The 286610-nt window shown below is 45.0% G+C and overlaps 5 protein-coding genes across 14 annotated transcripts in view; all 5 read left to right on the forward strand.

Moving 5' to 3' along the window:
* Positions 1-1839: 1839 nt before the first annotated feature.
* Positions 1840-70846, forward strand: XPO6 (exportin 6). 3 transcript variants are annotated; one of them, XM_058156901.1, is made up of 24 exons: positions 1840-2189; positions 12405-12495; positions 13783-13895; positions 15387-15584; positions 17677-17836; positions 19865-19942; positions 22338-22791; positions 28698-28824; positions 30369-30478; positions 34866-34974; positions 36636-36728; positions 40202-40271; positions 44397-44556; positions 44915-45007; positions 46892-47036; positions 49396-49542; positions 51467-51656; positions 56424-56579; positions 57820-57934; positions 58837-59008; positions 62330-62491; positions 64372-64470; positions 66764-66991; positions 70066-70846. In XM_058156901.1, exons 1-24 carry the CDS (start codon positions 2166-2168, stop codon positions 70165-70167), a joined length of 3396 nt encoding a protein of 1131 aa, XP_058012884.1. In that variant the 5' UTR covers positions 1840-2165; the 3' UTR covers positions 70168-70846. The 3 variants fall into 3 exon arrangements, with proteins under 3 accessions (XP_058012884.1, XP_058012883.1, XP_058012882.1); XM_058156900.1 differs by lacking the exon at positions 40202-40271 and adding an exon at positions 41547-41616 and having other exon boundaries at positions 66761-66991; XM_058156899.1 differs by having other exon boundaries at positions 66761-66991; positions 70066-70845.
* A 7525-nt stretch (positions 70847-78371) lies between these two features.
* Positions 78372-96776, forward strand: NME4 (NME/NM23 nucleoside diphosphate kinase 4). Its single transcript, XM_058157752.1, has 7 exons — positions 78372-78557; positions 87222-87352; positions 88954-89055; positions 91337-91486; positions 94268-94369; positions 95541-95653; positions 96387-96776. Exons 1-7 carry the CDS (start codon positions 78446-78448, stop codon positions 96505-96507), a joined length of 831 nt encoding a protein of 276 aa, XP_058013735.1. The 5' UTR covers positions 78372-78445; the 3' UTR covers positions 96508-96776.
* Positions 96777-104417: 7641 nt separating this feature from the next.
* Positions 104418-124752, forward strand: DECR2 (2,4-dienoyl-CoA reductase 2). Of its 2 annotated transcripts, none has more exons than XM_058156906.1 (10): positions 104418-104509; positions 108039-108185; positions 113152-113220; positions 115058-115109; positions 116303-116438; positions 117905-118029; positions 119240-119333; positions 120160-120264; positions 120946-121134; positions 124100-124752. In XM_058156906.1, the coding sequence occupies exons 2-10, from the start codon at positions 108088-108090 to the stop codon at positions 124132-124134; spliced, it is 903 nt and encodes a 300-aa protein (XP_058012889.1). In that variant the 5' UTR covers positions 104418-104509; positions 108039-108087; the 3' UTR covers positions 124135-124752. The 2 variants fall into 2 exon arrangements, with proteins under 2 accessions (XP_058012889.1, XP_058012890.1); XM_058156907.1 differs by having other exon boundaries at positions 120946-121151; positions 124100-124745.
* Positions 124753-140716: 15964 nt separating this feature from the next.
* RAB11FIP3 (RAB11 family interacting protein 3) lies at positions 140717-228844 on the forward strand. Of its 4 annotated transcripts, XM_058156902.1 has the most exons (16): positions 140717-141962; positions 163352-163445; positions 173817-173908; positions 190946-191130; positions 205279-205455; positions 208742-208876; positions 211668-211703; positions 213644-213737; positions 213917-214020; positions 215993-216133; positions 217345-217426; positions 219712-219849; positions 222106-222261; positions 223455-223595; positions 225213-225322; positions 225697-228844. In XM_058156902.1, exons 1-16 carry the CDS (start codon positions 141054-141056, stop codon positions 225821-225823), a joined length of 2721 nt encoding a protein of 906 aa, XP_058012885.1. In that variant the 5' UTR covers positions 140717-141053; the 3' UTR covers positions 225824-228844. The 4 variants fall into 4 exon arrangements, with proteins under 4 accessions (XP_058012885.1, XP_058012886.1, XP_058012887.1 ...); XM_058156903.1 differs by having other exon boundaries at positions 140718-141962; positions 225213-225839; XM_058156904.1 differs by lacking the exon at positions 208742-208876 and having other exon boundaries at positions 140719-141962; positions 225697-228843.
* A 15190-nt stretch (positions 228845-244034) lies between these two features.
* Positions 244035-286610, forward strand: part of CAPN15 (calpain 15) — a 160811-nt gene continuing 118235 nt past the window's right edge. Inside the window, exons 1-2 of one of the 4 annotated variants that reach the window (XM_058156986.1) lie at positions 244044-244103; positions 244804-244828. The gene's annotated coding sequence lies outside the window, so the exon portion shown is untranslated. Of the gene's footprint in view, positions 244126-244803; positions 244829-266258; positions 266649-286610 lie in introns of those variants that run through there. The other 3 variants (XM_058156985.1, XM_058156984.1, XM_058156983.1) reach the window with 3 other exon arrangements.

Consider the following 286610-nt stretch of genomic DNA (forward strand, 5'->3'; position numbering starts at 1 on the left):
GTATAAATCGTAAGCGGTTTTCATCTTTCCATGGGTGCATTGAGGGTGAAATTTGGAAGTATGAATTTGGTTTGTGAATCTGGTTTTGGTCAGAAGGTTTATTTGTTTAATCCAAGTAAAGCAAAGTGCGTTGTAAAAGAGTTACTTGGTGGTGAGATGAACACCATACACATTTAATAAATTAATCAATAAATAAAAATGGTCCCTTTAAAAAGGGACTTCTGGGTCAGCTGAAAAGACAAGGTCTTTCAGCCTTTTGCACAGGTAGATGAGTGGAATTTTGTGGCATTTTCCACCATCAAAGATAAGGGCAGATATTTATAAAAACATGAAGACTATTTATAAGACCCTGTTTTTTTTAATGTCTAAATCTCTGCAGTAATTTTAGTGGATGTTTATTATTTGTTCATTGTAAACATACTGCTTAGTGACAGAGTTGCCAGTCCTAATTAGGGACATTAAATGAGGACTACCTGTAAAACCCATTGGAGAACTTTTTTTATTTGTTTATTGTTTATTTGGTTGACATCCCAGTTTTCCATTCAATCCAAGGATAATTTTTAATCTAATTTCTCACTAGTTTAATGCTTAGTTTTGATTACATTTTAAATATCAAATTCTTAATGCAAAGATGTTGAAACTAATAAATTATCATTTTAACATTTCATCGAATTTTAATCCATATTTTAGTTAATATACTTAGTAATACTGTAATATTACGACATTTAATATTTTAATCAATATTTTAATTTTAGTCTCGGTAAGATATTACTTAATATATTTGATTTTCTAGTCTTTAACAGTAGGTGCAACGTAAACATTTAATTATTTAATAACACTGAGATGTTATTGAAACTGATAACCTATTAATATTTTAATTTAATGGTTGAGGGAGCTCGTTTGAAACTGAAACTAATTGTTTTAACTAATTTTAGTCCTGATCACATTTCAATTAATTAAAGTAACCTGAAGACATTTTAATTAAATGTCACTTTATTTAATCAACGAATACGTTGACTAATTCTATTCATTTTTTTTTAAAAAAATGAATAAATATATTTATTAATTGATCACTTTAGTTTAATCCTTTCTTTAAAAGAGGTGCCGTTTTTATTATTCTTTTATTACAGATCTCGAATTAAGGCGAGGCTGAAAGGTGGAAACTCCCGCTCCCTATTTTGGCGGGAAAAATGTTAATTCCCACTACGCATGCCCACTGGGGAGAGAGAGAGAGAGAGAGAGAGAGAGATGAGTGTTTGGGGGCGGGGCTTCGTCTCGCGAGCGTTAGGCGCGCGGCCCTTCTTTCGCCGCGCCACCGCCACTTCCGGCAGTCGCGCGCCCGCAGGGGGGGAAGAGCGCCGGCTGAGCGGGTCGCTTCCGGTGCAGTTGGATTCCGGAAGTCAGGCAGGCGGGCGGAGAAGGAAGGGAGGGCGAGTCCGCCAATAGGGGGCGGGGCGTGGGCGTGGCCATTATCCCCACCCACCCCCTACCACCCGCCGCCGGAGAGGAGGAGGAAGAAGAAGAAGGAGAGGCGGAAGTGGCCGTCCGGATTTTGGGGGCGGTTGCCAAGGCAGGGGCTGCGAGGAAGAGGAGGAGGGGGCTAGCGAGGAGAGCGAGGCGCAGGACCCCCACCCCGTTAGGCCAATTCCCCTCCCCCTCAGAAGACAGTGCCCCCTTTAGTGCCCCCTTTTCAAGCAGAGCCCCTCCCCAAAATCCCGTTATTCTGCCCCCAAGACCCCACCCATTGCAGGCCACTCGACCCAGCCCCCCACTCCACCCATGGGAGGAGCCCCCTATAGGCCGACCCTCCCTTCCCACCCTTCTATTTCCTTCTTTTTATTTCATTGCATGGGCTCCTTTTAAAATGAAACCTTGGGCCAAGTTGAGGCTTTTTAAATAAATAATCCCTATTTCCCACCCCCAACCCCTCTGGCTGTTGCTTTGCTGCCTGTCTTGATGGGTCCCTGAAGCCTCCACACACAGGCTAGGGGTAGCTTTCTTGAAGGGGGTCTTTCATTTTTATTTTATTCTTCTTTCTTCCTCATGGAGGAAGAAAGTCCTCCCCGAGAAACCATGACCTGAGCTGGGGCCAAAAAAGATAAAAAATAAAAATCCCATCCGAGGAAACCCCCCCCCCCCCGGAGGGGATCTTACTAATCTTTTGGATGGACGCTTCCCGACAAACCATGGTGAGTTGAAAAAGATGCCTGCCTTTGCTTCCAATGCAGGGTCACCAGGAGTGTTGCAAGAAGAATGGGTAAAAAAAAAAAAATGGTTTCTTTTTCCTTGCTTTGCCTGCATCCTCACCCGCTTTGTGGATTTCCTGGGTGGTTATTATATCCGCGTGGCAGATATTTGTGGGGTGTGGAAGGACCCAAAAGCATCACCATAGGCTGTGTGTGTGTGTGTGTGTTATTTTCTTCGCTTTTCCTATGCCAAAATAAGGATCCCTCTGTGTTGCTTTGCTAGTGATTGGGGCTCGTGCGATATAATATAATATATATGGTGCAATGATAGATGCCATCGTTAGATAACAGTCTTGAGTTGTGGATCTTCCTGCATTTGGGCTGTCCCATGGAAGGAGCAGATTCAGGGGCTCCGCTAACAAAGAAACTTGGATACTTAGAGGGGCTTTGTGGCTCATTTTTTTTCTGGTCAGCTGGCGTCGTAAAACTGGTCAAAGAAAGGATGTTTCATAAAAGGGCAGGGACCTTAGGGGGAAGCCCCACTGCATGCGTTTGTAAAACTGCTACAAATCTATATCATATCCAGTACCTTTTGAAAAGCCTCAAGATTTCAGTTTAATGGCATTTTCTCTCTCTCTCTCTTTTTTATATAAAACCTATCTGAAAATTTGAGACTGGGAATTCCATGCTTGCTTCAGAGCTTGGGTTGACCCAGTGCAGATCAAATCAACATGCCAAGTCCAGGGGTGAAACCCAGCAGGTTCTGACAGGTTCTGGAGAGCGGAAATTTTGAGCAGTTTGGAGAACCCGCAAATACCACCTCTGGCTGACCCCAGAGTAGGGTGGGAATGGAGATTTTGCAATATCCTTCCCCTGGAGTGGGGTGGGAATAGAGATTTTCCAGTATCCTTCTCCCTGGAGTGGGGTGGGAATGGAGATTTTACAGTATCCTTCCCCTGGAGTGGGGAGGGAATGAGGATTTTGCAGTATCCTTCCCCCAGGAGTGGGGAGGGAATGGGGATTTTGCAGTATCCTTCCCCTGCCACACCCAACAAGCCATGCCCAACAAGCCACACCCACAGAACCGGTAGTAAAAAAATTGGATTTCACTACTGGCCAAATCCAAGATGAATTCAGTGAGAATTCAAAATGTTCTTCTGAGAGAAAGAAAAAAAAATCTCAAATGACTATTTGCTGTACTTGTCCACATCTGAGAAAGCTTCTTGTGCCATCTCGGATCCAGGAAGAGTGAATTTCATTAGCATCATTTAAAAAAAAAAACAACCCCCACTATATATTTGTGCCAATAAGAATTGTAAAAATAAAATTACGTTTTCTACAGTTGCTATGTTATGAAAGCGATGCATCTGGGTGTTTTGATTTCTGAAAATGTGGCGTTAAATATAAATAAGCTAGATCATAAATATTTGTGCATGCATCTTTTCAGATTGTTAAAAATATTTCCCAAAATTGGGTGATTTGTTACATCCATGGAACTTTAGCTGCAACCTTTAATGAGTTGTTTTCAGTCTTCATTGTTTACTATAGTTCAGCTACCAGTTATAGGTATCAATGGGATTTTAAAAGCTGGCTTGAACTACCAGATGGCAAGGTTGCTTGAGATTCCAGGTGAAGTTATGTGCCTCTCTACATTGTCTGAAAATTAAATGCGCTGTTCCCATTAAGAAAATGCTATTTTTTTCCTGGGGCTACTGCTGTGTGCAATGCTATGCAAATTAATACCTTTATATACATCTGTCCTGCTATGCAATTAAATGTGTGAATTCTCACAGTCTGGGCATAAAAGTTGCAAGTTTGATTTAAAGGAGGCCATCTTTTCTTTGTATATCTTTCTAGCAATATTTTTTTTCCCTTTCTAAGTTAGGAAACAATAACCAGTACATATTTTGAGACAAGGATTCAAAAAGGCATGAATGAAGAATTAATAATAGGAGAGACTATCCAGGAAGTGATGCTTGTTGCATCATTCATTAAGTCATCCAACGATGCCAAAGAAATATTTTACATTTTAAAAATTTGGCTATAGTTACATGGTTACCTCTGAGTGGTCAAGTAACGTTGCTTTTTTCATATTTTTCCTTGAAATAAGGTTTAGTTTAGTTTTAGTTTTCAGTTCGTTGGGCTTCATTTAAGTTTTCTTTTTCAAGCACACCTACGCTTGTTGCCTTCTTGTAGCAATCTAAATTTTTAAATTGTTGTTCGCCACTGCATTTCCTGTTCCTTTGCACAATTTGAGTCATACAAATTCATTCTAATGGTTCCTTTATGTTGCAAGGAAAAAGAGAGAATCAGGCGATTTGTCTGGTTTGAGTCTAGAGCAGAAAACTACTTACCTACCTTCATCATTTATCTGACGGGTTTTTTTTCCCCCTCCCCGATAAAGACAAATACTGTACTAGGAACAAAGACAAAATGCAAGTGTAGTTAAAAAAAAATACTTTAAGGCACGTATAATAAACAAAAACCTTTCCCCACTCTTAAGTGAAGAAAGATCTCTTGGGAGTAGATTTTATGAGAAAGATCTGGCTATTCTGACAGACTATAGACCAGGGGTGTCAAATTGGATTTCTTTTTTTTTATATAATTTTTTCAAATTTTCTTTTAATTCAAATATTTTATCTTTCATTAAACAGTGTGTTGTCCATATACATATTTTTGTGCCATAACAATTAAAATTTACCACCATATTCATTATTTATATCTATTCTTATATTACTACTAATACTTAACATACCTACTATTGTACCATTTCTCTTCTTAACTTATTTGACTTTATAATACGTTACTTTCATCTTTATTCTCTAACCACTGATAAAAATAACTCCCATATATTATAATAATCAGATTCTTCCTTCCCTTTATGAAACCTTATGTTTCTATAAAGTTAATATTTAATGGGATGTTAATTTTACCGGCCATGCTGATCAATCAAAACGAAGCGATCATCAAAGAATTGACTCCATACCAAAAAAGGAAAGCCTTTCTCCAAACTTCCCTGGTTGTGAATTTGACACTTTTTAATTCCTTCTCAAGCTAGAAAGGAGAGTTGGAGCTTATTGGGTGTTTTTTGTTTTTTTTTAAAAAGGACAAAAATAAGTTCTTGAGAATGAAAAAAGAGGTGAAGATTATGTTAAAAGTTCAAAATTATGGAACCTAAAATTGGGGTCCTGGGATTTTGTTTTTGAGAAGAATGGAATACAATACTTGTCATAACAGGAGGAATTAAGGTCTGTTGGCGCTATCGTAGTTACGTAACGCTGAACCAAGTCCTATACATTATGCTTCAAATCATTTCTTGATGGAGTTTTGGATGATGTCATACCTTTGATCCTCAAAAGAGTCTTGTGAAATTCAGCTGAGATGGTAAGACGCACAGCCGAACACCAGTGCCACGCTCTGTTTTATCAAAGGATGGGTCAGTACTGTTAAACTCCACATTGCAGATTGGGCGGGGGGGGAAGAATTAACCAGGTTAATAGTGAAAAGCCAATTTAAGGAGGCTATGGCAGAGTGAAATTGGAATGGGTGATTTCCAGGTTCAGAAAACAAGTATTTTAGCCTCTGTGGCAGGGGTCTCCAACCTTAGCAACTTTAAGCCTGGAGGACTTCAACTCCCAAAATTCTGGGAGTTGAAGTCTTCCAGGCTTAAAGTTGCCAAGGTTGGAGACCCCTGCTCTATGGAGTACTAGCTTCTAAAAGTTTAATCCTTTTGTTTCTAACTTGGTCTTTAAAGCTTCATTTCAGTGCCACATTGCTGCTCATCTGCAGTCGTTTGTAGTGTTTTTTTAAAAGCAGAGAAGTAAGGCGCAGGTGGGTTGTAGACTTCAGCCAAGGGCCAAAGGATAAAAGCCAAGTATTGAAATTAAAAAAATGGTGGAGGAGGTCTTGTTTAGGTCTTGTTTACTGGTCTATTAAAGCTTGGTTGGGTCCTAACCATATTTCTGGGCTTACATTTATAAAGGTTGTTTTATTAATTTATCCACATATTTCCAAGCAGATGCCAACTGAAGATAGCGTGTGGTAGCTTATTTGTTTGTGCAACGTATCTCTCATGAAATGAAAACTAGGCACGAAGCAAAATGATAACACAAACAGTACAGCTGTTATGAAGGCCATAAATACATTAGAGGAGGTGGCAGAATAAATAAATCGTAAGCCCCACTGGGGAGTAAAAAAAAACACCTGCTAAAATAAAATGGTTTTGAAAGTCATTCTGAAAAGGACAAAATGAAGACCCTACCATTTTGTGTTTGTTGGCTTTTCTGAGTTCAGAAGAGAAAGGGGGTGTGAGGATATGGCTGCAGGATTTAGGTTAGGAACTCAAAATGCTGACAAGAATCTTTTTTTTTAAATTTATTTTTTAACAAAAGAAAACAGAAAACCAACAAGACATAACAAACATTGACATAAAACATCTACTCCTTCTTTACATCAGCTTTGTTTTGCTATTCTTCTAATATTTACATTCTTTCCCCCCCCCGTCTCCTTTCATTTTATTATACTTATCTCTTTTGTCCCAGCCTCCCTTATTTCTATATACCTTCTATCCTATCTATCCTTATGACTGTTCATTTTCTTTCATACATTACCCATACATATATATATATATATATATATATATAGGTCTTTGGTTATTCAGGTTTTCTCCCGCGTAAAATTGGAAGTGCTGAAGCCTGAAGATGACGAATGAGACTTTGTCGAAACGTCGCCAAGACACTTCCAATGTTACGCGGGAGAAAACCCGAATAACCAAAGACCTACATACAAACACCTGCGAAAACCTCAGAATATATATATGTATATGTATATGTATGTATATATGTATGTATTTGTAGATTTTCACGGGTATAGGTATGCAAGTCTTGGCGTATTCGGTCTTTTCCCGTGTAAGGTTGAGAGTATCTTGGCGACGTTTCGCACAAGCACGAAGCCGTAAGCACCAGCCTGAAGATGACGAGTGGGACCTCGTCGAAACGTTGCCAAGATACTCTCAAACTTACATGGGAAAAGACTCGAATACGCCAAGACTTGCATATATATAGGAGAATTAGATAGAATATATATATATGGAGAATTAAATAGAAATGAGGGAGGGAGGGAGGGATGGGTAGATAGATAGATAGATAGATAGATAGATAGATAGATAGATAGATAGATAGATAGATAGATAGATAGATAGATTATAATATATTATAATAGATATTCTGAAATACTTTTTTTCCCACATCACTGTACTAGGGGTGGGGAGGAGTCTTAACTTTTCTATGGTATTGGCCTAGAAACCAGGCAGCGGGGAGTTCTAGCCCTACCTTAGACATGAATGGCAGCCAGGTGAAGGCATTTCCAAATACTAGTTGAAGGGGAACACCAGTGGCTGTGTCTTCTGTTTTCAAGGGCTCAGAATATCTTGTTAGCTATCCTGGGAAGCAAAATTCTAGTCGAAGGGGCCTTGGCCCGATCCAGAAAAAGGATTCTTCTATTTTATAAATGTTTGGCATCGTACCGTACATGAGATATAGAGAAGGCTGTAGCGAGATTACTTAATATTTCAACAAATGTGGGTTTGGCAGCCTTGCAGAATATGCAGGCCTGGAGTTTGACACTCCTGCCTTATAGAAATAAAATAGATATTCTAAAATACTTTTTTTCCCACATCACTGTACGGGGGGGGAGGGGGGGGGCAGGGGGAATCTTAACTTTTCTATGGTGTTGGCCTAGAAACCAGGCGACGGGGAGTTCTAGTCCCACCTTAGATATGAATGGCAGCCAGGTGACTTTGGGCCAGTCCCTATTTCTCAGTCCAAAATAAGAGGCGGTGTTAGGTATATTTGCTGTGATAAAAATCCAATAAATAAACAATTTCATGATCCTGCCTTTGTAGAAATTCTTTTTTTAAAATTCTGAGTCAGCCTCGTGAATCCATTGGTGTGAAAATCTTGCATTATTACGAAGAAACTATAGCAAATCCAGAGGTTGATGCAGAGGTGGTTGTTTTTTTTCCAGTCTGTAGAAATATTTTTGGTAGGATAGGAAAGAACTATTTCCATTTACATGATTGTGATAATATAATGAGCATATCGGATTTAAATTGAGATGGGTGGTCAGATCCTCTTTTGAACTACAAACTTCCTACATTTCAGTAAAGCTACCTTGCAAATGACTAAATGAAGAGACACATAACTTCCCATTTATTACTCTAAAAAGCCTGGATAAATAAATTTATAGCCTTGTCACCAAGTACTCGGTGGTTTTGAATTCTGCTCATCAGCACTAGCGTTAATTTGTTTTAAACCCTCATGTAAATCACACACTGGATTGGATTCACTGTTACATCAAAGCTATTCTTACAATCAATTCTTGCTGTTCCCGGCCACTAATTGGGAGTTAGTAAGGAGAACAGCTTGTTGTTGACATGGAAAATCATTACAGTACAACTTTTAAAAATATCGTCTTTCCAGGCACATGCTTGGAAGGAAGAAGCTTGGATTCATTAGTCATTGGGAAGACATGGCTTTTGAAATACTTTATAGCTGTTCAAATATAGAAATTCTAATGTATTTTTCATTCTGAAAAGCATCTTCATAAATCCAAACAGCATTATATTGCATTCCTCTCGCAACTCCTTTAAACACTTTGCGGGCAACGATATTAGTGAATAACTGGCCAGTCCTTCATGATAGCAATAGCACTTAGATTTATATACCGCTTTACAGCGCTTTACAGCCCTCTCTAAGCAGTTTACAGAGTCAGCCTCTTGCCCCCAACAATTTGGGTCCTCATTTTACCCACCTCGGAAGGGTGGAAGGCTGAGTCTAACCTTGAGCCTGGTGAGATTTGAACTGCCAAATTGCAGGCAGCCAGCAGTCAAAAGAAGTAGCCTGCAGTACTGCACTCTAACCACTGCACCTCCACGGCTCATGATAGCTCATGATGTTTTAAGAGAAGAGGGAAATTATAAATTCTGTCTTAAAAATTGTAGATTAGGAATAATTTGGACCATTTTTACATTTCTTTTTCCAAAGATCCTTGTGTGCTATATGTTCTGTACAGTACGGGTTATAGCAACAGCAATAGCGCTTAGACCTATATACTGTTTCATAGTGCTTTGCAGCCCTCTCTAAGCGGTTTACAGAGTCGTCATATTGCCCCCAACAATCTGGGTCCTCCTCTTTTTAACCAACCTCGGAAGGATGGAAGGCTGAGTTAACCTTCAGCCGGTTAGGAGTGAACTGCTGGCAGTCAGCAGAGTTAGCCTGCAGTTCTGCATCCTAACCACTGCGTCACCAGGGTTCTTATCAGAATTGTTTTCAAAGAGTGTTAAATAAACTGATGGACAACAGGTCTATCAAAATTCTTGGCCTCAAAGACTCAATATCCAGGCCTGGTTGAAGGCATTTGAAAGCATTTCCAAATACTAGTTGAAGGGGAACACCAGTGGCTGTGTCTTCTGTTTTCAAGGGCTCAGAATATCTTGTTAGCTATCCTGGGAAGCAAAATTCTAGTCGAAGGGGCCTTGGCCCGATCCGGAAAAAGGATTCTTCTATTTTATAAACATTTGGCATCGTACCGTACATGAGATATAGAGGAGGCTGTAGTGAGATTACTTAATATTTCAACAAATGTGGGTTTGGCAGCCTTGCAGAATATGCATTAAAAATGTTATTTTGCAAATGAAAGAGGAACGCCAGGGTATTATTGTTTTCCTAGCAATCATCTCTTCTAGGCAAGATTACAGCTGGACTGAGCTTCTTGTTTTGTAGATTCAAAAAAAAAAAAAAGGTGGATAGAAGTCGTGCAGTCTCCTTACTCAATAAGCCAGAAAGACCCAAATTGGCTAGTGCAGTGGGGTTTCCAAACTTGGCCACTTTTAAGGCTTGCGGACGTCAACTCCGAGAATTCCCCAGCCAATATGTTCACTGCAGCAACAGATTAAAAACATTCTTCCTTTTGCTTTCCGAATCTTTGGTCTTTGTCGATACAGCTTTAGCCCAGGGCAGTGACGGTGAACCTTTTTGGCATTGAGTGCCGAAAAGGTCGCACGGAAATGTCACATGCGCGTGCATGCGCTCATCAGGGCCATGCTCAGGAAAAGCCAAACTTCTGGGTTCTAGTGTGCATTTTTTCAGCACTGCCGGTTTTCAGCACTGCCGCGCGTGAAAGGAATCACACTCTGGAAAAGCCAAACTTCTGGGTTCTAGTGTGCATGTGCGCCCGATGATCAGCTAGCCGGTGCGCAAGCGCAGTCCGGTTTTCAACACTGCTGCGCACGAAGGGAATCACACTCTGGAAAACGCCAAACTTCCGGGCTCTAGTGTGCATGTGCGCCCGATGATCAGCTGGCCGGCGTGCATGCGCAGTCCAGTTTTCAGCACCGCTGCGCACAAAGGAAATCACACTCCGGAAAAGCCAAACTTCTGGATTCTGGTATGCATGCGCAGCCGACAGTCAGCTGGCTGGTGTGTATGCGTACACCAGTTTTTGACACTGTCACACCCGCGGACAGCTGACCATTGCATGTGAATGCACGCCAGAAACCCGGTACACCAAACGGTAAGGCTGTGCATGCCAGGCGACATGGCTTCGTGTGCCACTTTGGTCACGCGTGCCATAGGTTTGCCATCATGGGCCCAGGGGGTCTCCAAACTGGCTGGGGAATTCTGTGAGTTGAAGTTCACAAGTCTTAAAAGTTGCCAAGTTTGGAGCCCCTGGGCTAATGCTGTATCAACAAGGACCAAAGATTCAGAAAGAAAGCAAATTTAAAGTGTTTTTAATCCGTTGCTGCAGTGACCATATTTCAATGGCAACATCGCCATTCTTGATTTTTACCTCTGATTTTACCTTGTTTTTCCAATATAATATCTGGTCCAAACGTTCAAATTTGAGCTGGAAACCAGAAGAGGAGAAGAATATTATCAATAATAATGACTGTGTGATAATATAATAACATTGTAAGCCGCTCAGAGTTACCTTGTGGTAAGATGGGTAGCCAATAAATTGAATAAATAAGCATTGGGGAGAGCTGCAAAAAAAAAGCATGAAGAAAAAGTACAGCCAACCCGTTTTGCTATTTAAAAGATAAATTTCCAAAGAGTTGTGAACTGAAATTTGAACCTAAAGCGCTGGCTGGCTAGTTTGACAATTTTCCATATTTTTCATACTTAGAATAATCTCCGGATCAGTAATCTTATGGGAAGTGCCTTCTATTTTAAAACTATGAAGAGCTGATGAAAATTCAGTAGTCTGTTGCTAAGATACAAGCTGCAATGAGTAAGGAAGCCTAAATTCAGTTTTTCCTAAACAATATGAGCGCAAATAGTCCTGATAAAAGCAGGAGAAACTGTCATTATAAAATCTACCCTGTGAAAATTGGAGAAACCCAACAGATGGACTCAAGAGTTAGTATTCCTGTGTCTTTCTAAAAGTAGAAGCAGTCTTACTTGATTTGAAGTTTCCAGTTGTAATACACTTCCAGTCTTCTGATGGGGTCTGGTTGAGTATTATGCAACCGCGACCTTATACTATGGATTTGTGATATTTTTATGTTGACAGCTTTTGCATTGTTTGGATATAAACTGTTGGAAAACTATTGTTGTTGTTGTTAATTGCGAAGTCGTGTCTGACCCATCGCGACCCCATGGACAACATTCCTCCAGACCTTCCTGTCCTCTACCATCCTCCGGAGTCCATTTAAGCTCACGCCGACTGATTCAGTGATTCCATCCAGCCCCCTTGTTCTCTGCCATCCCCTTCTTCTTTTGCCCTCAATCTTTCCCAGCATTAGGCTCTTCTCCAGGGAGTCCTTCCTTCTCATGAGGTGGCCAGAGCATTTGAGTTTCCTCTTCAGGATCTGGCCTTCTAAAGAGCAGTCAGGGTTGAGTCTCCTCTAGGACTGACCGGTTGGATCGCCTTGCAGTCCAAGGGACTCGCAGGAGTCTTCTCCAGCACCAGAGTTCAAAGGTCTCAATTCTTGGGCGCTCAGCCTTCCTTATGGTCCAACTTTCATAGCCATCCATTGCAACTGGGAAAACTATCGCCTTGACTATACGCACTTTTGTTGGCAGGGTGATGTCTCTGCTTTTTAGTATACGTTGAACCACTAGAGATGCATCAAATATTTTTTTTTCCCTGCGATAGTATAAGGCTGCATTTTGTAAACATTTCCAAGTGTGACTATTTCTCTTAAAACATTTTTGGCAGACATCAGAAGAGGCCTCGCTCCGAGCCTTGGAAAGCCTAATGACGGAGTTTTTCCACAACTGCACTACGAACGAGAGAAAGCGTGAAATCGGTAAGCCGACCTCTTTTCTCATTTTCTCCCAAGTTTTGCCTCAGATTTCAGAATTAAGGCAACTTCGTTTTGTTTCAGTGTCTGCTCCCATAAGCCCCTTTGAGCATAGCAAGTTGAAGTTGCACACTTTCAAACTATTCCACATTTTTTTTCTCCCTTTTTTAAAGATGTTTTGCTTCTCTCTCTCTCTTTTTTTTAAAAAAAATGCAATAATCTGCCAGATTGTTTGAAAAGACTTTAATTAGCCTAACCTTAGTTAGCTTAACCTTAATTAGCTACAGGGCAATTATTTGGGGGGGGGCAGTCACCAGGTAGAAGGTTGATGAAAGTGGGATATGAATTACCGTATTTTTTCAGACTAGAAGACACACCGGAGTATAAGACGCACCGAGATTTCGAAGAGAAAACAAGAAAAAACAAGAAAAAACTTTTTTTGCCCTTCCCGACCCCCAGGAGCACTCTGCATAACTCCCAAACCCTCTTAGCATCCTGTTTTTGCAAAAAATGGGCCCCTGTGATGGGGGGGTTGGGAGGCCAAAAATGGGGCCTGCAGAGGGTTTGGAAGGCCTACAAAGTACTTCTGAGGGTTGGGGAGGGCAAAAACGCCCTGTTTTTGGCCTCCCAAAGCCCCCACCCATCATGTTTTTGCCCTCCCCAGCCCCCAGGAGCTCTCTGCAGGCCTCCCAAACCCTCTGCGCATCCCGTTTTTGCAAAAAATGGGCCTGTTTCTAGCGAAAATGGGGTGCGCGGGGCGGGGTTTTGGGAGGCCAAAAATGGCTGTATTCGGTGTATAAGAGGCCTCAACGTTTCCACCCTCTTTTGAGGGGGGAAGTGTGTCTTAGACTCCGAAAAGTACAGTATAATGGAATGTTATTCACTCAGTTACTTTTGACGAACAGAGCAGGAGTGGGCTAGAAGTACATTGAAAACCACCAAGCCCCTGGGGAACCGACCTTAGATCAACCAAGTCTTTTTAACCCAGTGGTTTAAAGGAAAAGCCAGTTTTTAAGCATTTCAACATCAGCAGGTTAAAAATAAGTCCTGTGGGTTAGGGTTAAATCGGTCCTTCTTTTTATAAACTCAAGTAGTCTTTGGCTGCAGCTTTTAGAACCTCTGATCGATAGTAACTTAAATGTAAACCATGGTATAAATGGCTCAGGGCCAGGCCTTCTAGCTTTTCTCGTAAAACAAGAGGAATATAGAAATGGCTTTCTCCTGTGCAGTCCCTCTTTTTGTTCTAAATTCTAATGCAGCTTTGATTTGGTTTTCCTTTATTTGTCCATCCAGAGGAGCTTCTAAATAACTTCGCTCAGCAGGTCGGTGCCTGGAGATTCTGCCTCTATTTCCTGTCGAGCACGAGAAATGACTATGTCATGATGTATAGTTTAACAGTATTTGAGGTGAGCTACCAAACTGGGCTAACCATGCTCGCAACAGACTCTTTATAACAGGGGTCTCCAACCTTGGTCCCTTTAAGACTTGTGGACTTCAACTCCCAGAGTCCCTCAGCCAGCAAAGCTGGCTGAGGAACTCTGGGAGTTGAAGTCCACAAGTCTTAAAGGGACCAAGGTTGGAGCCCCACACCGGGACCCAACCTTGGAGGCTTGGCGGCCCTGCTGGCATGGGTGGTGGTGGCAGGGGGCGCTTCAAAAATTTTAGCAAGAGGTTCTCTGCCCGGTTGCTGGGTGGGTGTGGCCATGGTGGGCGTGGCCTAGCCGGCCTCCTGCACCACAGTGGAGGGATGGGATGTTTTTGTCCTCCCCTGGCTCTGGAGGCCCTCTCGACCGTTTCCGCCCTTCCCGAACTTCCGGTAGGCTGTTCCCCTACCCCCAAGCCTCTGCGCGCATCCTGCACTTACCTGCATCCAAAACGGGCCGCGTGGGGACTCCTGGGAGGGGAGGGACAGGGTGGGAGGGGCTAGCCAGGAGTGGGATTTGGGGGTTCTCCGAACTGCACAGAATCTTAGCTAGAGGTTCTCCCGAACCCCAGCAGCCCATCCCTGGGAAGTGGGCCACGTGAGTGGCAGGCTGGTCGGTAGGTACAGCTCGACTTGCGTGAGTGGTGGGTCTGCGCACAAGTGCTGCCCCGTCACTCGCGCAAGTTGAATTGCCCACATGCACATGCTCCAGCCAGCCACTCACATGGCCCAATTCCGAATAGGCCATTGACCCAGTAACGGGCTGCGGGATCAGGATTTAACAGACATCCCTTCACCCCATTGGGTCCATTAAATGAATATTTCATTCCTTTGTGCTGGTGCTGGTACTTTGTTCCAGCATCTGTACTTGGGTCGCAGAAATATGTACCGGAGAGGGAACCAAGAAGTGTCGCACCCTAACAGATTATTCAATCTCTTTCAGTCAAAAACAATTCATAAAGAAAGCAGAGGGTTGGATGTTTTTGGGTGGGTGGTGAACGCTATAAAACGAAGCATATAAAGCTTTCATTCATTTTAAAAGAAGTTAGCTTCTGTTATGGCTATTTATGGCAGAGAAAGTATTTTATTTTTTTATGTGTAATTCCAAATTAGATACAGTTATATGTTTTTTTCAAGCACGAATCAAACAGATCAAAATGAGATTAAATTAGTCTCAATAGTTACCTATTTCTCTATTCTCCTGCAATCCTAGCATTAGTTACTGGCGTGAATTAGTAGAGCTTTTAGTTCCTTCTCTGAACGAGAACTCATCTCTTAATTGCAAATAAATACTTTCCCACTGAATTCAATTAGCAAATAAATAAAAACAGCTTTCCAAGTAGCACATATTTTTAAAGTTGGTATTTTTAGCAAGCTAACCTCTATATTTAATACCTTGAATATTAGCTGTAGACTTGAGCAAAGAAGGTTTTATTTCAACCTGCTTCATCACCATCATGTCTGTCTGTTTCAGAACCTGATTAACAAGATGTGGCTTGGCGTCCCATCTCAGGATAAAACGGAGGTTCGCAGTTGCCTGCCAAAACTTCTTTTAGCTCACCATAAAACTTTGCCTTACTTCATCCGAAACAAACTTTGTAAGGTCATCGTGGATATTGGCCGGCAAGACTGGCCCATGTTTTATCATGACTTCTTCACAAATATTTTACAGGTAAGACTAAAAGTTGTTCCAAAACAAAGTCGTCTTAAGTGTCGTCCATTCTTATGCTGGTGCCTTCAAGTCAGTCCTGACGCCTGAGTTTCAGAAGTGATTTGCCAGTGCCTGCTTCCTAGGGCTGAGAGAGAGTGGCCAGCCTGTGGCTTTGTGGAATTCTAAGGTGGGACTAGAATTCATAGTCTCCTGGTTGCTTGCCTGATGTCTCAATCACTGCCATGTAATCCTCGCTTACCAACCATTTGTTCAGCAACCGTTCGAAGTTATAACAGCACTGAAAAAAGAGACTCGTGACTTACTCTTTGAATTTCCACATCCTGGCACTGCCCATAGTCACGTAACTGTGATCTGGACATTTGCAGTGTCCTGCAGTCATATGCTCGCCATTTGCAACCTTCTCAGTGTTGTGGTCCATCAGCAGACTATGGAGCTAGCAATGGAGTCGGACAGCGATGAGGCTGAGGTGAGGCCAGGGCCATCGGGAAGTGAGGTGCGGACTCCAGAGCCTTCAGAGACTGATAGTAGTGAGGCAGAGGAACAGGAGGAGCTTGCTCCCAATGCATGTATGAGAAGAGCTGCCAGAAGGCAAGAGCAGCTCAAGCAGAGAGGACAACTCGGGAGTAGGGCCAAGAGATGATTGGCCCCTCCCATAAGGCTTAAAACAGACCAGAACCGATGTTTCTGCTTTGCGGGAAAACAACGTTGTAGCTTCTGCTTCATCTTCTGCTTTGTTTATGTCTTTGTTTTTGTGGCTTCTGGACATTTGCCAGGAAGGGCCTTTGGCAGTTTGCCTAATTGGACCAAGGTTTACGAGATAACTGAGGAATTTGTGTTGGGAGGCATTTGTTTTACTTTGAGTTGAACAACGCTGGGAATGAAGTTTTTCCCAGCTGTTCGAATAAAGTTTGTTTTTTTACGGACTGAATTTATTACTACCTACTTGGGCCTGGCTCACAACACTGTGCTGGCTGATAGGGAAGATCACAAGTCACTCTGCTAAATACTTCCACTTTCCCCCACCTGGCAGTAGCTTTCCCTGGTGCCGCCATGCTTGCACCATACCTTGCCTGTCAGCCTGTTTGTGAGCTGCCTAGGACTCATTTTAAGGACCCACAGTACTTGCTTAATGGCGGCAATGTGGATTGCTGTTGCTAAGCGATGCAACTATGTGATGGTGTGCTTTACACAACTTACTTAGCTACAGAAATTCAAGTCCTAATGAGCATCATTAACTGAGGACGGCCTATACACCAGACTTGCTCTCTAGTCTAAACATATTGACTCTGCGGGTAGCTTTCCAAAGAAAGGGATGGATGGATGGATGCATGGATGCATGGACGGATGTGTTGTGGTCCGCCAGCAGCCTGCGGAGCTGGCAGCCGAGTCTGACAGTGAGGAGGCTGGGGAGGAACATCAGCCAGTCCTGGAACCTGAGGATGGCTCTGACAAGGGCTCTGTGTCAGAAGCAGAGATGGGGTCAGGGCCATCTGGGAGTTATGTGCTGCCTCCGGAGCCTCCAAAGTCAGACATCAGAGAGACAGAAGAACAGTGTTCCTAGTGTGCACATGTGCAGAGCTGCCAGAAGGCAAGAAGAGTTAAAACAAAATGGACGACTTGGGAGTAAGGCCTGGAGACGATTGGCCCCTCCCATAAGAGATAACGGAAGAGCAAAGGCATGTGGGCCTTTGCAGGAAGCAACGTTGTGGATGGTATCGGTTTGCACTTTGAAGCTCCGTTTTTGACTTTGTGTTTCCATGTGGCCTTGCCAAGATAATTGCCAATTAGGTCTTTGGCAGCGCGTCAAAGAAGATAAAGGTGGGTGTTTACCAGCCTTATCCGAAGGACTGTGGCAGACTTCTGTTGGACTGTTTATAAACTCTTGGTGATTCAGCACATGCTGCGAATGAAAGGAAGTCACAGCTGTTAAAAATTTTAAAAAGGGGTTTTGGGACTAATTATGTGCTTTTGACTATATCAGGAAGCCTAGGTCAGAACAGGACAGACAGATGGGTGGCGCGTATATGGAGGGATGGACGGATAGACAAACAAGAGAAAGCTGTCCATGCTAAAAATCCGTTCTCTTGAACAGTTAATCCAGTCCCCAGTGACAACGCCACTTGGGCTGATCATGTTGAAGACCACATCCGAAGAGCTGGCCTGCCCACGGGAGGACCTCAGCATCGCACGGAAGGAGGAGCTGCGGAAGCTGCTCCTGGAGCAGGTCCAGAATGTCCTTGGGCTTCTCACAGGTTAGTGAGACAGGAAAACCCAGGTTGTACTGCAGCTGACAAGGGTAGCTGGCAATATTCCCTTTTGAATGGCTGCCAAAGCGCCTTTAATTTAATTTAATTTTATGTACGTATTTGTTAAATTTATTTGCCTCCTACCTAGCCACGGGGCTACTCTAAGCCAGGGATACCTAAGCTGTGGGTTGTGGACCAGCACTGGTCTGCGGCATCCCAGCAACCGGGCCATGCAAAGCCCCATCGCGACTTTTAAGATGTGGGGAGTTCAACTCCCAGAATTTCCAGGCCAGCCATGAAATATTAAGTGGGAGTTTTTAAATATTGAGACGTTGAAATTAAAGAGGTATACTGAGTAATTTTTATTAAATGGTTACAAAATGGATCTACAGGGGATAATCGAGGCAAATGAAGAAATAATTTTAATGCTCAAAACATGCCTGAAACTATAAAGAACAATAAGGAGACAAGGGGATTGTCTGAAGATAAAGAAATGAGCAAAGGTGGGGTTCGCTTAGCATATTTTTGAGAGTATAAGATGCACCTTTTCCCCCCCCAAAAAAGAAGGTGAAAATCTGGGTGCGTCTTATACTCCAAATGTCGCCCTGCCCAGCTTGTCAAATGGAGGTTTCAGAGGCCGAAAAAAGCATTAGAAAAGAAGCTTCAGAAAAGAAGCCCCCAAACAGCTTCAGAGGCTTTTTTTCCGAAGCTGTTTCGGAGGCTTTCAGAGGCAGAAGAAAAAAGCAAGGCAACAGAGCTCACAACCAAGGAACCTGTTGCTAAAATTCTCCTCTGGGAACAGCTGATTGGGGGTATTCCGGGAGGCCCAATCCACCTGCCAATCAGCTTTTTTCCTATTTTCCGCCCCAAAAACTAAGGTGCCTCTTATACTCCGAAAAATACGGTACCTTCCCTACCGGTTTGCAAACGTGAGCGCGCACGCGCAAGCAAAACAAGCACACACCACCTCTGCGCATGTTCACGGCCTTCTGCGCAAGCCCAGTAGTCGCACATTACGTCTGGGTGGGTCGGCGGAACCTCCTGCAGTTGTCGCTACCGGTTCGCGCGATCCAGAGAGAACCGGCTGAATCCCACGACTGGAAATGAGTGTAGAACTACTCAACAATTGGGGGACGACAAACATGATATTCAAGAAATAAGATGAGAAATTAGAAGAAGAAGTGGAAGGGAATTATTTCTTTTTTTTAATGGCATAGTTTCACTGGATGTCTTTGAAGTCTAATACTGTAAAAGAACACTTTCCCACACTGTACATTATTTTAAATGCCCCTGTTACGTTTCCCCATCAATCTCTCCTTTTTTTTTTTTCCTGAAACAAAAACAGTGTTAGGACCTCAGGAGAGTACAAATAGACACATTATTTTTTTTAATTTTTTTCTATTAAATACTTTTTATTTTAAAAAAAACAAGACATAACAGACACTAACATAAAACATATACTCGTTTCGGTATTCCTCTATTATTTACATTTTTCCCCTCTCATTTCCTTTAATTATACTTATCTTTTTTGTCCCATTATTCCTTATTTCTGTATATATTCCATCGTACCGGTCATTATAACAATTCATTTTCTTTCATGCACTACCCTTTTACACATTATTTTTAACAGTCCACTGACTCAAATCCGAACCCTAAATAACCTCACATTTCTTGCCAAAATAACCCTCTTCATTATCAGTTTTATTTCTGGAAATCCTGCTGTATCTTAAGACCTCCTATCCATTTTTTTGTTTTCTGCTAAGAGAGAGATGTTATCAGCGTTCTCCTTCGTATTCCTATGGGTTTTGTTTTTTTTTTCAAAAATACAGTCAGGAATCTGGCCCTCATTGACAGGTAAAGAGACCATGACACACAGACTGCAAGTCATCAACGCTTGAGGTTAAACCACGTTTTCAAATTCCCCAAATTCCACTGACGTGCTTGAAATAAACGTACTTGTTAACCGAGGCTCGGCACTGAATATGCAAGCGGATTTGCATATTCTGCTGAGACTTGGCTCTTCTTTTGTGACAGGTATTTTGGAGAGCATTTGGGATAAATACAGTGTTACGGCTGCCACCCCGCCACCATCTCCGACGGCCAGAGAAAGTGGTAAAAATCTTTTTGTTTCTCCTTCACTTCAGTATCCGTACCAGGTAGTCCTCGACTTACAACCATTTGCTTAGCGATCTTTCGAAATTACAACAGCACTGAAGAAAGGGATGTGCAACCGGTCCTCGCGCTTTGCAACGTTCACCGTTAACATGATCACAATTTGGGTGCTTGGCAACCGGCATGTATTTACAAAGTTTGCAGCATTCCGGGATTACGGGATGGCTCCATCGGCGACCTTTCCGGCCAGCTTCCTACAAGCAAAGTCAATGGGGGAAGATGCGTTTGCTTTAATAATCGCATGATCTGCTTAACAACCAGGGCAAAAATGGTGGTAAAATTAGGCACAACGTGCTTAACAATGACCTTGCTTAAGAGTGGAAATTCTGGTCCCCCCTTGTAGTTGTAAGTCAAGCACTGCCTGTAATTCTTAGTGACATCTACATCGTCATCATCATCTTTATTTAACAACCGCATAATCCCTTGCGGGCTGGAGTCTGGGCAACTGAATGGAGCTAGCGGAGTGTTTTAATGGCCAGATGCCCTTCCTATTGCCAATGCAGAGTTTTGTTCAGCAGATATATTCTCAATGTGCCCAGAGAGAGAAATATCACTCCTCTTAGTAACACCTACATCTTGGGGGGGGGGGAGTCAGTATCTGGGACTAGGGAAGGAAGACAAGATGGCTTCTATACAATAAAGCTTGAAAGTTGTACAGAAGTCGCCGTGGTATAGCTTATTTTGACGATGTTGTTGCTCTAGGGATAACAGCAGTGGTGGGATTCAGCCGGTTCGAGAGAACCGCTAGTTAGCTTTTTGAGCTGTCTGGCAAACTGGTTGTTGGAAGAAATCATTAGGATAGAGAACCAGTTGTTAAATTACTTGAATCCCACCACTGGATAACAGTGACCGTAGGTTGTGGGGATTTGATTGTGGTGGATTTGTGGTGTGTCCTAGGGCTCCCGGCCCTTACGAATTAGCGTTTTGCAACCTCGGCAGCTTTCAGATGTGTCCTGGCTGGAGAATTCCGGGAGTTGAAGTCAGTCCACGCATCTTAAAAGTTGCCAAGGTTGAGTAACGCTGCATTAGGCAGTCACGTTGCAGGTTTGCTCCTTGTCCGAGCAAACTTTCTAATGACTTCCACTGTCTGACCTCTTTCTCAACAGACAGAGCAGTTCATCAGGCTGAGAAGCCTAAACCAGGGTACAATAATTCACGTTAATTAAAGCCACCTTATGAAATGGCAATGACTTGCTGTCTCATTAGCACAAATTGCTCCCCACACGGACAGCCAGCTCTGGCTGTCAGTTCATTTAAAAAAAAAGAAGGGCTCCTGCCTGATATTGGCTGCCCAGTTTTAATTAGGGGAGACCAGAAGCTCACTTCAGAAATGTGAGATGGTGGACAATTAAGCTGGTAACCCCGAAGGTCCTCTTCTGAATGACTTATTTCAAGAGCAAGTCAGCAGGATTTTCTGTCTATTCCACTAAGCTGCTGGGGTTAAACAAAAAAAAAAAAAAGGATTCAGGTATACTTCTGCCTATGATTCTAATCAGTGGTGAAATGTAAAATTCATTACTACTGGTTTTGTGGGTGTGGCTTGGTGGGGGGCTAATGTGATTGGGTGGCATGGCCAACTTTTTTTTTTTACTTTTAAAAGCATTTTTTCTACAACCTTTTCGGCCGAAGAGGTGTAAAAAAATGCTTTTAAAAGGCTCTGACGATCCCAGCTGAGCCGCGCGATCGTCAAAAGGCTTTTTTTTTTTAACTTTTAAAAGATTTTTTTTTTTTTTGGCCGAAGAAATGTTGCATTAGGAGCCCTGGTGGCGCAGTGATTAGAATGTGGTATTGCAGGCTGACTCTGCCCGCAGTCTGGAGTTCAATCCTGACTGATTGAAGGTTGACTCAGCCTTCCATCCTTCTGAGGTTGGTAAAATGAGGACCCAGATTGCTGGGGGCAAGAGGCTGACTCTGTAAAGCGCTTAGAAAGGGCTGTAAAAACACTGAAGCAGTGTATAAGTCTAAGTGCTGCTGCTATGGCTATTCCTTCCTTCCTTCCGTCCTTCCTTCCTTCTTCCTTCCCTCCTTCCTTCCTTCCTTCCATCCATCCATGGTGCACAGTGGTTAGAATGCAGTATTGCAGGCTGATTCTGCCCACTATCAGCAGTTCGATCCTGACAGGCTCAAAGTTGACTCAGCCTTCCATCCTTCCAAGGTTGGTAAAATGAGGACCCAGATTGCTGGGGGCAAGACGCTGACTCTGTAAACTGCTTAGAGAGGGAGCTGTAAAAGCACCGTGAAGCAGTATATGAGTCTTAAGTGCTATTGCTATATTGTTGGCAAGTCTTAGGATGACTGGACTTAACCTGTATGCGTGTGCTTTTTTCCTGTACAGGCGATCTCTTCAGTAGCCTGTTGCAGAATCCCAGTGCGGCCAAATTACTGAACCAGCCAATCCCCGTCCTTGACTCAGAGAGCGAATACGTTTGTTCCCTGGCTTTGGAGTGCCTAGCCCACCTCTTCAGCTGGATCCCTCTGTCGACCAGTATCACTCCATCCCTCCTCACCACCATCTTCCATTTCGCCCGCTTCGGCTGCGACACCCGCGTCAGGAAGATGTCCTCCATCAACGGCAGCAGCCAGAACGCTTCCTTGAGTCACGAACGTGGCCAGCTGGGCGTGCTGGCCATGTCCTGCATCAATGAACTCATGTCGAAGAACTGCGTGCCTGTGGAATTCGAGGAGTACTTACTCCGGATGTTCCAGCAGACCTTCTACCTCCTCCAGAAGATCACCAAGGAGAACAACGCCCATTCGGTGAAGAGCCGGCTAGAACAGCTGGACGAGAGGTAAGATTGGACGAATCAAGCCAAACCGCTCTTTGAACTTAATTTCAAGATTACCTTTGCCGATGACTTGTTATGCATGGTGTGTCTAATCGCCTTTTTTCAGAGTCCCGGGACGGAGGCGGGGAAAACAGCCAGGTAAGTGTGACCCAGGTACGTTGGCCGTGGGGCGGTCGTCTTGGCAGAAAGGAGCTTGTGGTGGGGTAGGAGTTGTGTTTCTTCTCCCACCCCCCCTCCAAACCTCCCCGTTTGTTACAGTTTGACTGCAGGTCTGAGGTGGTTCAAGATCTCAATTTGCTTCCCATTCGGTTGTTGCTGTAAGCAGCCGAAGAGACGCGGTGAGGTAATGGGATATCGGTGGTTTTCTGGTTGGCAATCTTCCTTCGGAAGGAAGGGGTGGATGGGCCCGGTTTTGAGGGAAGAGAAGAGGCCTTAGGAAGGTGTTCTTCCCCAAATTGGATGGTCTCCTGAGGCAGAGGGTGGCATTCAGCAGGTTGTGACCAGTTCTGGAGAACCAGTAGTGGAAATTTTGAGGAGTTCGGAGAACCGGTAAATACCACTTGTGACTGGCTCCATTTCCATCTATTCTCTGCCTCCCGAGTCCCAGCTGAATGGGAGGAAATGGAGATTTTACAGTATCCTTCCCTTCGAGTGGGGAAGGAATGGAGATTTTTACAGTATCCTTCCCCTGGAGTGGGGTGGGAATGGAGATTTTACAGTATCCTTCCCCTGGAGTGGGGAGGGAATGGAGATTTTACAGTATCCTTCCCCTGGAGTGGGGAGGGAATGGAGATTTTAGAATATCCTTCCTCTGGAGTGGGGTGGGAATGGAGATTTTACAGTATCCTTCCCCTGGAGTGGGGAGGGAATGGAGATTTTAGAATATCCTTCCTCTGGAGTGGGGAGGGAATGGAGATTTTACAGTATCCTTCCCCTGGAGTGGGGAGGGAATGGAGATTTTAGAATATCCTTCCCCTGGAGTGGGGTGGGAATGGAGATTTTACAGTATCCTTCCCCTGGAGTGGGGAGGGAATGGAGATTTTAGAATATCCTTCCCCTGGAGTGGGGAGGGAATGGAGATTTTACAGTATCCTTCCCCTGCCACGCCTACCAGGCCATGCCACGCCCACAGAACCGGTAGTAAAAAACTTTGAATCCCACCACTGTCCTGAGGGCTGCATTGGCCAAGGGCGGTGGGTCATGCAGTCAGCTCTTCTCCAGGACAGCCTCTTGGAGAAAGTGAGGGCAGAATTTTAGTGTTCTTTTCTTTTCTTTCTTTCGTTTCAAAGCGTCATAGGAACAACTTCAGGTAGGGTAGTAATTGGAATGAATTTAGCTGCTTGGAAATAAATTATGTCAGAAAAGCATTCCAAAAGCAGATTCTGTTCTTTTCTTTCTTTCGTTTCAAAGCGTCATAGGAACAACTTCAGGTAGGGTAGTAATTGGAATGAATTTAGCTGCTTGGAAATAAATTATGTCAGAAAAGCATTCCAAAAGCAGATTCTGTTCTTTCTTTCTGATTTCCTTCTGGAATGGTGTGGTAGCCTGGAGGTGAAGCTCTTGCCTCACAATCAGGAGGCTGTGAGTTCTATCCTAGGTAGAGGCTGATATTTCTCTCCCTGGGCACAATGAGAATATAACTGCTGAACAAAACTCCACATTGGCGACAGGAAAGCCATCCGGCCAGTAAACATCCTTCTAGCTCCATTCAGTTGGCCAGACTTCACCCCGCAAGGGATTATGGGGTCTTTAAAAGATAATGATGATTTCTGATTTCCTTCTCCTTGCCAATGCCTTTTTAAAGCAAGCATCCCTTTGACTAGATTCTGCCTGGATTTCGGTTTGTTTTTTGTTGTGGGGTTTTGTTTTTTTTGTTTTTTTTCCGGACTCCATCCAAAAAGCCTCCGGGCTTGTTTTGACAGCAGTTGAGGAAAGGGCCTAAAGCAGAAAGGGAACATTTTAGGTTTTGGCAAGCGTTGTTGACATGGAGGTTGGCAGGAGCAGTTACAGAATGCAGCCCTCGCATTTTGCCACTGATCTGCTGGGCATCCCATTCAGCCGTAGCTGGCAGGAAAATTTCTGCCTGCACAGTCGGAACTGTCGCTGGAATGTTGCTTTCTTTTTAAAAAAAAATGGAACAAACCAAAAACTCTTAGAAAAAAGCTGGTGTAGACTGTTGACCTTGAGAGGGAGATTTTTCTTCAATATATGTGAGTCACTTGAGAACACCGGTCGGATCGTAACGATACCCAGTTAATCTCTTTGGCAGCACGGAAGCTTCCAGCCTAATCTGGCTTCCAACCTCGCAGATTTGAGATTTCCCTCAATAAATCAAACCCCCCCGAAACCATCTCCTCACTCCTCCATCGATCACATGCTCCAATCACCAACCATCCCATCTCGAGACAGCCCTCCGACCACTCCTTCTCCAGATGCAGGATCGGCTTGACCTTGACCGACAGGAAGGATGCTATTATGTCTAAAGACAACCCCTCTACTAAATCCCGTCCTCCTACTTTCCCACACATGAGAAGGTGGCAGCACGGAAGCTTCTGGCCTAATATGGCTTCCAAAGCTGACACTCTTATTAATTCTCATCTCTGGACCAGTGTTTCTCAACCATGGCCGTTTTGAGTTCTGTGGAGTTCAGGTCTCGGAATTCCACAGACAACCATGCTACGATGGAATTCTGGGAGCTGAAGTCCAGATGTCCTGGAAATTGAAGTCCAGAAATATTGCTCTGGACCTTCTAGACCAGGGGTCTCCAACCTTGGCAACTTTAAGCCTGGCTGGGGAATTCTAGGAGTTGAAGTCCTCCAGGCTTAAAGTTGCCAAGGTTGGAGACCCCTTGTCTAGACCCATGGCTGGTGTGGAATTCTGGGAGTTGAAGTCCACACATCTCAAAGTAGCCAAGATTGTGAAACGTTGCGCTGGACCTTCTAACCTCCCCTATTTGATCTCTTCGCGCCATATTCCTTTTCTATAATTCTTTCCTACTTGGGGGTGGGGTGGGGCTGATAGTCAGTGAAATCTCTGTTAAACCTGGATGGTTGCCCTAGCAACTACAGCTGCTGTGGATTGGCTTAAGGGAGTGCTAAATTGGGAGGAAAAACAGGATGAGATTAAGTCTTTCAAAAGCTGGTTGAAGTCTCCAAGTTGAGATTTTCTTTCCCATCTCCCTTGCTTGCTTTGCAAAATCCCATCAATTCCTTCCTTCATATTACCAGCAGCCCTTCTCTTCTCTTACAGGTAGGACAATCTGAAAGCTAGAGCAGGCAGGGGATAAGAGATCCTAGAGTCACAAGTCAGACAGTCCTGGTTTAAAGTCAGGATCTCAGCCCTGATTTAAGATTGGATTTCAGTTATGGTCCTTGTATGAGCCCAAGAGTTATTGGAGGAAGAGTAGAGTAGAGTAGAGTAGAATAGAATAGAATAGAATAGAATAGAATAGAATAGAATAGAATAGAATAGAATAGAATAGAATAGAATAGAATAGAATAGAATATGGAGTAGAATAGAATAGGATAGGATTGGATTGGATTGGATTGGATTGGATTGGATTCTTTATTGGCCAAGTGTGATTGGACACACAAGGAATTTGTCTTTGGTGCATATGCTCTCAGTGTACATAAAGAAAAGAAAAGAAATATATTCATCAAGAATCATAAGATGCAATACTTAGTGATAGTCAAGGTTATTAATAAGCTATCAAACCATATTAGTAAACAAATAAAACAATATAAATTGAAAGATACAAGCAACATGGTTAAAGTAATAAGTGGGAAGAGATAGATACTAGTAAGGAAAAGAAGAAGAATAGTAATACAGTCTTAGTAAATTATTTGACAGTGTTGTGGGAATTAGTTGTTTAGCAGAGTGATGACATTTGGGGAAAAACTGTTCTTATGTCTAGTTGTTCTGGTGTGCAGTGCTCTATAGCGTCGTTTTGAGGGTAGGAGTTGAAACAGTTTATGTCCAGGATATCAGGGGTCTGTAGATATTTTCACAGCCCTCTTTTTGACTCGTGCAGTATACAGGTCCTCAGTGGAAGACAGGTTGGTAGTCATTGTATTTTCTGCAGTTCTAATGATCCTCTGAAGTCTGTGTCTGTCTTGTTGGGTTGCAGAACCAAACCAGACAGTTATAGAGGTGCAGACGACAGACTCAATAATTCCTCTGTAGAACTGAATCAGCAGCTCTTTGGGCAAAACAAGAACTGATGTTAGAATTATTTGGAGGATGTACAGAGAGAGAAACATCTGAAAAGTCTTGAAAGGTGGAAAAAATACAACCGGAGCTATAGATGGCCCCTCAGCATTTCTCTGCACCCCAGACCTTTTTCATGGGTGATTTTCTTTGCCATTTGGGGAATGTGAGGTACAAAATGCAGGCCTTTAAGCTTGGCAGGGGCCTAGGATGATCATTTCTCTCCCTAGAACTCCCCAACCTGCACAAAGTAGGTTGTTGGCTTCTCCCATTTTCACAATGCAGTCCTTGAAATTTTGATAGAAATTGTATAAAATATTGCTTTCTTCTATATCAAATAAATGCAAATTTATGATGATCGTATCTAGCTTTGGAAAAGTGAAAAACAGGAACTGCTCAAAAAGAAAAAAAGTTCTACATTGTGGCCCTTTAAATTTTGCGAGTGGACTGAACATAGCTGAAAACCTTGAAGCTGTACTGTATGCTTTGTTTTGTTTTTTTGCATATTTCCTTTGCGTAACCAGAATTTTCAGAATCGGCAGTTTTTATAAAGACCTGATAGGCCATTAAGTTCTGCTTACAGATGGGGGAATCAGACCGAATGAATGTTTGGGATGACAGCTTTGTGTTTTCATTACCTCAGCATTGTATTTATTCTATCAGTTGGTTGGCTTTATGAAAGAAGACGCAGTATTTAGAGAATTATTTATGTCACAGGGTTTTTTTTTACTTTAAAAAGAAGGCTGCATACACTCGTACTTAATGTCACACAATATCTAGACCAGCATTCTGTTGGGAACTCTTAAGTTTGTTAGAAGGAAATCAATATCATGGCTTTCAAACTGCTCTCTCTTCAGGGTAGAAACTTCAGTTGGCAGCATACTCTAGGTTCAGACTTGGACAGAATTCTTAACTACCGTATTTTTCAGAGTATAAGACACACTTCCCCCCCCCCAAAAGAGGGTGAAAATTTGGGTGCATCTTATACATCGAATGTAGCCCCGCCCACCTGCCAGCCCCCCAGAAAATGGAGCGCGCGAAGGCAGTAATAGGCTATGGCAATCCCTGCAGCCTGAAACAGCTGATCTTCGGGAGGCCGATCCAACCGACAATCAGCTGCTTGTGCTAATCAGGCTGTGCTGAAGCTGAAGCTGAAACGGGCTGTTTGCTGCAAGGAGGCAAATTGCTGGGAGGCAGAGGCAGATTTTTTTTTTCTTGTGCTAATCAGGCTGTGCTGAAAATGAAACAGGCTGTTTATTGTTTGCTGCAAGGAGACAAATTGCTGGGAGGCAGAGGCAGATTTTTTTTTTCTTGTTTTCCTTCCCCCAAAAAGGTGGGTGTGTCTTATACTCCGGAGCGTTTTATACTCCGAAAAATACGGTAATCCAGTTTGTCCACCCAATATCGGCAATGATGAAATGCATGAACCATTAAGGGGGTTTCATTGTGGAAGCTCTTAGCTTGAACAAGCACTAAAGTTGCTTTTGACAAGAGTCTTTTTCTGCTATTTCAGGTAATAATGGAAGGAATAATTCCTGCTGCGTAGGTAATAACCGTAGAGCTTTAATTCAATTGTTAAAAATGATGATGAATCTGTTTATCTTGTCAAAGAACAATCAGGTGGCTTTTAATTCCTTATTCTTTGTTGCTTCTTGGCAATCTTCCCATTTGCTTACTGGTGTTCCTTCCTCTTTCTCTTGCAGCTACATAGAGAAGTTTACTGACTTTCTACGCCTTTTTGTGAGTGTCCACTTGAGAAGGATCGAGTCCTACTCACAGTTCCCTGTGGTTGAATTCCTTGCACTGCTGTTCAAATACACATTTCATCAGGTACTCACTCCTTCGAAACGGGCAGCTCTGTTCCCGTGACGTGATCGTTCTCTTGCATAGAAACGTATTTCTGTAAGGTGCAAAACTATTTTCTGTATATTTTGGTTCAGCGGTTCTGCACGAGGACCTCTTGATTGGTTTTTCCTGTTTTGTTTATTAACCTTGTATTTCAAAATAGCGCCCACCTTTGATTGTCTTCTGCAAAACCCGTATGTATGTTTTTCTGTCATTTTACCAACCTTGGAAGGATGAAAGGCTGAGTCAACCTTGCGCTGGTCAGGATCAAACTCCTGGCAGTGGGCAGAGTCAGCCTGCAATAGCACTTAGACTTATATACCACTTCATAGCAATAGCACTTAGAATTATATACTGCTTCATAGTACTTCACAGAGTGCTTTTACAGCCCTCTCTAAGCGGCTTCCAGAGTAAAGCACATTGCCCCCAACAATCCGGGTCCTCATTTTACTGACCTCGGAAGGATGGAAGGCTGAGTCAACCTTGAGCCCGGTGAGATTCGAACTGCCAAATTGCAGGAAACTGGCAGAAGTAGTATGTAGTTAGTTGCAAAGTTGTTCCCGATCCATAGCAACCCCATGGACAATGTTCCACCAGGCCTTCCTGTCCTCCACCATCCTCTGGAGTCCATTTAAGCTCACGCCAACGGCTTCAGTGACTCCATCCAGCCACCTCGTTCTCTGCCGTCCCCTTCTTCTTTTGCCCTCCATCTTTCCCAGCATTAGGCTCTTCTCCAGGGAGTCCTTCTGTTGTGTCTTGCCCGCCCTCAGAGCAGCCGGGGCCTTCTTATCTGCTCCCGAACACGGAGGAATGTATGCCTTCCAGCCCCAGTCCTGGCTCCATGCCCAGACAAACTGCAGAAGAAGGAGCATCTCCCTGCCCCAGCCCTGACTCCATGCCCAGGCAAACGGAGCAGCTAGACCCCTCCCCCTCCTCCACAGCAGGTGAGCCTGAGGAGGGTTTACTCCCAACAACAGCTGATTGGAGTAATCCTCGCATCAGAAGATTGGAAAGGCGGAGGCAACAGAAGGAAGGGAGGGGCAGGCCTTAATGAGTGCTGAGTCATGGAGCCACACCCCATGGCCTATATAAAGGATCTGCTTTCTGGCAGTCTCTGAGTCAGGCAAAAGTCGAACTTATCTTGCTGAAGTCACTTACTGGTCTCCTGCCTGCTCTGAGGACTTTGCTAGGACTTTGGGCAGAGCTGCAGAGGCAAGCCTGATTCGGATTTCCCTGACCCGGCCGTCAGCGGAGGAGTGGGACACGACACCTTCCTTCTCATTAGATGGCCAAATTATTTGAGTTTCCTCTTCAGGATCTGGCCTTCTAAAGAGCAGTATTCTAACTATTTTGCCACCACGGAGCAGAAAGATGCTCCAGGTTTATTCAGAATGTGCCCCTATAAAAAAGAAAAGAAAACCCCTGAATAGGACAGGAAAACGTAAGTTTGTTTTTTAACGGAATGATTTGTTTCATCTGTAAGTCATGTTGTGTGGCTGAACAACCTTTTTTTCATGTGTCTTTTTCAGCCCACCCATGAAGGTTATTTTTCCTGCTTAGATATCTGGGCTCTGTTTTTGGACTATTTGACCAGTAAAATAAAGAATCGCTTGGCAGATAAAGAAGCAGTACTCAACAGGTAAGCCACCGAGTTTGCGGTTCAGGTTGGGTACCAAAAAAAAAAGAAGACATGCCTTGATTACTTGACTCAGTGTTTTTTGCAGTGCTGTTCCCCTGCCTGTCTCCCCTGAAGATTTCAAGGTCCTTGCAGGTTTGCTCAGAAGAGTGAAGATCTTTTAGCTATGTGCTTTGTGTTGGGAAAATTGCGGCCTCTGAAAACAAGCATTCTGGTATCAATACCAAAGGTGTATTCTCACAGAATCTCCTTCATTGCTCTGTGGCACCCATCTTGCCTTCAGACTTTCAGACTGAGTCCTTCGGGAGAAGGGCGGTCTATAAATTAAAATATTATTATTATTATTATTATAGAATAGAATAGAATAGAATAGAATAGAATAGAATAGAATAGAATAGAATAGAATAGAATAGAATAGAATAGAATAGAATTTTATTGGCCAAGTGTGATTGGACACACAAGGAATTTGTCTTGGTGCATATGCTCTCAGTGTACATAAAAGAAAAGATACGTTCATCAAGGTACAACATTTACAACACAATTGATGGTCAATATATCAATATAAATCATAAGGATTGCCAGCAACAAGTTATAGTCATACAGTCATAAGTGGAAAGAGATTGGTGATGGGAACTATGAAACGATTAATAGTAGTGCAGATTCAGTAAATAGTCTGACGGTGTTGAGGGAATTATTTGTTTAGCAGAGTGATGGCCTTCGGGAAAAAACTGTTCTTGTGTCTAGTTGTTCTGGTGTGCGGTGCTCTATAGCGTCGTTTTGAGGGTAGGAGTTGAAACAGTTTATGTCCAGGATGCGAGGGGTCTGTAAATATTTTCACGGCCCTCTTCTTGATTCGTGCAGTATACAGGTCCTCAATGGAAGGCAGGTTGGTAGCAATTATTTTTTCTGCAGTTCTAATTATCCTCTGAAGTCCGTCTTTTTCATATTATTATTATTATTAATATTATTATTATATTATTTCTGAAACATATAAGGAACGGTTGCTGGAATTGGGTATGTCTAGTTTGATGGAAAGAAGGACCAGGGGAGACATAATAGTAGTCTTCCAATATCTCAGGGGCTGCCACAAAGAAGGAGTCATACAGTGGTGGGTTGCCCCCGGTTCGGACCGGTTCTATAGAACCGGTAGAAAAACTGGCATGAGGCTCCGCCCACTGACCAGAACACTATCAAAAGTTATCTGCACATGCGCAGAAGCTTCTGCGCATGTGCAGAAGAGCATGAGCGGCACGATGCGAACTGGTAGTAAAGGTAAATAGAACCCGCCCCTGGAGTCATGCTATTCTCCAAAGCACCTGAAGGCAGGACAAGAAGCAATGGGTGGAAAGTAATCCAGGAGAGAAACAACTTAGAACTAAAGAGGAATTTCCTGACAGTCAGAACAATGAATCAGTGGAACAACATGCCTCCAGAAGTTGTGAATGCTCCAACACTGGAAGTTTTTAAGAAGAGGTTGCATAACCATTTGTCTGAAGTGATCAGAGTTTCCTGCCTAAGCAGAGGGTTTGATTAGAAGACCTCTAAGGTCCCTTCCAACTCTATTCTGTTCTATTCTATTCTATTTGAGTACAGGTGGTCCTCGACTTACAACAGTCCATTTTGTGACCGTTCAAAGTTCTAACGTAAGTGACTTATGGCCATTTTTCACATGTTCAACCGTTGCAGCATCCCGACTGTCACGTGATCAAAATTCAGGTGCTTTACGGCTGACTCACGACGGTCGCCGTGTCCCGGAATCACGTGATCCCCTTTTGCGACCTCCCGACAAGCAAAGTCAACGGAGAAGCCAGTTCCTGGCCCAGGTTCCTCCCCAGCCTCCTCGCTGTCCGACTCCACGGCCAGCTCCGCAGGCTGCTGGAGGACCACAGCAGCCAGATTTCACTTCACAAGGGGCTTAGTAACTTTTCGCCTGCAGCGATTCACTTAACAGCTGTGGCCGAGAAAAGTCGTCAGCTGGGGCAAAACTCGCTTAACAAACGCCTCCCTTCAGAAACACAAATTTTGGGCTCGGTTTGTGGTCGTAAGTCAAGGACCGCCTGTACTATTTGCTTGGGAAAGAGAAGAAACCATAGTCCTGTGCTGACGAACCGTTCTTGCGTGCTGACCCGTGTGCTGGAAGTGGCACGCAAAACCGTCCTGTGCCAAATGCGCGGCCTCTCCAGCTCAAACGCACGCCGGTGAGCTGGATGTCGCGCGCACGGTGCCGGCGACCCCGGAAGTGCGGCGATCCACCCCGGAAGGCCAGGTGCCGGCTCGCACATGCGCAATGGACCGCTGCACTTCAGGGATCCGCCGGCACCGCATGTGTGAGGCCGCACATTCGGCACAGGATGGTTTCGCGTGCCACTTCCGGCACGCATGCCATGGGTTCGCCAACACTGCCATAATCCATTCATGTGGAATTGCGGTCGGCACGTGGACTTATGAGCTGTTTCACTTGAAACCACTGGTAGGAGTCAGTCTGGAATGCACAGCATCTTAAATGCATATTAAATATCCAGTGAGTGCATCCTCCAGTCCTCGAGCACTCCCTGTAGTAAGTTTGAGAACAAAGAAGCTAATTTATCGGGAGGACAATGTTGTGGCCTGGCCCATTAAGCCTGGAACAATTCTTAATTCTTTCAATCCGAGTTTTATGACTTCCAACGAAGCGAAGCCGACCCAGCTGTCCCTGTAATAGCGGGGCACGAACAAGCAGAAATAAGACTGCATTCCTCTTTGTGTCGAAGAGCCTTTCTTTTGCTGTAGCTCTTCCTGCAATCATGGGAACAGGAAATGGAACGTGAATGTTTACATGTAAATTCGAGTGCGGTTGCAACACAGGGCCAGCGTTTGAGACTTCCGCTTAGCGTAAGTCACTTCACTGCTTTGTGTATTCGTTAGAGCGTCGTATTCATTCACATGACCCGGGGAACACCAAGGCTGCCAGTCGCCTTATCAGGCTCCCTGCCTGACCGGGACCATTACTAAGATCCGATTCAGATCAGCGTCTTATTCAGATCAAAACTCAAGACGCTTGGCGACTTCGTTCACATTTATGACGGTCGCTGTGTCCCTCACGGTCACGTGATGCCCTGGTGGGATCTTCGGACAAGCAAAGTCAATGGGGAAAGCCAGATTCACTTAACGACCGGGTTGCTCACTTAGCAACGGCAGTGATTCACTTACAGTAGTGGCCAAAATTGTGGAAACCTTTTGGGAAAAGTGTATTTTCTAAAACTAGCTAATAACACCCCCTTTTTTTTTGGGAGTAGTACCATAAAATTATATATCAACGGAAAGATAATTTCAATCAAGAATGTGATGCAATAACTTTTATGAAGGATTTGCTATTAGAATAGCAGTTACAGTATAAAAAAGTGAAACATGTAGAAAAAACGAGATATACAAAAATGATCCCCATGTCAGTTAATCCTTAGTTGGGAAACCTTTAGCATGAATGACGGCCTTACGACGTCTTCCCATGGAGTGAAGCAAGTCTTTTAATTCTGCAGCTGTTCTAATGTGAAACCAAGATTGAAGGATGGCTTCTATTAACTGGGTTTTATTGCTGGGTGGCTTCTGACTAGCAAGTTTCTTTAGTCGGCTCCATAGATGTTCAATTGGGTGAAGGTCTGGGCTATTCCCAGGCCATCCCAGCAGTGGAATAGGATTATCTTGAAACTCCAAAAAAAAAAAAAAAAGTGGTGTTATTAGCCATGAAACCTCAAAAATACACTTCCCAAAAGGTTTCCACAATTTTGGCCACTACTGTAACAACCGTGGCAAGAAAGGTCATAAAATGGGCCAAAACTCACTCCCCAAAAGAAATTTGAGGGCTCCGTTGTAGTCATAAATCGAGGACTGCTTCTCCTCTTAGCCCAGGAGAGAATGGCCTGAGTGTTTTCTCTTTCAAATGTTTGTCCTGGTGAAACAAGCCCCAGAGCCTGATCTATTCTCACAGGAGACGAGCGACATCAGACTAAGCTTCAAAAAGCTTCCAATCACTGAGAACTTTTTTCGTTTTTTTTTAAAAGGTTATTGTTCACTAATGGCTTCCAGGGCCCCGGTGTCCTCAGTATTAGGACGAATCTCAATAAATTGGGAACTTCTCTTTGTCTTGTCAAATTCAGAGCAGGCCACGTGGCCATGTTGCCTACACACACACACACACACACACACACGAACGATGTTTTGAGGAAACCCTTCGATTAAGTTCACGAACAGGAAATGGAGTTTCGAACAAGTCCGGTTGCAGTCTATTTGGCGATTTCCTCTTTCCAGCAGGGCAGGCTGGAGTATTTCCTTGTAACACGAGAGGTCACGCGAGCCTTTTCTTCCCTCCTGCTTCTTCCTCATTTTGGACCGGTTTGCTTCCCCCCACCCCTAGGTACGAGGACGCTCTGGTTTTGCTGCTGACCGAAGTACTAAACCGAATACAGTTCAGGTACAACCAGGCCCAGTTGGAAGAGCTGGACGACGAGACGCTGGATGATGATGTAAGAAACAGAGTCCTTGGAGGCGTGAGATTGGGGTGGGGTGCAACCCATAGGCCAGGGGTCTCCAACCTTGGCAACTTTAAGACTTGGCCTATGGCAACTTTAAGACTTTGGCCTATGGCAGGGGTCTCCAACCTTGGCAACTTTAAGACTTGGCCTATGGCAACTTTAAGACTTTGGCCTATGGCAGGGGTCTCCAACCTTGGCAACTTTAAGACTCGTGGACTTCAACTCCCAGAGTTCCTCAGCCAGCTTTGCAAAGCTGGCTGAGGAACTCTGGGAGTTGAAGTCCACAAGTCTTAAAGTTGCCAAGGTTGGAGACCCCTGCCATAGGCCAAAGTCTCCCAGGGTTCCATACACACAGCATCCCTTTTGCAACTTTCAAAGGATGCCCCAAAGGTGCTTTTTTTCCCCCCCCCCCCCAGAAGGCAACTGGACTTTTCCTTGAAGACGTTTCACTTCTCATCCAAGAACCTTCTTCAGTTCTGACTGAACGGTAACGTGTGGCAGGATAAAGCTTCTCGGATGAGAAGCGAAATGTCTTCAAGGAAGAAGCAAAGAAAGTCCAGTTGTCCTTGGAAAAAGCATCACCTTCGGGACAGCCCCGTAGACACTGGTGACCATATTGTGAGGCTAAAAGTGTAACGAAGAGACCCGTCCTCAGAACAAAGGCAGTAAACTATGTACCCGATAGAGAATGAGGCAAATGAGATTCTGTTAAGATTCTCCAAACCCAAGCATCTAATTCAGGGGTGTCAAACTCAAGGCCTGCGGACTGCATCTGGACTGCGATATGGTTGGATCTGGCCCGTGGGGCCGTCCTGGAAAACATAAGGGGCCGGCCCATGTCACTTCAGCCGGGTCTACCCAGTGCAAACAGGAAACATCAGGCCAGTGTCGCTTCGGCCTGGTCTACCCAATGGAAAGAGGAAACATGCCAGCACTTTGGAGAGTGGCGTCAAGCTGGCCACGCCCACCCAGCTGGCCATGCCCAGCAAGTGGCATCTAGCTGGCCACACCCACCCACCCGGCCACGCCCAGCAAGTGGCGTCTAGCTGGCCACACCCACACACCCGGCCACGCCCAGCAAGTGGCATCAAGCTGGCCACACCCACCCACATGGCCACATCCAGCAAGTGGCATCAAGCTGGCCACACACCCCCACCCCAGTTGGCCACCACCCCACCCCCACCCTCCCGCCCTGATCTAACTCCTGTTGTGCTGAAGGGAAATGAGATAAAATGGACTGTTCCATTTCAGATCAGTGGTCTCCAACCTTCTGGGCACCAGGGACCGGTTCCGTGGAGAGAGGGTTTTTTCCGCGGAGTGGAGAGAAAGTGGTTTCACTTACATGGACCTGTTTCTGGCATGCTACGGACCAGTGCCAGTCCGTGAACTGGGGGTTGGGGACCCCTGCTTTAGATCACAGACGGGTAACATCATCTTTAAACCATCTACCATGCTGAAAATATTTCCCCATGATTTGGAAACCAGCATGGGGAGATTAGAACCTTTCTCCTTGGAGCTGTTTTGACTTCATCATATAATTGCTTTCCCCTCCATTGTTCCAATAAGGTTCCAGGTTTAGAGTTAAGAGCCTGATTTTGAAGGAAATTTTAAAAAATGGCGGATTACATCTTTGTTTTTACCCCCCTTAACAGCAACAGACCGAATGGCAGCGGTATCTCCTTCAGAGCTTAGAAGTTGTGGCCAAAGTTATGGAGCTTTTGCCAACTCATGCCTTCTCTACGCTGGTAAGTGGACGGAGTGAATCTCATCAAATAATCAAAGAGCTGAGAGGGCTCTTAGAGGCCATCTAGTCAATCAGTTTTTAGACCAGAGACCAGAACAAATAAAAACGCATGATGATATCCCCTTAGTCTTGCAAAATATGCTAAAACTGCTTAGAGAGGGCTGTAAAGCAGTATATAAGTCTTAAGTGCTATTGCTATAGAGCTAGAAGTTTAATTTTTTTTCCCAACTCGCCATGGAAAGCATTGTGCTAAAACGTTATCTGTGCCTAAAATGAGGTGGTAAGAATCAAGGGCAAACTTTTATATAGAGAAGATTTGAGGGGAATTCCAATCTGGGAACCCAAATAGATGAAAGCCACTTCATTTTTAGGCCTCGGTAAAACTCCCAGGTGTTCCCACTGGCTTACGACTTCCCGGAGTGGAAGTGCTTCCTTTTCACTCGTTTCTAATGTTCTCCTTCCTTATTTGCGATATGCTCACGTGGTTGGTTTTTTTTTCAGCACGCTCGTTTTTGTTTTTTTAAAAAACTTTTTGTATCTCACGTCCCTGTTCCAATAACATTGGAAACATGTGATTAGCCACCGTGCAGATAATAAAAGCAAGCTTGAGAAATGAAAACCGCTCTGTGTTTCTTCCTATTAGTGGACGGAGGGATCCTTGCGGGCACATGCCACGTCCTGTTCAATAGAAGAGCATTTCCCAATATCTTGCACGATAGAAATGAAAAACGAACAGCAGCATTTTCTTTTTCGTTACTTCTGCAGAATATTTGTACGATGTGATCTTGTTTCTTTTCCCACTTGCTACCCAAGGGTAACTTCCTTGCCTTAATTTTACTACGGGAGTGAAGGCGGTTATTAATGTCCGTTCTAATCTCCGTGTGCATCATAGAGTTTTGATCCATGGGTCTCTAATTCACATTTTAATACCAAATCTATTCTGATAACCTTTGTCCTTCACCCAGGGGTGGGTCTGCTGGGGATTCACGGGGGTTCGAGAGAATCTCTAGCTAAGATTCTGTGCAGTTCGGAGAACCCCCAAATCCCACTCCTGGCTGGCCGTGCCCACCCCACCCCACCCCATCCCTCCCAGGAGTCCCCAAACGGCCCTTTTTGGGTGCAGGTAAGTGCAGGGTGCGCGGGGAGGGCGAAAAATGGGCCTAACTCCAGAGGGCCTCCAGAGCCTGGGGAGGCAATTTTCACTCACCTGGAGGCTTGAGGAAAGCCTCCGGAGCCCATGGAAGGCAGAAATGCCACACACACACACCCCTGCCTAGGCCACGCCCACCATGGCCATGCCCACCCAGCAACCAGGCAGAGAACCCCTTCCTAAAATTTTTGAAACCCATCCCTGCCTTGACCCCAAAGGTGCCTTTTTTTCAAGAGGTAACTGGACTTTCTGGTTTTTCTTTGAAGATGTTTCGCTTCTCATCCAAGAAGCTTCTATGGAGATTCTCAGTCATCCAGGGCAGGGGTCTCCAACCTTGGCAACTTTAAGACTTATGGTCTTCAACTCCCAGAATGGAATTCTGGGAGTTGCGGTCCACAAATCTTAAAGTTGTCAAGGTTGGAGACCCCTGATCCAGGGCATGGTTGTCCCAAAGGTGCTTTTTTTTTTTCAAGAGGCAGCTAGAGTTTTTGGGTTTTTTCTTTGAAGACGTTTCACTTTTCTTCCAAGAAGCTTCTTCAGCTCTGAGAAGCAAAATGTCTTCACAGAAAAATCAAGAAAGTCCAGTTGCCTCTTGAAAAAGCACTTTTGGGACAACCATGCACCACACACCATGGTGATTAATGACTGCCGTGGGCTCCCTTATGGGCATAAGCCCCAAAGACTACTTATATGGGAAAATAGCTGGAGGCAAACCCTAGGACCGTGATGGCAAACCTATGGGACGTGCCACAGGTGGCATGCGTAGCCATATCGTGGGCACGTGAGCTCAGCTCCGGGGCGCATGCATGTGCGGCCAGCTGATTTTCAGGCCTTTTGGGCCCACCAGAACTAGGGAAACAGGCTGTTTCCTGCCTCCAGAGGGCCTGGGTGGTGGTGGGGAAGGCCTGTTTTTCTCTGTCACCTGGCTCCAGAGCCTCTCTAGGAGTCTCTGGAGGCTGGGGACAGCAAAAAAAGTCACTTCCTATCCAACCGGAAGTTGGTAAATGGGCCGTTTCTGGCCTCCAGAGGGCCTCTGGGGTTGGGGGAGGAAGGCCGTTTTTGCCCTCCCCAGACTCATAGAGAGGCTCTGGAACCAGGTGTGAGAGAAAAACAGGCCTACCGGGCCATCATGTGCCAGGAAGTGGGAGGGGGTTGCGCACGCATGCGCGGGGGGCCGTTTGCATAGAATTACGGGTGTGGGCACGCACATGCACGACACCCACCCACCCCCGTCCCCCACCCCCTCCTGGCACGTGATGGCAAAAAGGTTAGCCATCACTGCCCTAGGAAGTCGGCCTAATGTTGTTTTAACTAGGTTCCTCGGAAAGAAGACCTGATTATGATTCCTGCACTGTATGTTTCATAATCCTCTCCTGCTGAGAGACTCTGGCATACCTGTCAGCTCCTATAACGGTCCTTGCCTGAAATTAGCGCTTTAAATTTCTTGGTTGTGACAAGCGCATCTTGCAGAGACCAGGGGTTTTCCCCCCACTGTTTCCTCCCCATTGCTTCAAAAGGACGAGATGACTTTTCCTGCAGGGAACGAAATCACTCCAGACATTTTATTTATTTATTCAATATTTTTTACCTGTTGTGTTGAGAAAGAGCGAGAAAGAGAGAAGCTCGTGGCAATCTATAATAAAAACAGCCTTAAATCTCTAATGAAACAGCCTAAATAATTTCACACAGCAATGATCCATAATTAAAAATGCAGAGGAAAAAAAATCTGAAAACTACCTGTCGAAAAGCAACAAAATTAATGGCAGGGTGTCAGTATAGCCTAAAGATGAAGAGGCTTTAAATAGGTGGTTCCAGGTTTATTTATTTATTTATTTATTTATTTATTTATTTATTTATTTATTTATTTATTTATTTATTTATTTATTTATTTATCGTATTTATATACCGCCCTATCTCCCTAGGGACTCAGGGCGGTTCACAGGCAGATAAAAAAGTACAAATAAATACAGAATAAAATAACAATTAAAAAACTTATTCTACACAGCCGAATAATTAAAAAAGAGCAATATAAATAATAAAACCCATTAAAACCAATATAAATTTAAAATCTAGTCCAGTCCTGCGCAGATGAATAAATATTTTTTTAAGCTAAAACTTCCTTTACAACAATTTCCAAAGAAACGGTGCTTTGACACTTTGGCCAGATTGGGAACCATGGGAACCGTGCCATGGAGCTACGCTGACCTTTCAAACTGAATTTCGGAATTATTTTTTTCCCCCATTCATTCATCGTGCTTAAGACGCCTCATCCATTTTGACGTTAATTTCAGCTCTTGTAGTTACACCTTCCTTTTTTGCTTTAGTTTCCAGTGCTCCAAGAAAATCTGGATGTATATCTGGGACTCCAACAGTTCGTTGTCACCTCAGGGACAGGTAAGATCAACTTTCTGTGTTTGAAATCTCAGGTCAATTAAAGGTGGCCAATATTCATTAATAGTAGGAGCCCTGGTGGCACAGTAGTTAAATTGCAGAATTGGAGGCAAACTCTGCCCTAACCTGGAGTTTGATCTTGACGGGGCTCAAGGTTGACTCAGACTTCCATCCTTCAGAGGTCGGCAAAATGAGGACCCAGATTCTTTTTATTTATTTATTTATTTAATTTTGTCACAACAGTATACATAAACATTGTCAAAAGTAAAAAACGTATCATGAAGAAAATATATATATATTTATATAATAATAATAATAATAATAATAATAATAATAATAATAATAATAATAATAATAATAATAATATTATTATTATTTTAATTTGTATACCGCCCTTCTCCCGAAGGACTCAGAGCGGTGAACAGGCAGATAAAAAAGTACAAATAAATACAAAATAAAATAACAATTAAAAAACTTATTCTACACAGCCGAATAATTAAAAAAGAGCAATATAAATAATAAAACCCATTAAAACCAATATAAATTTAAAATCTAGTCCAGTCCTGCGCAGATGAATAAATATGTTTTAAGCTCGCGGTTTAAAACTTCCTTTTACAACGAATTTCCAAGGTGGCCTTAAGTAAGACAATGGTGTAGGTCAGACTGGAAAATACTTCTTCCCCTTGAGAAATGTTTTCCCAGTGATTTTGCCCCAAAAGAACTATGCTTGTCTGGAAATAATAGAAATTGTGTCCCAAAAAGTGCTTTTTCAAAAGGCAACTGGACTTTTTTTTCCTTGAAGACGTTTCGCTTCTCATCCAAGAAGCTTCTTCAGTTCTGATTCATCTTCAAGGAAAAAACAAAAACCGGGCTGCCTTTTGAAAAAGCACCTTTGGTACAACCATGACCTGGATGACTGAGAATCTCCATACACTAGGGGTCTCCAACCTTAGCAACTTTAAGCCTGGCGGATTTCAACTCCCAGAATTCCCTAGCCAGCTTTGCTGGCTGGGGAATTCTGGGAGTTGAAGTCCACCAGGGAGTTGAAGTCCACCAGGCCTTAAAGGTTGGAGACCCTTGCCATAGACAATAGAAACGGTGCTTTGACACTTTGGCCAGATTGGGAACCGTGGGAACCGTGCCATGGAGCTACGCTGACCTTTCAAACTGAATTTCGGAATTATTTTTTTTCCCCATTCATTCATCGTGCTTAAGACGCCTCATCCATTTTGACGTTAATTTCAGCTCTTGTAGTTACACCTTCCTTTTTTGCTTTAGTTTCCAGTGCTCCAAGAAAATCTGGATGTATATCTGGGACTCCAACAATTCGTTGTCACCTCAGGGACAGGTAAGATCAACTTTCTGTATTTGAAATCTCAGGTCAATTAAAGGTGGCCAATATTCATTAATAGTAGGAGCCCTGGTGGCACAGTAGTTAAATTGCAGTATTGGAGGCAAACTCTGCCCTAACCTGGAGTTTGATCTTGACGGGGGGCTCAAGGTTGACTCAGACTTCCATCCTTCCGAGGTCGGCAAAATGAGGACCCGGATTCTTTTTATTTATTTATTTATTTAATTTTGTCACAACAGTATACATAAACATTGTCAAAAGTAAAAAACATAATTTGATATAATAAAGGGAACAATAGGACAGGAACGGTAGGCACTTTTGTGCTCTTATGCACGCCCCCTATAGTCCTTTTAGGAATGGGGTGAGGTCAATGGTAGACAGTTTTTGGTTGAAGATTTTGGGATTTTGAGTAGAAACTATGGAGTCAGGTAATGAGTTCCAAGCATTAACAGCTCTGTTGCAGAAGTCATATTTTCTGCAATCAAGTTTGAAGCGGTTGACATTAAGCTTGAATCTGTTTTTTGCTCTTGTAATATTGCGATTGAAGCTGAAGTAGTCATTTACAGGAAGGATATTGCAATAGATGATTTTATGTGTTAAACACAATCTTCTTGGGAGCAATGTGCAAATAATGCACCATCCAGTGAGTGCTATAAAGTGCTATGGGGCAGTAGCATATAAGCCTGAAATGCTTTGCTATTAATCAAATATGATGTAGGATTCAGCTGGTTTCAATCCTTCACAAAAAAAGATGAAGGAACATCAAGCAAGACAGTTCCATCATACATGTTGTCCAGAATGCCTCACAAGGCCTTTCCCTCCTGCCAGACTTCAAGCTGGGCTCGTCAGCCAGAATTTAGCTTCTTCCAGAAGGCCGGTTTGCACATCCAGGGCTAGCTGTGTAATTTGTAACATACGTGTGTAACTTGCGGCCCCATGATCAAGACCAACATAAGGGACTGAGTGACCTTAGACACAGTATCTACCTGATCAAGGTGATATAACTGCCTGCTGTTTGGAGCCAGGTGGAGCAGAGGAGCAGAATCCTACCCTGGAAGGGCAGCCGACCAAATGGACCCTTCTCTGCCAGCATAAGAAAAACAGCGGTGGCGCAGTGGTTAGAATGCAGTACTGCAGGCTACTTCTGCTGATTGCCGGCTACCTGCAATTTGGCAGTTCGAATCTCACGAGGCTCAAGGTTGACTCAGCCTCCCATCCTTCCAAGGTGGGTAAAATGAGGACCCAGATTGTTGGGGGCAATATGCTGGTTCTTAAACCGCTTAGAGAGGGCTGTAAAACACTGAAGCGGTATGTAAGTGCTATTGCTATTAGGAGCCCTGGTGGCGCAGTAGTTAGAATGCAGTATTGCAGGCTAACTCTGCCCACTGTCAGCAGTTCGATCCTGATCAGCTCAAGCAGCAGAAAGTAGCCTGCAGTACTGCATTCCAACCACTGCGCCACCGCAGCTCTTATGCTGGCAGATAAGGGTCCATTTGGCCGGCTGCCCTTCCAGGGTGGGTTTCTGCTCCTCTGCTCCACCTGGCTCCAAATACCAGGCAGTTATATCACCTTGATCAGGTAGATACTGCGTCTAAGGTCACTCAGTCCTTTATATTGGTCTTGATCATAGGGCTGCAAGTTATACAAGTCCAAAGCTTTCCAGGAAGGAAGAGGAGCAAAGGATGAGGGAGAATTAAAGTAAGGCTGTCCTTTTCAGAACCATCCTTTTGTTTAATTGGAGCCATGAAAGGGTCTCCAGTTCAGTGCTGTGACAGGCAAAGCCACTCCTTAGACCAAATGCCTGTAATGCCATCCCAATAATTGTTTCATTTCCTGCAAAAGGGAACATTATAATTAGATTTCTCCTCTTGAGAGCTTCGTCTGCTTTCAGGGTTATCGTTGTGGATGAGCTCAGTCCTTAAATTCCATTAAGAGCAAAACGGACCAGTCCGGGGATTTGGGGGGGGAGGGGTAGCTATGTGTTGTGACCCAGGCCCAAGCAGGTAGCAACAAACTCAGTCCATGATAAAACAAACTTTATTCCGGGGCCGGGATAGCTCAGGCTGTTAGAAGCCTGTTATTAGAACACAGCAGCCTGCAATTACTGCAGGTTCAAGCCCGGCCCGAGGTTGACTCAGCCTTCCATCCTTTATAAGGTAGGTAAAATGAGGACCCAGATTGTTGGGGGGGCAATAAGTTGACTTTGTAAATATACAAATAGAATGAGACTATTGCCTTATACACTGTAAGCCGCCCTGAGTCTTCGGAGAAGGGCGGGATATAAATGTAAATTTAAAAATTTTTTTTTTGAAAAGCTGGGAATTACTTCATTCCAAGCGTAGTTCAACTCACAAGGAAAACAAAAGCCTCCCAAACACAAATTCTTCAGTTATCACAAACCTGAGTCCAATTAGGCAAACTGCCAAAGGCCCTTCCTGAGAAATGTCCAGAATTCACCTAAACACGAAGCAGAGGAGGCAGCCGTTTTCACCCCCCCAGACTCTTAGAAAGGCTCTGGAGCTAGGTGAGAGACAAAAACGGGCCTACCGGGCGATCTCGTGCCAGGAGTGGGGGGGGGGAGTCACAGGGGCGGGGCGCATAGATTTATGGGTGTGGCCATGCATGCACGCACCCCCTCCTGGCACGCGATGGCAAAAAAGTTAGCCATCGCTGACCTCGGTGGTGGGGAGCAGAGGCCCATTTCGATAGGGTTTTTTGCTAAACGGGACAAGCCGTCCCCACGTTTGCCCATCAAGGCATGTGGGCTGCCCCTCCAGGCCACCGACTGAACATCACCGCGGAGAACGACTGCCGGCGTTTGCACTGCTCTCTGCGGGATCTCAGCTCCTTACTACAGGCAGTGGGACGGCTAGCGGAGTACTTCACCGGGGACATGTTCGCAGCCAGGTTCAGCGATGCTCTTACCGTGGTGGAGAGGTAGGTAAAAACCCACCTGTACGAAATTGCCCAAAGCAATGTTTCCCAACCTTCAAGCCACTTTAAGATGGGTGGACTTCAGTTCCCAGAATCCCCCGCCCCTTTTATGTGCTGCACCCTGCTGTTGGCTGCGGATGCTTCAGCCTTCGCCCCAAAGGTACTTTTTTTAATTTTTTTTCAAGAGGCATCTGGACTTTCTGGTTTTTCTTTGAAGGGGTTTCGCTTCTCATCCAAGAAGCTTCTTCAGCTCCGAAGAGCTGATGTTATAGCGAGCAGCAAAATTCTGTTCATTCATACATTGCAACTCACTTCCTTTTTTTTTTTTTCCCCTCCCCACTCCCTTAACCTGATTTTCCAGGTTGGTCAAAGTGACTCTGTACGGGTCCCAGATTAAACTCTATAACATTGAAACGGCGGTGCCATCCGTACTAAAACCTGACCTTATTGATGTGTGAGTATGATGTGAAAACCACAGCACTAAAAGGCACTAGAAATGCTCTCCTAAACTCCGGGCCCTTTACTGAAGCCCCAAAAATGTTGTCCTTCTATAATGGATCATCCTTGAGCCTTGCTTTTGGAGTTACCAAGAGCCTATTCTGAGATGAGATGGGCTTAACTCTGGTTGAGTCATCTCAACCAGGTCACCTCCAGACATTCTTCTCCAGATGATAATTTCTCAAGATCAAGTCATTCTCCCAGGCGTTGAACAGCCTTCATGGATCCCAGAAGTGTTCTTCCTGGTCCTCTTCTCCCACATGCCCTGTTTATCGTATTAAGAACGGTAGCTGGAAATTGGGTATGTCTAGTCTGATGAAAGGAACGTGGTGGCTCAGGGGCTAGGACGTTGAGCTTGTCGACCGAAAGGTCGGCAGCTCAGCGGTTCGAATCCCTAGTGCTGCCGTGTAACGGGGTGAGCTCCCATTGTCCCAGCTTCTGCCAGCCTAGCAGTTTCGAAAGCACGTAAAAATGCAAGTAGAAAAAATAGGGACCACCTTTGGTGGGAAGGTAACAGCGTTCCGTGCGCCTTTGGCATTGAGTCCACATGACCACGGAGACGTCTTCGGACAGCGCTGGCTCTTCAGCTTTGAAACGGAGTTGAGCACCGCCCCCTAGAGTCGGGAACGACTAGCATGTATGTGCGAGGGGAACCTTTACCTTTACCTTTAGTCTGATGAAAAGAAAGACCAGGGGAGACATGATATTGTTGTGATATCTCAGGGGTGATATCTCAGGGGCTGCCCCAAAGAAGAGGGAGTCAAGCTATTCTCCAAAGCCCCTGAGGGTAGGACAAGAAGCAATTGGATGGAAACTAATCAAGGAGAGAAGCAACTTAGAACTAAGGAAGAATTTCCTGACAGTTAGAACAATGAATCAGTGGAACAACTTGCCTCCAGAAGTTGTAAGTGCTTCATCACTGGAGGTTTTTAAGAAGAGGTTGGACAACCATTTGTCTGAAGTGGTGTAGGGTTTCCTGCCTAAGCAGGGGGTTGGACTAGAAGACCTCCAATGTCCCTTCCAACTCTGTTATTCTATTCTATTATATCAGCAAGCTGTTGGTAGCTTTTGACAGAAAGCCACTTCACTTGCCCCCAATATTGTGGGACGCTTAAGACCCCTGATTTCTTCAATCCTACACTCTCTGCTTAATTTCCTGCTGCCTTTGCATTGGATGTCCTCCGCGTGGCTTATTTCATCCCAGCTAAATAAGCTCCTGTATCCTGAGCCTTTTTGCCCGTTTGCAAAAGGACATGAGAAAAGCTCGTAATGTTATGGTGCTAATGCTGGACCTTTTTGGTGCATGAACTCTGAACTAACGACGATCTAATCACTCCCTTTTCACCTCTGGAAAATAAAACCAATCCGTATAATTCGAGATGCATTCGTTCACCTAGCCTGACTAGCTGGCTCAGTGGCTAAAGACACTGAGCTAGTCGATCGGAAAGTTCGGCGGATTCAAACCCCTAGCTCCTGCGTGAGCAGGGGGTTGGACCAGATGACCTCCAAGGTCCCTTCCAACGCTTGTTGCTGTTAATTAATTAAGATTTATGATGAATGGAGGATGGTAGGGGAGAGGCCCCCGCTTGAACCCTGTCGTCTTTCTGAGGTCTTGAGGCTTAGCCTTACGGCCGTGTTTCTCAACCATGGCGAGTTTAATACCGGTGGACTCCCAACTCCCAGAATTTCCCAGCCAGCGTGAGGAATTCTAGGAGTTGGAAGTCTATCGGCCTTAAAAATTGCTGCGGTTGAGAAATGCGGCCTTAGGGCACGCACCCCTCCCCCAACTCTTCTCCTTCCTTTTTCTTTTTTTAACTTTTAAGGCCTCTTCTCTTTCCAGACACGCGCAGTCGCTGGCAGCCCTGCAGGCTTATTGCCACTGGCTGGCCCAGTTCTACAACGAAGTTCATCAGCAGAACCTGACCCAGTTTGTCTCCTTGGTCTCCACTGCTTTGGAAGCGATTGCTCCGTTGATCAGTTCTAAGGTATCTCCTGCCCAGCTTTCCATTTTCTCCTCCTTTTTTTATTTATTTATTTATTTATTTTATTTGAATTTATATCCCGCCCTTCTCCGAAGACTCAGGGCGGCTTACACTGTGTTAAGCAATAGTCTTCATCCATTTGTATATTATATACAAAGTCAACTTATTGCCCCCAACAATCTGGGTCCTCATTTTACCTACCTTATAAAGGATGGAAGGCTGAGTCAACCTTGGGCCTGGTGGGACTTGAACTTGCAGTAATTGCAAGCAGCTGTGTTAATAACAGACAGACTTAATCTGCTGAGCCACCAGAGGCCCCTTTGGCCAAGCGTTGCTTTTGTCTGTTGAGGGATCCCTTCTCTATGTTCAGCTTCACTAAACTTCCTTTCTGGTGGGTTGTGTGTGTGTGTGTGTGTGTGTGTGTGTGTGTGAGAGAGAGAGAGAGAGTGGGGTGGTGGGGGAGTTGATTGAGAGGGATCTCTGAAATAAAGTTGCCCACCATCTGAACTCGGAATCAGAGGCAGACGTTGACTTCATGCCTGCTTCTCTCTCTGCCCAGTCCTTTGTGTTTTGGAGAATTGGTCCATTTCAATCATCTTGAAGATCCTGGAATTGGAAGGTCGGGTCTGCCTTATAAGGGGGAGGGGGATCATAGCTGCTTCTCCTCCCCAAAAACCTTGACTTCTAGAGATTTTAGATGGCCGTGATGAAAGATGAATAGAATAGAATAAGAGTACAGTAGAGTAGAATAGAATAGAATAGAATAGAATAGAATAGAATAGAATAGAATAGAATAGAATAGAATAGAATAGAATAGAATAGAATAGAATTTTTTATTGGCCAAGTGTGATTGGACAAACGAGGAATTTGTCTTTGGTGCAGATGCTCTCAGTGTACATAAAAGAAAAGATACCTTCGTCAAGAATCATAAGGTACAACATTTAATGATAGTCACAGAGAATAAATAAGCAATCAAATCATATTGGGAAACAATCAATATAAATCGTAAGGATACCAGCAACAAGATTACAGTCATGCAGTCATAAGTGGGAGGAGATGGGTGACAGGAACGATGAGAAGACTAATAGTAATAGTACTGCAGACTTAGTAACTAGTTTAACAGTGTTGAGGGAATTATTTAGCAGAGTGATGGCGTTCAGGGAAAAAATGTCTTTGTGTCTGGTTGTTCTGATGTGCAGTGCTCTATAGTGTCGTTTTGAGAGTAGGAGTTGAAATAGTTTATGTCCAGGATGCGAGAGGTTGTAAATATTTTCACAGCCCTCTTTTTGACTCATGCAGTATACAGGTCCTCAATGGAAGGCAGATTGGTAGCCATTGTTTTTTCTGCAGTTCTAATGATCCTCTGAAATCTGTGTCTGTCTTGTTGGGTTGCAGAACCAAACCAGACAGTTATAGAGGTGCAAATGACAGACTCAATAATTCCTCTGTAGAATTGGATCAGCAGCTCCTTGGGCAGTTTGAGCTTTCTGAGCTGGCGCAGAAAGAACATTCTTTGTTGTGCTTTTTTTATGACATTTAGGACATCCAAAGCGACGCGGTGGCTCAGGGGCTAGGATGTTGAGTTTGTCGATTGAAAGGTTGGCAGCTTGGCGGTTCGAATCCCTAGTGCTGCCATGTAACGGGGTGAGCTCCTGTTACTTGTCCCAGCTTCTGCCAACCTAGCAATTTCAAAAGCACCTAAAAATGCAAGTAGAAAAAATAGGTACCACCTTTGGTGGAAAGGTATCAGCGTTCTGTGCGCCTTTGGCGTTGAGTCATGCCGGCCACATGACCACGGAGACGTCTTCAGACAGTGCTGGCTCTTCAGCTTTGAAACGGAGATGAGCACCGCCCCCTAGAGTCGGCAACGACTAGCACGTATGTGCGGGGGGAACCTTTACCTTTACCTTTAGGACAGGGGTGTCCAAACTTGGTCCCTTTAAGACTTTTGGACTTCAACTCCCAGAGTTCCTCAGCCAACTGGCTGAGGGACTCTGGGAGTTGAAGTCCAAAAGTCTTAAAGGGACCAAGTTTGGACACCCCTGCTTTAGGACATACAAAACGGATGTTTTTTAGAAAGAACCAACACATCTTTTTGAGTGCCAAGCCGAAGGAAGTTCTTCTTAGGTCTTCTTGGAATGAGAGGTCCCTCAAGAATCTCCAAACCAATTTAACCAACACTCCCAGAGGCCACTGTTTCCTTTCCAACATTTCTGTATCAGAAAACATCTGATCTCTCAAACGCTGTCTTCATTTCCAGACCTAAAGCCTTTCATTTTTTTTTTTCATCAGAAGCTGAGATCTCTGATTTTTCTTCTCTCCTCCCATCGTTCTCCTCCCACCCACCCACCCACCCCTCCAGGTACAGGAGAAGCTCCTCTTGTCGGCCTGCCATCTGCTTGTCTCCTTAGCCACCACGGTGCGCCCTGTGTTTCTAATTAGCATCCCAACCGTGCAGAAAATGTTCAACAGGATTACCGACAGCTCTGCTCAACGCCTTTCGGATAAGGTAAGGACGACTTCGGTAAGGACCAAGTTCAGGCATCGCGATTAGATGTGCCAGTCAGTGTCAAACACGGTGCTTTCACTCTTGGTCCTGAAACAAAAAAATCTCAGGAAGAGATTGGACAGCCATTTACCTGGAACCTGTGTAGTCAAAAGCTATAGTCTCCTGCTTGAGGAGGGGGTTGGACTAGAATTAATCGTATTTATTTATTTATTAATCATATTTGTATACCGCCCTATCTCCCGAAGGACTCAGGGCGGTTAACAGGCACATAAAAACACATAAATACAGAATAAAAACAATTAAAAAACTTATTCTAAAAGCCGAATATTTAGAACAATATAAAAATAAAACCCATTTAAAACCCATCAATTTAAAAACTAATTCAGTCCTGCGCAAATAAATAAGTGTGTTTTAAGCTCGCGGCGGAAGGTCCGGAGGTCCGGAAGTTGACGAAGTCCTGGGGGTAGTTCGTTCCAGAGGGTGGGAGCCCCCACAGAGAAGGCCCTTCCCCTGGGCATCGCCAGACGACACTGCCTCGCTGACGGCACCCTGAGGAGTTCCTCTCTATGAGAGCGCACGGGTCGGTGAGAGGTATTTGGTAGTAGTAGGCGGTCCCGTAAGTAACCCGGCCCTATGCCATGGAGCGCTTTATAGGTGGTTACCAAAACCTTGAAGCGCACCCGGAAGGCCACAGGTAGCCAGTGCAGTCTGCGCAGGATAGGTGTCATGTGGGAGCCACGAGGGGCTCCCTCTATCACCCGCGCAGCCGCATTCTGGACTAACTGCAGCCTCCGGATGCTCTTCAAGGGGAGCCCCATGTAGAGAGCATTGCAGTAATCCAGGCGAGACGTCACGAGGGCGTGAGTGACCGTGCATAGGGCATCCCGGTCTAGAAAGGGGCGCAACTGGCGCACCAGGCGAACCTGGTAGAACGCTCTCCTGGAGACGGCCGTCAAATGATCTTCCAGAGACAGCCGTTCATCCAGGAGGACGCCTAAGTTGCGCACCCTCTCCATCGGGGCCAATGACTCGCCACCGACAGTCAGCCGCGGACTCAGCTGACTGTACCGGGATGCCGGCATCCACAGCCACTCTGTCTTGGAGGGATTGAGCTTGAGCCTGTTTCTCCCCATCCGCGGCACCCCCCTGAATAAGACCTCCAAGGTCCCTTCCAACTCTATTATTCTGTATGTTTAACCACTGCACAAAACTGGCTCCCTTAGACCCGGTAGCCCTTTTCAGAACCCAATTTGTTTAACTTCATGGCTTCCCCACGAACAGTTGTTTTGCTACTCTCTGTTTTGCTATTTTCCTCTTTGGAATATCAGAGAACCACAATCTCTCAAACATTTCAAAAGTCTGACTTAGTGTTAAGTAGCATTCTCTCTCTCTCTCCTTCCTGAATTTCAGTCATTTTACTGAAGTTTTGCAGCTTTGGGATTCCAACGGTGTCCCAGCATAAAAAATGATAAAAATAAGAAGAGGGAAGGCCGATGCAATTCTCTGTTATTTTGTATTCTGCCGTATCATAACCTTCTGACGATGGTCAGAGAACAGCTCCTAGTTCAGGGGTATCAAACTCGATTTCATTGAGGGCCGCCTCAGGGTTGTCTGTCACTTCTGGGGGTGGGGGTGGCCAAGGTGGGTGTGGCCAGCTCGACGTCGGTCGTGTCAGGGTGCCTGTGGCGGCCCGAGCGCTCCGTCAGCTAAAACGCGTGCAGCCCTCCCGAGCGCCATTTTCGATGATAGAGGCACCGCAGGCTGGTCCTTTGTGGTTTCCAGGGGGGGCCCCGCAGGCCAGATCTAAGCATCCCACGGGCCGGATTTGGCCCGCGGGCGTTGAGTTTGACACCCTTGTTCTAGTTGCACAATCTTTCTTCTTCCTCTTTCTGGCCTTCAGTTTGGTTGATCTTCCTCTCTGCAGGCCCAGATCCTCCTGTGCAGATCACTATCAAACATCTTGCTCCTACCGTGGCCAAATCTCCCGGATGCTGAACAGCAGTGGGCCATTCGTTCAACTAACCATGCCAGCCTCGTCTCGGCCCTCACCAGGGATTACCGCAGCCTGAAATCCAGTGCCATCTTGCCCCAGAGGAAAAATCAGCAGGACAATAGTAAGTCACCCCAGTGCAGGTTTTTTTTAGTAGTCATAAACATGGGAGACATTGGGGACTAGGGTAGTATCAGAGTGTTTACAGTTAGTAGTGGGTTTCAGGTTTTTTTTTTTTACTACCGGTTCTGTGGGTGTGGCTTGGTGGGCGTGGCAGGGGAAGGATACTGCAAAATCTCCATTCCCTCCCCACTCCAGGGGAAGGTTACTGCAAAATCCCCATTTCCTCCCAATCAGCTGGGACTTGGGAGGCAGAGAATAGATGGGGGCGGGGCCAGCCAGAATTTTTACTACCGGTTCTCTGAATTACTCAAAATTTCCGCTACCGGTTCTCCAGAACTGGTCAGAATTTGCTGAAACCCATCTCTGTTTACAGTGTGACTACTATTTTGAGACAACCCAGGAGCAAAATACAGGACACAGTGGCTTGTCTTACAAACAGTGGTTCTATATACATACATACATACACATGGTAGGCAAATACTAGGCAGGCAAGCAATCTTCAACTCTACATGGAGAGCTACAGTGCAGATAGAACATAACGAGGAGAGTGATACACGAGGAGAGAGAGAGAGACATCCTCTAATAGCCTCCTTTATATAGACAGCTTCTTAAAGCGGCAATAACCCTGCTGACTCATCTTCAGTCTTAAAGCGGCAATAACCCTGCTTGAACTACCAATTGGCATGATGCCTTCGCTCAGAAAGAGATTAATTTCCCCCACAAGCTGGTGGCACGGCTAGAAATTGGCAGACATAACACAAATATACTTTTTGTTTAGCTTAAAAATTCCTTTTTTGATCTTCAAGGAACTTGTTCCAACAGCTTATGTTCCCAAGGTTTCTTTGAAAACTCGGAACAGGCTGGGTTTTTTTTTTCTTGAAATTTTGAGAAATGCTATCCATTTTCAGATAAAAAAAGAATGAGTGGAGATGAGGTAAAAGTATTAAAATAACATAAAGCCTGTTAGAAAAAGATAAAGGATTTGAAAGCTTTTAACATGTTTTTTTTATTGTTTGCAAGTGATGTTTATACTAATAGTTGTATTAGCCTAAGCTTTGTCAAGGCTTTTTGCCTTGACATGAGAGCTATAAATAAGTAAATGTATTAAATCTGGTTTGAACCTAATTGCATGCAACCAGTACCGGTGATGTTTAGCGTAGCTATTGTAAGTAATTAGCAGCGTACAAAATGTTTTGTTTTGGACTGTATTCAATGCAAAATCACACGTAACATTTTGTACATATGCAAAACTACGGTCTTGAGCACTTTTAGAAGCATGTTGACTCAGACAGAGCTGGGGGCCTGTTTTTGAGTGTAGAACTCTTTCTGAATGCCTTATACTGCCATTTGTGCCCTTACAAGTGGATTTTGTAAAAAGCCGTGCTCGGTACAGTCTGAAAGGAAGCCCTTTAAAGTGGCTTGCACGCTTGTGCAAGGATGAAATGTGTTTGGATATTAGTAGCTCGGGTTGGTAGTTAGGCTGTTGGTTTGAGCTCTGGTTTGCAAACGTTGGTTTGCAAACATTTTGTCACCATTCCAGGCGACATCGTCAGTGTGCTTTGAGTTGCGCTCATTCTGACAGACGAGCACAACTCAAAACGCAACTGGCGACGTCTCCTCGAACAGTGACGACACATTTGCAAACCAAATTGCCAAGCTCGGAGCTCAAACCAACAGCCTAAACTTGTTCAAGGATGCTTCACCAGAGGCGTTAAAGTTTTGCAAACTAACATTTATGGAACTTGTTTACACGGATGTTTAGACATGGGCAACTCAAGAAAATAGAATAGAATAGAATAGAATAGAATAGAATAGAATAGAATAGAATAGAATAGAATTTTATTGGCCAAGTGTGATTGGACACACAAGGAATTTGTCTTGGTGCATATGCTCTCAGTGTACATAAAAGAAAAGATACGTTCATCAAGGTACAACATTTACAACACAATTGATGATCAATATATCAATATAAATCATAAGGATTGCCAGCAACAAGTTATAGTCATACAGTCATAAGTGGAAAGAGATTGGTGATGGGAACTATGAAACGATTAATAGTAGTGCAGATTCAGTAAATAGTCTGACAGTGTTGAGGGAATTATTTGTTTAGCAGAGTGATGGCCTTCGGGAAAAAACTGTTCTTGTGTCTAGTTGTTCTGGTGTGCAGTGCTCTATAGCGTCGTTTTGAGGGTAGGAGTTGAAACAGTTTATGTCCAGGATACGAGGGATCTGCAAATATTTTCACGGCCCTCTTCTTGATTCGTGCAGTATACAGGTCCTCAATGGAAGGCAGGTTGGTAGCAATTATTTTTTCTGCAGTTCTAATTATCCTCTGAACTCTGTGTTTTTCTTGTTGGGTTGCAGAACCGAACCAGACAGTTATAGAGGTGCAAATGACAGACTCAATAATTCCTCTGTAGAATTGGATCAGCAGCTCCTTGGGCAGTTTGAGCTTCCTGAGTTGGCGCAGAAAGAACCTTCTTTGTTGTCCTTTTTTAATGATGTTTTTGATGTTAGCTGTCCATTTGAGATCTTGCGATATGATAGAACCCAGAAATTTGAAGATTTCTACTGTTGATACTGTGTTGTCAAGTATTGTGAGAGGTGGAAGTATGGAAGGGTTTTTCCTAAAGTCTACCACCATTTCTACGGTTTTGAGTGTGTTCAGTTCCAGATTGTTTTGGTTGTACCACAAGGCTAGTCGTTCGACCTCTCGTCTATATGCTCTCTAAATTACATACGTCTATGCCTTTAGGTGACAGTTGATCACACGTTCAAGAAATAGGAATGATAGTTGGTAGGAGGATTTATTCTGGTATAGAAAGAAAATATCGCAGCCTCACTCAACCCTGCCAATAGTCTTCTGTGGCATTTCCTGAATTTCTGGAATCTGGGGCATGAAGCTGAAGGCAGGTATTAAGAATTAAGTTCAAAAGGTAATAAAAATCTCAACAGGAAAAGAGCTACTCCTATTCATGAAAACCTGCCTGCTGTACAGGTTGACCTCGACTTAGGACCACAACTGAGCCCAAAATTTATGTGGCTAAGCGAGACAGATGTTGAGTTTTGCCCCCCATTTGATGACCTTTCCAGCCACGGTTGTTAAGTAAATCCACTACTGTTGTTAAACTTGTAACACCGTTGTAAAATGAATCTGGCTTCCCCGTTGGCTTCACTGGTCAGCAGGTCTCAAAAGATGGCGACATCACCCAGGGACACTGCAGCCGTCATAAATATGAAACCAGTCACCAAGGTGCCTGAGTTTTGATCACGCGAGCACGGGGATGCTGCAATGGTTGTAAGTGTGAAAAAAACAGTCATAAGTCACTTTTTTCAATGCCATTGCAACTTCTAACGGTCACTAAACGAATGGTCGTAAGTCAAGGACTACCTGCATCCCCCCCAAGATGGGTCCATCAGAACTTCAAGCAGTCAGTAAGCGATCGGTCTTAATGGAGTTGTATAAGAGATGCCCATTTTTTGATGGAGTTTCCAGAAGCCTTTATGTCTTTCTCAACAAACTCGATCATTGTAGAGCGGGGGTGTCAAACTCGGATTTCATTGCGGGCCGCATCAGGGTCGTGTTGGGGGGGCTGGTGTGGGCGTGGCCAGGGTGGGCATGGCCAGGTCGACGTCACTCATGTCAGGGGCGCCTGTGGCAGCCCGAGCGCTTTGCCAGCCAAAACGAGCTCCAGAGTTCCATTTTCGGCTGCGATAGCCTCTTGCAACCCTTTGCCAGCAAAAACCAAGCTCGGGAGGGCTGTGTGCACTCCAGGCCAGTCCTTCTCTATTTCCAGGGTGGCCCCATAGGCCGCATCCAGCCCACGGCTCTTGAGTTTGATACCGCTGTTGTAGAGGATCCAGCTGGGGCAGGGGTCGGCAACCTTAAACACTCAAAGAGCCACAAAGGTCCAAACTGGAAGCCCTCCATTCAGTTCTGGAGTTCACTGGAAGGCCAGTTCCCCCACCATAGAGAAGACTCCTAGTGCGGCGTCCTTTTTTCTCTACCTGCCTGTTCTGTTTCCCTCCCCCAATACTCCCAACAAAGAGTCAGTCAAAGGCCTCCTCTTCTACTTTATTTACATAGATAAATGTCCTGGCCACGTCTACCCACGGGCCTGCCAAGTTTCTGGAGGTAACGAAATTATAGATAAGGCCAGAATTACTCACGAATATATTCTTCCCTCCATTGATACAGTTTGCCCGTGCAAATTCATTGCTTTGTCCAAGACAAAAAACCAGGAAGTCCCGCCTCCTATTTATAGTCTTTCAGATGTCACTGCATGACCATCATTCCTTGGCTGTATCCCAATGCTTCTTCTGCTGCGCGCGCCGGTCACGTCTGCACAGTCTTGCATCACTCCAAAACTGTTCTTGGGGCGTTGCCAAATCAGAAGAAGGCTCGAGAGAATCAGGCCTTGCCGGCCCCTCCTCCTCCCTTTGAGTGGGTGCCAGGGAGGGAGAGGGCCCAAGAAAAGCAGGGCTTGCCAGGTCTTCTCCCTCACTTTCTGAATCATCCGAGTCCAGGAGTCCGGGTCCAGGAACCTGGGTCACAACACTGCCCTAACAGGAAACCCTATCAATTGTGGAGTCGACCAGCGACAGGGAGCCACGGCAGAGGGATGAAAGAGCCACATGCGGCTCCAAAGCCACAGGTTGCTGATCCCTGAGCTGGGGGAAGGTCGCCCCACTGCCTCCATCTCTTCTGCATATAGCTGCTGATACTGCTGTGGGGTGACGGTTGGCATGTTTCTTCTTGATCTTGCAGCAAAAGTCCTCATCCACCAGACTCTTAGCGTCCTGGAAGACATCGTGGAGAGCGTCTCCGGGGAAGCCACCAAATCTCGCCAGATCTGCTACCAATCGCTTCAGGAGTCTGTCCAGGTCTCCCTTGCTCTCTTCCCAGCTTTCATTCATCAGTCAGGTATAAACTCAGACCGGCTTTTCCCGGCCGTTTGAACTTAGTCTGTCCATCTTAAATTAAATCAGAATCACGTCTGTCTTTTTCCTGGATAGCAGCTCATAGATGTGGTCCAAAGAAGAAGGATAAGAAGCAGGACAAAAATTTAAACTGGGCGTCATTTCCATTTCAACTTAATGGCTGACGAGGTTGTAGAAAAAATGCTTTTAAAAGGCTCCTCTGGCGATCCCAGCTGAGTTGCCTGATCATCAGAGGCTTTTTTTTTTTACTTTTAAAAGCATTTTTTCGGCCAAAGAAAAAATGCTTTTAAAAGTAAAAAAAAAAGCCTCTGATCATCGTGCAACTTAGCTGGGCATGGGTGGGGTGGGGGGAGAGGCAGGGATTTTTGCTACCGGTTCTCCGAACCACCCGCCACCATCGCTACCAAATCAGGCGATCTGATCCGAACCAGGAGCATTTCACCTGTGCCACTGTCCTTGTCCATCATCGGACAAAAATGTTAAAAAAATAAAATCGAAAGAAATAAAAATATAAAAATAATAATTAAAACGTAATTCATTATAAACAAAACAACTCAAAACTCGGTTGTCATTCAGTGGAACTTCACTGCTGGATAGCTCAATTGTGGACTTTGGACTTCAACTCCTGGCTGTGTAATTCTGGGAAGTCCATAAGTCTCAAAGTCCATAAGTCTCAAAGTCCATAGAGCAGGGGTCTCAAACTCGATTCCATTGAGGGCCACATCAGGGTGATGTTTGACCTCAGGAGGTCAGGGTCCCAGTGGCCTTCTCTGTCTGATGGGGGATACACACCAGTGGTGGGATTCAATTTTTTTTTACTACCTGTTCTGTGGGCGTGGCATGGTGGGCATGGCAGGGGAAGGATACTGCAAAATCTCCAGTCCCATCCCACTCCAGGGGAAGGATACTGCAAAATCCATTCCCATCCCACTCCAGGGGAAGGTTACTGCAAAATCCCCATTTCCTTCCGATCAGCTGGGACTCGGGAGGCAGAGAATAGATGGTGTTGCGGAGTGGTGTTGTGGTGTTGCAGCCAGAGTTGGTATTTGCCGATTCTCCAAACTACTAAAAGTTCCCGCTGCCGGTTCTCCAGAACCGGTCAGAACCTGCTAAAACCCACCTCTGATACACACTGGAAAAACTCATTAAGGAAGGAGAGCAGTTTTCATCCTCTGATCCTTCTTCCTTCTTACTCTCCTCCCTCTCCTTTTTTTTTCCCCCAGACATCACAGACAAAATGCTAAGCTTCTTCCTGACCCTATTCCAAAGTCTCAGGGTGCAGATGGGGGTGCCTTTCACCGAGCAGGTGATACAAACATTCCTCAACATGTTCACCAGGTAATGCCTCCGTGGAAACAACAGATGCACCCATCGGTTGTCATGCCCACCTTTAGTAGTTATGCAGGAGATTTTGCTACTGGAAAAGCAGGTGCCACTTCATCAGTCAAGGGCTTATTAACTGAACTGGTGTGAAATTTGGGATGGGATGGGGGGTTATATGGGAATGTGTGTTAGTTATTACTTATTTGGGTTTAGGGCAGGGGTCTCCAACCTTGGTCCCTTTAAGACTTGTGGACTTCAAATCCCAGAGCAAATCTGGCTGAGGAACTCTGGGATTTTATTTGGTAGTTTAGGGCAGGGGTCTCCAACCTTGGTCCCTTTAAGACTTGTGGACTTCAACTCCCAGAGTTCCTCAGCCAGCTTTGCTGGCTGAGGGACTCTGGGAGTTGAAGTCCACAAGTCTTAAAGGGACCAAGGTTGGAGACCCCTGGTTTAGGGATGCTATTTCTTCCATTTATTGAGTTATTTATTGAGATGTATTTTGTGTTTCGGGGAGTGGGGGGGGCTGCGCCAAGGGAGGCTCATTCAGTTTCATGGTACACATGTTGCGCATTGACAATAAAGGCTTGATTTGATTCGATTCGATTTCAGCAGTGATCCCTCCAGATCAAAGGAGTCACTTTGTAAACCAGGTCATCCCGTTCATAAGTCTTGCCCTGAGCATAGAGTAAAAATATCATAGAAAGCCAATTTGGATTAGTGCCGAAAGTCTTGCCCTAGGAACCATGTATCTGTGAGTTCTAGTCCCGCCTTAGACATGAAAGCCAGCTGAATGATTTGGGGCCAAATACCCGGAGACTGAGAGTTCTAGTCCCACTTTAGGCTGGTGACCCCTGTTTTAGAGAGTCGTCGAGGCCACTTTTAGGTTTATCTTACCAGCTTGGTGTCTTTTGCCACAGGGAGCAGCTGGCTGAGAGCATCCTCCACGATGGAAGCACCGGCTGCCGGGTGGTGGAGAAGTTCCTGAAGATCCTTCAGGTGGTGGTGCAGGAGCCCGGCCAAGTGTTCAAACCTTTCTTGCCAAATATCATTGCACTTTGCATGGAGCAAGTCTATCCGATCGTTGCCGAGGTAGGACGAGCAGCCTCAAGAGGGGGAAAACCAGGAGAGGTAGTTGGTTTTTACATCAGGGGGAGAGGAGAAGCCACTGAGGACTTGGCTCATCATCCGCCCAAATTGCAAGCGCTTGTTGGCAAAGCAGCAAAACAAAGCCAGATGGTCCATTGGTGCAAGGAACCAAGAATGACACAAGGCGTTAACTTCGGAGTGATTTCTTCCTTGTTGCTCACCTGTAGGCAGGAATCTTGCCAGACTAAAGCACAAATCTGCATAACTATTAGATATACCCAGGGCTGGGCTGCTGGGGGTTCACAGGGGTTTGGGAGAACCTCTAGCTAAGATTCTGTGCAGTTTGGAGAACCCCCAAATCCCACTCCTGGCTGGCCCTGCCCACTGCATCCCTCCCAGGAATCCCCACGTAGGCTATTTTGGATGCAGGTAAGTGCAGGCCTCGCCTGTTAGAGTTGCCAAGGTTGAGAATCACCATGATAAGAGAAACAGCAGAAGTCAGGAAACCAATGGGTCAGTGGTTTTATTTTGTTCGTGGTGTTTATCAAAGAAGTAGCTTATTTCCACCCCATCCCATCTCATCTCACCCCAACCCCTTAAGAGAGGGAAGACTTTTAAATAACACCTGGGCGCTGTTGGCATCTGCCCTGCAGCGAGCATCCCTCTCTGGCAAACTGTCTTTGGGCTTTCTTCATCTGTTTTGAACCCAAACAGCCCAGTCCGAAGAACCCATTCCAACTCCCGTGTGCTTTTCTTGTCCCCCAGCAGTGATCCCTTCAGATCAAAGGAGTCACTTTGTAAACCAGGTCATCCCATTCATAAGTATTGCCCTGGGCATAGAACTAAAATATCATAGAAAGTCAATTTGGATTAGTGGCCAAAGCATTGGCCTAGGAACCAGGTATCTGAGTTCTAGTCCCACCTTAGGCATGAAAGTCAGCCGGGTGATTTTGGGTCAATTACCAGGTAGCCTGAGAGTTCTAGTCCCACTTTAGGCATGAAAGCCAGCTGGGTGACTTTAGGTCAATTACTAGGAGACTGAGAGTTCTAGTCCCACCTTAGGCATGAAAGCCAGCTGGGTGACATTAAGTCAATTACCAGGAGACTGAGAGTTCTAGTCCCACTTTAGGCATGAAAGCCAGCTGGGTGACTTTAGGTCAATTACTAGGAGACTGAGAGTTCTAGTCCCACCTTAGGCATGAAAGCCAGCTGGGTGACATTAGGTCAATTACCAGGAGACAGAGTTCTAGTCCCACTTTAGGCATGAAAGCCAGCTGGGTGACATTAAGTCAATTACCAGGAGACTGAGAGTTCTAGTCCCACTTTAGGCATGAAAGCCAGCTGGGTGACATTAGGTCAATTACCAGGAGACTGAGAGTTCTAGTCCCACTTTAGGCATGAAAGCCAGCTGGGTGACTTTAGGTCAATTACCAGGAGACTTGAGAGTTCTAGTCCCACTTTAGGCATGAAAGCCAGCTGGGTGACTTTAGGTCAATTACTAGGAGACTGAGAGTTCTAGTCCCACTTTAGGCATGAAAGCCAGCTGGGTGACTTTAGGTCAATTACCAGGAGACTGAGAGTTCTAGTCCCACTTTAGGCATGAAAGCCAGCTGGGTGACTTTAGGTCAATTACCAGGAGACTGAGAGTTCTAGTCCCACTTTAGGCATGAAAGCCAGCTGGGTGACATTAAGTCAATTACCAGGTAGCCTGATAGTTCTAAAACCACGTTAGACCTGAAAGCCAGCTGGGTGACTTTAGGTCAGTTACCAGGTAGCCTGAGAGTTCTAGTCCCACTTTAGGCATGAAAGCCAGCTGAGTGACTTTAGGTCAATTACTAGGAGACTGAGTTCTAGTCCCACCTTAGGCAAAAAAGCCAGCTGGGTGACATTAAGTCAATTACCAGGAGACTGAGAGTTCTAGTCCCACTTTAGGCATGAAAGCCAGCTGGGTGACTTTAGGTCAATTACTAGGAGACTGAGAGTTCTAGTCCCACCTTAGGCATGAAAGCCAGCTGGGTGACATTAGGTCAATTACCAGGAGACAGAGTTCTAGTCCCACTTTAGGCATGAAAGCCAGCTGGGTGACATTAAGTCAATTACCAGGAGACTGAGAGTTCTAGTCCCACTTTAGGCATGAAAGCCAGCTGGGTGACATTAGGTCAATTACCAGGAGACTGAGAGTTCTAGTCCCACTTTAGGCATGAAAGCCAGCTGGGTGACTTTAGGTCAATTACCAGGAGACTTGAGAGTTCTAGTCCCACTTTAGGCATGAAAGCCAGCTGGGTGACTTTAGGTCAATTACTAGGAGACTGAGAGTTCTAGTCCACTTTGGGCATGAAAGCCAGCTGGGTGACTTTGGGTCAATTACCGGGAGAGTGTGAGTTCTAGTCCCACCTTAGGCATGAAAGTCAGCCGGGTGATTTTGGATCAATTACCAGATAGCCTGAGAGTTCTAGTCCCACTTTAGGCATGAAAGCCAGCTGGGTGACATTAAGTCAATTACCAGGTAGCCTGATAGTTCTAGTCCCACTTTAGGCATGAAAGCTAGCTGGGTGACTTTAGGTCAATTACCAGGAGACTGAGAGTTCTAGTCCCACTTTAGGCATGAAAGCCAGCTGGGTGACATTAAGTCAATTACCAGGAGACTGAGAGTTCTAGTCCCACTTTAGGCATGAAAGCCAGCTGGGTGACATTAGGTCAATTACCAGGAGACTGAGAGTTCTAGTCCCACTTTAGGCATGAAAGCCAGCTGGGTGACTTTAGGTCAATTACTAGGAGACTGAGAGTTCTAGTCCCACTTTAGGCATGAAAGCCAGCTGGGTGACTTTAGGTCAATTACTAGGAGACTGAGAGTTCTAGTCCCACTTTAGGCATGAAAGCCAGCTGGGTGACATTAAGTCAATTACCAGGTAGTCTGATAGTTCTAAAACCACGTTAGACCTGAAAGCTAGCTGGCTGACTTTAAGTCAGTTACCAGGTAGCCTGAGAATTCTAGTCCCACTTTAGGCATGAAAGCCAGCTGAGTGATTTTGGGCCAATGACTAGGAGACCGTAATTTCTAGTCCCACCCTAGGCATGAAAATCATTTGAGTGAGTTTGGGGCCAGTGTCTCTCTCTCTCAGTGCAACCCACCTGATTCCTTGCTATGGGGAAAATACGAGGAGAAGGAAGTGTTAGATATGTTTACCATCTCGAATTACCCTGCAGCGAGCATCCCTTTCTGGCAGACTGTCTTTGGCTTCCTTCATCTCTCTCAGACGCAAACAGCCCAATCCGAAGAACCCGTTCCAACCCCCGTGTGCTTTTCTTGTTCTCCCCCCCCAGCGGTCATCTCCTGATGTGAAAGCCGAACTCTACGAGCTGCTTTTTCGGATTTTGCACCACAACTGGCGGTACTTCTTCAAGTCCAACGTCCTGGCCAGCGTCCAGAGAGGAGTAGCCGAGGAGCAGATGGAGAACGGAGCCCAGTTCACTGCCGTTATGCAGGTATGATGATGATGTCATCCATTAGGTCATGCCCGACCCTGGGCGATTCTTTGGGTCAGGTCTCTCTCCACATCTCCTGATCTTGCACGGCTTCTTTGAGTTGTTCTATACCCTGGCTGGTGTCAGTGGCACAATGGTTAGAGTGCAGTACTGCAGGCGACTTCTGCTGACTGCCGGCTGCCTGCAAGTTGGCAGCTCGAATCTCACCAGGCTCAGGATCCTTCCATCCTTCTGAGGTCGGTAAAATGAGGATTGTTGATTGTTGGGGGCAATACGCTGACTGTAAAACTGCTTAGAGAGGGCTGCAAAGCATATAAGTCTAAGTGCTATTGCTATTAACTCACCCCTCCAAGACTGAGTGGCTGTGGATGCCGGCATCCTGGTACAGTCAGCTGCAACCGCGGCTGACTGTTGGAGGCGAATCATTGGCCCCAATGGAGAGGGTGCGCGATCTGGGGGTTCTCCTGGATGGACGGTTGTCTTTTGAAGATCATTTGGCGACTGTCTCCAGGAGAGCTTTTTACCAGGTCCACCTGGTCCGCCAGTTGCGCCCCTTTCTAGACCGGGATGCCTTATGCACGGTCACTCACGCCCTCGTCACTTCTCGCCTGGACTACTGTAACGCTCTCTACATGGGGCTCCCCTTGAGGTGCACCCGGAGACTTCAGTTAGTTCAGAATGCAGCCGCGCGGGTGATAGAGGGAGCCACTCGTGGCTCCCATATAACACCGATCCTGCGCAGGCTGCACTGGCTGCCTGTGGTTTTCCGAGTGCACTTCAAGGTGTTGGTTACCACCTTTAAAGCGCTCCATGGCATAGGACCGGGATATCTTCGGGACCGCCTTCTGTTACCACATGCCTCCCACCGGCGATGCGCTCCCATAGAGGGCCTCCTCAGGGTGCCGTCAGCCAAACAGTGTAGGCTGGCGACCCCCAGGGGAGAGCCTTCTCTGTGGGGCACCTACCTCTGGAATGAGCTTCCCCAGGACTTGACAACTTCCTGACCTCCGGACCTTTCGCATGAGCTTAAAACATATCTATTCTTCCGAGCAGGACTGGCTTAATAGGGTTTTTAAACATGGATTTTATTGGGGTTTATTTTATGTTTTGTATTGTATTTTAAATTTAGGCTATTGGAATAAGTTTTTTAAATAGTGTTTTTATTGAAATGTATTGTATTATTTTATCTGCCTGTTCACCGCCCTGAGTCCTTCGGGAGAAGGGCGGTATAAAAATTAAATTATTATTATTATTATTATTATTATTATTATTATTAGCCTTCCAAGGTGGGTAAAATTAGGACCCAGATTGTTGGAGGCAAAAAGCTGACTCTGTAAACTGCTTAGAGAGGGCTGTAAAATCACTGTGAAGCACTAAATAAGTCTAAGAGCTATTGCTGTTCCTTCCTTCCTTCCTTCCTTCCTTCCTTCCTTCCTTCCTTCCTTCCTTCCTTCCTTCCTTCCTTCCTTCCTTCCTTCCTTCCTTGGTGGCATAGTGGTTAGAACACAATAATGCAGGCTAAATCTGCTGACTGCCAGCAGTTGGATTCTCACCAGCTAAAGGTTGACTCAGCCTCCCATCCATCCGAGGTGGGTAAAACGAGGACTCAGATTGTTGGGGACAATATGCTAATTCTGTCAACCGCTTAGAGAAGACTGTAAAAGCACTACGAAGTGGTATATAAGTCTTAAGTGCTATTGCTATAATGGAAGGATGTTTTGCTCTTGGCCCTTTTGACAAATCAGATTTTCTTCTGTTTCTCGCCTTTCTAGCTGCTAACATTGTGGACCCTATGTCTTTGGGGCACGGCCAAGAGCAAAACATCCTTCCATTCTCCCGAACCCCCAGCAGCCAACTATTGAGACTTCTCTCTTCCCTAGGCGTTCGGCCAGTCCTTCCTGCAACCGGACATACACCTGTTCAAGCAGAACCTGTTCTATCTGGAGACTCTGAACACCAAGCAAAAACTGTACCACAAGGTGAGTGGCGATTTATTCCGAAAGCCAAAGGAGGTCGATCAACCTGCAGACGACAGAAAAGATTCTTCCCCACAACTTCCTGCCCTAGGAAGCACTGTTGGCTTGGCGAGAGACTGGCACACCTGCCATTTCTGAAAAAACTCCACACCAAAGTACAAATATGTCTGTAATGAAATGGTTGTCCCAAAGGTGCTTTTTCAGGAGGCAACTGGACTTTCGTGCTTTTCTTTGAAGACGTTTCGCTTCTCATCCAAGAAGCTTCTTCAACCACCATCCAGTCAGAGCTGAAGAAGCTTCATAGAACAGAACAGAACAGAACAGAACAGAACAGAACAGAACAGAACAGAATAGAATAGAATAGAATAGAATATTGGAATGAAGAAAGGAATGCAATAGAATAGAATAGAATAGAATAGAATAGAATAGAATAGAATAGAATAGAATAGAATAGGGAATGGGAATGGGAATGGGAATGGGAATGGGAATGGGAATGGGATAGAATAAGAAATAATAAATATAAGAAATAAATATATAATAATAAATAAAAATGAGGAAATAAAAATTGCAGAAATGAAATTGTGTACACGCATATCTATATGCATATATATAAATAAATAAACATATTAGAAGTTTATGTATAAAAGATGCATTAGAATAGGGGGGGGAAATGGATAAGTAAGAACTGAAAAAATTGTCAACAAATTCTTTTTGTTTTTTTAAAAAAATGTTTAATAAAAAGTATTTTAAAATAATATTAAGAAGAAGAAGAACTAATAAGAAATAATAGAAATAACAGAAATAGAATAGTTTATTGTCTCTTTGAATGTACACTAATTGGCATACATTAAAAATGAAATTTCATTGCGTACAGCTCTTATCAGAGTTTTACAGCTCTTAACAGAGGGACGCAGTGGCTGAGTGGCTAAGAGGCTGAGCTTGTTGATCGAAAAGTCGGCAGTTCAGCAGTTCGAATCCCTAGTGCCGCGCAACGGGGTGAGCTCCCGTTACTTGTCCCAGCTTCTGCCAACATAAAAGCACGTAAAAAATGCAAGTAGAAAAATAGGGACCACCTTTGGTGGGAAGGGAACAGCGTTCTGTGCGCCTTTGGCGTTGAGTCATACCGGCCACGTGACCATAGAGACATCTTCAGACAGCGCTGGCTCTTCGGCTTTGAAACAGAGATGAGCACCGCCCCCTAGAGTCGGGAACGACTTTTACCTTTACAGCTCTTAAAGGGTCACCACCTCCAGTTTTACACTACATTTTATTTTATTTATTTATTTATTTATTTGCATTTATATCCCGCCCTTCTCCGAAGACTCAGGGCGGCTTACACTATGTTAGCAATAGTCTTCATTTTATTTGTATATTTATATACAAAGTCAACTTATTGCCCCCAACAATCTGGGTCCTCATTTTACCTACCTTATAAAGGATGGAAGGCTGAGTCAACCTTGGGCCTGGTGGGACTAGAACCTGCAGTAATTGCAGGCAGCTGCTGTTAATAACAGACTGCATTAGCAGTCTGAGCCACAGAGGCCCCTAACATGAACATGACAAGATAAATAATACATACATACATTACATAATTATGTATATACCAACTTATATGACACGGAGAAGCAACGCAGTCTACTTACACATGTTTATGTCGAGAAAAACGAATCTTGCGAGTTTGCAAGATGGATGGCCTAGGGAACAAAGCTGGTTACAGAATCTGGTAGCTTTGAAACCTCCTCCCAGAGGCGAAAAGTCTTCCAAGAAGATTTTTCCCCCTTTGGGACAACCTTTGGGGCCTCTGGTGGCTCAGACTGCTAAGACAGTCTGTTATTAACACACCTGCCTGCAATTACTGCAGGTTCTAGTCCCACCAGGCCCAAGGTTGACTCAGCCTTCCATCCTTTATAAGGTAGGTAAAATGAGGACCCAGATTGTTGGGGGCAATAAGTTGACTTTGTATATAATATACAAATGGATGAAGACTATTGCTTAACACAGTGTAAGCCGCCCTGAGTCTGCGGAGAAGGGTGGGATATAAATGCAAATAAAAAAAACAAAAAACCATGTCCTGGATCAGGGGTCTCCAACCCTTGGCCACTTTAAGCCTGGCGGACTTCCTGGGAGTTGAAGTCCGCCAGGCTTAAAGTGGCCAAGGGTTGGAGACCCCTGTCCTGGATGACTGAGAATGTCTTACAGACCTGTAGTGAAATGGTAGATTTTTGTGGGGTGGGGAGTACCCCTGTTTTCACTCCGTTTGTTTTTGTTTTTTTTGTTTCCCCTTTGGCTGCAGAAGCTCTTCCAGGCGTCGATGCTCTTTCAGTTTGTGAATGTGCTGCTCCAGGTCCTGGTGCACAAATCCCACGACCTCCTCCAAGAGGAAATCGGCATCGCCATCTACAACATGGCCTCCGTGGACTTCGACAGCTTCTACTCAGCTTTCCTCCCGGGGTTTTTAGCCGGCTGCGACAGGGTGGACACCAACCAGAAAAACGTCCTCGGGAGGAACTTCAAAATGGACAGGGTGAATGTGGGCTGAAGCTTGGCTTGGGGCTGGCCCTGTGCAAGGCCGACGGTCTCCTTTATCCCCCGGTTGGCCAGTACAGTTAGGCCTCGACTTACGACCGTTCCTTTAGTTGACCATTCGAAGTTAGACAATGGCATTGGAAAAAGTGACTTTGGACCGTTTTTCACACTTATGACCATTGTGGCATCCCTGTGGTCACATGATCAGAATTCAGACACTTGGCGACGGGCTCATATTTATGACCGCTGAGGTGTCCCGAGGTCATGTGATTCCTTTTGCGACCTTCTGACCAGCAAAGTCAATGGGGAAGCCAGATTCACTTAACAACCATGTGACTAATTGAAGAACTGCAGTGATTCACTTAACAACCATGTGACTAATTTAAGAACTGCAGGGATTCACTTAACAACCATGTGACTAATTGAAGAACTGCAATGATTCACTTAAAACCATGTGACTTAGAACCGCAGTGATTCACTTAACAACTGTGCAAGAAAGGTCATACAATGGGACAAAATTCACTTAACAACTGTCTCATTTAGCAACAGAAATTTGGGGTTCAAGTTGTGGTCGTACGTCGAGGACTGCCTGTAGAATTTCCTGGGAAGGGCCCTCGCATTTTAATCCCATCCGTGGCATTCCAGCTTTCCTATTCCATAAGCCATCCTGAGCTGTTCCTGGGGTTTATTTCCACCCAGTCCTCTTGCTGGGAGGCATTCTGGGAATCTGGGAAGACCGTGGCTTATTTTCCGAGAATCGTAAAAAATAGAAATCGTTCCCCAGAACCATGGACTTTGAATTGTTTGCTTATGTGTTTCTACATTGGCTCGGTGACTTTTCATCAAATAATGCAAAAAAACCCAAGAAAATTGATTGAGAAACCTCATTGGCTTTTCCATGGAGGCTGGTAATGTCAAAATGTCCCAGTTTTTAAAAAAAACACCTTTATGAGGTTTTACCGGTAATCATTGTTTGTTTAGTGACCGTTCGAAATTTCAGCCACACTGAAAAAAATTAGTCATGACCGTTTTTCATAGGACCACGTTTCACACTCACGACGTTCGACGCATTCCCGTGTTCGCACGACCAAAATTCAGGCGCTGGGCAGCCGATTCATATTTAAGGCAGTCGCAATGTCCTGCGGTCATGTGATCTCCTTTTGCAACAAAGCAAAGTCCATGGGGACGTCAGGTTCACTTAACAAGCCTGTTACTACCTTAACGACTACAGTGATCCACTTAACAACTGTGGCAAGGAAGGTCGTAAAATGGGGCAAAAATTCCCTTTAACAAATGTTTCGCTTAGTGGCAGAAATTTTCAGCTCAGTTGTGTTTCTAAATCACGGATTATAGCTGTATTTGGTAAATGTAACCTTCCCCAAATGCACTTACATTCTGATAAGACCTTTATTGAAAACTGAGCATTTTCTATCATACTCTACCCTCTTTCCCCCCAAAGCCTTCACCCAGATCAAACTCATCCATAAACTTAAGTGTCAGGGTTCGATGGATGCCCTAATTAAACCATGAGCCAAGCTTCAAAAGAAATCCAGTTATTTATTAGGAGCTTTTTTGTTTGTTTGTTTGTTTGTTTGTTTACATTTATATCCCGCCCTTCTCCGAAGACTCAGGGCGGCTTACAGTGTATAAGGCAATAGTCTCATTCTATTTGTATATTTTTTACAAAGTCAATTTATTGCCCCCCCAACAATCTGGGTCCTCATTTTACCTACCTTTATAAAGGATGGAAGGCTGAGTCAACCTTGGGCCGGGCTTGAACCTGCAGTAATTGCAAGCAGCTGTGTTCTAATAACAGGCTTCTTAACAGCCTGAGCTATCCCGGCCCATGAGCTTCATGTTGGCAGGTTCCCAAGTGAAGCCAGCTCTGCCACATATAATTTACTCTCCAGTCATGACCCTGTTTCCCCCCTCCTCCTCCCCCCGCCCCCCAGTGTGTCATCAATCACATTTGTGGGGCAATTTCGTGGCTTGTAGAGATCACTCCCCTCCATCGCTGTGGGTAACCCTGGGATACAGCCTTGAGAGAGATAAGTCTGGAATGCACATCTGTCTTTGGCTGCCGTGCTGTTTCTTCAGTTTCCCATCCCCCTTTACTATGGCAACTTAAGAGCAGTCCAAAGATGCTTTTCGATTTGACACTAAGTTTACAAAGTCCTGGGGCTGGATCCCCCCTACGATGCTGAGCCAGAACTGGAAAGCCCATACGATGAGGCAGTGTGATGTGTGAAATCCATTATATAAGGATTTGTTTATAGAATCTGCTATTTTCTTGGTCCCTTAGTTTCACAGGTTAGTTTCTGGACTCCCTGGGACTTAAATACAAGAAAATTTTCGGGGAATAAAAGCTTAATAAAAACCAAGTCATAAAAATGATGGAAAAAATCAATAAAAGGAGAATATTTGTAGCTCAGGGTTGACATGAGGGGTCCTTGGTGCTCTCTGAGCTTGGTTGTCCCAAAGGGGCTTTTTTTCGAGAGCCAACTGGGCTTCCTTTTTTCCCCCCCTTTGAAGACGTTTCGCTTCTCATCCAAGAAGCTTCTTCAGCTCAAAGAAAAACCAGAAAGTCCAGTTGCCTCTTGAAAAAGCACTTTTGGGACAACCATGGCTTGGATGACTGAGAATCTCCATAGACTGAGCTTGGTTGTTTTCTTGCAGACATGTTTTATTACCTTGCTAGGTGACAGCAGCGCTAACCCCGTTCCCTTTTAGCACTGATGATGGTACCTAGTTGGGTAATGATACGTCTGCAAAAAATCATCCAAGCTCAGAGAGCACCAAGGACTCCACAGTTGTCCTGCTCCTCCTCTTCCTCCTCCTCTTCCTCCTTCTCCTCTTCCTCCTCCAAACCCCACTCCCTTCTAGCACTGACGATGTTATGTAGTTGGGTAATAAACGTCTGCATCAAAACAACCAAGCTCAGAGAGCACCAGGGAAATGCTCCTATTCTAAGCAGCCTTTCTGAGCCTCCAGCTGACCAGAGCTTCACCAGCAAAAGACCCTCCTCTGGCTCTAACCCGCTTTCCCTTCTGCCGTTTTCTTCCTCCTTCCCAGGATCTGCCGTCGTTCACCCAGAACGTTCACAGGCTGGTCAACGATCTGCGCTACTACAGACTCTGCAACGACAGTTTGCCCCCGGGGACCGTGAAGTTGTAGCTGTCGGCGACGGACTCGACGTTTCCCATCTCCCGTTAAGGAGTGGACCTGCCTCTGTTCCTCCGATCTCAACAAGGCCTTCCGGGTGGGTGTGGACCACCCCTCCACCCACGTGCAGGTCAGGGCACGGAAGGCAAAGGCTGTGCCCCTTCCCCCGTTTTCCTCCCATCTCGACCTCAACAGCTGAGTCGGCAGCTCTTTCCTCCTGCGGGGACTCGGGAACCCAGAGACCGGCCGTTTTCCCCCCCACCCTGCCCCGGCTGGGTGTTTTGTGTCTTAACTACCGTGGCGTTGATTCAAGTCTACAGGTTTCGGTGACTCGTCTCGTGCAGCAAATCATGAGGCAGAAGCACCAAAGTCTACTTCCGGGGGAGTCTTCCCACCTTCATGCCATTCCACCTGCTGCCCTTCCCTTCCCCCGTCGCTGAACGGACGGTCCCTCCCTCCCCGATAACCTCCGCCCCACTCCCACCCCGTTCCTGTTTTTACAATGCCTTGAACCCCTCCCTGCCCTTGGTGGAAATTCACAGAGGAAGAGAGAGAGAGACCAACAGACTGACTTCTGTTTCTTTTGTTATTATTTTTTTTAAACCGTGGTTTTCGTTTTTATTTTCCTCATCATTCCATTGTGATAACTCAACTGTGCTTAATGGAAATAAAAAAAATTGCTTACTTTGTTGTTTTAAACAGACGAGAAAGCAGCCTCTCTCCCTCTCTCTCTCTTAGAAGGATCTCAGGTTCCAGGACATCAAGATGCCATTACTGGACGAGGAGCTATCCAGCAGGTTCTGACCGGTTCTGGAGAATCACAGGACTTTGCAATCTAGAAAGGCTACCCAATTCAGGGTGGCATTAGCCTACCTGGATGTTTGTCCCACAAGTCCAGATCAGGGATGCTATTCATCAGGTTCTGGAGAACCGGTAGTGGAAATTTTGAGCAGTTCGGAGAACTGGCAGATGCCACTTCTGGCTGGCCCCAGAGTGGGGAGGGAACAGGAATTTTCCAATATCCTTCCCCCCAGGAGTGGGGAGGGAATGGGGATTTTGAAGTATCTCTCCCTTGCCATGCCCACCAAGCCATGCCACGTCCACCAAGCCACGCCCACAGAACCGGTAGTAAAAAAAAAATTGGATTTCACCACAGGTCCCCATAACATTTCTTCTAATTTGTTTAAATAAGGTATGTGAGTACTTGGACTAGATCACTGATAGCTAACCTTTTCCGGACCGAGTGGCCAAAGCACGCCCGAACCCCCAAAATGCAATGTGTGTGCAGGCTCCACACATGCACCCCGCCCCCGCGCATGCACATGTGGCCCCTGCATGCGCCACGCCCCTGTGCATGCACAGCAGAGACCCAAAGACCAGCTGGCCGGTGGGAGGCAATTGTGCATGCGCAGCAGAGCTGAACTGGGGCGACAGCTCGTGTGCAGTGACCCGGGGTCATGCGATCCCCTTTTGCGACCGCCTGTCAAGCCAAGTCAACGGGGGAAAAAGCCAGGTTCCCTTAACAACCGTGCGGCGAACTTAAATAACGGCACCGATTTTAAAATTTTCTAGCTTACCCAACCGCACTGGTCGTTAAAACAGTGGCAAGAGAGGTCGTAAAATGGGGCAAACCTCACTTAACAAATGTCTCGCTTAGCAAGAGAAATTGTGGGCTCGATGGCGGTCCTACGTCAAGGACTACCTGTATACTGCATTATTTTATACTGTTTTTTTTTAAAAAAGACATGCTTTTCTTCACGATAGCCCAATAACAAAAAACTCTGTTTCTTCTAACTAAGGGGTCTGCAAACCTGGCTCTTTTAAGACTTGTGGACTTTAACTCCCAGAGTTAAAAAAAGACATGCTTTTCCCAATTAAAAAAAGAGTTAAAAAAAGAAATGGTTTTTTAACTCCCAGAATTAAAAAAGACATGCTTTTCTTCATGATCAATAACAGAAAACTCTGTTTCTTCTAACTCGGGGGTCTGCAAACCTGGCTCTTTTAAGATTTGTGGACTTCAGCTCCCAGAGTTAAAAAAAAAGACATGCTTTTCCCAGTTAAAAAAAGAGTTAAAAAAAGAAATGCTTTTTTAACTCCCAGAGTTAAAAAAGACATGCTTTTCTTCACGATAGCCCAATAACAAAAATCTCTGTTTTTTCTAACTCAGGGGTCTGCAAACTTAACTCTTTTAAGACTTGTGGACTTCAACTCCCAGAGTTCCTCAGCCAGCAAAGCTCTGGGAGTTGAAGTCCACAAGTCTTAAAAGAGCCAAGTTTGCAGACCCCTGACATCCTAACTGATAAACGGACACTGGGGTGAGATGCTTAAGGCCATTTAGTGAAAAGATGGATAAACTGAGCCCCAGATACATCCGCTTCGATCCCTGAATCCCTCTGCCGTATTCATTCGAGCCATGGACTAGCGCTGGGCTTTCGATGCTGCTGCGTTTATTTTTGATTCTCTAGCTCTGGATTGTCCCTCTGGTGATTTGTGTTTCCAGATAGGATGATCTGGGCAGACCAGACGTTTGAATCCTTTGGGTTCATTTTTTTTTTTCCCCTCCATGCCTTTATTCTTCGACTTGTGGGTGCTGAAACGTGAACTTTCAGTCCATGGTTGTAGGTGGATTTTGGCCCCAAAGCCGGCTTTGGTGTCCCTGGCCTGAGGATAGGATCAGCAGCTTGCGAAAAGCCTGCTTAGTTGCAAGTTGAATGTTTACCACCACCCCCCTCCCGTCTGTATTTTTTTCATTGGGATCGATCGACCGAGGACACCGATATATTTGGACAGCATCTGGAGCCAGATGAAAGCAGCCTTGTTTTTGATATTTGGGGGTTGTTAGTCGGGAACCATGGTGAAATTCAATTTTTTTTTACTACCGGTTCTGCGGGCGTGGCGTGGTGGGTGTGATGTGGCAGGGGAAGGATACTGCAAACTCCCCATTCCCTCCCCACTCCTGGGGCCAAACAGAGGTGGTATTTGCCAGTTCTCCCATCTGCTCAAAATTTCCGCTACCAGTTCTCTAGGACCTGTCAGAACCTGCTAGATTTCACCCGTGGTCGGGAAGTCCTGTCCGACCCATCACGACCTCCATGGACAACATTCCTCCAGGCCTTCCTGTCCTCTACCATCCCCTGGAGTCTATTTAAGCTCACACCGACTGCTTCAGTGACTCCATCCAGCCACCTCGTTCTCTGTCGTCCTGTTCTTCTTTTGCCCTCCATCTTTCCCAGCATGAGGCTCTTCTCCAGGGAGTCCTTCCTCCTCATTAGGAGGCCAAAGGATTTGAGTTTCCTCTTCAGGATCTGGCCTTCTAAAGAGCAATCAGGGTTGATCTGCTCTACGACTGACCGGTTGGATTGCCTTGCAGTCCAAGGGACTCACAGGAAGTCTTCTCCAGCACCAGAGTTCAAAGGCCTCAATTCTTTGGCGCTCAGCCTTCCTTATGGTCCAACTTTCATAGCCATCCATTGCAACTGGGAAAACCATAGCCTTGACTATACGCACTTTTGTTGGCAGGGTGATGCCTCTGCTTTTTAGTATGCTGTCTATATGGGGGTTAGTCTCTCCTAAAACACCAATATTGAGACGTTTTCCTTCTAGCTTGAGATGGTTATGGACCAAAAAAGTGGAGCAGGGAGAACAGCAGGCAGTGAGAGCAAGTTGCGCATGCTTCGACATTTAGTCCTTGACATAACGACCGTAATGAAGCCTGCCCATTGCGGTTGTGCGCTGTGATGGTTGTAAAGCGGGTCGGTGATGTGAGTGGTCCAATTTTGTAAGGTTTTTTGTGGCAATTGTTCAGCACGCAGCGGTCGTTAAATATCATAATCTTTAAGCAAACCAGCGGTTCCCAACGGGTGAAGTTTTGTCAGAAATGGGAAGGGAGGGCCAGTTTTCTCCCAAACCATCCTAAAAAGCGGGGGGGGGGCGACCCTGAAAACGGTTGCCAAATGCACAAAGTTTTGTTAGAGGGCTTGACGGTGGGGACCAAAAGTACCTTTTCTTTCAGGCGGGTTGCAACTTTGAATGGTCGCTAAGGGGTTGGTCGTAACTCGAGAACTAGTTGTATGTCAACAGTAGGGGATTGGGGACTGGCTTTCATGGACAGTTGGGATGATATTTTGGGAAAACGAGCGGAAACAACCCAACTGGGGAGTTTGAAAAGGCTAGAAATTGAGGCTGTGGTCTTCCTCGTAGATAGAGCCCATCTGTGTCGGGTGAGAGCAAATATTTGTTCAGTTTACTCGTAAAAGCCTCCAGCACTTCTGGTTTTAATGATTCAGTATAAGGTGGCTTTGTGCCCCATCCCCACTGCGTTGGTTTAGCTGTGGTCCATTCTAAACCTGAGCTCAAAGGAAAGGGGAGGGGGAGGGAAGGAAGGAAGGAGGGGGAGGGAAGGAAGGAAGGAAGGAATTAACTGTGTATTCAAAGAATTTATGGAAAGGGGAAGGAAGGAAGGAAAGGATTAACCATACGTATTCAAAGAATCTGGAAAGGGGAAGAAAGGAAGGGTTTAATCATATGTTTTCAAAGAAACTGGGAGGGGGAGGGAAGGAAGGAAGGAAGGAAGGAAGGAAGGGATTAACCATACGTTTTCAAAGAAACTATGGAAAGGAGAGGGGGAGGGAAGAAAGGAAAAAGAGAGGAAAGATAAAAAGGAAAGGGAAGAGAGAGAAAAGGAAAGAAAAGAAAGGAAGGAAGAAGGAAGGAAGGAAGAAAAAAAAGGAAAGATAAAGAAAGAAGAAGGAAGTTTGGGGAAGTGGCAATTTTGGAGAAAGCAGAGAAAATCAGACTGGAATTCTGTATGAGAATTGAAGAGCACATCAGACATCAACACCCCCGGAGGAAGGCAAAAGTTTCTGCCCTTGATGGCAATGCTAATATTTTCTTTGGGTCATTGTGCTAAGAGCAACGAACTCCGACACTGAAGCTCTTTGGGTCGCGGCCAGATTGGGAGCCGGGTTCAGTGGACAGGTTTGGAGAACGTGAAATGCCCTGGAAAAAAAACAAAAAAACTTGCCGTTCAAGGTCTGATTGGCATCTAAATTTTGGACTGGTGGATTGTTCCTCTTGTAGATATTGTAGGTTGGCCTATGCAAGATTTTATTCGTTTAATTATTTGATTTCTATGTAGCTGCCCATCTCAACTAGGAAGGGACTCCGATGGCATTGGGCTGGCTTCTTGGTTTGGCCAGTGGCTCACTTCTCCTTCCAACAGACCTGGAAAAACAGTTGTGTAAGTGAAATTAAGTGTCACTCCCAGTGGCTGATTCCCACAGAGCCCCAACATAAGATAGCAGGGTCTTTTTCTTCTTGGTCATTAACTTGTTTGCTTTTTAACTCTCATATTCTGTATGGAGGATTAAAGCTATCAGGTGTACACTCTAGTCTAGAAAGGTAAGATAAAGATAATTTGGTTTAATGCAGGAAATTTCCTCCAGCGAATGGCAGGTAAAACCCTTATGAGAGAGTCTAAGGCCGTGATGGCAAACCTATGGCACGCATGCCACAGGTGACACACAGAGCCATTTCTGTGGGCATGTGAGCCGTCGCCCTAGGTCAGGCGCACCACACGTGCACGCGTGTCTCCCGCCAGCCAGCTGATTTTCGGATCTCTGATGCGCATGTAGGAGACGTGCATGCATGCCTATGCTGCCCCACCCCTCTCAGGAGTCTCCACACGGCCCGTTTTGGATGCCAGGTAAGTATAGGACTCGCGCAGAGGCTCTGGGAAGGCAAAAACAGGCCTACCGGAAGTCTGGAAACGGGCCATTTCCGGCCTCCAGAGGCTTCAGGGAGGGCTGCTAGGCCCAAACCGGGCTGTGGGGAGGGGTTGCGCGCACATGCGTAGGGGGGCAAGGCATGTGTAGGGGGCATTGCACTATGGGTGTGGGCACACGCATGTGCGCTTTCGGCACCCAAGGGAAAAATGATTAGCCATCACTGATCTAAGACAACTCTGAGTTCTAGTCTTGCCTTGGGCCTGAAAGTGGCTGAGTAACTTTGGGCCAATCACCAGGAGAGTGGGAGTTCTAGCTCTGCCTTAGGCATGAAAGTTGGCTGGGTGACTTTGGGCCAATCACCAGGAGACTGGGAGTTCTAGCTCTGCCTTAGGCATGAAAGTTGGCTGGGTGACTTTGGGCCAATCACCAGGAGACTGGGAGTTCTAGCTCTGCCTTAGGCATGAAAGTTGGCTGGGTGACTTTGGGCCAATCACCAGGAGAGTGGGAGTTCTAGCTCTGCCTTAGGCATGAAAGTTGGCTGGGTGATTTTGGGCCAATCACCAGGAGACTGGGAGTTCTAGCTCTGCCTTAGGCATGAAAGTTGGCTGGGTGACTTTGGGCCAATCACCAGGAGACTGGGAGTTCTAGCTCTGCCTTAGGCATGAAAGTTGGCTGGGTGACTTTGGGCCAATCACCAGGAGAGTGGGAGTTCTAGCTCTGCCTTAGGCATGAAAGTTGGCTAGGGAACTTTGGGCCAATCACCAGGAGACTGGGAGATCTAGCTCTGCCATTGGCTAGGTAACTGTGGGCCAATCACCAGGAGACTGGGAGATCTAGCTCTGCCATTGGCTAGGTAACTGTGGGCCAATCACCAGGAGACTGGGAGTTCTAGCTCTGATTTAGGCATGAAAGTTGGCTGAGTAACTTCAGGCCAATCGCCAGAAGATTGGAAGATCTAATTCCACCTTGGGCACGAATAAACTATGGAATATTTTACCCAGAGCTCCTTGAAGGTATCTAGTGCAGGGGTCTCTAACCTCCAAGCTAAGCTGGCTGAGAAATTCTGGAAGTTTAAGTCTTAAAGTTGCCAAGGTTGGAGACTCCTGATCTATTGGATTTGTATAGACTAGAGCATGGGTAGTCAACCTTTTTATACCTACTGCCCACTTTTGTATCTGTTAGTAGTAAAATTTTCTAACTGCCCATCGGTTGCACAGTAATGCGCCGTGTATCGTCATCTGCGCATGCCTCTTGCGCATCGTGGATTGGGTTTGGGGGAGGGGGCCTGCCGGCTACCAGCTCTGCTTGCCTGTTACAGCTCGGTGGTGTGGGGGGAGATGCGCGAGCTATTCTGGGACGAGGCTCTTTTGTTTGCAGTCGCACTATAGCGCCATTTAGTTTCACTTACGTAACGTGAACTAAACTTATGCGCGGGTGATACAAATAGTATATTTTCAGAAATCTAAATTGTCACGGGGAATTTTATGAAAGCCTAATGAAAATGTTTTTAAATAATGCTATGGAATTTTTTTTAAAAGTCAATTAAATTAAAAAAAAGGAAAGTCCTTCAGTATCGGACAAAACTCCTACCGCCCACCATGAAAGCTGGAACGCCCACTAGTGGGCGGTAGGGATCAGGTTGACTACCACTGGACTAGAGAAACAAAATTTAGAATAGAATAGAATAGAATAGAATAGAATAGAATAGAATAGAATAGAATAGAATAGAATAGAATAGAATAACAGAGATGGAAGGGACCTTGGAGGTCTTCTAGTCCAACCCCCTGCTTAGGCAGGAAACCCTACATCACTACAGACAAATATGTCTGAAATTATGGAAGAAGATCTGGTCTTTCCTTTCCTTTCCTTTCCTTCTCTCTTCCCTTCCCTTCCATTACCTTCTCTCTTCCTTTCCTTTCCTTCTCCCTTTCTTTTCCTTCTCTTCCCTTCCCTTCTCTTCTTTCTTCCCTTCCCTTCTCTCTTCCTTTCCTTCTCTCTTCCTTCCCTTCCCTTCTCTCTTCCTTTCCTTTCCTTTCCTTTTGTTTGTGCAGCCGATGGCGTCACTGCTACTTGTATGGGTTGTTTCTTGGGGGCACCCTTTCTTTTAAAGCCGGAGGCTCCTAATGGCCATCTGCGCTTCTGCTCAATTCATCGCGCCCAACTCTTCCGTCTGATGGAGAAAAGCCTTTTTTTTCTTCTTCTTTTTTTGCCTCCAGTGGTTCTAATGGCGATTTTCTTTTGGATACCAAAACGGGGACGGGGAGAAAGAGGCCGTCATCCGCTGACCTAGACGCCTTTCATATGGAAAATAGAAGTTGTTAAGCCGTGATTTGCTACTACGACCCCGCGGGAGCGCGCCTGGCTCCGGCTGCGCTCGGGAGGAGGAGGGCTGGACGGACCGCTAATCGGTCTCTTTAAGGAAAGCCCCCAGCCTTCCGCCCAGCCCTCCCGCCGGCCCTGGGGTGGAGCCAAGGGGGCTAGCTGCAGAAGCCGAAGCAGCGGCCCCCGAGGCTATAAACCGGCCGGCCCCCCTCTTGCCCGGCTCGGCAGGGAGGCAGGCAGGCATGGGGGTGCTGCAGCGCTGCCTGGCGCGGGGACATTGGCGCTTGGGGAGCCTCCAGCCGCTGGCCGCTGCGCCCTGCCTTCGCCTTCCCGGAGCGCGGCTATACGGCTTGGGTGAGTGAGTGAGTAAAGGGGGATCACCAGGCAAGGGGGGGCGGGGGCGATGGGGTCTCGCGTGAGAAACAGTCCAGCCCTTTCCTCCCTCTTTCCCTCGCTCTCCAAATGCTGCGCGCCCTGGGCGCAAAGGTGGCGGAAGGCAGCGCTGCGCCCGAGGCAAATTGGCATCTCTAGATGGGTTGCAGGGGGGGGGGGGGCGCCCGGTTGGGGCATCTCCTTGGAAGGAAACTTTGGCCGGGCACATCTGGCAGAGGTTCCTTCGGAGATGGCCAGGAGGGGCAGTTTGGATGGGCTCGTGCGGTCTTTCGGGGTTTTTTGCTTTCCGAGCTTCCCATTCTCCAGACAGAGTGAGGGTATCCAAAGCTGGCAACTTTGAAGACTTGGGGGACTTCAACTCCCAGAATTCCCCAGCCAGCCAGCCAGCCAGCATGGGGGAATTCTGGGAGTTGAAATCCCCAAATCTTCAAAGTTGCCAAGTTTGGACACCTCTGTTCCAGAGCAGGTGCAGGTGGCCTGGACGTTGCTGAGGATCGCTTTCTGAAGACCGGTCACCGGACACGCTCTTTTCTTCCAAGTTGAAGGGCATCTCTAGAGACAGGCCAGGCTGAGCAAGGCTGATTGTGAAAGTTGGCCATTCCGAGGGCCTGTTTCATAGGGCGCTGATGAACCTTCGCGTCAGATCCCAGGTTCCGCGGTGGCAGCGTTACAGACAGAATCACGGGACTTTGCAATCTGAAAAGGCTACCAAATTCAGGATGGCATCAGCCTGCCTTTTGGGTCATCCCACGAGTCCAGATCAGGGGTGCTATTCAGCAGGTTCTGACAGGTTCTGGAGAACCGATAGCGGAAATTTTGAGTAGTTCGGAGAACCGGCAAATACCACCTCTGGATGGCCCCAGAGTGGGGTGGGAATGGAGATTTTGCAGTATCCTTCCCCCTGCCATGCCCACCAAGCCACACTCACAGAACCTGTAGTAAAAAAAAATTTGAATTCCACCACTGGTCCAGATGGTGCTTCCAAGCAAGGGGGAGCCCCGCTGGCACAACTGAGTTTGCTGGTTGTGCTCTGAAGGCTTCCCCTGGGATCTTTTGCCAAGTACTGTGCCTTTTAGCTAGCAAAGCTGCGATCTCCTAGTGGTCTCCATATTCAAGCCTTAGCCAGCCTGAGCGCCCTCTTCAACTTCATCCCAGAGGAAGATAACCAGGGGAGAGGCCCAAATCACATCAGGCCCAAATCACATCAACATTATTCCTCTCATTTAGTATTTCTCACCCTCAGCAACTTTAAGAAGTGTGGACTTCAACTCCCAGAATTCCCCCACCAGCCTACATGCACCTTGACTGGGGAATGCTGGGAGTTGAAGTCCATACATCTTGCAAAGTTTGAAAAACACCACTCTAATTAAAGATGCCCTCCTCTAATGGTTGTCTTGAGTTCTTTCTGTTTGCAATGCCGCAATTTATTTATTTATTTTGGTTAAACTTGGATCCTGCCACGCACGATTCCCAAGCAAAATCCGGGTTCCTAAAATCTCAGGTTTGTTTAATCACAGCTTGTTGAGTAAGTTTAGCGTACACACTGAGCTGCTAACCGTGGTTTACATGATGCCATTAAGCTGCACGTTTCAACATAGCTTGACATGAAGTTAAACTTGGTCTTTTCCTCTTCCCAGCCTTGTCCTTTCCGGTTACGCTTCCCTGCCTTTCATATAATATTTGGCATCTGTCTTCTTTGCTTTCCAGGCTTATACACCATCGCCAGGAAGTTAATACCACTGGGAAAAGGAGGGGCAAAAAAAAAAAAAATTTGAAGCAGTGCTTTTTCACTGCTTTTTTTCAAAGTCTTGGGAACTGACTAGGCGATCAGTTCTCACTTTATTCCTTTTTTTTCATTGATGACTTCAAAATTGTTAGAGGGCATCGGTCAACCACTTCAACTGTTTTTCCCTCTTCCCCCCCCTCCCCCGAGAATGGATCGAATTCACATTTTAATTTCAAAACATCCTAAAGAAGGAGAGCCCTTCTTTTAAAGAGAAACCCATTTGAGTCCAACAAGTAATCTTCAGCAGTATTGGAGTGTGTCAGTTCTGTAGAATTAAGCTGCGTCCATCGACTTGAATAATGCTGTTGTGAAAGCCACCATTTAAGAAGTTCTAAATTGGAGACCAAGAAAATAATCCCCTGAAGTATAAAAGGTTTGCCACATAATAGATTAGACAATAGCTGAATTCACCCCTTGAGTTAAGTCATCAGGTGGATAGTTAAGATAGTTAGATAAGATTACAGCTGTATGAAACCTAGTGTTTCAACTACACTTACTTAAAATAAACCGTGCTTTTGTGCTGCGATGTGTGAATGAATTTGCGTTAGTTAGAACTAGTGAATTGGACTAGTTCACACTGAATTAGTCCAATTCACTAGTTCTAACTAATGTGAATTTGCTCAAAACTTGAGAACAACTGCTAGTCCATGATTGGACTAGTTCACACTGCAGTTGTTCTCAAGTTCTCAGGCATGAAGCATCCCGATTTCTTTTCGATCAAATCAGTGCTGAATATTAACGTTGGAGATCTTCATTACCCAAACTAATTGCTCTCCCATTGAATTATGATCCTTTCTACAAGCAACAGCTAATTGGTTGTTTGTTCATTAAGAGGCAACTGGGGCCTGCTTAGCTGAGCCCTAGAGAAATGAGGCTTGAAGAAAGATTGCCGTTGACTAAATGTCACTTCTTAAGATGTTGGCTTATATTGATGTTCATAAATGATCACTTTGGAGGAGTAAAACCAAGACAAAAAAAGTCCCAAGTCAAGCTTGACTCTGAGATGTCATGGCCCCATATAATTGTCATGTCAACCTTACCGAAGTCAATGACCATTAGCCATCTTTCCATAGAAGAGCTTCAAGAATGGATACTTTAAGGTCAAGAGAACATCTGATATTGTCGTGTCCCACTCCTCCGCTGACGGCCGGGTCAGGGAAATCCGAATCAGGCTTGCCCCTGCAGCTCTGCCCAAAGTCCTAGCAAAGTCCTCAGAGCAGGCAGGAGACCAGAAAGTGACTTCAGCAAGATAAGTTAGACTTTGCCTGACTCAGAGACTGCCAGAAAGCAGATCCTTTATATAGGCCATGGGGTGTGGCTCCATGACTCAGCACTTATCCAGGCCTGCCCCTCCCTCCCTTCTGTTGCCTCCGCCTATCCAGTCTTCTGATGCGAGGGTCACTCCAATCAGCAGCTGTTGGAAGTAAACTTTCCTCAGGCTCACATGCTGTGGAGGAGGGGGAGGGGTCTAGCTGCTCCGTTTGCCTGGGCATGGAGCCAGGGCTGGGGCCGGGAGGTGCTCCCTCCTCTGCAGCTTGTCTGGGCATGGAGCCAGGACTGGGGCCGGGAGGCATACATTCCTCCGTGTTCGGGAGCAGATAAGAAGGCCCCGACTGCTGTGAGAGCGGGCAAGACACAACAGATATCAGGGATGTCCAACCTTGCCAATTTTAAGACTTTTGGATTTCAATTCCCAGAATTCCCCTGGGTGGGAAATTCTAGGAGTTGAAGTCCACAAGTCTTAAAGTTGCCAAGGTTAGACATCCCCATTCTACATGGTTGAAAAGTTCTTCCTACTCATTAAGGTTCTTCGCAGTCCCCGGTGCTGCCTCTTGACTAGCCAGCAGTAAGATGTTCCTGATCAATGATGGGATGGATCACGTTGGAAGATGAACAAAAGAATGAATGTTTAGGATTGTGCTTCGACATGACTGAATCCAGCATGGCTTGGGTAGTTGGGGGGAGATTGGCGAATCTTGTTAATGGCTTCCACTTGTGATGAGATCAAACTTGGTGAGGAACTTCAAAGCGTAGTTTGCTTATTTGGGAGACATCTGAGCCATGTGTTCTAAGGGCTCACTCCAGGGGTGAAATCTGAACCGGTTTACTACCGGTTCGCTGGCTGCGCATGCATGCTGCGTGCACACATACTCACTGTGCACCATGCACAAAGTGCGAGGTGCGTGTATGCGCAGTGCATGCCAAAAGGAGGCATGGGGTAAGTAGAACAGTGCGCAAGGGGGGAGGTGATCAGCTGTGGCACTCAATCTTTTTTTCAGCCAAATAGGTTGTAAAAATGCTTTAAAAAGTTTTTAAAAAAGGCTCTGATGATCAGGCAGCTCAGCTGTGATCGTCAGAGCTTTTTTTTTTACCTTTTAAAAGCATTTTTTAAAAGAACCGGCAAGCGGGCGACCGGCCGGGCATGGCCAGGGGGCCAGGAATTTTTGCTACCTGTTCTCTGAACCACCTGCTGCCATCTCTATCGGATCGGGCGATCCGGTCTGAACCGGGAGCATTTCACCCCTGGTTCACTCCATTTCCACAGAACACTGACTTTTGGAGTTGGCTCTTCCAGATTGAGAAGGACTAGGATGCTTCTAGGACAGCTGTCAGGGGAGGCAAGGAAGGAGAATAAATGATAGCTTAGCCTAGTTTAGCCAACTTAAAAACAACTGCTAAATTGGACCTAGTATCTCCTGATGAAACATGAATGGACTTCATGAACCAAAGCATCTTTGCTTCACTGTGACTCAAATGAATAAAGGACACTTGGACAGTTGTGTACAAGATACAATCACTGGCCATGGATTACAACTGCTAGCCCTTGGGCTCACCCAGCCCACAACCCTGAAGCCATGCAAACCACATGTCTAGCTTAGTTCACACGTTCTGTTAAGACCTTTGGTTTTGTCTTGGGTCAATGATATTAAAGCAGTGTAGCGTTCAAAGCCCTTTTACCTCTGAGTCTGAAAATATATATATATACACAAATGTTCTATTTTTGAATTAGATAAGCTACTCAGAATAACTTTGGAGCTGGGCAGGCTTATAAATGAAATCAAATAGCCCACGGTGGTCACCTTTCCAACCGGGTCTTATTAATGAATTCTAGCACATGACACATGTTGCACCCCAAGATCCCACCTGCAAACTTTATAGAATAACAGAGATGGAAGGGACCTTGGAGGTCTTCTAGTCCAACCCCCTGCTTAGGCAGGAAACCCTGCACCACTTCAGACAAATGGGTATCCAACATTTTCTTAAAAACTTCCCATGTTGGAGCATTCAGAACTTCTGGAGGCAAGTTGTTCCACTGATTAATTGTTCTGTCAGGAAATTTCTCCTGAGTTCTAGGTTGCTTCTCTCCTGGATTAGTTTCCACCCATTGCTTCTTGTCCTTCCCTCAGGTGCTTTGGAGAATAACTTGACTCCCTCTTCTTTGTGGCAGCCCCTGAGATACTGGAAGACTGCTATCATATCTCCCCTACTCCTTCTTTTCATTAAACTAGACATACCCAGTTCCTGCAACCGTTCTTCATATGTTTTAGCCTCCAGTCCTCTAATCATCTTCTCTGCACTCTTTCTAGAGTCTCAACATCTTTTTTACATCGTGGCGACCAAAACTGAATGCAATATTCCAAGTGTGGCCTTACCAAGGCATTATAAAGTGATATTAACACTTCACATGATCTTGATTCTATCCCTCTGTTTGTGCAGCCTCATAGACCAAATCCAACTTTCCTTTCTTATTGCTGTGTTCTCCTTAAAGGACATTTTTTTCCAGATATTTTACCATGTGCTGATCTGGAACAGTAGCTATAGAAACGGGTGCAACTCCCTAGAGAACAAGAGAGAGAGAGAGAGAGAGAGAGAGCGCTTGAATCACAAAGCCTCGGTGGCCCCATTGCTTGCAGAGACGCACAATTTCGCTTGCCAGGTGTCTTTGCAGGCAATCACCAAAGAGCAAATTAATCACCAGGAATCAGACTGTGTTTGCAGCCTGTCCAGCCTCAAGAGAGCCGTAAACTGGGATTGTCTGAATTTAATGGTTGGAAATTTGATCCCCAGGATTTCCAAAAACAAGCGGGTTCCCCCCCCCCTCCCCAGCTCCTTGAAGTTCAAAGATGTGAAGCTGTGTCAGTCCTTCCTTTAAGAAGACAAGGAAGTACCAGATCCCGAAAAGTAGGAACATGGCAGGGATGAGAAAGCGACGCCTGTGAAATTCCCACTGAATCGGATTGCTTTAGAATAGAATAGAATAGAATAGAATAGAATAGAATAGAATAGAATAGAATAGAATAGAATGGAATGACATTAGGAAAGAATAGGATAGAAATAGTAGAACGGAATAGAATAGAATAGAATAGAATAGAATAGAATAGAATAGAATTTTTTATTGGCCAAGTGTGATTGGACACACGAGGAATTTGTCTTTGGTGCATATGCTCTCAGTGTCCATAAAAGAAAAGATATATTCATCAAGAATCATAAGGTACAACACTTAATGATAGTCATAAGGAGCAAATATGATAAATAATCATATTAGGAAACAATATAATTCTTAAGGATACCAGCAACAAGGTTATAGTCATACAGTCATAAGTGGGAGGAAATGGGTGATAGGAACGATGAGAAGATTAATAGTAGTGCAGATTCAGTAAATAGTTTGACAGTGTTGAGGGAATTATTTGTTTAGCAGAGTGATGGCGTTTGGGAAAAAACTGTTCTTTTGCCTAGTTGTTCTGGTGTGCAGTGCTCTGTAGTGTTGTTTTGAGGGTAGGAGTTGAAACAGTTTATGTCCAGGATGTGAGGGGTCTGTAAATATTTTCACATCCCTCTTTTTGATTTGTGCAGGTCCTCAATGGAAGGCAGATTGGTAGCCATTGTTTTTTCTGCAGTTCTAATTATCCTCTGAAATCTGTGTCTGTCTTGTTGGGTTGCAGAACCAAACCAGACAGTTCTAGAGGTGCAAATGACAGACTCAATCATTCCTCTGCAGAAGTGGATCAGCAACTCCTTGGGCAGTTTGAGCTTTCTGAGTTGGCGCAGAAAGAACATTCTTTGTTGTTAATCAATATTTCTCAATCTTGGCAATCTTTAAGATGTGTGGGCTTCAACTCTGCTGGCTGGGGAATTCTGGGAGCTGAAGTCCACACATCTTAAAGCTGGCAAGGTTGAGAAATATTGGCTTTAATTCACCATAGAACTGGCGTTCAAAATTACAAAACAGCTCAACTTACCGAATATCTATGGAGATTCTCAGTCATCCAGGTCACGGTTGTCCTAAAGGTGTTTTTTCAAAAGGCAACTTTCTTTGAAGATATTTCGCTTCACATCCAAGAAGCTTCTTTAGTTCTCCAGAACTGAAGAAGCTTCTTGGATGAGAAGCAAAACCTGGGGATCAACTTCCAAATCTCTCGCCGTTTTTCCATGCAGGGGAGCCACCTTGCCTTGGCCAAGAACGCTGAGGTCTAGCATCTTGTTTACTGGCGTAAGCATTGATTTTCCATTTTTTTACAAAAGCAAATGCTAAATTAATGAGGGCTGAAAAACAGCTGTGCCAGATTCATTTCAAAGATCAATTTAGTCCTGTAGTCCTGGAACCAAACCGCCACTGGCTGGAAACAGCATAAATATGATAAATTGATGAATTAGAGATAGTCCTTGACTTACAGTCATTTGTTTAGCGACCATTGGAAAGTGAAAATATGGCTTATGACGGGTCCTTGAGCTTACGTCTGTTGTAGGATCCCCACAGTTATGTGATCGCTGCTTGCGACCTTCCCAGCCAGCTTCCGACATGCAGACAATTAAGGAAGCTGGATTCACTTAACAATCGAGTGATTCACTTAACAATTGCCTTGCTTAGCCACAGGAATTCTGGTCTCAATTATGGCCGTAAGTCAAAGATTTATCTGTAATAGGGGTCTCCAACCTTGGCAACTTTAAGCCTGGCAGACTTCAACTCCCAGACTTCCCTAGCCAGCTGGCTGGGGAATTCTGGGAGTTGAAGTCCGCCGGGCTTAAAATTGCCAAGGTTGGAGACCCCTGATCTGTAATAAATGAATGAACTAGCAAACTGCAGGCAGGACTTGAATGTGGCTTATCCTTCTGTGACTTAGCATGCATGGATCCCATCACCAGCCTTCGTGAACCATGGATTATGGCCAGTGGTTCAAATTTTATTTTATTTTTAATTGAAAAAGTTTTACAAAGAATTTTTTTTAAAACAATTATTCCCCCCCCCACTTCCCCCCACCCTCCTCCCTCTCCCCTCCAACCCCCCTCCCCCAACCACCACCACCCCGGTTCAATTTTTTTTAATACCGGTTCTGTAGGTGTGGCTTGGTGGGCGTGGCAGGGGAAGGTTACTGCAAAAATCCCCATTTCCTCCCAATCAGATAGGAATTGGGAGGCAGAGAATAGATGCGGGTGGGGCCAGTCAGAATTTTTACTATCGGTTCTCTGAACTACTCAGAATTTCCGCTACTAGAAGCAGGTGAACCTAACCAATTAGGGCTGATTCTTTGAGCCGTAGTTAAATTTAATAACAATAATAATAAGCAACAGCTGTAATGAGTAGAAACCTTCCACCGATTCGTCAAAGCTTCTTTCTGAGTCAGGCGCTCTGTTGCCATCTTGTGGCAGGGAGTTCCGCAGTTCAAATCCACTCCTTGCAACAACAACAAAAAAGAGAGAGAGAAAAATCTCTCTTCTTATCTCTAAATCACCCAGAAGTCAGGGTGGTCTCCTCAGGTTGGATTTCAGTTCACCCCCAGCTGGGTGTGTCAGGAGGAAGACTGTTGGTGCCGATTTTCAGCCCTTTCTTTGCTCGGCAGGCGTAGCTGAGCTGCAGGAGCGCACGTTGATCGCAGTGAAGCCGGACGGAGTCCAGAGGAGGTTGGTGGGAGACGTCATCAAACGCTTTGAGAAACGGGGATTTAAACTGGTGGGACTCAAGTTGCTCCAGGTAAGCATTGGGGGATAATAGAACAGAATATAGAATATAAAATAATATAGAATATAGAATAAAGAATAGAACAGAATATAGAATAGAACAGAATATAGCACAGAACAGAACAGAATAGAGAATAGAATAGAATAGAATAGAATAGAATAGAATAGAATAGAATAGAATAGAATAGAATAACAGAGTTGGAAGGGACCTTGGAGGTCTTCTAGTCCAACCCCCTGCTTAGACAGGAAACCCTACACCACTTCAGACAAATGGTTGTCCCATCTCTTCTTAAAAACTTCCAGTGTTGGAGCATTTACAACTTCTTGAGGCAATTAGTTCCACCGATTAATTGTTCTAACTGTCAGGAAAATTCTCCTTAGTTCTAAGTTGCTTCTCTCCTTGATTAGTTTCCATCCAATTGCTTCTTGTCCTGCCCTCAGGTGCTTTGGAGAAGAGCTTGACTCCCTCTTCTTTGGGGCAGCCCCTGAGATATTGGAAGACTGCTATCAGGTCTCCCCCTAGTCCTTCTTTTCATCACACCAGACATACCCAGTTCCAGCAACCGATCCTTATATGATAACTGAGACCTTTGCACGAGAACCCACCAATTAAAACCTGTAGCTCTGAAAATCCCTGATCCCCCAACCTACGCTGGGGGAGGAGATGAGAAATCGGGGGGCTGCCATTTTGACAAGAAGGGGAAACACGACCAACTTACTTTTTTCTTTTTTTGGCTCGTTTTATTAAAGCTTATTACAAAATAAAATTCAAATACAAGCAAAAGTTGAGTGGAAAAGACTGAAAGAAAAGTGCCCCCACAAAAAGAGGTAAAAAAACCAGACTTTTTTCAGTGATGTAAAATGCAAAAAAAAAAATAACCAAAAGAAAAAAACCCCGAATGACAGTCTCAATCTTTTGCTTTTACATTTCTAGATCTTCTGAGCCATCTCTAAAACAGCAAAATTATTCTAATCATCCAAATCTACAATTAGAATTTCAGGGTGTTGGTTTTTCCCCTCAGTTCTGAGCACAAAAATCCAGAAGTGGTTTCCAAACGGAAACAAAACTAGATGAATTCTTCTCTTTAATTAAATCAGTCAATTTCGCCATCTGTGCCAAATTTATCACCTGTTCTTCCGTTGTGGGAATTATGTATCTTTCCATATTTTTGCATATTTCTTGGTCCGGACTAGCTCACAATTACGACCACAACTGAGCCCAAAAATTCTGTCGCTAAGTGAGACATTTCTTAAGTTTTTTTTTTTAATTTGAATGTATATCCCGCCCTTCTCCGAAGACTCAGGGCGGCTTACAATGTGTTAAGCAATAGTCTTCATCCATTTGTATATTATATACAAAGTCAACTTTTATTGCCCCCAACAATCTGGGTCCTCATTTTACCTACCTTATAAAGGATGGAAGGCTGAGTCAACCTCGGGCCTGGTGGGACTTGAACCTGCAGTAATTGCAAGCAGCTGTGTTAATAACAGACAGACTTAGTCCGTTGAGCCACCAGAGGCCCTTTGAGCCACCAGAGGCCCTTAAGTGAGTTTTGCTCTAGGAAAGGAAACGTGGTTGGGGTTCACTACAGATGTTCCTTCCTTCCCTTGCAGGCCACCGAAGGGATCCTTGCTGATCATTACCACGAGCTACGCCGGAAGCCGTTTTACCATGATCTGCTTCAGTACATGACCTCTGGGCCTGTCGTTGCCATGGTAAACTGATTTTCTATACTGGAGAGTTAGAATGCCCAATTTCATTTCAGGACTAAAGTGTCTGTCTGTCTCTGTCTTTCTCTCTGTGTCTCGTTGTCTGGATGGATGGACAACAGATAGATAGATAAGAGACAGAGACAGACAAATGATTGATAGATCAACAGTTAAATGGATACATGATAGATTGATACATTGATCATCAATCAAGCCATGATGGCGCAGTGGTTTCAATGCAATATTGCAGGCTAATTCTGCCAACTGCCAGGTCAGAGTTGGAAGGGACCTTGGAGGTCTTCTAGTCCAACCCCTGCTTAGACAGGAAACCCTACACCACTTCAGACAAATGGTTGTCCCATCTCTTCTTAAAACTTCCAGTGTTGGAGCATTTACAACTTCTTGAGGCAATTAGTTCCACCGATTAATTGTTCTAACTGTCAGGAAAATTCTCCTTAGTTCTAAGTTGCTTTTCTCCTTGATTAGTTTCCATCCAATTGCTTCTTGTCCTGCCCTCAGGTGCTTTGGAGAAGAGCTTGACTCCCTCTTCTTTGGGGCAGCCCCTGAGATATTGGAAGACTGCTATCAGGTCTCCCCCTAGTCCTTCTTTTCATTACACCAGACATACCCAGTTCCAGCAACCGATCCTTATATGATAACTGAGACCTTTGCACGAGAACCCACCAATTAAAACCTGTAGCTCTGAAAATCTCTGATCCCCCAACCTATGCTGGGGGAGGAGATGAGAAATCGGGGGGTGCCATTTTGACAAGAAGGGGAAACACGACCAACTTTCTTTGAAGATATTTTCACATCCAAGAAGCTTCTTTAGTTCTCCAGAACTGAAGAAGCTTCTTGATGAGAAGCAAACCTGGGGATCAACTTCCAAATCTCTCACGTTTTTCCATGCAGGGGAGCCACCTTGCCTTGGCCAAGAACGCTGAGGTCTAGCATCTTGTTTACTGGCGTAAGCATTGATTTTCCATTTTTTTACAAAAGCAAATGCTAAATTAATGAGGGCTGAAAAACAGCTGTGCCAGATTCATTTCAAAGATCAATTTAGTCCTGTAGTCCTGGAACCAAACCGCCACTGGCTGGAAACAGCATAAATATGATAAATTGATGAATTAGAGATAGTCCTTGACTTACAGTCATTTGTTTAGCGACCATTGGAAAGTGAAAATATGGCTTATGACGGGTCCTTGAGCTTACGTCTGTTGTAGGATCCCCACAGTTATGTGATCGCTGCTTGCGACCTTCCCAGCCAGCTTCCGACATGCAGACAATTAAGGAAGCTGGATTCACTTAACAATCGAGTGATTCACTTAACAATTGCCTTGCTTAGCCACTGAAATTCTGGTCTCAATTATGGCCGTAAGTCAAAGATTTATCTGTAATAGTCTCAACCTTGGCAACTTTAAGCCTGGCAGACTTCAACTCCCAGACTTCCCCAGCCAGCTGGCTGGGGAATTCTGGGAGTTGAAGTCCGCCGCTTAAAATTGCCAAGGTTGAGACCCTGATCTGTAATAAATGAATGAACTAGCAAACTGCAGGCAGGACTTAAATGTGGCTTATCCTTCTGTGACTTAGCATGCATGGATCCCATCACCAGCCTTCGTGAACCATGGATTATGGCCAGTGGTTCAAATTTTATTTTATTTTTAATTGAAAAAGTTTTACAAAGAATTTTTTTTAAAACAATTATTCCCCCCCCCACTTCCCCCCCCCCCCCTCCCTCCCCCCTCCACCCCCCCCCCCCCCACCCCCACCCCCCCCGCTCAAATTTTTTAATACCGGTTCTGTAGGTGTGGCTTGGTGGGCGTGTAGGAAGGTTACTGCAAAAATCCCCATTTCCTCCCAATCAGATAGGAATTGGGAGGCAGAGAATAGATGCGGGTGGGGCCAGTCAGAATTTTTACTATCGGTTCTCTGAACTACTCAGAATTTCCGCTACTAGAAGCAGGTGAACCTAACCAATTAGGGCTGATTCTTTGAGCCGTAGTTAAATTTAATAACAATAATAATAAGCAACAGCTGTAATGAGTAGAAACCTTCCACCGATTCGTCAAAGCTTCTTTCTGAGTCAGGCGCTCTGTTGCCATCTTGTGGCAGGGAGTTCCGAAGTTCAAATCCACTCCTTGCAAAAAAAAAAGAGAGAGAGAGAGAGAGAAAAATCTCTCTTCTTATCTCTAAATCACCCAGAAGTCAGGGTGGTCTCCTCAGGTTGGATTTCAGTTCACCCCCAGCTGGGTGTGTCAGGAGGAAGACTGTTGGTGCCGATTTTCAGCCCTTTCTTTGCTTGGCAGGCGTAGCTGAGCTGCAGGAGCGCACGTTGATCGCAGTGAAGCCGGACGGAGTCCAGAGGAGGTTGGTGGGAGACGTCATCAAACGCTTTGAGAAACGGGGATTTAAACTGGTGGGACTCAAGTTGCTCCAGGTAAGCATTGGGGGATAATAGAACAGAATATAGAATATAAAATAATATAGAATATAGAATAAAGAATAGAACAGAATATAGAATAGAACAGAACATAGCACAGAACAGAACAGAACAGAATAGAGAATAGAATAGAATAGAATAGAATAGAATAGAATAGAATAGAATAACAGAGTTGGAAGGGATCTTGGAGGTCTTCTAGTCCAACCCTCTGCTGAGGAAGGAAACCCTACACCACTTCAGACAAATGGTTGTGCCATCTCTTCTTAAAAACTTCCAGTGTTGGAGCATTTACAACTTCTTGAGGCAATTAGTTCCACCGATTAATTGTTCTAACTGTCAGGAAAATTCTCCTTAGTTCTAAGTTGCTTTTCTCCTTGATTAGTTTCCATCCAATTGCTTCTTGTCCTGCCCTCAGGTGCTTTGGAGAACAGCCTGACTCCCTCTTCTTTGTGGCAGCCCTGAGATATTGGAACACAGCTATCATGTCTCCCCTAGTCCTTCTTTTTGTTAAACTAGACATACCCAGTTCCTGCAACCGTTCTTCATATGTTTTATCCTCCAGTCCCTAATCATCTTTGTTGCTCTTCTCTGCACTCTTTCTAGAGTCTCAACATCTTTTTACATCGTGGCGACCAAAACTGGATGCAATATTCCAAGTGTGGCCTTACCAAGGCATTATAAAGTGGTACTAACACTTCACGTGATCTTGATTCTATCCTCTGTTTATGCAGCCCAGAACTGTGTTGGCTTTTTAACAGCTGCTGCACACTGCTGGCTCATATCTAAATGGTTATCCACTAGGACTCCAAGATCCCTCTCACAGGTACTACTATTGAGCAAGGTACCACATATACGGTACTGGTGCATTTTGTTTTTGGCCTAAATGTAGAACCTTACTTTTTCACTGTTGAATTTCATTTTGTTAGATAGCGCCCAATGTTCAAGTCTGTCAAGATCTTTCTGTAACTTGAGCCTATCTTCTGGAGTGTTGGCTATTCCTGCCAGCTTGGTGTCATCTGCAGATTTGATGAGTTCCCCATCTATCCCTCGTCCAAGTCATTGATGAAGATGTTGAAGAGTACTGGGCCTAAAACAGAGCCTTGGGGTACTCCACTGCATACTTCCTCCATGTGGATGTAGTTCCGTTGAGGACTACACGTTGAGTGCGGTTGGTCAGCCAATTACGAATCCATCTGGTGGTGGTGCTGTCTAACCCACATTTTTCTACTTTATCTAGTAGTAGGTTATGGTCTACTTTATCAAATGCTTTACTGAAGTCCAAGTAAATTATATCAACAGCATTCCTCTGGTCTACTAATTTTGTCATTTTGTCAAAGAATGCGATAAGATTAGTCTGGCATGATCTGTTTTTGACAAACCCATGTTGGCTTTTGGTTATTACTTTGTTTGCTTCTAGGTGTTCGGTGATTCGTTGCTTGATTATCTTTTCCAGAATCTTCCCCAGTATTGAGGTCAGACTGATAGGTCTGTAGTTTCCTGGATCCGTTTTTTTTCCTTTTTTGAAGATGGGAACTACATCAGCTCTTTTCCAGTCCTCTGGCAGCTCCCCTGATCTTTGAAAGATATAGTTCAGTGGTTCTAAGATCACGTCTGCCAGTTCCTTCAGAACCTTGGGGTGTAATCCATCCGGTCCTGGTGATTTGAACTCGTCTAGGGTAGACAGGTGTTCACTTACCATTTTCTTCCCTATTTTAACTTGTGTTTCTAATCTGTTTTTTGTAGTGCTGTTTTTGATAGGTTGGATTGTTTTTTCCTTTTGTGTAAAGACAGATGCAAAATATGAGTTAAGTAGATCTGCTTTCTCCCTGTTGCTTGTCATCTTCTTGCCACTTTCTCCCAGCAATGGGCCAATTGTTTCCTTGACTTTTTTCTTGTTTTTAACATGTTGGAAGAAGCTTTTTTGTTATTTTTTTACTTTTGTTGCTAGCCTTTGTTCATTGTGAGCCTTAGCTTTCCTCACTTCATCTTTACAGGCTCGGGCTATTTGCTGATATTCTGCCTTAGTTATTTGCCTCTTTCCACTTTTTATATTTGTCCTTTTTGTCTTTCAATTTGTCAGATAGTTCTTTATGCATCCATGCTGGTTTCTTTTGAGATCTACTATTTTTCTTCTTCATTGGTATTGTGTTAGACTGTGCTTTTAGAATTTCAGGGTGTTGGTTTTTCCCCTCAGTTCTGAGCACAAAAATCCAGAAGTGGTTTCCAAACGGAAACAAAACTAGATGAATTCTTCTCTTTAATTAAATCAGTCAATTTCGCCATCTCTGCCAAATTTATCACCTGTTCTTCCGTTGTGGGAATTATATATCTTTCCATATTTTTGCATATTTCTTGGTCCGGACTAGCTCACAATTACGACCACAACTGAGCCCAAAAATTCTGTCGCTAAGTGAGACATTTCTTAAGTTTTTTTTTTTAATTTATCCCGCCCTTCTCCGAAGACTCAGGGCGGCTTACAATGTGTTAAGCAATAGTCTTCATCCATTTGTATATTATATACAAAGTCAACTTTTATTGCCCCCAACAATCTGGGTCCTCATTTTACCTACCTTATAAAGGATGGAAGGCTGGGTCAACCTCGGGCCTGGTGGGACTTGAACCTGCAGTAATTGCAAGCAGCTGTGTTAATAACAGACAGACTTAGTCCGTTGAGCCACCAGAGGCCCTTTGAGCCACCAGAGGCCCTTAAGTGAGTTTTGCTCTAGGAAAGGAAACGTGGTTGGGGTTCACTACAGATGTTCCTTCCTTCCCTTGCAGGCCACCGAAGGGATCCTTGCTGATCATTACCACGAGCTACGCCGGAAGCCATTTTACCACGATCTGCTTCAGTACATGACCTCTGGGCCTGTCGTTGCCATGGTAAACTGATTTTCTATACTGGTTCTGTTATCTTCTATACTGGAGAGAGTTAGAATGCCCAATTTCATTTCAGGACTAAAGTGTCTGTCTGTCTCTGTCTTTCTCTCTGTGTCTCGTTGTCTGGATGGATGGACAACAGATAGATAGATAGATAGATAGATAGATAGATAGATAGATAGATAGATAGATAGATACCGTAGGTATAGAGATAGATAGATAAGAGACAGAGACAGACAAATGATTGATAGATCAACAGTTAAATGGATACATGATAGATTGATACATCGATCATTGATCGAGCCATGATGGCGCAGTGGTTAGAATGCAATATTGCAGGCTAATTCTGCCAACTGCCAGGAGTTTGATCCTGACCAGCTCAAAGTTGATGCAGCCTTACATCATTCTGAGGTGGATCAAATGAGGACCCAGGTTGTTGGGGGCAAGAGACTGACTCTGTAAACCACTTAGAGAGGGCTGTAAAGCATTGTGAAGCGGCATATAAGTCTAAGTGCTATTACTAGTGCTATTGCTATCGTTAGATAGACAGAGATAGACAGTCAGATGATAACTAGATGATAGACAGACAGACAGACAGAGCCTTGCATAGACAAACTATATGTATGTAAGTAAATATGTATATATGTATGTATGTATGTATGTATGTATGCACTCACTCTATTTTGTTTATCGCTGTAGTTCCTTCCTTAACTTTATTACAGTCATCCATTCCTAAAACATACATACATACATATATATCAGGGGTGAAATGCTCCTGGATTGGACCAGATCGCGTGATCTGGTAGCGATCATGGCCGGTAGTTCGGCAATCCGGTATCTATGGTTGAGCAAAGCTCTGCCCACCCACCCGGGGTGTTTTTTACCTTCTGCGCATGCGCAGGTTTTGTCCATGCGCAGAAGGTCTGCTTGCGCATGTGATGCGCACGGCGTGTACACTTCCAAACCGGTAAGGAAGGTAGATTTCACCCCTGGTATATATGTATGTATGTATGTTTTAGGAGTGGATGACTGTAATAAAGTTAAGGAAGGAACTATAGCGATAAAGAAAATAGAGTACATAAGTAGTGCATCTTAAATTCAATGCAATTCTCTTTCTCTTTCTGATTTTTGTCAAACTGCACAGCTTTGCCCTTTTTCCTCTTATAACCTGTAGGTGTGGGAAGGTTATAACGTTGTCAAGACTTCCAGGGCCATGGTGGGAGAGACCAATCCGGTTGAAGCCAAGCCAGGCACTGTCCGGGGTGATTTCAGTGTCCACGTTAGCAGGTACAAGATGTTTTGGTGATCAAGAGCCCAGGATATCTGATTGGGGACTTCTGTGTTCAGATAAAAGACAGTTTGGTGTCCTGGTTAAGGCACCAAGTTAGAAACTAGGAGACTGTGAGTTCTAGTCTCATCTTAGATTAAAGCCAACTGGGTGACTTTGAGCCAATCACCAGGAGATGGTGAGTTTTAGTTGTGCCTTAACTATGAGAACTAGCTGAGTGATTTTGGGCCAATCACCAGGAGATGGAGAGTTCTAGTGCTGTCTTAGGCATGAAAGCCAGCTGAATGACTTTGAGCCAATCACGAGGAGCCTGTGAGTTCTAGTCCCGATTTAGGAATGAAAACCAGCAGGTTGAACTTTGGGCCAATCACCAGGAGATGGTGAGTTCTAGTCCCTCCTTAGGCACGAAAGCCAGCTGGATTGCTTTGGGCCAATCAATCACCAGGAGACAGTGATTTCTAGTCCCACCTTAGGCACAAAGCCAGCTGGGTGGCCTTGAGCCAGTCACTCCTTCTGAGCTCTAGGAAGGAGACAATAGCAAAACCACTTCTGGAAAATCTTGCCAAGAAAACTTCATGCATTCGTCCAGGTAAGATTCTTGGCACCCCCAGTTGAGTCTCCCATCCAAGTTCTGACCTGGTCCCATCCTTCTTAGCTTTTGGAGGACAGACACGGTGACGTCCTCACCAAACTGAATATTTCGTGGCCCTTTCCCCCCCCCCTTATAAACAGGAACGTCGTCCATGCCAGCGACTCGGTGGAGACGGCGCAGCGAGAAATCAGTCTTTGGTTTCGCAGCAACGAGCTGATCAGCTGGGATTGTTGTGATCATAAGGTCATGTATGAACCATGACGTGGCCTCTCCCATTTCCGGACATGGGATCTACTACCTCGGGCTCACTCACTTGTTGCCTTCCTGGAAGATCGGGTGTTTTTCAGCCTGTTTTTTCATCCCAGATTTCAATCTTGGTGGTCTTTGAGAGGAGGCGAACCACGTGCCAAGACTTTGCTCAAGGCAGAAGACTGTGTCAGGTCTCTTCCAATGCCCATTTTGCCAACTATCCAGGACCGTGCTGTTATTTTCGGAGTATGGTTCTTCATGGGATATTCATTAAAAAGAAGTTGATTTTATTTATTTGGGGGGTATTTTTAACATTGTGTTGGGAAGGAAGGCCTCGTTTTGTCTTTGTCTGCTGGCGTTGCAACACTCCAGTACAACCCCCCACCCAGAGGTGGGTTTCAGCAAGTTCTGACCAGTTCTGGAGAACCGGTAGTGGAAATTTTGAGAAGTTCGGAGAACCGGTAGTAAAAATTCTGACTGGCCCTGCCCCCATTTATTCTCTGCCTCCCAAGTCCCAGCTGATTGGAAGGAAATGGGGATTTTGCAGTATCCTTCCCCTGAAATGGAGATTTTACTGTATCCTTTCCTGCCACTCCCACCAAACCACATCACGCCCACCAAACCATGCCCACAGAACCGGTAGCCAAAAAAAAAATTGAAACCCACCACTGCGGCCCCTCCCCCATCCCCCACACAAAATATTTCATTTCTTCTGCTATCATTATGAGTGGATGGAAGGTCTGCCGTGACGTATCTGGGCTGCCAGGATAAGAAAAAGTTAGTTTTTTTCCTTAATTCTTATTCACCCTCTGTCTAGGAGAAAGTGGGCTTCAGGAGAGGGGCATGTATCTTAGGGATATTTATTAAGATGATGAAAGTATTTGAATGGATGCTTTTAATTCAAAAGAAGAAAGGTATTAATACTTTATCTGCAATTGTTCCCTTCCTTCCTTCCTTCCTCTCTTCCCTTTCTTCCTCCCTCCCTCCCTTTTTCTTTCTTTCTTTCTTTCTTTCTTTCTTTCTTTCTTTCTTTCTTTCTTTCTCTTTCTCTCTCTCTCCCTTTCTTTCTTTTTCTCTTCTCTTCTCTTCTCTTCTCAGAGCACAGTTTTGTTATCCTCTGAATTAGGTTTAGTGAGGTCTTGTTTTGTTTTGAATCAGACTTTTTTTTTTAACCTATCAGTTCCTGCTGGAAACTGACTTAGCAGTCTCTCTTTTCCATGGTTCTTATTCTTTTGTCAGTTTCACAATCAGTTTCCCTGAAAACCTGATCTAATCAGTTTCACAGTCTCTTGGACAGTTTTTCAAAGCTGATACGAAGTTCCCAGCTTGATTTCCACACGCACCCCAATTTGCATAAGGACCATGTATCTTCTGCAGCAGCAGCATCCCACCACAAATACAGCTGGTACTATAGCATTAAAATATACCATATCTAGAAGGAACAGTTTGGCCTAGTGGTTAAGGTTCCAGGCTAGAAACCAGGAGACAGTGAGTTCTAGTCCTGCTTAGGCATGAAAACTAGCTGGTTGATTTTGGGCCAATCACTAGGAGACTGGGAGTTCTAATCCCAGTTTAGGCATAAAAGCCAGCTGGTTGATTCTGGGCCAATCACTAGGAGACTGGGAGTTCTAGTCCCAGTTTAGGCATGAAAACCATTTTTGAGCCAATCACCAGGAGACTGGGAGTTCTAGTCCCAGTTTAGGCATGAAAACCAGCTTTGGGCCAATCACCAGGAGACTGGGAGTTCTAGTTCCACCTTAGACATAAAAGCCAGCTGGGTACTTTGGGCCAGTCCCTTTCTCTCAGCCCAATTCACCTCACAGGGTCGTTGTTGTGGGGAAAACAGGAGTAGGTAGGAGTTAGATCTTAGATACCTTCAGCATCTTGAGTGACTTATAAAGTAATAGGGGGGGATTAAAAACATCCAAATAAAAAACAAACTAAATAAAATACAGAAGACCCCGTTTTCAAAACTCACAAAAGCAAAGCATATAAGAGAGAAAACGGCGTCACGCTGACAGAATGCCTTCGTGCAGATTCACCTCAAACACCTGACCCGGGCATTGGATGTTAGGTACCATAAACCATCAAACAGATGTGCTCTGTTGCTGTCTTCAGTTCGAGTCACAAGGGGCAAAAGTTGCATTCCACAAAACCATCTCCATTCCAAAAGCTTTCCTTACCTGAGGTCACGTAGGGTAAAAAGAACCCAACCCAAATCAGTCCTTCCAGAGGCTAGACATTATGGGTCACGCTAGTTTACTTTAGCTTCCTCGCCGTAGAGGAGAATGGGGTAAGTAAGGGGCTCCATTTACAAAGCTGGTGCAGACAATTGCATCGGTCAGACTCAAATTCCTTGTCCGTCAGGAAAAAAATTAGAAACGGAAGAAAGCTCTTTTTTTTTAAAAAAAAAAATTGAGATGAAAACTTGCATCCCATGATATTCATAAACGAGAGGGTCACATGAAAACCACTAAAGAGAGAGAAAAAAGGACAACTTTCAGAGCTGGTAACAAACGGCTGATTTGGAATAGTGCCTCGTGAGAGAACATTGGAGTGAGCAGGGCTGTTTTGAACCAACAGGCACAAAACCTACATAAATCCTGAAGAAAGAAAAAAATCCCGCTAAATGCCTCTTCTTAAAATGTTTTATAAGACCAGACACGAACTTGGGAGCCAATTCAAGACGTAAGGTTTTTCTTTAAAAAAAATATTGCTTTAGCGCTGTTCATCTTTGTTAAGGATCTCCAAACTGGACAACCGTAAGGCCTGTGGACTTCAATTCCCAGAATTCCCCAGCCAGCCGCTTTTGCTGGATTGTTTATGGCAGGAGTCTCCAACCTTGGCAACTTTAAGCCTGGAGGACTTCAACTCCCAAAATTCTCTGTTCTCTAAACTGGAGTGTCCAACCTTGGCAACTTACTTTTGGACTTCAGTCTTCCTTCAGCTAGCTGGGGAATTCTGGGAGTTGAAGTCCACCAGGCTTAAAGCTGCCAAGGTTGGAGATCTCTGGTTTATGGTATCTAACATCCAATGCGTGGGTAAGGCTTTGAGGTGAACGCTGCTGGGGAATTCTGGGAGTTGAAGTCCACAGGTCTTAACAGTTGCCATGTTCGGAGACCACTGATGTTTGTCTTGAGTTCAGGACCCTCCACTCATCCTTTAGCCAGCAGGGGGGCTTTGGGGGTTTGGAGGAGTGAGGGAAGTGGCCACAGAGCCTGAATTGACCACCAGACACCCCACATTCTCCCACTGAAGACCACTTCCACCAGCAAGATCTTCAAGCAAAGTGTGAAAGATTTCACATACCAAAACAGCTGTGGGCTCAGGGGTGAAATCCAGCAGGTTCTGAAGAACTGGTAGCAGAAATTTTGAGTCGTTTGGAGAACCGGCAAATACCACCTCTGGCTGGCCCCAGAGTTGGGTGGGAATGGAGATTTTGCAATATCCTTCCCCCAGGAGTGGGGAGGGAATGGGGATTTTGCAGTATCCTTCCCCTGGAGTGGGGAGGGAATGGGGATTTTGTAGTATCCTTCCCCTGGAGTGGGGAGGAATAGAGATTTTGCAATATCCTTCCCCTGGAGTTGGGAGGGAATGGAGATTTTGCAGTATCCTTCCCCTGGAGTTGGGAGGGAATGGAGATTTTGCAGTATCCTTCCCCTGGAGTGGGGAGGGAATGGGGATTTTGCAATATCCTTCCCCTGGAGTGGAGAGGAATGGGGATTTTGCAGTATCCTTCCCCTGGAGTTGGGAGGGAATGGAGATTTTGCAATATCCTTCCCCTGGAGTTGGGAGGGAATGGAGATTTTGCAGTATCCTTCCCCTGGAGTGGGGAGGGAATCGGGATTTTGTAGTATCCTTCTCCAGTAGTGGAGAAGAATGGAGATTTTGCAGTATCCTTCCCCTGGAGTCGGAAGGAATGGAGATTTTGCAGTATCCTTCCCCTGGAGTCGGAAGGAATGGAGATTTTGCAGTATCCTTCCCCTGGAGTCGGAAGGAATGGAGATTTTGCAGTATCCTTCCCCTGGAGTGGAGAGGAATGGGGATTTTGCAGTATCCTTCCCCTGGAGTTGGGAGGGAATGGAGATTTTGCAGTATCCTTCCCCTGGAGTTGGGAAGGAATGGAGATTTTGCAGTATCCTTCCCCTGGAGTGGGGAGGGAATCGGGATTTTGTAGTATCCTTCTCCAGTAGTGGAGAAGAATGGAGATTTTGCAGTATCCTTCCCCTGGAGTCGGAAGGAATGGAGATTTTGCAGTATCCTTCCCCTGGAGTCGGAAGGAATGGAGATTTTGCAGTATCCTTCCCCTGGAGTCGGAAGGAATGGAGATTTTGCAGTATCCTTCCCCTGGAGTGGAGAGGAATGGGGATTTTGCAGTATCCTTCCCCCGGAGTTGGGAGGGAATGGAGGTTTTGCAGTATCCTTCCCCTGGAATGGGGAGGGAATGGAGATTTTGCAGTATTCTTCCCTTGCCACGCCCACCAAGCCACACCCACAAAACCGGTAATAAAAAAAAATGGATTTCACCACTGTGCGGCTCTGCTGGATTAAGATGGAAAAAAGATATCACCCACCCAACTAAGGACGATGTGAAACTGATTCTTGGATACACTGGGCATACAATTTGAGTTATCAACCTTATAATAAATACAATAATAAACCTAATTTCCAATATAACAAAGGTAAATTTAATAAAATGTTTAAAAGGCGGGTTAAAAAGCAAATAAATAATACACAAATGAGATTAAGGCAGCACTACAGGGAAAGATAGAAAGAGACTGCCGAGTGGGTGTGTTTGTCCTGTCCTTAGATGGAAGTTCTGTGTGGAATCAAGATCAAATGTTTGCTTGTCTCAGCAACTCCCTCCGTTTCGAAAGCTTGTTTCAGATGTCCTTATTTCCACGCTACCTGTTTGCACCTGAATTTTTGTCTTGCAATCCTTTCCTCTTTCTGCTTCGGGGCACAATTCTTTAAATACGTAAGCGGTGATACATTATTGAAATAATGCAAGAGCCTGGGTTTTTTTTCTAAAGATTACTTTTAATATCACATGAATATCCAATGTTAAATTAAAAATAATAAAGGCTGTCTATGGTTAATCTGGGTGCAAAAACCCCGTTCCTTCTTCGCTGATTAGGTGCTATTATTACAACATTGAGAAAATGCTTAAACTTGGTACTGGTAGAACTGCAAACCAACTGCACTTTCCTCTCCCCTCAAATCCTGTTTTTCTTCTCCTTCTCTTCTTCCTGAAGGTTTTGTAATCCTCCAGATCCCAGTTGTAAGACAACTTCTTCCTCCTCCTCCTCCTCCTCCTCCTCCTCCTCCTCCTCCTCCTCCTCCTCCTCCTCCTCCTCCTCTTCTTCTTCTTCTTCTTCTTCTTCTTCTTCTTCTTCTTCTTCTTCTTCTTCTTCTTCTCCTTCTCCTCCTCCTCCTCCTCCTTTTCCTCCTCCTCCTCTTTTATGACCTTTCTAGCCACGGTTGTTAAATGAATCACTACGGTTGCTAAGTTAGTGACCCAGTTATTAAGGGAATTGAGCTCCCCCATTGACTTTGCTTTTCAAAAGGTTGCAAAAGATGATCACACGAGATCGTTGGGACACGATCATAAGAGGTCATAAAAGAAGCCATTTGCCAAACATCTGAACACTGATAATGGGGATGCTACAAAGATTGTAACTGTGGAAAAAATGGTCCTAAGTCACTTTTTTCAGGGTCATTGTAACTTTGAATGATCACTAAGTGAACTGTTGTAAATCAAGGACTATCTCTTAATTCAGGCACTGCAAAAATCATTTATTAAACAGGGGTTAAATCTTTTTTTACAGGGTACAGAAACAAATAAGACATACAACATGAATAGAATAGAAATGAAAATGAGGACCCAGATTGTTGGGGGCAATAAGTTGACTTTGTATATAATATACAAATGGATGAAGACTATTGCTTGACATAGTGTAAGCCGCCCTGAATCTTCGGAGAAGGGCGGGATATAAATGCAAATAAAAAAAAAATAAGGAGTAGAGTAGAGTAGAGTAGAATAGAATAGAATAGAATAGAATAAGGAGTAGAATAGAATGGAATAGAACAGAACAGAATAAAGAGTAGAGTAGAGTAGAGTAGAATAGAATAGAATAGGAATAAGGAGTAGAGTAGAATAGAATAGAATAGAATAGAATAGAACAGAACAGAATAGAATAGAATAAGGAGTAGAGTAGAGTAGAGTAGAGTAGAGTAGAATAGAATAGAATAGAATAGAATAGAACAGAATTCTGTTCTGTTTTAGGCCCAGTACTCTTCAACATCTTCATCAATGACTTGGACGAGGGGATAGATGGGGAACTCATCAAATTTGCAGATGACACCAAGCTGGCAGGAATAGCCAACACTCCAGAAGATAGGCTCAAGTTACAGAAAGATCTTGACAGACTTGAACATTGGGCGCTATCTAACAAAATGAAATTTAACAGTGAAAAAAGTAAGGTTCTACATTTAGGCCAAAAAAACAAAATGCACCAGTACTGTATATGTGGTACCTTGCTCAATAGTAGTACCTGTGAGAGGGATCTTGGAGTCCTAGTGGATAACCATTTAGATATGAGCCAGCAGTGTGCAGCAGCTGCTAAAAAAGCCAACACAGTTCTGGGCTGCATAAACAGAGGGATAGAATCAAGATCACGTGAAGTGTTAGTACCACTTTATAATGCCTTGGTAAGGCCACACTTGGAATATTGCATCCAGTTTTGGTCGCCACGATGTAAAAAAGATGTTGAGACTCTAGAAAGAGTGCAGAGAAGAGCAACAAAGATGATTAGGGGACTGGAGGGTAAAACATATGAAGAACGGTTGCAGGAACTGGGTATGTCTAGTTTAATAAAAAGAAGGACTAGGGGAGACATGATAGCTGTGTTCCAATATCTCAGGGGTTGCCACAAAGAAGAGGGAGTCGGGCTGTTCTCCAAAGCACCTGAGGGTAGAACAAGAAGCAATGGGTGGAAACTGATCAAAGAAAGAAGCAACTTAGAACTAAGGAGAAATTTCCTGACAGTTAGAACAATTAATAAGTGGAACGACTTGCCTTCAGAAGTTGTGAATGCTCCAACACTGGAAATTTTTAAGAAAATGTTGGATAACCATCTGACTGAGATGGTGTAGGGTTTCCTGCCTGGGCAGGGGGTTGGACTAGAAGGCCTCCAAGGTCCCTTCCAACTCTGTTGTTATGTTATGTTAGAATAGAATAGAATAGAATTGAATTCTTTATTGGCCAAATACATTTGGTATATGTCGTATGTCAGGAAGCAAGTGATCCAACAATAAAAGACATCAATTACACGTGAAACATGAACAATAAAAAAACATAGATTCTAGTCTAGATAATATTCCACCTATGGCAGTTTTATGGGTGACAGAACTGAAACCAAGACAGTCCAGGTGCCTTTTGGGGCAACCGTAAGGTTGTTTTTAGTGTTTGTTAAGTTTTTGGGAAAACTGTAAGGGGCATGCATAAGCCTAGCCTGCGTGCCTACCGTCCCTGTCCTAATACTCCTTTATTACTTATTCTTTTCATGTATCCAAATTATGTTTATACTTTTCCCCCGTTATCCTATATATGACTGACAAAATAAATAAAATAGTAAAATAAATAAACAAATAAACGGTAACCGACCTGGATGATTGAGCACCTCCATAGAAAAGAGATCAGAGAAACGTTTTGCAATCCTCCCCCCTGCCTAGAAAAGCAAACGCAGCCCATTGTGTAATAAGGAAGACTCCCAAGACTCCTATGAATAATCCTTTTTTATTTTTAAATTGGGTCTAATGAAGAGCTTGCCCAATTAGGATTCTAGGCAAAGCATCCCTTTTGCCAATAAGAGAAGGACCAGCCCTAGGATGTCCCATTGACCCGAGCGCCTCCTAGGCGTCTAAACAAGGAACTACCATTCCCGGCATGCGTTGGGTTTAAAACCCAGTGCGCAGGTGCATCGGGCTCGCTGAGAAGCTGCTTAACCGAGAGGTGAGTTGGAAAAGGCAGAATTGTTGGGTGGGGGGGTGTCGGGAATACCGGGAAGGAGAAATTGAGGAATGGGGCAAAGCACCCCCTTAATTGCAAACCCTCTGCAACCCTCCTACGTTGCTGGCGGGGCTGCAACTCCCAGGGTATGTTGCAACTGCGGGCGGAGATAATGGGCGTTGTAGTCCCAGCTCATTTGTCCCTGGGGAAGGCAAAACAGGCTGCTGGTGCAATTCCCGGGAAGGGGAGTCCCCTTCCTCTTTTCCCGGGCTCCCCGCTGCATGTGGGGGTGTCAGCCCAGGAGCCTCGGGAGGGCGAGAGGGCAGGAACGAGAACCGGGGCTCAGAAAAAGCTTTTTTTTTTTTTTGCATTTGCAACCTGGCGCCCTCCGCTGGGTGGGTGGGGGAACCTGGACTCCCGCGTCCTCTCTTTCATTTGCCAACCAGCTGCGCGACGTGTTGGTGGTGGGGATGGTGGGCCAGCCTCGTAATCCTAGCCGAGGGAGGGGCAAGGCTGCCCTCCCCCAGGGGAAATCGGATTTGGGGTTGCAAAAATAAGGGGATTTCCCAACACTCCCCCCCTCCCGGGGATACAGTCCCCTCACATCCTGGACATAAACTGTTTCAACTCCTACCCTCAAAACGACGCTATAGAGCCCTGCACACCAGAACAACTAGACACAAGAACAGTTCCCCCCCCCCAAGGCCATCACTCTGCTAAACAAATAATTCCCTCAACACTGTCAAACTATTTACTAAATCTACACTACTATTAATCTTCTCATCGTTTCCATCACCAATCTCTTTCCACTTATGACTGTATGACAGTAACTTTTTGTTGCTATCATTAAGGACTAGGGGAGACATGATAGCTGTGTTCCAATATCTCAGGGGTTGCCACAAAGAAGAGGGAGTCGGGCTGTTCTCCAAAGCACCTGAGGGTAGAACAAGAAGCAATGGGTGGAAACTGGTCAAAGAAAGAAGCAACTTAGAACTAAGGAGAAATTTCCTGACAGTTAGAACAATTAATAAGTGGAACGACTTGCCTTCAGAAGTTGTGAATGCTCCAACATGGAAATTTTAAAGAAAATGTTGGATAACCATCTGACTGAGATGGTGTAGGGTTTCCTGCCTGGGCAGGGGGTTGGACTAGAAGGCCTCCAAGGTCCCTTCCAACTCTGTTGTTATGTTATGTTAAGGGTTAAATTGCAACCTATGACCATCATTTGTGTTGTAAATGTTGTACCTTTGATGAAGGTATTTTTTTCCTTTTCTTTTATGTACACTGAGAGCATATGCGCCAAAACAAATTCCTTGTGTGTCCAATCACACTTGGCCAATAAAATTCTATTCTGTTCTGTTCTGTTCTGTTCTGTTGTATTCTATTCTATCCCAGCAGCTGCATTGCCTTCTCGGTAATAACAGCTGCTTCGTCCTTATTACTAAAAGTAGTGTTTCTTAAACTTTTTTTTTTCCTCTTAGGACCCACCCCCCAATCTTGTCTCTTGGAGGACGCCCAAAGAGCTTTGCTTTGCGGTGGGGGTGGATCTAGACATACATGTTTAGAATAGAATAGAATTCTTTATTGGATACAAGTAGATAGATAGAAGATAGAATTTTTTATTGGCCAGATGTGATTGGACACACAAGGAATTTGTCATTGGTGCATAAGCTCTCAGTGTAGGTAAAAGAAAAGATACCTTCATCAAGGTACAACACTTACAACACTTAATGATGGTCATAGGGTACAAATTTAACACTTAATGATACAACACTTAAGGATAGCCATAGGCTACAAATAAGCAATCAGGAAACAATATCAATATAAATCGTAAGGATACAAGCAACAAAGTTACAGTCATAAGTGGAAGGAGATGGGTGATGAGAAGATTAATAGTAGTGCAGATTTAGTCTGATTGGACACCCAAGGAATCTGTCTTTGGTGCGTATGCTCTCAGTGCACATAAGGAGAATAAAAGACATGCATGGACAATAAAAAGATGCAACGCTTAGTGATAGTCAAGGTTACTAATAAGCTATCAAATGGTACTAGGAAACAAATAGAAACAATATAAATTGAAAGATACAAGCAACATGGTTATAGTAATAAGGAATAAGAGATAGGTACTAATAAGGAAGAGAAGAAGAATAGAATAGAAATAGAATAGAAATAGAATTCTTTATTGGCCAAGTGTGATTGGACACACAAGGAATTTGTCTTTGGTGTATATGCTCTCAGTGTACATAAGGAGGATAAAAAACATTCCTCACGAATAAAAAGTTTCAACACTTAGTGATAGTCAGGATACTAATAAACTATCAAATCATACTAGGAAACAAAACTAATATAAATTGAAAGATACAAGTGACATGGTTATAGTAATAAATGGGAAGAGATAGATTAAAGAAGATAAGAATAGTAAGACAGTCTTAGTAAATTATTTGACAGTGTTGTGGGAATTGGTTGTTAAGCAGAGTGATGGCATTTGGGGAAAAACTTCATTATATTTATTTATATATAAATTTATTATATAAAATGACTATTTTTTATTATTCTCTCTATGGCTTTGCATGTATGCTAAGTGCTTCTGTACTTAGACAGATTCCTTGTGTGTCGTAATTATCTCAGCCAAATAAAGTATTGAGTAAATACTTAAATAAAGTATTAAGTTGAATTTCTGGATCTGTTCCCTCTCCTTTTTGCAAAGCTGCTCAAACCATCTTGACTGTTTTCCAAGTGTCACTGTTGCAAAGAAAACTGGTTGCATCCAATTCTCTCCTTCAGTCCAATGCCCGGTACATCCTTCTCCATTTCTTCCTTCTCCATGGCTCCAACATTCCTATTGTTGCAAGCTGAAAAAAAAACCCCAGATTTTTGTTGCGCAGAGAGCTGGAATTCGGTGATCCTTTCCCCTTAAGAATTCCCCTTACTGAAGCTGTTCTACACATTTTCCCCAAGGTTGGTGGCCTCGGGGGGGAAAAAAAGGAGAGAAAAATCTAATTTTTAAAGGAACTTTGTAAAACCTTTTTTCAAATGTTAAAAGAAGCGGCATCTGTTTGGCCCTGAAAACCTGTTTGGGTGAAAGGTGAGGATTGCGATCTGCGTTACTCACTGCAGAGGTTGTATTTGAGTTTTGGAAATAATGGAGATTAAGAGACAGCACCTTCCTTTTTCGCCTTCAAACCAATCCAACCTTGCATTTAACAGTAACAGAGTTGGAAGGGACCTTGGCGGTCATCGTCTAACCCCCTGCTCGATGCAGGAGACCTATACTAGAGATTTGAACTGCTGAACGAATATAATTATATATAATTATGTACCTTTTAAAAGTATTTTTTAAAAGAAACGGCAAGCGGGGAAGTGGGCGACTGGGCATTGGGTGGGCTTGCGGTGGGGGGGCAGGGATTTTTGCTACCGGTTCTCTGAGCCACCCGCCGCCATCGCTACCGGATGGGGCAATCCGGTCCGAACCGGGAGCATTTCACCCCTGGTCATAACCATAATCATATTGTGGGTTTTCTCCCCATCTCAGGATCGGGTTGTGAGCCTGCTGTGCTTCCTCTAGAACAAGCTAACTATCCATGGCTCATCCGGGCTTTGCTTGTGAACCTCCTCCTGATGTGGACACAGATGACTGTCTTCCGGAATATTCATATATCTTCAAGCCTGACATCCTCAAGTAAGTATTCCCAAGGTGCTAGGCCTCTTTAAGGTTCCCGTAAACCTGGTTGGGTTGGGTGGGAATAGGGAAAATGGAGAATGGAGTGGAATGGAACATATTTTCATATTTGGTGGACTTGCAAGAAAATTAAGGTCTTTTGGATAAGAATTTGGTGGATTATTCAAAATGTACTGAAGAAGAAGATAAAGTTCCTGCCACAATTTTTCCTTTTGGGAATTATAATGGATTGTACAGGGATTGAGACTAAATTGATTTTGAACTTAATAACAGCAGCAAGACTGTTGATTGGACAATACTGGAAGAAAGAAGAGATACCTACAATAGAAGAATGGATATTGAAAGTTATTAATTTGGCTGAGATGGCTAAAATCTCAGCGTTTTAAAAGACAATACGAGGAAAGATATTTAATTGAATGGAAAAATGGATTGATTATCTACAAAACAGATATCAGATTAAGAAATATCAGATTGCCTTTGAATAATTAGAAAGTTATTTTATGTAATGGGAGGGGTTGGGAGGCAAAGTGCTGTTTTGGGAGGCAAAGTGCTGTTTTGGGAGGCAAAGTGCTGTTTTGGGAGGCAAAGTGCTGTTTTGGGAGGGAGGGGGAAAAATGTTTTTGTTTTTTTAAAACTCTTTCAATAAAAAAAAAAAAAAAAAAGAGAATGGAGTGGAATGGAATGAAGCTGGAAGGGACCGTGGAGGTCTTCTAGTCCAGCCCTCTGCTCAAGCAGGAGACCCTTTACCCGTGATGGCGAACCTATGGCACGTGTGCCGCAGGTGGCAGACGGAGCCCTTTCTGTGGGCACACGAGCCATCGCCCAGCTCAGCTCCACTGTGCATGCACGCATGTTTCCTGCTGGCCAGCTGATTTTCGGGTCTGCCCTGCAAGCGGGAGACACGTGGAGGGGACCTACCTTTCTCCTCATTTTCTGCTGCCTGTGCCTTCTCAGATCTCCCAACCGTTTTGGAGGCTTCCCCTCCCAACTGTTTTGGGAGGCAAAGGCTTCCCCCCCCTCAGCCGTTTTGGAGGCTTCCCCTCCCAACTGTTTTGGGAGGCAAAGGCTTCCCCCCTCCAGCCGTTTTGGAGGCTTCCCCTCCCAACTGTTTTGGGAGGAAAAGGCTTCCCCCACTCAGCCGTTTTGGAGGCTTCCCCTCCCAACTGTTTTGGGAGGAAAAGGCTTCCCCCCTCCAGCCATTTTGGAGGCTTCCCCTCCCAACTGTTTTGGGAGGAAAAGGCTTCCACTCAGCCGTTTTGAGGCTTCCTCCCAACTGTTTTGGGAGGCAAAGGCTTCCCCCAGCCGCCATTTTGTAGGCTTTCACACACCTCCAGCCGTTTTGGGAGGCAAAGGCTTCCCCTCAGCCGTTTTGGAAGCTTCTCCCCCCCAACTGTTTTCAGAGGCAAAGGCTTTCCCCCCCACTGGCATTTTGTAGGCTTTCACACACCTCCAGCCATTTTGGGAGGCAAAGTGCTGTTTTGGGATGTGAGGCCAAAAGGATGTGGGGGGTCATGTGTGCATGGGGGGGTTGCATGCGCATGCAAGGGTTGCACACATACGCAGGGGAGCAGGGCATGTGGGAGTGGTATTGCATTATGGATGTGGGCACATGCGCGCGGCGATAGCGCATGCGCATACACTTTTGTCACCCGAGGAAAAAAGGGTTAGACATCACTGCCCTATACCAGGGGCCTTCAACCTTGGTCCCTTTAAGACTTGTGGACTTCAACTCCCAGAGTCCCTCAGCCAGCAAAGCTGGCTGAGGAACTCTGGGAGTTGAAGTCCACAAGTCTTAAAGGGACCAAGGTTGGAGACCCCTGCCCAATACCATTTCAGACAAGTGGCTGTCTAGTCTCTTCGTAAAAACCTCCAGTGATGAAACACATACAACTTGTGGAGACTAGTTGTTCCACTGGTCCTCACTCTTAGGAAGTTTCTCCAGAATTCCAGGTTGCTTCTCTCTTGGATCAGTTTCCATCTATTGTTTCTTGTCCTGCCTTCAGGTGCTTTGGAGAATAAGTTGACCCCCTCCTCTTCGTGGCAGCCTCTCAAATACTAAAATACTGCTATCATGTCACCCCTAATTCTTCTTTTTCTCCTGTAATATTTCGCCTTATCCCACCTTGTTTGTTTAAAATACAAGTTAGCTACGAGAGAAGTGGTGTAGTTAAGGATTGGGAAGATTGTTGCCAGTCATGGAAACGCTTATCAGTCCAATATACCTTGCAAGGTTATTGTGGGGATAGACTAATAGAGATTCCCCTGTAAGCTACCTACAGCTCCTGGAAAGAAAGACAGGATATATAGGTAGTCCTCATTTATCAGCCGCGGTTGGGACCTGCAACTCTGTCATTAAGTGAAGCATAATTGTGTGCTGATGATCTCCAGCTTTTCTTTGCTTTACAGACCTACCAGGGTTGTAAGTGCGGGCATGGGTTGCAAATTTTATTTTTTTCATCACCGACATGATTGCAAATGCTCGCTAAACAAGGCAGTCGCTAAACAAGGAAGACCAGCCATTTTTATTTTATTTATTTATTTATTTATTTAATTAAACTTTTATACCGCCCTTCTCCCGAAGGACTCAGGGCGGTGTACAGCCTTTATTTAAAACAATTAATATACACACTAAAATAACAATTAAAAAGCTTATTCAATAAAAGGCCGAAATTAAAACCATCCAATTGACCATATAAAATACCCAATAAAATTACAATTGAAAAATTTAAAATTTAGAGTTTAAAAATCAGGCCAGTCCCGCTTGGATAAATAAATAAGTTTTCAGTTCCCGGCGGAAGGTCCGAAGGTCAGGCAATTGGCGTAAACCGGGGGGAAGTTCGTTCCAGAGCGTGGGAGCTCCCACAGAGAAGGCCCTTCCCCTGGGGGCCGCCAGCCGACACTGCTTGGCGGACGGCACCCTGAGAAGACCCTCTCTGTGAGAGCGTACGGGTCGGTGGGAGGCATGTGGAAACAGCAGGCGGTCCCGTAAGTACCCAGGCCCTAAGCCATGCAGCGCTTTGAAGCGCTATTTTCTATTTTTGTCAGATTAATTTTACTTCCGTTTTAATGCTGCTGGTTTTATGCTGGTCTGCAGCTGAAAGAAAAGCAACTCAGCATTGCCTTGCTAAAAAACACCTTTGTATTTCCTTGCCTGTCACATTAAACATGAAAGCCAGTTTAGCGTAATGGTTAAGATGCTGTCCTGGAAACCAGGAGACAGCGAGTTCGAGTCCTCTCTTAGGCATGGAAACCAGCTGGGCGACTTTTGTGCCAATCACCAGGATACTGGGAGTTCTAGTCCCGCCTTAGCCATGAAAGTTAGCTGGGTGATTTTCAGCCAATCGCTAGGAGACTGGGAGTTCTAGTCCCGCCTTAGCCATGAAAGTTAGCTGGGTGATTTTCAGCCAATCGCTAGGAGACTGGGAGTTCTAGTCCTGCCTTAACATGAAAGCTGACTGAGAGACTTTGGGCCAGCCACTCTTGCTCTCAGCCCAACTCGCCTCACAGGGTGGTTGTTCTGGGGAAAGTAGGCAGCAACAATAGATATGCCCCCTGCCTTGTGTTTTATATAAAAAGGGTAGAATATAAATCTAATAGCAATTGCACTATAGCAATAGCACTTGGACTTATATACCACTTCACAGTGCTTTGCAGCCCCCTCTAAGCGGTTTACAGAGTCAGCCTATTTGCCCCCAACAATCTAGGTCCTCATTTTACCCACCTCGGAAGGATGGAAGGCTGAGTCAACCTTGAGCCAGTCAGGATCGAACTGCTGACAGTGGGCAGAATTAGCCTGCAAATACTACATTCTAGCCACTGCACACCATGGAAGGAAGGAAGGAAGGAAGGAAGGAAGGAAGGAAGGAAGGAAGGAAGGAAGGAAGGAAGGAAGGAAGGAAGGAAGGAAGGGCAATAGTGTTTAGACTTATATACCACTTCACAGTGCTTTGCAGCCCCCTCTAAGCGGTTTACAGAGTCAGCCTATTTGCCCCCAACAATCTAGGTCCTCATTTTACCCACCTTGGAAGGATGGAAGGCTGAGTCAACCTTGAGCCAGTCAGGATCGAACTGCTGGCAGTTGGCAGAATTAGCCTGCAAATACTACATTCTAGCCACTGCACACCATAGATGGAAGGAAGGAAGGAAGGAAGGAAGGAAAGGCAATAGTGTTTAGATTTATATGCCACTTTACAGTGCTTTTACAGCCCTCTCTAAGCGGCTTACAGAGTCAGCCTATTTGCCCCCAACAATCTGGCTCCTCATTTTACCCACCTCGGAAGGATGGAAGGCTGAGTCAACCTTGAGCCAGTCAGGATCGAACTGCTGGCAGTTGGCAGAATTAGCCTGCAAATACTACATTCTAGCCACTGCACACCATGGAAGGAAGGAAAGAAGGAAGGAAGGAAGGAAAGAAGGACGGAAGGAAGGAGAAAAGGAAGAGCAATAGCACTTAAGACTTATATACTGCTTCACAGTGCTTTTACAGCCCTCTAAGCAGTTTACAGAGTCAGCCTATTTGCCCCCAACAATCTGGCTCCTCATTTTACCTATCTCGGAAGGATGGAAGGATGAGTCAACCTTGAGCCCAGTGAGATTCGAACTGCCGAACTGCAGCTAGCAATCAGCTGAAGTAGCCTGCAGTCCTGCACTCTAACCACTGAGCCACCTCAGCTCTAAACCATTCCTGTCCAGTTTTGCCATCTTTCTCATTTTCTACTTTCTAGGTTTTATTTAAGAAGTGTTATTAGTCTGGGTCACTAGCCTGTAATAAAGAATATGATTCAATTTTCCCCCCCCATTTTTTTTTTAACTCCTTTAATTTTGTGAATTCTGGAATTTCCTTTCCAGTGTTTAATGCTTCTTCACTTGGGAGCCACCCAGAGTTGCTGGTAAATAAATAAGTAGATCAATAAGCAAACTGTGTTGGTAGCGCCTGATTTCAGACGTCTCCTTCTGATTTTTCTAGCGGAAAAGTGGCTTTCATCACAGGCGGCGGCTCCGGTATTGGATTCCGCATCGCTGAGATCCTGATGAGGTAAGGATAAGCAGATCTCTTTCAGGATCTTCAGCCGGGATCTTCTACACAGTCTTGATTTAATCTTAGCAAAAGGGTCTGGAATATTTCTATCTTACCCATTTCCGCGGCAGGGTGGCTGCATTTTGATCTCTGGCAAACAAATGGGGTTTTCTCGGTTGAGACGAGAGCATCTCCCATGGCTGTCCTGCTGTTTTTTCTTAGAACGTAGAATCGTAAGGCTGGAAGGGACCTTGGAGGTCTTCTAGTCCAACCCCCTTGTTCTGTCCCCCTCGCCTCAGTCCGAGCGATGACTTAATTAGCCGGCACTATCAGCTCTGGCAGCAAACTAGCGAGTGTCTGCCAAGTGTCTCTGTTATCTCTCTTGATGAGTCAAACAGGAACAAACAGTACTTCAGTTGTAGTTTAAGCAGTTGATTTGCCTGCTACGAAGAGGTATAGCAGCCCTTGCTGCTTTTGTATCCTGTGGGGTGTGGCTCCATGACTCAGCACTTCCTAGGCCTGCCCCACCCCTGCTTCTGTTGCTCCCGCCTCTCCTGCCTATGAAACCCAGGGTCCAGCCAGGCCTGATTGCCATCAGCCGGGTCTGGAGGCATGGCCTGGGGGGGGAAGAATCAGGGGACGGAGGCCTCGTTATCTCCTCCACCTGGCCTGCCTCTGGCTTCTGGAGCTGAGCCAGGGAAGCTGGTGCTCCCGAGGTAAGTCCTGATGGCCCTTCCCCCTCACTTTCCAAGTCACTTTCTGGCAGGGGGCCCAGCTCGGGGGGCACAGACACAACACCCCTGCTCAAGGCAAGAGAACCTATGCCATCCTTGTCAAATGGTTGTGCAGTCTGTTCTTGAAAACCTCGAACACCCACAACTCCAGTGGGAAAACGGTTTCATTGATTTCCGTATTTTTCGGACTATAAGACACACCAGAGTATAAGACGCACCAAGATTTCAAAGAGGTAAACAAGCAAAAAAAAAGGTTTTGCCCTGCCTGGTGGGCCAGTCCTGGAGTCTGGGGAAGGCTCGGACGATGGCTCTGAATCGGAGGCAGAGAGAGAGCCAAGGGCATCTGGCAGTTCTTTGCTGCTTCCGGAGTCTCCGGAATCTGACTTCAGCAAGGCAGAAGAACAGTATGAGCCTGTTGCCAGTGTGCGCATGCGTAGCACTGCCAGGAGGCAGGAAGCAAGTAGTTCATCTGGCCGATTCAAGATTTGAAAATTCTGTTTGTGACTGTGTGCCAAGTTTGCCTGGCCCTGCGTCTGGAAATTGCCGTATTTTTCAGAATATAAGACACACCTTTTTCCCCCCAAAAAGAGGGTGAAAATCTGGGTGCGTCCGAATGTAGCCCTACCTAGCTTCTCGAGGTTTCAGAGGCTGAAAAAAGCATCAGAAAAGAAGCCCCCAAACAGAGCTTCAGAGGCTTTTTTTCTGAAGCTGTTTTGGAGGCTTTCAGAGGCAGAAAAAAAAGGCAAAAAAAAAAAAAAAGGCACAGAGCTCACAACCAAGGAACCTGTTGCTAAAATTCACCTCTGGGAACAGCTGACTGGGGGTATTCCGGGAGGCCCAATCCACCTGCCAATCAGCTTTTTTCTTATTTTCCTCCCCAAAAACTAAGGTGCGTCTTATACTCCAAAAAATACGGTAGCTCTTTGGCAGCATTCCAGGTGAGATAGGTGGGTGTTGTTAACCTTTCTCTGAAGGACTGTTTATTGAGCCTATGAATTAAAGAGGTTCGCTAGGACTATGTTTCTGCTGTTTAATTTCTAAGGAAGCCTAGGTCAGAACAAAGAAAAAAAGTTTTTGCATTCCTTGACTTCTCTGTCTGATCTTGGGAATTTTTCCTGCAGGCATGGTTGCCAGTGTGTCATTGGCAGCAGAAACCTCGAACGGCTGACGGAGGTGAGTGGCTGAGAAATCCTGGTCGTTTTACTGTCCCGTTTGGGATATTGGTATCCGTTTCCCCCAAAATAAGACATCCCCTGACAATAAGCCCAATTGGGCTTTTGAGCGCATGGCAATAAGGCTTAATGACCAAGTTGCCAATGCCAGTTGTGGTCACTAAATGATAACTACCTGTTCTTACTTTCCCGTGTTACTATAGATACGACGTTTTGATTTTGTATGGTGTGTCAACCCGATACAGATTGCACGCTTTTGTTAATTGTTGAATTAGCTAGAGATACCCACTCAGTGGTAGATTTATGCAGTCAAAATTGGATAAATGCAAATGTTCTGACCCACCTCCCCAAACACGACAAACCCTGTGAAATTAACTCAAAAGATTCCTTTATTATTCACATGTGGTGGACATGCATTGAAGCGAAAAGATATTGGACTAAAATACACACGTGGTTGGAAAAAAATAATTAAAAAGCATATTGACTTTTAAGCTAGAAATCTTTCTGTTGGGAATTATACCGGAGATACACACTAGAGATATAAAATATTTGATTGTGAATATTATTATAGCAGCTAGGATTGTATTTGCAAAAAATTGGAAAAATGAAAAGTTACCTTTGCAAGATGAAATAATTAGAAAAATGCTGGAATGTGCAGAGATGAGTAAATTAACATTTGAAATTAGAGAACGTGAAGATAAACAATATTATAAAATATGGGATTTATTCTATAATTGGTTGAATGGAAAGATATGTTAGGAAAAATGAGTATAAGATATATGTATGGAAGAGATGATTATTTTGTGAATGCACAGGAAGATATGTTGACACCCTTACAGCACGTTGTAATGGAATTGATTTGATGAGGTTTTTTATTTTATGTTTAAAAATAAATAACATTTTTCAAAAAAAAAAAGATTCCTTTATTAGGAGCGCCAGGAGCCCCAGCAAAAAGTTTCTCGCTCACTGCAGACTAATGAGTCTGTCCAGCAGGCGAGATGAATAGTTATTTGCCACATCTATTCATCTCTGCCCCCTGTCTTTTATCCCCAGAGCTAGGGTGGGGCTTCGCTAGCAGCAGTGGCTCTTCTGCCCCAAGGATCGGCCCATAGATTTCCACTGCTCTCCTCTCCTCTGCCTTCTGCACATCCAGGCAGCTGTCTGATCACCCAAAATCTTTACTTCTCCTGACAGGCGGCCAAGAAACTCTCCGCAGCCACCGGCCAGAGATGCCTGCCTGTCTCCCTTGATGTACGGCAACCTCAAAGCATTTCAGCAGCTGTGGACGAGGCCCTCCGAGAATTTGAGAAGATTGACATCCTAGTTAACAGTGAGGGTTTGGTCCTCTTGGAGGTTGGAAGTTCTCCCCATCTGCAAGTTTCAGGCTGGGAATGGGTGGTCCCTGAAGGGTGATCTTTTTGGCTGCTGGAAAGGTTCTGGTAGTTGAATTCATAAGTGGCCCAGTGCGCTTTTTCATACAGATCCTCTGCATCCCATCTTCAACTTTAGAACCCAGGGGTGAAATCTACTTACCTTCCCATCCGGTTCGGAAGTGTGCGCTCTGCATGCACACGCTCCGCTTGCACATGTGCGCGCATCATGTGCAGTTTTGGACCCTTAGTGCATGCGCAGAGGGTCAGAAACAGGTTACTTCCTGGTTAAAACAGGAAGTAATGATGTCTGGGCAGGTGGGCAGAGCTTCGCACTTGCCACCGCTACCAGTTCACCGAACCATGCGCCGCCATTGCTACGGGTTCACCAATAGCATTTCACCCCTGATCCAACCCCACAGAAATATTGTCTCAAGAACGTTGGATTTTGTATATTTTTGATCAGTTAGGGTTGATACCCACCTCAGTCCAATGTCTCTTTTGAGTTCTCCGGAGTTGTGTTTCTCAACCTGTGAAATGTGTGCAACTTCAACTCCCAGAATTCCCCAGCCAACATAGAATTCTGGGAATTGAAGTTGTACCCATCTTCAAGTTGTCAAGATTGAGAAGTGCTGTTCTAGAGCAGGGGTCTCCAATTTGGTCCCTTTAAGACTTGTGGACTTCAACTCCCAGAGTCCCTCAGCTGGCTGAGGAACTCTGGGAGTTGAAGTCTACAAGTCTTAAAGGGACCAAGGTTGGAGACCCCTGTTCCAGAGCACCTATTTTCATGATGCAAGTGTTAGGCTGATGTTTAGTTAAAATCCCCTATCGATAGCCAAACTTCTTGGCCACTGGACAGATGTTGCATCTAGCTCAGGGGTCTGCGACCTTAAACACTCAAAAGAGCCATTTGGACCCGTTTCCCACAGAAAAGAAAACACCAGGAGTCACAAAACCTTTCCCGTGCCTGACTATTTCTTGATCGGCCACAAAACTAGCATATGTAGTTGAATTAAATGTTCTGTTTTCTTCTGAAACTTTTCTTTTCTTGGATTTATCCATGGTTGGCCTACCGGGGGGGTTTAAAAAGCTCAGTAAATAGCGTGCCGGCTGGTGTCGCACATTGGTGGTTATGATGCATATTTTGCGAGAGAGGGAGCCGCAGCAGAGGGGTAAAAGAGCCACATGCAGCTCCAGAGCTGCAGGTTGCTGACCCCTGATCTAGCTTAATTTCAGACATGGATCCCTACCCTGAAGGATCCAACCAATCTGATTAATAACGGATGTGTTTATCAGGATATCATCACGTGCAACAGCTTCTGTGGTGGGAATTTCCATATGTTGAGATGATACGAATTCAGGACTGCAACCCAACAGGTCACACACACTGTCTGATTTGTTCTTTTTCCACTGTCTTGTTTCTCAGATGCTGCCGGCAACTTCCTTTGCCCTGCTAGCTCTTTATCGTTCAACGGTTACAAAACGGTGATCGAAATCGACACTTTGGGCACCTTCAACGTCTCCAAAGTCCTGTATGAAAAATACCTTCGGGTAAGAGGCTCTCGGTTGTACAGAATAGTCCTTGACTTGCAGCCATTCGTTTACTGACCGAAGCTACGCCAACGCTGAAAACAAATGACTTGAGAAGCACTTCTCACCACACAAAATGCAGCAGCTGTCTCATGGCGATTCCTTCTTTGCACAGTGGTTTTCAGATAGACCATCTCTGGTCCTGGAAGTTCCACTTTCTTCCCGAAGGCTGTAAAAACAGGGTTGCAGTATTCACCCTGTGGTCACGTGAGCCAAATTCAAGTGATTGCCAACCGGCATGTGTTTATAATAGTTACAATGTCCTGGGGTTGTGTGATCACCTTTTGCAACCTTCTGACAAGTCAATGAGGAAGACCGATTCGTTTAAATAGCGATTCACTTAATAACTGGGTGACTGACTTATTGACTTCAGTGGTTCACTTAACCACTGAGTCAAGAAAGGTCGTAAAACGGGGCAAAATTCACTGAACAAATGTCTCACTTAACAACGTACATTTTTGGGCTCAATTGCGGTCGTACACTGAGGACTACCTGTGCAATTGGGACCAGAATGTCTGTTGCTAAGGAAGGTGGTTAAGGCGGCCATACCTGAAATTATGGCCATTTTTGTCAATGAATGAATCATTGCGGTCATGGCCCCATCTTGACGTTTTTGATTCCTCTCCGGATGTCCCTAAAATGGACATTTCACTCTGGGGGAGGTGAGGCTTCAGTTAGCCATTTGCCATTTTATTCTTTATTTCTTAAAATGCCACAAAGGGTGGTTATGAACTCTTTTTTTTTTTTTGACGTTGATGTCAGTTTTGGAAGGCAATTTTCTTTTTGCTTCTCAACTGCCACATATTTTAGCTGGGGAAGTTGGGAGGGGGTTGTTGTTGGAGCGGTAGAAAGTTAGTCATAACAACATTCCGTATTCAAGGACTTTTGCCCGCATCTAATGTAGACTGCCTGAAGATTGTATCCAATTGAGGGTGAAGAGTTGATTGGACAATGTGATGAACTTGCGGGTGTGGGGCAGGGCTGTGAACTGTCATCGGGTGTGGAAAACCTGGAAGCTTTCAGTTTCGGGTGTTCCCAGTTGTGCCAACATGACATCTCTAATAAATTGGAACTTTGAGGAACCTCAAGCCTCAGAGCTTTATTTCGTTGCGGGTGTTCCTTCGAACTCTGACATTTGACCTCAACTTTGCTGCTTGCTTTATTGACATAGGAAAATGGCGGCGTCATTGTCAACATCACAGCCACCCTCAGCTACAGAGGCCAAGCTCTCCAGATGCATGCTGGGACCGCCAAGGCGGCCGTAGGTATGAGGACCAAGCCCTCTGTGTTGTCTCTTCTTCTCACTGGTAGCTCTGTCTAAGGTTGAGGGCTTCGCTCCTCTCCTGGCTGAGGATAACGGATCCTCAGGAAGGAATATTATAGCCACTCCCTCCAGTAGACCTAGCCGTATCATGGTAAGAACCGTCTTTTGACAACGAACTCCAATTTAGCTGAGATTTTGGGGAATCGGAGAACAAATCCTCTTAGTTTTTGAGTATATTTTTTCGACGATAGACTTAGATTGCATGGACTTTTCCCTTTTTTCTTTTTCTTTTTGACTTTGTGTAACGCTGTGTGCCGGAAGCCGCATATTAGTTGCTTATTATCTTCTGCACAGCAATGATTAAAATCCTGACTCCAGGGCTTCTCCAGAACAGTTGCTGACAAATTGGAAAGTACATGGAAAGGGTGAAATATTAATTAAATCAAGTTAATTCTTCATCCTCTTGTCCACCTTAGAAGGTGTACCCCAAGGCCGAAGAATATACGTTCCTAATTCTTGATGGGACCAAGACGGTATATCTCCAAATTATGCCTTCGTTTTGTGAGCCATATTCTCTTCCTCCTTCAAAAAAACAGAGTTTTAATCGTGAAATAACTTCTTCGTATCACGAAACCCTCTAGAGCAGGGGTCTCCAACCTTGGCAACTTTAAGCTTGGTGGACTTCAACTCCCAGAATTCCCCAGCCAGCTTTGCTGGCTGGGGGATTCTGGGAGTTGAAGTCCACCAGGCTTAAAGTTGCCAAGATTGGAGTCCCCTGCTCTAGAGTTCTAATTCTAAATATTCTTAACCCATCTGTCTCTTCACAGAGGCTATGACAAAACATCTGGCTGTGGAATGGGGGCCTCAACGAATTAGAGTGATTAGCGTTGCCCCCGGTCCCATCTCGGGCACAGAGGGGTACCGCCGCTTAGGTAAGTCTTCTAAACGGAGAACAGCTTATAAGGTAAACTGCTAAGAAAGCTTCTGAGGTAGCTACTAAGACAACAGTTAAGTCTTCTAAAAAATTAGCTCTTGAAAGGGGTGAGTGCAGGGGTGGGCTTCAAAAATTTTAGCAAAGGGTTCTCTGCCAGGTTGCTGTGTGGGCATGGCCATGATGGGCGTGGCCTAGTCAGCCTCCTGCACCACAGCGGGAGGGGCGAGTGGTTTTGCCCTCCCTGGGCTCCGGAGGCTTTTTTCGAGCCTCCGGGAGGGCAAAAACGGCCTCCCCAGGTTCCGTAGGCCCTCTGGAGGCCGGAAACGCCCTCCCCGAACCTCTGTGCACATCCTGCACTTATCTGCATCCAAAATGGGCTGCGTGGAGACTCCGGGGAGGGGAGGGGTGGGCGGGGCCACTCAGGAGTGGGATTTGGGGGGTTCTCCGAACTGCACAGAATCTTAGAGCTTCTCCCAAACCCCCAGCAGCCCACCCTTGGCTGAGTGTATATAGAGAAAGTGTGGAGCATTCATAATGACACCGTGGTGGCCGCCATCATATTTTTTTGGGAGGGGAACCACACCCTGTGGAGACCACTGGATTGATCTGTGGGCTGATGTCGTTCCACGCTCCTGTTTCTTCTTCAATGGGCCAACGTTGTGCTTTTCTTTTGTCCTAGTTCCACCCAACTTTGAATCCGACCACTTCTTCCAGAACATTCCCCTCCAGCGGGCTGGGAACAAGACAGAGATTGCTCACAGTGTCCTCTACCTGGTTAGCCCCCTCTCGTCGTACGTGACCGGCACAACGCTTGTGGTGGACGGCGGACACTGGATGACTTCGGAGAATTCCTTTCCCTCACTGTTGGGTATAGCTAAGCTATAGGTGAAGTTTCTTTCCCGCTCGGTGACTTTACAAGCAGGTCTCCTCTGAGTCACCTTCCACATCTGGTCCAAATTGCGTTCCTTGCCATAGCTCAGAAGTGATTGGCTCCAATCTTCTGGGATGTTTTTTTTTTGTTTTGTTTTATTTTTTGGGGAGGGGGCTTCCTAAGCCTGAGAAGACTTCACCCAGGCTTGGGTTCGCAACCCAAATCATCTTCAAGAAAGATGATATTCTGTATGAGATGACAAGGCCATAAAGAAATGGGGCGATAGCTGGCAGGGAAATGCCTACCATGATAGTTGACAGAGGATTGTGTGGTTCTTCATTCACACCCTAGCCTGTCTCCATATGAAGAGCTAGCCAACATCCTAGGGAGTACAGTTGAGTATAGAATCAGAACATAACCTTTATACAACAGTCCTACGAGGTTGGTCAGTCTTAGTGTGCTCTTAAGTTTCATAGAACAGGGGTCTCCAACCTTAGCAACTTGAAGACTTGTAGACTTCAACTCCCAGAATTCCTCAGCCAGCAAAGCTGGCTGAGGAATTCTAGAAGTTGGAGTCCACAAGTCTTCAAGTTGCCAAAGTTGGAGACCCCTGTCATAGAAGATGCAAGCTTGATTAGGAGATGTTTTGGTTTCAGGCCTTCGATAATAACATGTTTATGGGTGCAGTTTAGCGCACGGCTCTTCATGGCTAGGTTCAAATTTAAAATGCTTTTAAAAGTAAAAAAAAAAAAAAGTGGGCCACACCCACCCAGTCACATTACCCGCACCACCACCAAGCCACGCCTACAGAACTGGTAGTAACAAATTTTACATTTCACCCCTACAGCAGGGGTCGTCAACCCCTGTTCAGCGGACTGGCACCGGTCCGCAGCATTCCAGCAACCGGTCCACGCAAACAAGCATAGCCCCATCCACGGGATGCAGGCAGCACACAAAACCACGCCCCCTCTGGTCCACAGAAAAACTTTTCTTCATGGATCTGGTCCCTGGTGCCCCAAAGTTTGGGGGCCACTGCAGTACAGTGTTTTCCAAACTTTGCAACTTTTAGGATGTGTGGACTTCAGTTCCCAGAATCCTGCTGGTTGGCGTGTTCTAGAAGTTGGTGTCCATGTGGATAGCTGGAAAATTCTGGGAGTTTGAAGTCCATACATCTTAAAAGTTGCAAAGAGTGGGAGATACTGGCTTAGTGCATCATGGAGACCCAGCTATTTAGGCTTATCGTGTAATGAACGGCTTAAGACCAGGGGTCTGCAAACTTGGCTCTTTTAAGACTCGTGGACATCAACTCACAGAGTTCCTCAGCCAGCTTTGCTGGGAGTTGAAGTCCACAAGTCTTAAAAGAGCCAAGTTTGCAGACCCCTGGCTTAGCCTGTTGTATAAAGTTGTACAGATGTGGCTGGTTTGACAAGACATAATAAAAAATCTATGGCTTGGCACCAGATATAGCCACAGTTATATTTTTGAATATGCGGTTCTAACTCAGTTGGGCGAAGAATGGAAGGCTGGAATCCTTTTGAACCAGTTGATCTGAAGGGGAGTAAATTTGAAATCAATAGGGCAGACCGGATTCCCCTTTGGAAAGTCCACTCCCATCTCTTCCTGCTGTTCCCTAATTAGCCTGGGCTTTGAATGGTTCACCAATAAACCACACCAGCAGTTCAAAGTTCATAAGAACTTGTCTTTCTGGCTTTTTTTTTTCTTTTTAAATGGAAAAAGAAGATGCCTTAGCTTTTTTTTTTAATCCTTTTGTCTTGTCATGCCTAGTTTATTTCGTTAGAATCATAGAGCTGGGAGGGGCCCGGGAGGCCATCAAGTCCAACCTCCTGCGCCCTGCATAATTATACCGCTGGATAACTATCCAGCCTCTGTTTGAAAACCACCCGTGAAGAGGAAGAAGCCATAGTGCAGGACTATAGTCCAGTTGTTCTCAAGCTTTTCTTCATCACCCTTTTAAGAACCTTTTATGGCCATGGACCCTCAAAAGACTTAAAATTGAAATCATGGCATTTTTTCCCCAAGCCTTTGCAGACCTCCTGTGATGACATTGTGGTCCTCCTCAGGGGTCGGCGGGCCACAGGTTAAGAACCACTTCTTTAATCCATTCTGCTGATAGAGAGCTCTTGCGGTCAGTGTCTCTGGAGATTCTCAGTCCTCCAGGTCATGGTTGTCTCAAAAGTGCTTTTTTTCAAGAGGCAACTGGACTTTCTGGTTTTTCTTTGAAGACGGTTCGCTTCTCATCCAAGAAGAGCTGAAGAAGCTTCTTGGAAGAGAAGCGTCTTCAAAGTAGAACCAGAAAGTCCAGTTGCCTCTTGAAGAAAACACCTTTGGGAACTCTCAGGGTCAAGTTCTTCTTAACATCTCATTTACATCCTTGTAGTTTCGCCCCATCTAGTTTTACACCCTGGAGCAAGTGGGAATAAGTCCGAACCTTCTATAAGGAACAGGGTCCTCCTGTTCCTCTGCCTCACTACTGTCAGCCTCTGGAGGCTCCGGAGTCCGCACATTACTCTCAGATGGCCTTGGCCCCATCTGTGCCTCCAACGCAGAGTCCTCCAGGACTGGCCCACGTTCTTCCTCAGCCTCATTGCTGTCTGACTCTGTTCCAGCTCTGCAGGCTGCTGGCGGACCACAACATTCTCAGGAAAAACAGTCCAGTTGCCTTTTGGAAAAAAAAAAAATTCCTTTGAGATAACCATGACCTGTGAATCTCGAGAGACGTTCTGATCTGACCGTTGCTTGATCTGCTGCTCTTCCTCCTGTCTCCCAAGGTCACTTCTACATACCACCACTCCCCAAATCTACTTTTTGAGTTCTAGAATTAAGTTTTTATTTCAAGATCATTTCTCTACTCGGCTATTTCTTGTTCTCCTTCCCCCTCCCCACCTTCCATCTATTTGAATGTCCCATCAAGGTCATTTCCTGTCTCCTTGGTTTGTTACAGATTTCTGGAGCACGGAACTAAAGAGGGATAAATGAGAAAAGGACCCCCGACATTTTAAGAAAGTGCCTTCAGTGCTGCTCCGCGAACCGTCTGTGGCATTGTACGTACGGATAGCAGCCACTCACCTTTAACTAGTTACAAGGTAGTTTAGATAACCTGGGCCAAGCTGGTTTGTAAGATGGGTCTTTGTCGCACAAAGATTGGTGGTGGTGGCACAAAATGCTACAGACTGCACATCCTGTTCACCCACCACCAGAAAGGTGGTTGAGGCCGAAGTCCACCGATGGCAGAAACAGCTTTGACTATGATCTGATCGGTTTGGAAGCCTTCGTATCGTTTCCAGTTCATTCTCAATCACAATTTGAGGTCCTAAGTGGTGAGTCTGTGTTTGTCCGGCTCCTGCTGTGCGTGACATTATCTGCCCCCCAAATCTATACCCCTAATAAAATAAATACTCTCCCTTTTCGACAAACTCCCTTTTTACAATCCTGTAATTCGGGGCGGAGTCGAGGCGATTGGATGGAGCTGAGCATTTACTGGCCGGATGCCCTTCCCGATGCCACGGTGGAAGTTCTCGTTCGTCTTGTAGCGCTGTCAACCCCGTTCAGTAGCCATTCCGGAGAAGGATTTGCACGGCGACGATTGGATGTGTTTGATGGAATGATGTAGCCGTGGTCAACCCTGATTTCTTCCAAGGGACTGTATTTTTATTTTTTTAATTCCTGACCACTTGGGGAAGAGGGGGCACAGGGCGATTGCTTATAGCAGGGGTGTCCAATCTTGTCCACTTTAAGACCTCCCAGAATTCTCCAGCCATTCCATGCTGATTGGGGAATTCTGGGAGTTGAAGTTCATTAGTTTTAAAAAGTTGCCAAAATTGGACACCCCTGGCTTAAACGGTGACACCAAAGTTTCTAGCCTTTTTAAAAATGTAGTGGTGGGAAAGTTATACAGCATCAATGTGCCTCATATGTCCTAACCCCCTCCCCTCGCCCCAAAATTATTCTTTTTGAAAATGACAATTATTATTATTATTATTATTGCCATTATAGTAGCAAACACAATTCTGAAGCAGAATCCCATCTCTTGGTTCATCCCACACAAATGCAAATAATGTGTTAAGGTCGCTTTTAGGGGAATAAGTAGAGACCTCCTCCCAAAATGTGCAAAGACTTCCTCGGGGAAAGGTACCGTATTTTTTATAGCCTTGGGTAAGAAATGGAACTTCCAGGACCAGAGATAGTCTATCCGAAAGCCAACGGTTTGCAACGGAGGAATGGCCACGAGACGGCTGCTGCATTTGCGCTGTTTGGTTTAAAGGCATCTGGCTTGGAAACGTGGACAAAGAACTACCAGATAGGGATGCCAGAACCCATCGCTCACGTCCTCTTCCCCCAACAGATGCCCCCTGTCTTTTTCCCAGGGTGGGTTTCTGCCTTTTCCCTGTCACGGAGTTGTCAGGTGAACCGTTGCTAAGCAATTAATCCTTCCTTCCCTCCAGAGCCAATGGGATTCCTGAAGCTGCCACTCTTGCAGTTCTTCGCGTAGCTATAGTAACAGGCAGGTGCCGGAGGCGGGAAGCATCCCTTGGTCTCCAAGGATGCAGGCTGAAGACCAGGCGGGCATCCTGAGTTTGGGACAAGAGCAAACTGGTCCTTTTAGCAGGGAAGGAAGGATTTCGGTCCAGTTCCCCCAAATGTCCTTGTTTGTTGAGGGGGGGAAAAACCTGTGTTGAGGATGACTTAGCTCAGTGCTGAGTTCAGAGAGAAAGAGCGTCGACGTGGGGTTGATAACACACAATCTGTTTATTGATTTATTTCAAGGTTTATAAGACCTTTTCATTTGGACCGGGTGTTTCTGGGCAGCGTACCAACGTAAACACGTCGTCATCATCATAATGATAGTCGGGATATAAATAGAAAATCGAAACGATAAAATCCATCCGATTCTGACAGTCACAAGCAATTGATAAACCCTAAACTGACTTCTTGGGTGCGAAAGCAACTTCCAGTATCCTCCCTGGTTCAAATTTTAGACTGCAAATTCTGTAATCTCCTTGTCTGGTCAAATTCCATATTTATGAATGGCTCCTTAGAATAGAATAGGAATAGGAATAGAAATAGAATAGATTTTTTTATTGGCCAAGTGTGAAGAGGGTAGTCTGTTTGTATGTGTGAGTGTATACACAAACACGTTGTGTGTGTGTGTATGTATGTGTATGTATGTGTATATGTATAGTATTTCTCATCTTTAAGCCCCATATAAAAGACGGTTTGCTTGGAGAGTGGCATCAAAAAACAATTCGTAAAAATGCCTGTACATACACGTTGCTGGTCATAGGTTGCTGGCAGTGACAGGGTGAACCTTTTATATTTCCCAGAATTCCCTTCAGCAGGGTTATGGCGATAATCAGTCCTAAACAAATGTTTTATTAGAACAACTGAGAATCAACTCATTCTCAGCTTAGTCCAAATTAATTCCAAAACAAATCCTTCAGAAAAAATCTTTCGGCCTTATCACAAACCTTTGTCTTCTTTGGCACCCTGCCAAAGGCTTTTCTTGGCAAAGCCCCATGAAGTTCAGAAACAAGAGACACCAACTAGAAACAGTTGTAGCAATGTTGCTTTCCTACAAAGAGCCCAAGAACCATTGCTGCTCTTTTAAGCCTTATGGGAGGGGCCAATCATCTCCTGGCCTTACTCCTCAGTCGTCCTTTTTGCTTTAGCTGCTGTTACCTTCTGGCAGCTCTTTGCATGCGTGCACTAGGAACAGGCTCCTGTTCCTCTGCCTCTCTGCTGTCCGCCTCTGGAGGCTCCGGAGTCCACGCATCGCTCCCAGGTGGCCCTGGCCCCATCTCTGCCTGCGACGCAGAGCCCTCATCCGGGCTTTTCCCAGACTCCGGGACTGTCCCATGTTTCTCCTCAGCCTCCTCACTGTCTGACTCCACTGCCAGGTCCGCAGGCTGCTGGTGGACCACAACAAGGCCTTCATAAAAGCTGTAAATGAAAGAGAGAGAGGGCAGCTTCTTCACTTTTTCCATTTGCTTTTTTTGCATCTTCAAAAACAGAAGTAAATACCTGTATTTTTCCCTTTGAAATGTCAGTCTACAGCCGCTGCATTCTTTCATGTTGATTTAAAGCTGCGGAAGATTGTTTTCAGATAAGGCTGTTTGCTTTCTTCTTTGATGCCCAAATATAATCGGTAACACGTCCAGCTCTTAATGGCAACTGGCATGTTTTTATACTGAGGCCTTTTCTCGCCCAATCCTGGCCTGTCTTATGCAGTTAATTCATCCCTTTTTAATTTGCTTTGTGGGAACTGGGCAAGATTTTGGCTGCACGCTAAATTAAGAATCAGTGAAAGATTCCCCAGGGATGTTAGAAACAACGCCTTTGGAGTACAAAATACAATGTGATTCAGTGCTAATAACAGTTTTTTTTAGGCTTAAATGTTTCTAAAATAAGAAGAAAGAGGCCACTGTGTGATAAAACAGAACTCGGGTTAAACATACTGTCGAGATAGTCGACTTGCGACCCCAAGCAAGCTCAAAATTTATGTTGCGAAGACAGTCGTTAAAACAAGTTTTGCCCCATTTTGCGACCTTTCTCTCCACCGTTGTTAAGTGAATCGTTGAAGTTGTTACTGAAGGACGGTTGTTAAGTGAATCGCTGAAGTTAGAAAGACGGTTGTTAAGTGAATCTGGCTTCCCCATTGACTTTGCTTTGTCCGAAGGTCGCAAAAGGTCATCACGTGACCTTGGAACGCTGCAACCGTCATAAGTACAAGCCAGTTGCCAAGTGTCTTAAGTTTTGATCACATGCTGCAGTGGTTACAAGTGTAAAAAAATGATCATGTTACTTTTTTTCAGTGTCATTGTACCTTCGAACGGCCACTAAACAAACTCTTGTATTTCCTGGAGTCATATATTAAATTCAGAACCAAGTTCAGACATAGGGCTTAAGCCATTGTTGGTTACTTGAATTTTCCTTGGCATGTTGCTGGATTCCACCATTGGGATGCTAACCATGGTTTTTAAAACCATAGTTTAATCCAGGTCCCGTCCTTTATTGCTCAGGGTGGAGATGCTTAGGGAGTTTATATATATATTTATATTATATATTATTCATATTTGTATACCGCCCTATCTCCCGAAGGACTCAGGGCGGTTCACAGGCACATAAAACATTTATATACAAACTAAAATAATCATTAAAAAACTTATTCTAATGCCAAATTATTAAAAATAGAAATATAAATATTAAAACCAATTTAAAACCCCTATAAATTTAAAATCTAAGCCAGTCCTGCACAGATGAATAAATGTGTCTTGAGCTCGCGACGGAAGGTTCGGAGGTCCGGAAGTTGACGGAGTCCTGGGGGGAGTTCGTTCCAGAGGGTGGGAGTTAGAATTATTTCTTCAATTGTTGAAAAGCGTTGCTTGTCCTAGAGAAACTAATTACACGCATGACTGGAGAGTATTTGTATTGACTGAATTCAGTTTTAATTAAGTTGAGATGAGATTAAATTTAGCTTTTGTCATGGCTTCCATCAGCCTTTTGGGAGGTGTCACTCCAGGCCTGTTGCTAGATGAGGTTCAGCAAAAATTCGGCCTTTCTTTCCTAGTCATAGCAGCAGTGGAACAAAAGAGAAAGATAGAATTTGGCTAGAGAACAAATGAGCCGACGCTCGTTGGATTAAATGCCGTTAAAATAAAATAGATAAATGCCTGAACAAGTACGATCAATGCCGATGTAAATCCTCCAGATTTGGAGGCAGTGTATCTCTGAATAGAAGGCTCGGGTCTGTGTTGGCAGTTTTGGAAATTAAAGATTAGACGATGTAAAACTGGGCATGCTTAAAAAGATAACAGGAGCATTCATACTTTCCACAGCATGAAAATTCATCTATTATATGAAAAAAGTAAGGTTCTACATTTAGGCAAAAAAAACAAAATGCACAGGTACCGTATATGTGGTACCTTGCTCAATAGTAGTACCTGTGAGAAGGATCTTGGAGTCCTAGTGGACAACCATTTAGATATGAGCCAGCCGTGTGCAGCAGCTGCTAAAAAAGCCAACACAGTTCTGGGCTGCATAAACAGAGGGATAGAATCAAGATCACGTGAAGTGTTAGTGCCACTTTATAATGCCTTGGTAAGGCCACACTTGGAATATTGCATCCAGTTTTGGTCGCCACGATGTAAAAAAGATGTTGAGACTCTAGAAAGAGTGCAGAGAAGAGCAACAAAGATGATTAGGGGACTGGAGGCTAAAACATATGAAGAACGGTTGCAGGAACTGGGTATGTCTAGTTTAATAAAAAGAAGGACTAGGGGAGACATGATAGCAGTGTTCCAATATCTCAGGGGTTGCCACAAAGAAGAGGGAGTCGGGCTGTTCTCCAAAGCACCTGAGGGTAGAACAAGAAGCAATGGGTGGAAACTGATCAAAGAAAGAAGCAACTTAGAACTAAGGAGAAATTTCCTGACAGTTAGAACAATTAATAAGTGGAACGACTTGCCTGCAGAAGTTGTGAATGCTCCAACACTGGAAATTTTTAAGAAAATGTTGGATAACCATCTGACTGAGACGGTATAGGGTTTCCTGCCTGGGCAGGGGGTTGGACTAGAAGGCCTCCAAGGTCCCTTCCAACTCTGTTGTTATATTATATTATATATCACCTTGTGGTAATCTGTATAACATAACATAACATAACATAACATAACATAACATAACATAACATAACATAACATAACATAACATAACAATATTATCCTTCGGTAGTTCTTGACTTACGATCGGAATTGAGTCAGGAATTGTGATCATCAATCACATGACCAGATTTGAAGTTATGAGTGCTTCTTATAACAGTCGTTAAGTGAAGGTGGCCGTTTTTAAGTGAATCCATTTTCTCAATTGGGCTTTTTTTTTGCCAGGAATGGGAAGTAAACACCAGAAACCAGCAAAAAATTGTGTTCCATGCCCAAGGGATGATGCAAACAGCCATAAATGTAAACCAAACATCCAAAATGCAATCGTGTGACTGCGGGAAAATGTTCTGCTGTCGTAACTCTGTGAGCAAGTTGTACATCGCTCTGGGAAGGTCCATCATAACTTTGAACAGTCATTAAGTAACCTTTCATAAGTTGAGAACCCCCTGTACAGCAGAAAGTATGAAGCACATAGTTTCTTAGATCCAAATACCAAAAGGGTGTTATAGATCACATATAGTAGTGGCCAAAATTGTGGAAACCTTTTGGGAAAAGTGTATTTTCTAAGCTAATAATACCACTTTTTTTTGGAGTAGTACCATAAAATTATAGATCCATGGAAAGATAATTTAATCAAGAATGTAATGCAATAACTTTCATGAAGGATTTGCTATTAAAATAGCAGTTACAGTATAAAAAAGAAAAGTGAAACGTAGAAAAAACGAGATATACAAAAATGATCACCATAGAAAAAACGAGAGATACAAAAATGATTACCATGTCAGTTAATACTTAGTTGGGTAAACTTTAGCATGAATTAAGGCTTTACAGCATCTTCCCGTGGAGTGAACCAAGTCTTTTTAGTTCTGCAGCTGTTATCATGTGAAACCAAGATTGATTGATTGAATGATTGCTTCTATGAACTGGGTTTTATTGCTGGGTCGCTTCTGACTAACAAGTTTCTTTAGTCGGCTCCAGAGATTTTCAATTGGGTGAAGGTCTGGGCTATTCCCAGGCCATTCCAGCAGTGGAATAGGATTATCTTGAAACTCAAAAAAAAAAAGTGGTGTTATTAGGCATCAAACCTCAAAAAGACACTTTTCCCAAAAGGTTTCCACAATTTTGGCCACTATTGTACTGATGTATTGGGGGATTTGGAATTGGAAAATCCATCTCTCATTTTGTGTTCAGTGTTATGTATTCATGTTTGTACCTTTAAATATTTGAGCGGGAAATCAGCACGTTGCTGATTGGACGAAGCCTCCAGTAGAACTGTATAAAAGGAGAGGTTTTTCCCCCAGCCTGTTGCTGGGTTCACCCTATATTAAAGAGCTGTTGTCACTACCCTGGTCTCCAGCCTCGTTACTTCCCGAACTTAACATTGGCGACGAAGGTGGGATCTCGAGGCTAAGGAGAACCAGAACCGAGCTGAAGCACGATAGACCCGAACCCAGCAAACTCAGGGCAGAAAAGCGGAGATGGCCAGTTACACTCCGCCCGCACCGTTTGACCCGGCTAAGGAGAAATGGGGAACGATATGACCCGCTTCAAAGCTTAGAAGCCAACGAACTGCAAGGAGTTCCAGATAACCGAAAAGGGCTTATTTCTTAAGCCACTGTGGTCCGGAGGTCATTGATATCGCGGAAGCCCTGGCAGAGCCAACGCCGCTGCAGTCGGTGTCATGGCCAACTCTACAGACTTTACTAAAACCACTGCACCAACGCCCAAATACGCGGCGGTTTGAATTCGGAGAGCGAAGGCAGATGGAGGGCGAATCCATCGGTGACTACATGGCCGCCTAAGAAAAGCGCCCAAGGACTGCGGATACCGCGACCTAGACGAGGTGCTCCTCGAGCAACTCATCCGAGGGGTCAAAGACATCCGCTTGCGGCGACGGCTGCTAGCAAAGAGCAACCTAACGCTGGCCAACGCCTGGACGAAGCCAGAGCACATGAAATGTCCACCCAAGCGGCGGAGACACTGCAGAAGCCTGTCCCACCAAAGGCGAGCGAAGGCAACCCGTGCACCAGGAGGAGGTTCAGACCGAATCCGACGGTGAAGATGAGGAAGGGTCTGCCGAACCGAGAAACGCGACAAAGGGGACCGAGATGAATGCGGAAGCTGCGGTGGTCAACACCAGCGCCAACGCTGCAAGTTTAAGGACGCGACATGTCGGCGGTGTGGGAAGAAAGGGCACCTAGCTCAAGTTTGTCGAGCGCCCAACCTTCCCGCCGAAAATTCAAATCGCCAATCAGAGCGCGGAATCGGCAAGGCGACCCGCGATTGGCTCAAACAAAAAGGCGCGGATTCCAACCAAACAACTGTGGTCATAGGTCACCGACCAAAGTGGAGAAGAAGATCTTCACCAAGCCAAAAATAGAGGGAGTACGGTGCCGGCTTGAAGTAGACACGGGATCAGCGATCACCATCATGTCCTGGGACACTTTGGCGAAGTCACTGCCGTCCGTCGCGAAGCGCCACCTGCAAGCACAACGGCTACGAGTCCACGACTACCAGGGGAATCGCATCCCTGTTCGAGGGACCACCTCCGTCCGAGTCAAGTACGGTCCACACAAGAAGACCCTGCCCATCACGATCGTCGAAGGAACTCTGCCCAGTCTGTTGGGACTAGACTGGTTTCGTGCCCTGGGCATGGGAGTGACTGGCATCTACAGAAGTGACTGCAACCTGAAAGACATTCTCTTTAACGAGTTCAAAGATGTCTTCAAGGACTGCCTGGGCAAGTACAAGGGGACCCCTATTTCCTTCAACTTAGACCCCAGGTAGCCCCCATTAGGCTTAAGGCAGGAGAGTCCTTTGCCCTAAAACCAAAATCGATAAGGAGCTGGACAAGCTCATAAATCAGGGATTTTGGTGCCAGTCGATCACGCAAAGTGGGAGACGCCAATCGTCACCCCAATAAACCGGACGGGTCAATTAGAATTTGCGCTGACTACAAGGCGACGCTTAACAAAGCCTTACAGAAAAGCGCCACCCGGTTCCCGTGGTGCAACACTTATTGCACTCTTTGGGGCAAGGGCAAGTCTTTGCAAAGTTAGACTTGGCCCAAGCCTACCAACAACTGCCAGTAGACGCCCGCACAGCCAAGCCCAAACGATTGTAACGCACAGGGGGCCTTCAAGTGCACCATTGCAATTTGGGGTTAGTGTGGCACCAGGGCTGTTCCAAAACCTAATGGAACGACTACTGCAGGGCTCCCAGGGTAGTTCCCTACTGATGATGTCCTAATTTCAGGGAAAACATGGAGGAATTGGGGAGCGTTAAGAAAGGTTTTGGGCATTTTCCGGACAGCCGGATTAAAAGTCAAGGCAAACAAATGCCAGATAGGGGTCGAATCCGATTTCTTGGGCTACCGGATAGACAAGAAAGGAATTCACCCTACTGAGAGCAAGGTTAAGGCAATTAGGAAGGCTCCAGCGCCCAAAAACAAAGCAGAGCTGCAGGCATTCCTGGATTGGTGAATTTTACGGTCTTTTAAAGAACAAAGCAACTGCTATGGAACCGCTGCATAGGCTCTTAGGAAAAATACTGTTTGGTCTTGGGGAAAGTCGGAAAATAGGGCTTTGAAGCAGTAAAGAACCTGCTCTCAAGTGATAGCCTGCTCATCCAATATCACAACTCATTACCCCTAGTGCTGGTTTATGCCTCCCTTATGGGGTGGGGCTGTACTCAGCCATAGACTTCAAACGGCACAGAAGCCCCTATAGCTTTTACTCTAGAACGATGTCCTCCCAGAGAGAACTACAGCCAATTAGATAAAGAAGCACTAGCCATTGTGTCAGGGGTTAAAAATTCCACGAATATGTCTTTGGGCGGAATTTTGAAATCGTGACTGACCACAGACCGCTACTAGGATACTGGCTGGCGATCGCCCAACGCCTGTGGCACTTTCGCCACGCTTGACCCGATGGACTATATTCTTAGCCGCTTATTCGCATAAGCTGCAGCATCGACCAGGAAAAGAAGTGGGCATGCAGACGCTGCCGATGCCCACTACCAGGGGCGATCAAGACCCCACTCCGGGACGCCCATCCTACTTATTGACTCTTGACTCTGGCCCAGTCACATCTAAGGAAGTGGCTCGGCATCATACCGACATTGTGTTAAGGACTGTACCGGTTGGGTACAGAGAGGGTGTCATGCGCCGGGCTTAACGGTTCAAAGAATTTGTTAAAAACGAGATGAGCTCTCGGCTCAAGGGGTGCCTGTTATGGGGTGATCGTGTAATAATTCCTGATAAATTAAGGGAAAGGTATTGGACCTCCACGAGGGTCACCCAGGGATCGTAAGGATGAAGGGGTTAGCTAGAAGCTATGTGTGGTGGCCACCATGGACGCAGAGATTGCTGAGAGGGTAGGGAAATGCCAGGCTTGCCAAGAGTCCAGACCTCTACCCCAACGGCCCCAGTCAGGAATGGGAAAACCCCAAGGGCCCTGGTCAAGAATCCACATTGATTTTGCTGGCCCTTTCCACGGCCAAACGTTCCTAGTGGTTGTTGATGCATTCTAAATGGTTGGAGATCATACTCATGAAATCCCCTACGGCCGAAGGAGTAATCGCGGCCCTGCCCCACCTATTCGCAACTCACGGGTTGCCGGACACTCTGGTGTCCGACAAAGGGCCGCAATTCACGGCAGCCCAGTTTGGAGAATACCTGGGAGAGGAGGGCATCCGACATGCCCTCTCTGCGCCTTTCCACCCTGCGCCGAATGGCCTTGCAGAGCGCTCCGTCCGGAGCGCTAAGGAGGCATTGTCCAGGCTCAAGCCAGGTGACTGGCAAACAAAGATAGACTTTTTCCTAGCCGCTCAGCACAGAACCCCAAGCACGCCACCGAAAAGCCCAGCCGAATTACTAATGGGACGGAAACTCCGTGCCCACTTGACCGTTTGAATCCCCATTACACACCAGAGGGTTACAAGGGGGAACTAGAAAAGACAAGGGAAATGAGCATAGGCGACCGGGTGTGGGCCCGAAACTATGGGGACGGCCCTAGTTGGTTCGCAGGACAAATAATAAAGATAACCGGCCCAAAATCGTACGTGGTAGAGCTACCAGACAACCGAGTGTGGAGGCGCCACATAGATCAGATAAGGAAACGAATAACTGATCAAACCGAACCAAATGAAACAGATCATGACCAATACCAATTTGAATTCACAGCTGACAATGACCCGGGGGAGGCGCAAGACTTAGCTGAGGTCCCAGAGTTCCAGCGACGCCATCAGGTTCCCGAGGGAAACAGCAGGGAAAGTTTCAAAAGTAATCCAAGGCCGGATGGCCAAGAAAAAGAGTCGGCCAATAATCCGGAGCCCGTTGGCTCAGAGAAAGAGCTGGGAGGAGAAAACAGCCCCTCCGACCAGCTCAAAACACCACCCAGAACTGAACCGCGCAGGTCAGAAAGAACTAGGAGACGCCCAGGTTATTTGCGTGACTACGTCGAAAAATAACATGTAAATAAATATGTAAATAGAGGCAAAGTGTTTTCTGGGAGGGGAGGAGTGTTATGTATTCATGTTTGTACCTTTAAATATTTGAGCGGGAAATCAGCACGTTGCTGATTGGACGAAGCCTCCAGTAGAACTGTATAAAAGGAGAGGTTTTTCCCCCAGCCTGTTGCTGGGTTCACCCTATATTAAAGAGCTGTTGTCACTACCCTGGTCTCCAGCCTCGTTACTTCCAGAACTTAACATTCAGGGTTGAGATTTGAAGCTTCGAGATTTGAAACGGTAGCTACTGGCCCTTTAAATCAAGCTTCCTCCCTCACATGCGCAGTGGAGGTGAGCATTGAGTCGGAATACTGACTCAAGCGTCTCCTTGCCTGCGAGAGCCTGCCAGTGGCAGTGACTGAAAACAAAAAGGCAATAAATCTCACGGTTCACCAGAGGTGACCCTCCAGACAATTAGCGCAGGCGGTTGAGTTTGTGAACTTTTGCTTCCTGGAATGAGGTTTTGGGGATATCATAGTAATCTTAGATTGAGATGCAGCAGGACATCTTGATCAGGCCACAGAGGTTGCCCATGATAAGAGAGACAGGAAATTATGTGGTCTTTTAGAAAGTGGCATCTATTTTCTGGATCACGTTGCTCCCCGAATTTTTGCAGTTTACAACTTCTTGTTTTGCAAGGATACATTAAAAAAATACTGGGTTTCCTTGAAAATAAGCCCCCCCCCTAAATATTTAGAATAGAATAGAATAGAATAGAATAGAATAGAATAGAATAGAATAGAATAGAATAGAATAGAATTTTTATTGGCCAAGTGTGATTGGACACACAAGGAATTTGTCTTGGTGCATATGCTCTCAGTGTACATAAAAGAAAAGATACGTTCATCAAGGTACAACATTTACAACACAATTGATGGTCAGTATATCAATATAAATCATAAGGATTGCCAGCAACAAGTTATAGTCATACAGTCATAAATGGAAAGAGATTGGTGATGGGAACTATGAGAAGATTAATAGTAGTGCAGATTCAGTAAATAGTTTGACAGTGTTGATGGAATTATTTGTTTAGCAAATAATTTGGGAAAAAACTGTTCTTGTGTCTAGTTGTTCTGGTGTGCAGTGCTCTATAGCGTCGTTTTGAGGGTAGTAGTTGAAACAGTTTATGTCCAGGATGCGAGGGGTCTGTAAATATTTTCACGGCCCTCTTCTTGATTCGTGCAGTATACAGGTCCTCAATGGAAGGCAGGTTGGTAGCAATTATTTTTTCTGCAGTTCTAATTATCCTCTGAAGTCTGTGTTTTTCTTGTTGGGTTGCAGAACCGAACCAGACAGTTATAGAGGTGCAAATGACAGACTCAATAATTCCTCTGTAGAACTGAATCAGCAGCTCCTTGGGCAGTTTGAGCTTACTGAGTTGGCGCAGAAAGAACATTCTTTGTTGTCCTTTTTTAATGATGTTTTTGATGTTAGCTGTCCATTTTAGATCTTGCGATATAATATAACCTAGAAATTTGAAGGTTTCTACTACTGTTAAATGCATGAGCAGCCATTCCCCGCTTTCCTCTGGTTAAGGTTAGGGAGACACAGCTGGAAATCAAGTAAGATGGTAAGAGGAGCCCCATCTTGCTCCATGTGCCCCAAAATAATAAGACCTCCCCAAAAATAAGGCCAAGCGTTTATTTCGGGGTTCAAAAAATATAAGACAGGGTCTTACTTTCGGGGAAACACAGTAGCAAACAAAAATAAAAGCAATATAATATCACAAGCAAAAAGAAAACAATACAAGTTGGTATGCGTATCATTGTGACTATGTTTAAACTAAAACTTTAAAAAAATATTCTCTGGACACACTATGATTTAGTGTAACTAACTAACTAACTAACTAACTAAATAAATAACCTCGATGGCAGAATTAGCACAATGCACAGTTGTTAAATTATCCAACAACAAAATGAGGCAGGGGTCTCGTGCAAAATCCTAAATCAGGAAGAGTCTCAGAGAACCTTTTCAAAGGTAAAGGTAAAGATTCCCCTCGCACATATGTGCTAGTCGTTCCCGACTCTAGGGGGCAGTGCTCATCTCCGTTTCAAAGCCAAAGAGCCAGCGCTGTCTGAAGACGTCTCCGTGGTCATGTGTCCAGCATGACTCAACGCCAAAGACGCACAGAGCGCTGTTCCCTTCCCACCGAAGGTGGTCCCTATTTTTCTACTTGCATTTTTTACCTGCTTTTGAACTGCTAGGTTGGCAGAAGCTGGGACAAGTAACGGGAGCTCACCCCGTTACGCGGCGCTAGGGATTCGAACCGCTGAGCTGCCGACCTTTCGATCGGCAAGCTCAGCGTCCTAGCCACTGAGCCACCATGTCCCAGAGAACCTTTTACATTTGTTTAAAAGGCATCAGCTTTTGTGAACTAGAGCTCGCTTCATCAACATTCAGTCCCCTGAGCTTTTGCAGGCATGATGACGAGAGCTGTAGTTCAGGAAAGCTAATGGTTTTTAACAGAATTAATTTCTGATTTAGTCAGAAATTGGAAAAGATGCTACCAAACTGCTGATTATCATCATTATGGTTTGCTACACATTTATCCGCACGTTTGGACTGAATTTGGTATTTGGTATTATTACAGGTAGTCCTCGACTTATGACCACAATCGAGCCCAAAATTCATGTTAGGAAGTGAGATGATTGTTAAGTGAGTTTTGCCCCATTTTACGACCTTTTTTGCCACAGTTGTTAAGTGAATCACTGCAGTTGTTAATAACACAGTGGTTAAGTGGCCTCCCCATGGGTTTTGCTTGTCAGAAGGTCACAAAAAAGGATCGCATGATCCCAGGTATACTGCAACTGTCATAAATACAGTTTATGTATAACTGTCATGTACAGTTTATGTACAACTGTCATAAATACATAAATTATTGAGTCTGTCATTTGCACCTCTATAACTGTCTGGTTCGGTTCTGCAACCCAACAAGAAAAACACAGACTTCAGAGGAGAATTAGAACTGCAGAAAAAATAATTGCTACCAACCTGCCTTCCATTGAAGACCTGTATACTGCACGAATCAAGAAGAGGGCCGTGAAAATATTTACAGACCCCTCGCATCCTGGACATAAACTGTTTCAACTCCTACCCTCAAAACGACGCTATAGAGCACTGCACACCAGAACAACTAGACACAAGAACAGTTTTTTCCCAAAGGCCATCACTCTGCTAAACAAATAATTCCCTCAACACTGTCAGACTATTTACTGAATCTGCACTACTATTAATCGTTTCATAGTTCCCATCACCAATCTCTTTCCACTTATGACTGTATGACTATAACTTGTTGCTGGCAATCCTTATGATTTATATTGATATATTGATCATCAATTGTGTTGTAAATGTTGTACCTTGATGAACGTATCTTTTCTTTTATGTACACTGAGAGCATATGCACCAAGACAAATTCCTTGTGTGTCCAATCACACTTGGCCAATAAAAATTCTATTCTATTCTATTCTACGAGTCAGTTGCTAAGCGGCCGAATTGTGTTCACGTGACTGTGGGGATGCTGTAACGGTCGTAAGTGTGGGGAAATGGTCGTAAGTCACAATTTTCAATGCCCTTGTAATTTGAAATGGACACTAAATAAACTGTTGTAAATCAAGAACTGCCCTTATTTTGTCATAACAGGTTAACATAGCTCTCCTCCATTTCTGTCTCTTGCTGGATGCGGATGGTTTTTGTTTTTTTTAATTTAATACATGTAGTCCTTGACTTACAACCGTTCCGTTTAGTGACACTTCAAACTTACAAGGGCACTGGGGGGAAAAATGTGAAAATGTGATCCCCTTGTGGGACCTTCAGGCAAGCAGACTCAAGAGGAAAGCCAGATTCACTGGACCAGGGGTCTCCAACCTTGGCAACTTTAAGACTCGTGGACTTCAACTCCCAGAGTTCCTCAGCTGACAAAGCTGGGAGTTGAAGGCCACAAGTCTTCAAGTTGCCAAGGTTGGAGACCCCTGGACTGGATAACCGGCATCCTCCCTTAACTTCTGCAGCGATTCACTTAACAACCGTGGCAAGGAAGGTCGCGAAACAGGGCCAAATTCACTTTTGACCACTGCTCCGCTTCACAACAGAAATTTTGCGCTCCCTTGCGGTCGAATGAATCGCCGCAGTGCTTCATTCAGTAACCACCGTTGTTAAGTGAATCTGGCTGCCTCGGAAAGGTCGCAAAAGTGGGTCCCGTGACAACAACCCCCCTCCCCCTGGCCGGGACAGTGTGACCCGTCATAAACCTGACCCTGTTGCCAAACTTCTGAATTTGGATCCCGAGGCTCCAACGGGCGTAAGCGTGAAAAGCAGTCATAAAGGTCCTTTGGTGCCATCATTATCTTTGAACGGTCACTAAACGAACGGTTGTAAATCGAGGACCCACCTGCCTTCCCAGGCTGAGAAGGACCCTCGCCCCTTCTACCCATTGTGAGATCTCCTAGGAGGGGATCCTCAATTCGATGTGCCCAGCCGGCGTCCCTCGGGTCGCCAAGCACTGCGGCCGCTGGGCAAAAGCTGCCGACCCAAGCGAGCTTCTCCCTCTCCCTACGCCCGCTGGCAGCCGCCGGGGCTGCATCGGGGTCTCCGGAGGGCATCGCCGCTGCTGCCGCGCCTCCCTCCGGCCCCTCCCCAGCCAGCCAGCCCAGCCCAGCCCAGCCTCGCGCGGAGGAGGGAGGGAGGGAGGAAAAGCAGGCGAGGGCAGCGCACAAAGCCGACCCTCCTCCGCCGGGGAGGAGCCGCCAGCGCCGCCGGGCAGGCCGTGCCGAGCCCCAGCCGCTCTTCCTCCCGGCAACCCGGCTCGCGGGAAGCACCAGCAGCCGCCTTCCTCCCTCCCTCCTCCTCCTCCGCTCCGCCCGGCGCCTTTGCAGCAAGCGGGGCTCTGGGAGACCCCCGTCCCGGGTAGGCTCGCAAGCAAGCAAGCCAGCCCGGGGGTCCCTCTTCGCCTCGGCTCGACCCCCTCCCCTCTTTCCCTCCGCCCGGCCTTTCCTTTGCAAGCAGCCGCTGCTACTTAACGGGAGGGGGGATCTCCGGCGCCGGGGCTGCTTTTGGAAAGGGGGTCTCTTCTCCCCCCCCCTTTTTTTGCAAATCTCCCCCTTTTGCATCTTTCCTTCCTCCCCTCCCCCTTTTCTTTCTTCACCCCCCCCACCCGCTCCAGCTGCTACTTACGGGGATTCCAACTGGGCTGCTATTGGGAGGAGGTCTCTTCCTCCTCCCCTCTTTTTTTGCAAATCTCCTCTTTGCATCCTTCCTCCTCCCCTTTTCTTCCCCCCAACCCAGACCTACTTACGGGCGCCGAGGCTGCTTTTGGGAGGGTCTTCCTTTTTTTGCAAATCTCCCTTTGCATCCTTCCTTCCTTCCTCCCCTTTTCTTTCTATCTCCCCTCCCCGGGCGGGAGCGCGCCCCGCTTTGCGCGCCCCCGGAGCCGAGCCCGGCTGGCGGCGGCGGCAGCGGCGGAGCAGCAGCAGCTGCTGCTGCTGGAGATGCGAAGGGCGCAGAGCTGATGGAGGCGCCCCGGCTGCGCCCCCCAAAAAAGCGGCGAAGGCGAAGGAGGCGGCGGCGGGGGCAGCTCGGCGGGCCGCTCCCGGGCACCGGGGGGACCTCGGCGGCTGCTTGGAGGGGTCCTCCCCGCTCGGGCGCCCCCGCTGGGGGAGGAAGAGGAGGAGGAGGAGGAGGAAAAGGGAGGGCGCTGGAAAGACGCGACCCTCGCCCGCCTCACCCGCTTTCCCGACGGCCATGGAAGTCTCCGACCCGGGAAGCCCGAAGGCGCAGGAGGCGAGGCTGAGCCTGCAACCCCTCGGGGGGGAGGGTCTCCACCGGCGACCCCCGTCCCCGCCGCCTTTCCCCGGCCCGGAGCTCCCGATGGGCCGTTCTCCAGGGACCCCCGTCGGGGGAAGCGGCTCCCCCGGCCCCGCTGCCTTGATGCTGCCGGACGCCGAGCAGGTGCTGCGCGGGATGGCCGAGCGGGCTCCCCGCCGAGCCTCCTCCTCCTCCTCCTCTTCTTCTGTCGGAGGCTGCTGCCTGGCCGGGCCGGCGGAGCCAGACGCGCGGCCGGGCTCTCGGGGACGCGACGGCCCAATTAGCCTGGAGGAAAGCCATTCAGGTGCGGGAGATCGCCTGCCAGAAGAAGAAGAGGCCGCCGTCGGGCAGAGCCCGGAGGAAAGTGCTGAGGGTGAGCCTTGGAGCTGTTCAGCAGGACCTCCTCTTGCTCCGGATTTAGGACAGGAGGCGGAAGAGTTGGACGCAGGGGAGCCTTTCTGTCCCATTTCGGGGACCCTCCCAGGCTCGGAGGGTCTCTTCCTGAATCTCACGGAAGAGGGATCCTACAACACCGGGCTCTTTCTGGATTGCCCCTGGACGGATGAGATGGACCACGCGGACTCTCAAACAGGCCGGGGTCCCCCTTTGTTAAGACCTTTAGTGGCGACCCCTCCGAGTCCATTGCTCCCCACTCTCCCGTCTTCCAACCACCTTGCTCCCCGCTTATCTTTGGGGCAGGCCCAACCCCTGGAGGAAGAGCTACCTAACTGTTTGGAAGATGCTCCTCAGCTCCGAACGGTCTTCCGAGCCCTGGACCAGGACGATGATGGGTTTGTCCGGATAGAGGAGTTTGTGCAATTTGCCACCGTCTACGGAGCAGAGCAGGTAAAATGGGGGCGGTGGTTTACTGGGGTTTTCGTGTTTAATAGTGCTCCCTTTTCCAACCTTTGCTGACAATTGGGGCCTGTCCGTCTTTATTTATCCAGGAAAGGATGCCCTGAGATCTATGCAGGCTTGGTTCACGAAGAGGGGCCCTCTGCATTTGATTGGAGAATCATCGACAAACTAAGCAATAGCTGCTTGGTGTTTGGTTTTCAGGGATGATGGCTGCTTGAACCGGCTGCAATTCCGGCTAATGGTTGGGCCTGGTTTGTTGAGGCTCAAGTTTATTTGGCTAACAGGGAGTCACATTACAAGATAAGGCTTGTGTTGTTTCAGTGTTGTTTCATACACCTTTGGGATAACAAATTTGGCCAGGCCCGAAGAAACTTTTGGTTTCCATATGCCAGGATTTTTTTTGTTTTGTTTCAGAACTACAAATAGGGAAATAATTCAGATTTCCTGATCTTCACCTGCAGGTTGGTAAGGATGCAGTCTTACAAAACGTTTGGCAGTTTGATCATCTGTGTGTAAACTGGTACACGGTTTGAATAAACAATGTAGAGAAGCAAATACATTTAAAGGGCCCAAACTCAGAGAATAATAACATCATCTCCTCTAATAAAAAATTGACTCAGATGAGATCAAATTTAATATTCCAGTTCAAGTTAGTTAGGTTTGTCTTAATTAATTTGGTGGAGCAAGAACCAGATAATGTGGTACTTGAGTTTGTTTGAGGTTGGTTTGGTCTAGGTCAGGGGTCTGCAAACTTGGCTCTTTTAAGACTTGTGGACTTCAACTTCCAGAGTTCCTCAGCCATCATCCAACTATGGTCTGTTGTTAATTATGATTTATAGCTTAACATACTATTGGGATGCACTTCCTTTCATGGCTTATTCTCTAAACTGGGGTGACCAACCTTGGCAACTTTAAGACTTCCTTCAGCTATTTGGGGAATTCTGGGAGTTGAAGTCCACATATCTTAAATTTGCTCAGGTTGGGAAACATTGACCTAGATGATAAAAAAAGAGGAAGGGAATTAGGAGGCTATGGGGAATGAGCTTACTAGATGCTTCTATCTGTGAGTCACTTAATTTGCATTTGTTACAAGCAGAATTTTTTTTTCCTTCTTAAGGTAGAAGCTTTTTTTAACAGCTAAGCTTAGTTTGATGCCTCTGCCTAGTGTTGTGTCATTGTGCAGGTGTGATGAGTGAGGTTGGCCCACGTGATAATGCTGGAAATGCTTCATAATGTTGCTTTGATGCCTGCTTGGTCCATTCTAGCTAAACTTCTGAGGTAAATCCATGGCTCTTAAGTTTGCTTTGGGCCCAGGTGTAGATTATCTTCCGGACTGACTTCATGGATAATCCAGTTGTGCTCCAGGGATCACAGTTAAAGACCCATGATTTAACATAGGGAGATTAGGATGAAGCTGATAATGTTATAAGCAAGGATTTGCCCTGTTTGTGGAGAGCTGCCTTCCGTAACTAGCTGCTTTCCAACCTTGGCCAACTTTAAGACTTGTGGACTTCAACTGCCAGAATTCTTAGCAGCAAACATGTTGGCTAGGGAATTCTGGGAATCGAAGACATATGCTGTATCTGCAGTGAGAGAAAGTTGAAGGAAGACTTAGTTTAGGATGGGAAGTTTTGGATCCTAGGGTTGAAGGAAGTCCTTAGCTAAATTTCAAAAGTTTGCTTAAAGCTAACCGGGAAGAGTAATATATTCCATGATATATGTAATATATTAAAGGTTTAAAAATAATGTATATAATGTATCTGAATATTTGGAGAAGGGGAGTGAAATAGAGACAGATGTTGAGTTCACATCTGCTTCTCAGCCTTGACAACTCCAGATGTGTTGACTTCAACTCCCAGAATTCTCAAAACTGTTCGATCTGACCAGGGAATTTTGGGAAACAAAATCTACATATATCTCCAAATGGAGAACCTATTGCATTAATAATCCACAATCCCTTTGCTTGGATTTGACTTCACATAACAGTATTTTGCAAACTTGACGATTGTTTGTTTGCAAGTTGCATATTAAGCTTTAGCAGAGTATGAATCCCGCCCTTCTTTGAAGTCCAACCGCACAGGGTGGTTGTTTTGTGGATTAAAATGGAGGAAGAAAAGGTTGCATCTTGTATAATAGTGGCCAAAATTGTGGAAACCTTTTGGGAAAAGTGTATTTTCTAAAACTAACTAATAACACCAGTTTTTGGGGGGAGTAGTAGTATAAAATTATATATCAATGGAAAGATAATTTAATCAAGACTGTAATGCAATAACTTTTAGGAAGGATTTGCTATTAGAATATCAGTTACAGTATAAAGAAGAAAAGTAAAACAGGTAGAAAAAATGAGATACACAAAAATGATCACATCAGTTAATGCTTAGTTGGGTAATCTTTAACATGAATTACAGCCTTACAACGTCTTCCCACGGAGTGAACCAAGTCTTTTAGTTCTGCAGCTGTTCTAATGTGAAACCAAGATTGAACGATTGTTTCTATTAACTGGGTTTTATTGCTGGGTTGCTTCTGACTAACCAGTTTCTTTAATCGGCTCCATAGATTTTCAATTGGGTGAAGGTCTGGGGTATTCCCAGGCCATTCCAGCAGTGGAATAGGATTATTTTAAAACTCCCGCCAAAAAAGTGGTGTAGATTAGATTCTTCCTGAAGCAATTTTAGAATAGAATAGAATAGAATAGAATAGAATAGAATAGAATAGAATAGAATAGAATAGAATGGAATGGAATGGAATGGAATGGAATGGAATGGAATGGAATGGAATGGAATGGAATGGAATGGAATGGAATGGAATGGAATGGAATAGAATAGAACAGAATTCTTTATTGGCCAAGTGTGATTGGACACACAAGGAATTTGTCTTGGTGCATGCGCTCTCAGTGTACATAAAAGAAAAGATACCTTCATCAAGGTATAACATTTACAACACAAATGATGGTCATAGGGTTATTATAGAGATCTATAAACACGCAATGAATTGCTTGCTTGCCTGAATTTCATCCTGCAACTTTTACTGTTGTATCTTTCCATTAGTAAGGATTTCTCCAGGGGGATCATGATGATGGATTGGTTACAGCTTTAGAGCATCTCATCGCTTCGTGCAAGTCAAATCCAATCCATCACGTGAACTAAATGTGTTCCTGTTGTATGACTTGTGTATCGGCGCGAAGTGTAGGGCGCTGCAGGTTATTCTCACTGAATATTTCCCCACTGAGCTGGAGGGCTGAATTCAGTAGGCTAGAAAGTTCTCTGTATCTTAAAAGAAGGACCAGGGGAGACATGATAGCAATGTTTTAATATCTCAGGGGCTGCCACAAGAAGAGGAACCTCGGACTTCAACTCCCAGAATCCCCCAGCTAACAAAGCTGAGACTTCTGGCAGTTGAAGTCCGCCAGGTGGAAAGTTGCCCAGGTTGGAGACCCCTGCTCCAAAGTACCTGAGGGTAGATTTAATACAGAATAATGGAGTTGGAAGGGACCATGGGAGGTCTTCTAGTCCAACCCCCTGCTCAGGGAGGAAAAACTATACCATTTCAGACGACGGTTGTCCAGTCTCTTCTTAAAAACTACCCAAAGCGCATGAGAGTAGGACAAGAAGCAATGGGTGGAAACCAATCAAGGAGAGAAGCAACTTAGAACTAAGGAGAAATTTCCTGACGCTTAAGAACAATTAACCAGTGGAACAACTTGCCTGCAGAAGTTGTGAATGTTCCAACACTGGAAGGTTTTAAGTAGATGTTGGATAAACCATTTGTCTGAAGTGGTGTAGGGGGTTGGACTAGAAGACCTCCAAGGTCCCTTCCAACTCTGTTATTCTATTTCTATTCTTCCTGAGAATGTGGGACTTGCTCAAGCATGCTTCCTCCCCTCCCCCCCCCCGCTGTTACATAGAGGTACGCGTCTTAAGGTTGACTTTTCAGCGGAATTTAGTACAGTAAAAGGGCATGTGAAAGAAAGAAGCCTGACATATATAGATAGTGCTCCACTTACAACCGCAATTGGGATGAGAATTTCAGTGGCGAAGCAAGGGATGTTATTAAATATACTCAGTATGCCACAAAGAAGACGGAGTCAAGCTATTCTCCAAAGCACCTGAAGGCAGGAAAAGAAGCAATGGTGGAAACTAATCACTTTATAATGCCTTGGTAAGGCCACACTTGGAATATTGCATCCAGTTTTGGTCTCCACGATGTAAAAAAGATGTTGAGACTCTAGAAAGAGTGCAGAGAAGAGCAACAAAGATGATTAGAGGACTGGAGGCTAAAACATATGAAGAACGGTTGCAGGAACTGGGTATGTCTAGTTTAATAAAAAGAAGGACTAGGGGAGACATGATAGCTGTGTTCCAATATCTCAGGGGTTGCCACAAAGAAGAGGGAGTCGGGCTGTTCTCCAAAGCACCTGAGGGTAGAACAAGAAGCAATGGGTGGAAACTGATCAAAGAAAGAAGCAACTTAGAACTAAGGAGAAATTTCCTGACAGTTAGAACAATTAATCAGTGGAACAACTTGCCTGCAGAAGTTGTGAATGCTCCAACACTGGAAATTTTTAAGAAAATGTTGGAAAACCATCTGACTGAGATGGTGTAGGGTTTCCTGCCTGGGCAGGGGGTTGGACTAGAAGGCCTCCAAGGTCCCTTCCAACTCTGTTGTTATGTTATGTTATGAGAGAAGCAACTTTGAACTAAGGAGAAATTTCCTGACAGTTAGAACAATTAATCAGTGGAACAACTTGCCTGCAGAAGTTGTGAATGCTCCAACACTGGAAATTTTTAAGAAAATGTTGGATAGCCATTTGTTTGAAATGGTGTAGGGTTTCCTACCTGGGCAGGGGGTTGGACTAGAAGACCACCAAGGTCCCTTCCAACTCTGTTATTATTATTATATAAATGAATGATGCCCAATTTGAGCCGGGTTATGAAGCTGGCAATTGTGCTTGTTTTGTAAATCGTAGTTAAAAAACCAAAAACACACATGCAAAGCGTGAAAGCCATTGTTTAAAAAAGCACCTTTGCTCGGTTCACACATTGCATTAAGCCAAGGAGTTTTGAACTTGGGCTGGTTATATAAGCATGCTGCACCCATCTCCAGCAAAGCAGACATCGGATTATTACTGATCCTAGCCTGAATTTTGGGTAGTGATTTTTCAGAAATGATATTGCTCTGAGAACAGGGCAGTTTCTTAACTTAGCTAGCTATATCTGGCTTTTGCATTGGCTTGTAATGGTTCCTCTGAACTCCCAAGCAACCTGGATTTCTTTGAATTATTCATGCTGTTCCCTCTCTCTTCTTCTGTTTCACTGACAGTCATTATCTTTCCTGAGGTTTAATTTGAGGAGAAGAGCTGCAGGCTGCAGGGCCATGTTTTAATCACACACGTGTGTCTCCCTCTGTTATGTCATCTACTATCTGTCCTGAAATAATTCCTTGATTCTCTTTGCTTTTTTCACATCCAGCAATGTTTTTTTTTTTCTTCCTGAGTCTCTTCTGGATTTTTTATTTATGGATTGATTTATAAAGCTGCCAACTTTATACAAGTGACTGTGGACCACTTTAAATAGATAAAAACCAATACCGTAGATAATATTTTTTTTAAAAAAAGAAATAGCCAAGATCCCTAAATAACCACCAACAAAACCAAGAGTCTATAGCCGTGATGGCAAACCTATGGCATATGTACCAGAGGTGGCACGCAGCGCCCTCTTAGTGGGCGCGCAAGCCGTTGCCCCAGTTCAGCTCTGCCGCGCATGTGCCTCCCGCTGGCCAGCTGGACGGGTCCCTGCCGTGGATGCGCGGGGGTATGTGGGGCACGTGAGGGAGCACATGCGTAGGCACGAGTTGCATGCAGGGTGCGCACTTGCATGCGTAGGATTGGTGCGCATGGGGGGCACATGTGCTTATGCGCAGGGTGGATGCACGCATTGCATTTTGGGGATTTGGGCGCGCGCTTTCGGCACTTGGTTTGGAAAAGGTTAGCCATCACTGGTCTATATATCTCCCAGGACCTGGCACAAAACTTACTTTTTACAGCTTTGAAAAAAAACAAAAAACTACCGGTAGTTCTTGACTTACACTTGTAATTGAGCCCCAAATTTTTAGAATAGAATTTTTAGAATAGAATAGAATTTTTTATTCGCCAAGTGTGATTGGACCCCCAAGGAATTTGTCTTGCTGCATAAGCTCTCAGTGTACATAAAAGAAAAAGGTACGTTCATCAAGAATCATAAGGTACAACCCTGAATGACAGTCATAGGATACAAATAAGCAATCAGGAAAAAAATATCAATATCAATATATATTACTAAGCAAGACAGTTATTAAGTGAATTTTGTCCTATTTTACAACCTTTCTTGCCACAGTTGTTAAGTGAATCACTGCAGTTGATAAGTTAATAACCCAGTAAGCGAATCCGGTTTCCCCTTTGACTTTGCTGGTCAGAAGATCGTAAAAGAGGATCACGTGATCCCGGGACACTGCAACCGTCATAAATATGAGGCAGTTGCCAAGTGTCCAAATGCAAGCGATGTAAGTTTGAAAAATGGCCACAAGTCACTTTTTTTCAGTATTCAGCTTACAATCTTGACTTACAATCATTCATTTAAGTGACCATTCCAAGTCACAACAGCACTGAAAAAGGAGATTTTGTGACTGTTTTTTTTTTCACACTTACGACCGTTGTAGCATCCCCATGATCACATGATCAAAATTCAAATGCTTGGCAACCGGTTCATACTTACGACCGTTGCTGTGTCCCAAGGTCACGGGATCCCCTTCGGTGACCTTTTGACAAGCAAAACCAATTCACTTCACAACTTCGTTACTTACCAATTGCAGTGATTCACTTAACAGCTGCGGCAAGAGAGGTCGTAAAATGGGGCAAGACTCATTTAACAAAGGCTTCACTTAACAGCCGAAATGTTGGGCTCAATTGTGGTCGTTAAATCGAGGACAACCTATATGTACAGGGTCCTTTCTCTTCCTCACCAAACCTGCCTTACTCCCCAAGACTCCTGATTTTTGGCGTGAGCAGCTTTCAATCAGATCTCCATTTAAAACTTGAGTCTCAAAGGTGGTGTTTTTTTCTTTTCCAGGAGACACCTGAACTTTCTGGGTTGTTTTTTTTCTTTTCATCCAAGAAGCTTCTTCAGCTCTTGAGAGTTGAAGAAGCTTCTTGGATGAGAGAAGCAAAACGTCTTCAAAGAAAAACCAGAAAGTCCAAAATTGACTCTTGCAATTGATCATGACCTGGATGCAAGGGTGGGATTAGCCGGTTCGGGAAAACTGGATATTAATTTTAATCTGGTTCACTGAACCGGTTGTTGCAAGGACTGGTTGAGCCCGTCCGCCCCTCCCCTCCCCTCCCAGGAGTCTCCACGTGGCCGTTTTGGATGCCAGGTAAGTGCAGGGCCCGCACGGAGGTTCTAGGGGGCAAAAAAACAGGCCTACCAGAAGTCTGGAAATGGGCCCGTTTCCAGCCTCCGGAGGGCCTCCAGAGCCCGGGGGAGGCTGTTTTTGCCCTCCCAGAGGCTCAAGGAAAGCCTCCAGTGTCTGGGGAGGGCAAAAAGACCCCCTCCCCTTGGTGCAGGAGGCAGAGCAGGCCACGCCCACCATGGACACGCCCACCCAGCAACCGGGCAGAGAGAACTGGTTGCTATAATTTCTGAATCCCACCCCCTGCCTGGATGACCGAAGAATCTCCGCAGGCATTTGAATCGGAGGTCAGCGGAGAAACACCCAGACCTTCATGTGCATTTTGAGGAGAGGAAATGAGACCAATCCTATTTGTGGGTTTTGACTCCATCCAGAACGGTAGCTGATGCAGATGCAGCCTGGAGCTTCTATCCAGAGTCCACACCTGATTTTTTTTCCCCCAGCGATTTCCCCCCTCCCCCCAGCCTCCTACCAAGGTCTCAAGGCTACGCCCCCCTTTGCAAACTCAAAGCATGAAAAACAGGTCAGATGGGAGGGAAAAAAAGAGAGCAAAGGAGGAGAGGAATGTGTCCATCTGCGGTTTATTTTGGGTTTTTTTTCCCCCCCTGAGAATAAACAATGGAGAACTTGTCCTCCTGGCACGGAAGAAGTGGGTTTTGTTTTGCAGGGTGACATGAAAGACGGGGAGGGGAGGGAATTCAGGGCAGGATCCGTATCAGACTCAGAGGTTTTGGGCAGCCTTGCCAAGAAAGGATTGGGCGTGCCACTGCTTGGCCTCCAGCCTCCTTGGATCGGGGCTGCCCATAAATGGAGCCGCAGATTCCAGAATAACAGGTTGGCCGTGAAACCCCAAACCTACTCGAAGGCAACTTCCTGTTCTGAGATCCTGACTGTAGGCACCGTTTCTGAATCCTGGCCTGATCTGGGGAAGGTTTTATGAGAGAGTATGAATCCGGCAGTTTGTGTGGGTTTTTTTCTCTCTCCTAATAGTAGGTGTTGGTGTTGTTTTTAATAATAAAGAAGGAAGGAGGAGGAAAAAGGAAAAGAGACCAAAAAAATTGTCTGTTAAGAAAAATTATACATAGGGCTTAAGGGGCCCGCCTAGAAATCGGGCAACTGTGAATTCTAGAACCTCTTAAGGCATGAAAGCTGACTGGGTGACTTTGGGACCAATCCTTCCCTTCCCTTCCCTTTTATTTTCCTTCCCTTTCCTTCCCACTTCCTTTATCTCCCTTCCCCTTCCCACCTTTTATCTTCCTGTCCTTCCCTTCCCTTCCCACTTCCTTTATTTTCCTTCTCTTCCCTCTTCTTTTATCTTCCTTCCCCTTCCCATTTTTTATCTTCCTGTCCTTCCCTTACCTTCCCACTTCTTTTATCTCCCCTTCCCACTTATTTTATCTTCCTTCCCTTCCCACTTCCTTTATCTTCCTTCCCTTCCCTTCCATTTCCATTTCCTTATCTCCCTTCCCTTCCCTTCCCTTCCCTTCCCTTCCCACTTCCTTATCTCCCTTCCCCTCCCTTCCCTTCCCTTCTCTTCTCTTTCCTTCCCACTTCCTTTATCTTCTTCCCTTCCCTCTTCTTTTATCTCCCTTCCCTTCCCTTCCCTTCCCACTTCCTTTATCTTCCTTCCCTTCCCTCTTCTTTTATCTCCCTTCCCTTCCTCCCTTCCCTTCCCTTCCCTTCCCTTCCCTTCCCTTCCTTCCCTTCCCTTTTCTTTTGAGAGGCCTCTAGCTTCAAATAACTAAGATTTTGGCTACTTAGCATTTGAAACTTAAGATTTGAGTTTCTTTTCCACTTTTGATTCTTTTCGATGTGGTAACTACGGAAATCATTAGGTTCCCTTCAGTGCAAACTGAGGCAGTATGTTAGAGAGTTTTTAAATGCTTGTTATTGTTGGAAAAACTCCTTTGCCCTCCAAATTAGTCATACCTAATTTACACTGCACTGAAACCAACAAGCCAATCTATTCATGCGTTTCATCTGATATTTCATGCGAATTCTGTCTACGGAATTGTTCTTTAGGAGGAAAAAATTTCCACTACCAGTTCTCCAGAATCTGTCAGAACCTGCTGGATTTCACCCCTGGTTAGGGTTTGTGGGATGGTTGTAGGTCGGTCATAAGTCACTTTTTTTCAGCGTCACTCTTAACACTCTTAACCTTCAAAGGGTCCCTAAGCGAATAGTCATCGTAAGTCCAGGACTACCTGTATAAATGTACCAATCAACTGGAATTTCAGCATCCCATGGGGTGTCTCTTTCCTGAGCTAGCCTGCCTGGAATGGCTTGACACCATGGCTGACCCCCAGACCTGCGGGAGTGATCTCTTTCAGATCACCAAGCCTTGAAAGTGAAAGGGCCGCGGTGTGGCTCAGGCTGTAAGAAGCCTGTTATTAAAACAGCTGCCTGCAATTACTGCAGGTTCTAGTCCCACCAGGCCCAAGGTTGACTCAGCCTTCCATCCTTTATAAGGTAGGTAAAATGAGAACCCAGATTGTTGGGGGGGGCAATAAGTTGACTTTGTAAATATACAAATAGAATGAGACTATTGCCTTACACACTGTAAGCCGCCCTGAGTCTTCGGAGAAGGGCGGGATATAAATGTAAACAAACAAACAAAAATTGAACTGTTGAACCAGAAGAGAAAAAGGATCCATCTGTTTTCATTCATTCGTTTTATTTCATTTCCATTTCATTCATTCAAAACGAAATTCAATGTAGAGGAAAGTAAAGCTCTCCTCTCCACAAACCCCACTCCCTCCTATCCCTGATGATGTCCCCTAGCTGGGTAATGAAACATCTTGTAAGAAAACCGACAAGCTCCAAGAGAGCACCGAGGACCCCACAGTTCAACTCTGAGCTGCAAATATTCTCTTCTATTGGTACTTCTTCCTGCTTTGGACAACCTGAAGTTTTCTGTCTGAGCTTCCCTTGTCCCCCCTTTTCGCTTTTGGCTACAACCCATTAGTAAAAAAAAAAAAAAAACCGACAGAGAACCTTCATTCAAGCTCGAAGCCCGTTCAGCGTTCCAAGCTTGGCAAGACGGATGCATTTTGTGTTAGGGAACACCCATTCATTTTGCGCTCCCTGTTTTGATGTTGCGGTTTTTGTGGTGAAGCAATCAAGAATGTTTTTCTTTTCCTGGTTAGATGGCCCTTTCCTTTCCTTTCTCTCCCTCTCCCTCCCTCCCTCTCTCTCTCTCTCCCTCCCACATGTGGAGGTGCCCAGGAGTGAAATCCAGCAGGTTCTGACAGGTTCTGGAGAACCGGTAGCAGAAATTTTGAGCAGTTCAGAGAACTGGCAAATACCATCTCTGGCTGGCCCCAGAGTGGGATGGGAATGGGGATTTTGCAATGTCCTTCCCCTGGAGTGGGGTGGGAATGGAGATTTTGCAGTATCCTTCCCCCAGGAGTAGGGAGGGAATGAGGATTTTACAATATCCTTCCCCCAGGAGTGGGGAGGGAATGGGGATTTTGCAATATCCTTCCCCTGGAGTGGGGTGGGAATGGAGATTTTGCAGTATCCTTCCACTGGAGTGGGGAGGGAATGGAGATTTTACAGTGTTCTTCCCCTGGAGTGGGGAGGGAATGGGGATTTTACAGTATCCTTCCCCTGGAGTGGGGAGGGAATGAAGATTTTGCAGTATCCTTCCCCTGGAGTGGGGAGGGAATGGAGATTTTGCAGTATCCTTCCACTGGAGTGGGGTGGGAATGGAGATTTTGCAGTATGCTTCCCCCAGGAGTGGGGAGGGAATGGGGATTTTGCAGTATCCTTCCCCTGCCATGCCCACCAAGCCACGGCAGTAAAAAAACTTGTATTAAAAAAAATTGGATTTCACCACTGGATATGCCCTAAAATAATAAAATTTTGGTATAAAATTAAGAGATGGTTGGAGGAAATTACATTACAAAAGAGCTCTTTCTATTAGGAATAATAGACCCCAAAAATAGAGAAAACTTCGCAATTCATAATTTTACACGTATTAACGGCAGCGGGGAGACCACTGCACAAGGATGGAAGCAAAATAACACAAATAGTGTTAATAGGAAATAGTGACTGAAAAAATTTTACAATGTTCAGAAATGGATAAAATGACAATGGAAATTAAGGAAAGAGAAGATTTGAACTATTATAGAGTATGGAACAAAATGTATAAATGGTTAGAAAAAAAGAAATCAAAATAAGAATTGGGAGATTTAAGTTAATATTGCTGAAATAGAAATAGAACAGAAATAGAATAGAACAGAAATAGAATAGAATAGAATAGAATAGAATAGAATAGAATAGAATAGAATAGAATAGAATAGATTTTTTTATTGGCCAAGTGTGATCGGACACACAAGGAATTTGTCTTGGTACACAAGCTCTCAGGGTACATAAAAGAAAAGATACATTTGTCAAGGTACAACATTTACAACACTTAATGATAGTCATAGGCTACAATTAAGCAATCAGGAAACAATTACAGTATAAATCATAAAGATATAAGCAACAAAGTTACAGTCATAAGGGGAAGGAGATGAGTGATGGAAACGATGAGAAGATTAATAGTAGTGCAGATTTAGTAAATAGTTTGACAGTGTTGAGGAAACGCTCTCAGTGTTGAGAGTGATGGCCTTCGGGAAAAAACTGTTCTTGTGTCTAGTTGTTCTGGTGTGCAGGGCTCTATAGCATCGTTTTGAGGGTAGGAGTTGAAACAGTTTATATCCAGTATGCGAGGGGTCTGTAGATATTTTCCCAGCCCTCTTTTTGACTCGTGCAGTATACAGATCCTCAATGGAAGGCAGGTTGGTAGCCATTGTTTTTTCTGCAGTTCTAATTATCCTCTGAAGTCTGTGTCTGTCTTGTTGGGTTGCAGAACCAAACCAGACAGTTATAGAGCTGCCGATGACAGAACCTATAAGTCACTAATTATTGTCAATCTCATAATGTTGATTATGTAAATAAATATTATGTAAATATATGTATTTAGTAGAAGAACTGAACAAAAAATAGAGAATAGAACAGAAGGCTGTAAAAATAGCATATATTGTATTGTTACGTGTGCCTTGTTTTTTACTGTGTTTTTGTCCCTGGTTCTCCCCCCTGCCGTTTTTAAAGGTAAAAAGCTGAATAAAAACTATTTTAAAAAAATAAAACCCCCGTCCTGTTCCTTCCCCCGCCCCCAAGTCTGCATAGCGAAGGTGGAATTGGTATACAGTACGTGTCTCTTAAGATTGACAGAAAGCATTCTGTGATTCCCCCATCCACCTGTAACAGGAGCTTCAGTGCAAGGATTATTCTCCAGATCAGGGGTCTCCAACCTTGTCACCTTTAAGCCTGGAGGACTTCAACTCCCAGAATACCCCAGCCAGCAAAGCTCTGTGGGGAAAGGATTCTGCAAAATCTCCAGTCCCACCCCACTCCTAGGGGAAGGCTGTTGCAATATCTCCATTCCCTCCCCACTCTGGGGCCAGCCAAAGGTGGTATTTGCCGGTTCTCCGAACTACTCAAAATTTCCTCTACCGGTTCTCCAGAACCTGTCAGAACCTGCTGGATTTCATTTCTGGCAGGAATGGAATAAGACTTTTCCAGCTTGAGTTCAAGAGCATTTTAGGTTAACACAGACATAGGTTGCATAGACGCGAACATGCAATTCCAAATATTCCTACTACAGGGCAGTCCTCGAATTACAAGCTTGATTGGGAGCAGAATTTCCCGTTGCTGAGCAAGGGGGATGTTAAGTGAATTGTGCCCGATTTTGCAACCATTTTAGCCTTGGTTTTAGGTCTCTTTCAGGTCTTCCAACAGTATCTCCATGGCCAATGTAATCCAGGCCACCCTCCATGCAATGAATCATTGTCCATTTCCACTTTTGCCAAGAGAGAAATTCTCTTATGGACTCCTCAAGGAAGCTGGGTCTTTGACCATTGACCATTGATCCATTGACCATGTGTCATCTAGTCAATGTGGACTCTTAGTAACCACCTAGGTAGACTTTTCCTCCAGGAGGATCTGTTCCTTGCAAGCTAGGCAGGGTTGGCCAGTTTGATATACATTACCTTGCGGTAAGACGGGCAGTCAATACATTTTATAAGTAAGTAAGTACGGTAAATCCCCAAAATCCCCAAAGCTTCAACCAAAAACTATCTACTATTGACCTCACCCCATTCCTAAGAGGTCTGTAAGGGGCGTGCATAAGAGCACAAGCGTGCCTACCGTTCCTGTCCTATTGTTTGCTTTCATTATATCCAATTAATATAGTTATTACACAATCATGCTTATATATATGCTTATATACTGCATAGTTATTTCATGCTTATGCTTATATATACTGTGTGACAAAATAAATAAATAAAAAATAAAAAAAGTAAGTAAGTAACTGGGAAAGAAAAAAGAAAGAAAGGGGAAAAAAAGAAAGAAAAAGGAAGAAGGGAGGAAGGGAAAGGAAGGAAAGAAGGAAAAGATGAAAGAAAGAAAGAAAAAAGAAAAAGAAAAAAAGGTGGGAGAGAGGAAGGGAGGAAGAGAAAGGAAGGAAGAAAAAGATGAAAGAAAGAAAGAGAAAGGGGAAGGAAGGAAAGAAGGGAAGGAAAAGATGAAAGAAAGAAGAAAGAAAGAAGAAATAAAGGGAAGGAAGGAAGGAAGGAAAAGGAAGGAAGGAAGGAAGGAAGGAAAAGATGAAAGAAAGGAAGGAAGGAAGGAAGGAAGGAAGGAAGGAAGGAAGGAAGGAAGGAAGGAAAAGGAAACCTATCAAAAAGTCCCAGAGCTGAGCACAGACTGAGAAAAAGAGAACAACTCCAGAAGAAATCCATGGCAAATCACTTCCATGTTGCGGCTAGAAATACGATGCAGACTGTGGTTGATCTTGGAAAGACAAATGAGATGAACTCGGAGAGGGAGGCTCTCCCAGGGCTGTGGGCCAGATTGGGAAGTGGGGGGGAAAAAATCCCAGGAGAAAGCATGGAAAAACCACTTTTGTTCCCAAAGTGATCAGGACTTGGCTATGAAGTCACCATCTCATCTCATCGTGACTTGCCCTCATTCATCATCATCTGCAAACTGCATCCAGTTCTGGTCGCCACGATAGAAAAAAGATGTTGAGATTCTAGAAAGAATGCAGAGAAGAGCAACAAAGACGATAAGGGGACTGGAGGCTAAAACATATGAAGAACGGCTGCAGGAACTGGGTATGTCTAGTTTAATGAAAAGAAGAACCGGGGGAGACATGATAGCAGTCTTCCAATATTTGAGGGGCTGCCACAGAGAGGAGGCGGTCAAGCTATTCTCCAAAGCACCAGAAGGCAGGACAAGAAGCAATGGATGGAAACTGATAGTTGTGAATGCTCCAACACTGGAAGTTTTTAAGAAGAAGTGGTGTAGGGTTTCCTGCCTAAGCAGTGGATTAGACTAGAAGACCTCCAAGATCCCTTCCAACTCTGTTATTCTTTTCTCTTCTCTTCTCTTCTCTTCTCTTCTCTTCTCTTCTCTTCTCTTCTCTTCTCTCCGCTCCTCTCCTCTCCTCCTCCTCTCTTCTCTCCTCCTCCTCCTCCTCCTCCTCTCTTCTCTCCTCCTCCTTCTCCTCTCTTCTCTCCTCCTCCTCCTCCTCTCCTCTCCTCTCCTCTCCTAGTCTAGTGCAGACTCCACAAACACATGACCTCAGAGTCCTTTTCCAGTTGCGGTCCCTTGGGACAGACAAATCCATATACGGCTTCTTTGGATTAGCGTAGGAGATGCAAAATCCTCTCTATGAATGGAAGAGGGATCTAGCTACTAGGGAGTTCCCCAGTAGTCTGTTTTCGGTACAGGCTGCTGGGCTGCCCTCTGAGGCTCCTTTGTATGTTTTGGGTGGAATTCAACCCTTCCCTTTCCTGGTCTCAAATCTTGTGCTTTGACAGGCCACTCGGTCCTGCTTTTCTCAGGTGCCAAGTCAAATCCATATAGCCAAAGGCCTTAATTTAGGATGGGTGGGGCTTGTTTTTCCTTCCAGGAATCCTATGCAGGGCTGCGTTTTGGGGCAGGGAGGAGGGGTATGGCAGCTTGCTCACATTTCTTCAGTTTCCCCCTAAATAGTGCTTTCTCAAGATTATTTTAACTCTCATCCTGAGAAGGATCTGCCACTTTTTAAATTCTAACCAATTTCATTGTATACATGGTGTACAATGACAATAAAGGCTATGCTATACTATACCTTTTCCTTGCTATTCCATGGAAGACGGCCCAAAGGTTGATAATATGAACGTGGATTACAGAAACGGTTTTTTTCCTAGTATCAACACATCTGCTGGGTGGAAAGTATGAAAAATATGTTTGTCTGTCCCACCTTGGCCACACCTGAGCATGGAAAATGCAAAAAAGATAGGTAGTCCTTGACTTACGACCACAACTGAGCCCCAAATTTCTGTTGCTAAATGAGACAGGGAAACGGAGATAGAGATTATAAATGGAGAAGATGGATGAATGGATGGGTGGGTGGGTGGATGGATGGATGGATGGATGGGTGGGTGGATAGATGGATGATGAGTGAATGGATGGATAGGTGGGTGGGTGGGTGGTTGTTTGGATGGATGGATGGGTGGATGGGTGGGTGGATGGAGAGATGGATGATGAGTGAATGGATGGATAGGTGGGTGGGTGGGTGGATGTTTGGATGGATGGGTGGATGGATGGGTGGGTGGATGGATGTAGAGAGAGATGGAGATAGAGATAGATAGAGACAGATGAGAGAGAGAGAGAGAGAGATGGATGGATGGATATTTTGGGTGTGCTGTTATTTGAGAGATGTGTCATTTTGAAAACCACCTCCGGTTTCTCCTGGTTGGAAGTGGTGCGTTTGCATTTTGCTTTTTTGTAAGCAAAACTTTCCACAGAAGAATCACGAGAACAGTCAGATCTGTACCCCCATGTTTTCTCCCACTATGCGATGACTTGCGTGGTCACCCTGCTTTTCCTGTGATGCTTTTTGCCTGCATAAGTTAAAAAACATGACCCGGGGGAGGGGAGGAGAGGAAATGCTGAGCCAAACAGCATTTGTGAAGGTTGAAATGAGTCACCTTGTCACTTGGTGGTGACTTTGTTCAGTCACCGCAAGAGCCCAATAATGCACGTAAAGGAACAAGGGCCGCCACCTCTGGCCCTTCGATGGCCTTGCCAGGCTTTGATTGACATGTTGAAGATCATGCTTGCCCCCCCCACCAAAAAACGGACAAGATCAGGTTCTGTTTGCAGGAGGAGGTCAGGAATGTTAACGGTCTCAAATGGGTGCCTTGAACATCTGCAAGACTCATGACGTTCGCAACTGTCTTTGATACCTTCCCCAGCAATGCAAAAACGGACCACAATTTATTTATTTTTTTGGTAAAAAGTATCCAGATTTTTTTTGCCCAAGCTATCGTCGTTTCCTTTACTTGCTCTTCTTCTAATTCAACATCAAGTAAAAAGTTGTATTTTTTATTATTATTTTATCATCTGTTCCTGTGAGTGTCCTATCCAGTTCTGTCATTTCTAAATAAAAACCATATAATTTTGCATCCTTTTCATATCTTGTTTGTATTTGCATATGAGTGTACCAGTTTTACTGGAGGTTTTAAGAAGAGTCTGGACAATCACTTGTCTGAGATGGCTTAGGTTCTCCTGCTTAAGCAGCGGGCTGAACTAAAAGATCTCCAAGATCCCTTCCAGCTCATTCCTATTCTATTCTATTCTATTCTATTCTATTCTATTCTATTCTATTCTATTCTATTCTATTCTATTCTACTCTACTCTACTCTACTCTACTCTACTCTACTCTACTCTATTTTTTATCTACTACACTCTATTCTATTGTATTCTATTGTATTCTATTGTATTCTGTTGTATTCTATTCTATTCTATTCTATTCTATTCTATTCTATTCTATTCTATTCTACTCTACTCTTTTTTTATCTACTCCACTCCACTCCACTCCACTCCACTCTACTCTACTCTACTCTACTCTACTCTACTCTACTCTACTCTACTCTATTTTTTATCTATTCTACTCTACTCTATTCTGGTCTACTTTTATTTATTTATTTGTTTGATCAATTGCCCGATTTCTGTAGCCACCCATCTCAGCCACTAAAACATATACAGTATCACAATGAATACATTGTAATAAGTGTGTTGGGTCACCTTTGTTGCATTGTTCAGTACACATAGGGGGGGAAAAGCCCCCAGTCTCCAGATACCACACTGCATCTCTCCCATTTTATTTGTTTGGCCTGTGTAAGAAGCTCTCGGTTCTATTTTGCCCCATCATGCAGAATTGGAATATTTTTTTAAAAAAAAAAAAGCTAATTATATGTGCTTTATTTATTTATTTTATTTATTTATTTATTGTTTCAATTTCTATACTGCCCTTCTCCCAAAGGACTCAGGGCGGTTTACAGCCAAAGTAAAAACAATTAGTACAATTTTAAAAACCAGTTTAAAAGGAAAATTTAGAGTTGGTTGAAGAACTTAAAACCAATAAAACCCCTTATTAAAACCCCACTAGGCCAGTCCTGCACGGTGAAACAGAAATGTTTTCAGCTCGCGTCGAAAGGTCCGAAGATCAGGGAATTGACGGATACCTGGTGGTAGCTTGTTCCAGAGGTTTGGTGCCCCCACAGAGAAGGCCCTCCCCCTGGGCGCCGCCAGCCGACATTGACTGGCCAACGGCACCCTGAGGAGAACCTCCCTATGGGAGCGCACTGGTCGATGGGAGGTCGCCGGTAACAGCAGGCGGTCCCGTAAGTAACCCGGTCCTATGCCATGGAGTGCTTTAAAGGTTGTAACTAACACCTTGAATTGCACCCGAAAGACCACCGGAAGCCAGTGCAGGCTGCGCAGGAGAGGTGTTATATGGGAGCAACGAGTCGCTCCCTCTATCACCCGTGCGGCCGCATTCTGAACTAATTGGAGTCTTTGGGTGCTCTTCAAGGGAAGCCCCATGTAGAGAGCATTATATTATATTGCGCATTATATTGTGCATTCTTCTCATCTAACTATAGAAACTACTTGTTTCTAATGCAGGGGTCTCCAACCTTGTCAACTTTAAGCCTGGCAGATTTTAACTCCCAGCAAAGCTGACTGAAGGATTCTGGGAGTTGAAGTCAGCCAGGCTTAAAGTTGACAAGGTTGAAGGCCCCTGATCTAATGGGATCCCAATTAGGGGATTTCTGTGCGAGAAGGGAATGCTGCTTGCCTCCAGAAGTTTTGAGTGCCCCAACAATGGAGGTTGTGAAAGAAGAGATTGGACAACCATCTGTCTGCAATCAGAGGTGGGTGTCAGCAGGTTCTGACCAGTTCTGGAGAACCGGTAGCGAAAATTTTGAGTAGTTCGGAGAACCGGTAGCAAAAATTCTGACTGGCTCCGCCCCCATCTATTCTCAGCCTCCCGAGTCTCAGCTGATCGGGAGGAAATAGGGATTTTGCAGTAACCTTCCCCTGGAGTGGGGAGGGAATGGGGATTTTACAGTATCCTTCCCCTGCCACGCCCACCAAGCCACACCCATAGAACCGGTAGTAAAAAAATTTGAAACCCACCACTGTCTGCAATGATAAAGAATCTCCTGCTTGAGCAGATAGATGGGACTAGTCCAGGGGTCCCCAATCTTTCGGACCTCAGGGACCACGACATTCATAATTTTAAATCCACGAATATGATCTGCCTAATGACCGGCTGGGTGGTCACGTGACTGGGTGGGTGTGGCCAACTCGATAGCCACCTCGATGTCACTGACATCGAGGGGCGCCTCGCTGGCCTCTACTCACCCTTCTCCTGCCAGTCCCTCCTCACCTCCCCGCCAGGGCTCCTTTGGGCCCCAACAGGAAGCAATTGCTGGAGCTAAGCAGCCATCGTGAGAAAGAGTTGGCAAAACAGCTCAGTTCAAATTGGATCTGGCCGAGAAGGAGGCTCACCAGAAGCACCTCACTGAGGACTACGAGCATAGGCTTTCCAAGCAGAGGGAAGACCTGCGGGAGTGCAAGGCCAGGTACCGGCGCCTGGAGGCTCAGCGGGCTGAGATGGTCTGCCAGTTCCAGGCCATGATGCAGTCCTACTGGAACAAGGCCCTCTGGCTCTTCACCACCAATGGCGCTTCCCTCCAGCCTTCGCCCAAAGCTGGAGCAGACTCCAAGTCAGAATTTCTGCCCCCCCTCCAACCCGCACAAAAAGACCCCGAAGAGGGAGACTCTCTGCAGCAACACAAACGGTCATTGCATGTATCCGGCCCACGGACCATAGTTTGAGGACCCCTGATTTAGTGCAATATTAAAAAATGCAAATAATTTTTCTGCGGACCACCAAAATTTTCTCGCAGACCAGCAGTGGTCCATGGACTACCAGTTGGTGACCGCTGGACTAGAAGACCTCCGAGGTCCCTTCTCTCACAGTCTCCTAATCTTTGCTAACCTGTGATTTTTTCCTTCTCTCCATATTTCCCCCTAATTGCTGCAGCATTATAAAAGTGCTATTATGTACAGCTGCAGATTCAAGGGTGGGGTTTTATTTGTTTTTGTTTTTTGCTATAAAGTCCCTATAATTGGGGAATCCTGAAAATTGCCCAATTCTTCTAGTAAAGCCTCGGCAATCACAATATATATATATATTTTAAGGATATTGTAATGACAAATGCTCGCAAGCTTTAAAAAGCGGGGCAGGGAGTGACTTTCATCGCCTGATAATTTCTCATCGTTTATGTAATACATTTCAAAGCTTTGCAGCTGTTAGCTACAGTAATCCATACAATAATTGGCCAAGATGATCCCCCAATTACTAAGAAAGGCCTAATCCACCCTGGATTCACGGGTTGAAGAAGTGAGATAGTGTGCATGACATCTTTATAATCACACACTACTGCTGCTGATAAATCTGCCTGCCTTTTAATCATCTGGTTTTTAGATGAAGTCAGATTTGATTTGGGTTTGCTTTAACGGGCTAAACCATGAATCGTGGTTTAAAAACAACAACAATAGCCTAGATTCACAGGACTGAAGGATGAAAAGACCCCTCCGATGGTTAGGTACAGATAGAACTTGACTTAAGACCATAATTGAACTCAAAATTTCTCTGTGGCTAAGTGAGACTGTTAAGTGAGTTTGGCCCCATTTTACGACCTGGCTTGCCAAGAGTTGGTAAGTAAATAACTGCAATTGTTTAAGTTATAGGAACAAGGTTGCAAAAGGAGATCACACAACTTTTCTCTGACCGTCATAAATATGAGTCATTTGTCAAACATCCTAATATAAATCCCATTACCATGGGGATGCTACAACGGTCGTAAGTGTGAAAAACGGTCATAAGTCATGTTGTTTCAGTGCCGTTGTTGCTTCAAGCGGTCACTAAATGAATGGTTGTAAGACAAGGGTTACCTTAAGTCCTTTTGAAAGTTTCTCTTTTTGCTTACACAAACAAGCAATGCCTCAACAAAACATTGGCAATAACAATAAAAAAAGAACAAATCTATCCAGCAAAACGAACATTTGCAAATGCTACAATTAGGGGAAAATAACAACTCATATTGGGAATACATAACTGTAAATTTAAGGAATGATAATGGCGGTTTAAATATGCACATTCATTATTTATGTCCAATTTATGTACTTCGTTAAAATAGCTAAAAAGAGAGAGCTTGAGAAAACCCCTTTTGAATTTACCAAAACCTTGATTTTGTGGACTAATTGGAGAGAAGGGGAGGGGGTTTATCTTTTAGGCCTGAAAGCCTTTTAAATGAAATGGATGTAATTTGAGTCATTGTGTATCTCATGTACCTGATTATCTAATGGGTGCAATTTACCGCCAGTTGTGTTCATTTATATTTATGAACTTGAAGCGTGTTTTATGCCAATCGTTGGGACTGTTCAAGAAAAAAAAACCTGAAGCGTGTCGTGCGAGGCTGAAGCTTGAATTAAATTTTTATCTGCAGCACAGCAAGACTGACTTGTGTCTCTCTTCGCAGGTGAAGGATTTGATCAAGTTCTTGGACCCTATTGGGCTTGGCGTGATCAGCTTTGAAGACTTCTGTCGTGGGATTTCTGCCATCAGAAACGGAGGTCGGTTTCATTTTTATACAGGTGGATTAGAAAATAGGCCCACAACTTGGAAGAGGCCCTTCCTGCTTCTCCCAGATCAGGAGTCGGCAACCTGCGGCTCTGGAGCCGTCTGTGGCTCTTTCATCCCTCTGGTGTGGCTCCCTGTCGCCGGTCGGCTCCACAGTTGATAGGGCTTTTGGTTAGGACAGATAGAGGAAAAATGACACCGCGCTAGGAGGAGACTCTATGATGACGAACTTCCCCCTGGCTTACGTCAAGTGCCGGATCTTCGGACCTTCCGTCGTGAGCTAAAAACACATCTATTTACTCAAGCGGAACTGGCATAATAGTGTTAAATTTTAATTCGGGGTTTTATTAATATTTCTAAAATTTTAAAACTAAATTTTAATTATTAATTATTTATTTTTATTTTATTTATTTGATTTTTATACCGCCCTTCTCCCGAAGGACTCAGGGCGGTGTACAGGCAAAAGTAAAACAGGTAATACAATGTACAATTTAAAATGCAAATTAAAAAACTTATTTTAAAACTAGCCTGAAAAGTTAAAATATATAAAAAACTAAAACCACATTTAAAATTAATTAATAGAGAAATTTAAAATTGATAAAATTCAATTCAAGCCAGCCCCATGCGAATGAAAAGATGTGTCTTCAGTTCGTGACGGAATGTCCGAAGGTCAGGTATTTGGCGTAAACCCCGGGGAAGCTCGTTCCAGAGTGTGGGAGCCCCCACAGAGAAGGCCTTCCTGGGGCCGCCACCCGACATTGTTTGGCGGACGGCACCCTGAGAAGTCCCTCTCTATGAGGGCGTACGGGTCGGTGGGAGGCATGTGGTAACAGCAGGCAGTCCCGTAAGTACCCAGGCCCTAAGCAATGGAGCGCTTTAAAGGTCAGAATTAAACCTTAAAGTGCACTCGAAGGCCACAGGTAGCCAGTGCAGTCTGCGCAGGAGAGGTGTTATATGGGAGCAACGAGTCGCTCCTCTATCACCCGCGCAGCTGCATTCTGACTAACTGAAGCCTCCGAGTGCACTTCAAGGGGAGCCCCATGTAGAGAGCATTACAATAATCCAAGCGAGAGGTAACGAGATGAGTGACTGTGCACAAGGCATCCCGATCAAGGAAGGGCGAACTGCCGAACCAGGCGAACCTGGTGGAAGGCCCTCCTGGAGACGGCCGTCAAATGATCTTCAAACGACAGCCGCTCATCCAGGAGGACACCTGTTGCGCACCCTATCCTTTGGGGCCAGTAACTGCTTTCCAACAGTCAGCTGCGGCTGCAGCTGACTGAATCGGGATGCCGGCATCCACAGCCACTCCGTCTTGGAGGGATTAAGCTTGAGCCTGTTTCTCCCCATCCAGAACCGTACGGCTTCCAAACACCGGGACAGCACTTCAACAACTTCATTGGGGTGGCCCGGGGTGGAAAAGTACAGCTGGGTGTCATCCGCGTACTGTTGGTATCTCACCCCGAAGCCACTGATGATCTCATGATGATGATTATCAGCCTTTATTGTAATTTGCTAGGTTTTAAATGTTTTAATTTGTATATATTCCTGTGTTTTATCTTGGCTGTACACCGCCCTGAGTCCTTCGGGAGAAGGGCAGTATAAAAATTTAATAAAATAAATAAAATAAAATAAAAATAAAATAAATGGGGGGAACCGGACTTCCGGTCAGCAGAGGAAAAAGGACACCGCGCTAGGACGAGACTCTATGGTGGGGGAACTGGACTTCCAGTCAGCAGAGGAAAAAGGACACCGCGCTAGGAGGAGACTCTATGGTGGGGGAACTGGACTTCCAGTCAGCTCCACAATTGAACATGGGGCTTCTGGTTAGGACCTTTGTGGCTCTTTGAGTGTTTAAGGTTGCCGACCCCGTCCCAGATCCTCATTTGGGAGGCAATGATGACAATGATGGGATATTCTAAACCCGTTTCTTGAAAATTCATGGCTCTTTAATAGAATAGAATAGATAGAATAGAATTTTTTATTGGCCAAGTGTGATTGGAAACACAAGGAATTTGTCTTGGTGCATACACTCTCAGTGTACCTAAAAGACAAGATACATTCGTCAAGTATCATAAGGTATAATACTTAATGATAGTCATAGGCTACAAATAAGCAATCAGGAAACAACCAATATCAATATAAATCGTAAGGATACAAGCAACAAAGTTACAGTCATAAGTGGAAGGAGATGGATGATGGGAACGATGAGAAGATTAATAGTAATGCAGATTTAGTAAATAGTTTGAGAGTATTGAGGGAATTATTTGTTTAGCAGAATGATGGCGTTTGGGGAAAACCTGTTCTTGTGTCTAGTTGTTCTGGTGTGCAGTGCTCTATAGTGTCGATTTGAGGATAGGAGTTGAAACAGTTTATGTCCAGGATGTGAGGGGTCTGTACATATTTTCCCAGCCCTCTTTTTGACTCATGCAGTATACAGGTCCTCAATGGAAGGCAGGTGGGTAGCCATTGTTTTTTCTGCAGTTCTAATGATCCTCTGAAGTCTGTGTTTGTCTTGTTGGGTTGCAGAACCAAACCAGACAGTTATAGAGGTGCAGATGACAGACTCAATCATTCCTCTGTAGAACTGCATCAGCAGCTCCTTGGGCAGTTTGAGCTTCCTGAGTTGGCGCAGAAAAAACATTCTTTGTTGTGCTTTTTTGATGATGTTTTTGATGTTGGGTGTCCATTTTAGGTCCTGCGATATGGTAGAACCTAGAAATTTGAAGGTCTCTACTGTTGATACTGTGTTGTCTAGTATTGTAAGAGGTGGAAGTATGGAAGGGTTTCTCCTAAAGTCTACCACCATTTCTACGGTTTTGAGTGCATTCAGTTCCAGATTGTTCCGGTTGCACCACGAGGCTAGTTGTGGCAATTTTAAGATGAGTGAACTTCAACTCCCAAAATTCCCTAACCAGCATGCTAGCTGGGGAATTCTGGGAGGTGAAGTCCACCCAAAGTTGCCCAGGTTAAGAAATACTGCTCTAAGACTAAGTATCTGAAAGTTGCTTGGGAATGCTACAACGGTCATAAGTGTGAAAAATGGTCGTAAGTCACTTTTTTCAGTGCCGTCGTATCTCTGAACGGTGTTGTAACTCGAGGACTACCTGTACTACAGAAATAATGGCAACTTGGACCACCTGTATAAACTAGGTCAAATACAGCCTTGAATTTGTCCCCTGCAGAAGGCAAAAGTTTGATTAGAGTACCACGTTTGCAAAAGGAGCACATTCCCTTGTTCAGAGCAAAATTTAAGTCCTTCAAGAATGATTATTAAAAGCCTGCAAAATTCCAGGTGCTCCGGTTCTAATCGTCCACCTGCAAATTTAATTTTTAAGCTTTTTCTTTAGCAGGGAGCAAGCGTCCTGCAATGTAAATACAACACATGGCGAAGAGGGATAAAACAGTATTACTATCACTAGATTAGCCGGAAAAGCTGGATAGAGTTATAATCGCTATCTATGACATTCTAATCCCTAGTTTTAAAGCAATTCTGTTTTTTTTCTTTCCACGGTTAGAAGACTTAATTAGGGACAGGTCATCATGGGTGGGCGGCAGGGATGAAATCCATCAGGTTCTGATAGGTTTTGAGAACCGGCAAATGCCACCTGTGGCTGGCCCCAGAGTGGGGAGGGAATCGGGATTTTGCAGTATCCTTCCCCTGGAGTAGGGTGGGAAAGGAGATTTTGCAGTATCCTTCCCCCTAGAGTGGAGTGGGAATGGGGATTTTGCAGTATCCTTCCCCTGGAGTAGAGTGGGAAAGGAGATTTTGCAGTATCCTTCCCCCCCAGAGTGGGGTGGGAATGGGGATTTTGCAGTATCCTTCCCCCCCGGAGTGGAGTGGGAATGGGGATTTTGCAGTATCCTTTCCCTGGAGTAGGGTGGGAATGGAGATTTTGTAGTATCCTTCCTCTGGAGTAGGGTGGGAAAGGAGATTTTGCAGTATCCTTCCCCCTGGAGTGGAGTGGGAATGGGGATTTTGCAGTATCCTTCCCCTGGAGTAGGGTGGGAATGGAGATTTTGCAGTATCCTTCCCCTGGAGTAGAATGGGAATGGGGATTTTGCAGTATCCTCCCCCCTGGAGTGGAGTGGGAATGGGGATTTTGCAGTATCCTTCCCCTGGAGTAGGGTGGGAAAGGAGATTTTGCAGTATCCTTCCCCCTGGAGTGGAGTGGGAATGGGGATTTTGCAGTATCCTCCCCCCTGGAGTGGAGTGGGAATGGGGATTTTGCAGTATCCTTCCCCTGGAGTAGGGTGGGAATGGAGATTTTGCAGTATCCTTCCCCTGGAGTAGAATGGGAAATGAGATTTTGCAGTATCCTTCCCCCCAGAGTGGGGTGGGAATGGGGATTTTGCAGTATCCTTCCCCCCCCGGAGTGGAGTGGGAATGGGGATTTTGCAGTATCCTTTCCCTGGAGTAGGGTGGGAATGGAGATTTGGTAGTATCCTTCCTCTGGAGTAGGGTGGGAATGGAGATTTTGCAGTATCCTTCCCCTGCCATGCCCGACAAGCCACACCCCCCGCAGAACCGGTAGTAAAAAAAAATTGAATTTCACCACGGGGCGGGGGGAGGATGTACTGTTATGTACTTAACAGTATGTGACTGTTAAGAATTGACCATAACTCAATGGGGGGGGGAGCTGGTTTCACTTAATGATTGAGGGATTTCAATGGCTGCAGTTGTATTGAATGGTTACAAAATTGGGTAACTAACTAACCAGTCATATAACGGCTTGCTTAATGACCACATCGGTGGCCAAAGTTGCAGTTGTTCACTCGTTAAGTTGCATCAGGCTCTTTTTCATCCCCGCCGTGGTGTAAGAGGCCAACTAGGCCACACCCACCATGGCCACGCCCACTCAGCAACTGGGCAGAGAACCCCTTGCTAAAATTTTTGAAGCCTCCCCCCCCTCCCCCCCCCCGCTTCTGTGAGAAATCTCATGTCTGAATGAATCCATGGCTGGTCTGTTTGAATGTTCCTCGGCTACAATTTTCAAGTGAGGCTTGCCATCCCGCCGATGAGAAAGGAAACGTTGCAAATTATGGCTTGGCAGCCTCTGAGAGGCCCAGCCCTGCCTCATTTAAAGCAAAGCATCCATGCAAATGGAATATTGTAATTTGGAAAGAGGAAAAAAAAAAAAGCCAATTGCATTTTGAAATTGGAGTATACGTTCTATTTCTCCCTTCCTTTTCCTTTTTTTTTTTCCCATTAAAAAGTTTTATTTTTACAATCATATCAAACATCTCATCCAATGTACAGTTATATACAATTAGTCGGGTTTGCCCAGTCACCATCCCCCTTTTTAACACTCTTCCCTCTTCTACCCCTCTTCCTTCCTTCCTTCCTTCCTTCCTTCCTTCCTTCCTTCCTTCCTTCCTTCCTTCCTTCCTTCCTTCCTTCCTTCCTTCCTTCCTTCCTTCCTTCCTTCCTCTTCTCCTCTTTCCTACCTCCTACTCTCCTCTTTTCTCCCTCCCCACCATTCTAAAATGGTAACTGGGCAGACCCGACCCTACATTAATTATATTTACACATCTTCAATAATCCCTGTACATTAACCATCACTCCATCTCTACCCTCAACCCCAATTCCCTCCCCTTACCCCCACCACGACTTCCCAGAACAAAATGCAGGGTATCAAAACTAACAATCATAATCCAAAGTAATTCCTAAATTATAATCTCTAGTCACTCCACACATAATCACACTTCCTTTTCCTTTAAATCAGTGGTTCTCAACCTTTATAGTGCTGCGACCCCTTTAATACAATTCCCCACGATGTGGCGACCGCAGAAGGGGGGGGGAACAAGCGGCAAACTGTTTTTTTGAATTTATCGCGCCTGAAGCCGTCTTGGCTAGCGATCTGAACTGCTTGCGATTGCCTTGAGGACGGAGGCATTAAAGCGGAGACTCCTCCCCTATTAAGTTTATGGCGCCTGAAGCCAGATTAGGCTAGCGATTGGGAGTGATTGCAGCTGGCTTGAGAGGGAGACAACAGAGCAAAGATTTCTCTCTTTTTTAATTCATCGCGCCTGAAGCCGAATTCGGCTAGTGATTTGAAGAGCCTGCAGCTGGCTTGTGGAGTCAACCATTGGAGCGCGATTCTTCGACTCGCAAGTATACTTCCCATATTTCCGATGGTCTTAGGCGACCCCTGGCAAATCGTCATTCGACCCCCAACGGGGTCCCGACCCACAGGTTGAGAACCGCTGCTTTCAATCTGCAACCAGCTCTGAAAAGTGGTTTTGGTGATTCTTCAGAATCATTCCTTGGTCCATGCTGAAGACTGGGAAATAGGAGGCTTATAAAGCAGAGGATATAAATAAGCAGAAGTGGTACTTTTTAAAGTATAGGTAGTCCTTGACTTACAAAAGTTTGTTTAGTGACCTTTCAAAGTTACGACAGCATTGAAAAAAATGACTGATTGTTGTGACCTAGGCCCCAAGTAGTTATTACCAGACGCAATCAGTCCTAAACAAACATATTTTATTAGAACAGCTGAGAATGACTTCATTCTCAGCTTAGTCCAAATTAATTCCAAAACAAATCCTTCAGAAAAAAGTCCTTCGGCCTTATCACAAACCTTTGTCCTCTTTGGCACCCTGCCAAAGGCCTTTCTTGGCAAAGCTCCACGAAGTTCTGAAACAAGAGATGCCGACAAGAAACAATTGTAGCAACGTTGCTTTCCTACAAAGAGCCCAAGAGCCTTTGCTGCTCTTTTAAGCCTTATGGGAGGGGCCAGTCATCTCCTGGCCTTACTCCTGAGTCGTCCTTTTTGCTTTAGCTGCTCTTGCCTTCTGGCAGCTCTGAGCATGTGTGTACTAGGAAAAGGCTCCTCCTGTTCCTCTGCCTCTCTGCTGTCCGCCTCTGGAGGCTCCGGAGTCCGTGCATTGCTCCCAGATAGCCCTGGCCCCATCTCTGCCTCTGACACAGATACCTCATCCGGGCCTTCCCCAGCCTCCAGGACTGGCCCATGTTCCTCCCCAGCCTCCTCACTGTCCGACTCCGCTGCCAGCTCCACAGGCTGCTGGCGGACTACAACACTTATGACCGCTTTTCCCACTTACAACCGTCGAAGCATCCCCTTGGTCACGTAGTCAAAATCCAGGCGCTTGGCAACTGACTCATATTTATGACGCTTGCAGTGTCCCGGGGTCACACGATCCCCTTCTGCGACCTTCTGACAAGCAAAGACAATGGGGGAGCCAGCCAGGTTCACTTAACAACCGTGATTCTGGGTTTCTGAATGCTTCTGGTCTGCTTAGCAGGACAGGTGCACTGAGAGTGCGAAGGTGGGCTTTTGTGAGTTGTTGGTGCTACTAAGGGATGCGAGTACCTTTGTTTTGTGTTATTGTTCCTTTGGGCAGGAATACAATCCTTCGTTCGGATATTGTACTGGAGAGTTGAATTGCAAACTTCTTAGCAACCCTGGGGATGTACAATGCACCATCTGCAGTCGCCAGGGGTGGGTGGCTGGAGGAGGAAGTGAGTTGATAATGCTGTGATGGGTTTGTTCTGGATTGTTTAGGCAGGAGGGGGTTGGCATACGATCCCATTCCCCTGGGGTTTCCTAGCTGCAGCTCCCAAAAGATGCTGGGGTGACGCGTTCCAGCGGTGATTGTCGGGTTGCTGGCAGTCAAAAATAGTGGATTGGACCTGCAGCTGTAGAGAATTCCTTGAGAGGAGACATCAGAGCAAAGATTTCTCTCTTTTTTAATTCATCGCGCCTGAAGCCGAATTCGGCTAGCGATTTGAAGAGCCTGCAGCTGGCTTGTGGAGTCAACCATTGGAGCGCGATTCTTCGACTCGCAAGTATACTTCCCATATTTCTGATGGTCTTAGGCGACCCCTAAGGCAAATCGTCATTCGACCCCCAACAGGGTCCCGACCCACAGGTTGAGAACCACTGCTTTAAATCTGCAACCAGCTCTGAAAAGTGATTTTGGTGATTCTTCAGAATCATTCCTTGGTCCATGCTGAAGACTGGGAAATAGGAGGCGTTATAAAGCAGAGGATATAAATAAGCAGAAGTGGTACTTTTTAAAGCATAGGTAGTCCTTGACTTACAAAAGTTTGTTTAGTGACCTTTCAAAGTTACGACGGCATTGAAAAAAATGACTGATTGTTGTGACCTAGGCCCCAAGTAGTTATTACCAGACGCAATCAGTCCTAAACAAACATATTTTATTAGAACAGCTGAGAATGACTTCATTCTCAGCTTAGTCCAAATTAATTCCAAAACAAATCCTTCAGAAAAAAGTCCTTCGGCCTTATCACAAACCTTTGTCCTCTTTGGCACCCTGCCAAAGGCCTTTCTTGGCAAAAGCTCCACGAAGTTCTGAAACAAGAGATGCCGACAAGAAACAATTGTAGCAACGTTGCTTTCCTACAAAGAGCCCAAGAGCCATTGCTGCTCTTTTAAGCCTTATGGGAGGGACCAGTCATCTCCTGGCCTTACTCCCGAGTCACCCTTTTTGCTTTAGCTGCTCTTGCCTTCTGGCAGCTCTGAGCATGCGTGTACTAGGAAAAGGCTCCTCCTGTTCCTCTGCCTCTCTGCTGTCCGCCTCTGGAGGCTCCGGAGTCCGTGCATTGCTCCCAGATAGCCCTGGTCCCATCTCTGCCTCTGACACAGAGCCCTCGTCCGGGCCTTCCCCAGACTCCAGGACTGGCCCATGTTCCTCCCCAGCCTCCTCACTGTCCAACTCCGCTGCCAGCTCCACAGACTGCTGGCGGACTACAACACTTATGACCGCTTTTCCCACTTAAAATTATCGAAGCATCCCCTTGGTCACGTAGTCAAAATCCAGGCACTTGGCAACTGACTCATATTAATGATGCTTGCAGTGTCCCGGGGTCACACGATCCCCTTCTGCGACCTTCTGACAAGCAAAGACAATGGGGGAGCCAGCCAGGTTCACTTAACAACCGTGATTCTGGGTTTCTGAATGCTTCTGGTCTGCTTAGCAGGACAGGTGCACTGAGAATGCGAAGGTGGGCTTTTGTGAGTTGTTGGTGCTACTAAGGGATGCGAATACCTTTGTTTTGTGTTATTGTTCCTTTGGGCAGGAATACAATCCTTCGTTCGGATATTGTACTGGAGAGTTGAATTGCAAACTTCTTAGCAACCCTGGGGATGTACAATGCACCATCTGCAGTCGCCAGGGGTGGGTGGCTGGAGGAGGAAGTGAGTTGATAATGCTGTGATGGGTTTGTTCTGGATTGTTTAGGCAGGAGGGGGTTGGCATAGGATCCCATTCCCCCGGGGTTTTCTAGCTGCAGCTCCCAAAAGATGCTGGGGTGACGCGTTCCAGCGGTGATTGTCGGGTTGCTGGCAGTCAAAAATAGTGGATTGGACCTGCAGCTGTAGAGAATTCCTCGAGGGAGCAAAAGGGAAGCCAAAGGAAAGAAGTAAATTAAGGTGCGCATCACAATACTGAAAGTAATTCTCGACTTACGGCTTTTCATTAAGTAACCGTTTGAAATTACAATGGCACTGAAATAAGTGATGTATGAGCGTTTGTCACATGACCGTTGCAGCATCCCCCTGGTCACGTGATCAAAATTCAGACCATTGGCAATTGACTCATATTTATGACGGTTCCAGTGTCCTGGGTCACTGAGCCAAGAGTTCTAACCCAAGAATGTAAGAAGCAGGGGTGACATGCTCCCGGTTCGGACCGGATCAGCCGATCCGGTAGAGATAACAGCGGGTGGTTCTGAGAACTGGTAGTAAAAATCGCCCGTGCCCAGCTGAGCTGCGCGATCGTCAGAGCCTTTTTTTTTTAAACTTTTAAAAGCATTTTTTTTACAACCTCTTCGGCCGAATAGGTTGTAAAAAAATGCTTTTAAAAGGTTAAAAAAAGAGGCTCTGACAATCACAGCTGAGCCGCGCAATCGTCAGAGCCTTTTTTTTAACTTTTAAAAGCATTTTTTACAACCTCTTTGACCGAATAGGTTGTAAAAAAATGCTTTTAAAAGATAAAATAAAGGGTCTGATGATCACAGCTGAGCCACGTGATCATCAGAGCCTTTTCTTTTACTTTTAAAAGCATTTTTTACAACCTCTTCGACTGAATAGGTTGTAAAAAAAATGCTTTTAAAAGTAAAAAAAAAAGATCGCGCGCCACAGCTGATCGCCCCCCCCACCCGCGCACGCTGTTCTACTTACCCCATGCCTCCTTTTGGCGTGCACTACCCGCTCACACCTCGCATTTGGTGTGTGGTGTGCACTGCGCATGTGCCCGCAGCGCGCATGCGCCGCCAGCGAACCGGTAGTAAACCGGTTCAGATTTCACCACTGGTAAGAATGTAAGAATGAATTTACTCTCTTTGCAGACAAATTGACTCTGTCCTCTTTCTCCAACAGATCCAGACAGTCAGCTGTGCCCCATGGGATACACTCCTGATGTGCCTCCTCCTACATGTGCTGATGAATTTGATGACTTTGTTGCATACGAGGTGAGCGAGAACATACCCACCCAATGGCTTTGGGTCCCTTTTGGTGGCTTACGTGCGTCTCAATTTTCTACTTTAGAGAATGTGAGAGAATGCAGATGATGCTTAAAGGTAAAGGTAAAGGTAAAGGGTCCCCTCGCACATATGTGCTAGTCGTTCCTGACTCTAGGGGGCGGTGTTCATCTCCGTTTCAAAGCCAAAGAACCAGCGCTGTCCAAAGAAGTCTCCGTGGTCATGTGGCCGGCATGACTAAATGCCAAAGCCGCACGGAACGCTGTTCCCTTCCCACCAAAGATGGTCTCTATTTTCCTACTTGCATTTTTTACGTGCTTTCGAACTGCTAGGTTGGTAGAAGCTGGGACAAGTAACGGGAGCTCACCCTGTTCCGTGGCACTTGGGATTTGAACAGCTGAACTGCCAACTTTTCAATCGATAAGCTCTGCGTCTTAGCCACTGAGCTACTTAGATGATGCCTAAGAAGGACCTTATTTTCAGGGAAACACGGTATTTCTTTTTTTAAAATGTTGTTTGTTTTTGTTCATTTTATGTTTGTTTCAATTGTTTGTAAGACGCCCAAGAGTCATATATACAAGAGGGGTGATTACGTAAATTTGAAATGATAAATCAATAATCGATCGATCGATCTTTGGGCTCGGCTGCAATTAAAGATGAAACGGGAAAGAAAAATAACCTGTAAAAATGCGATCCAATATTTTTGAATCACTTAAGCAGCCAAAGGTCTTTTATAAAGTGTTTTAGGAATCAGTTATTGAGAAAATTTAAGGATTAAGCAGAAAATCAACACAGCGGTCTGGCGTTTTAATGAGAATACAATATGATGAAAATGGATAGAAAACAGGTTTTTGAACTTTGTGTTTTGAGACAAGCCTTTGGCATATCCGGTGAGATTCCCAGACCAAAATGCATTGCCCCTTGCCCTTGTGTATCATCTGGAATTGTCAGGGATTAAATTTAAGCATAGCAGGCATTCCTTCAGGGAATTATAGCTTCTTTCCTAAATCCTGACTGATTCTGACTGGAAGCAGGCAGAGTTTATAATTACTGGAAATAGTGAGCTGCAAGGCATTCGCTGACATGCACAGCCTGGTACAATTGCAATAAATAAATAAATTATAATAAGGGTCTCCAACCTTAGTAATTTTAAGGTTTCTGGACTTCAACTCCCAGACTTCAGCTTTGCTGGCTGAGGAACTCTGGGAGTTAAAGTTACTAAGGTTGGAGACCCCTGAATTATAATATTGTAGAGAATGAAGATTATGTTGTCTTTCTTCAAGTGTTAAGGCAAAGGCATAATTTGAATGGTCGCTGAGTTACAAGTTGTAAATTGAGGACTATTTCCCCCCCCTAAACCTCTTCCGTTCTGTACCCTCTGACATTTATAACAGGTGTTCTGACCTAGGCTTCCCCAAACCACGAAGCAGAATCCTTGTCCCGACAAAAAACCCTTTTATTTAATTTACAGTGAATTCCTCTCCAGCAAAGTCTTTCTTCTCCACACAGGCTTTCAAGCTAGTTCACAATTACTGACCTTTATCAAGCTGCAAGAATGCAGTAATGAACTAATTGTCTCCTGCAAACTCCCCTCCCCTTTCGCTCCTCTTTTATTCTCCTGGGAGGGGCCCTTCATCGTCCACCCGTGGCCTTACTCCCAAGTCGACCCTTGTTCTTTAGCTGTTCCCTTCGTCTGGCAACTCTGCGCATGCGAACACTGGGAACAGGCTCCAGCTGTTCTTCTGCCCCACGGATGTCTGACTCCGAAGGCAGCTGATAACTGGCGTACGGCCCTGGCCTCATCTCTGCCTCCGACGCAGAGCCCTCATCAGAGCCTTCCCCAGACTCCAGGACTGGCCCATGTTCCTCCCCAACCTCCTCACTGTTCGAATCTGCTGCTAGATCCTCTGGCCACTGGCGGTCCACAACAGGTTCCTTTTTGGTCTGCTGAGAAGAATGGGATGTTTCCCTTTTATTGATTGATTATAGGCTATCAAGTTGCAGGCAAAAATGATTTTAAAAGATAAAATAAAGGGTCTGATGATCACAGCTGAGCCACGTGATCATCAGAGCCTTTTCTTTTACTTTTAAAAGCATTTTTTACAACCTCTTCGACTGAATAGGTTGTAAAAAAAATGCTTTTAAAAGTAAAAAAAAAAGATCGCGCGCCACAGCTGATCGCCCCCCCCACCCGCGCACGCTGTTCTACTTACCCCATGCCTCCTTTTGGCGTGCACTACCCACTCACACCTCGCATTTGGTGTGTGGTGCGCACTGCGCATGTGCCTGCAGCGCGCATGCGCCACCAGCGAACCGGTAGTAAACCGGTTCAGATTTCACCACTGGTAAGAATGTAAGAATGAACTTACTCTCTTTGCAGACAAATTGACTCTGTCCTCTTTCTCCAACAGATCCAGACAGTCAGCTGTGCCCCATGGGATACACTCCTGATGTGCCTCCTCCTACATGTGCTGATGAATTTGATGACTTCGTTGCATACGAGGTGAGCGAGAACATACCCACCCAATGGCTTTGGGTCCCTTTTGGTGGCTTACATGCGTCTCAATTTTCTACTTTAGAGAATGTGAGAGAATGTAGATAATGCTTAAGAAGGGCCTTATTTTCGGGGAAACATGGCATTTCTTTTTTTTTTTTAATGTAATTGTTTTTGTTCATTTTATGTTTGTTTTAATTGTTTGTAAGATGCCCAAGAGTCATATATATGAGACAGGTGGTTACGTAAATTTGAAATGATAAATCAATAATCGATCGATCGATCCTTGGGCTCGGCTGCAATTAAAGATGAAACGGGAAAGAAAAATAACCTGTAAAAATGCGATCCAATATTTTTGAATCACTTAAGCAGCCCAAAGGTATTTTATAAAGTGTTTTAGGAATCAGTTATTGAGAAAATTTAAGGATTAAGCAGAAAATCAACACAGCAGTCCGGCGTTTTAATGAGAATACAATATGATGAAAATGGATGGAAAACAGGTTTTTGAACTTTGTGTTTTGAGACAAGCCTTTGGCGTATCCGGTGAGATTCCCAGACCAAAATGCATTGCCCCTTGCCCTTGTGTATCATCTGGAATTGTCAGGGATTAAATTTAAGCATAGCAGGCATTCCTTCAGGGAATTATAGCTTCTTTCCTAAATCCTGACTGATTCTGACTGGAAGCAGGCAGAGTTTATAATTACTGGAAATAGTGAGCTGCAAGGCATTCGCTGACATGCACAGCCTGGTACAATTGCAATAAATAAATAAATTATAATAAGGGTCTCCAACCTTAGTAATTTTAAGGTTTCTGGACTTCAACTCCCAGACTTCAGCTTTGCTGGCTGAGGAACTCTGGGAGTTGAAGTCCACAAGCCTTAAAGTTATTAAGGTTGGAGACCCCTGAATTATAATATCGTAGAGAATGAAGATTATGTTGTCTTTCTTCAAGTGTTAAGGCAAAGGCATAATTTGAATGGTCGCTGAGTTACAAGTTGTAAATTGAGGACTATTTCCCCCCCCCCCAAACCTCTTCCGTTCTGTACCCTCTGACATTTATAACAGGTGTTCTGACCTAGGCTTCCCCAAACCACGAAGCAGAATCCTTGTCCCGACAAAAAACCCTTTTATTTAATTTACAGTGAATTCCTCTCCAGCAAAGTCTTTCTTCTCCACACAGACTTTCAAGATAGTTCACAATTACTGACCTTTATCAAGCTGCAAGAATGCAGTAATGATCTAATTGTCTCCTGCAAACTCCCCTCCCCTTTCGCTCCTCTTTTATTCCCCTGGGAGGGGGCCTTCATCGTCCACCCGTGGCCTTACTCCCAAGTCGACCCTTGTTCTTTAGCTGTTCCCTTCGTCTGGCAACTCTGCGCATGCGAACACTGGGAACAGGCTCCAGCTGTTCTTCTGCCCCACGGATGTCTGACTCCGAAGGCAGCTGATAACTGGCATACGGCCCTGGCCCTCTCTCTGCCTCCGACACAGAGCCCTCATCAGAGCCTTCCCCAGACTCCAGGACTGGCCCATGTTCCTCCCCAACTCCTCACTGTTCGAATCTGCTGCTAGATCCTCTGGCCACTGGCGGTCCACAACAGGTTCCTTTTTGGTCTGCTGAGAAGAATGGGATGTTTCCCTTTTATTGATTGATTATAGGCTATCAAGTTGCAGGCAAAAATGATTTTAAAGTCCTAGTGACTCACCAACTGTTAGGCGTGAAAGGCCCAAATAAATTGATTTATTGCTAAACAGCCTGTGCGCAGGAATCTTCTCAACTTAGATTAGCACCTACTAGAAGTCAGATAAGGGACAATGGAATTCAAAGGGTGTATTCATTTGGACTTTACTTGCTTGTGGCTATGCAGGGATTCTAGGCTAATCCCTCTTTTAACTCCACCCCCCCAGCTTCTGCCACCCCTTTCCTGTAAATCAACAGAAATTCTGGTCCAACTGTCGCCGTAAATCGAGGACTCCACATTACGGGCAGGCTGGAAACAAAGCAGATTATTGATGCTTCCTTTATAGCATTTTTATAGCATCGATTTCACAGAATCTATCTAGGCGCTATGTGATAAAACCTTCCGATAAAGCAGAAGGCTGCCCCCCCCCAAGTCTCCCTTCACCCTCATTAAAACTTTAATCAAATATAGGAAATACTTAATGTTCTTTGTAATGACCCAGTGCTGTGTCTGGCTAAGCATATGGGCTATACTACTGGTGAGAAAATGATGGTCCTTCTCTTGCTTGTGTCGAAACGATTCTATGATAAATTTTTCTAGCCCGCTGGCATTTCTGCAGACTTACACAGTTGTAGGTCCATCAGATGTAGATTTTGGCTGGGATCATTTTTGTTTAGAGGTTTAGGAAGAGGGTCTTTTTAAAGTTCCTTGAGTTATTCATGGGTGGAGTTCAAGGGGCCTCTGGTGGCTCAACAGACTAATGCAGTCTGTTATTAATAGCAGCTGCTTGCAATTACTGCAGGTTCAAGTCCCACCAGGCCCAAGGTTGACTCAGCCTTCCATCCTTTATAAGGTAGGTAAAACGAGGACCCAGATTGTTGGGGGCAATAAAAGTTGACTTTGTATATAATATACGAATGGATGAAGACTATTGCTTGACATAGTGTAAGCCGCCCTGAGTCTTCGGAGAAGGGCGGGATATAAATGCAAATAAAAAAAAAAAAGCAAAGGAGATGGCTTAGATCAGGGGTGTCAAACTGGATTTCATTGAGGGCTGCATCAGGGTTGTGTTTGACCTCGGGGGTGGGGGGAGCAGGGTGGGCGTGGCCAGCTCAAAGTCACTCATGTTCTAGGCTGCATCAACAGAGGGATAGAATCAAGATCACTTGAAGCGTTAATACCACTTTATAAGACCTTGGTAAGGCCACACTTGGAATCCTGCATCCAGTTTTGGTCGCCACGATGTAAAAAAGATGTGGAGACTCTAGAAAGAATGGAGAGAAGAGCAACAAAGAGGATTAGGGGACTGGAGGCTAAAACATTCGATGAACGGTTGCAGGAACTGGGTATGCCTAGTTTCATGAAAAGAAGGACTACGGGAGATATGATAGCAGTCTTCCAATATCTCAGGGGCTGCCCCAAAGAAGAGGGAGTCAAGCTATTCTCCAAAGCACCTGAGGGTAGAACAAGAAGCAATGGGTGGAAACTAATCAAGGAGAGAAGCAATTTAGAACTAAGGAGAAATTTACTGACAATGAATCAGTGAACAACTTGACTCCAGAAGTTGTGAACGTTCCAAAACTGGAAGTTTTTAAGAAGATGTTGGATAACCATTTGTCTGAAATAGTGTTTCCTGCTTAAGCAGGGGTTGGACTAGAAGGCCTTCAAGGTCCCTTCCAACTCTGTTATTCTATTCTATTCTATTCTATTCTATTCTATTCTATTCTATTCTATTCATGTTGCGGTGCCTGTGGTGGCCTGAGCACTCTGCCAGCAAAAATGGGCTCCCGAACTCCGTTTTTGGCTGCGATGGCCTCCTGCAACCCTCTGCCAGTGAAAATGAGTTGCGTTAGCAGAGGCAACGTGGGCTGGCCCTTCACTGTTTCCAGAGCAACCCCACGGGCCAGATCTAAGCACCCGGCGGGCCGGATCCAGCACCCTCAGCCTTGAGTTTGACATCCCTGGCTTAGATCCTGTTCGGTTTAGTGTTTTTGTTCCTTTAGCTACTTCAATTACGACCATTGAAACTTGTTCTTTGAGAATCGAAACTGAAGAAAACAAATCATCAATAAGGATTTTAAAAAAATTGATATTATTAAGGGACTAGGAAGCAGTGTTGGAACAGGTTCCCCGCGGACGGCAGGGGGGGGGAATAAAACTAACACAATCTAATAGGTAGTAACTAGGGAGGGAAAAGAAAGAAATGGTTTCTGAAGAATTCAAAAAAATAAATCCAAATTTTCTAAGTTGACTATGCTGCCCTCTTGTGGCTGTCCAAAGTATGTGATCTCAGAAACCCGGCAAGGACAGAAAATGGGAATAAATTCAGCAACAATCCAAACACCAATGTGTCAAATAGAACCTAGAGTCGTCTGTCTTTAATATCTGGAAATGCCTGAACCAAGAGCTGGGGAAAAAACTCCAAACAAACAGCGGAGGAAATATCAGAGTTGAGTGGATGGAAGTTATTTAAGGGAAGGTTGGATTTATTTATAACCGTTGGCGGGAAATTATACTCTTTTGAACAGGGACAAGACAGAGCCACGGTGGCGCAGTGGTTAGAGTGCAGTACTACAGGCTACTTCTGCTGACTGCCGGCTGCTTACAATTTGGCAGTTCGAATCTCACCAGGCTCAAGGTTGACTCAGCCTTCCGTCCTTCTGAGGTCGGTAAAATGGGGACCCATATCATTGGTGGATCTCTAAACTGCTTAGAGAGGGCTGGAAAGCACTGTGAAGTGGTATATAAGTGCTATCTTCCTTCCTTCCTTCCTTCCTTCCTTCCTTCCTTCCTTCCTTCCTTCCTTCCTTCCTTCCTTCCTTCCTTCCTTCCTTCCTTCCATCCATCCATGGTGCACAGTGGTTAGAATGCAGTATTTGCAGGCTAACTCTGCCCACTGCCAGGAATTCAATCTTGACCGGCTCAGGGTTGACTCAGCCTTCCATCCTTCCGAGGTCGATAAAATGAGGACCCAGATTGTTGGGGGCAAGAGGCTGACTCTATAAACTGCTTAGAGAGGGCTGTAAAAGCACTGTGAAGCGATATATAAGTCTGAGGGCTATTGCTAACAAGGGCCCTTGCAGCGTCTTTAAAAGGGGCTGGTTTATGAATCATCGAAGAGTTTATGGATTACACCTGATCAGCTGCAAAGGATTTAATTGGGAGACAAAGTCCATAACGGTGGTTTGTGTGCCTCAAAAATGTTTAGGAGATAAGAAATTTATTAATCTTTAAGTTATCCATCAGCTCTTCACTCGATATATTGGGTTGGTGAGAGGTGCACCAGTGTTGGTCATAATTAGTGAGAGTTGCCTCCTGCAATGCAATTCATATTTAATTCATTCGTATTACTATTAATAGCTGTGAGTTACGGCAGATAAACGAGAGCCTCCATTTATAAGAGCAGTCTGCCTGTGAGTGGCGGGTGCTGTCAACAGGCCTGAGTCGTAAGCTCCCAGGGAAGAACCAGGCTAGTTCCTGCAGCCAGATGGACAGAATGGTTTCTGGATGAAGGCAGCAAGACGCGGGTAGGTTTGGGATTAACTGACCAGGCATGCGTGCCTTAGTTGTGGAGAGTTAATATTTACTTGATTTTCCTCAAAGATGGTTCAGGACTTTGGAACAGTTCACGAGGATAAAAGTTCTCAAGAGTATGCAAAGTCCATTGCTCCAGGCATAACTTACTCGCAGAAGGGCTTGCAACTGAAGCAGCCCATCATGGTGCCCCAAGACCGACCAACCTACCTACCTACCTCCTCCTTCCTTCCTTCCCCTTTCTTCCTTCCTTCCTTCCCTCCCTCTTCCTCCTTCCTCCTTTCTTCTTTTCTTCCTTCCTTCCTTCCTTCCTTCCTTCCTCCCTCCCTCCCTCCCTCCCTCCCTCCCTCCCTCCCTCCCTCGTGGGGGAAGGATATTGCAAAATATCCATTCCTACCTCACTCCAGCGGAAGAATACTACAAAATCTCCATTCCCACCTCGCTCCAGGGGAAGGATACTGCAAAATCCCTATTCCCACCCCCATTCCAGGGGAAGGGTACTGCAAAATCTCCATTCTCACCTCGCTCCAGGGGAAGGATACTGCAAAATCCCCATTCCCTCCCCACTCCAGTGGAAGGATACTGCAAAATCCCCATTCCCACCCCCACTCCAGGGGAAGGATACTGCAAAATCCCCATTCCCTCCCCACTCTGGGACCAGCCAGCGCTGGTATTTGCCAGTCCTCCGAACTGCTCAAAATTTCCGCTACCGGTTCTCCAGAAACTGTCAGAACCTGCTGGATTTCGCCCCTGCTTCAACCAGTCACTCCCTAACTTAAAATCCTGATCAGGTCGGCTAGGATGGGCTGTGCGGTTCTTAGTCCAGCCCAGATGGCAGCTCCATAGGAGAAGGTCAGTAAAGGCACATTTTGAAGACGCTTAATCTGAGCTGGTTACTGGCCTCTCGGGCTGCCCATCCTGCTTGGAAAAAAAGGTAGGAAATCAACCGGAATGGTTTTTGTTTCCCTTGAATCTGCTTAGGCAGCGTTGTAACTTTGGAATGGATTTCCTTGTTCCAGAGCTGGAAAGGGGTGGGAGGGGGGAGAGAGAAGGAGAGTTGACTCTCCGTTCAACGGAGAAACTGGTTGGGTGGGAAATGCAGGTTGGACACAGCGACACAGTCCGGGTAAATCATTGGTGTGAAATAGCTGGAGAATTAACGCACCGCGGATCCAGTTGAGAGGATCGGGAGAAGGCCGTGCTCCGTGAAGGAATAATGTAAGCAAAAATAGGCAGCGCCGGACGAGGGTTTCGACGGGGCTTATGTGCGTTGCTGAACCAGGTTAGTGAAAGACTCCATGGCGTCAGTGTAAAATCTCTTGAGCTGGGTGAGTTTTAGAATTAGAATAACAGAGTTGGAAGGGACCTTGGAGGTCTTCTAGCCCAACCCCCTGCCAGGCAGAAAACCGTACACCACTTCAGACAAATGGTTATCCAACGTCTTCTTAAAAACTTCCAGTGTTGAAGCATTTACAACTTCTGGAGGCAAGTTGTTCCATTGATTCATTGTTCTAACTGCCAGGAAATTTCTCCTTAGTTCCAGGTTGTTTCTCTCCTTGATTAGTTTCCACCCATTGCTTCTTGTCCTGCCTTCAGGTGCTTTGGAGAATAGCTTGACTCCCTCTTCTTTGGGGCAGCCCTTGAGATGTTGAGTGTGAAGTTTGGTTAGGGTTTGGGTGGCGGCTGAAAGTATCGTGTGCTCCCCCCCAATGCATTAATTCAGGAAAGGACTCTGATGTGAGAACGCCCACCGTGGTTTTGGGAAGAGTTAACCTGCAAGATTCCTAGAAAGGATTGTTGTCCTTGTTGTAAGGAGCGTGTTGTCTGAATATAACCTGGAGGTGGGGGGGCTAGAAAGCTTGTATTCTGTTGTGTGCAATTTTGCGTGGGTTTTAAAAATGAAAGGCTAACAGCTGTTTTTCCCAGAGGGAACAAATCTTTGCATGGGGCGGGGTGGGGGGAGGAGTTGGAGGCTTCATCAGGTTTCATCTCTTGTACCCACTGACTTTTTGAAATTATTATTATTATTATTGTTGTTGTTGTTGTTGTTGGTTTCTTGCACAGTCAGCCGGATGTTCAGATTGGATCTTTTTTAATCCCCCTGTCGAGTCCTTTCCAAGGGCCTGGGATAGGCAAGTGGACGTTTTATGTAGTGTGATTATTTCATTTGTTTGTAATAATAAAGAACCCGTTGTTATTTTTACAAATACCTCAAGGCAGCAAACCTTCCTCCTCCTCACTCAAGGGAGCAAACTTTCCTTCGCCTCTTTTCCCCACAACAACAACCCTGTGGGGTAGGTTGGGCTGAGAGAGAGGGACTACTGGCTCCAATTCACCCAATTGGTGTCTTTCAGGGCTAAGGTGGGACTACTGTGTTTCCCTGTCTTATATTTTTTTGCACCCTGAAATAAGCGCTTGGCCTTATTTTCGGGGAGGTCGTATTATTTTGGGGTGCGTGGAGCAAGACGGGGCTCCTCTTGCCCGATTTCCAGCTCTGTCTTCCTAACCCTAACCAGAGGAAATGATGGGGACTGGCTGCGCATGCGGTTAAATATTTTCGGGAGGGCTTATTTTCAGGGGAGGGCTTATTTTTGGGGCAACACAGTAGAATTGCCTTATACACTGTAAGCCGCCCTGAGTCTTCGGAGAAGGGCGGGGTATAAATGTAAACAAAAACAAAAAAAAAAAGAATTCACCGTCTCCTGGTGAATGGCCCAAAATCAGCCAGCTAGTTTTCATGGCTAAGGTGGGACTAGAACTCATGGACTCCTGGCTTTTAAACCTGGTGCCTTCACCACTAGACCAAACTGGCTTGCTTGCCTTTGGGTTGTGCTGAGTATGCACGTCTTGCACAAAGCCAACACTCGTTGGGAATAAAATAATTGACCTTGTTGGAGTTTCTGCAGAGGTTGTAGTGAGGTGTCTTTGGCACATTCTTTCTTCCTGAGAACTTTGGGGGTACAGTAAGAGTAGTGGCATACCTCTCATTGGGACCAGCTTCCTTTTTCTTGTCCGGGTTTAATTTCTTTTATAACTCTCGGAGAAGTCCATATCTCCGTATTCTGCTCCACTCCCCTCTGCTCATTTTAAAACCAGGCATTTGTTTAGCAATCCTGCAATTGCGGGAAGAAAGGGTTTATCAGAGAAGTCAGAAGTCAGCAGGAGTGTCGGTAATGCAAAAACTTCCTTTCCAGCGGGATCCGTCAAGGGCACGAAACAGCTGCCCAGGAAAATGGCTCTGACCCTTCCTGGAGTTGTAAATGGAGGAGCTGGGAGCAAAAGTGTGTTAGCTAGCTAGGGCCACAGTTAACCTAGTGATGGTTAACCTTTTCGGCACTGAGTGCTAAAAGTGCATGCGCATGCGTCCGCACCCATTATGCAATGAGTGCATGCACCCTGCATGCCCTGAGCATGCATATGCAACCCCATGCATGCGTGCATGACCCCCATATGCACCCCGCAATCCCGTGCATGCAGCACGTCTTCTGCATGTGCGCTGCATGTGCGGTGCATCTTCTGCATGCGCGCTGCATGTGCGGCACATCTTCTGCATGTGCGCTGCATGTGCGGCGCATCTTCTGCATGTGCGGTGCATCTTCTGCATGTGCGCTGCATGTGCGGCGCATCTTCTGCATGTGCGCTGCATGTGCGCTGCGTCTTCTGCATGCGCACTGCATGTGCGGTGCATCTTCTGCATGCGCGCTGCATGTGCGGCGCATCTTCTGCATGCGCGCTGCATGTGCGGCACATCTTCTGCATGTGCGCTGCATGTGCGCTGCGTCTTCTGCATGTGCGCTGCATCTTCTGCATGTGCGCTGCATGTGCGCTGCGTCTTCTGCATGTGTGCTGCATGTGCGGCGCATCTTCTGCATGTGCATACGTGGCAGAGACCCGGAAAAAAGCTGGGTGGTGGGAGGGGCACGCGCATGCACAGAGCAGCCGAGCTGGGGCAACGGCTCGCATGCCCACAGAAAGGGCTCTGTGTGCCACCTGTGGCACACGGGCCATAGATTCGCCATCATGGGTTTAACCTCTCTCCAGCTTCCCAGGCAGAGGTGGGTTTCAGCAGGTTCTGACCAGTTCTGGAGAACTGGCAGCGGAAATTTTGAGTAGTTTGGTGAATCGGTAGTAAAAATTCTGACTGGCCCCGCTCCCATCTATTCTCCGCCTCCCAAGTCCCAGCTGACTGGGAGGAAATGGAGATTTTACAGTATCCTTCCCATGCCACGCCCACCAAACCACACCCACAGAACTGGTAGTAAAAAATGTTGAAACCCACCACTGCTCGCAGGATTCTGGGAGTTGAAGTCCATACATCTTTTTTTAAAACAATAAAAACAATCCTTATTGCCTTATACACTGTAAGCCGCCCTGAGTCTTCGGAGAAGGGCGGGATATAAATGTAAACAAAAAAAAAAAAAAGTATGATCTGATTGCTTATTAGTATCCCATGAATATCACTAAGTGTTGTATCTTATGATTCTTGATGAATATATTTTATTTTTTCTTTATGTACACTGAGAGCATATGTGTCAGCTTTGGACACCAGAGACAAATTCCTTATGTATCCAAAGTGTGTTCATCTATCTGTCTGTCTGTCTGTCTGTCTGTCTGTCCGTCTGTCCGTCTGTCCGTCCGTCCGTCCGTCCGTCCGTCCGTCCATCCATCCATCCATCCATCCATCCATCCATCCATCCATCTATCTATCTATTTATCTATCTATCTATTTATCTTATCCATCCATCCATCTATCTATCTATCTATCTATCTATCTATCTATCTATCTATCTATCTATCTATCTATCTATCTATCTATCTATCTATCTATCAGATAAATATCAGAATCACTCTTTGAGTGACCAAGTTTGGAAAACTATTGGTCTAAACCAAAGTGGTCAGTAGTTCTTAGTTGTGTGGCACGTTGCTATCTCTGGGATCTAAAACGAGGACTTGTCACCATGCAAATAACACCCCTTGCTGGAGTCCATGTTCGTGCTTCCTCCTCTGCCTGAAATCATCACAACGTGGTTTGGCTGCCCCGTCGAGGGATTTGAGATGCCAGCTCTCTTGCTCCAAGCACTTGTTTGTTTGCGGCTGGTTGACTTTGTGGCAAGCTTTCTGCATTGCGTCTTGGAATGGGGCCAAAGCATCCCAGAAACGGTCCTTCTAAAGACGAGCAGTGGCCAACGTGCGGGTGGGCCCAGAGCATCTATTGAGAGGGTGTCACGTTGGACATTCCTCGGAGGCTCTTCATGTCGCTGACTCAAATGGATCCGAGAGTTGGATCCCAGGGGAGCCATGTCTGCTTAGGGTTCACAGATTCTTCCTTATCCACTTTTTTCATTAGCGTGCTAAAAGAGTTCATTCTAACAAGAAGAGCCGACATAGCTTTGGAAATTCATTCCTTCCTTCCTTCCTTCCTTCCTTCCTTCCTTCCTTCCTTCCTTCCTTCCTTCCTTCCTTCCTTCCTCCCTTCCTCCCTTCCTTCCTCCTTCCCTCCTTCCTTCCTTCCTTTCCTCCCTCTCTCCCTCCCACCCTAACTCTCTGTAGAACAGTGGTGAAATCCAAATTTTTTTACTACCGGTTCTGTGGACGTGGCTTGGTGGGCGTTGTGTGGCTTAGTGGGCGTGGCAGGGGAAGGATCCTGCAAAATCTCCATTCCCTCCCCGCTCCTGGGGGAAGGATCCTGCTAAATCTCCATTCCCACCCCACTCTGGGGCCAGCCAGAGGTGGTATTTGCTGGCCCTCGGAACTGCTCAAAATTTCCGCTACCGGTTCTCCAGAACCTGTCAGAACCTGCTGGATTTCATGCCTGCTGTGGAACCCGAAACATTCTTTTAACAAATCATTGATCTGCCAGGATCCAGGACAGAAGGTACAGCAAAACATGGGTGTGCCCAATCTTTTGGAGCAGAATGCTACCTGTCGTGTTCCACTCCTCCGCTGACGGCCGGGTCAGGGAAATCCGAATCAGGTGTGCCTCTGCAGCTCTGCCAAAGTCCTAGCAAAGTCCTCAGGGCAGGCAGGAGACCAGAAAGTGACTTCAGCAAGATATGTTTAGACTTTGCCTGACTCAGAGAATGCCAGAAAGCAGATCCTTTATATAGGCCATGGGGTGTGGCTCCATGACTCAGCACTTATCCAGGCCTGCCCCTCCCTTCCTTCTGTTGCCTCCACCTATCAAGTCTTCTGACGCGAGGGTCACTCCAGTCGGCAGCTGTTGGTAATTGACCTCCCTCAGGCTCACATGCTGTGGAGGAGGGGGAGGGGTCTAGTTGCTCCGTTTGCCTGGGCATGGAGCCAGAGCTGGGGGCTGGAGGTATTTCTTCCTCTTCAACCTGTCTGGGCATGGAGCCAGGGCTGGGGCCGGGAGGCATACTAGAACATTCCTCCGTGTTCGGAAGCAGATAAGAAGACCCCGGCTGAGGTGAGATTGGACGAGACACAACACTACCCAGCCAGCTGGGCCTCCTTCCAGAATGCTTAGTCCTTACTTAAGCGTTGAAAACCCCTATGAAAAATGCAAACCTTTGAGCTGTTATCTTTCGCTTAATGGATTTTCTCCCTCCTCCAACTGACGGTTGAACATGTGACTTCCACTTGGTCAGCCTTGGCTCCCAAGTGAGTGGTCTTGCTCTAACCTTTAAGTGGACTTTTCTGCTTTATTTTTAACGCAACTCTCCTCTGAACCTGATAAGGATGTTTGGTTTGGTTTAGCTTGGTTTTCTCCCAGAGGTCCTTCAAAAGTCATTGGGAAGATTTTTTTTTCGCTCCTATTCGGGCACAATCAGGTTAATTTCAAGATTGTTTCTATCGTATTGGAAAGAAATGCCTCTGAATTGCTCATTTTGCATAATTTTGTATTAAGAACACTTTTAAAAAGAAGATCAAAACAAATGTAAACTCATGTAAAAGAAAAAAGAAAAAGAATAAAGAGAAAGCTAAAAGTTCAGGAAAGAGGGAGAAAACAAAAGAGAAATAGAAAAGAAATTAAAAATATAGAAGCAGCTTTTGAACTTCTTTACAGCAATAAAAAATACAATTATAAATTTACCTGTGGCTACAGCATAGCTATCTTCTTTTTATAATCTGTCCTGTCTATTCATTGCAACCATAAATCATAAGTTTATTTTTGTTTCCTGCAAAAAGTCTACAAAGGGGTTTCCACTTACCAGTAAACATCAATAATTGTTTTTTTCTCTGATCAAAGAAGTCAATAATCTCGCTGCAGTTACCATCTATAAAAAACAAAGCTCCGTGTCCATCAATCCCAAAAGAAAAAAAACACCTCTGGTTTCAATTGTATATTGAAGTCCTCCGAATCAGTAGCTCCAGATTGCTTTTTAACGAGAACCAATTGTCATTTTAAAATGCTGCTTTTTCCAATACTTTTTCAAAAGCAACTTGAGACTCGCAGCTCTGGAAGAAAAAAACACCTGATTTTCTAAGTTATAAAATTACATTTGTAAAATATGACTGATTTCCATTGCGGACTGACGGGTGCAGTTATAAAGATTTGCCAGCTGCCTATGCATGGTGACACACACAACAGACAAAAATTGCCTAATTTGAGAAGGATCTCTGGGACCTGGACAAATCAAAATTATCCCAACAAAGATCACACAAATATTCATTCTGATAGGTCAGTTCATGAAAAGTAGAGAGCAGTGGTGAAATAACTTAATGTTCTGACCTAGGCTTTCTTCGAAAGCATGAAGCAAAGTCTTAATTTGCTTGAAGCCGTCGCCAGGGGAGCTTTTTATCAGGTTCGCCTGATACGCCAGTTGCGTCCCTTTCTGAACTGGGTCTCCCTCTGCACGGTCACTCACGCCCTTGTTACATCCCGCCTGGACTACTGCAATGCTCTCTACATAGGGCTCCCCTTGAAGGGTACCCAGAAGCTCTAACTGGTCCAGAATATGGTTTGGTGGGTGATTGAGGGAGCACCTCATGGCTCCCATGTGACATCTCTCCTGCGCAGTCTGCATTGGCTTCCAGTGGTCTTCCGGGTCCAATTCAAGGTGCTGGTTATCACCTTTAAAGCGCTCCATGGCTTAGGACCGGGTTACCTACGGGACCGCCTACTGCCACCAGTAGCCTCCCACCGACCTGTGCGCTCCCACAGAGAGGGCCTCCTCCGGGTACCATCGGCCAAACAATGTTGGCTGGCGACCCCCAGGGGGAGGGCCTTCTCTGTGGGGGCTCCTGCCCTCTGGAACGAGCTACCTCCGGGGCTTTGTCAACTCCCCGACCTCCGGACCTTTCGCCGCGAGCTGAAGACGCTTTTGTTTCAGCGTGCAGGGCTAGCTTAAATGTAGTTTTAAATGGGGTTTTTAAACGGGGTTTTTAAATTGTATTTAAATTTTAAGGCCATACATTGAATTAGTTTTTTATACTGTTTTTAATTTGTGTTATATGTATTTTTTGTATTTTATTGGCTGTGAACCGCCCTGAGTCCTTCGGGAGAAGGGTGGTATACAAATTTAATAAAATAAATAAATAAATAAATAAATAATTCTGGCCAAACCTCTTTTATTTAAATGACTGTGAATTACTGTCATTCACAGTCCACAAGGTTTTGGCAAACAGTCTTTCAGAGGAATGTTTATCAACACCCACCGTATCTCACTTGGAACGCTGCCAGAGAACCAATTTCCAAACGCAGGGCAAGGCCAAACTTGGCACAGATTCTATCAGAGACACGAACAGAACTTTCCAATCTTAAATTGATCAAATGAACTAATTGCTTCCTGCAAAAACCCATATCCCGTTCGCTCCTCTTTTATGTCCTATGGAAGGGCCAATTATCTCCAAGGTGTGGCCTTACTCCTGAGTCGACCCTGCTTTCTTAATCGTTCTTGTCTTCTGGCAGCTCTGTGCATGCGCACACTGGGAATGGGCTCCAGCTCTTCCTCTGCCTCGCTGTTGTCTAGCTCCCACTCTGCCTCCAACGCAGAGCCCTCATCTGAGCTTTCCCCAGCCCCCAGGACTGGCCCAAGTTCCTCCCCAACCTCCTCACTGTCCGACTCTGCTGCCAGCTTCACTGGCTGCCAGCAAGCCACAAAACTTAACAACTGCATTACTAATTTAACAACTGCGGTGTTTCACTTAACAACTGGGGTAAGAGAAGGAGCAAAACTCACTTCACAAATGTCTTATTTAACAGCAGAAATTTGGGGCTCACTTGAAGTCGTAAGTCAAGGACTACCTATATTATGTGATGTGTTCCATGTTAGAGAGTCATCCAGCCTTCTTTGCCTTTGTTGTGCTTGGTGCAGGTTTGTCATCAATATCTGTTTTTCTTTTTGCCCGCCATAGGCCAATGAGGTAACCGACAGTGCGTATATGGGCTCAGAGAGCACCTACAGCGAGTGTGAGACTTTCACGGATGAGGACACCAGCACGCTGGTCCATCACGAGATGCACGACGAAGTCGAGACGGACAGTGCGGTCGATTCTACGGTGCATTCAGAATTCATGGAGCCAGAGGAAACGGAGAATGGGTATTTATTTACTTATTTAAAACATTTATATAGTCACCCATCTTTCAGCCAACTCTGGGCAGCTCTCAAAAGTTTTTTAAAAATATATAGGTAAAGGTAAAGGTTCCCCTTGCACATATACGCTAGTCGTTCCCAACTCTAGGGGGCGGTGCTCATCTCCGTTTCAAAGCCGAAGAAGCCAGCGCTGTCCGAAGACGTCTCCATGGTCATGTGGCCGGCATGACTCAATGCCAAAGGCACATGGAATGCTGTTACCTTCCCACCAAAGGTGGTTCCTATTTTTCTACTTGCATTTTTTATGTGCTTTCGAACTGCTAGGTTGGCAGAAGCTGGGACAAGTAACGGGAGCTCACCCCGTTACGCAGCACTAGGGATTTGAACCACTGAACTGCCGACCTTTCGATCGACAAGCTCAGCGTCTTAGCCACTGGTATATATAAAACTAAAAATAAATTTCCTGACCGTGAGAACAATGAGTCAGTGGTAGGGCTTCCGTCTAGAAATTGTGGGTGCTCTTCAACACTGGAGGTTTTCAAGGAGAGATTGGACAGAATAATATAAGATCTCCTGCTTGAACAGGGGATTAGACTAGAAAACCCCCCAAGGTTCCTTCCAGCTCTATTATTCTGTATTCTATATTTTGAAACTATAAAACTCAACTGATTAAAGCAGGGGTCTCCAAACTTGGCAACTTTAAGACTTGTGGACTTCAACTCCCAGAATTCCTCAGCCAGCTTTGCTTTGCTAGTTGAGGAATTCTGGGAGTTGAAGTCCAGAAGTCTTAAAGTTGCCAAGTTTGGAGATCCTTGGATTAAAGCATTGTGGACTACAAGGTATAGGTGGGTAGGTGTTGTTTCTTTTCTTCTCCTTCCCATCCAGTAGTTGGCTTTTGGGGGGCAACTTTAATTTCAAAGACATAATCTAGTATTTATGGCCTTCGGCAGTGTTCCAGGGTCATACCATCCTGTGGCATGTTGCAAAATTGGGCCAGTCACACAGGTGACCTGATTTACAACCTATGATGTTCAGGCTCCATTAGGGTTGTAACTTCAAGGACTTGTACTTTCAGATTTGCAAGATTCTATCCATGCAGCTTTACAATTAAGGAAAACTAACTTGATCTGGGTTGTAATTCCTATCTGGTTTAGCCTGCCTAGGCCCAAAAAACCCTTTGGACATTACAGCACTTTGACTCTCTGAGGAGTCCCCTCGGGAGGCACCATATTTTGGTTTTATATTTTCAAATTATACATTTACACATTTGAAAGATTCCCATCTTTCCCTTTCGCTTCACAACAAGCCTGTGAGCTAGGTTGGGTGGAGAGACGGGGCAGGTCCAAAGGTCTTCAAGGAACTTGAGTGTGCAGCAGCTGCCAATAAAGCCAACACAGTTCTAGGCTGCATAAACTGAGGGATAGAATCAAGATCACGTGAAGTGTTAATGCCACTTTATAATATATATATATAATATAAATATATATTATATATAATATAATATAATGTCTTGGTAAGGTCACACTTGGAATACTGCATTCAGTTTTGGTCGCCATGATGTAAAAAAGATATTGAGACTCTAGAAAGAGTGTAGAAAAGATTAACAAAGACGATTAGGGGACTGGAGGCTAAAACATATGAAGAACGGTTGCAGGAACTGGGTATGTCTAATCCAGAAAGAAAGCAGAAATAATTCTAACAGATTTACTTGTAGATAGGTGAGGCATGATAGCAGGACTAGGGGGAGGCATGATAGCAGTGTTCCAACATCTCAGGGGCTGCCACAAAGAAGAGGGAGTCAAACTATTCTCCAAAGCACCTGAGGGCAGGACAAGAAACAATGGGTGGAAACTAATCAAGGAGAGAAGCAACTTAGAACTAAGGAGAAATTTCCTGACAGAACAATGAATCAGTGGAACAACTTGCCTCCAGAAGTTGTGAATGCTCCAACACTGGAAGTTTTTAAGAAGATGTTGGGATAACTATTTGTCTGAAGTGGTGTAGGGTTTCCTGCCTGAGCAGGGGGTTGGACTAGAAGACCTCCAAGGTCCCTTCCAACTCTGTTATTCTGTATAACACTTCCATGGTTGAAGGTTCTTCTTCCTACCGATTGCACCATCCCCTCCGTCCCCCCCACCCCACATGGCCTGGCCTGCTGCCTTTCGAGGATTCAGAGGAACCTCCAGAAGCCAAGAGGGATTTTTCTTATTGGTTGCCCAGCAGGATTAAGTTGCTGCTGATTCCTTTTACTTGCCTCGCTCAGCCCATAATCGGCTTTATTGCGGGTGGCCTTGTCCAGCGGCTGCCAACTTTGGATCTGTTGTAGATCTTCCTCTTGGGAAGATACGGCTTTGGGCTCACTAGCCTGGAAGTACGGATGCTCTTCTGGGGATGTTGGTATTGTATGTGTGTGTGGTGGGGGGAGCTGGATTTGACCTTTGGGAAGCTAAGATGGGGAGGGGGTGTCAACAGCTGAAAGCTGCTTTTGCCTTTGGGTGCCTCTGGTTCCTGCAAGATCCATGTGTGATGAGTATTGTTGTTTTTCCAATGCAAGGAAGAAACGCATCGGAAGACAGGGAGAGACAGAGACAGAGAGAGAAAGAGAGTGTGTGTGTGTGTGTGTGAGAGAGAGAGAGAGACAGACAGACAGACAGAGAGTGTGAGTGAGAGAGAAAGAGACAGAGAGAAAAAGACAGAGAGAGAGACAGAGTGAGTGAGTGAGAGAGAGACAGACAGGCAGACAGAGAGATAGAGAGAGAGTAAGTGAGAGTGACAGAGAGAGACAGAGAGACAGAGAGACAGAGTGAGTGAGAGATACAGAGATACAGAGAGAAGATAGGATAAAAGATAATACCTACATTTATTGCTAACTGGAAACCCCTTTATGGACTTTTTGCATAAAACGGAAAATAGCCGGGATTTATAATCTGTGGTTTTGACCCTTAGATAAAATAGGTGATAAAAAGCAGGGAGTCCAGGGGTGACTTTAGAGAAAGGGAGTAAATCTACGATGGCCCTTGTAAGGAAAAAAAAAAGTTGGAAGCCTGTTCTTTAGATCTTTTTCCTTTATTTATCTGTCAACTTTTTCCTTTTTTCCCATTTTGCACTTTAGTTTTTTCTTTATGCCTGCCTTTTTTGTTTTTTTTTCCTTTCTTACTCTAGTTTTGTTTGTTTGCATTCATTTTTGCTCTTGCTTTTAAAACTTTCGGTTAGATCAGCCAAGAGAGAGGTGGGTGCGCATCCGATCAGAATGGGCCAGAATTGGGGGGCAGAGAAGCAAAGAGATGGCGGGAAGGTGGCAAAGCTTGAATCTGTTAATTTTCTGTGCCCTGCCTCCCTCCGAATGAAGGGGGCTAGGAGGTTGTGGAGTGTCAGGATGCTAAACTGGGTTTGTCGTGTCCCACTCCTCCGCTGACGGCCGGGTCAGGGAAATCCGAATCAGGTGTGCCTCTGCAGCTCTGCCCAAAGTCCTAGCAAAGTCCTCAGAGCAGGCAGGAGACCAGAAAGTGACTTCAGCAAGATATGTTTAGACTTTGCCTGACTCAGAGACTGCCAGAAAGCAGATCCTTTATATAGGCCATGGGGTGTGGCTCCATGGCTCAGCACTCATTAAGGCCTGCCCCTCCCTTCCTTCTGTTGCCTCCGCCTATCCAATCTTCTGATGCGAGGGTCACTCCAATCAGCTGTTGGAATTAAACTTTCCTCAGGCTCACATGCTGTGGAGGAGGGGGAGGGGTCTAGCTGCTCCGTTTGCCTGGGCATGGAGCCAGGGCTGGGGCCGGGGGGTGCTCCCTCCTCTGCAGCCTGCTTGGGCATGGAGCCAGGGCTGGGGCCGGGAGGACATTCTTCAGCGTTCGGAAGCAGATAAGCAGACCCCGGCTGCGGTGAGAGCGGGCAAGACACAACAGGGTTGTTGGGATTGGTGGTCAATGCCCTACAGGTATTAGGGTACACTAGGAGTTCAGGGCAGTATAGTTTGCAGGATCCGCAGAGCTAGAATAATTCCTCTGATCCTTAGGAGGGCTGGAAAAGCTCCTTGGAAATATTAACTTTTTATGGATTTCTTGATTTTGTTTCGCTTCCCGCCGTGATTGTTTTTATTAATAGGCTTTTTCCTCCTCCTGTTTCCCCCACAACATCAACCTTGAGAGGTGGGCTGAGAAAGAGCGGCTGGCCTAAAGTCAGCTAGCTGATTTTCATGCCTAAAGCAGAACTAGAACTCACAATCTCATAGTGATTGGCCCAAAGTCACCCAGCTGGTTTTCATGCGTAAATCGGGACTAGAACTCACAGTCTCCTGGTGATTGGCCCAGGGTCATCCAGCTAGCCTAAGGCAGGACTGAAATTCACATTTTCCTGCTTTTTAGCTTTTTAACCCTAATGCTATAGAGCACTGCACACCAGAACAACTAGACACAAGAACAGTTTTTTCCCAAAGGCTATCACTCTGCTAAACAAATAATTCCCTCAACACTGTCAGACTATTTACTAAATCTGCACTACTATTAATCTTCTCATCGTTCCCATCACCCATCCCCTTCCGCTTATGACTGTAATTTTGTTGCTTGAATCCTTACGATTTATATTAATATTGTTTGTTTCCTGGTTGCTTATTTGTACCTTATGACTATTATTAAGTGTTGTGCCTTATGATTCTTGAATAGAATAGAAAAGACAAATTCCTATTTTAGTTGTCTCTTGTACCTACAGGCAACAGACTGCTGTCTATCCTTCAGGAAGGTATTAAACAATCTTGCAGGGTTTTGTTGTTGTTTTTTGCAAAGATTTTTTTTTCCTTTAATGGGTGAACTTTCTCTGTGGTAACTCCCCCCCCTTTTTTTTCCTAAAAAAGTTTTATTTTTACAATCATATCAAACAGCTCATCCAATGTACAGTTATATACAATTAGTCGGGCTTGCCCAGTCACCACCCCCCTTTTTAACACTCTTCCCTCTTCTACCTTCTTTTACTTTCCAGACCTTCCTCTCCTTCTCTTATCTACATCCTCTCCTCCCTCCACCCTACACCTTCTTTCTCCCTCTTCTACCCCTCTTCCTTCCTCTTCTCCTCTTTCCTACCTCCTACTCTCTCTTTCTCCTCCCACCGTTCTAAAATGGTAACTGGGCAGACCCGACCCTACATTAATTATATTTATACATCTTCAATAATCCCTGTACATTAACCATCACTCCATCCTCTCCCCTCAACCCCAATTCCCTCCCCTTATCCCCACCCCCACCCCGACTTAGACTGGAAGTCCCTTAATAGACTTTTTGCAACAGGAAACAGGAAAAAAAAAAGAGCTTGTGATTTATGGTTCTGATGAACAGGGGGAGAAAAAGGATAATAGGTTTTGTAACCTTCGAGCGAATCTATGGCGAATCTATGGCATGCGTGCCACAGGTGGCTCATGGAGCCATCTCTGTGGGCACGGAAGCCGTCGTCCTAGGTCAGTATGCGCTAGTATGCAGATTTTTGGGTCTCTGCCACGCATGTGGGAGACACACGTGCATACATGGGGTGGGTGGGCACGGGGGACTCACACATGCGTGCGATGTGATTCCCGTAGCCTGTTTTTGGTCCCAGGAGGCTTCAGGGAGGCCTGCTAGGCCCCAATTTTTTTTTTATTTGCATTTATATCCCGCCCTTCTCCGAAGACTCAGGGCGGCTTACACTATGTCAAGCAATAGTCTTCATCCATTTGTATATTATATACAAAGTCAACTTATTGCCCCCAACAATCTGGGTCCTCATTTTACCTACCTTATAAAGGATGGAAGGCTGAGTCAACCTTCTTCCCTCCCTCTCTCTCTCTTTCTCCCTCTCCCAACTTCTCTCTTTCTCCCTCCCTCCTCTCTCTTTCCCCCTTCTTATTATTTATTTTATTTATTTGCATTTATATCCCGCCCTTCTCCGAAGGCTTACACTATGTCAAGCAATAGTCTTCATCCATTTGTATATTATATACAAAGTCAACTTATTGCCCGCAACAATCTGGGTCCTCATTTTACCTACCTTATAAAGGATGGAAGTTTGAGTCAACCTTGGGCCTGGTGGGACTAGAACCTGCAGTAATTGCAGGTAGCTGCTGTTAATAACAGACTGCATTAGCAGTCTGAGCCACCAGAGGCCCATGAGCCCAAAATGAGGTGCGGAGGTGGGGTTCGCATGCTCATGCACGGGGGGAGCGTAGGGGGTCACACGCGCATGCACAGGGCACACGGGGGGATTGTTGCATCATGGGGGTGGGCTTGCATGCAGGCAGTCGTGCGCACACACGCATTTTTGGCACCTGAGGGAAAAAAGGCTAGCCATCACTGCCTTAGAAGAAGAGGTAATTTTTTAAAAATTGCACTTATATTTGCTGCAAAGAAAAATGAGAAGCGCCTTCTTTCTATTTTTTTTTTTTTTTTTTTTTGGAGCCTTTAGTCCTTTTCTTTTCTCTTTCTCTGTTTCCCCTTTATATTAGTTCGTGTTAGTTTTCACTTTTTTTAAAAAAAACTTTGAATAAAAAACTTACATAAAAAAAAAAAAGTAAAGACAAATAAAAGCTGTCTGTGTAAGAAAAAGTCCCGGAAGAGGAATCGATTGGAGAAGCTTTGGGTTCTGAAGGAGGTTTGAAGCTTTTTGTAGCTTCGGTTGAAATTACTCCTTTGAGTAATTTCAACGTTGAGAAAATACTCCTTTGAGAGTGACTGGAGGGGCCTCTAAGCCCTGCAAAATAAAGAATTTAAAATAAAAGCAAACCAGCGTGTGGACTTTCGTGTTCCTTCAGCAATGCAGTGATGGATGAAACTTTTGTGGAAAAGAGTTGGCAGGAGGGCATCCAGGGGTGGGCTTCTGGGGGTTCGCAGGGGTTCGAGAGAACCTCTAGCTAAGATTCTGTGCAGTTCAGAGAACCCCCAAATCCCACTCCTGGCTGGCCCTGCCTACCCTGCCTCGTCCCTCCCAGCTCAATGGCTTAATGACACTGGAGATGATCTCAAGTCCAGTGGTTCGAGCCCTACCACTGTATGGCAGCGTGAGCTCCCGTCACTTGCCTCAGCTTCTGTCCACTTAACTGTTCAATGCAAGTAGATAGATAGGTACCACTTTGGTGGTGTGGTGAGCTGGTGCTCTGTGCAGGCAGTCAGATGCCTACTGGCTCTGAACCTTCCTTGTTACGGTGCCCATTCGAGGCAGCTCCAGGAAGGGAGAGGGCCTTGGGTGACACTCCAGGAAGAGCCACTTGTCTTCCTTTCTGGTGTGAAACCAACTCACCTTCCTTTGGCGCACCTTGGGAAGCGCGCATGCATGTCCTACAACACGGCTGGTACCTTGGCAAGCCAAACTACTACTCTGCAATAGCACTGTGATCTCCTGGCTATTGTAACAATGCCATACAACAAAACAAAAATAATAGCTGCAAAGGCATTTGTGCAAGACAAGTTTCCCCTGTTTGGCTCCACCATTCTCTTGGGCACATGATTTCTATCATGCCCAATTTGAAGACCAAAGATACATGCCACCGCACTGCCCCTTCCGAGCTCGGTAGACAGCAAGTGGCATTCTAACATCAGATGTCAAAATAAGAAGGAATATTGTACTTATCGATAAAGGAGAATATATGTTACTCGGGGTTGATCTGTGGGGTCCCCGGTGCTCTCTGAGCTTGGTGGGTTTTTTTCCAGACGTTTCATTACCAAACTAGGTAACATCTTCAGTGTTAGCGGTGGCAGCAGTGTATCTGCAGTCTGTGACAAATGAGCTTTGGAAATGTCCTGGTTCCAGATCTCTCACATTACATTATCCCTTTTGTTTCCTACAGTTTTTTTCTAGCCATCCATCTGGCCTTGACTATTTCCTCCTTCCTTAAACATTTTTCCCCCCTTATGATTAGAAATTCTTTTGTTTGTTGATGTCCAGGAAATATTTCCTGATAACTCTTGTTTTGACAGTTCACTAAATATTCTTTGCTGAGTCAGGAATTCTTGTTAACGCAGGAAAATGCTTTTCGTCTCTCGATCCAATCAAATTTAATCTGCCTCTCTACATCAAAAAGTAACACTTCCTAAATTATAGTATAGGCATATTGCTGATTATTGTATAATCAATAGGCTTGTCTTAGAAGAAGGAATCAATCCAATATAACGATGATGTTTTTATCGCTCAATTTTAGAATAGAATAGAATAGAATAGAATTTTTATTGGCCAAGTGTGATTGGACACACAAGGAATTTGTCTTGGTGCATACGCTCTCGGTGTACATAAAAGAAAAGATACGTTCATCAAGGTACAACATTTACAACACAATTGATGGTCAATATATCAATATCAATCAATATAAATCATAAGGATTGCCAGCAACAAGTTATAGTCATACAGTCATAAGTGGAAAGAGATTGGTGGTGGGAACTATGAAACGATTAATAGTAGTGCAGATTCAGTAAATAGTTTGACAGTGTTGATGGAATTAACAATACAGTACAAAGAAGAGGCAAACATTTTTGATTGCTGCTCTTTGAAAATTCAATTTCTATCTAGGAATCTATTGGAAATATTGAAGATATCCAAGTAACAATGTAATATACGTGCCCGCTAAGGAAATATTTTGCTTTGTTGTGGTAATTTTGTGGTTGATATATAGTAGCTGGAAATATTTAGTTTTGTAAATATTTCTTCTATCTTTTTGTTATTTTGCCCCGATGTAAGATAACTGTAAACGTGACTTTGCAATATTGTTTTCATTGTCTGCCAGTGTTGATCATTTGATCTCTGGATTCTGAAATATTTTTGCAATCTTTTTCCCTGGGAAATCTGCTGCCCCTGGGATTTGCCACATCTACAGAAATTACTCTTTTTAATGACCATTGTTGATCACACAGCCAGCCAGATGTTTAGACTAGATTTGGCATTTTTATCCACCCGCTGATTTCTTCTCAAGGACCTGAGATAGTCAGATGTTGCTCTTTGATGGTGTTAAAAGTATTGTCGCAGGATGCTCCAAGTAAAGCTGCCTTTTGCAATTGACTGATGGGGATATTGTCAATGCCGAGGGTGCTCAAGGGCTGCTCCAGATGTTTTGGGATTGCAGCAGGGGTGGGTTCTACTTAACTTTACTATCGGTTCGCAACGGGATCGCGCATGCACAGATTGCCTATGATGACATCGGTGGGCGGAGACTCCTGCCATTTTACTACTGGTTCTATAGAACTGGTCTGAACTGGGGGCAACCCACCACTGGATTGCACCCAAGGCGCCTATTACTATTGGTGCTATCTCGGCTTTCTTTTGCCACTGTTGTTCTACTTCTATTTGTGAGTCTTTGTATTCTGTGATTTTTTTTCTCCAGTTCTTTCCTTTCTATTCTGCCATTTCCAAGTATCATCATGTCCGCTATCCAGATTCTTTTTTGTCATATCAACAATTGTTAACTCTCTGTCTTCTTCTTCTTCTTCTTCCTCCTCCTCCTCCTCCTCCTCCTCTTCTTCTTCTTCCTCCTCCTCCTCCTCTTCTTAAACTTAAAACCTATTTATTCCGTATGGCTGGACTAGCTTGATTTTTACCTTTAAATTTTAATAGAATTTGATGGGTTTTTAAATTTTGTAATTTTATGGGGGTGTATGTTATTTTAATATTTGGGCAAATTTAAATCAGTTTTTTAAGGGTTGTTTTATTTATTGTGTATATCTGTATTTTATCTGCCTGTTCACCGCCCTGAGTCCTTCGGGAGAAGGGCGGTATACAAATTAAAATATTCATTCATTCATTCATTCATTCATTCATTCATTCATATTCATATTCATTCATTCTTCTTCTTCTTTTTCTTCTTCCTCTTCCTCCTCCTCCTCCTCGATTATTGAAGTCCATTACATATATGACAAATGTGCAGTGTGCGGAGTATATACTGGAAACTTAATGTGCCACAAAGCAGTTCTATACAAGGTGTCGTTTTTTAAAGACCAAATATTAATTCTCTCTCCTCTTTCAAACCACAAATAACTATTATGTCACAGGGGGTTTTCAGTTTACTCTACATTTTATTTGGAGGAGTTTTATTGGTTTGTTTTTATCTGTATCTTCGGGTAATGATCTCATCCGTTCTGGATGGAACTTTTTAATCAGCATTGTGAGAATGGGAAGATGTTGGAATTTGTATCTCATTCTCCACATTTCCGGAGGATAACAAGACCATTTTGACTGTTAATGTAAAAATAATGCAGACATTAACAAGTTGGACTTACAGATAAAGTAGTTTCCTGTTTTTGAATGGAGTAAAACTCAGAACCATACAGCCTCAGGCACGGAGGCATTTTTTTTAAAAAAAAATCATTCTTAATTTGAATTAGAAAAACTTTTGGAAAAGTTTTCGTGTACATCTAGAGTTGATTCTACTATGAAAAAAAAATCCCTACAGCTCCCTTAAAGAATTCTGCATCCTTTATCCCTTCGGCATCCCAACAAAATGGTCAATCGTTTTCTTGGCACAGAATTGAGTTAGTTTGACTTGTTCAGTGACTTGTCCTTGGACTTCCCAGAGATGGTGAAGAATTTTCTGATCTCCTCATTGAATAGGATAGGCTAAACACTCCCACCCACCCATCCACTCATTCACACATATTCAAACACACAGACACACAAACACACAAATCACAGTTCCTGAATGATGGGGTCTAGTCTTTTTGCCTAATCCTTTTTTTGATCTAGATCAGCGGTCACCAATTGGTGGTCCATGGGCCACCGGCGGTCCGTGAGAAAATTTTGGTGGTCCACAGAAAAAAATATCTTTGCATTAATTGCTTCGCCAAAGCAATTAATCCCACTCGCTGATGGGATGGGGTCCTTCAGGCACTTAGCTTGGCTGCCTATTTAGTAGCTCCAGCCCCTCTCTCCCTCCCTGGGAGTCCAGGTGCTTCAATGAGTGGCGCACAAAACTTCGATGGGCTCCTGGAGAGACAGAGTTTGCAGGGGGATGATCTAGCACCCAGGCTGGCTACAAGACAAATGTTCATTCTTGGCTCTATTTGAGATTCCTAGGTACAATGGACAGCAAAGCTAGGGTTGACTGTGGGCGCTTCTCTCTGTTAACAGGTGGCCAAGCTAAGTGCCAGAAGGACCCCATCCCGTCACTAATTCAGATTAGTGGTCTGCAGGATTTAAAAATTTGAATTTAATGGTCCCTGAGGTCCGAAAAGTTGGTAGCCCCTGATCTAGTTTACACAAGTTTTAGTGTTAATTCCAAGCGAAAACCTAACTCAGGCTGCCCCAACGTGTTACAATACTATCCCCCAAAATATCAAAATAGTCAATCAAATGCATGCATTTTTTTTTTTTTACAATAGATGGAAACCAGGCAAGGCACATTAGTGAAATTGAAATGTTATTCGGTATCCGGATAAGGATATTCATGTGGCACAATTTTTCAAGGGAAAAGGGCAAACCTTATGAGTAATTCTCCTCCTTACAAAAATAGACTTGATAGCAACGCACATCCAGAGGTGATATCTTGAAGAAACAGCAGTAGAGTGGTGAAGATTGAAAAAATCTGGGCCAGAAGTTTTTCCTAATAGCAAGCCATCAATTTATGAATCTAAAGTGATCCAACTCCTTCATTTTGATCTTGTTAATTTGTGTTTTTTTAAACACATTCAGGCATTTAACGGATATTATTTGGATTTCTTTGGGACAAATTTTCTTCTATGCAAAGATGGAGTTCCAGTCTGGGTATTAATAGACAGCTATGTCCTAGCTCTGGTATATAATCCGTTGATGGTCATGCACAATCAAACCATCATGTTCTATGCTTCTAAAAAGGTAGCAGGTTATTCTGTCCTTGATTTAACAGCAAGCAGAGACAACAGTAACCAGAAATGATGCTGGCAAACTTTTCCGTGACAGATAAAAAGACTTAGAGATGAGAGTTACGTTGAAGAACATCAAAAGAAGCTACTTGGAAGATGGCCAACAACTCTTGTCCATGGCCAAAATTAGGACCAGAAACAACAGATATAAGTTTCAGCTACTTAGATTTTTGCTTAAACATAAGAAAATACTTCCTGCTAGTAAGACCTTCTCCACCATGGAACAGTCTAACTTATGGAAGGTATGGATTTTCCATCTCTGGAGGTTTTGAAGAAGAGGATGGACATTCATTCCTTGTGGATGGTTGAACTGAATTTGCTGCACATGTTTTCCAACACCATGGTTCTATGATGCAGACATGGTGGCGCAGTGGTTAGAGTGCAGTACTGCAGGCTAGTCTGATGACTGCTGGCTGACTGCAGTTTGGCAGTTCGAATCTCACTAGGCTCAAGGTTGACTCAGCCTTCCATCGTTCCAAGGTGGGTAAAATGAGGACCCAAAATTGTTGGGGGCCATAGGCTGACTCTGTAAACTGCTTAGAGAGGGCTGTAAAGCACTGTGAAGCAGTATATATGTCTAAGTGCTGCTGCAATGGCTATTCCTTCCTTCCTTCCCTCCCTCCTTCCTTCCTTCCTTCCATGCACAGTGGTTAGAATGCAGTATTGCAGGCTGATTCTGCCCACTGTCAGCAGTTCGATCCTGACAGGCTTGACTCAAAGTTGACTCAGCCTTCCATCCTTCCAAGGTGGGTAAAATGAGGACCCAGATTGTTTGGGGCAAGAGGCTGACTCTGTAAACTACTTAGAGAGGGCTGTAAAACACTGTGAAGCAGTATATAAGTGCTATTCTACTGCTATTCACCAGATAAAGTATCCCGAACCTTAAAACCATCTGCTTAGCATCACACAACATCCATTGCCAAATTGTTTGGGTTCCGCATACACTGTGAATCAGTAAATAATGACTTAAGGCTTGGTGTGGTGTGGTGTATGAAACCAGCCAGTTGTGACGTAGGCAGTAAAGCAATTGTTTTGTGTGGTCTCTCAACCCATAAGAGGAAAGTATTTTGTTTCCCTAGGAAGTTCTGTGAAAAACTTGCTGCTTTGCCCGTGCACAAACACCACAAACTACTTGCTATTCAGGAAGATTTATATCTGGTTTTTTTTCTATAGCCCAGGGCTGTCTCCTTTGACTGGCACCAGAAAGGCAGGCTGCTCCATTATTTATTTTTTAAGTCCTTTTAATGTAGTAAATGCCGGGAATCAAACCTGAGGCTTTGTGCCACGTTCAGCTGATCTGCTGCTTGCAAAATGCTCCTGCCCTGATAAAAAGAAGCGCTTTAAAGCACATTTCAACTGTAAGATACAACAACGTGTACATGAAAGCGGTGAGAATTCAGCCCACATGATGTTACAGTGTGGAACGACGTACAAATTCTGGTGGCTGTGTATTTCTAGAGCTTCTTTTGTTTGTAGAAAGAAAATGCTGGAGGTGAGAACCAAGAACCTCTGGATCCAAAGGGAATGTCCTCCTTTAAGCATTAGATTAGATCTGGTCACATCAAATGCACTGCACTGTTTTGTATTTTTCTTTTAATATGATTTCATGTCTTTGTTGGTTGTGGCCCAGGTGCCTCCTCTAGACTATAACTAGCATTTTGCTTCCAAGGTGACACTGCTCTTACACACTGAGCCCCAGATTGTTCTGGAATGGTCTTTTCCAAAGTGTTCCCTCTAGAACAGGGGTCTCCAAACTTGGTCCCTTTAAGACTTGTGGACTTCAACTCCCAGAGTTCCTCAGCCAGCATTTTTTTTTTTTACCTTTAAAAGAAAAAAAGCCTCTGATGATCAGGCAACTCAGCTGGGATTGCCAGAGCCTTTTAAAAGCATTTTTTTACAATCTCTTCAGCCGTTGTAAAAAATGCTTTTAAAAGGTTCTGACGATCCCAGCTGAGCCGTGTGATCGTCAGAGGCTTTTTTTCTACTTTTAAAAGCATTTTTTTCGGCCGAAGGAAAAATGCTTTTAAAAGGTTCTGACGATCCCAGCTGAGCCGTGTGATCGTCAGAGGCTTTTTTTCTACTTTTAAAAGCATTTTTTTCGGCCGAAGAAAAAATGCTTTTAAAAGTAAAAAAAGGGAAAAAAACTCTGATGATTGCGCGGCTCAGCTGGGCATGGGGGTGGGGGCAGGAATTTTTGCTACCGGTTCTTCAAACTACCTGCTGCCATTGCTACCGAATCGGGCGATCCAGTCCGAACAGGGAGCATTTCATCCCTGCCTCTTTGATGCTTTGATCCTTCTTTTTCTCCCAACAGATCCCACCCTCACGACTTGTCCTTGACCGCCGATGTCAACAGCCACTCCATCGTCACTGTAATCAGTGGAGAGGAGCAGTTTGAGGACTACGGAGAAGGGAATGAGGGGGAACTTTTCTCGGACAGCTTGTGCAATGGAGAGAGCGGCTTCAGTAGCTCCTCTTTCCTTTCTCCCAGGTATTTATTAGTGCGTACGCAGGAGGCAGTGACTCTCAGGATTGCTTTCAGGTCCAGTTAGGGTGGGGGTGTTGTTGTTTTTTGACACACTCGCACGTCACAGGAAGCCCAAGGAAGGCTTTTTAGGAATAAGCAAGAAAGATGCCTAGTATCTTTGTGTTTATGGTTACATATTGCCTGTGCTTGTGACGTTTTTCTTAGGCAGAGAGAGAAAGAGAGAGAGAGAGAGAGATGCTCAGGGAAGCTTGTTTGCATGATTTCTGTTCAGAATCTGAAACGGCCCCGGAGAAGGTGGGATAATCTGGATTAGCACAGCCTGGGGAAAATCCTGTTTTGATTTTTTAATCCTTCTCACTCCTGGGCTATATAATCCGGCTGCAGTTACAGCCAAGAAAGAAACCTTGAATGATCTCCTGGACTATATAGTACCTCATGTGTGTGTGTGTGTGTGTTAGATCAGTAGTTCTCAGCCTTTACTTCACCACAGAACCCCTTTAAATGCCTTTTTGTGACCATGGACCACCGAGACTTAACTCAAGATTTAAATCGTAACATTCCTTCAAGCCTTCGCAGTCCCGTGATGACATGGTGGAGCCCCCGGGGGGGTGGGTCCAGGGACCACAGGTTGAGAACCATCTGTTTAGATACCTCATCAACTTTCTCTTGGTCTTGAGGTGGATCAGGAAATACACGAAATAACCGATGGAGGCTTTCAACTATCTCAATGCCTCCAACGGGAAACAGTAATTCAGAATCTTAACTTTTAAAACATAATAGTCCTAGAGAAGCAACTGTGTGATTAAACTGAGAAGACTCGGAAGAGCCAAACTCAGCCTTGGAGACCTCTCCGCATCTTCGTGGCATCAAGGCATCGGAAAGAAGCAACAAAGATGATAAGGGGTCTGGAGACTAAACCAGGGATCTCCAACCTTGGCAACTTTAAGCCTGGAGGACTTCAACTCCCAGCTTTGCTGGCTGGGGAATTCTGGGAGTTGAAGTCTTCCAGGCTTAAAAGTTGCTAAGGTTGGAGACCCCTGGACTAAACCATATGATGAATGGTTAAGGGAACATTAGGTATGTCTAGTCTAATGATGCGAAAGATCAGGAGATGGGCAGAACACGTGATAACTGTCTTCCAGTACTTGAGGGGCTGCACAGAGAAGAGGAGGTTGACTTGTTCTCCAAAGCACCAGAGGGAAGGACAAGGAGCAATGGATGGAAGCTTGCTAAAGACAGATCCAGCTTAGAACTAAGGAGAAAATTTCCTAACAGTGAGAACAATTAATCAATGGAACAGCTTGCATCCAACAGTTTTGGGTGCTCCAGAATGATAGAAGGACGAGGGGGTGAAATGCTACCAGTTAGGACCGATTCTCCCGAACCGGTAGTAAAAAAAACGCTACCGGTTTGGGCGAACTGGTATTTCCGACGATCAGCTGGGCGACAATCAGCGTGTGACGTGTGATTTATATTAGATAGAATCGTTGGATTTCCTGCTTTCTAGCTAATCTAAATTGCGTGGTACAGCGGATTTCCCCCCCCCTCCGCTGTTCTACTTACCTTTGCAGACTCTGAAGGCTTCAAAATGTTCCTTTTTTAGTGCTGTGCCCGAAGTGAGCACTTGGTAGCAGACTCACAGAACCGGTAGCAGACTTCAGAGGAGTTCACCGCTGATAAGGAGCCCTGTCTTGGGCAAGGAGGTCAGACTAGAAGACTTCCAAGGTCCCTCCTCGCCCTCGGATTCTATGATTCTCAGAAAAAGGCTTGCTGAGAAATCGGGCCTTGACCGCAAACACTTTTCTCCCACTTGCAATGCCCATCACCAGATGACTTCGGTTTGAACCTACCCGTAGCTGGGAAAAATCCAGGGGGGAAGAAAGGAACCTCTTGATTTTTATACCAAAAGGTTGGGAGATAGGATTGGGGGGGGAAAAGGTGGGGGTTAGTGTTGCCGGGGGAGGAATGTCAAACATTTGGTCCCAAGGGTGTGAATCTCCTGTGGTTTGTGTGCATCTTATTTCTCTAGTTTCGTTTAGTGGAAGGAAGAGGGCTTTCTCTGGTGTTTGATTCCTTCACAAAACAATACGAATGAAGATCCCACGATGGATTTTTGTTTTTTGTTTTTCCAGCAGTTTGCCTGTTTCACTGCGTTTGTTTGATGACTGCGGCTTTCACAATTAACCTTTCTCCGACTAAGCCTGCTGGCTTCCAGAAGTTTTATTTCCCTAGAAGGGAATGTCAATCACAAGCCAGCTTCCCCACCCCGCCACCCACAAAAAAAAATATTAAATCTTTTCTGTTTGTTTATTTTTTTAATACTGTCAGTACCAGCCATATTGATATGCCCTGGTAAGACCATACTGCCTCCAGTTTTGGTCATCATGATATAAAAAGGATATTGAGACTCTGAAAAGGGAAGAACCGTTGCAGGAACTGGGTATGTCTAGTTTAATGAAAAGAAGGACCAGGGGAGACATGATAGCAGTCTTCCAATATCTCAGGGGCTGCCCCAAAGAAGAGGGAGTCAAGCTATTTTCCAAAGCACCTGAGGGCAGGACAAAAAGCAATGGGTGGAAACTAATCAAGGAGAGAAGCAACTTAAAACTAAAGAGAAATTTCCTGACAGTTAGAACAATTGATCAGTGGAACAACTTGACTCCAGAAGCTGTAAATGTTCCAACACTGGAAGTTTTTAAGAAGAGATTGGACAACCGCTTGTCTGAAATGGTGCAGGGTTTCCTGCTTGAGCAGGCAGTTGGTGTAGAAGACCTCCAAGTTCCCTTCTAACTCTGTTATTTTGTTATAGCAATAGCACCTAGATTTATATACTGCTTCACAGTGCTTTACAGCCCTCTCTAAGCGGTTTACAGAGTCAGCCTATTTGCCCCCAACAATCTGGGTCCTCATTTTACCCACCTCGGAAGGATGGAAGGCTGAGTCAACCTTGAGCCTGGTGAGATTCAAACTGCCAAATTACAGTCAGCCGGCAGTCAGCAGAAGTAGCCTGTAATACTGCACTCTAACCACTGCGCCACCGGGCTCATGTTATGTTTCATGACCCAACTAAGTAACGTCAGTGCTAACACTTGTTGGTTCATGAAATGTTGGCGAAAAAGCCCCCAGGCTCAAAGAGCACCAAAGACCCCTCATACATAACTTTTCAACCTTCTGTTTTTTTTGGGGAAAAAAAAAACTTCTGTAAGCCACCCAAGCTTGGCCTTGTACGTCATTTTTTTCTTTTTGCGTGTAAAAGACCTCACTTAACGTGTCGATGTGATTTCTCTAGCACCAACCCACTTGCCACGAAACTGCACAGCATTATCACTGACGAGGTGTTTGAGTTTTACTGTAGCCAGTGCCATAAACAAATCAACCGCCTCGAAGATCTTTCCTCCCGCCTCAGTGATCTTGAAATGAATAGGTAACCGGTTGGAGGCATGGCACTTCCTTTCTTAAAAGCATGAGCCGTGTGTGTGTGTGTGTTGTTGTTGTTGTTTTAAAATCAAGCATATGTCCTTGCTTTTCGATCTCTTAAAACAGCGGTTCTCAACCTGTGGGTCGCGACCCCATTGGGGGTCGAATGACGATTTGCCAGGGGTCGCCTAAGACCATCGGAAATATGGGAAGTATACTTGCGAGTCGAAGAATCGCACTCCAATGGTTGACTCCACAAGCCAGCTGCAGGCTCTTCAAATCGCTAGCCGAATTCGGCTTCAGGCGCGATGAATTAAAAAAGAGAGAAATCTTTGCTCTGATGTCTTCCTCTCAAGCCAGCTGCAATCGCTCCCAATCGCTAGCCTAACCTGGCTTCAGGCGCGACAAACTTAATAGGGGAGGAGTCTCCGCTTTAATGCCTCCGTCCTCAAGGCAATCACAAGCAGTTCAGATCGCTAGCCCATACGGCTTCAGGCGCGATAAATTCAAAATGAAAATAATTTTACGGTTGGGGTCGCCACATTGTGGGGAATTGTATTAAAGGGGTCGCAGCACTATAAAGGTTGAGAACCACTGTCTTAAAAGAAAAAAAAATATGAATTGTACGTCGGCAGACTTTCCTGAGCTGGCCTTGGACGTTCGTTCCTTCTCTTGTACCTAAAATCTAAAAGAAGACGGAAATCTTCATTTACATCAGGGGTGTCAGCTGGGGGCTGGAGGCATGCCAGGACATTCTTCTGCACTATCAGTCTCTGGCTGAGATAGCAGGAGATGGGAGGGGCCCGGCTGCGGAGAGGGGGGCGAGCGAGGCACAACAGCTACCCTGTATGGTGTAGCATGGTTGCTGGTGGAGGGAGTGGGTCATGTGAGCATTTTGTAACTTTGAAAGCTGGTGAAGATTGATGGGGAAGTTCTTGAATCTGCAAAATGTTGACGGTCTTTATTTTTGAGTGACGGTTCCTCATGTCCTTGAGGGAATGATTTGCTGGAGGTGGTCGCTTTCCCAGCAAGTCATCTTCTGATGGACCAGAACATCTAGAAGGACCTCAAGTTGAGGGAAGACTATGCCAGATAAAGAGTAAATGCCAAGGCTGTTGGCACTTTTGATGGTAGCCCAGCTCCTACAAGACATATCTCTGGAGCCCCTTTCCTTACGGCTTAATTTCCAGCCTTCAATTTATGGTGAACATTCATATTTGTAATTTACTTCGACGGTATTTCACAGGAAAATATATACCTTTGTGTATATTGCGAGTGTGGTTGTTTGGAATAACCCTGAAAGAACAAAATGTGATGTTCGATGAAGCGCCGAAGATGAAAAAATAAATCAGGGAAGGCCCTCTGGAAGCCATTGTGTGTGTTCAGAGAAACGTGTTGATGTTGTCCTGAGGGAGACTGGGGAGAAATTCAGACAATCCAGTGAAACGTCACTCAGTAATATAAATCCCAAGAGAAAGTGATACTAGAAACCTGTAGAAGCAGAGCTGGCTTTCTAGATGTTGGTGGAACATTCAGCTCTGGGTTCTGAAGCAACTCGGTCCAGGGACATCTGGGTCAGATGCTTTTGGCTTGTAATGGAGAGATGTATCCTTGAATGTAGATCTCGTATAGATAGCTCAGAAAGATTTAGCCACCAAACAGGACCAAGTGTGATGGAGACACCCAAAGACCTCCAGAATTGCATGAGACAGATGCAGCCATGTCTTTGTATAATAGTTCCTCTGATCTATTGAATCCCCCTCCCTTTTAAGACTATAGGGACACTATCCCAGACACCCTCCAAAGATTGCTGTGGAATTGTATTTCTTAAGGTTGTTGTTAGTCGTGAAGTCATGTCCGACCCATCGTGACCCCATGGACAATATTCCTCCAGGCCTACCATCCTTTGGAGTACATTTAAGCTCATACCGACTGCTTCAGTGACTCCATCCAGCCACCTCGTTCTCTGCCGTCCCCTTCTTCTTTTGCCCTCCATCGTTCCCAACATTAGGCTCTTCTCCAGGGAGTTCTTCCTTCTCATCAGGTGGCCAAAGGATTTGAATTTCCTCGTCAGGATCTGGCCTTCTAAAGAGCAGTCAGGGTTGATCTCCTCTAGGACTGACCGGTTGGATCGCCTTGCAGTCCAAGGGACTCGCAGGAGTCTTTTCCAGCACCAGAGTTCAAAGGCCTCCATTTTTTGGCGCTCAGCCTTCCTTATGGTCCAACTTTCACAGCCATCCATTGCAACTGGGAAAACCATAGCCTTGACTACATGCACTTTTGTTGGCAGGATGATGTCTCTGCTTTTTAATGTAGGAGAACATTAATAATATTACAGTTGGGGGAAGTAATTTTATTTGGCCGACGGTTTCGTGTTCAGTGAAACCTTGTTTTGTCTTCTTCCAACGAAATACCTGGATTATTGCCTCCTTGGCATGCCACTCAAAGAGAGATCTCGCCCTTAGCCAGGAGAAAGAGAGAAAAAAAACTTTGTTGGCTGGGGAATTCTGGGAGTTGAAGTCCCACCCGTCCAAAAGAGGTGGAGGTTGGGAAGAAACTGGTCTACAGGTTCCAGAGATGGTCAGCTGTGATGCTTCTCTGAGAAACTTGACAAGGTTGGCATGGCCAGAGGGCTAAAACGGAGGGACGGGCAATGCATGCAAGGTGGGGGTGATGTGTTTGTGTGCTGTGCTGCAAATTGTAAAGGATATGGCTCTGTCTTTGCTTGCTTCCTGTTTCACCGTGGCTCGCTGGTGTCAGCTTTCCTGACTTAGTTTTCCTGTTGTTTGTTTCCACAGCCCGAATAAGAGACTCTCCAGCAAAAAGGTAGCAAGGTAGGATGGATGTTTCTTTCCTTCTCTTCCCTTCTTTTGAAGTGATTTCCTTGTGCAGTTTCTTCTCGTGGGGGAGGGAGAAGGATGAGTTGTTACTTCCAATCTTCAGGGATGTTGTGGGATCAGATCGTTTCTTTCTCTGATCGATAAAGATCTCCAAAGGAGAGAGCCATTTGTCTTTCCCTGGTGGAGAAGTAGATGCTTCAGCCAGTTAGGGCCCTGCATAGCTAGCCCTGCCCTCGGGATTCTTCTTCTTTGAAATTGGACGGATAATATAAGGGTCAGCAGGCAACAGCAGCTAACCAGCCTCCTTTGGGCTTACAAGCTATTTAGCCCTACGTTTGTGTGGATGCTCAGTGGTTAAGAGGCTGAGCTTGTCGATCAAAAGGTCGGCAGTTCAGCGGTTCGAATCCCTAGCGCCGTATAACGGGATGAACTGTTACTTATCCCAGCTTCCGCCAACCTAGCAGTTCGAAAGGACATAAAAAAAATGCAAGTAGAAAAATAGGGACCACCTTTGGTGGGAAGGTAACAGCGTTCCGTGCGCCTTTGGCGTTGAGTCATGCCGGCCACATGACCATGGAGACGTCTTCGGACAGTGCTGGCTCTTCGGCTTGGAAACAGAGATGAGCACCGCCCCCCTAGAGTCAGGAACGGCTAGCACATATGTGCGAGGGAAAGCTTTACCCTTTTGTGTGAATGCATGGAAGGGAGACCCCCCCTAGAAAAAAACCCAAGTTTTGAGTGCTGAAATAGGAGGTAAAAGAAATATCTCCAAAGAAAATAAAAAATAGGGATGGGTGAGGTTTTGCTGGGGGAAAGAAGGGGGATACAGGGAGCCCTCAATTTACAATTTACAGTTCCTTTAGCGCAGTGTTTCTCAATTGTGACAACTTGAAGAGGTATGGACTTCAATTCCCAGAATTCCCCAGCCAGCACAGCTGGCTGGGGAATTCTGGGAGTTGAAGTCCACACCTCTTCAAGTTGTCACAATTGAGAAACTCTGCTTTAGCGACTGTTCAAAGTTACAGACACACTGAAAAAAGCGACATGGCCATATTTTATACTTAAGACCATTACAGCATCCTCCATGGTCACCTGGTTGAAATTCAGACACTTGGCAACTAGCATGTATTTATGGCAGTTGCAGTGTCCCGGGGTCATGTGATCACCTTTTATGATCTTCTGATAAGCGATGGAAAAGCCAGATTCACTTAACAACCGTATTATTAACGAGAATTGCAGCCATTCACTTAACAGCTGTGGCAAAAAAAAAGGTCCTAAAACGGGGCAAAAGTTACTTAACAAATCTCTGGCTTAACCACAAAAGCGCTGGGCTCAATTGTGGTCATAAGTTGAGGACTACCTGTACCAAACTTGGTTCTTAATCGCTTGAACACCTGTGTAGTGGTAAATTGTCTTACTAGTTAGCGGCTGATAAAAACGCCTGGCGCAAATGCCTGGTCATAAAACGGCAGACTTTGGACCGCAACACAGAAGCTGGGTGACGTGGTAGAGGTCCAGTTAACTTCCAGTCCTGGTCCCAGGAGAGCTATTTCACTATCTTGCTACATCTCAACCTACCCCGAATCCTTTTGGTTTATTGCTTTGGAGTGTGCAAGCTCTCCTTGGGTGAGGATGAAAAAGAAGAGAAGTGTGAAATTGAGACCTTGATCACCCCATATTCCAAAGAGCAAAAGTATTAAAAGGGTAAAGTTCTATCAATTTGTTCTTTTGCTTTAGAGAGAACCTAAAACAGAGCGGGTTGCTTTCGGAGCTTAGAAAAGGCCGCCAAAAATCTGGAGGGTCCCAGTAGATGGGAGCCTCCAAGCTATGAAATTGCTTGGAATTTCATTGTTGAAAGCCTCCACTGGTTACCCATTGTTTGCGGTGATGATGGTAGCCTTGTTTTTGTTTGTCTTCCTCTATCTTGCTTACAGACACCTGCATCAGACAGGAAGCTTTTCGATGGATAATATAGAACAACCTTTCCAGAAGAGCGCCGAGTGCCTGGAGGAGGATATCACTGATAAGGTAAGTGCGAAGGAGATTGTGTATGGGTGTGTTTATTATCCGAGTCTTTCCCAAGAAACTGGGACAGCCAGGTGTTGTTTAAGAACATTAAAGGTATCGCGGCAGGATATAAGCTGTTCCAAGTAAAGCTGCCTTTTTGCAATTGACTGATGGGGATTTTGTCAATGCCCACGGTGCAGGTGATCTTCTTGGAGAAAAGAGTGACAGAATTGGAAAAGGACACAGCAGCAAACGGGGAGCAGCAGAGCCGGTTGAAGCAAGAAAACCTTCAACTGGTGCACAGGTATATAGGTAACAGCGTTCCGTGCGCCTTTGGTGTTGAGTCATGCCGGCCACATGACCACGGAGATGTCTTTGGACAGCGCTGGCTCTTCGGCTTTGAAACGGAGATGAGCACCGTTGCCCCCTAGAGTCGGCAATGACTAGCACATATGTGCGAGGGAAACCTTTACCTTTTTATATATACACCTTGAGAAACAGAACTGTTTGTTTGGAAAGAGGAGGGGCCTAATTTTGTGCTGGGGTTTGGAACAGCCAGCAGTCCCAGATTAGAAGTTCATCATTTTGTGGGCGGGTTGATAACAATGGTTGTAAGGATTGTTTCTTCACACCGCTGCATTTTCAACAGGACTTTTTCAATAGGACTTTGGTGGATTAGGCTGCTAGTGACTTAATTAATTGCTCAAGGCAAGCAGTAAAAAAAAAAATTTGAGGTCAGCCTTTTAAAAAACAGACACATGTAAGAGAGGGAATTGAGAAGAGAACATTTTCCAATGGAACCTATGTGTCAAGTGCTGGGGAAATTGGGCGATTCAGGCAATTCAAATGAGCTTAAAGATTTATTGCAAGCTGAAGGCTCTCCACAAGAATCTGATCTACTAATGGCCAAGGGAACTGAGAGATAAGAAAGGCATTTAAGGTGGGCTGGACTTAGATCTTTTGAGGGGGCGCAGGGTCTCATGATTTATGACGCGTTTGACCCCCTTCCTCGGGCTCAGCCTACACTACCATCTCCTACACTACATAACCCGGAGTGTAGAAATATTACCATTTTTCAGCTCTTTTTCATATTTCGCAGGTGCTTTAGGGCAGAGGTCTCCAACCTTGGCAACTTTAAGACTTGTGAACTTCAACTCCCAGAATTCCTCAGCTGGCTGAGGAATTCTGGGAGTTGAAGTCCACAAGTCTTAAAGTTGCCAAGGTTGGAGACCCCTGCTTTAGTACACCATAAAGAGGATGAGAAAGCCACCTTCTCAAGAAGGCGTGCAGCTTTGCCAGATATGGTCTTGTTTTGATCCTCCTCTAAGATAGAAATCAGGCCGTCGTTAGAATTGCCAAGGAAGACTGGGATTGGCCAATAGCACAGGAAGAAGCGTCTGGTAGCACTTCTTCAGATTAACAGCTTTCTTAGTCCCAATTTAAAACCTGTATCACTTTTACCCCTCTGTGCATCTTGATGAAATGAACTGTAGTTGTCGTGTCCCCCTCCCCCTCCGACGAGTAAGCTGTCTTGGGCTTATCTGTTCATTCCTAACATCCTGTCCGGGCATGGGGCCAGGGCCAGGGGCTGGAGGCATGACAGGCCATTCATCTTCATTATCAGACTCTGAATCTGATAGCAGGCCCGGGAGGAGACGGGAGGGGCCGGCTGAGGAGAGGAGGGAGGACGAGGCACAACAGTAGTTCACAAAAGTTGGTGCCTTTTAATAACATCTGTTAATCTGAAAAGGGGCTACCAGACTCCTGATATGTGGCCCCGCCTACAATTTACTTATTAATTAAAATTGTATGATGTCCACCTCACCAAGTGCCTTAATCTTGTACGCCACCTACATCGTCTCACAATCATCATCTTCTTTTAATGACCCCATAATCCCTTGCGGGGTGGAGTCTGGGCAACTGAATGGAACTAGTGGAGTGTTTTACTGGCCAGATGCCCTTCCCGTTGCCAATGCAAAGTTTTGTTCAGCAGATAAATTCTCAATGCTCCCAGAGAGAGAAATTATCTGCCTCTACCTAGGATCAAACTCACAAGCCTCCTGATTGTGAGGAGAGAGCTCCACCTCCAGGCCACCGCACCACTCCAACCTATAGCACCTCACACTGTCTGCAAGAAAATCCAGGTGTAACTCTCAGATTTTGTGGATCCCAGTGAAAAATCTCTCTTGTTCCCTGGGGTCCGTGTGCCACAGAGCGTGAGTTCTCATGGGACGGTAAGTAGCGTTAAATTTGAAACCTCTCTTCTTCCGGGACAGAGCAAATGCCTTGGAAGAGCAGCTGAAAGAGCAAGAGATGAAATCTGATGAAATTCTGATGGACGAAATCCGGAAACAGAAAGACATGCTCAGCAGGATGGAACGAGAAAAAAGCATTGAGATTGAAAACCTGCAAGCCCGGTAAGATGGATCCGCCCGGGGAAGCGATAGGTTATTGTCGTTTGTGTCAGGCCTGGAAGCCATTTTGGGGCATTGGATCTCAGGCCTGCCACATTTACTACTGTGGGAAACTGGGAGGGGGGAACTGTATGCAGCTGGGGAGATATGTAGTCAAAATAACATTCTTTTCTCTGAGAGTCAAGGACATTCTGCCCTGCTCCTGGAGGGGTCTGACTGGGAGGCATCTCCAGTTGGGACGGTGCTTTGATTGGACCATGTGATGGACATGTGGGTGTTGGGCAGGGACCTGGACTTTCCTTTGAGTGGGGAAAATCTGGAAGTTTTCAGATTCGGGTTTTCCCAGATGTGCCAATATGACATCTCTCATAAAATGGAACTTTGAGGAAACTCAAACCTCAGAGTCTTCTTTCATTTGGGGGTGTTACTTGGAACCCTGACAGTTTGTGTATCACCTCAGGAAAATATTGAACGTCTGATTTCCTGAGGCTAATGAAATAATCATTACAGAGGTTTAAAAAAAATATGTATCTGCTCAGTGCAGTTAGTGGAGCATTTGGGACAGGCGGAAGGGGGATTTCTGCACTCGGTGTATTGAACCTTCTTCCACAGTGTTAACTCGCTCTTAATTCACATCTGCCAAATTCTGCACCTGACATTTAGATTTCTAGTCCTGTTAGGAGAAACGATTACAAGGAGATTTGGGCTAAAACATTTTAATTGAACAAAAGAAGAGAAAAAAAAAGTTTGGTTAGAAAGCACAGTTGCCTTTGCCTCTGTGGGAAAAGTCGTTTTTTCCCCAGAGATGTCTGCAGTTGCACAGAATACAGGGGAAAAAATCCCAAAAGAATAACAACTGGAATTGTAGTTTAGGCCATATGAAAAACAGCAGGAAGAAGCTGGCATCGCTTCCTCTGTTTTGCATTTTTGATGCACAATTTTGAATAGTGTTGATTAATTAAGAGTCCATGGCATTAGGTAGCCCTGTTGGGGCCAGCTGGGATAACACTCCATAATCGATGTCTGTTTAACTTGGTGCAAAGTTTTTGTTTATGGTTTTGACAGTTTTAATTTGGATTTTATTTATTTGTTTCTTTATTTTATTTAAATCATATTGTTTTGATTTTCTATTGGTAGCCACTGAAATTTTGATATATAAATGTATAAATAAATAAGGTTTCTAAACAGGCGTTTGGGTTTATGCACATGCACAGGTTGCATCAACTGGACAATGAAAACGGAGAACTTCGGTCCTGCGTCCCCTGCCTCAAGGCCAACATTGAGAGACTAGAAGAGGTGAGCACTTTCTTCTAGGCAATTTCCTCCTCCTCTTCCTCCTCCTCCTCCTCCTCCTCCTCCTCCTCCTCCTCCTCCTCCTCCTCCTCCTCTCCCTCCTCCCTACTTCAGGTATTGAGGGACTAGTCCACAGGTCTTCAAACTTGGCAGCTTTAAGACTTGTGGACTTCAACTCCCAGAATTCTCCAGCCAGCATAGCTATGCCAGCTATGGAGAATTCTGGGAGTTGAAGTCCACAAAGCTGCCAGGTTTGAAGACCTCTGGACTAGGTAGTTACGTTCCCCCATATTTCTAAACCCAGATGAAATGCAAGCCCTTGCAGTATCCCAGAACATTGTGATGGGGCACTGGGGGTCTTGCAGAAACGAAACCTTCATTATCTCGCAATAACCAGCAGCATGGTGCAAAGCTTCGTTGACTCTTGTCTAGTTCTTATTGTTGGGCACAACAGAGGCAGCAGATGGCAGCTGCTTAACAGGAAAGGAAGATTGGAGGACAATTCTGTGGCCAACCAGCTACCTGAGTTTGCTGTTCCCAGTGAGTTCTAATAACATAACATAATAACAGGGTTGGAAGGGACTTTGGAGGTCTTCTAGTCCAACCCCCTGCCCAGGCAGGAAACCCAATACCACTTAAGACAAAAGGTTATCCAACATCATCTTAAAAACTTCCAGTGTTGGAGCATTTACAACTTCTGGAGGCAAGTCGTTCCACTGATTCATTGTTCTAACTGTCAGGAAATTTCTCCTTAGTTCTAAGTTGCTTCTCTCCTTGATTAGTTTCCACCCATTGCTTCTTGTTCTACACTCAGGTGCTTTGGAGAATAGCTTGACTCCCTCTTCTTTAGGACAATCCCCCATATAAAAAGCACAATCTAGTCGTTTCTGTTCAACAGCTGGGACAGATGTTGGTCTGGACTAGCACAATTTCTTGGTCTAGTTCTGCTGCCGTAGAGAGAAATTTTAGCAAGGGGTTTCTGCCCAGTTGCCTGGTGGGCATGGCCAAGTTCGTCTCCTACAACATGGCAAACTTAACAAAATGAAATTCAACAGTGAAAAAAGTAAGGTTTTACATTTAGGCCAAAAAACCAAAATGCACCAGTACCGTATATGTGGTACCTTGCTCAGTAGTAGTACCTGTGAGAGGGATCTTGGAGTCCTAGTGGATAACCATTTAGATATGAGCCAGCAGTGTGCAGCAGCTGCTAAAAAAGCCAACACAGTTCCGGGCTGCATAAACAGAGGGATAGAATCAAGATCACGTGAAGTGTTACTACCACTTTATAAGGCCTTGGTAAGGCCACACTTGGAATATTGCATTCAGTTTTGGTCGCCACGATGTAAAAAAGATGCTGAGACTCTAGAAAGAGTGCAGAGAAGAGCAACAAAGATGATTAGGGGACTGGAGGCTAAAACATATGAAGAACGGTTGCAGGAACTGGGTATGTCTAGTTTAATAAAAAGAAGGACTAGGGGAGACATGATAGCTGTGTTCCAATATCTCAGGGGCTGCCACAAAGAAGAGGGAGTCAAGCTATTCTCCAAAGCACCTGAGGGTAGAACAAGAAGCAATGGGTGGAAACTGATCAAAGAAAGAAGCAACTTAGAACTAAGGAGAAATTTCCTGACAGTTAGAACAATTAATAAGTGGAACGACTTGCCTGCAGAAGTTGTGAATGCTCCAACACTGGAAATTTTTAAGAAAATGTTGGATAACCATCTGACTGAGATGGTGTAGGGTTTCCTGCCTGGGCAGGGGGTTGGACTAGAAGGCCTCCAAGGTCCCTTCCAACTCTGTTGTTACGTTATGTTATAGCGGCGGTGGGGGGGCATTTTTGCCCTTCCGGGGCTCCGGAGGCTTTTCTTGACCCTCTGGGAGGGTGAACATGGCCTCCCCAGGCTCTGGAGGCCCTGAACTTCCAGTAGGCCTGTGTTTTGCCCTCCTCAAGCCTCCCGTGTGCGCCCTGCATTTACCTGCATCCAAATTAGGCCACGTGGGGACTCCTGGGAGTGGGGGGCAAGGTGGGCGGGGCCAGCCAGGAGTGGGATTTGGGGGCTTTTCCGAACTGCACAGAATCTTAGCTAGTGGTTCTGCCGAACCCCTGCGAACCCCCAGCAGCCCACCTCTGGGTAAAGTCAAGTGGTGAGATTAAGCCTAGCTGGTTTGCATGTCAACCTTGTGCTTTATCGCTGAGGGACCTCGGCCTTTCTCCAGGGGATGAAGCTGCTAGAAGATTTCCAGTTTCATTGTTTTCCTTCCCCCCCCCTCCCATTTTCTTCTTCTAGGAGAAACAGAAGCTGTTGGACGAAATTGAAGACCTCACCGTTCAGCTCACAGAAGAGCAGGAGAACAAGAGAAAGCTGGGAGAGAAGTTGAATCACGAGAGACATCAGTTCCAGAAAGATAAAGAGTCCACGCAAGAGGTGAGAAGGGCCACCGCTGGTTTCCAAAAGCTCGAATAGACCAGGGATGAAATGCTCCCAGTTTGGACTGGATCGCCTGATCCAACAGTGATGGCGGCGGATGGTTCGGAGAACCGGTAGCAAAAATCCCTGCCTTCCCCTCCCCCATGCCCAGCTGAGCTGCGCGATCATCAGAGGATTTGTTTTTGTTTTTTTTTACTTTTAAAAGCATTTTTTCTTCGGCTGAAAAAATGCTTTTAAAAGTAAAAAAAAAACACCTGATGATCGCACGGCTCAGCTGGGATCGTCAGAAGTTTTTAAAACCTCTTCCGCTGAAGAGGTTGTAGAAAAAATGCTTTTAAAAGGCTCCTCTGACGATCCCAGATAAGTTGCCTGATCATCAAAGGCTTTTTTTACTTTTAAAGGCAAAAAAAAATGCTTTTAAAAGAAAAGAAAAGCCTCCGACGATCAGGCAACTCAGCTGGGATCGCCAGAGCCTTTTAAAAGCATTTTTTACAACCTCTTCAGCCGAAGAGGTGGTAGAAAAAATGCTTTTAAAAGTAAAAAAAAAAAAGTTGGCCATGCCCACCCAGTCACATTGCCCCCTGTCCCCACCAAACCACGCCCACAGAACCGGTAGGAACAAATTTTACATCTCACCCCTGCATGAGACGCTTGTGAGGTTCGGAAGGAACTTCGCTATATGCCAGACTTTTGTACGGTTTTCAAGATCAGGATTTCCTTTGCGGTCAGGAAGCTGGAGAAGGTTTGAGGAACAGAATAAAATGCCTGCAAGATCTGAATTGCATCAGGCGATCTGTACAGGTAGTCCTCGACTTAAAATTGAGCCCAGAATTTCTGTTCCTAAGTGAAACGTTTGTTAAGTGAACTTTCTCCTATTTTACGACCTTTCTTGCCACGGTTGTTAGGTGGATCAGTGCAGTTGTTCAGTTAGTAATGTGGTTGTTAAGTGAATCTGGCTCCCCCGTGGCTTGTCGGAAGGTGGCCAATGGTGATCACATGACTCCGGGACACGGCAACGGTCATAAATAGGAGTCAGTTGCCAAGTGCCCGAATCGTGATCGTATAACCACGGGGATGCTGCAACGGGCGTAAATGTGAAAAATGGTCATAAGTCACTTTTTTCAGTGCCGTTGTAACTTTGAACAGTCACTAAACGAATTGTTGTAAGTCAAGGACTACTTGTAAACTTTATGGACGAGAAAAAACAAAACAAACTGTTGTCAGTGCATGTTGTGACCCACGCCCAAGTAGGTAGTAGGAAACTCAGTCAGTGAAAAAACAAACTTTATTAAAACAGCTGAGAATTACTTCATTCCCAGCGTAGTTCAACTAAATTAAAGCAAATTCCTCCCAATGCAAATTCCTCAGTCCTATCGTAAACCTTGGTCCAATTAGGCAAACTGCCAAAGGCCTTTCTTGGCAAAAGTTCAGAAGACACCAATACAAATGCAACAAAACAAAGCTATCAATGTTGTTTTCCGGCAAAGCCCAAACGCCGTTGCTGGTCTGTTTTAAGCCTTATGGGAGGAGGCCAGTCATCTCTTGGCCCTACTCCCGAGCTGTCCTCTTTGCTTGAGCTGCTCTTGTCTTCTGGCAGCTCTTCTCATGCGTGCATTAGGAACAGGCTCCTCCTGTTCCTCTGCCTCACACTACGATCAGTCTCGGGAGGCTCCGGAGTCCGCACCTCACTCCCTGATGGCCCTGGCCCCACTTCTGCCTCTGACGCAGAGCCCTCATCCGGGCCTTCCCCAGCCTCCTTGCTGTCTGATTCCGTTGCCAGCTCCGCTGGCGGACCACAACAGTACAAGAACTGCATAGCAACTCTGAAATGAATTCTTCCTCCCTGCGATTCGTATTTTGCCCTTCTGCCCAGAGGATATTTTAGATGTTGCATTTGTCTGGACAACAATTATTTAATGACATCTTTTCGCCCCTCTGCAGACACACAGCCCATTTTCCAATCTGTTACTGTAGGTCTTCCTTCAGTTCAGGATAGCTGCAGACAATAGAGTTGGGGTGCATTTGGAAAACAAGACATGCCTCTCGGCAGGGAAGCCCTACTTCTGGGTGCAGTTCAGATTAAATTGCAGGAAAGATGGCTTGGAGAGGGCGAAAAGAATCCTGCCTGGTCTGGCTGCGACAATCTATGCTTTCTGCTGGCTGGCTTTTTTTTTTTTTTTTAAACAGCGTGAACCCATCCGTGAATTGCTTGCAAGTGCCCGTTGGCCTTGATTTTGCTTGCTTGTCTTGCAGCTGATTGAGGACCTCAGGAAACAGCTGGAACACCTGCAGCTCTTTAAGCTAGAAGCCGAGCAGCGGAGAGGGCGGAGCAGCAGCGTAGGCCTGCAGGAGTACAACAGCCGGACGCGAGAGAATGAACTGGAACAAGAGATCAGGCGGCTCAAGCAGGTAGACGGAATCTTAAGACATGGGACAGTGGCGGGACTTTCCCCTGGTGGTAGCATTGTTGGGGATATCTTGGGGGTGGGGGATGGAAAGCAGCTGTTTGGGGCTCTGAAACTCCGTGGGATAGTTACCTGGTCTGTGATCTTTGGGGGAAATGAGATGTGGGCATCAGGTTAAAGCAGTGTTTCTCAGCTTTACCAACTTTAAGATATATGGACTTCAGCTCCCAGAATTCCCCAGCTAGCATGGGTTGCTGGAGCCTCAAGAAGATTCCATGTAGGAGATGACCAGGCTGAGCCTGAGGGAGGGGTCAAATAAGTCAGGAGTCCCTGCCGCACACCCGCAAGAGATCTGAGCCCAGCCCACCTTGAATGACTCCCTTATCTCTCACTTATTTCACATAACCGCCAGTTAGTTAGAGTCCTGTAGAGCAGCAAAGCTGGCTGGGGAATTCTGGGAGTTGAAATCCTCCAGGCTTAAAGTTGCCAAGGTTGGAGACCCCTGCTGTAGAGAGCTTAAACTTGCAATAAAACTTCATACTAATTTTGAACTGCCTGAATCTCCCGATTTCCCTGGCATTTGACATTCCAAGGGCAGCAGTCTAGTTCCGTGACGGTGAACCTACGGCACGCATGCCCGAAGGGGCACGCGGAGCCGTGCTGCCTGCCATACGTGGTGTAGCCCGTTCCTTTTCTGGATTTCTGGCGCGCATGTGCGCGTGGGGCGATCAGCTGGCCTTTTTGTATGCGGCAGTCCCGGAAACCAGAAAAGCTGGTTGTCCGTTTTCCTGCGTGAGCGTGCGCGCCGGCCAGCTGATCGTTGTGTCTGCATGCGTGCCAGAAAGCCGGAAGACTAGCTGGCTGAAACCGGAAGTTTGGTAAGTTCAGTAGCTGAAACCGAAAGTTCATTTTCAAGCGCATGCATGCGCCCTAGGCAGCTCCTCTTCCAGATTGCTGCCCAGATGCGCGCGTGCACACATGCTCCCTTTTCAGCATTGGGTGCTGAAAAGTTTCGCCATCACTGGTCTAGTTAAAACAATCAAGGGGTGAGGACTTGGGGGAAAAGATTCGAGGAGAGAGAACCTTGGTCAAAAGAGCCCTTGGTGGTCGGCCTCTGTGGAAGGCAGCTTCTCTTGGTCTCCTGCTTAAAGCAAAAACTGATAGTGATCATAGGGGGGGAATTTTCTTTGCGAACAGGACAACCGAAACTTGAAGGAGCAGAACGATGAGTTGAACGGGCAGATCATCAACCTCAGTATTCAAGGTGCCAAGAATCTCTTCTCTGCTTCCTTCTCGGAATCTCTAGCGGCGGAAATCAGCTCGGTCTCCAGAGACGAGGTAAATGTGCTGACCTTACAGGGACTTTCCCTGCAAACTATGAAGTGGGGAGCGGAGTGTGTTGGGAGAGGCAATTTAGAGAATCCAGACATTCACATTAGAAAGGGCAACTTTGGTTCTGATGGACACTTGGAGGATTTCTCTTTATCTTGTTGAGCAAACTAAGTATTTAAAAGGTAAAGGTTCCCCTCGCACACGTGCTACTCCTTCCCGACTCTAGGGGGCAGTGCTCACCTCTGTTTCAAAGCCAAACAGCCAGCGCTGTCCAAAGACGACTCCGTGGTCATGTGGCCAGCGTGACTCAACGGCAAAGGCACACGGAACGCTGTTGCCTTCCCACCAAAGGCGGTCCCTATTTTTTCTACTTGCATTTTTACGTGCTTTCGAAACTGCTAGGTTGGCAGAAGCTGGGACAAGTCACGGGAGCTCACCCCGTTACACGGCAGCACTAGGGATTCGAGTTGCCGAGCTGCCGACCTTTCGATCGACAAGCTCAACGTCGTAGCCCCTGAGTCACCGCATCCCCTCTAACAATTAATCCCTTTTTTTCTTTCGCATCCAGCCGAGTACCTCGTAACACTAATTTTGGAAAGTTAGGTGAGCCTATTATGAAGGGATATATTCAGTGGCGAAATGTAAAATTTGTTACTATCGGTTCTGTGGACATGGCTTGGTGGGGGGGGGGTGTAATGTGACTGGGTGGGTTGGCCAACTTTTTTCTTTTAAACTTTTAAAAGCATTTTTTCTACAACCTTTTCGGGCGAAGAGGTTGTAAAAAAAATGCTTTTAAAAGGCTCCTCTGATGATCCCAGCTGAGTTGCCTGATTATCAGAGGCTGTTTTTTCTTTTAAAGCAAAAAATATATATACTTTTAAATGTGGGTTTAGACCACACTAGAAAACCCACAGGCCCATATTGGAGATGCCTTGATAATCCCTCCAACTAGGGCTACCATAAATACTTCATTTTAAAGACTTGATAAATCCCAGCCTGGCATTAGGTAGTCCTGCACTATAATAGAATGATCTTCCTGTCATAAGCTTGAGCCTAATACCAGTTAACTAAATGGTTAAAGAAGAATAGAACGATTATGTATCACAATTTTATTTCATCAGAATATAAAATACAAAGGAAAATAAAAATAATGGGAGCTAGGGGAGGGTGAAAAAAAGAAAGAGTGAGGTAGAAGAGGAAAAAAAAAAGTGTTGACTGATATTTTGTGTTGGCTCTGCGGTTAGAATGCAGCATTGCTGGCTAACTCTGCCGACTGCCAGTAGTTCAATCCTGATTGGCTCAAGGTTGACTCGGCCTTCCATCCTTCTGAAATCGGTAAAATGAGGACCCAGATTTTTAGGGGCAAGATTCTGACTATAAACCGCTTAGAGAGGGCTGTAAAGCACAGTGAAGCGGTATATAACTCTAAGTGCTATTGCTATTGCTTAGTCTTTGCTAATCTCACTGCATATTTTAGCTATCCAGCTACATATTCATCCTTCCTGGCCTTTCAACCTTTTGTTATGTTATGAAAACCCTTTGGTTTTCAGATTTTCATTAACCTTTTTGTAAAATTGGGGGGGAGGGGAGAAATAAATAAGCTTGATCCTTTTTCCTCTTCAGCTGATGGAGGCAATCCAGAAGCAAGAAGAGATCAACTTCCGACTCCAAGACTACATTGACCGAATCATTGTGGCCATCATGGAAACCAACCCATCTATCCTGGAAGTCAAGTAGGAGACTTAAAGAGTTGAGAGCAACACAAACCCAGCGTCACGTGGGTGTGGCGGATTTGCTACTTGGAAGAAGGAAATGCTGGCCAAGTCTTCACTCTATGGAGAAGGCACAGGAAGCCTCACATTGGAGTGGTTGGGTGGCAGATCGCAGTGAACCTGGGGTGGAGAAGAGAGAGAGAGAGAGAGAGAGAGAGAGAGAGTGGACTAGCCATTAAGTAAGGCTGTCCTGATTCTAACGGGTTTTGGAACCCTCCGGCTTGTGGGAACGGGGCTACGGGTGGCAAAAAGAGTTTGGAAAAAAAAGAAAGGGAGTCACAGAAATGAGGGGTGAGGGCGGGGGGGCCAACATACACACCTGCCCTCTTTTGCAGGAATGGAGCAGAATCTGGGTGGCCCCTTGAAATAACCTTCTTGGAAACTTCTCCTGTCCACAAGGAACAGAAGCAGGCTTGTGCTGCGCGGGAGGTAGCTGGATCCCTCGGCACCTGGAAGTTGTAGCACGGCAGTCAAAGGAAGACTCTCTCAGATCCCTTCCTGGAACCTGCCTTCCCCTGCCTCTCTGTTTAATCATCAGCCCTCCGATTGCCCTCCTTTTTGAAGCTGCCTGGGTTGTTCGGCCAGTGGAAAGGAAAACGGGGCTGCCTTGAACTCCGGCCGGGTTCGTTGTCTCTTGCGCCGTGTCTCACAAGGCATGGCATGTTTTGGAGCCCCCATGTTTTTTTGGGGGGGTGGGGTCTGCCTTAAAACTCAGGAGTTGCAGGCACTCCGGGGAATGGAGCCACTCTGTAGAGTGACGGGCTGATGTAAAAGAAAAGAAGGAAGAGGTAAACCCAGGCGTGGTCCTCTGGATGATTTGGTGGGTGGTAGCCCTGGTTGATGAAGTTGGTTGTCCGGGGCAGCAGCTGGCGATGATTGTGCTGGAGGAGGAGGACGCTCAGCTGATGATACTGAATGTGGAAGCAGAGCTGATCCTTTATCCCTCCTTGCTGCAGCTGCTTCCTTCCATGCTTCATCTCACACCCTTTTTCGTTTGGGGTTTTCTTTTAGTTAAACCACTTTAAGGCAAGAATGGCCACGGATGTGTCGGTTCAATAATAAAAACGGGAAAGGAGGGATGTGGGGAGAGGGAGACACATCACAGACTGGAAGAACCGAGTTGTTTTGTCTGTTGGCACCAACACATCACATTGCTTAGAAGGACCTGTTCAAGCTCTAGTAGAACACTGAATTATTGGTTTGGCTTTGCATCTATACCTTTGGGAAGGTGCTGAAACAGATATTGCACAGAACTCTTCCGCTTTCTCCTTGGGTCGAAGTAGATTTGTATATCGATGGGAGTCTGATAAACAAGCAATTGGGGACAAGTCAACTTTCCCTCCAACATAAATTTTTAGGGGAGAAGATGAATTTTGCCTGTACCTAGAAAGCAGGCTATTTCCCCTGAAAAAAAAAAGAGAAAAGGTTTTCAATGTATTTTAAATCTGCCCTTTGAGATACGTTTTAAAAGAGGCTTGTTTCTTGAGGGTTCTTTATTTTATTTTAAATGCCACTATTTGGAATTTGAAAGGGGCGCCTTATACCTCTCATGAGCGAATCCTGCTTCACCGATGCTTTATTTTAGACAGAAGTTTCAGGAGCCCACGGAGGGCGAGATTGTACATTTCGACACATACCTTCTCTGTATCTCCTCCACTGTCCACCTCTCTAAAGCACACACGGAGCGATTGTGCAACTTGGACACACAATGTATGGGGCAACCGGACTTGTGTCTGTGCGAGCCACATGCAGATTATTTTCCTGGGGTGTAAGACATCGTGCTGAGAACTGGTATACGCTATTCCTCTCCCTTCTTAGAAATCATCGAACCGTTGAGTTTTTGAGTCACCTTCATGTACGGACAAACTACCTGCTGCTAGTTTGAAAATGCTAGTTCCAGCCAAAGCCACGGGCTTTTTGCTTTTTCACACTGAGTTCTCACAACTGGAATACTTTACAGTTTCTTGAACCAGCACACTGGAATTAAAAAAAAAAGAAAAATCAGTAGATTCCCCTATGAATGGTTTCCAACTGGCTTGAACGTGGAGATGAAATGGTCAGAGAAACACAGAGATGATGTTCCACTGGAGAGTGATTCTCAAACCCCAAACATTCTTCTTACACACTTACTAATGTCCTGTATTTCTCTGTACCCAAAAAAAAAGAAAAAAAAGCCTGCAGGAAGAATCCACAAACTGTACATTTCCAGAAGAAACTTTGGGTGTAAATCAGTGTATACTTGGAAAGAAAAAGATGTTTTTTTCTTTTTCTACCTTGTAGAGTTAGGTATTTTTTATAGAATGGAGGCCGATCAATTTTTTAATACTTCAGAGAGCAATGTATCTGTGTAAACACACAAATCTATATCTATATATATATATGTATGTATTGTATAATGTACAAATCTATAAATAATCAGATTGCCTTTCTGGACTTGGGCTCACCTGTCCGTATTGTTAAATCCCCCCCTCCCCCCAGGCTCCTCCTGGCCTCCTGGTTGATCACAATGTGGTACTGTAATGTAAATAGTCACAGCAGGAGGAAAACAGCAGATTCACCGTAAATAGTGAAGTTCTGGCCTTGCGCACACGGTTTTAATTTCTCAAGGAAAATTGTTCTCCCCAGTGGGTAATATGAAGGAGTTTCCAAAAAGAGACAAACAGTTATTTGTCTTTAACGGGTGTGCTGACTCTTGTCTAATTAAAAGCTGTTACTGTCTCTGGCTGGGGAACCGGCTTGCTTGGTCTTTTTCTTCCTGCATCCAGGGGAGGTGGACATCTTTGCCATGTAAGAGACCTTGGTGCAACGGTCAGAATTGCCATCCACTCAAAAGGGGATTTGTTGGCCCTTGTGCCCAAATTCAGATTAGATTCTGTGCCATGGGGCTGTACTCACAGGTAACCTATCAGTTCTGGCTATTATTAGTAATGTTCGTTGCTAGGAGTTTGTTCTTTATCCATGCTTTGGAGCAGGGGTGGGTTTCAAATTTTTTTACTACCGGTTCTGTGAGTGTGGCTTGGTGGGCGTTGCAGGGGAAGGATACTGTAAAATCTCCATTTCCTCCCAATCAGCTGGGACTCGGGAGGCAGAGAATAGATGGAGGCGGGGCCATTCAGAATTTTTACTACCGGTTCTACAAACTACTCCAAATTTCCGCTACCGGTTCTCCAGAACTGGTCAGAATCTGCTGAAACCCACCTCTGCTTTGGAGGAAAGGTTCAAACAAGCTTTGCTTTTGGCCGCTAAGGGAAACCTGATTTGGACCACAGTTCGCACTGACTAAATGGGCCAATAAATGAGTCAGTAAATGAATAGTAATCTACTGTTGCTGATTGTGAAATTAAAGTCAATGGAAGAAGTGGGTAGGTTGACCGTTCCATTGTCCTTCAAGCTAAAGGAAGAAGAAGAAGGCAACTTCTCAAGGTTGAACATGGAATATCATCTGAGTTGGAAGGGACCCTGGAAGATCTTCTAATCCAGGAGTCTCCAACCTTGGTCCCTTTAAGACTTGTGGACTTCAACTCCCAGAGTTCCTCAGCCAGCTTTGCTGGCTGAAGGACTCTGGGAGTTGAAGTCCACAAGTCTTAAAGGGTCCAAGGTTGGAGACCCCTGTTCTAGTTCAACCCCCTGCTCAAGTAGCAGATCCCGTGGCTTTCCAGACTCCACTGATGGGGTACTCAAACCTTCTGGAGGCAGGTTGTTCCACTGGTTGATTTTTCTCAGTGTTAGGACATTTCTCCTTAGTCCTAGGTTGCTTCCCTCCTTAATTAGTTTCCATCCATTGCTTCTTGTCCTGCCTTCTGGTGCTTTGGACTTCTTCTTTATAGCAGCCCTTCAGATGTTGAATTATGACCATTTTTCACACTTGGGACCGTTGCAGCATTCTGATGGTCACGTGATTTACATCCAGATGCTTGTCAACTACCATTTATGACCACTGCAATGCCCCGGAGTCACGTGTTCGTTCCTCTTTTGCAATCTTCTGACAAAGTCCATGGGGAAGGTGGATTCACTTAACAACCGGGTTACTAACTTATCAGCTGCAGTGATTGACTTAAAACAACTGTGGCAAGGAAGGCCATAAAATGGGGGCAAAACTCCAATTAACTAATGTCTCACTTAACAGAAACTGGGCTTAGTTGTGTTCATAAGTCGAGGGTTAAGTGAGCTATCTCTGCATTTTCATTTTGTTTGACTTTGGGAGGGTTACCTGACAATAGCAGTGAGCATGAAGATTCAGCCTTCCATCCTTCCGAGGTGGGTAAAATGAGGATGTCAGGCCTGGAAACCATATTAGACTTTAGGGTTCCAGACGCTGCCACATTTTTCCCCTGAGGGGAGGAAGGGGGGCTGAGGGGTATGGTAACATTCTTCAAGCGGTCAAGGTCGGATGGTGTTCACATCTGCAGGAGGAGTGGCAAGAAGATATTCGAATGAACTGGGAGAACGTGGGACCATGTGACCAGCAAAGGGGTCAGGGGGGTGGGACTCTTGGGGTTTGTATAACTGGGAAAAGAATCCGGAAATTCAGTTTTGGAATTTCACTCATCGTGTGCCAGTTTCCTCATGCTAGTAAAGATCTCTTAAAGACAATGGCTTCTGAGTTTTTTTTATGCAGAAGAGGTTTTTCTGGAACCTTGACAGAGGACACAGATGGTTGGGGGCAAAAGGCTGACTCAGTAAACCGCTTAGAGAGGGCTGTAAAAGCACTGTGAAGCGGCATATAAGTCTAAGTGCTATTGCTCTTCCTTTTCCCCTTCCTTCCTTCCTTCCTTCCTTCCTTCCTTCCTTCCTTCCTTCCTGGTGCACAATGGTTAGAATGCAGCATTTCAGGCTAACTGCCCACTGCCAGGAGTTCGATCCTGACCGGCTCAAGGTTGACTCAGCCTTCCATCCTTCCGAGGTGGGTAAAATGAGGAGCCAGATTGTTGGGGGCAAGAGGCTGACTCTGTAAACCGCTTAGAGAGGGCTGTAAAGCACTGTGAAGCCGTATATAAGTCTACGTGCTATTGCTATGAGGGATCTTGGTGTATCAAGGGAAGTATGTGAATGAGAAGACAAGAGGCAACTGGATAACAGGCAACAGTAGGAAATGACCCTGCTAGGCTCATGATGCAGGCTTATGCTCTTGGCTCAGGTGGGGCAGAGAAGAAACCAGCCCGACTCGTTGTTGTTGTTAGTTGCGAAGTCGTGTCCGACCCATCGCAACCCCATGGACAACGTTCCTCCAGGCCTTCCTGTCCTCTATCCCACTCTTCCGCTGACGGCCGGGTCAGGGAAATCCGAATCAGGCGTGCCTCTGCAGCTCTGCCAAAGTCCTAGCAAAGTTCTCAAGGCAGGCAGGAGACCAGAAAGTGACTTCAGCAAGATATGTTAGACTTTGCCTGACTCAGAGAATGCCAGAAAGCAGATCCTTTATATAGGCCATGGGGTGTGGCTCCATGACTCAGCACTTATCCAGGCCTGCCCCTCTCTTCCTTCTGTCGCCACCGCCTATCAATTCTTCTGAAGCGAGGGTCACTCCAGTCTGCAGCTGTTGGCAATTGACCTTCCTCAGGCTCACATGCTGTGGGGGAGGGGGAGGGGTCTAGTTGCTCCGTTTGCCTGGGCATGGAGCCAGAGCTGGGGGCTGGAGGTACTTCTTCCTCCTCAGCCTGTCTGGGCATGGAGCCAGGGCTGGGGCCGGGAGGCATACTAGGACATTCCTCAGCGTTCGGAAGCAGATAAGAAGGCCCCGGCTGCGGTGAAAGCGGACGAGACACAACACTATCATCCTTGACTCATAGCAATAGTTAAGTCTTTGTGACTTGGGGAATTCTGGGATTTGAAGTCTGCTCATTTTAAAGCAGCCAAGGTTGGGAAAAGCTGAAGTAGAAGATCACAAGTGTTCCCTATTATTAGGGGTGGTTAGAATCATTGCAAAATTGTACCAATTGTAACAGAAGCTGTTTTGACCTTGGGAGAGTTTGGATCATTTCTCTGTTTGGCACAAGGTGGCATCAAAGCACTGCTGGAATTTGCAATGTATCGTTTTCTCCCTTAAGGAATAGGATGGTTTCCCACTCACATAGGCAAAACAAAGTTGGGATTTTTAGCGATGTTGCCAAATTTTGTCTGGTTCCAGTTCACCATGATTCGGACCTGCTCTTTGGTACGTGATCTGCCTTTTTTTTTTTTAAAAAAAAAATCTTTTTGCAATAAAGCTTCAGCTGCTAGAACTGGGCTGTGGAAACCCAAAGGACCACCGTTTGGCACCCTTTTACTGGCATATAATGACCTTGCAGGGTTTTACAAACCAGGCTTGGTAAGCTTTAACTTCATCTAGGGGTCTGCAAGTGTGTTGAGTTGTAAATTTCCAGAGTTCTGAAGCAACACAGATACGGATAGCATTGGCTATAAATCCGTTGCAATCCTAATGTTTTTGGTGACTGTCAAGTTGCAGAAAGCAGCTTTGCAAAGCAAGAGTTTAGGAGCAGCTATTTTTTTTTCTGCAGCTAATTTCATAAGCAGGCTGATCACCAAAGCAGTGTGTGTGTGTGTGTGTGTGTGTGTGAATTCTGTGATTTGGTTTTTTTGTTGTTAGTTGCAAAGTCGTGTCCAACCCATCGTGACCCCATGGATAATGTTCCTCCAGGCCTTCCTGTCCTCTACCATCCTCTGGAGTCCATTTAAGCTCACGCCGACTGCTTCAGTGACTCCATCCAGCCACCTCGTTCTCTGCCGTCCCTTTCTTCTTTTGCCCTCCATCGTTCCCAGCATTTGGCTCTTCTCCAGGGAGTCCTTCCTTCTCATTAGGTGGCCAAAGCATTTGAGTTTCCTCTTCAGGATCTGGCCTTCTAAAGAGCAGTCAGGGTTGATCTCCTCTAGGACTGACCGGTTGGATGGCCTTGCAGTCCAAGGGACTCGCAGGAGTCTTCTCCAGCACCAGAGTTCAAAGGCCTCCATTCTTTGGCGCTCAGCCTTCCTTATGGTCCAACTTTCACAGCCATACATTGCAACTGGGAAAACCAGAGCCTTGACTATACGCACTTTTGTTGGCAGGGTGATGTCTCTCCACTTTGACCTCCACTCAAAAACAAAAATTCTCACTCTGTAACAAAGGAACCAGTTTGTTATTCTAGCATCATTTTATATTTTGTGTGGTTAACTTCGTTAATTGTAATAACTTTCACGTCAAGGCTACCAGTGTCTCAAAATAATTTTACAGTAAATTGTTTCATTAAAAGAGCAAAGTAAAATACAAAACCTGGAAAAGAAAAGTGTTCAGTAGATGGCAGCAGTGAAGCCTTATTCTTTTATCTTACTTTACAGTAGCAAAGTCAAATAAATAGGAACAGACTTTGTTCTCAACCCCTTGTAGAATGAGGCAAGATGAAGGTCGGACAGAAAACAATGATAAACTAGAGGATAATCTGATATCACTACATTCATATTCAGGGATTAATATTATTTATTATGGTCCGAGTGTGTTCTATTGAGGAAGCAGAGTTTCTGAGGCCATGGTCTGTATCACTTCTCTTAGGAACTTATACAGGTAGTCCTTGACTTACAACAGTTTGTTCAGTGACAGAAGTTACAACAGCACTGAAAAAAGTGAAATAACAACCTTTTCCACACTTATGACAGCATCCCCATGGTCATGTGATCAAAATTCGGATACTTGGCAATTCTTATTTATGACGGTTGCGGTGTCTCGGGGTCATGTGATCACCTTTTGTGACAATCAAAATCAACGTGGAAGCCAGATTCACTTAATGTTACTAATTTAAGAAATGCAGTAATTCATTTAAGACTTGGGGCAAGAAAGATCATAAAATGGGGCAAAACTCAACAACTGCCTTGGTAACAACAATTCTGCGCTGAATTGTGGCTAGAAGTCAAGGACAACCTGTGGTACTAAACCTCTTGTCTCTGTAACCTTTCACTGGGCAAAACAGGGCATCCTAAGGCAGCAGTTTTGGAACCAAGGTACTTCAGATGACTTAACTTGGAGAGTGTGTCCAATACCAGGGACCCATGATTCCTCTGGAACTGAAATTTGGCAAATTTTATAAAACATTTCATAACATAAAAATCATAAAGCGTTTTATGACATAGTATGAAATGTCATAAAACATTTCCTGTGGTCAAGTCCTGATGTTTGAACTGTGCTGTTCAGTTCAACTTTCAAGGCAGGTACAACATATCTCTGAATATTACCCCGAATTAACTTTGGGCAGGTCCCAAAGATTAAAATATATAAATCTATGTCTCTGTTTCTCTCTATCTTTGGGATTTGCCCAGAGTTGTTGGAAAGATGGGTGAGTAAGATCTGCAGTTGTTGAAGGCTTTGGGGAAATCTGGCAAAGAAATATCTCTGAAACGATGACTCAATAATTCAGTTTTTCTATTGCAGGGGTCTCCAACCTTGGCAACTTTCAGACTTGTGGACTTTAACTCCCAGAATTCCCCAGCCAGCATGGGAATTCTGGGAATTGAAGTCCACGTGTCTTAAAGCTGCCAAGTTTAGAAAGTGAACCTGCTCTAGAATGAGCCTGCCTTGGGAAATTTCACCCCTGGCGCCTACCCAAGTACAGCTTCTGTATGGACACGAAACTTGCTTCTGTAGCAGAAATGGTGGAGAAACCCAATTCCGGCTTTGACCATTTTAATTGGGAGAAAGAGGATATAACTTAACACTTCCTTTTAAAAAAATAATAATAATAACTTGAGGTTTGCCTGGCTGACTTCCAATTAATTCCTGACTTCTAGTTAAAGAATCGCTTTGGTGTTGACCGCTGCACTTCATTAGAACTCGGATTTTCCCCTGAATGCAAACCTGGCACTTACGAGGAAATTGAGCTGTCTGAGGTTGCATCAAGAATGAGAGATGACAGGTGTGTGTGTGTGTGGGGGGGGACAAAGCTCTGATGCCAGCATGGGTTTTGAGCCTGCCTCATTAATTCTGAAAATTAGAGAAATCACAGTCCTTTCCCCTAAAGGCAACGGTTATTTTTTTTTTCTTCCTTCAAAAGATTGGAGTGCAAGGATTTGCACTAAGATAGAATTTCACACCTATGACCTCTTCTTAACTTCTGTCCAGGTGTACTGACTTTCAGCTGAAATATTCATGTCCCTCTATGTTTCATTTTCTTTGGGTTTGTTTTTTTTAATGACAAATGCCAGGTATGTTAGCTCTGATTCTTAGCGGCTTTTAAATGAAAAATCAAAACAGTTGGGTACCAAATTCATCTCATGTGAAGATCTGTTGACAGAGCAGGATTTTGGCTTCATTTTTTTTTCAGGTCTGGCAATTCTCCATCTTGTACTGCTAGTAATTATTATTATTGACAGCTCTGCCCCTGATCAGTTGTATGATATTTAGAATTGCATTCATCCTCCACTGACACTCAAAATTAATATATTCCTGTAGTGAAGTGTTGCAGTTACTGGGGGAAACTTATCAAAGGCTATATCTATTTCTAGTTAATTAAGGCTGAAAAAAGGAAAAGTTCAAATTTCAAGTGGAAATGCAAACTTTCAAAAAAAAAGTGCTAGGATAGACATTGGGATTTGGTTCGCTATGTAAAAGATTACTGTAATTTGCATTCAGTTTCTTTGAAGTTAGATTTCCAAGGCATGGTAGATAGATAATAGTTTTGAAAAACCTTTATATGTGGTTTTTCAAGTTACTTTTGCAGAATATTTGCCACTGTTAATTTATTGGACTTCGAGTTAACAAAATCCAAGCCAAATAGATTTGAGATTTCTGTTGAAATGTGATGTTAAAAAAAAGGCCCGTTTTCTACGCCTCGTCTTTGGTTTTGTAAAATAAGGCTTTGGTTTTTAATGTAGCTGCTCAAGTGCAGCCAACTAATTGACAGGAAGAGCAGCTTGTGCCCGTATTTTGTGCCTATTTTAAATATTATTTATTTTGTTATGGGAGAGATGCTCAGGCCTGGCTTGATCTCATCTGGAACATTTTTTGAGCTGGCCAACAATACAGAATAATTACTAGCTACTTGGAAGCACTCAGTCAAAGTACAGAGCAATGAAACGTTTGTGGTACATTCATTCATTCCCCAGGAAGATGGCTTTCTTTGGCCTGGAGCCCCCAAATGTGTTGGATAACACTTCCCCAAATGGTTTCTGCTTAGGGGAGCTTTTGCAGCATGTGTGTGAAAATAATATTTGATTTTGCTATTTGGCACCATTTTTCTCCCAGCTTTTCTGGCAGCAGTCTTTTATCTCCCAGCTAAAATTATACACAAATTTTAAACCCCCTGCCATGTAATTTGAGAGGAAGAGTCTCAAAATGAAACAATTTGAGGAGGATTTTTCCCCTCTATCTTGCTTCTCAAAGCCCATTATTTATTAGAATTCTGAAACTCCTTTTATGACTTGAAATAGGCATGGTTTTTTTGGGAGTGGGGGGAGGAAATGCAACTTCAAAATGGAAAACTGACAAAATCCAAGGAAACTGAGAGCAAAATTTCCCCTGAAATGTATAGATATAGAGAATGGTCCAAGAGGCATGCAAACCTTCTCCTCTATCTCATTTTAAAATTGTGGTAAGTTCTGGGGTTATTAGTCTTTCCCTCTTACATGGATGCGAATCTTGGACTCGACCGAAAGTACCATCCAGTTTTGGTCGTCACAATGTAAAAAAGATCCTGAGACTCTAGAAAGAGTGCAAAGAAGAGCAAATAAAGATGATTAGGGGGCTGGAGGCTAAAACATATAAAGAATGGTTGCTGGAATTGCGTATGTCTACTTTAATGAAAAGGAAGGACTTTTCAGTCATTTAGGAGGGGAGATGATAGTGTTCCAATATCTCAGGGGCTGCCACAAAGAAGAGGGGTCTGCCTATTTTCCAAAGCACCTGAAAGCAGGACAAGAAGCAACGGATGGAAACTAATCAAAGAGAGAAGCAAAACAGAACTAAGGAACAACTTCTAAACGGTGAGAACAGTTAAGCAATAGAACGGCTTGCCTTCAGAAGTTGTGGGGGCTCGTATCATTGGAGGCTTTCAAAAAGAGACTGGACAGCCACTTATTTGGAATGGTACTCTGCTCAACAAAGGGATTGGACTAGATCCCCTTCAAGCCCCTTCCCAGATGTTATTATGTTATTCTGTTATTAACTATAAGCTGCAGCTGCTGCCATAATCCACTGGAGAGCTTTATGATACTTCCACCAGCTTTGAAGACAAGGTGGCACCAAAATCTGATAGAAAATCACAAGGTAGCTCCACAAAGTTAACATCCACAGTTACTATTATGGATTTCTGGTGGCCCCCTTGGGCTAGACTCTGTCCTTCCAAACTGGGACTGCAGAGTTCCATGTCCATATATGAACTTCACAGCAATGATTCTTTGAACCCAAAGGATTGCATAAATGGAGGGAACACCTCCATCTATTTCTTCTCAAAACCTCTTCCTCTTTATTGCTCTGACTTTAAAGGCTAGATTACTTATTTGCTGTGTTTCTCACTGTTTATATATAAACAAATACAGCTGCGTTGTTCCAGTGATTTAGTTGCTAGCATTTCTGTCTCAAAAGGGAAACGGCTGTGCAAGAACTAGGCCTGCTGGAGGAGGATGGGAAGAGTTGCTTGCTGATGGAATTCAGCCACAGATGTTGGCTTTTCTCCGTGCAGGTTCTATCATGCGCGAAAGTAAATAGGAGCTTTTATGCTGCTGTTCCATTTAAACCAGGTATGGGCAACTATTTATAAACTGGAGGCCCACCTTGGTGATGGGCAACAAGTCAAATAAATAAAAGTTAAGTCAGGAGTGGATGGGAGACCAGAGCCAAAGCTAGATGGGAGTATAGAATCACATTTAGTATTTGACTGCAAGCTGGAGAATGTGCAAGCCAAATTTGGACAGCGCCCTAGTTTGACTTTCTGCAAGAACTTTGTCTAATAAAAGTGACTCAGCTTCTCTCCCACTGAAACCTCACTGGGAACTTCCAAGTCTTAACTTTTTCTGCCATTAGTGTTAAACGAAGAGCAATATGCTGCTTTTTTCCAACCAGATTGGAAGGAAAAAGATTCAGCTTCTGAAATACAAACTAGTGTGAAATCTCTCTGGATTCTCTTCCTGTAGCGTATGGTTTTCTGCCCTTGTGAAAATGGTTTCCTTTGGTGGAGCTCACAACAGTTGCGGTATCAACAGCAGCTAATGTGAAGTCTTCATTTTGGAGCTCTGGGAAGCTGAACAGGTGCTGCCTGCCCAAAATTATACATAGCCGCATTGCCAAAGGCTGTCTTTGAATGGATTTTCCAGTATACAGTACAATGCTGTGGTGATGTTTTTTCTTCTTTCATTGTACAAGTCACCCAAACCACATGTACAACATTAACATTTAATTGCCATAATTGTATTATTATCTCAGGGTCAAGGAGCACTCAAAAATTTCCCTGAGCCAGGAAAAGAAAACTTGAGACTGCAGGATTGTAAACCACCTCTGCTGATAGGGAGCAGGTGAAATCAGGTGATGGAGAGTTAGCAAAAGTGGAATTAGCACGATAAGCCAAGACATTGTTAAGATTTCAATTTTAGTTTGGACTGGTTGTTTTTTTCAAGACAAAGTTATACTAAGTTTCAATAATCTTTTCTGGACCTTGGTATTTATCAAAGTATGCAACTAGAGTACCTTTATTTAAAAGGAAGCCTTTATGTATATATACTCAAATTTATTTTCTTAGTCAGTGACCCAGACAAACTGATTATAAATTGATACGATGAGTCCATAAGGGCAGTAATGTGTCTTCCTTGTACTAATGGCAGTACTTTTGTGGATTAAGAAGCTGCCAGGTTTTATTGTTTTCTCTGGTCCCAACAGACCTGTGAATTCAAGTTTGATAAAAGCTGGAGCTAGCATAGCTGATTAGAAATCACACTGATCATCTAAAGGCTTAGTGGAGCATTAATTTCCCCCCAAAAATCAGTTTATTGTATTCTACCAATCAGAAATAAAATTGTTGGGGTGAATTGACAAAGAAAAAGCTTCCTGTCACACTAAATGAAGATGATAGAACTTATCAAAATTAAATGGGGAATTGGATTCTATAAAATGTTACTGTAATTTAAAAAAATGTTTCCAACACCTGCCTATTTCCAAATGCCTTTTCATGTATTGATCTGGAAAATGAAAACAAGCAGTAGGAGCAACTGGTAAAACAGACCAGCAATGTTTTGATTTCTGTATTTCCTGAAATAAAGATTAAAGGGGTAGCGGCTGATGCCATCTGGGAAGGAAGGAAGGAAAGAAGTCCTGTTCCTACCCTAGATTTGGAAGGAAGGCTGGCTTGTTGGCTTGTCATTGCATGTATCAGTACAGGTATTCACTTACCTTTGCTACCAGTTCGCCACCTCCAGGCATGTACAGGGCCTTCCACATATGCACAGAGCACCAAAAACAGGATGCGATGGCATCCGGGTGGATGGTCGGAGCCTCCCACAGCCACCGCTGCCAGTTCACCCGAACCGGATAGAACCAGCTGAATACCACCACCGGTACAGAAGCCCCTGTCTACAATACTAGTTTCCTCATGGCTTTTGATGACAAGACAACTCTGCTTCCTCATTCAATTTCTGTCCTCCCTGAAAAGGAAACCACTGTGTACTTTCCATTTAACGTTAAAACACTGCAAGCAACTTATTTTATTTCAGGGCAATACCTTTGCAAATAGAATTTTACAGCTTCTCATATTTCTGCTAATCACATTTACATGAAATTATTAATTACCAGCCTCACCTTTCTCTCCAAATAAAGACATAGGCCATATATATATTTGCAAGGCAATTCCTTCCAAATTAAGAGAACTGACCTCTTGGTGCTTTAAAAGGCTTATATGGGCAGTTGAAATTAATGTTCAATTATAATCATTTTAATATGTTGATTTTTATTGTAAACAATGACCTTTAATAGCGGTATAAATGTTTTAGCGGTACAAAATTTAAAATGGTTTATATGGCCAGCCATTTGCCTGAAATGGTACAGTCTCCTGTTTGAGGAGGGAGTTGGACTAGAAGACCTCCAAGGTCCCTTCCAACTCTGATATTCTGTTATTCTATATTGTCTAAAAATCAGATCTGCTTGACAAAAGGCAAACTAGCCACACTTGAAAGTCTAAGATCAGTGCTGGAAAATTCTGTTGCCGAAATTGGCAGTTTATCATGATTAGATGTGACATATTCCCCCTTTTTAATGGTCCCTGAGACTGTGACTGCACTGAAAGTTTTTTTTTTTTTAAAAATTCTTATATAAGTGAAAATTTTTGGGTCTTGTTCTCCTCTCAAATGTTACATCAGTCCTAGATTCAAAAATGTTGCCCAAGCCCCAGTACATCAACATGAAAGTTTGTTTAGCAGAGGAATCAGGAGGAAATCTTCTTAAGTATCCCATTCAGGTCAGGAAACAAAGCTGCCAAGGACCTGGTTTTGGCAGCAAAATCAGCAGATCGTCGGCAGAAGAGAACAATCTTCCTACCGCTCAGCAGCCATCTTGGAGAAGAAGCCCAGCCATATCCTTTTAAAAAAGAAAAAAGCTTCATTTCCTGGTTCTTTAATGATTCTGCAACTAATGAATAATTATTTATATCCCACCTTTATTTTTGAATGTCAAGGTAGCACACGTAAGGCTCGTTCCTTCCATCTTCCCCAACAATGGCAACTATGTGGTATCTATATTTATTATTTTATTTATTTATTTATTTTATTTATTTACATTTATACCCCGCCCTTCTCCGAAGACTCAGGGCGGCTTACACTATGTCAAGCAATAGTCTTCATCCTATTTGTATATTATATACAAAGTCAACTTATTGCCCCCAACAATCTGGGTCCTCATATGAAGTCATTTGGGCTGAGAAACTGGCCTGCATAGTCTTAACTTAGCTGATATAAAAATTACTCATCCACCGCCACATACTTTATTGTTATTGTAGTACTGTAGACATTTGGCTTTTGTTATCACATTGGAAAAATAGATAATGTTGTAGTGCAGGGCTGTCAAACTCACTTGCTGGCCACGCCCGGTTTAGCAATGGGGAAAAAAAGTCCCTATACATCACATGACGCTGCCATGAGTTTGACAGCCCTGTTGTAGAGGCTATGCAAGAACCAGCTATCTACCTATCTATGTTTGTGTGACTGAGTCAGTTTTTGACTCCCGGTGACTGCCTGGACTAGTTCTTGAGGTTGTCTTCCAATTTTCCAGAAATGGTTTGCCATTACTTTCTAGAGCTGAGAGGGAAGGACTGGCTCAAGGTCACCAGCTGGTTTGTGCCTAAGGTAGGACTAGAACTCATGGTCTCCCAGTTTCTAGTCTGATGCCTTAACTATTTCATCAAACTGTTTGACTCTGGTATATAGTCTACAGCAAAATAAACAAAAATAAAAACAAAACAAATAGTAAAGAAAAGTAATACATCTTAAAAAGTAAACTGTGTATATAAAGATCTACAGATACTGACTAAAAAATAGGGCTAAAGCCTTGATGAAATGGATTTTTGTCATAAGCAAAGCTTCTCCCCACCCCACAATATGCAAGCGCATATCAGTCTGACCTCTAGATATGAAAGACTGAAGAGAAGGGAAAATATTGGAGGAAAGAGTGTTATGTATGCTGCCTGACCTTGAGGAAAGGAAGGAAATACATTTAACACATAGAGTAAAAATAAAGGCAAAACAGATTTGTCACAATAAATATGTGCATAAATTCTGAAATAAAAATAGTATCTGCTACATTTGTGCTCCAAAACTAAATGCACGGGTCTCTAAATATGTCCTCTTTCCTTTGGCACCAACTACATTTGGAGTTGATTTAAAGCCCGCACCCTTTATCTAATCTATGATGCCGTTATAACAGATCTTTGAAAAGTATTCAGCAGTAGTGGGATCCTGCAGGGTGGGGTTGGCAGAGCCACCTGTCTTGGGGGACAACCTGCCTTTCCCATCTGCCTTGCTGCCTTTGTTGGGAAGGCATCCCACAAGTATTTCTGCACACATTGCAACCTTAAGAGAGAAAACAGGTTTCCCATCAAGCTAGGCAAGTTTGTTTCAGCATGGGATATCTGGATAGATGCAAATGAATGAGGCTCACCCGATATGAGAACCATCGTCCTCGACTTACAATCACAACTGAGCGCAAAAGTTCCATTCCTAAGCAAGGCAGTTGTTAAAAGTGAGTTTTGCCCTGCTTTACAACCTTTCTTGTCAGGGTTTTTAAGTGAATCACTGCAGTTGTAAAGTTAGTAACAAGGTTAAGTGAATCTGGCTTCCCTCATTGACTTGACTTGTCAAAAGGTTACAAAAAGGGATCACGTGATCCCAGTACACGGCAACCATCATAAATAGGAATCGGTTACCAAGCATCTGAATTTTGATCATGTAACCATGGGAGATGCTGCAACAGCTGAGAGTGAAAAACTGTTGTAAGTCCCTATTTCCAGTGCTGTTTTAACTTTGAACAGAACAGAGTAGAATAACAGAGTTGGAAGGGACCTTGGAGGTCTTCTAGTCCAACCCCCTGCTTAGGCAGAAAACCCTACACCATTTCAGACAAATGGTTGTCCAACATCTTCTTAAAAACTTCCAGTGTTGGAGCATTCACAACTTCTGGAAGCACTTGTTCCACTGGTTAATTGTTCTCACTGTCAAGAAATTCCTCCTTAGTTCTAAGTTGCTTCTCTCCTTGATTAGTTTCCACCCATTGCTTCTTGTCCTGCCCTCAGGTGCTTTGGAGAATACTTGACTCGCTCTTCTTTGTGGCAACCCCTGAGATATTGGAACACTGTTATCAAGCCACCCCTAGTCCTTCTTTTCACTACACTCAATTCCAGCAATCATTGTTTTAGCCTCCAGTCTCCTAATCTTTATTGATGAACTGTCACTGAGCAAATGGTTGCAGGTTGAGGACTACCTGTACCCTAAGTCACAGACTGCAATTGGGTGTGTGCTGCCAGAAAAACCAAAGTCCAGGCATTTGTGAGGTGTGAATGGGGTCCGAAGTCCAGTCAGGAATGTAGGTAAAAAAGGCACAAGGCAGGAGAGGCTCTTCCTAGTGAACTTGGCTTTGCTTAGTATTTCTTATCCCTTGCCGCCGATTCCTCAGTAGGGTGAAAATGGGTTTGAGGGGGTCCCTGGAGCTCTTTGAGCTTGCTTGTTTTCTTGCAGACGTTTCATGCAATTTGGCAGTTCAAATCCCACCCGGCTCAAGGTTGACTCAGCCTTCCATCCTTCCGAGGTCGGTAAAATGAGGACCCAGATTGTTGGGGGCAATAGGCTGACTCTGTAAACCGCTTAGAGAGGGCTGTAAAAGCACTGTGAAGTGGTATATAAGTCTAAGGGCTATTGCTATTGCTACTGCTAATTTTTCCTTCCTTCCTTCCTTCCTTCCTTCCTTCCTTCCTTCCTTCCTTCCTTCCTTCCCTCCCTCCCTCATTCTCCTTCCTGGTGGTGCAGTGGTTAGAATGTAGTATTGCAGTCTAACTCTGCCGACTGCCAGAGGTTCGATCATGTCGGGCTCAAGGTTGACTCAGCCTTCCATCCCTCCGAGGTGGGTAAAATGAGGACCCAGATTGTTGGGGGCAAGAAGCTGACTCTATAAACCGCTTAGAGAGGGCTGTAAAAGCACTGTGAAGCGGCATAAGTCTAAGCTAAGGGCTATTGCTATTATCCAAACATCATCAATGCGGTGGGTTTAATAATCTTCCTTTTCTGGGGAGGGAGGAGGAGGAGGTCGTGCACGCCCCCTTCTATTCTCCTCTCGCTTTTGGGGCTCTTCGCCGACATTCGGGGCAGGGAACGCTTTTTTCCCCTCCTCTCGAACCGGAGTGGGCGATCGCCGCTGCTTAAAAGACCGCAGAAGCGCCCGGGGCTGCCTCGGGCATCGCATCGCAACGCTTGGCCCCGCCCCGTCCCCGCTTGGCCCCGCCCTCCTGGTTCCCAGCTGAGGCGCAGGTGAGTCGCCGCACAGCTGCTCGGCTTGGGGGGGGAGAGAAAACGCGCGAAGGACCCTGGGATTTGTAGTCTCCCCTCCCCGTCCCCGCCTCTTCACCTTCTCGGAGGCCGAGGCGGCCAAGCTCCGCGCCGCTCCTCTTCTCCCCCATACCCATCCCCGCCCTCTTTCTCCGCTTCCCCCCCCCCCGCTCCCCAAGCGATGGAGGATACAAACCCCCTTCTCCAGTTCCTCCTCCGCGGACTACAACTCCCGCCGACCTCCTCCGCCCCCGAGAGCGCCACATCCGCCGGCTGTCTCCTCCCTCCGCCCCGCTAGGCCCTCTGGGCCTTGTAGTCTCACCTCGCCATTCACGAAACCTCGGGTCGCACTTTCCGCAGGGCGGGCGGGCGGCCCCGGCGCGGCGCCGCCACGTTACGCAAACGGCGTAAGGGGGCCGGCTTCTGGACTCCCGGGAAGGGAGGAAGGCAGGCGGGCGGGCGGGAAGGAAGGAGGGAGGGGAGGGGAGGGGAGGGGAAGAAAAGGAGGGCTGGGGTAGTGGTGGTGGAGGAGGAGGGGGGAGGTTAAAGAGAAGCCGAAGAAGAAGAAGAAGAAGAATTGAGACAGCTGAGCCGGACCACCAACGGGCTGCCGCGCTGGGGACGGAGGTGTGTGGGAAGAGGCCGACAGCCCTGCAGGGTGGGAGGAGGGTGGGTGGGTGGGTAGGGAAGGGGGGGCCAAGTTACTCAGCCGCCCGGCCGGGGAGAAGGAAAGAGAGAGAGGACGGCAGACGCTCCGCCAACGGCCGCCGCCGCCGCCGCGTCCCTCAGCAACGGTCAGTGGAGCGCGCGACCCTCGGGAGGAGGAGGGAGGCAGCAGGAGAGGGCCAATGAGAGAGCGCGCGAGGCAGCCGGGGAGGAGATAGAACGCGGTGGAGGTGCGTGGGGGGCAGGTGAGAGAGAGAGAGGGGCGCTCGTGCCCTCCTGCGGGGGCAGGGGCGGGGGAGTGAGGGGTCTCTGAGGAAGAGGAGGAGGGGCTCCTCTTGTGGGATAGCCTGGAGAGCTATGGGGAGGGGCTATGTTGGTCTGAAGGACACTGTCCTTCCCCCCCCACAGCTCCCCACCTGGGGCCCCTTCCTCAACTTGGGTTGGGCTGCAACTTCATCACACACACACCCTCCATCCTTGGCATCATTGGTGTCAGGGGTGTGTGTGTGTCTTGCCCCAGAAGGCAGAATTGGGGAAGAAAAGGAGGGCTGGGGTAGTGGTGGTGGAGGAGGAGGGGGGAGGTTAAAGAGAAGCCGAAGAAGAAGAAGAAGAAGAAGAATTGAGATAGCCGAGCCGGACCACCAACGGGCTGCCCGCGCTGGGGACGGAGGTGTGTGGGAAGCGGCCGACAGCCCTGCGGGGTGGGAGGAGGGTGGGTGGGTGGGTAGGGAAGGGAGGGCCAAGTTACTCAGCCGCCCGGCCGGGGAGAAGGAAAGAGAGAGAGGACGGCAGACGCTCCGCCAACGGCCGCCGCCGCGTCCCTCAGCAACGGTCAGTGGAGCGCGCGACCCTCGGGAGGGGGAGGGGAGGGGGAGGCAGCAGGGAGAGGGCCAATGAGAGAGCGCGCAGGCAGCCGGGGAGGAGATAGAACGCGGTGGAGGTGCGTGGGGGGCAGGTGAGAGAGAGAGAGGGGCGCTCGTGCCCTCCTGCGGGGGGCGGGGGCGGGGGGGGAGTGAGGGGGTCTCTGAGGGAAGAGGAGGGAGGGGGCTCCTCTTGTGGGATAGCCTGGAGAGCTATGGGGAGGGGGGCTATGTTGGTCTGAAGGACACTGTCCTTCCCCCGCCCCCCCACAGCTCCCCACCTGGGGCCCCTTCCTCAACTTGGGTTGGGCTGCAACTTCCATCACACACACACCCCTCCATCCTTGGCATCATTGGTGTCGGGGTGTGTGTGTGTCTTGCCCCAGAAGGCAGAATTGGGGAAGAAAGCTGGCTTTAGAGTGAGGGGTGGGGGATCACTTTGGGGGGGGGAAGGGAGGGTTTGGGTTAAGAGAAAGGGGTTGGGCCAGGGAGCTCTTGTAGGGGAACTGCAGAGGGGTGTGTGTGTGTGTGTGTGTGGTCTCTTGGGGTGCCTAAGTGGGCAACGTGGTCTTCTTCAGGTGTAGTAGGAGGTTGGACTACCGGCGCCCAGAGTCCCCAGCCAGCAGGATGAAAATACTAGGGTTATGGGGTGGGTGGGTGGGTGGGAAATGGTTGAGAACAAGGCTGGTGCTACGCAGGATGGGAGAAACCGGGATCCAGTCCATCCGTGATCATAGGAAGTCTTGGGGTGACTTGGAACTGGTCGGTCCCTTCCTCTTGGTGCAGTCTACTTCCTTTTTATTGCCGGGATGAATGGAAAGGTGATCCTTGTAGAACCTCCCTTGCAGGTGGCATATATAAATAAATATTTGAATTGACATTATATAGATATAGATATAAATATATAAATAAAATGTGGAAATAAATAAGTGATCCCCCCCCTCCCTTGCTGAAGCTGCTTAAATGTCTTAGCTGTTTCTTTCTAACTCGGTATTTCTCAACCTTGATAATTTGAAAATGTGTGGACTTTTAACTCGGAGAATTCTCCAGTGAGCATGAATGGATTTCAGCTCCCATGGGTTGACTCTTTAACTCCCAGAATTCCAGCATGCTGGCTGAGGAATTCTGGGAATTAAAGTCCACCCATCTTCAAGCAGCCAGGGTTGAGAAACACTGTTCCAACCCATACTTGCTTCTCTGTTATTCTTCTTTATTTGGTAGAAAAATTCCATAACGTACATATGGGGTTCTGCTAATTCTGCCTTCTTCCTGTTGTAGCCTCTGAATGCTCATATTTTGCCTCTTGAGTGATAAAAACAAAAAACAAACTCAAACCCTGGAATTTGTGGTGGCTTATAAATGAGAAATGAAACAGTCATAAAACTGTTAAAACGAGATGAACTATAAAACATAATATACAAACAGCAGTTAAAATGTCAACCAAAAAAAGAAGAACCATATTTGCACTGCAAACTGAAAAGCGTAACATTGGTGGCAGTTAGAAAGAAAAGTCCACTGAATTTAAACGGTTTTAAGAACCTATTTGTAAATGGATGAAGAGGGAGTTAGAAAACCTTACCGTGGGTAAAAAAAAAAATATCCCTCGTTTAGTATCATTGTTTTGGAAAGATGCAGTTTCAGAATTATGCTTTTTTAATAAGAGAAAGCAACCTTAGCTTGATGTGTGAAATTTAACTTCCAGCATCCCCAATATTAGTCAATGCATGCTAGGGAATTCTGGAAGTCCATATGTCTAGAGGTCACACAACTAGGGGAAGATTGAGTTATTAATCCTACTGGGGGCTTAAGTCTTATTTCTTGTACCTGCTCCTTCACACACCTTCACGATAATGGGTCTGGAGGCTAAATTGTATGATGAATGGTTGTGTAGGCATGTCCAGCCTAAAAAACAGAAGGCTTAGAGGGGACATGTTGTCTTCCAGTACTTGTGAGACTGTCACAGAAAAGAGGTGATTGTCTTATTTTCCCAAGAGGGGGGCAGGATAAGAAGTAACGGGTGAAAGTTTGTTAAAGAGAGAGCCAACCTAGGAATATGGAGAATTTTTCTGAACAATTAATGGAATCGCTTGCTTTCTGGAGTTGTGGATGCTCCATCACTGGAGGTTCTCCAAAATAGACCGGACAACCATTTGACTGCTATGGTGTAATAGAAGTAATAGAAGATCTCCAAGGTCCCTTGGAGTCCCTCATGATTCTATATTCTATGAACTGGGTGTCCCCATGCAAATTCTGGATATGCTGTGTTTATCATATGCTTTTTGGGGTACACCCAGCAAGCTGTGTATCTCCGCCTTTTCTAGTCGTTTATGGAAATCGAGATGTATTAAACTGTGGTATCAGTCCTGGCTTGCAGGCCACGGATAGGTTTATGGGGGGGTTGTGAGAAATGCATGTGGGGCACGGGGTTAGAATTGGCCCTCTCTTGGAAAACTCCCTTTAATGTGACTGTCCAAATAATAGCTGCCGACTAATTGGACAAGACAAGATAGATTTCTGAACAATATTGTGGATGTGTTCACGTAAATAGAAATGAGCAGCATTTTTCCTGTTGATTTTATTTAAATTGACATTCCGGTATATTTTTCGGGATTAGGTGATGAGTTGCTAAAGAACCAGAGAAGGAGGTATATTCTTTTCAGAATTAAATTTTTGTACATTGCTAATATTGAGGGAAATGTATTCTGGGAAAATCTGAGCGAGAATAAACAAAAGGGGAACACACATTATTTGCAAAAGAAGACAGCCAATTGGGCCAGTCCCTCTTTCTCGTAGCTCAACTTAACCTCACAGGGATATTATTGTGGGAGAGGGGAAAGAGTTCACCTTAAGCTATATATAAAAGAATAATAAAGGCAGGATAAAAACAAACAAACAAAAATATCCCATCACTTTGGATACATCTTGGAATAATATAAAAAAAATTGGATAACGAGGAAGAATGATCCAATGTACCCCTTTAAACCTGTGCTTGTAAGAGTTTTGGGACTTACATTAATAGGCCTGCAAGTGTGTTTTCCAAAAAAATGTCACTTTTCCCTTTTAAAAGTGTCTTGGTGACCGTGCCCACTTTTGTTTTCAAAGTAACTTTTAATTTAGGAGCCACACTCAAACGTACACACCCATCACTGCCGTAGTACTTCCTTGCACTTGTCTTTAATGAATATTATTAACTATGCCACAACAAAGCTAAACTTCATTCCGTCATTCCCAAAAACAGGAATGAACTGGGCATAAATCCGGTTTTGAGACAGGGAAAAAGTTGCACGTATCTGGATGTCAAGAGAAGACACAAGCATTGAACAACCATGGTATATCACCTGCCATCATAAGATCAAAGGAAGACTCTGGTGGAACAAGGAAAATTGGGTTCCCTGCCAACTGAGTTTTTCTGCCGAATTCTTTCAGTTTTACTGGAAATAATTTGTAATCTGCACTTAATGGAGACGCCTCCGTCCTGCTGTTGTTAGGGTAGTGGAATTGCATTGACGCTTTAGTCTTATCTAACACAATAGTGGACTGATTTATAATAGCCTGTAACTCACAGGCTATCAATACAAACAGTAGACTTCTAGCAGCTTTGCCAATAAGTATTTATAATTACAGATGCTCTCACTTTGTTTTCCTGCAGAATGTCATCAGATGTCTAAAACTGTGCAGTACGAAAGATTTGTCAGAGTTTTATGGTTATTTTATAGCGAGCTTCCAACCGATGTGGGGGGGGAATCTGTCCCAATTTCAGTATAATACACTCACCGGTCAACAAACTGTTCTCTGCTGGCTATTGAAACACTGCGTGTTATTTTCAGATATTTTTCTTGATTTTGCAGTAATGGCAAGTAACATTGTATTTGCTTTACCAAAACAAAACAAAACAATACACTTGTTGGTTCAATAGGGCCACTCCACCACCTCTAAATTTCAGTTTAGGTGAATGGAGGAACTTGCTCTTAATTGTTTCATGGGGATACTTTAGTTGATTCTAACAAAGATGCTACAATATTGGCTGGTTTTGGATCTCTGTATGGTGAAAGTTGATTTTTTTTTTTGTAGACTGTCACTATTGAGAGTGAGGCTTACAACTTTCTAACTGTGTTCACAGTTTTGCTGGGGAACTGTGAGGGGCTGCTTAAAACAAGGGGTCTGCAACCTTGGCAACTTTAAGCCTGGAGGATTTCAACTCCCAGCTTTGCTGGCTGGGGAATTCTGGGAGTTGAAGTCTTCCAGGCTTAAAAGTTGCCAAGGTTGCAAACCCCTGGCTTAAAATCTATCAAGGGAAATTCTTCTTCCCTTTGTCTGTTCTGTAAATTTGACATTCCCTATAATGCAGGATGGGCTCTCCTCTTTTGAAGGAGGGTGTGTGTGTGTGTGTGTATGTTTTCTGAGATTTTCGTGGGTGTTTGTATGTAGGTCTTTGGTTATTCGGGTTTTCTCCCATGTAAAATTGGAAGTGTCTTGGCGACGTTTCGACGAAGTCTCATTCGTCATCTTCAGGCTTCAGCTTCGTGCTTCTGGGACATGACACCAGACTCACACTCACGAGGTCCACACAGGATGTCACCACCGCACATCCACCCAGAAAGCAGACCCAAACCCACACTGATCATGAAGCACGACCAAGGACCAGAAGCCAGACCGCAGCTGCAACATTAGCCATTTCAAACCCCTCCAATCCATACATGCAGCAGACTGACACCCACTATGAAGATGTAGCACGACCACAAAGCCAAACAACAGCTATGCAGCTCACCAGCTCAAATCCCTCTGCAATACAGACTAAACAGAGCACAACCAAGCCCCCACCCAAACAGGACACACCCCCAGCCAATCAGAGCACAAAAAAACCCCCATCCAATCAGAGCACAGCCAAACTCCCACCCAATCAGTTCAAACCCCCACTAGCAGTTAAAAGGAAGAAACAGCTGCGATCGCACACTGCTCCCAGAAGCACGAAGTTGAAGCTGCTTCTTTAATCTTTGAGTTTAGTTTGAGCAAATGAAAGTGGTTTAGCGCTGAGAGTTGTTAAAAGACTAGTCTCCATTAAATCAAAGATAAATATTTTACTGTGGAATATTAGTGACTCATAGGTTGATTTAACGCGTTAGAAAACTAGCTCATTCATTCCCCAAAATTCTTTGTGCCAGGATGATGTAGAAGCCGGCTAGCTAACAGAAGGAGCTTGGCTTCCCTTTCATGGTCACCCATCAGGGTTCCTGAGTTAGGTTCCTTCATTGAATCAAATTCACACAGTAGGTTAGTTGTGAAGGCCAGAGGCATAAACCCTTGTGAAATTGCCCTTTCCACTGTAAAAGTCTGTTAGAAAGTCTGGTTAGAAATACGATGAGTAAGTTTTTTAGCATTAGATCCTCCCATACTATGGAACCCACGCTCACCAAAGAGCCACAGTGGCGCAGTGGTTAGAATACAGTACCACAGGCTACTTCTGCTGACTGCCGGCTGCCAGGAGTTCCATCCTGACTGGCTCAAGGTTGACTCAGCTTTCCATCCTTCCGAGGTTGATAAAATGAGGACCCAGATAGTTGGGGGCTAATAGGCTGACTCTGTAAACCGTATATAAGTCTTAAGTGCTACTGCTTTGTAGGGCAGCAACATTTTCGGGTTTGGATGAGTACTTCAATGTCTTCCCATGTGATGTTTAGAACAGTGGTTCTCACCTATTGTCCACAATCCCTTGGGAGCTGTGATGTCACAGCTGCGAGTCCGCAGATGCTTGAAGAAATGTTATGATTTGAATCTTGAGTCTTGGGAGGGTCCACAAAAGTATTTAAAGGATGTCCATGGTGAAGAAAAGGTTGAGAACCACTGGTTTAGACCCTTTTCCATGAACGTTCTTCACCATATATTTTGAAGGCATCTTCTTGGTTATATGGCATATGAACCGTGGTGGCACAGTGGTTAGAATATAGTACTGCAGGCTACTTCTGCTGCCTGCCGGCTGCCTGCTATTTGGCAGTTTGAATCTCACCAGGCTGAAGGTTGACTCAGCCTTCCATCCTTCCAAGGTGGGTAAAATGAGGACCCAAAATTGTTAGGGGCCATAGGCTGACTCTGTAAACTGCTTAGAGAGGGCTGTAAAGCACTGTGAAGCAGTATATAAGTCTAAGTGCTGTACACCGCCCTGAGTCCTTCGGGAGAAGGGCGGTATAAAAATTTAATAAATAAATAAATAAATAAATAAATAAAGTGCTGCTGCTATGGCTATTCCTTCCTTCCTTCCTTCCATCCATCCATCCATCCATCCATCCATCCATCCATCCATCCATCCATCCATCCATGGTGCACAGTGGTTAGAATGCAGTATTGCAGGCTAACTCTGCCAACTGTCAGCAGTTCGAGCCTGACTGGCTCAAGGTTGACTCAGCCTTCCATCTTCCGAGGTGGGTAAAATGAGGACCCAGATCGTTGGGGGCAATAGGCTGACTCTGTAAACCGCTTAGAGAGGGCTGTAAAGCACTGTGAAGCAGTATATAAGTCTAATTGCTGCTGCTATTGCTGTAATTGATTGGATGTTGCATTAGGAGCCGTGGTGGCTTATTGCCATCTTGGGGATTTGATTGTTCTCCATGCATCAGATATGACCTGAATAATCTACCATGTTAATTTTTGGTTAAACCTGTTTCTCTTTTCCTAAATCGAAAGAAGCTAGACAGTGCCTGAGTGTCGTTGCATTGCTCATGCATATTACATGCATAGTAACCCTACAGTATTTGAACGGGGCAAGCTGCTTAACTCTTTGGGGAATTTCAGATCTGACCTTTGAGTGTGGTTTGCTTTTCCAGTATATTACGGAGTAAGGCTTGTCAAGTATGAAATGATTTTATATATTTTTTAAAAGGACTTAAGTTAGACAATGGATTTTATTTTAGCCTTCTGTTTGAGTTTCTTTTTTGAAAAATTCCCCTGTCCTTTATCTTTAGTCAAAGATGTAGCTCATTTTTCAACATGTTGGGGCTAATGTTTTAATCGCAGCCATGAGCTGTGGAGGTTGGGTAATGCAGGAAGAAATTCTCAGAAGAGATTCACTGTCCCTTTATTGTTCTTTTCCTCCATGTCTTGTGTATCGGTACCCAAGTATAAAAACTGTAGATCTGAAACCAGCCAGAAAATATTTTATATCCTCGTGAGAAATAACTAGCTAAAGCCAGTTAAGATCTGAGTCACTCAACTCCGTGGACTAACTTAGGAGAACGCCCAGTTGAACAACAAAATGAGTTTTTCATTCTGTGCTTCCTTGTTTGAAAGTACTGAGTCCTTCCCTAGGGCAAATAAGTTAGGTTTTACATGGACATGCTTCATATATATATGTATGTATACACACACACACACACACACACACACACACGTGTGTGTGTATAAAACAGCTTTAGTTGCTCCAGTTGGCTTCCTCTTCACTTTGTTTGTTTTGACTAATAGGCATCCATGTCATTTGTGTAAATCTAGAGCCTTCTTTGATGGCTTGCTGTCAAAAGATCATTTCCGTGCAATGTGATCTATTAAATTGGGTTTTGCTTTGCCTATAAAGTCTACATTCGCCATGGTTTATATTTTCTGTTCTTACGTAGCTTCTCCGGTAACAGAATTCTTATGCAGAAAAGTCTCGGGTTGCATGGAAATGCTTCAATGTGGCTGGACCTTGGTTGGGTTTCTACTACAACATATTAACCAAAATCTGGTAGGTTTCTGGGATGGTACTGGATGAATTGGGGCTTCTAAACTCTATTTTTTTTTTTAGCCTTTTGTGTTGCGTGAACCCAATTTCTGTCTTCTATGTAAAGAAGGAAGTAATTAGTCCATCCCTGTTCCCCTTAACTTTTTTGAAAGGCTGTGAGCAACATATGATGATTCTCTTGTTCAGGATCACTCAACTTCATAACTAAAGAAAACCAGATTCAAAACTCTGTACCAGAGGTATCCAACCTTGGCAACTTTAAGACTTGTGGACTCCAACTCCCAGAATTCCCCAGCCAGCGTAGATGCCAAGGTTGGGCATCCCTGCTGTACATAATCTGAGCCCAGCCCTAATTGCTACCTCATTTTTATTTTAACCAAGGTTAAAAATAACATAGTCCACAATTCCAATGTGCCCTTATTAGAGCATTTATTAGAATATAACAAAATAACCAAATTGGAAGGGACCTTGGAGGTCTTCTAGTCCAACTCCCTGCTTATGCCGGAAACCCTATACCATTTCAGACAAATGGTTATCCAACATCTTCTTAAAAACTTCCAGTGTTGGAGCATTCACAACTTCTGCAGGCAAATCATTCCACTTATTAATTGTTCTAACTGTCAGGAAATTTCTCCTTAGTTCTAAGTTGCTTCTTTCCTTGATTAGCTTCCACCCATTGCTTCTTGTCCTGCCTTCAGGTGATTTGGAGAATAGGTTGACTCACCTCTTCTTTGTGTCAGCCCCTCAAATATTGGAATACTGCCATCATGTCACCCCTAGTCCTTTTTTTCACTAGACTAAACACACCCCATTCCTGCAATCTTCCTCTATTTTTCTTGTTCCTTCTTTTCCCAAGTTGCATTGAGAACATTAGGTCCAGATCCACCAAGAATCCTTTTCTGAGCTATTTTTGACTAACTACAAGCCACAGTCTGTTTCATCTTGGTTTCATTACGGGTCATTGGAGAAATCAACATTGGCTAATCTGGCCAAACCATCAGTGGCCATCGCATCGCAACCCAAGAAAGGCCATTTAAGGCTTAGTACAATATATTTGAGTTCAGACACGATCTTTCCCTTTAATTGCTATTTATATCGATGGTACACTCTGTTACCTGTTTTAAGAATACGATTTCCTCCCGGTAATGGAATAGAAATAGTAAAATATTTCCGGGAGCGAACCAGACCGGCTTGTGGCGCAGGTTGGCAATAGTGGCCTACTTGCCTGTTCTTATATAATTCTTCTAATGAAAATCCAAGCCTCTTTGGTATTACGTTGATGTCTGCAGCTTAGTTTAGAGGCTACGTGGGCTAGAGAGAAGCTATTTGATTGCTACAGCCTGACAGTAAAGCTGGTTTTCACCTACAACATTTGTACTTAATTCTATCCCTCATTTCACTTTGATGCCCAGTTGTCTTTCAAGAGGCAGAAGAGAGAGGCTTCCTTCTCGTTTCTCCAGCCTCTCGTTCACCAGAGAATTTGGCTAAAGGAAACGAGTAAAAATGTAGGAAGGCTGGGGAAGGGGGGGGGGGGAAAAGAGAGAGAGAATGTCCTGCCCTTCCGATTATTGTATTACGAAATCACGGTTTTTTATTTATTTATTTATTTATTTATTTTTGTCACACAGTATATATAAGCATAAGCATGAAATAGCTATACAATATGTAAGCATATATATGAGTATGTAATAACTATATTAATTAGATATAACAAAAGGGAACATTAGGACAGGAACGGTAGGTACGCTGGTGCTCTTATGCACGCCCCTTACAGACCTCTTAGGAATGGGGTGAGGTCAATAGTAGATAGTCTTTAGTTAAAGCTTTGGGGATTTTGGGAAGAGACAACGGAGTCAGGTAGTGCATTCCAGGCATTAACAACTCTGTTACTGAAGTCATATTTTCTGCAATCAAGATTGGAGCGGTTAACATTAAGCTTAAATATATTGTGTGCTCGTGTGTTGTTGCAATTGAAGCTGAAGTAGTCTTCGACAGGAAGGACATTGCAATAGATGATTCTATGAGTTGAACTCAGGTCATGTCGAAGGCGAGAAAGTTCTAAATTTTCTAAACCCAGGATTTCAAGTCTGGTGGCATAAGGTATTTTGTTGTATTCAGTGGAGTGGAGAACTCTTCTTGTAAAATATTTCTGGACACGTTCAATTGTATTGATGTCAGAAATGTGGTATGGGTTCCCCAAAAATCTAAGGTAAGCAGAGGAAGGGAGGGACGTAGATCCAGATTGTGATATAAGCACTCAAGCTTCCCTCCCCCACCTCTGTGTTTGATTTAACACAAGACTGCTGCTCTTTTAAGGTTGGTTTTTTTAAAAAAAAACCCAAGCTTTGACAGCAAAGATAAGGCATGTATATTGATGTAATTAGAAGGACAGGCAAGTGGATGTCTAGCTTAGGGGCAACATTAGTTTTAAATCCAGCGACCGTACAGACTGGGATTGAGAAGCTGTTTCAATTTGATAGAGCGGGGTGGGGGGATACTGCAGCCTTCACAGATTTTGGGGGTTTTAGATTCTGCTGGCTCTTAGCAATCTTTCCACTGATTTCTTCCCTCACCCCCTCCTTCCCAATTACTATATCAGTTCAGCACGGGCCAGTTAGCACCGGTAGCTGAATGGATACTGAGTTATGAGGTTATTTCTATTTCTGCCGAGGTGTACATTGGAGGCAGGGGCGGATATTCATGGTTGAGTTTTGAAATGAGAAACCTAATAAATGGTGCTTTCAAATTATTTTGCTCAAATTTCCTTCCCAAGTGCCTCCGAAGCATTTCATGGAAATGGAGTGGTTTGGTTTTGCGGCCGCTAAAGCTAACAGTTGAATGTATAAAAACCATTGTTCATCACTGGATTCATACCACATCTGACGCCAGAGCTACGCAAATGCAGTGTAGTTTTGTGTGATGTGGGAATTCAATAAACATTGCTTCTTCTATTTAGCCCAACATTGTTTAGTTTTAATTTATAGATAGACGAACGGATGGATAGGTAGATAAATGGATGATAGATTTACATGATAGATAGAGATAGATAAAGATAGCTAGCTAGATTGACTGATAGATAGATAGCAATAGCACTTAGTACATAGACTTATATACCGCTTCACAGTGCTTTTACTGCCCTCTCTAAGCGGTTTACAGAGTCAGCACATTGCCCCCAACAATCTGGGTCCTCATTTTACCCACCTCAGAAGGATGGAAGGCTGAGTCAACCTTGAGCCTGGTGAGATTTGAACTGCCAAACTGCAGCTAGCAGTCAGCTGAAGTTGCCTGCAGTGCTGGACTCTAACCACTGTGCCACCTTGGCAGATAGATAGATAGATAGATAGATAGATAGATAGATAGATAGATAGATAGATAGATAGATAGATAGATAGATAGATAGATAGATAGATAGATAGATAGATGATAAAGAGGGAGATGGTATGCAGGTAGTCCTCAACTTACAACAGTTCATCAACTGTAGCAAGAAAGGTCATAAAATAGAACAAAACTCACTGAACCACTGTCTTGCTTAGCAACAGAAATTTGGGTCTCAATTGTGGTCATACTTTGAGGACAACCTGTGCAGTGCATCATCATCTTCTGGACAGCAAACTTCCTTAAAAAAATGCTGCTGTGCCACCTTTCTGGTTAAGCTAAACTCGATTCCAGCTGAAGTCTGGATTTTCCCTGAAAGCCTCCATTCCAGATAAATACAGTTATCTTTTAGATTATGTTTCCCAAGAGAGATTATGCTTTACTTTTCTCCTCTCCGACTATTGAAAAGACAAACCAACCAGACAGCCGCTCATAAAACCAGGTTTTCAAAGAGAACTAAATCTTTAGGAATACTCCAAGTGACATGTTTAACTAGCTAATGTGTGCTGGATTGGGTTGTGTTTTTTTTTGAGATCGGAATCCCTGTGCACCAGTTAAGTATTCATTTCAGTCGGGCATTGGGAAATCTTCCATCTCTTTCCATTCTCGTTTCCGAAACAATAAGGGGTAACTTAAACTGATAAGTTCTGACTTCAGGCTCTGATTTAAGCTGGCGTGTAAATAAATACCGGTTGGAAAAGGACAGCGCTGCTCCAAGATAGCAGAGTCAGGCATTTACAAGAGATTGGCTGCTGAGTCATAAGTAAAGAAAAACGGGTTGTTTGTTGTAAAGATGAGAGAGAGAGAGAGAGAAAGAGAGAGAGAGAGAGAGAGAAAGAGAGAGGGAGAGAGGGAGAGGTGCTTCTGCAAAAGGAGTGTTTTTCCTTGCAAGCTGGAAATAATTACTCCTGGCTGGAGGCTAGCAAAATTCTACTTTGGTGGTGGGTGGATTCATTATAGCTGCATGTGACTCTTTAAAAAAATTTTTTTTACTGCTTCCCTCTCAGCAGCGCTTTCAGCCAATTTAGGAATAATGCAGTGATGTTCCCAAGCCCATGTTGTAACGGTTGTGCACAATATCAGAACAACTAGTTGATGCCGAAGCGGGAAGAATCTTTTCACATTAGACGCTTATACCAAGGTCAAACTTTTTAATTCCCATCTTCGGCTCCTCGAAAAAGAATGAAAGAGCCTTGGAACCGTTACAGGAGATGCGATATTTGAAGTACGACATATCTTACATTGTGTTCGGCCACGTTAGAATATTTCAAACGTGGGATGCGACACCTGGAAAAATACGGCATAGTTCACTTAAACCCACTAGGGCCGTGATGGCGAGCCTATGGCACGTGTACCACAGCTGGCACATGGAGCCATATTTTTTTTTTATTATTCGATTTTTATACCGCCCTTCTCCCGAAGGACTCAGGGCGGTGTACAGCCAAGTAAAAATACAGTATATACAGATTAAAAGAAATTAAGAAAACATATTATATTGTGGCCAAAAATTTAAAAAAGTTTAAAATCTTAAAATATAAATAACCCCAATAAAAATTTAATCCAGTCCCGCTTGAATGAATAGGTGCGTTTTCAGCTCACGGCGAAAAGTCCGAAGATCAGGCACTTGACGTAAACCTGGGGGAAGTTCATTCCAAAGCGTAGGAGCTCCAACAGAGAAGGCCCTTCCCCTGGGGGCCGCCAACCGACATTGCTTGGCGGACGGCACCCTGAGAAGGCCCTCTCTGTGTGAGTGTACGGGTCGGTGGGAGGCAAAAGGTAACAGCAGGCGGTCCCGTAAGTACCCGGGCCCTAAGCCATGGAGCGCTTTAAAGGTGGTAACCAGAATCTTGAAGCGCACCGAAAGACTACAGGAAGCCAGTGCAAACTGCGCAGGATTGGTGTTACATGGGAGCAACGAGTTGCTCCCACTATTACCCACGCAGCTGCGTTCTGGACTAGCTGCAGCCTCCGGGTGCACCTCAAGGGCAGCCCCATGTAGAGACCATTGCAATAGTCCAGGTGGGAAGTGTCAAGGGCATGAGTGACCGTGCATAAGGCATATCTGTGGGCGTTGCCCTAGCTTAGCTCCAGCGCTCATGTGCGCTCTGGCCAGCTGATTTTCGGGCCTTCCGGGCACACCAGAAGTTGGGAACCAGGCTGTTTCTGGCCTCCGGAGGGCCTCTGGGGAGGTGGGGAAGGCCGTTTTCACCCTTCCCCAGGCTCAGAGAAAGGTTTTACAGCCTGGGGAGGGCAAAAAATGGGCCTACCGGGGCCACCGTGCCATCGCGTGGCAAAAGCAGGGGAGGGGTGCAGGCGAGTCACGTGCGCTTGTGCAGGGGGCGGCGCACATTGAATTATGGGTGTGGGCGCGTGCAACCCCCCTGCTCTTCCCCTACTTTTGGCACCCGACGGCAAAAAGGTTAGCCGTCGCTGCTCTAGGGAAAGATTGAGGGCAAACGAGGTCCCGGCAGAAGAAGAAATCATGGCTTCAAAATCTAAAGCAAGGATCTCCAACCTTGGCAACTTGAAGACTTGTGGACTTCAACTCCTCAGAAGCTGGCTGAGGAATTCTGGGAGTTGAAGTCCACAAGCCTTAAAGTTGCCAAGGTTGGAGACCCCTAATCTAAAGGACCGGTTTGGACAAAACTCAATAGCCCTTTTTTCATGCGGCTGTTGATAAAAATAGGATCGCCAAAGTCCGATGACAGATATGGCACGAGAAGAAGAAGTTAGGCCCTGCTGTCAAAAGATGAAAGCACAGATAGTCCTCGACTTGGAGCGTTCACTTAGTGACCATTCGAAGTTACAACGGCCCTGAAAAAAGTGACTTGTTCTCATACTGATGGCCACTGCAGTATCTCCATGGTCACATGATCACAATCCGGGAAGTTTTATGTATTAATGATTGTTGCAGCATCCCGGGGTCACGTGACCACCATTCGCAACCTTCCCAGCTGACTCCCAACATGCAACCTCAACGGGGGGAAGCCAAGTTTACAGATTAACAGAGTTGGAAGGGACCTTGTAGGTCATCTAATCCAACCCCTCCCCCTGCCCCCCCCCAAGCAGGAGACCCCTTACACCATTTCTGACAGACGGCTTAACAACCGCGGGCTTCCATTAAATGTAGCGATTCGCTTAACAACCATGGGGGGGAGGGGGAAATGGAGCACCATTGGCTTAACAACCGCTTTGCTTAACGATAGACGTCCTCGTCCCAGTTGTGATCGTAAGTCAAGGACTTCCTGTATAGAACGGTATTTTTCCTTCAATAAGCAATCCACGTTTCCACATTATTTAGTAGCCCATGATTGCAGTAAGTTTGGAAACTGCAGACTGATTTAAAGATTTATTGAACTAGCTGCCCTAAGGGATTTCAAGCAACAGTTTTCCTGTCCTTCAGTTTTGATACTTTCTATAAGTTTTGGTTTCTATAAGCAAACCTTCTGTACATATAGATACTTGTAGCACTTTTCAACAATTGCTTCCAATGGAAGATTGTTTGGCCCATGCGCTGGTCTCCTCATTCTACTGCTCTTCTGAGTAGGATTGTTTTTAAATCAAATAAAACGAATTAGCCACACTGTTTAAAAGATCTTACTTTTTCCCCATTTGAATATTTGTGTGTGTGTGTGTTTTCCACTATGAGCCGAGGCTAGAATCTCAACCTTGGCAAGTTGAAGTTACGTGGACTTTCCGCTCCCAGAATTCTCCAGCCAGCCCAGGGAGCTGAAGTCCACACACCTGCCAAGGTTGAGACATGCTGGTCTAGGTCAAAATTTAAGACTTACTTGTAAATAAAGCCACCTGAGCTACTATTCTTGGGTAAATGTTGCCGGTGGGGACGATAGAAAACTTTGGTACATTTTTGTGCTGGATAGAGAGAATGGTATTCTTTTCTTGAATGGAGATCTATCGATGTACCGTATGTATCTATCATCTCTCTCTATCATTTATCATCTCTTTCCTTCTCTCTCTTTCTCATCTCTTTTATCTGCTTACCTACCTACCATATCTATCTACCTATCTACCTACCTATCTATCTATCTATCTATCTATCTATCTATCTATCTATCTATCTATCTATCATCTCTTTCCTTCTTTTTCTCTCATCTGTCTGACTATCTATCTGTTTATCTATCTGATAGATAGATAGATAGATAGATAGATTATCTATCATTTATCATTTATCATTTCTTTCCTTCTCTCTCTTTCTCTCTCTCATCTCTCTTATCTACCTACCGTATGTATGTATGTATGTATGTATGTATGTATCTATCTATCTATCTATCTATCTATCTATCTATCTATCTATCTATCTATCTATCATCTCTTTCCTTCTCTCTCTTTCTCTCTCTCTTATCTACCTACCGTATGTATGTATGTATGTATGTATGTATGTATCTATCTATCTATCTATCTATCTATCTATCTATCTATCTATCTATCTATCTATCATCTCTTTCCTTCTTTTTCTCTCATCTGTCTGACTGTCTGTCTGTCTATCTATCTGATAGATAGATAGATAGATAGATAGATAGATAGATAGATAGATAGATTATCTATCATTTATCATCTTTCTGTCATTTATCATCTCTTTCCCTCTCTCTCTCTCTCTCATCTCTCTTAAAGAGATAAAATCTATCTATCTATCTATCTATCTATCTATCTATCTATCTATCTATCTATCTATCTATCTATCTATCTACCATGTCTCTACCTACCTACTTATCTACCTGAGGGATCCTTGGTGCTATCTAAACTTGTTTTCTTGCACACGTTTGTTTCATTACCCTAACTAGGTAACCTCATCAGTGCCCGCTCCCTCTGTGCTCCACCTGTGTGGAATTCTCTGCACTTGCCTGCATGTACTAGTTGCCTTGGGCTCAAGTCACTTGAGCCATGCTTGAGGCATCACAGCGCCAGTTTAGATCTTGCAAAGTTTGCCTTGTTTTCAGAATCCGCCATTGATTTGCAGTGGCTATAAACATTTCCCACGCATTTATGTGCCGTACAACATTTTTCAGAGGCAGACCCAGGATAGCCATTTAAATGTAAATGTTTTGCTGACTTCCAAGAAAGAGATCCCCCCAAAAGTCTATAAGTTCTCAAGCAACAACCCTTGGCTGTTAGTATCCGTAGAGTTTGTGACATTAAACGTAACATTAAAAGGATGTTTTTCATTATATTTGTTTACAGTGCTGGTTGAAAAGTCAGGTAGTTTGTTGGGCCTGGAGTCATGAAAAACTTGTCTAAGGCTGAGAGTAACAAAGGTTCCTCCTGAAATACAAAAGAGAGCCGGATTGGTGTGGTGGCTAAGATTTATTTATTTATTAGATTTCTATCCCACCTTTATTACTGGATAAGTAACTCAAGGTGACAAACATACATAAGTCTCCTCCCTCCTCCTATTCTCCCCACAATAACAACACTGTGAGGTGGGTTGGGCTGAGAGAGAGTGACTGGCTCAAAGTCACCCAGCCAGCTTTCATGCCTAAAATGGAACTAATAATAATAATAATAATAATAATAATAATAATTATTATTATTATTATTATTATTTAATTTTTATACCGCCCTTCTCCCGAAGGACTCAGGGCGGTGAACAGCCAGATAAAATCAACAATCAATGGATACAATACAAATAAAAACACTGCTAAAAAACTTATTAAATTTGGCCCCTAAATTAAAATACATAAAACCATAAAACCCCATTTAAAATTACAAATAATAATACTAATTCTATGCCAGTCCTGCGCGGAAGAATAAATACATCTTCAGCTCGTGGCGGAAGGTCCGGAGATCAGGAAATTGACGAAGTCCTGGGGGAAGCTCGTTCCAGAGGGTAGGGGCCCCCACAGAGAAGGCCCTCCCCCTGGGGGTCGCCAGCCGACATTGTTTGGCTGACGGCACCCTGAGGAGGCCCTCCCTATGGGAGCGCACGGGTTGGTGGGAGGCAAACGGTGGCAGAAGGCGATCCCGTAAATAACCCGGTCCTAAGCCATGGAGCGCTTTAAAGGTGGTAACCAACACCTTGAAGTGCACCCGGAAGACCACAGGCAGCCAGTGCAGCTTGCGCAGGAGAGATGTTATATGGGAGCCATGAGTGGCTCCCTCTATCACCCGCGCACCCTATCACCCGCGCAGCCGCAACTAGAACTTCCAGTCTCCGGGTGATTGGCTGAAACTCACCCAGCTGGTTTTCATACTTCAGGTGGGACTAGAACTCAGAGTCTCCTAGTTTTCAGGCCAGTGCCTTAACCACCACACCATACTGAATTAAAAACTGGGAGTTCTAGTTTTTGGGTGACTTCGGGCTTGTCTCCCTTTCTGAGCTCAATCCATCTTTCAGAGACTGGGGGGAAAAAATTGGAAGTGTGTTTTGTATGCTGCCTGTAATTGTACACAAATAAAGGAGGAGTCTAAATATAAACCCATAAAATGAAAAGAGTTTAACATCACAAGGCCAGCTTGCAATAAGCAGCACTACTTTGCAGTTAAGGTTTGATTAAACTCCGCAACAGGGAGGTGGGGTTGATACTCCAGGTTTGAAGGATAAAAAGCTGGCCTGAATGAGCATCTCAAAGCCTGTGTATTTAACTGAGTTTGCAGCCTTAACATCCCGAGGTGTCTAGATTAGAAGATTCATGCTTCCATGAGATAAGGGTTTCTTTTTTTTAACCTTCCCTATGTCTCCCATTTCCCCTTCTGTGCCCAGATGTGCTATTCTTGCTTGCTTTTCCTTGCACTTCACTTTAGGAGGCATTGGGAGCCATGCTCTGTGTGCTGCTGTCAGGAACTGTGTGTTGCTATGGGAGCAAATAAGAGCCTTGGGCCAGCTTGCCCACACAAGGAGCTTGGAGGAGATGCGTGAGTGTTAAGTGGCTGGCCATAAAACGGGATCAGGAACACGAGGTTCTGTGTGCAGGGTTACCTGTCATCTCCTTCGCAGCTTGAGTTTAAAACAATGGTTGAATGCGAAGAAGAGCTGGAAGCCGAATCTACAGTAGTGGCCAAAATTGTGGAAACCTTTTGGGAAAAGTGTATTTTTGAGGTTTGATGGCTATAATAACACCACTTTTGGGGGGGGGTTTCAAGATGATTATCTTCTTTATATATTCCACTGCTGGAATGACCTGGGAATAGCTCAGACCTCAATTGAAAATCTATGGAGCCGACTAAAGAAGCTGGTTAATCAGAAACAACCCAGCAATAAAACCCAGTTAATAGATGCAATCCTTCAATCTTGGTTTCACATTAGAACAGCTGCAGAACTAAAAGACTTGCTTCACTCCATGGGAAGACATTGTAAGGCCGTAATTCTGCTAAAGATTACCCAACTAAGGATTAACTGACATGGGGATAATTTTTGTATATCTCGTTTTTTCTATGGTAATGATTTTTGTATATCTCTTTTTTTCTGCGTGTTTCATATTTCTTCTTTATACTGTAACTGCTTTTCTAATAGCAAATCCCTCCTAAAAGTTATTGCATTACATTCTTGATTCAATCCATTCTTTCCACTGATATATAATTTTATGGTACTATTCCAAAAAAAGTGGTGTTATTAGCTAGTTTTAGAAGATACACTTTTCCCAAAAGATTTCCACAATTTTGGCCACTACTGTAAGTCCTAATATTCACACCTAAGACGCTGAGCTTGTCAATCAAAAAAATCGGCAGTTCAGCGGTTCGAATCCCTAGTGCCAGAGTGAGTTCCTTTGACTTGTCCCAGCTTCTGCCAGCCGACATTGTTTGGCTGACGGCACCCTGAGGAGGCCCTCCCTATGGGAGCGCACGGGTTGGTGGGAGGCAAACGGTGGCAGAAGGCGATCCCGTAAATAACCCGGTCCTAAGCCATGGAGCGCTTTAGAGGTGGTAACCAACACCTTGAAGTGCACCCGGAAGACCACAGTGCAGTGCAGCTTGCGCAGGAGAGATGTTATATGGGAGCCATGAGTGGCTCCCTCTATCACCCGCGCACCCTATCACCCGCGCAGCCGCAACTAGAACTTCCAGTCTCCGGGTGATTGGCTGAAACTCACCCAGCTGGTTTTCATACTTCAGGTGGGACTAGAACTCAGAGTCTCCTAGTTTTCAGGCCAGTGCCTTAACCACCACACCATACTGAATTAAAAACTGGGAGTTCTAGTTTTTGGGTGACTTCGGGCTTGTCTCCCTTTCTGAGCTCAATCCATCTTTCAGAGACTGGGGGGGAAAAATTGGAAGTATGTTTTGTATGCTGCCTGTAATTGTACACAAATAAAGGAGGAGTCTAAATATAAACCCATAAAATGAAAAGAGTTTAACATCACAAGGCCAGCTTGCAATAAGCAGCACTACTTTGCAGTTAAGGTTTGATTAAACTCCGCAACAGGGAGGTGGGGTTGATACTCCAGGTTTGAAGGATAAAAAGCTGGCCTGAATGAGCATCTCAAAGCCTGTGTATTTAACTGAGTTTGCAGCCTTAACATCCCGAGGTGTCTAGATTAGAAGATTCATGCTTCCATGAGATAAGGGTTTCTTTTTTTTAACCTTCCCTATGTCTCCCATTTCCCCTTCTGTGCCCAGATGTGCTATTCTTGCTTGCTTTTCCTTGCACTTCACTTTAGGAGGCATTGGGAGCCATGCTCTGTGTGCTGCTGTCAGGAACTGTGTGTTGCTATGGGAGCAAATAAGAGCCTTGGGCCAGCTTGCCCACACAAGGAGCTTGGAGGAGATGCGTGAGTGTTAAGTGGCTGGCCATAAAATGGGATCAGGAACACGAGGTTCTGTGTGCAGGGTTACCTGTCATCTCCTTCGCAGCTTGAGTTTAAAACAATGGTTGAATGCGAAGAAGAGCTGGAAGCCGAATCTACAGTAGTGGCCAAAATTGTGGAAACCTTTTGGGAAAAGTGTATTTTTGAGGTTTGATGGCTATAATAACACCACTTTTTGGGGGGGGGGTTTCAAGATGATTATCTTCTTTATATATTCCACTGCTGGAATGACCTGGGAATAGCTCAGACCTCAATTGAAAATCTATGGAGCCGACCAAAGAAGCTGGTTAATCAGAAACAACCCAGCAATAAAACCCAGTTAATAGAAGCCATCATTCAATCTTGGTTTCACATGATAACAGCTGCAGAACTAAAAGACTTGGTTCACTCCATGGGAAGACATTGTAAGGCCGTAATTCTGCTAAAGGTTACCCAACTAAGGATTAACTGACATGGGGATAATTTTTGTATATCTCGTTTTTTCTATGGTAATGATTTTTGTATATCTTGTTTTTTCTGCGTGTTTCATATTTCTTCTTTATACTGTAACTGCTTTTCTAATAGCAAATCCCTCCTAAAAGTTATTGCATTACATTCTTGATTCAAACCATTCTTTCCACTGATATATAATTTTATGGTACTATTCCAAAAAAAGTGGTGTTATTAGCTAGTTTTAGAAGATACACTTTTCCCAAAAGATTTCCACAATTTTGGCCACTACTGTAAGTCCTAATATTCCCACCTAAGACGCTGCTGAGCTTGTCAATCAAAAAAATCGGCAGTTCAGCGGTTCGAATCCCTAGTGCCGTGCAACAGAGTGAGTTCCTTTGACTTGTCCCAGCTTCTGCCAACCTAGCAGTTTGAAAGCACGTAAAAAATGCAAGTAAAAAAATAGGGACCACCTTTGGTGGGAAGGGAACAGGGTTCCGTGTGCGTTTGGCGTTGAGTCATGCTGGCCACATGACCATGGAGACGTCTTCAGACAGCGCTGGCTCTTCGACTTTGAAACAGAGATGAGCACCGCCCCCTAGAGTCGGGAACGACTAGCACATATGTGCGAGGGGAACCTTTACCTTTTAACATCTGCCCAACAAAGATGATTAGGGATTGGAGGCTAAACCATGCAATGAACGATGTAGGAACTGGGAATGTCTAGTCTAGTAAAGAGAAGGATTAAGAATAACTTGAGAGCAGTTTTCCACTGAAGTAAAGTCAAGTTTGAGCAGCATTCTTGAAAATGAAAAAGGTCTTCTTGCAGTCACGACATAAGCCTAAAATTGAAAATCAGGTTTGTCAGATGTTGCATCTTTTCTATCCTGCTCTACGGAGTGGAGAGTTGGTCTCTGACGGAAAACCACTTGAAGAGACTGGAAGCATTTGAAATGTGGATTTACAGGCAGCTGTTAAGTTGGGTGGACAAAATCAGAAACAAGGAAGGGATAAGCCGCCTGGGAAAGCCAAGGGAAATCATCAAAGCCATTAAAAAGTGAAAGTTAGAATATTTTGGACATGTGATGTGACACCTGGAAAAATACGGCATATTTCACTTAATCCTCCAGGGAAAGATTGAAGGCAAACGAGGTCCAGGCAGAAGAAGAACATCATGGCTTCAAAATCTAAGGGACCGGTTTGGACAAAACTCAGCAGCCCTTTTTCATGCAGCTGTTGACAAAAATAGGATCGCCAACGTCCAATGATGGATACGGCACAAGAAGAAGTTCTCCAAGGGGCTGCCACAAAGAAGAGAGGTACAACCTATTCTCCAAGGCACCTGAGGGCAAGACAAGAAGTACCGGATGAAAAATCAACCAAAAGAGAGCCAACCTAGAATTAAGGAGAAAGTTCCTGTCAGAACAATTAATCGGTGGAATGGCTTGCCTTCAGAAGTTGTGGGTGTTTTGTCATTGGAGGTTTTCAAGAAGAGACCAGACAGCCATTTGTATGGAGTGGTATGTTGTGACCTAGGCCCACGTAGTTATTACTAGACACAATCCGTCTTAAACAAACATATTTTATAAGAAGAGCTGAGAATTACTTCATTCTCAGCTTCCTCCAAATTAAATCTAAAGCAAATCCTTCAGAAAAAGTCCTTTGGCCTTATCACAAACTTTTGTCTTGGCACCCTGCCAAAAGCTTTTCTTGGCAAAGTTCAGAAACAAGAGATGCCGACTAGAACAAATGTAGCAACGTTGCTTTCCTACAAAGAGCCCAAGAGCCGTTGCTGCTCTTTTAAGCCTTATGGGAGGGGCCAGTCATCTCCTGGCCTTACTCCCAAGTCGTCCTTTTTGCTTTAGCTGCTCTTGCCTTCTGGCAGCTCTTTGTATGCATGCACTAGGAACAGGCTCCTGCTGTTCCTCTGCTTTTCTGCTGTCTGCCTCTGGAGGCTCCAGAGTCCGCACATCGCTCCCAGATGGCCCTGGCCCCATTTCTGCCTCTGACGCAGACCCCTCATCTGGGCTTTCCCCTGACTCCAGGACTGGCCCATTGTCCTCCCCAGCCTCCTCACTGTCTGACTCCGCTGCCAGCTCCACAGGATGCTGGTGGACCACAACATTGTATAAGGTCTTCTGCTTGAACAGGGGGTTGGACTAGAAGACCTCCAAGGTCCCTTCCAATTCAGTTATTCTATACTTTGCATAACTTGAGCTATAAAGATAAAATACACCTTGTTCAGGGCCAATGGTTCTGAATGACCTTGGCTTTCAGCACCCATCCTTTTCATCTTGCTTTCTTTCCTGAAGTAGCAATTGTCCTCTTTCCATCAGGGATGAGAGCTCTTTTCCGTTGCACTGACCTTGAGTACTTATTTGGAAGTTGAGAATTGTTGCCCTTTTGCGGTGTTACCAATCTATCTCCAGCCTTCTTATCTTGGCTGCCAGGAAGCAACAAGTCTTCCAGAGCTGTCTCATAAGAATCGGCAAGTGATGGGAACTCGTAAAAGTACCAGCGCCTGAGGCTGGCTTCGTTTGCCCTGAAAGCAATTTAATATCTGTTGGGAAAGATTGATGTCCTTGTCTGACCTTGGCATCTTTTCTCCGATGAAAGTGGGTGAAAGTCCAAGATACAAGTGTCTGGGATCCCTGCTGGGATATTCATAGATATAATTTACATGTCCTGATACTATTAGAATAATCCACAGGGAACCATCTGCTGCTGTCCGCCTAGGAATAGGAACACAAGGTCGTTCACTTGTTGGGTGTCACCGATGCTCGCGCCTAGCGGCCTGCTACATCCTTTGGTTGTTGCTGTTTAGTTTTTGCACACTACGAACTTGGCTACCTTGTGTTATTTATCGGAAAGGAACTTGGCCGTATGGGGTGACCCTGACTGGACACCCGCTTTTTTGTGATAGCAGATGCGACCGTCATCCCAAGGTGGAAATGTGGTCCTAATGAGATTGGTGTCTTAAATCCAAATCGCTGCTTAAACCCCCAAAGGAATTTAGATCCAACACTCCGTCTCCATCTCGCGCTGGGTGGCTGTGACTTTAAAATGCAGAGGGAGATGTTTTTCGGGCTCTTTGGAGGAAGGGCATGATAAAATTCAACGAATATGTATGTATATATATAACTTCATTCGCACCTGATCCCTTGGGACACTTTGCTTGGGCCCTTTACGCCCCAACTGTCTTTATTTTTGATTTGGTCACGGTGAAATAACGCATCTTCTCTACATGGTCTGCTTGTCGCATTTCAAGCTGATTTATCTTTCTTGAGGATGGAGCAAGAAATTAATCTGCGCAGCAAGTATACTTGTTTTGTTTCCCGAGTTACAGAGTCTTCTGGGAAGGAAAGAAGTAGGGGGGAAAACTCTGCTACTGCTCAACACGGTTTACGTGCGGAATCTGGTTTCTGATGAAAACGTCGCCTCTCCCAAGCAGCCTTCTCAAATATAGGACAGGAGGTAGGAAATTAGGATGTACAGAATTATTAGAACTGGGAAATGGCAAATAAAATTGAAATGCTGGCGCTAACAGCTTTGTTGGGCTATCAACCACCTTTTTTTGTGTATAACGCAAACCCCGATTGCTGCAGAAGGACATCAGATGAAGATAAATGTAGCTAAGAAGTGGTCCAGTGAGTTACCTTGAAAGATCTAGTTTCAGATCTTACCAGCCTCATGCCACATCTATTCATGATGGTCCTTGAAGTCTATATTATAGGTTTATGAAGGTAGAAATTATAATACTTATGGTGGTCAGTAGGACTTAGATTGTTCTCAGCAGTTTATAAGGACCTTATAACCATAAGTACCACTAATATGCTGAGAAGATCTGCTGTCTGTTTATCATATAGAATAATTTTATTAAATATTACAATTTAAAAGATAAATACTAATACAAACTAAGATTTAAAAAAAAAATAGCAAAAATAGAAAATGCAGAAAGAACGGAAAAATAGAAAAGGAATAATATATGCATAGTAAAAAGAAACAAACATATACAAAGAAATTACTTCTCCCTTCACAATAAATACTGCCAATTTTAGTAATCTACCATCTTTTCTTAAAATACAATAAATGATGTCATCTTCCCATATTTCATCTCTTATTTATAAACAGATTATTAAAACCTAGTCAGCAATATCAAAGTTTACCAGAGAAAACAACATACCTACTAACCTTGATCAAATAAAACAACTTTATAGTCTTTCCTTTTAACAATCTTGATCATTAATAACATCCCTGGAGTTTGATTTCTTTTCATCTTTTTTCTTTATCTTGTCTCAAAAAAAAATAATCTTCAAAACTAATACAGTGTTTCCCCGAAAATAAGACCCTGCCTTATATTTTTTTGAACCCTGAAATAATCGCTTGGCCTTATTGCCATGCGCTCAAAAGCCCATTGGGCTTATGATCAGGGGATGTCTTATTTTGGGGGAAACAGGGTTTTGTAAATTTTATAAATCTAGTATGTGAAAATTATCCAGGTGGCTGCTTTGGTTTGTTATTTGTATATCTCTTTTAATGATCAAGACAACAATCACTTTTGTTTGTATATCTTTTTCCATATCATTCCTATAGCTTGTCAATTCAAAATCCATTTTCGGATTGGTCTCAGTTTTGTCTGGTAAAACGTGTTCCATAACATTTTTTAAACGAAGACTGCCTGTAATGTAATGACACTCTTAAAATTAACCTCTGAGCCCATTGTTCAGAAATACGTCCAAATTAAAGCATATCGCTCCATTCTCTATTAGTAACTCAAATTTAACCGATCTTCTCCTTTAACTCTAATCTTTAATTCCCTTTGGTTCCCCCTAGTGTCCAACCTTCAAAGCCTCATCCTGTCCCTTTTTAAAGAATTCCAAACGGTAGCATTTTCCTGAATTTAATGATAAGAAGGATTCTTATCATTAAATTCAAAACCTGATTTGAAATTCACCCGGTTCTCATCACCCCCTTTACTGTTCCAGTCGCCGGCTCTTCATTCTGCTACGATCGTAAGCTCTGCTTCTCTTCGCCATTTCTTCCCTGGAAGTCCTGCTAACTTTTTTTTTTTTTAATAGTCTTTTGGATTTCCAGAGGTGTATTGATCTCAGATAATGCGAATAAATAGTGCCTGACTTCATTACATTTGAATTGTGCAATTAGCAGTTACGGCAGACTTAACAGGCTCAGTTAATTTTGGTTACAGAAGGTGGGCTTAAAGATAGATAAGTAGTAAATGTGACATGATAGCAGTGTTCCAATATCTCAGGGGTTGCCACAAAGAAGAGGGAATCAAGCTATTCTCCAAAGGCAGGACAAGAAGCAATGGGTGGAAATTAATCAAGGAGAGAAGCAACTTAGAACTAAGGAGGAATTTCCTGATAGTTACAGCAATTAATCAGTGGAACAGCTTGCCTCCAGAAGTTGTGAATGCTCCAAACATTGGAAGTTTTAAAGAAGATGTTGGATAACCATTTATCTGAAGTGGTGTAGGGGTTTCCTGCCTGAGCAGGGGGTTGGACTAGAAGACCTCCAAAGTCCCTTCCACACCCTGTTGTTCTGTCAGGCCAGTTTAGAAGGCGCAAATACTATGGTTTTCAGTACTCCTTAAATGGTGGATTTTAGAACGTAGCATTAGGCGATTCTGTTCCACTTTATAGCCTTTGAGGTGTGCTGCAAAGTTCTGCCTTATCTCCCGTGCTGTGCTCTTGAACCACCATGAAACTGCTGGCAGAAGCCATTTATTAATTTAATCTTTCCTGCAACTGACACGGTGTCGACTTACAGCTCTACATCTATATTCCACGGGAAGGATTCCAGGGTGTGTCTGATGTTCTTGAGCTTAACATTTGCAATGGATGAGGAGGAACAAAGAGGGCAATTTAATAGGTTGCCAAGCCAGCTGATCTGGATGGCCCTGCACGCAAATCCTTGATAGCACAGCATTTCCCCAGAGAGCCAATTTACAACTTGGGGATTGCTCCTTCTGGCTGGCAAGCGGCTAGAAGTGTTTCTCGTAATGAATTCTGGCTGGTATGTCAGTCAAAGCTGGCTGGCATCGCAGATGCCTGAATTAATTAAAATTGTAATTGCACTGCACTTTTATCTGGGACTGTCTCTGAAACTTCAGTGGTTGCAAAATGTGACTTTTGGATGCCGAGCAGAACACCTGGAAAACACCCGCCTGAATGTTCAACGTCAAGCTTACCCTATAAAGCCATTGACCAATTAAAACTTGAGGTGTCTGGATGACCACCTTCACCAAGCTTGTCTCTCTACTTTGATCTATCTTGAAAGTCTTCAAGGAGGGTCCTGATCAAGTTCAGGAGAATGTCCATGGAGATTCTCCGTCATCCAGGTCATGGTTGTCCCAAAAATGCTTTTTCAAAAGAAACTGGACTTCGTTTTTCCTTAAAAGACGTTTCGCTTCTCATCCAGGAAGCTTCTTCAGCTTCTTGGATGTCTATGGAGATTCTCAGTCATCCAGGTCATGGTTATCCCAAAGGCAACTGGGTTTCTGGGTTTTTCCTTGAAGACGTTTTGCTTCTCATCGAAGAAGCTCATCTTTCAGCTCAAGCTGAAGAAGTTTTTTTTTTATTCAAAAAGTTTTACAGAAAATTTCCCCCCCCTCCCCCCTCCCTTCACAACCCCCCCCCCCGACTTCCCGGAACGAGCACAAGGTATAGTTAAAAATAAAACAAACATATGCTAAAAAATTTTCGTCCCAACTTAATTATACTCCTACAATTCTCATCAGTTCCTAACTTCCCCCGAAAACAATCAAGAACAATACATCATAATCATTCAAAAGCAGTCTGATAACTCTTAGTCTGATATCTACGTTGAATATAGTCAATCCCTTTTTTCCATTCCTTTAAGTATCTTTCTTGCATATTGTCTTTCAAAAAGGCTGATATTTTCGCCATCTCAGCCAAATTGGCAACTTTCAATATCCATTCTTCTATTGTAGGTACTTCTTTTTTCTTCCAATACTGTCCTATTAGTAATCTTGCTGCTGTTATTAAATTTAATTTAATCAATTTAGTCTCAATTACTGTACAGTCCGTAATAATTCCCAACAGGAAAAATTGCGGCAGGAACTTTTATCTTCTTTTTCAAAACGTTTTGTAAAATCCACCAAATTTTTATCCAAAAGGCCTTAAGCTGAAGACGAGAAGAGAAACGTCTTCAAAGAAAAGTCCAGGTGCCTCTTGAAGAAAGCACCTTTGGGACAAGTTCAGGAGAGTTTGCATAAGCTAGTGATTGAAACTTCTTAATAGTAGCCGGTAAACTTTGGAACTCTTTTTCAGTTGGCGCGGACTTCCATAGGTCAACAGAGTATAGGTGTAAGAAAATAAGCAGAGTAGGGAAAGGTTTGTGCAAAATCCTTCTCGTGCCAAGTGTAGAGGACAGTTGTTGTGTCTTGCCCGCCCTCAGAGCAGCCGGGGCCTTCTTATCTGCTCCCGAACACGGAGGAATGTATGCCTCCCGGCCCCAGTTCTGCCTCCATGCCCAGACAGGCTGAAGAGGAGGGGGCACCTCCCGGTCCCAGCCCTGGCTCCATGCCCAGGCAAACGGAGCAGCTAGACCCCTCCCTCTCCTCCACAGCATGTGAGCCTGAGGAAAGTTTATTTCCAACAGCTGCTGATTGGAGTGACCCTCGCATCAGAAGATTGGATAGGCGGAGGCAACAGAAGGAAGGGAGGGGCAGGCCTTAATGAGTGCTGAGTCATGGAGCCACACCCCATGGCCTATATAAAGGATCTGCTTTCTGGCAGTCTCTGAGTCAGGCAAAGTCGAACTTATCTTGCTGAAGTCACTTTCTGGTCTCCTGCCTGCTCTGAGGACTTTGCTAGGACTTTGGGCAGAGCTGCAGAGGCAAGCCTGATTCGGATTTCCCTGACCCGGCCGTCAGCGGAGGAGTGGGACACGACAACAGTTCACTTCTAATTCCGAAGCAGCATTTTGAAAGGTGACTCCCAAGTGTATATTTTGAATTGTCCATGGAGATCCTCAATCGTCCAGGTCAAGGTTGTCCCGAAAGTGCTTTTTCCAAAAGGCAACTGGGCTTCCTTGGGGTTTTTTTTGTTTTTTGTTTTGCCTTGAAAACATTTCACTTCTCATCCAAGAAGTTTCTTTAGTTCTAACGTAGAACTGAAGAAGCTTCTTGGAAAAGAAGCGAAATGTTTTCAAGGAACCCCCCAAGAAAGACCAGTTATATTTTTGAATTGCTACCCTACCTGCTAGACCCGTAATGACAAACCTATGGCAGGCCTGCCAGAGGTGGCACGCAGAGCCCTCTCTATGGGGCATGCACGCCATCGCCAGCTGCTCTTCTGGTTTTCAGCACGCAGATGCGCGCTGGCCAGCTGGTCTTTGCGGGCACTGGAGCGCCAGAAAATGGCCTGAAAACGGCCCGAAAAATGCCCCCAAAACACTCCAAAAATCTGCCTGAAAACGGCCAGAATAAAGGCCCAAAACGGTCATGCTCGCACCAGCCAGCGGGTCTTCTGATTTACGGCGCTCTAGCGCACGCATATGCACGCACGTTCCAGTTTGGTCACTCAGTGCTGAAAAGGTTCGCCATCACTGTGCTACACCCTAGACATGTTACCTTTCATCTGAAGAACGTTTTGTTCCCCTAAAGTGAGTTTGGCACGTGGTTTAATAAAGTGGTTAATGTGATCAATGAGAGCCCATTTCTTCCTGTTCAGGCGCCCGTTTTATAGCTGGTGCCCATGCTATTTCCTCTAGCTCAGGGGTTCCCAACCTTTCAGATCTCAGGGACCACCAAATTCATAATTTTAAATCCCGCGGACCACTAATATGATTTGCCTAATGACCGGCTGAGTGGGTGTGGCTAGGTTGTCATGTGACAATTAAATTAAAATTAAAATTAAAAAAATTAAAATTCATAATTTTAAATCCCGCGGACCACTAATATGATTTGCCTAATGACCGGCTGAGTGGGTGTGGCTAGGTTGTCATGTGACTGAGTGGGCATGGCCAACTCAATGTCACTCATGTCAAGGGGCACCACACCGGCCTCTACTCACCCCTCCCCTCCCAGCCTCTCCTTGCCGTCCCTGCCCGGGCTCCTTAGGGCCCTAACAGGAAGCAGTTGTTGGAGCTAAGGAGCCACCACGAGACAGAGTTGGCCAAACAGTTGCTCAGTTCAAATTGGCTCAGCAGAAGCATCTCACTTTCCAAGATGAGATAGGAACATAGGCTTTCCAAGCAGAGGGAAGACCTGCAGGAGGGCAAGGCCAGGTACCAGCGCCTGGAGGCTCAGTGGGCTGAGATGATCAGCCAGTTTATTTATTTATTTATTTATTCACATTTTTATACCGCCCTTCTCCAAAGACTCAGGGCAGCGTACAGCAAGTAAAACGACAATAATCCAAAAACCATTTAAAATACCATAACAAAATTAAAAATCTAATTAAACTGCTGTATACTTAAAACTATTAGGTAAAAAATACAAAAGATAAAAACCCCTGTTAAGAAACCCGCTAAAATCCCCGAATATTAAAATCAATCAATCAGGCCAGCCCCGCTTGGTGAAAAAAGAAAGTCTTGAGCTCGCGTTTAAAGGTCCGAAGATCAGGGAGAAGACGGAGTCCTACCGGCAGCTCGTTCCACAGAGCCGCCCCCCCCCACAGAGAACGCTCTTCCCCTGGGGGTCTCCAGTTCCAGGCCATGAGGCAGTCCCATGAGACAGTATGGGCCGTAATAGCTCAGGCTGTTAGAAGCCTGTTATTAGAACACAGTAGCCTGCAATTACTGCAGGTTCAAGCCCGGCCCAAGGTTGACTCAGCCTTCCATCCTTTATAAGGTAGGTAAAATGAGGACCCAGATTGTTGGGGGGGCAATAAGTTGACTTTGTAAATATACAAATAGAATGAGACTATTGCCTTATACACTGTAAGCCGCCCTGAGTCTTCGGAGAAAGGCGGGATATAAATGTAAATAAATAAAAAAAAAGGCCCTCCGGCTCTTCACCACCAGCGGCGTTTCCCTCCAAAGCCCCACCCCAAGTCGGAATTTCTGCCCCCCTCCAACCCACACAAAAGGACCCCGAAGGGGGAGACTCTCTGCAGCAACACAAACGTTCATTGCATGTATCCGTCCCAGGGGCCAAAGTTTGAGGACTCTTGATTTAGTGCAATATAAAAAATGCAAATAATTTTTCTGCAGACCACCAAAATTTTCTCACGGACCACCAGTGGTCCACGGACCACCAGTTGGTGACCGCTGCTCTAGGTAAACGTCAGCTTCTTAAGCGGACATTTTGGCAAGGTTCTTCTGCTTCAAATCATGCCATCTCTTAAGTCGCTGGCCTGACTTCTCTTATCTCTTTAGCTGGATTATTAACATCTGTTCTCTTTGTCCTTTGAAACAACCCCGTGCTATTAAAGTCTTTAAAGCCTTAGTCAGTAATACACCCGGGATGGATATTAGAGATGGGGGTGGAAAGACTCTTCCAATCTAATTTGCTCCCAAAAATTAACAATTGCAATCAACCTTAAATTTTCTTCAGCATTCCAGACAATGGATAGACGGGTTGGAAGGTTAGAGAGAGAAAAGTGCAAAATAATTCCATTTGGTAAGATTGATATTTAACAATTAGCTTTATCACCCCTCCTTTTTTTTTTAGGGAAAAGGGGAGCATTTAGACACAACGGTTCAAAATTCTAAAAAAAACGTTTCAGGACTAATTTTTTTCCTCTCTGATTTTGTTTCATCTGCCAAATCTGGTTTGGTCTGGTTCTAGTTTTTGTTGGTTTAATGCAGCATTAAAGCTCATCAGAATTATTTCATCCTTCCTTCCAGAAATACAGGGATGCCATTTTAAGATACGGCTGTACAGTACAGTGGTTCTCGGTTTACGACAGTTCGTTTAGTGACCATTCAAAGTTACAACGGCACTGTCGTGTCCCACTCCTCCGCGGACGGCCGGGTCAGGGAAATCCGAATCAGGTGTGCCTCTGCAGCTCTGCCAAAGTCCTAGCAAAGTCCTCAGGGCAGGCAGGAGACCAGAAAGTGACTTCAGCAAGATATGTTTAGACTTTGCCTGACTCAGAGAATGCCAGAAAGCAGGTCCTTTATATAGGCCATGGGGTGTGGCTCCATGACTCAGCACTTATCCAGGCCTGCCCCTCCCTTCCTTCTGTTGCCTCCGCTATCAATTCTTCTGAGCGAGGTCACCCAGTCGGCAGCTGTTGGTAATTGACCTCCCTCAGGCTCACATGCTGTGGAGGAGGGGGAGGGGTCTAGTTGCTCCGTTTGCCTGGGCATGGAGCCAGAGCTGGGGGCTGGAGATACTTGCTCTTCTTCAGCCTGTCTGGGCATGGAGCCAGGGCTGGGGCCGGGAGATGCCCCCTCCTCAGCCTGTCTGGGCATGGAGCCAGGGCTGGGGCCGGGAGGCATGCTAGGACATTCTTCAGCATTCGGAAGCAGATAAGAAGACCCCGGCTGTGGTGAGATTGGGCGAGACACAACAGGCACTGACAAAAGTGCCTTGCGACCCTTTTTCACACACGACCATAGCAGCATCCCCGATGGTCATGTGATCAAAATTCAGATGCTTGGCAACTGACTCATATTTATGACAGTCGCAGTGTCCTGGGGGTCACATGATTACCTTTTGCGACCTTCGGATAAGCAAAGCCAACGGGGAAGCCAGATTCACTTAGCAGCCATGTTACAACCGTGGCAAGAAAGATTGTAAAATGAGGGTAAAATTCACTTAACAAATATTTTTTTTTAATTTGCATTTATATCCCGCCCTTCTCCAAAGACTCAGGGCGGCTTACACTGTGTCAAGCAATAGTCTTCATCCATTTGTATATTATATACAAAGTCAACTTTTATTGCCCCCAACAATCTGGGTCCTCATTTTACCTACCTTATAAAGGATGGAAGGCTGAGTCAACCTTGGGCCTGGTGGGACTTGAACCTGCAGTAATTGCAAGCAATAACAGACAGACTTAGTCTGCTGAGCCACCAGAGGCCCATTATTTCACTGAGCGATATAAATTTTGGGCCCAGTTATGTTCGTAAGTCGAGGACTACCGGCATATGGTGAAAGATGCTGAGCTTGTCCGCTGGAATGCTGACAGCCGAGGTTTGAGACCCGAGTCCCAGGTGACAGGGTGAGCTCCCGTCCTTGCTCCAGCTCCTGCCCACCTAACATGAGGGCGGGGTCAAATGCATCATCAGTCTCGAGTCTCTTCGCACCCACAAGAGATCTAAGCCCAGCCCTTGAATTCTGTTGACTCTTAATCTACCGCCAATTTGCTTTGACCGTTAGTAGCACAAATTCTTGTAAGGGGAATTCCTTAACACTAAGCCCATCATATTTGAACCGCGTTGACTTCTGATTTCTTGCTCCTGACATACATTTAATTGTGCCTTGGTAAGACCACACTTGGAATATTGCATCCCGTTTTGGTTGCCACAATATTAAAAAGATGTTGAGGCAGGGTGCTATTCAGCAGGTTGCGACAGATTCTGGAGAACCGGTAGCGGAAATTTTGAGTAGTTCGAAGAACTGGCAAATACCACTTCTGGCTGCCCCCGGAGTGTGGTGGGAATGGGGATTTTGCAATATCCATCCCCCGGGAGTGGGAAGGGAATGGAGATTTTGCAGTATTCTTTCCCCGGTAGTGGGCTGGGAATGGGGAATTTTGCAGTATCCTTCCCACAGGAGTGAGGAAGGAATGGAGATTTTGCAGTATCCTTCCCCCAGGAGTGGGGTGGAAATGGGGATTTTGCAGTATCCTTTTCCCGGGAGTGGGGAGGGAATGGAGATTTTGCAGTACTCTTCCCCCGGGAGTGGGGTGGGAATGGGGATTTTGCAATATCCATCCCCTGAGAGTGGGGAGGAAATGTGGATTTTGCAGTATCCTTCTCCCGGTAGTGCGCTGGGAATGGGGAATTTTGCAGTATCCTTCCCCCAGGAGTGAGGAAGGAATGGAGATTTTGCAGTATCCTTCTCCTAGGAGTGGGGTGGAAATGGGGATTTTGCAGTATACTTTTCCCGGGAGTGGGGAGGGAATGGAAATTTTGCAGTATCCTTCCCCTGCCACACCCACCAAGCCACGCCCACAGAACTGGTGGTAAAAAAAAAATGAATTCTACCACTGTTGAGGCTCTGGAAAGAGTGCAAAGAAGAGCATCAAAGATGATTAGGGGACTGGAGGCTAAAACATATGAAAAATATTTTCAGGAATGAGGCCTGTCCAGTCTAGTGAAAAAGAAGAACTAGGGGTGACATGATCGCAGTGTTCCAATATTTGAGGGGCTGCCACAAAGAAGAGGGGGGGGTGTCAGACTATTTTCCAAAGCACCTGAAGGCAAGACCAAGGAGCAGTGGATGGAAACAAATAATCAAGGAGAGATAACGAAAACCTGACTAAGATGCTTTTCCTTTCAACACCATTCATAGTGCCAAGCCATCAGGAAAAGACGGGCAGAAAACAAGATTAGTATTTATTGATAGATCCGAAGAGATCTTGAAAAAAGCCGCTGAAGAATGGCAGTCTTCTTTCGCTATTTAATTGAATCGGGGCATTTTTCCCCCACCTCCTTATCGGATCTGCTCCCTCCCTCCCTTTCACTTTGCTGCCATAAAACCGCTGGAAGATTTTTCATAAAAAGCAGGGCTACAGGTTAGCCCCTCTCAAGAGTTGGTCCATTAGCCTTTTTCGCTGTACAGCTTGTATTTAACACCTTGGTTGCTCTTGCACAGAGAATTTTGGAAGCCGTTCCCCAAGGCTGAGCCACCAGCGCAGCTGATAATTGGGAGAAGAAAATTGTGGCTAGCTCATCCTCCTTGTTTTTCTCTTGGCTGGGAATGTGCGATGACAACAATGCTGCTTTGAACAGGCTGACACCGTGGAGATCCACGGTTTATCAAAAGCCCAGTTGTTACACACAAGGCAACACACACGGCTACTCCCAGGAGAGCATGACAAGCCTTCGGGCTGTGTGTGTGTGTGTGTGTGTCCAACCTTGGTGACTTTTAAGACACGTGGGCTTCAACTCCCAGAATTCCCCAGCTAGCCTGTCTTTAAAAGTTTGTTATCCTATTGATGGTTTGCTGACCAGCCTTGGAAGGAGACACTGTTTTCATTCCTTCCCCTCTCAAACAATAATGAGTATGGATACAGGCAGTTCTTGACTGACCACCTATTCGTTTAGTGACCGAAATTACGACGTCACACTGGGAAAAAAGTGACTTATGACCGTTTTTCACACCTAGGGCCATTTTTTTCTTTTTGCAAGAGCCCCATAGTCACGTGATCAAAATTTCGGACGCTAGGCAGCTGACTCATATTTATGATGGCCGCAGTGTTCAGGGGAGGTCGGGGGTCATGTGATCCCCTTTTGTGACCACCTGACAAGCACAGTCCATGAGGAGGCCAGATTCCCTCAACAACTGTGTTACTGTTGTGTCTTGTCCGCTCTCACCGCAGCCGGGGTCTGCTTATCTGCTCCCGAACACGGAGGAATGTATGCCTCCCGGCCCCAGTCCTGGCTCCATGCCCAGACAAGCTGCAGAGGAGGGGGCACCTCCCGGTCCCAGCCCTGGCTCCATGCCCAAGCAGGCTTCAGAGGAGGGAGCATCCCCCGGCCCCAGCCCTGGCTCCATGCCCAGGCAAACGGAGCAGCTAGACCCCTCCCCCTCCTCCACAGCATGTGAGCCTGAGGAAAGTTTATTTCCAACAGCTGCTGATTGGAGTGACCCTCGCATCAGAAGAATTGATAGGCGGAGGCAACAGAAGGAAGGGAGGGGCAGGCCTTAATGAGTGCTGAGTCATGGAGCCACACCCCATGGCCTATATAAAGGATCTGCTTTCTGGCAGTCTCTGAGTCAGGCAAAGTCAAACTTATCTTGCTGAAGTCACTTACTGGTCTCCTGCCTGCTCTGAGGACTTTGCTAGGACTTTGGGCAGAGCTGCAGAGGCAAGCCTGATTCGGATTTCCCTGACCCGGCCGTCAGCGGAGGAGTGGGACACGACATCTACTAACTTAACAACTGCAGTGATTCACTTAATTCAGTTAATTGCGGCATAAAAGGTCGTAAAATGGGGCAAAACTCACTTTAATAACTGTCTCGCTTAGCAACAGAAATGTCGGTTGCTCAATTGCGGTCGTAAGTCAAGAGATACCTGTACTTGCCCTGTGAGAAAGCCAAGGTGACCCTCTCTTAGTTGATTGCCAGTTGAGAATATCAATGCCCTGGTTTCTGCCTTGCGTCGAACTGGGGTTTTACTGAACCACGATTCCTTGGTTAAATAAACTAGATTAGATTAACTTTGCATCATCTTCTGCCCCCAAGCCCGACTACCATGTCAAGGTTCAGGCTTTTATGAACTCAAATCTCTGATTTTTACTGACCGGGTTGCACGAAGCATTTGCTGGTTTTTATTTACTTATTTATTTATTTATTATTTTTATTTGCATTTATATCCCGCCCTTCTCCGAAGACTCAGGGCGGCTTACACTATGTCAAGCAATAGTCTTCATCCATTTGTACATTATATACAAAGTCAACTTTTATTGCCCCCAACAATCTGGGTCCTCATTTTACCTACCTTATAAAGGATGGAAGGCTGAGTCAACCTTGGGCCTGGTGGGACTTGAACCTGCAGTAATTGCAAGCAGCTGTGTTAATAACAGACTGCATTAGTCTGTTGAGCCACCAGAGGCCCCTTGTGGTCAAAGGAGCCAGAGTTCTCCGAAAACAATTTCTGCGGTCATGTAGCCAGCGTGGATATACGCTGCCAAAGGCACACGGAACACTCTTATCGTCCCACTGAAAGTGGTACCTATTTATCTACTTGCATTTGCAATGCTTTCGAACTGCTAGGTGGGCAGGAGCTGGAGTAAGGGACGGGAGCTCACCCGTTGTATGGTGCTCGGGTCTCGAACCCAGGCTGACCTAGGCTTCCTTAAAAAGCAGGAAGCAGAGTCTTGGTCCCGGCAAGACTCAGGGCGGCTTACAGTGTATAAGGCAATAGTCTCATTCTATTTGTATATTTTACAAAGTCAACTTATTGCCCCCCCAACAATCTGGGTCCTCATTTTACCTACCTTATAAAGGATGGAAGGCTGAGTCAACCTTGGGCCGGGCTTGAACCTGCAGTAATTGTAGGCTGCTGTGTTCTAATAACAGGCTTCTAACAGCCTGAGCTATCACGGCCCTTAGGCCTGGTGGGGCTTGAACCTGCAGTAATTGCAAGCAGCTGCTGTTAATAACAGACTGTCTTACCAGTCTGAGCCACAGAGGCCCTTTTCTCATCCCTTTTCTTGTAATAACTCTGCTAAGCTTTCTTTTCAACAACCTATGATAAGCAAAACTCCGTGGATGATCTTAGAGGCGGTATAAAGCAGGTGTGTCCAATCATGGCTGGCTGGGGAATTCTGGGAGTTGCAGTTCGTAAGTCTTAAAGTTGGACACCTCTGGTATAAGAAAAGAGACTTATCAGAGGGCAAAGGCAGATATATTCTGTACCAGGACAGCTCCTAATAGCCTTTCTAGTATAATCCCAATCAAATTGTGCTAAATCCTGTTGAATTACCATTTAATCATATTAATTTTACTCCAGAATGTGCTTCTTTAATATTGTATCTTCGTCTTCTTTAGCAGATGGCTGAATTTAGAGAATGGCTGAATTTAGGAGCGTTGCTGAATTACAATGGAATGAAATGTGCATCTGTTAATACCCGAGGGGAAAAAAACCCCCCAGATAATAACTCCTTTGGGCTAATATTTTCAATGAATTTTTTAAAAAATCCATCCATCCTCAGCTAATGTCCTCAGTTATAAAGGATGCTGGGAATTGTAGTCCACAATCTGGAGGGCCGCAGGTGTCTCGATCTCTAGCATCTATTAATCTCTCTGTTGTAGCTGATTTTTGTCTCTGCTTTTATGTACTTGAGCCTGATTGTTTCTTCTACAGAACTGATGAAACACCCAAAGCAAGATGGATCAGAAACAAGAGGTTTATTATGTGCGACATGCATTCTGGGGAGAGAGGGAGACTTTACTCAGAGTGTGTGTGAGAGAGAGAGACAGAGACACAGACGGAGAGGAGAGAGAGAGAGACAGAGGGAGAGAGAGACACACACAGAGGGAGAGAGAAAGAGGGAGAGGGAGAGAGACAGAGGGAGAGAGAGAGAGACACACAGAGGGAGAGAGAAAGAGGGAGAGGGAGAGAGACAGAGAGGGACAGGCAGAGAGAGAAAGAGGGAGAGCGGGAGAGGGAGAGAGACAGAGAGAGAAAGAGAGACATACAGAGAGAGAGAGAGAGAGATGGAGAGAGAAAGAGAGAGAGAGGGAGAGAAAGAGACAGAGACACAGAGAGAGAGACGGAAAGGGGGGGGGAGAGAGAGAGAGAGAGAGAGAGAGGGCAAGCTGGCAGGGGCATAAATTGCTTCTATGCTGCTAATGAGGCAAGCCATACCAACCCACATACGTTTTTATTAATACCACACTTTTTAAAAAAATGCCTACGCACAGTTGGCTAATAGGAACATTCCCATAGAAGCACTTTCAGCTTGTTTAGATCTTAGTTGCTTGTTTATCTGCAGTGAAAGTATAAATGAAGAGCAAAAACTAAAGTGGAAAAATTAATGCTTGTTTAACCCTTCAAACTCCCCAGTCCCATAATAGCTCCACCAATGATTTTGTGGTAGATGTGGGTCAATATTTTCTTACCCCGTTTTACTTGCATGTTCAGATGCACATAATAAGAATAGAATGGAATGGAATAGGAATAGGAATAGGAATAGGAATAGGAATAGGAATAGGAATAGGAATAGGAATAGAATAGAATAGAATAGAATAGAATAGAATAGAATAGAATAGAATAGAATAGAAGTAGGAGTAGAGTGAATAGAATACAGAGTAGAGTAGAGCAGAGCAGAATATGGAAAACAGAACAGACAAGAAGGGAAGAACAGAGTTGGAAGGGACCTTGGAGGTCTTCTAGTCCAGCCCCCTGCCCAGGCAGGAAACCCTATTTCAGACAAATGATTGTCCAATTTCTTCTTTAAAAACTTCCAGTGTTGGAACATTCACAACTTCTGGAGGCAAGTTGTTCTACTTATTGATTGTTCTCACTGTCAGGAAATTTCTCCTTAGTTCTAAGTTGCTTCTTTCCTCGATCAGTTTCCACCCATTGCTTCATGTCCTGCCCTCAGGTGTTTTGGAGGAGAGCTTGACTCCCTCTTCTTTGTGGCAGCCCCTGAGATATCGGAACACTGCTATCATGTCTCCCCTAGTCCTTCTTTTCATTAAACTAGACACACCCAATTCCAGCAACCCTTCTTTGTATGTTTTAGCCTCCAGGTTCATATTTACAACAGTGTCCCGGGGTCACGTGATCCCCTTTTGCTACCTTCTGCCAAACAGACTCAGCGGGGGAAGCCGGATTCACTTAACAACCAGGTTATTAACAACTGCCACGATTCGCTTAACAGCTGCGGCAAGAAAAGTCGTAAAACGGGGCAACAGTCGCTTAACCAATGTCTCACCTAGCAACATAAATTGTGGTCCTAAGTCAAGGACACCCTACCCCACCCCGTACAGTGTGATGTGGGTTAAGCTTTTCATTGAGTGTCAGGTGTTTTGTTTTTTTTTAAAAAAAGGACCTGTTATTCCCGGTGAACAAATCCTTTGGAAATCATTGCCAATATTTAATTAATTGGAGGTAGTGAGCAGGTGAAGAAGACTTTCAAGAAGTCTTCGCTTTTCAATTCCAAGGAAGAGCCTTTTAATTTGCCTCCGCTGGAGTTACGAGTTCGTTATTATTTTAGGTTATTTTAGAGACCAAAAAACGTTTCCCTGTCAGCTGACTCTCTGGTATCAATCCCTTCCTGAATACTAAATGCTTCTTCCTGCCACCTTTGAAGATGAATTCCGCCCTGCCAAACGATTGTAAAAGCCGGAGTATTAATGCAGATAGAATAGAATAGAATAGAATTTTTTATTGGCCAAGTGTGATTGGACACACAAGGAATTTGTCTATGCTCTCAGTGTACATAAAAGAAAAGATACGTTCATCAAGGTACAACATTTACAACACAATTGATGGTCACTATATCAATATAAATCATAAGGATTGCCAGCAACAAGTTATAGTCATACAGTCATAAGTGGAAAGAGATTGGTGATGGGAACGATGAGAAGATTAATAGTAGTGCAGATTCAGTAAATAGTTTGACAGTGTTGATGGAATTATTTGTTTAGCAGAGTGATGGCCTTCGGGAAAAAACTGTTCTTGTGTCTAGTTGTTCTATTATTATTATTATTAAGATATTGTGATCTTAATGATCCTCCCCCCCCCCTTCTCTCCCTGTGTTCGGGATTATAATGTTCAGATCCCTCGGGAATCCTTAAATGCTACTAGCAATCGGCAGGGGAATTTAGAAATTTAAAGCAGTCCAGTTTATTCTAGAAAAAGGCTTTCTATCAAGAAGTATTTACAGAAACAAGTGCTATTAAAGGGGGAGAAAATGCACATACATAAAACGCGCACAGTAGTTTTCCCTTTGGCTTGCAGCATAATTAAAACTGTATGTTTTTTTAAAAAAAAATAAAAATTAAACCACTCTCTGCAATCGGTGGTAGCTCGCACACAACCGGCAAACTTTGCAAAAAAAAGAGCAGTGCAGCTGAAATGGGAAACAAATCAAGTCAGAATAGGGCCGGAATAGCTCAGGCTGTAAGGAGCCTGTTATTAGAACACAGTAGCCTGCAATTACTGCAGGTTCAAGCCCGGCCCAAGGTTGACTCAGCCTTCCATCCTTTATAAGGTAGGTAAAATGAGGACCCAGATTGTTGGGGGGGGGGCAATACAAGTTGACTTTGTAAATATACAAATAGAATGAGACTATTGCCTTATACACTGTAAGCCGCCCTGAGTCTTCGGAGAAGGGCGGGATATAAATGTAAAAAAAAAAGAAGAAGCTGTCATCGTTGAATGTCCGCTACTGCATATATCTCCCCTCTTAAATAGTCCACATTTTACTTTAGATAATGGGGTGATTCTGAGAAATATTTCCATTTGTGTGTGGGATTGGCGGGCTTTCCAATATCTTACTTTTTAGACTGTTTTTTGGGGGGGCCTATTCCAGCCCTTTGACATATACTTTGCGCTGAATAGTCAACTGCGTATTCAGTGCTTTGAACTAAGCATCCTTTCATCTTGGTTTAGAGGTAGTCCTCTACTTATGACTACACTTGAGCCAGGGGTGGGCTTCAAAAATTTTAGCAAGGGGTTCTCTGCCTAGTTGCTGGGTGAGCGTGGCCCTGGTAGGTGTGGCCTAGTCGGCCGCCTGCACCACGGTTGGTGGGGGGGCATTTTTGCCCTCCCAGAGTTTCAGAGGCTTTCTTCAAGCCTCCGGGAGGATGACAACAGCCTCCCCAGACTCTGGAGACCTTCTAGAGGCCAGAAACTGGCCTGTTTCTGGCCTTCCCAAACTTCCGGTAGGCCCTTTTTTCGCCCTCTCCAAGCCTCCCTGCACTTACCCCCATCCAAAATGGGCCGTGGGGGGACTCGGGAGGGGAGGGGCAGGGTGGGTGGGTGGGGCCAGCCAAGAGTGGGATTTGGGGGGTTCTTCGAACTGCACAGAATCTTAGCTAGAGGTTCTCCCGAACACCTGCGAACCCCCAGCAGCCCACCCCTGACTCAGCCCCAAAATTTGTGTAACTGAGCAAGACAGTTTTTAAGTGAATTTTGTTCCCTTTCCTGCCACTTTTGTTAAGTGGAGTTCTACAGTTATTAAATGGGTTACGTGGTGTCAACATGCAGCTCAAGAATAAAACTCCAGGTTCATTCCAAAAATCTTACTGTTTATTGAATTTACTGCACGTTAATGTCGGAGGTATCGAACCTTGGAACCCAGCTACTCGGGACGTCACAAGGGAAGGAGGCCTCTGGAAAACCTTTTCTCTTGAATAATGGGTGCCAGGTACACGACGGTGTGCTATTTCTGGCTCAGAAGCTGCTACCGGGTTGCATTGAGTAACTGCGTCTGTAAGCTGCCTTAAGAGGATCTCAAAAGCTTTAAAGCAGGATGGATGTAAATATGTGCAAAGATCTAATCCATTGGCTAACCAGGGCCTGGTTACCAACCGGTTGCTGGCTCTGTGTGGGCTGCCTTTGAATACACAGCTTCTGCCTTACGCTGTAAGTGTGTTGTAAGTTAGCCATTTGTTGTGTTCAGAAGCTCAGGCCCTTCTGGAAACATGGAGAACATCAGTTTTAGGTGGGACTGTCTAGAACCGTGATGGCGAACCTATAGCACACGTGTCAGGTTTCCGGTGAATGCATGCATGCCGGGCAGCTGGTCTTCGCACGTGACATAGTGCCGGAAACCTGAAGACCAGCCGGTGTGCATGTGTGTGCCTGCCAGCTGGTCTTTGGGTTCTGGCATTCAGGCACACAGGAAGACCAGCTGGCTGGTGT

The sequence above is a fragment of the Ahaetulla prasina genome, chromosome 14 (assembly GCF_028640845.1).
Source record: "Ahaetulla prasina isolate Xishuangbanna chromosome 14, ASM2864084v1, whole genome shotgun sequence".
Lineage (NCBI taxonomy): Eukaryota > Metazoa > Chordata > Lepidosauria > Squamata > Colubridae > Ahaetulla > Ahaetulla prasina.

Excerpts from the sequence above, each read along its gene's own strand:
- XPO6 (XM_058156900.1), top strand. The coding sequence starts at position 2,166 with ATGGACGCTTCCCGACAAACCATG. Across the intron at positions 2,190-12,404 it reads ACGCTTCCCGACAAACCATG|ACATCAGAAGAGGCCTCGCT; the intron begins GTGAGTTGAAAA and ends CATTTTTGGCAG. Across the intron at positions 66,992-70,065 it reads GGAACTTCAAAATGGACAGG|GATCTGCCGTCGTTCACCCA; the intron begins GTGAATGTGGGC and ends CCTCCTTCCCAG.
- NME4 (XM_058157752.1), top strand. The coding sequence starts at position 78,446 with ATGGGGGTGCTGCAGCGCTGCCTGGCGCGGGGACATTGGCGCTTGGGG. Across the intron at positions 87,353-88,953 it reads TGGGACTCAAGTTGCTCCAG|GCCACCGAAGGGATCCTTGC; the intron begins GTAAGCATTGGG and ends CTTCCCTTGCAG. Across the intron at positions 95,654-96,386 it reads TTCAGTGTCCACGTTAGCAG|GAACGTCGTCCATGCCAGCG; the intron begins GTACAAGATGTT and ends CCTTATAAACAG.
- DECR2 (XM_058156906.1), top strand. The coding sequence starts at position 108,088 with ATGGCTCATCCGGGCTTTGCTTGTGAACCTCCTCCTGATGTGGACACA. Across the intron at positions 113,221-115,057 it reads ATCGCTGAGATCCTGATGAG|GCATGGTTGCCAGTGTGTCA; the intron begins GTAAGGATAAGC and ends TTTTTCCTGCAG. Across the intron at positions 119,334-120,159 it reads GACCGCCAAGGCGGCCGTAG|AGGCTATGACAAAACATCTG; the intron begins GTATGAGGACCA and ends GTCTCTTCACAG.
- RAB11FIP3 (XM_058156902.1), top strand. The coding sequence starts at position 141,054 with ATGGAAGTCTCCGACCCGGGAAGCCCGAAGGCGCAGGAGGCGAGGCTG. Across the intron at positions 141,963-163,351 it reads CCGTCTACGGAGCAGAGCAG|GTGAAGGATTTGATCAAGTT; the intron begins GTAAAATGGGGG and ends CTCTCTTCGCAG. Across the intron at positions 191,131-205,278 it reads CCAGAGGAAACGGAGAATGG|ATCCCACCCTCACGACTTGT; the intron begins GTATTTATTTAC and ends TTCTCCCAACAG.